General features: G+C 39.4%; 12 protein-coding genes and 1 long non-coding RNA gene across 48 annotated transcripts; 6 read left to right on the forward strand and 7 right to left on the reverse strand.

The window, feature by feature from the left end:
• Positions 1-7223: 7223 nt before the first annotated feature.
• Positions 7224-13607, reverse strand: LOC122878157 (BTB/POZ domain-containing protein 1-like). 2 transcript variants are annotated; one of them, XM_044200579.1, is made up of 8 exons: positions 13010-13607; positions 11058-11214; positions 10281-10386; positions 9987-10184; positions 9619-9748; positions 9433-9520; positions 8111-8257; positions 7224-8009 (listed from the first exon to the last, which is right to left on the reverse strand). In XM_044200579.1, the coding sequence occupies exons 1-8, from the start codon at positions 13417-13419 to the stop codon at positions 7851-7853; spliced, it is 1395 nt and encodes a 464-aa protein (XP_044056514.1). In that variant the 5' UTR covers positions 13420-13607; the 3' UTR covers positions 7224-7850. The 2 variants fall into 2 exon arrangements, with proteins under 2 accessions (XP_044056514.1, XP_044056504.1); XM_044200569.1 differs by having other exon boundaries at positions 9619-9811.
• Positions 13608-17239: 3632 nt separating this feature from the next.
• LOC122874313 (transmembrane 6 superfamily member 1-like) lies at positions 17240-23477 on the forward strand. Of its 3 annotated transcripts, none has more exons than XM_044191999.1 (10): positions 17240-17594; positions 17715-17818; positions 18154-18251; positions 18338-18441; positions 18783-18865; positions 19260-19372; positions 19854-19958; positions 20046-20138; positions 20226-20345; positions 22665-22778. In XM_044191999.1, exons 1-10 carry the CDS (start codon positions 17503-17505, stop codon positions 22725-22727), a joined length of 975 nt encoding a protein of 324 aa, XP_044047934.1. In that variant the 5' UTR covers positions 17240-17502; the 3' UTR covers positions 22728-22778. The 3 variants fall into 3 exon arrangements, with proteins under 3 accessions (XP_044047934.1, XP_044047925.1, XP_044047941.1); XM_044191990.1 differs by lacking the exon at positions 22665-22778 and adding an exon at positions 22837-23477 and having other exon boundaries at positions 17246-17594; XM_044192006.1 differs by lacking the exons at positions 17240-17594; positions 22665-22778 and adding an exon at positions 22837-23477 and having other exon boundaries at positions 17798-17818; positions 18342-18441.
• Positions 23478-24370: 893 nt separating this feature from the next.
• Positions 24371-31976, forward strand: zrsr2 (zinc finger (CCCH type), RNA-binding motif and serine/arginine rich 2). The gene is made up of 11 exons (XM_044191977.1): positions 24371-24668; positions 25490-25569; positions 25677-25758; positions 25885-25993; positions 27250-27336; positions 27781-27819; positions 28782-28912; positions 29063-29276; positions 30320-30375; positions 30478-30587; positions 30699-31976. The coding sequence occupies exons 1-11, from the start codon at positions 24628-24630 to the stop codon at positions 31637-31639; spliced, it is 1890 nt and encodes a 629-aa protein (XP_044047912.1). The 5' UTR covers positions 24371-24627; the 3' UTR covers positions 31640-31976.
• Positions 31911-37618, reverse strand: ap1s2 (adaptor related protein complex 1 subunit sigma 2). The gene is made up of 5 exons (XM_044192019.1): positions 37426-37618; positions 36789-36967; positions 35014-35122; positions 34753-34890; positions 31911-33860 (listed from the first exon to the last, which is right to left on the reverse strand). Exons 2-5 carry the CDS (start codon positions 36965-36967, stop codon positions 33813-33815), a joined length of 474 nt encoding a protein of 157 aa, XP_044047954.1. The 5' UTR covers positions 37426-37618; the 3' UTR covers positions 31911-33812.
• A 2026-nt stretch (positions 37619-39644) lies between these two features.
• Positions 39645-61114, forward strand: phka2 (phosphorylase kinase, alpha 2 (liver)). 5 transcript variants are annotated; one of them, XM_044195111.1, is made up of 33 exons: positions 39646-39923; positions 40041-40130; positions 41304-41462; positions 42302-42349; positions 43410-43578; positions 43903-43985; positions 44533-44613; positions 44748-44846; positions 44929-45075; positions 45220-45273; positions 45525-45647; positions 45770-45865; positions 46538-46645; positions 46878-46956; positions 47311-47445; positions 47530-47639; positions 47771-47915; positions 48907-48985; positions 49120-49262; positions 49359-49529; positions 50305-50414; positions 50519-50655; positions 50750-50912; positions 55202-55281; positions 55399-55477; positions 55563-55692; positions 55784-55885; positions 56722-56840; positions 56993-57016; positions 57603-57656; positions 58844-59077; positions 59187-59387; positions 59487-61114. In XM_044195111.1, the coding sequence occupies exons 2-33, from the start codon at positions 40053-40055 to the stop codon at positions 59658-59660; spliced, it is 3714 nt and encodes a 1237-aa protein (XP_044051046.1). In that variant the 5' UTR covers positions 39646-39923; positions 40041-40052; the 3' UTR covers positions 59661-61114. The 5 variants fall into 5 exon arrangements, 4 of the variants coding, with proteins under 4 accessions (XP_044051046.1, XP_044051064.1, XP_044051055.1 ...); XM_044195129.1 differs by lacking the exon at positions 57603-57656; XM_044195120.1 differs by lacking the exon at positions 56993-57016.
• LOC122875739 lies at positions 49822-53547 on the reverse strand. The gene is made up of 2 exons (XM_044195202.1): positions 53001-53547; positions 49822-52605 (listed from the first exon to the last, which is right to left on the reverse strand). The coding sequence occupies exons 1-2, from the start codon at positions 53400-53402 to the stop codon at positions 52000-52002; spliced, it is 1008 nt and encodes a 335-aa protein (XP_044051137.1). The 5' UTR covers positions 53403-53547; the 3' UTR covers positions 49822-51999.
• si:dkey-163f14.6 (mucin-3A) lies at positions 61043-70021 on the reverse strand. Of its 5 annotated transcripts, XM_044195164.1 has the most exons (11): positions 69871-70021; positions 69604-69777; positions 69179-69343; positions 67573-68311; positions 67034-67473; positions 66476-66628; positions 65346-65468; positions 65119-65247; positions 63786-63998; positions 63597-63713; positions 61043-62529 (listed from the first exon to the last, which is right to left on the reverse strand). In XM_044195164.1, exons 1-11 carry the CDS (start codon positions 69929-69931, stop codon positions 62375-62377), a joined length of 2469 nt encoding a protein of 822 aa, XP_044051099.1. In that variant the 5' UTR covers positions 69932-70021; the 3' UTR covers positions 61043-62374. The 5 variants fall into 5 exon arrangements, with proteins under 5 accessions (XP_044051099.1, XP_044051095.1, XP_044051118.1 ...); XM_044195160.1 differs by having other exon boundaries at positions 67034-68311; XM_044195183.1 differs by lacking the exon at positions 69871-70021 and having other exon boundaries at positions 67034-68311; positions 69580-69746.
• A 2201-nt stretch (positions 70022-72222) lies between these two features.
• On the reverse strand, positions 72223-84900 carry ppef1 (protein phosphatase, EF-hand calcium binding domain 1). Of its 4 annotated transcripts, none has more exons than XM_044198437.1 (20): positions 83965-84900; positions 82258-83758; positions 81599-81754; positions 80875-80970; positions 80493-80620; positions 80344-80404; positions 78085-78248; positions 77870-77984; positions 77284-77330; positions 76887-77053; positions 76762-76798; positions 76427-76576; positions 75623-75774; positions 75287-75527; positions 74996-75181; positions 74761-74903; positions 74322-74428; positions 74061-74224; positions 73267-73351; positions 72223-73164 (listed from the first exon to the last, which is right to left on the reverse strand). In XM_044198437.1, exons 3-20 carry the CDS (start codon positions 81651-81653, stop codon positions 72938-72940), a joined length of 2325 nt encoding a protein of 774 aa, XP_044054372.1. In that variant the 5' UTR covers positions 81654-81754; positions 82258-83758; positions 83965-84900; the 3' UTR covers positions 72223-72937. The 4 variants fall into 4 exon arrangements, with proteins under 4 accessions (XP_044054372.1, XP_044054383.1, XP_044054393.1 ...); XM_044198448.1 differs by having other exon boundaries at positions 80938-80970; positions 83965-84899; XM_044198458.1 differs by lacking the exon at positions 80875-80970 and having other exon boundaries at positions 83965-84898.
• A 637-nt stretch (positions 84901-85537) lies between these two features.
• Positions 85538-92209, forward strand: rs1a (retinoschisin 1a). Its single transcript, XM_044198485.1, has 6 exons — positions 85538-85696; positions 86088-86113; positions 86508-86634; positions 88993-89134; positions 90693-90888; positions 91547-92209. The coding sequence occupies exons 1-6, from the start codon at positions 85642-85644 to the stop codon at positions 91697-91699; spliced, it is 699 nt and encodes a 232-aa protein (XP_044054420.1). The 5' UTR covers positions 85538-85641; the 3' UTR covers positions 91700-92209.
• A 972-nt stretch (positions 92210-93181) lies between these two features.
• cdkl5 (cyclin-dependent kinase-like 5) lies at positions 93182-134727 on the reverse strand. Of its 8 annotated transcripts, none has more exons than XM_044198371.1 (21): positions 134276-134727; positions 131847-132221; positions 126586-126620; positions 115974-116019; positions 115757-115893; positions 115146-115266; positions 114223-114282; positions 113164-113254; positions 111559-111661; positions 109858-109944; positions 109301-109381; positions 108922-109097; positions 107457-108310; positions 105875-106215; positions 104220-104357; positions 103761-103866; positions 102294-102429; positions 101270-101375; positions 99592-99714; positions 97624-97884; positions 93182-97039 (listed from the first exon to the last, which is right to left on the reverse strand). In XM_044198371.1, the coding sequence occupies exons 2-21, from the start codon at positions 131881-131883 to the stop codon at positions 96635-96637; spliced, it is 3444 nt and encodes a 1147-aa protein (XP_044054306.1). In that variant the 5' UTR covers positions 131884-132221; positions 134276-134727; the 3' UTR covers positions 93182-96634. The 8 variants fall into 8 exon arrangements, with proteins under 8 accessions (XP_044054306.1, XP_044054317.1, XP_044054288.1 ...); XM_044198382.1 differs by having other exon boundaries at positions 104220-104321; positions 134276-134726; XM_044198353.1 differs by having other exon boundaries at positions 99553-99714; positions 134276-134726.
• Positions 134728-136970: 2243 nt separating this feature from the next.
• Positions 136971-166137, forward strand: scml2 (Scm polycomb group protein like 2). Of its 10 annotated transcripts, none has more exons than XM_044192347.1 (15): positions 136971-137057; positions 141673-141757; positions 141871-141983; positions 142270-142335; positions 143379-143449; positions 143931-144165; positions 145381-145469; positions 146261-146504; positions 159487-159806; positions 160124-160253; positions 160383-160589; positions 161442-161615; positions 162369-162584; positions 163430-163584; positions 163851-166137. In XM_044192347.1, exons 3-15 carry the CDS (start codon positions 141962-141964, stop codon positions 163974-163976), a joined length of 2055 nt encoding a protein of 684 aa, XP_044048282.1. In that variant the 5' UTR covers positions 136971-137057; positions 141673-141757; positions 141871-141961; the 3' UTR covers positions 163977-166137. The 10 variants fall into 10 exon arrangements, with proteins under 10 accessions (XP_044048282.1, XP_044048250.1, XP_044048291.1 ...); XM_044192315.1 differs by having other exon boundaries at positions 141895-141983; XM_044192330.1 differs by lacking the exon at positions 136971-137057 and adding an exon at positions 137891-137907 and having other exon boundaries at positions 141895-141983.
• Positions 166138-167676: 1539 nt separating this feature from the next.
• LOC122874494 lies at positions 167677-212353 on the forward strand. Of its 3 annotated transcripts, XR_006377622.1 has the most exons (6): positions 167677-167988; positions 179081-179283; positions 184663-184754; positions 192537-192763; positions 210913-210993; positions 211435-212353. It is a non-coding gene; the product is annotated as an uncharacterized LOC122874494 (long non-coding RNA). The 3 variants fall into 3 exon arrangements; XR_006377621.1 differs by lacking the exon at positions 192537-192763 and having other exon boundaries at positions 167689-167988; positions 211435-212352; XR_006377620.1 differs by lacking the exons at positions 192537-192763; positions 211435-212353 and having other exon boundaries at positions 167697-167988; positions 210913-211428.
• Positions 169115-224079, reverse strand: nhsb (Nance-Horan syndrome b (congenital cataracts and dental anomalies)). 4 transcript variants are annotated; one of them, XM_044192377.1, is made up of 13 exons: positions 223465-224079; positions 181110-181262; positions 180885-181018; positions 180448-180495; positions 180112-180156; positions 179922-179966; positions 179548-179610; positions 179055-179247; positions 178535-178666; positions 177683-177835; positions 174090-177254; positions 173749-173872; positions 169115-173530 (listed from the first exon to the last, which is right to left on the reverse strand). In XM_044192377.1, the coding sequence occupies exons 1-13, from the start codon at positions 223742-223744 to the stop codon at positions 172903-172905; spliced, it is 5163 nt and encodes a 1720-aa protein (XP_044048312.1). In that variant the 5' UTR covers positions 223745-224079; the 3' UTR covers positions 169115-172902. The 4 variants fall into 4 exon arrangements, with proteins under 4 accessions (XP_044048312.1, XP_044048340.1, XP_044048322.1 ...); XM_044192405.1 differs by lacking the exon at positions 223465-224079 and adding an exon at positions 187217-187456 and having other exon boundaries at positions 173749-173890; XM_044192387.1 differs by lacking the exon at positions 179548-179610 and having other exon boundaries at positions 173749-173890.
• Positions 224080-225127: the final 1048 nt, after the last annotated feature.

Below are 225127 nucleotides of genomic sequence, written 5' to 3' on the forward strand. Positions count from 1 at the left end.
AGGGTTTCCGATGAAAACAACTGTCCTTTAAAGTAAAATACATTGACATCCTCCGGAAATCCACAGGAGCTCGACCCTGTGTGAAGTTCACACAGCTACCAGCACCAATCCAACATGTTAATCAGGTCCTTTGGGTGCCACAGAGCATTAAGTTTGTCTTACTCATTCATTGCACTCATCTTGTTAATGGAGCATAAAGGATTTGGATTTCAGGGTGGGTAAATTTTTTATTATTGCTACATTAAGAAATAAATCTGCACTACAACATTGTTTCAGTTAAGGATTCATTCAACTACTTGCTGGAGAGGAGCTCATGAGACTATCAGTGCCCCCAATAACCAAATCCATTGCATATTACATTTTAATTAACTAATAAGCTGTTAATGCATAGTGAGGCTTGGAGAATGTAAGAGAAGGAACGCAATAGAGAGAGAGCCACAGTAAAGGACCAGTGAGAGTCCCCTCAGTCTGGTCTACCGGGCTGTCAGGCTTCATGTGGCCTGTTTGTGACAATGCAATGTGACAGCAATGGAGACAGTGTGCTGGCGGCCATATCCTTGATGATGAACTCATCCACTATAATCATTACTCTCTCTCCCCCCTCCCTTCTTAGTGCATACACACATGCATGTGTGCGCACAAAACACCACAACCTCCCCACCAACACACACATACACACACACACACACCACATCCCCCGGCCCCTGCAGCACTTGGTGACCTACATCTGGTGTTGGAGAGTGCAAGGGCTAAGGTTGGCCCAGGCCAGGCAGCCCCCAGCAGACAGTGGGGAGTGTTCATGTAGTGTGTGACGTGTGTGAATGGCGGAGTACTCTTGCTCTGCTCTTTCGGTTGAAATAAACACCCCCAGCTTTGTAAGTTACATGCAAGTCTGTACACAATCGCATCCTGTCACATGAACACACACGTGCAGATAGTAAGTAAGCATACATGCACTTAGACTTAAGAATAGACCCTAATAATTGCTGCTGCTGCATGATGACATCTTGTCCCCTGCTCATCCAACTGCACTCTGTAAGTTAATCATGCAGTCGCTCAGTTCATCCATGTAAGGACAGTGGACTCTGCTGCCAAGGGCAGCTAGTCCGTCTGATTATATCTGGTGGTACCTCCACAGGAGGATGCAGGCAGGCTTTAGGAATACTCAGTCGTGGAAGAAGTACTCAGTTCCTTTATTTAAGTAAAAGTACTAAAACAACAATGTAAAAAATACCCCATTGTACTAAAAGTATCAAATGTAAGAGTACTAGCTCTGTAGAAAATTGTCCCCTGTGATTCATACATTATTATAAGTGACATTATTATATTGTTAATACTGATGTATTCATGTGTAAGTAGCATTTTACTGTTGAAGCTGGTCGAGGTTTAACTTCTTTACACACACTTAGGTAGTTTAGTCCAGTATTTCCTGACCTGGGGGTCGGGCCCCCTTCAAAAGGTCATAAGATAAATCCGAGGGGTTGTTAGATGATTAATGGGAGAGGAAAGAAGAAAAAACAAGTTCTGCTACACAAATTTGTCTACATGTTTTTTTTTTATATTCTCTAATCTTTGCTTTTTGTGAAATATTGGAGAGTTCTACTGTACCTCATTTGGCCCTGAACAGTTTTTAAATGAAACCATCTGAGTAGTTTAGAGGGGAAATCTCTCTTTGGTGGAACTGCTAACAACTCATAGACATCTGAAACATAACAAGGGGCCCTAAGAAGACACTGCTTTTTGTAAGGGGTCACAAGTCAAAAAGTTTAGGAACCACTTTAAAACAAGCAGAAATGAACGACGAACTTTAGCTGTTAAATAAATGTAGTGGAGTAAAAATGACAATAATTCCCTTAGAACTGTCAGAGATTACAAGTATAAATGAGCAGAAAATGGAAATACTCAAGTAAAGTGAAAGGACCTCAAAATTGTACATTTACTTGAGTAAATGTACTTTACTTATACTTTCCACCACTGGTGAGTACCAAGCTCCTGAGCCAAGATGTTACATCCACTGTTTAGAGTGCCCAGGGACAGGCTGACATGTCACCTGAATTACACATAATACACACTACACTGAGAATCCTTTCAGTGCTGAAATGACGCTGGTGTGTGAGTGATGCAAAGTCTCAGCTGTTTGAAGGGAGGGACATTCTTAAATACAGCAGTGTATTACATGGAGATTGTGTTTCCATTCTTCAGCCTCCAGTCTGTGCTTGTACTGCCGACAAGTCTACAATTAGACTTAAGGATGATGAGCATCCATCAACACCCTGCAGAGCGCCTCATCGATCCACCGCTGAAAATGTACATTGTTGAATATTAATGAAAGTCACACTCAAAGGGCACAGGCATATATTTCATTTGAATAGAACAACTTTTTTTTTTTTTTAAACAGTTGCCCAAAATAGATAAACTCAAGGAATTTGGTCTGTTTTACTTGCCATGGTGACTCCAGGCTTGGTAACTAAACCACCTGATCATACCTTCGGTTGTAAGTCTGAATTCTGGCACACTGTCACATGAAAATGCAATTCTTCAGTAACAGATCTTTGTCAGGCATCAAACTCACAATATGAAACAACAAAAACTTACTGGTGCCACAGGCTGCAACAACCAATGAAAGGAGTCAAATTACAAACACCTGAGACAATTAAACCATCAGTAATAGGCCTTTTTCACAGAGGACATTTTGACATGTCAGTATGAAAAGCACACATGGAAATGATAAAAATGAATGATGGCTGAATTCCATTTAGCTTCACTTTTAGGCTCCTGGTATTGTGCATGCTGGCTCACTGTCACACTGTCAAGGCTTAATGGGACACTTGAATAGAGTGGAGCTATCATTAATGTAATTAGTAACACCTGTGATTTTCCTATTGTGAGAAGTCAAAATGTCTGCTGTGAAAAAGGCCCGTTGGTAAAAAAAAAAAAAAAAAATCCCTAAAATGAATGAATCTTCTATTCCTGGCTGAAATGGGCTTCCACAGTAACAATAGAAAAAGTAAAATAGAAAAAACTGAATGGACAATGCAAAATAAAGAAAGTTCAAACTAAAGAAGTTCAAATTGAGGAGGAGGACAAAGATCTGACAGCAATCAGTCTGAGAGTCTCATATGCAAACTGGAAATAATCTCTTATACTCTTTTATCAGTTATCAAGCTCCTCTCCTGTGGAATCACATCCCAATTTTGGTTCGGGAGGCAGACACCATCTCCACATTTAAGAGTCGGCTTAAGACTTTCATCTTTGATAAAGCTTATAGTTAGGGCTGGCTCGGGTGAGTCCTGAACCATCCCTTAGTTATGCTGCTATAGGCCTAGACTGCTGCAAGACTTCCCATGATGCACCTCTTTCCTCTCTCCTTCTCTCCCTCTCCATCTGTATGCATTTTTATCCCATTACCGCATATTACTAACTCGACATCTTCTCTCTCCCGTAGTTCTGTGCTTTCTCGTCTCTCTCCTCTCTCCTTCTGTAGCTTTCAGCAGGTATTTCTGTGTCCGGAGCTGCAGAGTCTGGATCTGTGGTTGTGGGCCACCTGCTGCCCGTGTTCCTGCTCGACAACTGCTACTACAGTTGTTATTGGCTCTGTTACTAATTCTGTAATTCTTATTTTTATAGCTGTCATTCCTGTTATTATTCATTTATTAATATTAACACTACAATTACATTTCTACTATTTAAAAAATTCTAGGTGGTATTTGCATTCTCTCTCAAAACCTAACACAACAGCGGCGGATGTCCGCCCGCCGTTGAGTCTGGTTCTGTCCAAGGTTTCTGCCTCTTGCCTTTTGTCTTATATTCTGTATAAATGTGTTTAAATGGATTACAGCCACTGAAGATGTTTCATGCTAACTGGGTATACCGAATATTTTAATTGACAAAACAGATTAATAAAGATTAATCACGCTGGCAAATTGCAAGATAGGCTGCACAATGAAGTCAAATTTCAGGATGACTGACTAAGCGCAGAAAGGAATATTGGAGATAGAATGGGACAGAATGAAGGCTTGAAATAACTTAAATTTAATGTCAGGAACTCCTCTGATTGTACACATCAAAGTCTGTTTACAGGTCTTGGGGAGTACTGCTGCATATGTAGAAAAAGTTGTATAAAACCTTTTATTTACAAAGTTTATAAAACCTTGCATTGTGGGTAATGTAAGCAACATGTTTTGACAACGAAGAAGAAGTCATGGAATAAAAATGCAATATCTCTGGTTCTGCTGCATCAATTTTGATTTTCAGTTTTTTTAAAACTGTCCATCATGAGTCCGACAATGTTATTTCGAGAGCAATGCTAAATCGGTGGAGTGCTCATTTAAGTCATTGAAAGTGTAGTAGACAGGCTGACTGTCATATGCAGCTCCAAAGAACAGATTTCAGTTGATTTATTTTAAATGATAATTGTATGTGTGATTCTTCACATCTGAATGAATCTTATGCTTTTGAGAAGTTGATATTGTCATGAGGACATCCCCCTGTATTTCTAAGGAACTTTCCAGACCTGCGATTCACCACCTGTCAACCAGATGTCCTCAAACATTCCCACCTTTCCCACATCACCTGACCCTCATTTACACCATTTCCCTCATCAGTCTTCTGCCTAACTATTCCTGGTTCCCTGGTCTGGCCTGGCTTGATCCTTTTCTAGTCATGCTCAAGATTTTAATTATTTGGTCTTATCTTAATTATATAACATCACGTTTGATTGATTTAAGTGATTTGGTGATTAAGATTGCACAATAAATCTGGACAGCAGTAGTTACAATCATTGGATTAAATCACAATATATTTAAAAAATTGAGGTAAAGGACAAATAAAAAAAATAATTGAGGGATGAATCTATTGAAAAATCTTGAGGATGATCTAAAAATGTTAAGTGCAATTCAGAAATTCAAAAGATTGTTTAAGAATAATGTAATGAAAAAATATAAGACAACTGTTTGATATCTCATCACACTGTGTACATTCATAGTTGTTTATTCTGTTTATGATGTGTAGGTACCACAAACAAATATCCATATGTGTAGTAAATAATGTGTGTATAGTATACAGTATGTCTATGTATTCATGTGTGTGTGCGTATTATGCACATTATTTTAGTTCTCGTTTGCTTATGGCAATATAAATCACTTCAGTCCTGTACAGTCATATGTCATAGGTTGTCAAAAACAGCATAAATCCTCTCCCTGGCTCACAGTGTTCAAGTAGTAGGCTCAAAATGAGAAAGACAGGCCATTCTGCTGCTATCTACCCACACACACACACACACACACACAGACAGGAACACAACCACACACATCAGAAAATCACAAATCACTGTCATGGATTTGTAATCTAACAGCTTTAAGAAACCGTCCACACGCTTGAGTTATTCCCCATAAGCTTCATATTTGCCACTTAAATGCCTCAGTATCGGTGGAAACTTCCCTCCATCATCCTCTGAATACATTACAAGGAGCTTTCATGAAACTTGTTTTTTTATAGTCCCTTAAGACCTTGAAACATTGTTTTACACAACACAGGTGAGAGCAGAGGACTGTTAGTGCTGTAGTCTATTTGTCCTCCTGGTTTTTGAGCGTTTTGTGTCTGGTGGGTGGTGAAAACCTGTCTCAAACTGATTTTCTTGGTTCTTTCTCTTTTAAAGGCTGTCTAAGTGGGCAGTCAGCGTGAGAAGCTCTCAGGTCCTGGTGACTCACCTGACAGCCTCCATGGATCACTCTCCTCGTCAAAGCCCACTCACAGCCGTCTAAAACGGCATTGTTTCCACTGCCTTTCTCATATGAATGTGCAGGTTATGCAATTTAAGAGCACTTCATCTCTGTGCTGTAGATGCAGCTTTCAGCAGACAGCACAGATTTATTTTATTTTCACGGGCAGAATAAGAACAGACCACATCCAACAAGAAATAATCTGGCATTATTGACATTTGAAACAGGATTAAGGAGGACACCGCTGAGGCTAAACTGACTATGATCATTATTTAGTTTTTTTATTGTAGTTACAGTCTGATTTGAGGGACAAGAGACTTTTTACTCCACTACATATTTTTGAAAACTATAGTTACTAGTTACATTACAGATGTACATTTTCATCCAAAACATCAGTTTATACATCATTTATACATTAAACTACCCAACAGGACAAAGTAGTTAGAAATAGCTTCACCTGCACTAGCTGCAACATTAAAATGCTGCTTATGTGATAGCGTAAGTGATATTAATCTGATAATATATATAATAATATACACTAACATATTGAAAGGGGCCATTGTGCATCATTTTATTGGTTGTCTTTACTGTTTTTATTGCTTTACTTAATAATACCTACTTTATAATAAATAATGGATTTGTGTACTCTTTGCAGCTCTGACCATATTCTCAGATAATAAAGTTAAATTTGATTCCTTTGAGTACTTTTACTTTTGATACGTCAAGTACATTTAGGTGCTAATGTACTTTTACTCAAGGAACACTTTTAAAGTCGGGAGTATTTTTATACTGTGGTATTGCGACTTATAATTAGGTCAAATACCCAAATACTCATTTCACTACTGGCTATTTCTACCTACAACCACTCCTCACCTTTTGCAGTGGTGGAAAGTCACTAAATAAATTTACTCAAGTGCTGTACTTAAATGCAATTTTGAAGTACTACTTTTGACTCCACTACATTTATTTTACAGCTATAGTTACTTTTCAAAATAATATTTTAGATAAAACACTTACGATAAGCTTATAAAATAGATTGTTAAATATTAAACCAGTGAGGGCCTCCACCACTGTATATTTTTCTATGACTCCAGCAGTTAAACCTAAGTTACTTTCTTCCTCAGATTAATTTTAATAATTAAAGGCCAGAAGAAGCAAATTAAATGTTTGTGTAGCAGAAATTGTTTTTTCTTTTCCCATCCCCTTGATCATCTCACAACCCCTCAGATTTAACGCCCAATTTGGGAACCATTGATCTATCCTTCCTACTCCCCAGTTTATCCATAAAGTGGCTTGATAGCTGGCTGTATGGAGTATCTGGCATCACCTAGTGACAGAAAGAGGAATGATATAAGTTAGACATAAATTATTTACCCAACACCAACTTCTTGTGAAGTTTATCAAAGGAAACAATCTTACTTTGGTCTAACCACATTTTATTGCCAAAAAGCTAAAAATAGACTTTTTTTTCATTTATTTCACCATAAAAGTCCTGAAGCGTTCTTTTTTGTTGTTGTTTTACATTTTAATGATGTGCTAAGCAAACATGAAGTCATAAATTACAACATGTACCACTGGCAAAGTTACATAACACACATGGATCCTTAATACAATGCAAAAAAGTACTTGAAGACACCTGCTGAATAAATGATAACAGTGCACAATAAAAAATATGCAAATATTATACTTTCGGTAAATGCAAAAATTGACAAAATGACTAAATGAAATAGTGTCATCCAACAAATGGTAGCTATCTCTGTAGTTTCATTCGTGCAGGATAAACTCCTGCACTGGCAGCTTACTGATAATACACAGACAGGACATCAGTATTTAGATCATTTACAACTGATGATTATGCCCAAAAAGTTTCTTCTTTTTTTCACACCAGAGCAGTGATTTTCCCACAACTCCAAGTGTTTCCACATTCCTGATCATGTCTGTATACCACTAATGTATAGACAGATACGCACATACAGCATACACACACACACACACACACACACATACACACACACACATTCTTTATTCCAAGGGATCATGAGGCACTATGTATATATCTCCAGCAGTCCAGTCTTCCCAGCAGTCTGAGGTCTCCCTGGTTCAGTGTACCTGCATGACACCGTGTTAAGTCTAGGTGTGGTAGATGATCTCTGGTATCTGCCCGTCCTCCACTGATGTACCATTGTTATTTCCAGGTGAGCTAAAAAAGAAAAATGTCGTCTTGGTCCCTGTTGCTGATTCCTTGGTCACTTTCTTCAACCCTTTCGTGCCATAATGGGAGTCTGGGCCCTGATGTGTAAAATTAAAAAGCAAGATTAGGTTAATCCTAATCTGGGTAAATACAGATCATGTTCATTTACGCAATTTAAATACCGCAAGTTCAGACTGACCTTTAAGGTGGCACATGCAGTGTAGCTGACGTTGGGTAGGATTTCCACAGGCTCTTTGAACATCACTCTGAATGTGTTTGCTGTGCCGTCACAGCTGAAACCTGTGTCGTTCTGCCCCAGTGTAATGCGTTTGTCGCTCTCTAAGATCTACAGAACAGGATAATGTCTTTAGTGAATGAATAACAAGGTGAAAAGGAAAAATCTACTTTATAACAACTTTAAACTGTTAAAAACACAGCTGACATGGTACTTTGCGTTTCTGAGTTAATCTGTTTGGTGGTGTATTTTTCTTGTTGGCAACTGGAAGTATTGGCTGTGCCTGAAATCATTTATTATCCACTATTTATTCCACTGTGTCCATTTTTTGTGTTAACATGAGATGTGCTGTGCCCAAAATCATTCCCTCGTTCACTCATTCAAGTATTTTCTTGGACATTTTTATCTGTATTTTATAGTGAACAGTAAAGCAGCGACAGGAAATGAAGGGAGAGACAGGAGGGATGACATGCAACAAAGGTCCCTGGCCATACTTGAACCATGGGGATGTTGTGATTACATGGTCAGTGTTTTAGACCCCTAGATCACCAGGATGCCCCATAAAATCATCAAACCTTAATTTTCACATTTATCAAGTACTGTGACATTTTAGGCTTTTAATTTTTGGTCTCTACAGATCATAATGCAATGCTGATACAAGACAATGGTGTGCTTTTTCTCAGTCTTTGCTTTTTTTGCTCTGTCTGAAGTCACTCTTCATCATCACTCATGAGCCACAACTAAATGCATGAAGTTCACACTCTCTGAGGTAGTACAAATTAGTTGTGGGAAATGCAGGAAACATTTAACTGAAGAGGAATTACACAACATACAGAATGAGGGAAAGTGGATTCACCAGAAAGTAGGGCTGGGTATCAAACCTCAATACTTTTTGGGTATCTGAATGAAATGTATCAAAAACTGTCAATTATCAGCACTGGCATCAATTGCTTGCTTTGTATTTTTGTTTGATTTGTACTTTATTTTATTTTCTGGTATTTTATGATCAGACAGTTTCTGATTTAAAACATAAATTAGCTTTTAAAAAAGGTTCTTGCATTTCTGCTTGTGTAAAGAAAACATTATACTTACAAGGTTGGCTTTTTTTGTGATTTTGTGATGGTATTGGTAACAAAACTGGTGAACTGTATTGGTACTAATATAAACATTTTTTAATGATACCCAGCTCTACCAAAAAGTGTAAACTACAACTCTCTAACACAAACACACTGATGGTATTAGCAGTTTTTCCTTCAACATCATTATGCCTTAATGCCAGATGTTACCTGTATGTTGACCTGATAGTCAGTGGGTCCATGTATTGAACCATACAAGCCAAAACCCACTATGGATATTCTTCTGTTAACATTGAATCTATAGAGGGAGAAAGACAGACAGAGAGAAAATGAGAAAAGAAACTTAAATTCAGTTTGCTGAGTTTAACAACCGGCCGCTCATGTTCGTCATCTCACCTGATTCTGTCGCTGGTACCACTGTACCCCCATCGACTCTCAACCTGCTGGAATCTATTAATGCTGCACTCCTCCCCCCTGAGGCAGCAGCGGGGCCTGTCAATGTAGTCGACCCGTGGTTTGGGGTTTACTGTAAAGTGTAAAAACAGATTTACCACCTCCCGATCGAACAATATTCCAGACTGGGCAGGCCCTGTTGCACAAGAAAAAATATCAAGCTGGTTTCTGTGGTTTGAGTTGTATGGACACATCAGGAACATGACGAATATGTTCAGTAAAGGCTGAATTGGTCAGTATAGTGTTGAAAGAAAAAAAACAACGTACCATTGCAGCATGAAAAACTAGTTATATTTTTGTGATAGGATTACCTGCAGCAAACTCCTCAACAGTCATGAGCGGGAAGCGGATGAGTGGGAGGGCTTTCCCCAGAACCTTCTGTTTGTTCTCCGAGGTTGGGGGAAGCTGTTGTCTGTAACACTCGGCCTCTGCCCAGCGTACCACCGCCCCAAACAAACGGTTCTCCCTGATACTGAGTGTGTCTCTTTGTAGCACTGCACATAAAGTGTCTACACATACAATTACACAAAAACACAGAATATTCATCATTTCACATCCAAAGAGGCTGTAGAAAAGGAAATATTTGGTCAAGAAGACTCACATACCAAGGTCAATATCTGTAAAGCCCTCTGCGTTTATTGCGTCCGCAGTGCTTTTGTCTATGGTGTCTAAGCAGAGACTGGCAAGTTGAGGCTCATCAAATAATCTTGCCTGTAATGAAAGCACAAAAGAAGCCACATAAGTACCTATTAGTCGATACTGGTCATTTACTTTAGATGCACCAAAGGAGAATTGCTGCATTTTTAAAAAGTTGTGAAAAAAGTAAAGGCTTTCTTTATTTACTAAATATATTGTGTAAGATTAACCATAAAGAAAATGTGAAATAAAATGTTAATTTTAATGAAAAGCTGTTATGCTATCTTGAATTCTAACATCACCTGATTTGGGAAATCCAATAATTCAAGTCTGACAAATTAGGCTTTTCGGCAAATATATCCTTCAAACTGCATAAATTGTTAATGAAATTAAAATCAGTAGGCATGCAATAACACTGACAATTAAGATTAGAAAGCTGGGAATGTGTCTTTTATTTTCTTTGGGTTACTTTGGGAGGTTTATACATGACTACTTTCTGTTGCTGTAGTAGACTAGAAAAAAGGAGTGGTTTTTGATCAGGAAGCGGCTGCACATGCAGCCTGAAGGCGTAGCAGCAGAGAAAAATGCTGAACCCAAACAAACAGCAGTATAAACCAAAAATAGAACAGCTAATGTGGATAAAGTGACATTTAAGGTGACAAACCAAACGTGCACTTAAAGTTGTTTAATGCCAGACAGCTTAAGTGTCAAATATGTACTATACAGTAGATGTGACTGACACTTACCTGAGTGAGCAGCATGAATGCGTTGTCGGCTCTGAGGTGCTTGGTGAGGAACTCCACACAGTGACCCTCCAGAGCAGGGACCGCATACTTCTTAGCTGTATACAGAGTTGTCATCACAGTCTCTGGACCAATGTGGACCTCGTCAGAATACAGAAACCTGTACAGAGGAAACAGAACAATGAGTACGGTCAGGTATTCAGTATGTTATCGGCAGTATAATTCGGAAAAACAGTTTAGCCATCACATTTTAGGCTGACAAATCTTAAAACAGAAATTAATTTGCAGTATGTAGGTGGCGTCAAAATACACAGTGTTCCTTAAAAAGCACTAGGGCTGGGTATCAAACCTCAGTACTTCTTTGGTACCGACTGAAATCTGTCCGTCACACTGAGTCACAAACTGTCCGAAAACTGGTATCAGGTAGTACCTGATTTACATAATCATTTTGCCAATTTTAAACTGTATGTCTTTGGGCAATACTCATGTACAGCTGCTCGTCTTCGGAAAATTTAACATTTGAGATGTTTTACCTCTTTTGTTAAATGGAAAAAAGTGGTTTGAAGAAAAACGTGTTTTAATATCTTAAAGTAAGGTATCTTAAAAAGTATCATTTTGGTGTCAGACATAAAACCAAGCATTATATCTACAACTATCAAACATTTCAAAGGCTACCCAGCTCTAAAAAGCATGTGAGAATACTATTTAGAAAATACAGTGTACTGGGGCTGCAAATTAGTTATTGTGTCATGCTCATGCACGTACAAGTGCCTAAACAAACATTGCAGTAGTGATACATTTGTCAGACATGAACATAACTTTTTATATTGCATTGCAAACAAAGAACTTGGTCTCCTGTCCCTGCTTTACAAACAAAATCTGCCACACAAAAGGTTCCCATTCAGAAGAACTCATTACATATTAAGGACATTTTACTAAATAGTGTAGCCCTTAAATCATCATATAATGAGCAATAAAATATGAAATAGACTTCATCTTCAGTCTCACCTAAATCACCTAGCAAACAAAGTCTTTTTTGTCTTCTGGGAGACCAGTAAACCTGTTGTTTCTACAGCTAATGCTAATGTACCTGAACGTAACCGTGCACACAGAGATATTTGACTTTTGTCCAAATTCTGCTTCACATAAAGCTCTACACTGTTTGTACCAAACATCAACAGACCATCTTTCTTTGTACATCAGGAACAATTTGTGCAGAGTATCATAAATATTACACTGTCTGTTTTGAAAAATAAAAAAGGAATCAATCATACAAAATAAAGATTTCTCCTCACTAATCCTGGGATGTCCATGCAAAATTCCCCAATTAAAGATCTTTCTAGTGAGCCTTTGTTCAGGTATATTTATTATTGATTTATCTGCCGAATCTTTCTTCATTAAACTATTATTTGTTTGGTCTACGACTTACAAAAATAGTGAAAAATGCCCGTCTTAACGTCCAAGGGCCCAAGGTGAAGTCTTCAAATTGCTTGTTTTGTCCAACCAACAGTCCAAAACCTAAAGATATTCAGTTTACTATCACATTAGAGACAATCACTATCACAAGAAAAGTAGCAGCTGGAATCTGAGAATATTTATCATTTTAGCTTGAAAAAAATGACTAACAATTAATTATCAAAATATTTGCATATTATTTTTTGTTTATGAACTACTAATCCATTAATCAACTGACTGCTTCAGCTCTGCAGTATACTATACTTAGATAAAGCTTCTAATGCTAATCTGCAAGTATTTAAAGATCTGAGGGTTATACTATTACATTTACCCACTGTTACTGTCATGATGTTCCCATTTAATTATTCCCAGTGTGCAGTGCAATAACTAAACTATATCCTGCTCCTTCAAATCTAACTGAAGCTGAACGTTGGAGGACATTCAGATTAACTACTAAGTGGGCTTTAATTTGGCCAGTGCATGGTGATCACCTGTCCTACCTGAGCAGGGCGAGGAAGGCTGCCGGTTCCACATCAGGCAGATCTATTTCAGTCGAGGTTGTGGCCATCCCTCCGTTGAACATGGCATCAAAAACGGCACTGCCAGCGGCCAGCACGAATTTATGGGCCGGTATCCTCTGGGCCTGTCTGCCCTTCCCCACTATGAACCTTACGTCGCTGAGCAGCTCGTTGTTGAAGAGGAAGGCGAAGCGCTCCTTCAGGGAGCTCTTGGTAGCCTGCCAGTTGTACATGGGCTCCCGGTGAAGGCCGAGGACAGGCGGGGAGGCGGACCGGGCAGGACCGGAGGCTGGCATGTTGGAGAGCACTGCTGCGGCTCCAGACTGAGCCGAGTTGGATGCTGCCTCCTGACCGTCATGGTTTGACGGTAAGCCGCTGCTCCCGGTCGCCATAACGACACACTTTTATCTCTTATTCAACCTCTACAAAAAACCGTTAATGACACACGAACATACACCGACCGTACCGTATTTGTTGTTATTTACGTGGTATCCATCGCAGCAGACGCCATCGCTCTTAGATGTTTAGCTAGTTACCTGCTAGCTTGCGTCTCTCCAGAAATGACGCAGGCGCACACTTCCGTCAAAATACTTTTTTTCATTAAACTTTATTGGTGAATTCAAGCGCAACAAACAAACAAGGAGACCAGTGCCACAAAGTGACAAGAAAAAGAGCGATATGCGGAACAAAGGACGAATAAATAAAAAAAGAACAAATAAAAGAGAAATATGAGGAAAAGATGTAATATATACTACAAATATATTGACTTAGGAGGACGAGATAGTGGCAATATAATGTTCCATTTCATTCTAATGTACAGCAAAGCCAAGTTTGTTTTTATTTGTAAATTAACATTTGTGAATGTACAATTTTGCCGCAATGAGAATTAAATTATAAAGAAAGACAGTATTACTCTCTTTATGATTACACAGATAGAAACCAAATATAATAGTGTTTGAAAGAAAGGAAGTGTTTTACATAATTATTATATTGTTTTTATTTCAAGTTTAGACTATGTGTATATCTGTATGTTCAAAATAAATGAGAACCAGTTTCAGGTTGCAGTTCATAGTAAGAATACATCAATATCGTTTTTTGAACTTCTGAAGGACAACATTTAGGAATCAGCTTTTTTAAGTTAAGAAATTCCTTTCACCTCCTTAAATATGAAAAACCGTTGTTGCTGACTGTTTTCTGTGCAAGGAAAAAGCTTGGTTGATACCCGACAAATAGGCCATCCATCCATCCATCCATCTTCTTCCGCTTATCCGGGGCCGGGTCGCGGGGGCAGCAGTCTAAGCAGGGACTCCCAGACTTCCTTCGCCCCAGACACTTCCTCCAGCTCCTCCGGGGGGATCCCGAGGCGTTCCCAGGCCAGCCGAGAGACATAGTCCCTCCAGCGTGTCCTGGGTCTTCCCCGGGCCGCCTCGGGTGGGACATGCCCAGAACACCTCCCGAGGGAGGCGTCCAGGAGGCATCCGGATCAGATGCCCTAGCCACCTCAGCTGGCTCCTCTCGACGTGGAGGAGCAGCGGCTCTACTCGAGCTCCCCGTGTGACTGAGCTCCTCACCCTATCTCTAAGGGAGCGCCCAGCCGCTCGGCGGAGCCCATTTCGGCGCTTGTATCCGCGATCTTGTCCTTTCGGTCACTACCCAAAGCTCATGACCATAGGTGAGGGCAGGAGCGTAGATTGACCGGTAAATCGAGAGCTTTGTCTTTCGACTCAGCTCCTTCTTTACCACAACGGTCCGATACAGCGCCCACATCACTGCAGGCGCTGCACCGATCCGCCTGTCAATCTCACGCTCCATCCGTCCCTCACTCGTGAACAAGACCCCGAGATACTTAAACTCCTCCACTTGGGGCAAGGACTCCCCACCCACGCCGAAGAGAGCAAACCACCTTTTTCCGGTCAAGAACCATGGCCTCAGATTTGGAAGAGCTGATTCTCATCCCAGCTGCTTCACACTCGGCTGCAAACCGTCCCAGTGCATGCTGCAGGTCCTGGTTTGAAGAAGCCATCAGAACGACATCATCTGCAAACAGCAGAGATGAGATCCTGTGGTTCCCAAACCGGACACCCTCCGACCCCTGACTGCGCCTAGAAATTCTGTCCATATAAATTATGAACAGAACCGGTGACAAAGGGCAGCCCTGGCGGAGTCCAACATGCACCGGGAACAGGTCTGACTTACTGCCGGCAATGCGAACACAGCTCCTGCTCCGGTTATACAGGGACCGGACAGCCCTTAGCAAAGGGCCCCGGACCCCATACTCCCAGAGCACTCCCCACAAAAGCGCCCGGGGCACACGGTCGAATGCCTTCTCCAGATCCACAAAGCACATGTGGACTGGTTGGGCAAACTCCCATGAACCCTCGAGCACCCGATGGAGAGTATAGAGCTGGTCCAGTGTTCCACGACCGGGACGAAAACCACTCTGCTCCTCCTGAATCCGAGGTTCGACTATCGGACGAATTCTCCTCTCCAGTACCCTGGAATAGACCTTACCGGGAGGCTGAGAAGTGTGATCCTCTGTGATTGGAACACACCCTCCGGTCCCCCTTCTTATACAGAGGACCACCACCTCGGTCTGCCAGTCCAGAGGCACTGTCCCAGACCGCCACGCGATGTTGCAGAGACGTGTCAGCCAAGACAGTCCCACAACATCCAGAGACTTAAGATACTCAGGACGGATCTCATCCACCCCCGAAGCCTTGCCACCAAGGAGCTTGCCAACAACCTCAGTGACTTCGGCCAGGGTGATGGATGAGTCCGCCTCCGGTCCCCAGCCTCCGCTTCCTCTTCGGAAGACGTGACAGCGGGATTGAGGAGATCCTCAAAGTATTCCTTCCACCGTCCGACAACATCCCCAGTCGAGGTCAACAGCTCTCCACCCGCACCGTACAAGGTGTTGGTGAAGCACTGCTTCCCCCTCCTGAGCCGTCGGACGGTTTGCCAGAATTTCTTTGAGGCCGACCGATAGTCCTCCTCCATGGCCTCTCCGAACCTCTCCCAGTCCTGAGTTTTTGCCTCTGTGACCGCACGGGCTGCAGCACGCTTAGCCTGCCGGTACCTGTCAGCTGCCTCGGGAGTCCCACGAGCCAACAAGGCCCGATAGGACTCCTTCTTCAGCCTGACGGCATCCCTTACTTCCGGCGTCCACCACCGTGTTCGGGGATTGCCGCCGCGACAGGCACCAGAAACCTTGCGACCCGACAAATAGGCTATATATTTTAACCATCCAACAAACACAATAACATACAGACATTGTATCTACATAAACCACATTGGAAATAATCTGAGCAGTAACTAAAATGATATCAAACAAACATAATCTATAAAACAGATTAAATTAAAATAACAAAATATAAAATATAAATAATATTTATATAGATATATATGAAAAGGGTAAAACGTGTGTGTTTGTGTGTTGGGGGGGTATTACACATTGTCATAATACCATCATAATGTCATCATAAGGTATTTTTACATTTTAGGTTTCTCAAAGAAAAAGTTTTAACTGAAATCTTGGTGTCCCTTACTTACATGTATATAAAATGTATCTGTTATCACTATGTTGTTATGTAAGTAATTAAATCCTTTGTTCTGCATTAAAAACATATTTAAATCAGTAATTACTTTTTGGTGACCAGCATATAAATCCTGTTTTTTATTCACTGATTTATTTATAAATCAGAGAATACAAAATAAGCATATTAACATAAATATAAATTATATTTACAAATGTACATATATAAATGTATAAACATAAACATATTTTTGTGTAAATAATTTATTTTGTGTTTCATATTGCATTGCCTTATAATGCACAATATTTGTTATTAAATTAAAAAAAATGTCCTGCTGCTTGCTACAAGTTCTCCAATTAAATAAATCAGCGATATAAGATCATCCTCCTTCACAGTGAGTCTGAACAGCTGTGTGTGTGTGTGTGTGTGTGTATACTTTTACTTGCTACATAGTGAGGACTGACACACGTTTTTTACCTACAGAGTGAGGACATTTTTGGAAAGTGAGGACATTTTGGCCGATTCTCACAACTTCAGAGGGCTGTTTGAAGGTTAAGACTTGGTTTTAAGGGTTAGGTTAGAATTAGGTTATGGTTAGGCATTTAATTGTGATGGTTAAGGTTAGGGTAAGGGGCAGCATTAGGAAGGAATGCATTATGTCAATGACGGTCCAAGGATCTGTGTGTGTGTGTGTGTGTGTGTGACAGGAGGTAGGAGGCAGAAAGAGAGAGGGGAAGAGGAAGCGAGATAGACCAGAATAAAAAGAGCATGCATGGCGGAGCTGAACTGCAAGTGTGTGCCGTTTACATTGTTAGACACAGCGTGACTTTTCCCTCTTTCCTTGAAATATGACTTGCAGACTAAACGTGAGAGTTTTTTGCGGCTGAATTATTTTAAAATCTCGATTCTCGCACAAGATAAATCGCTCAAACTCGGACCGCAATGAGCGCGTCTGCAGGGACTGGGGTGTTTGTGCTCTCTTTGATGTCCATCCCGTTCTGCTATTTATTTAATTCCCTCATTTACAGCAACAGGTGAGTGAGAAGAGGCCTACATCTTTTAATTTTGTTACCACCAGTGGAGCAGTGACTAGCATAATTTGAAAACTATTTGTCAGATTTTTAAAAATAAACTTTTTTTTACACTGCATGTAGTGCTGAAGCGTTCTTCTTCGCTGGGTGTACAGCAGTCCTCATCCTGGCCATTTCAGCCCGTTTTATGCTCAAGAAGAAGGCTCCAGTAGATCCTTGTTTCTATGGTATGAATTCACAAATGTATGTTTCTTGTTGTGACCAACCCATTTTTAATCTTTGCAGTCTTTGGAGAGTAATATTGTTTTAACACCAAGTCATGAGCTTCATAAGGTTCTGTCTGACTTTTAAATCAAAATAGAGACATACATTATTCTATGTGTGTGTGGCGTTTTATTAATAAAATCGTGTGGCGTTAAATATTAAAAAGTGATGCACAGCACATTATGTTTGAGATAGAAATGTGTAATTCCAGGCTTAGGAGCCAGTAAACCTAAAGTGTTTGCTGTGGTTTTGTCACCCAATTGAAATAAATTGAATGTATATGCATATATCCGTCCAGTGTATGCAGTGTATGCATTCCTCAGTGTGGTGAATCTGATCATCGGGCTGGAGCAGGACAACATCATTGATGGATTTGTGACATTTTACCTCAAAGAGGCAAGTGTTATGTTGTGAGTCCTGTTTGGGAGTTGTTCATATGTGACTGCACACATTTTTACTGATAAATGAACCCTGTGTTTCAGGCAGATCCTCACATTAACACAGCATATGGGCACATGATCTCCTATTGGGATGGCTATGTGCACTATCTCATGTATCTGCTCATGATTGCTGCGATTACTTGGGGGTAAGAGCTGCATTGTCCACAAGGCTATTTTATCACAGCTGCATCACTAAATGAAGGAGAATGTGTCTTACTTTTTTCTTTATACTGTGCTGAAGTCTGGTAATATTATTGGATGAGTTAAATTTCCTTGTATCCTCGTGTTTTCTATTTATTAGTATCTATCTATCTATCTATCTATCTATCTATCTATCTATCTATCTATCTATCTATCTATCTATCTATCTCTACCTATCTATCTACCTACCTATCTATCTATCTATCTATCTATCTATCTATCTGAGTGTTTGGAAGTATAATGTGTTCATGGGTTTGACAATGGCAGTGTTACGTGGTTTGCACAGGGACAGTTACCGAGCCATTGGACTCTACTGGGTGGGATCTTTTCTCATGCATGCCATAGTCTACATTCTTGGGAATGCTGTGGGTAAGTACACTAAAAATAATGGGATGTTTTTAGATGGCTAGTGTAGGTTAGCCCCTGCAACCCATCGCACATACTTCCCCTGAGAATACTACAATGGTCCAAATGTTTTTTGTAGGCTAGAATTTAAAACAATGCACACTTTACTGTTGAAAAGAAAAACTATGCGCAGCTCTCTGACTGACTCTACTGTGCATGATGTCACTCACTATACTAAAGGGAGCATCAATATCAACATTCAATACACATGACTATGAATTATGCATATACATTTGCATCAAATTTAAATGAACTAATATTCACACATCGTGGCTCTTACATCTGTAAATGCTGCTACTTTTAGTGTTTTGGTCCATGTCTTTCCCACAGTGAGATATATTGTCCTGTCATTTCCCAGGAAAATATGGGACCCACTTTGGTCCTCTCTTCCTCCTCCACATGCTATATATCGCAGTGTCTGTCTGGGCCAGCTTCCACATCTTCAGCCAACCCTCCGCACGGGAGTTGACAGTAAGTCAGGATCAAAACTGGCAGTTAAAGAATATTATTGAAGATTCCCATACATAGCTTTTAACGGACTGTCAAAACAGGGTTACTGCTAAGGAAATATACACTGAAAGTGCTACACAGTATGTTTAAAGAAGCCCAATTCAATCCTTGGAGTTGTTTAGTAAGCAAGGAATGTGTGCCAAGTACTTGACAATTTTTTCAGGCAATTGGTTCTCATAAATTTGAGTTATTCTGTCTTTATGATCGAGAAAACATGGGTGTGATTTCCAGTCCACTACAGTACGATTTGTCTCTTCGCTGTGATCAATCCAAGCTTCATAGATGTTGTATGGCTGTAGGTGGATGCAATGTAGATTCTGAACAGCCAAAAATTGCAAGTTCAACTCAGGCTTAATGTTTTTGTTGAACGTCTTAGAGTATCAGCCAGAAATGTATGTGATAGAGAGCACATTTTGACCATCATTTTGTTGTTTTCTCTCAGAGCATCCAGGAGGCTGAAGGAAAAAGTTTACTTCACAGACCTCTGGACCTACTGTTCATTATCTACCTCATCCCTGCTTTTGCTTTCTGTGTCTTCAGAGGCCTGGTAAGAAACCCTAAGATGATCAACTGCCCAATGCACACACAGTGGTAGAATAATTTCTTTATGTAGAGTAATTTGTTTGTGTTTTAGATTGTTCTGGACTGTTCCAGCAAATGGTGTCAAGACTACACCCAACAGTATGAGCCTTACCTGAAAGACCCTTCAGCCTATCCTAAAGTACAGGTAACTCAGTTATGAACAGCAAACTTTCATCTTAACACATTCATTACACAAATCTCTGAAGCAGTAAATTGTATCCATGTTTGTCAGATGCTGGTGAGCATGCTGTACTCCGGACCATACTACATCATTACTCTCTATGGGCTGATGGTCCCAGGATGTGAGTGGATGCCAGACCTGACTCTTGTACACTCAGGAGCATTGGCACAGGTACGTCCTGCTGGTTATTCCTTGCTCTTGGATAACTCTCTTAGGATAACTAAGCCTTTGCAGTTAAAGATCCTGCAATACCACACAAGTGTTTTCACTTAATCTGGCTGATAAGACCTCTGTTGAGGTTAAGGGTGAATCCAGTCTGATTGCACCTTAACAAGTGCAGCAAAACTAATCGGATGGTCAAAGAGATGTTTCCAACTTCAATGTTCATATCAACATCTGAGTCGTAATTATGACTGGGAAAGTCTGACTTTTCTGAAAGCTCCGATATATCTGACTTATCCGAAAATCAAGCAAACGTGGCCACCTCTCGTCAGCCAAAGTCCGTTGTTCAGTGTAATCAAACCCAAAGTTAATGGAGATTCTGCTATAATTTAAAGAGTTTCCCCTCAGGCATCAATAAAGTATTTCTGATTCTGATTCTGGTTCTGATAATGTCAATGCTCACTATTTTTAACCCTCACCCGCACAACCATCTTGAGTTCTCCGATGACATGAACACAAGTCGTTAACATGGGAATCGTTCTCATCTCTACCATCCATCCCATGTGACGTGAACGCAGCATAATCAGGCATGATAAGTGAAAACACCTGTGAGGGTGGACCATAGGTGTGTAGGGTCCCCAGACCCTAGACACACAACACCTTTAACTTGATTTACATCTCCTCTTACAACATTGTTTTCTAAGAAAGCTTAGGTGAATATTTCATTTGTCCTCTGATTTTACCATTCCACTCTTGCCATCTCATGTCTTTATCTACTTTTTTCTATTATTTTGTGTGCTCCTAGTATTTTATGACATCATTTTTTTGTTTTGTTTTTGTTTGCATTTAATGTCTGTTTTGTGTGTTATTTTATCTGTAACATTATGTAACTTTGTTAAAAAGTTATATTATTATTATTATTAGCCTATACATTTCTGTAGTAAAACAAGGAATCATAAAACATATTTGGAAGACAAAAATAATTCAAGTATCTATTTTTCATGTATATCGGTTTCTCAAAAGGCGCCTCTGTGTCCAATTTAGTAGAATTTTTTCACATTTAAACTAGGAAATCAAACCTATAGATATTACCATGATACAGAGAAGATTACCAAACCTTTAACTTAATCCTTTATATAGATGAAATAATTGCCAGGGTAAATTATCCAGACCTTGTAGTGGCTTTCATGATTTCCAGTCACACAAAGGTCTTTCATATGGAAGAGTTCTGTGCAAAATCTTTCTTTTCCCACATGACATCATCATTCCAGGTAGATTAGGCAATGCTAGACCACGAGTGGGCATCTGGCCAAGTGTAGGCTGTTCCCTAACTCACTCCTTTATATGGTGGTTGCAGATTGATCTCTGTTGAAGTTATTCTTCAGTGCAGTCAAACACCACTGGCTCTGCATTAACAGACATGGTCTGAATCAGTGCCAAATACACTATCTGTTTACATCTAAAGATGGAAACTGTGAAGAGTGGCGGGAGCAGCTAGCGCGGCAATCACAGCGCAACTATACAAAGCAGCTATTGTTTTTGAGCTGCAGGCTGGAGCGTCACTCATCGGCAGGATAAGGGCAGAAGCTGACTTCAGACCAAGAGGAATGGTGGTATTAGTGGTATTCACTTAAATGTCAGCTGTTCTACCAGACTATAAATAGGAAAGCTGATGCTCCAACAGCCGTGGTTGCTATGAAACATGTCATGTGTCTTTTTTCAGTGGATTTTTATGAAAAGGTAACTGGCAGGAGTCTGTCAGATTGAAAAATGTTTGAGGATGAGCGGCATCAGTCCATTAAAGGAATAATCCACCCTAAAACAATTGTTCCCTGAGCTTATTTTTTTGTTTGACTTGTGTTTTCTTTTAATAATTCCTCTGTATGAACTGTAAAATGTAGACAATGTGATGTCTTGTCAAGATATTTCAAACATTGTTAGAGAGGAATGTGATAGCGTACTTTTTTCAGCAAGCGCTGAATCTGATTTGGTATCAGAGGATTTCCTTCTAGATTCACAATTTTGTACTGATGTTTAACACAATAATGCAGAGAGAAGTCTGTCTGTAGAAGAGACAAAGATAGCAAACTCTACAAAAGATCTCATTAGACAAGAATACAATGCGGCTACATGACAAGATACATTTTAAATAAGGGAATTATAATTCTGGGAAACAAGTAAATCTTTCATTGAAGTGGACTCAAACAGAAAAATACAGCACTTCAAAACAAAAAACTTTTGCCCTAAAAAGAAAATCTAGTAAGACTTTATTTAAAAATGGATCAATAATGATAGTACTTAGGAAACTAAAAAATGTCTTTTTTTCAGATATCAGTATCTTCATGCAGTTGTTACATCAGGCGCAGAAGATATTATGTGAAATCTTTATGAGCAAGTGATGTAAGAAAACAATATTCCTGTTACTGTGAATACGCTAACTGTGAAGCTTTGAGCCAGCTCTGTCATTTTCCCATTTTTCTATCTCTGCTTCACTTCACAGGCCCAGTTCTCTCATATCGGTGCGTCTCTTCACACACGGACGCCGTTCTCCTACAGAGTGCCTGCTGACAGCCAGCCTGTCTTCTTGCTGTTCAATGTCCTGTACGCTGTGGTGCCTCAGGCTCTCTGCTACCGCTGCTGCACCAGGCCTGGCTTCTTCCTCAGGCCAATGCCAGATAAGAAGACTGAATGACACAGAGTGTCAGGGAGAGAGAGAGCGTGCCAGGGATGTCCAGGATGTCTAAATAAAAGTACTTACAAAGTACTGCTCTGTGTTTGCAATAATAAGCAGTTGCTATTTTTGGAAAGGGAGCTGCCACCCGTAAACTTAATGAGGACTGAGTGGAGGTATTGGAAACATGACAAAATACTCCAGTGTCTGCTGCTTTATTTATTAACGTAAATAAAGTGTGTTTGTGTGTAAAGCAACAGCAAGCCCAGGAAGGCACACACAGAGTCACAGTACAGATGCTTTAGTGCTTTAAGACTTGTATGTGGGATTCAAACTACTTGACAATACTTATTGTTCTTATTTTTTTGGTAAGTTTTTTTGGTTACAAAAACTGCTTTCTTGTTGCCATTGAGGTTTCTGTGCCGTGCCTTTTTGCCAATCGGTTGGCAAATAAAGAAGAGTAATGTGTCTATGTGTTTCATAATACACAGTATTATTTATACAATAGATACGTAAATAGATATTCAACCATTTAAGGGCGTTTAGTAAACAAAAATTGTCGGTTATTGTCATACTCAGAATTACTTTAAATTTAAAGGTACTACTCACACTGAAAGAATATGCTATTAGTTTTGATGCAGTTCCCTGAGATTTTTTTCCCTTTCAAAGGAATTTTAATTTAATTGAGACTAATATTGTTAGCGCTACAGGAAAATGTATTGGAGATGTTTATATTAGGAATAAACAATGCAATAACATTCAGAAATGCTTTAAATTTACATTTCCTATGGAAACACAGGGCTTAACAACAAAATTAAAGTTGTAGGCCCCTTCACGCTACACACACAGAACATATACAAATATTTAAAATTAGAAGACAATAAAAATAAAAACAATATATAGACTTCAGTTACTTATATACATATATTATACAAGGCAGTGGTATGGTAATGTGTTTCATCCTATAATACAAGGATTGGAAAGATTTAGGAAATATATAACTATTCTTGTACTTTTAGTAATTTAGAAGAGAAAACACTTTTTAATTTATTTTTTTACTGTACACTGTATTTTATCAGTAGAAATTATGAGTAGGAGTCACTCAGTAAAGTGCAAATTAATCTATTTGATGTAAAGTTGTTCGTCAAAAACAAAAAGCAAACTTTAAAAAATGTAGATAAATTTGGTTTAATTTGAATGGACAATGTACTTTAGAAGGAGCTTTTATCCCCTGGCTTGTACAAAGTTATCTGAATGTTTATTCTGTATTAAATTTTTTTGAGCACACAAAAAACTATATATGTTCAATCTCTGAGTTTCTCAAATAGGAAAAACAATATTTGAAAAGTTTTTAAACCGGAAGTATTTTGTGTTCACTCCACCTCTTCCACTGCAAAACAATTCCGCATGCAGCAAACTAACGTTTACAACAAATAGAAATTATTCAGTTATATCAGTACTCTGACAAATCAAACATCTCGTCCAGTCAAAGAACATTTGGCCTAATGTTTTTTAACTAAATGCGGATGAGAAGAAATAACGAGGGCTAAGATTCGTTGGCGTGCTAACGACAGCTGAACAAGCCAACTAGCTAGCTGCTGTTAGCTATCGTTAGCTGTGATGGCAGCATCCACTCCACTGATTTTTGCTCCTGTGTTAAGGTCTGTGTCTCTTTTTAAGTCATGTTGAGATAACTTGATAATCTACAAATGGCTAGATGATGGACCGCAATAACACAAGAAACAGTATAAACGCCATTACAGTGTTGCACAGTCAATGTAAAAATGTTAGTCCTGTCGTAGCTACTAAGCTAACTGCTAACATACGTTTTTACAACTTCGGTTACTGTTAATGCTTAAGTGTTTTTTAGACTATAGAAAGATGTTTTAACAATCTGGTAATTTTGAGACCATATCACAGTTTGCATATATACCTTGTATTATTCCCGGTGTAACACTAAGTTACCGAGTTACACTTTTAAAGCACTTGAAACGCAAAGCTAATAACACTATAATGTCCAGTATACGGCGAGATTGTATTAAAGAGGTGTTGATACATCTCTATAACGTTATCACAGTAACTTAAGACCTTAGTTTGTCTTAATGGTACACTGCACCTACTGCAGGACTGTTGATTACATTAGACCAGTGGTTCCCACACCTTGGGAATATTTTAGCTTTTTTACAGCAGATATTGTGACTTATCATAGCAGGAAAAGCACAGAGCTAATAACATTGATGATGGCTCCATGGCAGCAATGATTGCAATGCAGCAATTGATAACTATATTAGTTACACCTGTGTTTGACAGGTTAAAATGTCTGCTGTGAAAAAAATTATTCAAAATCATTCAACTTTAGTTTCACTACACAGTTTTCACCATGGTCATGTCTGCCACCCCTGTAATGGCTGTGCACCCCCCAGCACGTCTTTCTACTCCCCTGATCTGATTATTGTTTGAAATGTTATCTTTTCCACTTTAGTCAAAAGCAACGCAGGGCTGCTCTGAGGAAAGAGAGAAGAAAACGGAAACGGCAAGCTCTCGCCCAAGCCAGAGAATGTGGTACGAAGATAGCTGTCATGTTGGTGGTGTTGTCAAATGTGATGTCATTTCTACAGTTGTAGCCTCACTGTTAGCCAGACTTACCACAACATATACTTTTGTTTTAGGTTTAAAAAATGGAGCACCTGAAGAAGAAGAAGAAATAAATGATGAAGATGATGAGGATAATGATATTGCTGAGGAGGAAAGGTAGGTCAATACCAACATCACTCTGTTGTCCTGCAGCTGCTCATTCAGTGATAGCACAGAAAACTTGATTGGACAGCTTTTATTAATCTTCATTGTGTTTGAGCTGTGTCTGACTTGTTTTCTCAGACTGCGTCTACATGAAGAGTGGTTGGAAAAAGAGAGGCTTGCCCAGGAGGAATTCAGGCTGAGGTCTGAGAGGGAGGAAGCTGTAAGGAAAAGGAAAGAGGAGGAGGAGGTAATCTACTGTTTGTATTCATCATATGGAGTGTGTACAATTTAAGAAGCTTGACTATTTTTGAAAACACATTTACACTTTGTAAAAATAGCAAGTTAACAGATGTTTATGTGTTCACACTGATGACTGTAGGGGTTAGCTGATTTAGGAGTTTATTACCAGTGTGGCATGTCTGGTTAGGACAAAGACTCGACTTGGTTTTGTAATGCTTTACTGAAGACTTAAATGATCATTCTGGAGATATTCTATATTATGTTTTCTTATTGTCAACAAATCCTATGAAAAGACAAAACCCAACAATGAATTGATCCTACTAAGGCATATTTTCTGTGTAGCGAAAACTGATACCGCATATTCCTCTGTGCCATAGAGCGCCACTGTTTTCCAAAAACTATAAAAACCCGGGACACGGGCAGTGTAGTTCATATTTAGTCAATCCCACATACGCTGTCCTGCTGCTGTAAATACTCACTAGAGCACCAAATGTGTGTTATTCCATGGCTGAAAATCACACGGTTCCCAACAAATACACAATTTTCTTCTGTTTGCGTAAGGTTTGCTAAAAACGGAAATGGCCGAGTCTTTTAAAGAATGAAATTACATATCTGTGACTAATTTTTAAAGATTTACATCTTCAGTCGGGACAAATGGGCTTTAGGGTTGAGTGCTACAGACAGGGTAGGAAGCTACCAAAATTGCAGTTTTGTTGTGGAATGTTTTGACAATATGAATGTTGAATAACTTATCCGTTAAAGCATCAGGCACAAGGGCACAGATTTATTACAATCATTCAATCATATCCATTGGTCTATCACAAGGCGTCCGTCCTTCCGTCAGTCTGTCCGTGTGTGCGTGTATGTGTGTGGTCCAAAGATAGGAAAGTAATCCCAATCACTAATGCAATAAACAAAGAGAGTTCAAGCTCCAACAACAATAACTCAATTAGCTTGAACTAAAAGATATGTGATGAAATTTTCACACATTCTGATGGAAAATTTTATTTCTATGTCAACATTTAACAAGGCTTAACATAAATAAAAAAGTATAATTGACCACCATGTCACTGATGACCGTGGCAATTTACTCCCAGACTATATGAATAATTGGAGCCTGACACAGGGGATTACTGCCATCAATTGGATCTGGTTGGTGTGTTGATTAATTAGCTAATTGACGAGCGTACCTGAGCCTGTTTGTCCGATTATTCTAAATAAAATGTTAATATTCACTGGCTTTATGTCTTTTTGTGTTCACAGAGGATGATAAAGGAGGAATGGGAGGCCCAGCAGAGGAGAGAACAAGAAGAAAAAGAGCAGAAGCAGCAGGAGAAGCGAGGCAGAGAGGTGAAACGGGCCCCAGGAGGATAGAAACAAAAAGAAATATATCCTCTTCTACTTAATCATGACTATTTATATTATCCATCCAAAACAGAAGATTCAGATAATCATATAGTGGAACATAGTAGAACATATCTCACCAGCGGAGTGTTTCTTTCGTAAAATGTGTTTTTGCTTTGTACATGGCTATTTTTTTCCTTGACTGAGTGGCACAAGCAACCTTTCAACTCCTTAACTAAGATACACACAAAGAGAAAAACCCTTCAGCTCTCACTACAAGGATGTATCTTTTACTTTGCGTGAAAACAGTCTGTGAAATTACCTTTCAAAAGTCCAGTAATTTAGAAAATCCAGTCCTTGTGAATGTGGTCTTAACACACAGTAACAGATATGCTGCAGTATGTTGACCTCTACACATTTTCACCAGCCGTGTCTTTACACCATTTGTAGGAGGCTGTTCAGAAAATGTTGGATGAAGCTGAAAACCAGGTATAAACACACATGAATACCATGTTCCACAGATAACTCTGTATTGATCATTTTGACTTCTTCACAATCAATTTAATACATGGGGAAAAAAACTGTCATTAGCATTATTTGTATTACTAAAATATATATTTAGTTAAAAGTAAGTATATCCCTTTTATTTAAAAAAAAACACTGCAAACTACCCTTAGTTTAAGTAGTTTATCCTACTCCTAATGGCATGTAACTCAGTTTAATGTATATATTTTTTCAAGTACAGTTAAACCTCACACAAGGCATTATGGCTATATAAATAACCTTCAGAGCCTGACCGATAAATCAGCCAGGCTGATATATTGGACGATATTAGCTCATTGTGGATATATTGTATCGCCGTATATGTCTGCTGATAAGCAACAAGAAATTACTTATTTCTTGTTACTCATCAGAAATGCCAAAGACACGTTTGCACAAATTTTGAAATAGTGTGTCCATTACATAGTTTTTCCACCAGAGAGCACTGACAATTATGTTTTTTAAACTGTAAAATGTCCTGCTTAATACGTGTTTTAGTCTCAATTCTTTAATAACCAAATTAAAGAGATTTTCATCAAAAATGTTTAGTTATGTGTTTAAAGCCAATATATTGTTTATCATGGTTTTTTTAAACTATCATGTATCAATATTGGTATTGGCCGTATGTTTCCCTGCCTGTGCATTGATCATATTTAACCTGTGAATTTGACCAATTCTGTTCACTCTTACTAACCTTGACCGCAGCGCTAGAAAATTGCCAAACCTCGGTATTACCAAAAGTACAGAAAAAAGAGTCTAAGAGTTTAGGACTGTAAGTCTATGACAAGTCTCTGACCATGTAAAAGACTAAAAGCTAAGAGGTACATGAAATAATTTGCACAACATTTCATTCTCATTGAAAGTCAAAGTATACAGTATATATACGTTTTTGTTCATGTTCTCACTTCCAGCTAGATAATGGAGGACCGTGGATGAATCCCGAGGCTCCTGTGACGGAGAACTCTGAGAACTTTGGGACAGAGCGTGACGTAGCCAACTGTCCGTTCTTCCTTAAGACCGGAGCATGTCGATTTGGAGACAGGTACTATTTGTTACTCCTTTGCTGTGACTTGCTACATTAAATTCATAAACTTATTACTTGAGTGGTGATTGAATGGATATACAGACGCATTAAAGAAGTCTTTCCCCATATCTTTTTATATTCTCCTCTCTCCTGTCTTTGTGAGTCCAGATGTTCTCGGAAGCACGTTTATCCCACAGCCAGCCCGACTCTGATGATCCGTGGTATGTTTATAACGTTTGGCATGGAGGAGTCACGTCGCGATGATTACGACATTGATGCTTGGTTGGAACACAGCGAGGAGGAGCTGCAGGAGTCTTTCCTTGAGTTCTACCATGATGTCCTGCCAGAGTTAAAGAGTGTCGGCAAGGTGGTGCAATTCAAGGTAAGATGAGATCAGGACAGTCAGTGTGTTTACATACACTAAAATACCCGAATCACAGTTAGCTTTCTGAAGTTCCGTAATACGATTTTTTATGTCATCTTGTCTTCATGTTTACGAGAAACCTGGTTTCCATAATCATAATAGGAGATTTGAAAACCTGATTTCCCCAACCAGATTTCTCAGCCATGTATACATGTAACCGGGTTTCTAACCGGCATTACACATGAACATGTGCGTGACAAAGACTTCACAAAGGAGATGTATTTCTATTATTTTAGTCCTGACTAAAACTGAAGCTGACACAAAACAGAATGAATAAGCTGAATAAGTTGGTTTCCCCAGCTGACCATTTGGCTATTTGTCATTGTGACTCATTTGCTCTGCAACAGAAAACAGTGCTCTCATTAGAGAGCATCTTGTCACATCTTGAGTCACTTATATACTTTAAAATAAGTAAGACATGATTTCAGAATAAGATCAGGGTAGGTGAGAAATCTGATTGCTGACCCCTTGCATGTTTGCACAGTAACAGTAGTCTACAGTAACCAATTTATTACAGTTCATGTAAAAGCTTTGTCTGATTTCTTGTGGAATCTGATTTCTCCAAATAACCCAATGTGTGTAAATGTACTCAATGTTAAATATGTTTTAAAGTACCAAGTCTAAGGCGACTGGACTCACTGTGTATGTTTTGTTTCACCACTCATTTAAGATGCTTTATCAATTCAGTGAAATCAATATAAAGTAAGATTTTTGTTCTTTTACCTGGGAAGTGAAATAAAAGAATTGTGAAAAATCAGCAAGGTGTGCTGCAAAATCCAATATGAATAAGTATGAAGTAGTCTGCATAATGTGTCACTGGATCTCTTACTGAGGATGTCAGGAAGAATTAAAGATGTAATTGCTCTGAATTTTTCAGAACAATTGCCATTTAAAAACCAGCCTCAAACTTCACTGTTCAGAATAACATTCACTGGATGGATGATCAAATTACTACCACTAAAAATACATATTTGGTTTCATTGACATCTTTCCTTTTTTAGGTCAGCTGCAATTACGAACCACACCTGAGAGGAAATGTTTACATTCAGTTTGACACGTAAGCCATCACACGGACCGCTCCACGACTTTTTCCAAATAAATAAACTGTACAGTGTTTGAATTCATTATTTGTCCTCTTGTCTCTCTGTTGTCTGTCCAGAGAGGAGCAGTGTAAAGAAGCATTAATCAAGTTCAATGGGAGGTGGTACGCAGGCCGGCAGCTTCACTGCGAGATATGTCCTGTAACCCGGTGGAAGAATGCTATATGTGGTGAGTTACTTATTCATACTGATATGAGACACATTTTTTCCAATTGTGTCTCGGAGATACAAGATTCACTTCAGTGTATTTACTATCTTGCTTGTGTTTTTCCTCTCTCAGGATTGTTTGACAGACAGAAGTGCCCCAAAGGGAAGCACTGTAACTTCCTGCATGTATTTCGAAACCCTGGCAATGAATTCTGGGAGGCCGACAGAGACCTGCACATGTCACCAGACCGCAGTGTCAGGGGGAGTCGCAGAGACGGGTGGCATTCAGAGCGATACGGAGAGCGATCGTGGAGGCAACGTCACTGCAGCAGAAGTCCGCCGAGATCTGAGAGATCGCACAGCAGACGAGAGGGCGACAGGCGGAGGAGCAGGAGCAGAGAGAGGAGTCGAGAGAGGAGGGCCTCCCACCAGCATAGAGAGGACAAATGGTCATCCAGATCCAGACTCAGTGAAAGAAGGAACGATTGGTATCTGAGCAGAAGTAGAGACAGGTCAAGGAGTAGAAGTAGAGACCGAGAGCAAGACAGGCTGAGAAACAGGAGTAGAGATAAAGACAGGGAGCACAAGTATAGGAATAGAAGTGAAGAGAGAGAGAGTAGAGACAAAGATACAGAGACTCACGGAAAAGCGAGAGAACGGTCAAGAAGCACAAGCAGAGAGGGGGAAAGAAACAAGCAAAGTAGAGAAAGGAGCCCAAAGAAACCAGACAGAAATGAGAAAACCTCTAATGATGATACCAACACACGCCGCCGCCACAAACAGTCCAAAAAGAGCAAGAAAAAGAGCAAGAAGAAGCATAAGAAGAAAAGCCATTTGCCTGAAGGGACGGCCTCATCTGGTGAGTCCGAAAAGGAGAAAGAGTCAAAGGAAGAAACAGTGGAGAGACTCACTGCAACGAGTCCCAGTCAGGAGATCAATGAAACAGTGCTAATTCAGAAAAACAATGACTTGGATGAGAGACCCCGTGTTGATAGTGAGAAGAAGTTTAGTCCTGAATTGAGAAGTGAACATTCACAGAAATACCAAGTGAGCCTGCTGGAAAAAGTGACATGAGTACCTCTTAGTGGCTCCTACATTTGAAAATCGGTACATTTGGTTTTATAACTATGAATGTATAGGGAGGAATAAATTATTGAGGAATACATTTTTGAGCAGTGATACAGTAAGTTAGCATCCATCACCACTATGTACATATGTGAATATTTTGCTCTTGTAAAATGTTTAATGTTGCTTTAATTATTGAACAGTCGATCACTGGAGATGTGGCACTACATGGTTATTGTTGCTAAGGAAAACAAACTGAAACAAAAGATCAACAAATGGGTTTTCTTTTTGAGTACATTTATTTTTAATAGCTTTCAAATATAAGAAAACAATTTTGGCAAATGTGTTGGCAGTGTTTAATACAAAAAGTGATTTATTTTGCACAAATCAAAGATGAACTCGTTTAATAATTACTTGTGAATGTTCAACAAAAACACTTTGTGGTTTTAAGAATGCAGATAAAAAAATTTGACTGCCATACGGTTTGGGATGAGTATTCATTACTTGTTGGCTTGTTTTCCTGTATCCAACTGACAAGTGAACAAGCTGACAGTGATGAATATTAATGATGTACCCTGATATGTGCACCTCATCATCTTAATTCCTACTCCATAAAGAAACTCAGGATAGACCGGTCTTTAAATGCATTGGAATAATTACATAATACTGGTATATTGTGGCCAAATAACCCCCACATACATTTTTTTTGTCAAACATCCTGCAGTTCTAAATCCCACTATTGCCATGTTAGCCTTCCATAGACACCATTGAGAAGGTAAACACAGTGTTCTTTGGTCATATGTTAGTGTTTAAGAGTAAACCAAAGTATATTAATACAGAAAATAGTTTCTTTTATTTGGGTCACTATCCTATCCTAAGACTAAGGGAGAGACTGACCTAAGATTTATCTCCACAAGCCATTACAAACTTCAATGTTAAAACATGTTTTCATCAGGGAAGTGAGTCAATTGAAAAATAAAGAACAGAACGACAATTTTAACAAACATAACTCAATAACTAATTACACAAAAACAGCTCATGTTTACCAAAGGTAAACAATTAGTCTTGAAAAGGAAATATGAAATGGTAAATTTCTGGAGGGGAATCACCAAACACAAACTTGTACAAACCTATTTAACATGTACAGTGATATTGATTGAGTAATTATTCAATTTCACTTAATTGGTGGGTTGAATTTACCCGTGTGTAAGTGATTGTGACAGTGTCAGTGATTCCCATAACAGCACTAGTCCCAGTTGGTGCCTCTCATGAATTACCATTACATTTGAGTCACAGAACTGAGCATCAGATCTTCTGAAAAATAAATACCTGATGATCTTTAAAAAAAAACCCAGTTAGCAAAACTAAAAAAAAAGATTTTTAAACAGTTTCCCAAGTTGTGCCTCTTTCCTAATCCAAACAGCCCAAAATGACCTCTCTCTTTGCTCAATTTGTATGTGAACCAAACTCAAAACATTTGTTATACTGTTATATATTGATGGTTCTTTCCAGTATTTTATATTTACAAACAAATAATGCGCTAATATTTAGCTGTTTTTCAAGAAGGGCAAAAACATATCATTCCGCCTACCTGGATTAGGAAAAAGTTAACTTTAGAAACCGTTTTTATTGTGCAGCGGACAGAATATTTTGAACGTAGAAGAGTCTTTGAAGATACTGGAAAGACCTGTAAGACCTGTTTTGTTAAACAACCTTCTGGGTTTTTCAAAGATCTCTGTGTATTCATCTTTTATGTAATTGGATGCTTAGCTCTGTGACTTGAATGTAATGGTAACACATGAGAAGCACCAAGTGCGGCTACAACAGCACCTTAAAAAGTCCTTTAAGCCAAGCAGCACATACAACTCTGCAATCGGTGATGATGGATGATCTTAATACGATGCTGGAGTTTTGATGTCGTCGCTACATTGTACTCTGTGGGGTGAAGTATGCTAATAGTACTGCAAAATAGAGTGAGGGAGCTTGTACATAGGTGACACATTAAAACCACAGTTGGCACCACATTAAAAGGACATCACAGGATAGTACAGTACAGAATAATACAGTACATAGATGGTGATTATACACGTACAACACAGACAATGAACAGGAGAAGGCGGGATAGAGACATGGAGGTTGCCAGATCTGCATCTGGGAGAAAGAACAGCAGCAGCATGAGGATTTATGTCAGCCCAATTTCTTCTAAAACGCTCCGTGGTGCCTCGGCCTCCTGCAGATGAAGAAAAGATAGATAAATGTTCCTTGCTGTCGTACTTGTCAGTTTGTTCATCTGCCACACGTTTTTTAGCGCAAAGTACCCCTCCAAATTATAATTACTAGTACATGAGTCATAATTGCAAGTTATTAAATGTGTGACAGGAACAGGAGGCCATTCCAGTGAGTTAAACCTTCTACAGGCCTGCACAGTCAGCCATTATAATAATAGTGCTGCATGCTTTGCTATGAATAAATCAATGAGCACTGACTCCGTTGACTGCAAATGACTACAGCTAGACAACGATGCAAACATGCAGGACAGCACTTGCTGTCAAGGGAGAGGGCGGTATTAATCAAGCGCCGCAGGCTTAAAATAAACAGATGACGACAGGTGTAGAGGGCCACAGGGTGAAAAAAGCAATACATCAACATCTTGCATCTACCATTCTGTCTGGTTTTAGCATTCCTGAGTGAAATTAATTTACACAAGTAAACATTAGTTTACACAAAGTTAGAGCTGCAACGATTACCCCATCAACAGAAAATTAATAGGCAACAATTCTGATAATCAATGAGTCATTTAAATAATTTTCGAGCAAATATAACGCCATGCATTTGCAAGTTCCAGCTTCTCAAATGTCAAGAGTTGCTGCTTTTCTGTCTTCAATGACAGTAAAGTGAATATCTTTGGGGTTATTGGTCAAGCAAAACAAGTGGAAACTTGCGATGGGCATTTTACCCAATTGTCATTTTACAGACCAAACACTTCGATCGATTAATTGAGAAAATCATCAGAAGGTGAAAATAATCATTAGTTGCCGCCCTACTCCAAGTTCTGTTCACCTGACATTATAGTTTGCCCGTCAAATGACTTTAGCTATCTGTTGTTAAAGAACTGTGCGTACCTCCTGCAGCAGGTCAGCCTGCTCGATGGCCTTCAGCACATTCTTCTTGGACGTCTCCTGGGCCTCTCCGCCCAGCAGGAACTCATCCAGGATAAAGTAGGCCTTCTCAAAGTTGAAGATAATGTCCAACTCGCACACCTGTGAAGCCACAACACCACAAACAGCAGCAAATCAGAGGAGATCCAGTCCTGACTGAAAATGTTTTTTCTTGCAGTACATTTTCTATTGTCACACACACATTATCAATTTTACAAGACTCACACTGCCAAAATATTTGTCCAGCAGCTCCACATATCTATGGATGATCTCCAGGGTGATCAGCTCATTATCCTGATCCTCTACTGCACAGCAGAAATACAGGCTTGCATATCTAAGAAAGTAAGGAAATAAAAGGCGGCACATAGATTAACAAGGCGGTGATGTTTACAAATAGTAGTGCCTTTGCTCTCTCAGAAGAAATGTAACATATCAGTGTTAGTAACATGGGTGGTAATTAACACACTCAGGTCTGCAGATCTGTATATTGAAAGAAAGCACAGGGACTCAACTAGAGTCACACAACAGCTGGTCTTTAAAGGAAAAATGTTACTTTTGCAAGTATATTTGGTGCTCTTCTGTATCACTGAAAGTCACATTAAAACAAAAAAAATACTCCACATTGTTAATTTTCCATGTAAGACGCCTGTAAATGCAAAAAATATATAATAAATCAAAAATCTTTAAAATCAAAATCCCATTATATTTACTTTCTGAATAACAAGTGTATCTTTAAGGTTTTATGGTTCTGCTTTTATAGCAACATCATTGTGTACCTTGGCATTAACAACCCACTGAAACCATCAGTTTTTAAACAATCCTACCTCTTAAACCCTTCCATCAAATAGAATGAAAACAAATGAAATTGAATAAATCTGAATCAACATCTCTGAACAAAAAAGGTTACATCGTAACCTTTACACAGATAGGATTTATTATAGGGATATTAAATTGGCCACCTCTTCCAGTACTGCATCACTGTGTCACTGTCTCCCAGCTGTTTTGTTGTTTGTCTTTGAATTAGTTTTTTATTATATTGAACACACGACAACGTGTCTTTTGTATTTTTATGGCTCAGCAGTCATATGTCCAGGACAAATCAGGCACTCATATATTTGTATCATTGTACTCCATTGTTTGGCAGTTGCTATTAGAGAGGAGGTGTTTCTGGCTTTCATAACACACCAGAAGGTGAGATCTAAATGCCAGAAATCTCAGTGCTTGACAAAATAATCACTGAATCATTGGTTTCATAAACATGCCCAAAACGCTACCACAGATACACAAGTGATTGTTACAAGTGATATAACAAACACCAACACATCCTATTACTAAGATCATCCTCTGAAATGCCAAAAATCAGAGTGTGGCCTATTTAGACCATTGTGAAATGTTTAAAAGGTTTAACAAAATAATCTTAAAGTCCACTCAAGGACCTCAAGGTCCACTTGCCATTTTTAATCAGGGATTTCAACCACATCTCAGTCTTCATCAACAGAGTAAGTCCATCTGTGCAATCTCTCCCCCATGTACAACCGTGTGTTATCATGTCTCCATAACAACTCAGCAAACTGTCTGCTGATGAAGACCGTGGAGTTAAGATTATTATGTCAAACTATTTCCATAATCAGGAATGAACTTTAACGCTCAATGTGCTAAAAGGTAGCTACAATATCTCATGATAAGCAGCTGGTCAGCAGCTTTTGCAGGACTGATTTGGTTCGAATAGACTGATTTAAATAATCTAAAACAAGCCTGCTGCTGTTAAGAAGTTTCATAACAAGTCACAGATGAGTGGAGTAACAACAATGAAAACAACCAGAGATTCAACCTTGTGTTGAAATCCTCGTTCAGGTGACAAGAAAAAGGTATGAAAAGGCAAAATGCATCTCTGCTGCATGTTTGTCCATGAGTGTAAAGCATGCTGTAGATGCCACCTGCGAAAGACAGTGACTGTAAGGACATCACAGCCAGTATTTAAACTTCTCTTATTCACTCACCTCTTGTACACAATCTTGAGGTCCCTCCACTCCAAGAAGCTGCACATCTTGGGCTTCCTGGCCAGTATGGTCTGGACCAGGTCTCTGGAGATCTTCTTCCTCTCCTTATCAGACAGAGGCACATACCATTTCTGTAACCGCAGCTTTCCCTGCCGGCTGAACAACAGCATGAACTGCATCTGAAAGAGGAAGTTCAGCTAAAAGTTATCTACGGTTGAGATGAGATAAACATTGTTTTGAGAGAAAGACAAATCAAAAGAAGGTGAAGAAAAAATGATAGAATTAGTAAGTGATCTGTAATCATGTGACATTTATGATGAATATTATTTTTCCATGAAGAAAGGTAATTCACTAACGTTAGATCTAATGCTGATAAGTAAGAAACGCCCGAACAGGGAAATAACGTTACATGCATTATTTTCGACGGTAACACGACCTAGCCATTTGATCAAATGTATTTTAGATTTGGTAAATGTGACGTCCAGGAGGTTTTTGCACAAAGTTTCATTAGCTTACTTAGCTAACCTTGCTAAATGGCCACATATTAACATCAACAACACGCTATGTGTCATTTGCGCCCCCTCCTGCGACGCTTAGCTAGCTACAGTAGACACGAGAAGTAAACACGACTCTTTACCTTCGACCGGGCCTTCGATTTAGTCACTTAGACGACTGGTAACTTAAGTAAATTCAAGCGAAAAACATAACCAAAGAGAGTAAACAGATATGACTGTGTTTCTGTGGGTTAGCTTCTTAGCCAGCTTGATGCTAAACTACCTAGCAGCCGGTGGTTGCTGGTGAGACAACGATTAACACAACTGCGCTGTAATTGGCTGAAAAAGCCACAGCTATGGAATTTGATTGGCTGAAAGATTCCGTTATTCGTTACGTCAGTCCTAGCACGCAGCTATGGTTTCCTGTGGCTGAAAGTTTACCACAGTTGTTTTCACTTCTCTTTGTTTGGTAAAAATCTAAGAAATCACAGTGTATCCTATCACATGACACTTTTATGCACATTAATAAAAACTACAACAAACATAGACATGTAGCTTTTATTTACAGGCAAGTGGGTGAAAAAAATGCATAAATACAAATGCAAACAGCATATAGTGTCAATAAGTCAAACTGTCACTGTAAACTGCATATAAGGGGTTGTATAGTGCAAGGGTGCTGGAATAAATATTGTCTGGTAATGTATGTAATACCTTACATACATACAGTAGGTGGTTTATATACAGTATGTGTATGTCTACAGTGTGTACAGTATACAGACTTACATTTGACAATAAGTTACAAATATGATCAGTGTGTAAAATATGATGCATTGTTATAGATGAACTATACCAAAAGGTATATAAAGTAGTTTGCGCTGCTTTGACCAATTACAGTAGCTGCTACACATTAATGCATCAGTATTAACAATCCAATAGATAATCTATAAGAACATGCATAAATATAACACTCACAAGGGGGGTATAGCAAGCACTTTTACTTTTGATACTTTAAGTACATTTTGCTGTTAATACCTCTGTACTTTTACTGAAGTACGATTTTGAATGCAGGTCTTTTACTTGTACTGCTGTATTTTTACATTGTGATATTGCTACTTTTTCTGAAGTAATTGATTAGAATATGTCTTTTACCCCTAGTGATTGTGTTTTCTTTGCTTGTTGTCTCAGACCCACTGTAACCTACAAGCCCAAGAATACAAAATATATAAAACACTATACTGTGCAATAAAATGACTTTATGACTTTTGAGCATTTGTGTTATTTACTCATTGTGTCACTCTCTTTATTTCAGTTTTATGCTACTTTATACTTATACACCACTACATTTCAGAGGGAAATATGGTAGTTTTTACTCAACTTCATTTATTTGACAGCTAGATACTTTGCATACAAAATAAAATAAAACACAAGATAAGCATCTACAATATGATACATTGCTATACAGTAAATAAACCACCCAACAGTATATAAAATAGGTAGAATTAGCTCCGACACAACCAGCTACTGCATTCAAATGCTGCTTACATATTAATGCATCAGTAATGATAATCCAATAGTACAATATATACAGTGGTGGAAGAAGTATTCAGATCTTTTACTTAAGTAAATGTAGCAATACCACAGTGTAGAAATACTCTGTTGCAAGTAAAAGCCCTGCATTCAAATTCTTAAGAAAAAATACAAAAGTATTAGCATCAAAATATATATAAGTATATATATACATATATAAAAGTACTCATTTCAGAATCATGTATATCAATATTACTGGATTGTAATTAGTGATGCATTAATGTGTGCATCACTGTAATGTTGCAGATGGTAAAGGTGGGGATAATCGTAATTACTTTATATACTACTGGTTAACCTATAATAATATATCATAATTCATTTGTTGACTTTTTTATTTTGTATTAATAATATAAATCTGCAAAGTAACTAGTAACTACAGCTATCAAATAACTGTAGTGGAGTAAAAAGTACAATATTTGCCTCCAAAATGTAGTGGAGTAGAAGTATAAAAGTAGCATGAAATGGAAATACTCAAGTAAGGTACAAGTACCTGAAAATTGTGCTTAAGTATAGTGCTTGAGTAAATGTACTTGTACTAAATGTACCACTGAATATATAATAATACAACACTGTATCTGCTCTTCTCATTATTATTCTCTCCTCTTCTGTTGATATTTGTTTTGCTTTTTAATTCTCCCCTATAGGACTTCTTTGTATGAAAAGGTGCTTCACAAATAAGCTTTTTGGGAAAGTAGCTGCCTGTTTACGTTTGGATTGTGCCTTGAAACCGCAGAAAGGGAAGAACTAGAGGTGCTTTTGCGCCCCCTGTCGTCAAATAATCAAACAACAAGGACATAATGTTCAGAATGGATACACAGTTGCTACATACGTACTCTACTGTGAAACCTGACGCGTTGTCATCTGAAGGGCCCGACTCTACATATCAAGCAGTTTGAGCCGGTGAGAGTGTGTGTGTGTGAGTACAGACTGTGAGTTTAACATTAAATGCTTTTGTCGTCACAAACAGCTGGATACTACTCGGCTAGCAAGCTCTAGCAGAGCAGCAGCGTCCGTAGAAAGTGTCGGATCAAATCCACGGATGTGTCACTGCATGGTAAGTTACCACAGTGATTAAGCTAAATTTAGTCGTTGTATTTATCATATACAAAGTCATATACAAACAGGCAAACAACCGAGCTTGAAGCGCTGTATATTTGTTCTATGTGTGCAGTGATCAGTGAGGATGAGGAGCCGCAGTAACTCAGGAGTGAGGCTGGATGGCTACGCCAGGCTGGTCCAGGAGACCATCCTGTGCCACCAGGTGAGTCTAAGCATATGTACCAGGATACAGGAGGGAAGTCAGTGCTGTGAAACTGTCTGAAGTGGCGCATTTGCGTAGTGTTGGAAGAAGTTCTCCGATCTTTTACTTCCGTAAAAGTAGCAATGTCAGTGTCGAAATATTCTATTATTCTATTACACGTAAAAGTCCTCCATTCAAATTCTTACTTACATTTGCATCAAAATATACGTACTTATTATGCTGCATGTCCCATTTAAGGATCATATATATTATATAATTGGATTATAATTATTGATACATTACAATGTAAGCATCGTTTTAATGTTGCAGCTGGTAAGATGTTTTGTAGCCTGTACAGGTTCAGGGTCAACCAGATTGAGCTGCATGGAAATAAACAAGGCGTAAGCAAAGTTCAGTCCCTGGAATGGAATAGGCCGAGGACACTGTGAGGAAACTATGCACCTTTATCTATCAGCACTTGAGCTCACATTGAGGCGCAGTCAACAGCTGTCTAAGTTTAAAAACAGCTGATAGAGAAGCGCCAACTTTCCTTATAAAGCATGTATATGCAAGGGTTTGGTTTCAGAGGAGGGGGATGCACAATGAAGTCTCAGGTTTCCCAAAAGTGAAACTGAAACTATGTAAATTGCTGTATTATTAAGGCGCTAGCCCAACTTAAAATTCACTTTCATTGATAGAGACTTGATACTCTGAGAATGTTTTATTTGCTTAACTAAAAAGCCATATCTTTCATTAATGTTCATATAATATACAATGAAGAATATAGAATTATATGACAATAACACACTGTCAACAGTAAATCATAATACAGATTAAATTATTTAGAATTTAAAGTACTAGTGGAGTAATTGTTAGGCAAATCTGATGTGTTTCTAGACAAAATCATTAATTAATTAATCAAAAAAATAACTGTCAGATAAATCGATAATGAAAATTGTGTGCTGTTCTTGTGAAATGGTTAGGATAGCCTTCCTGAGCGGCAAAACCCAGGGCACCCTACAGCGTACTGTAACAACTGAAGGCAACCTAGATACATTATGAACATGTTTATTTAGTCTCAGACCTTCTCTTATCTGAATTATGGCAGCTGGTCAGTAAAAAGATCAAACAGAAAATGTAAAAGTGTTACAGTCCTTACTATAAATTAAGCCCTTGTGTGTGTGTTTGTTTCAGAACCCAGTGACAGGACTTTTGCCCGCCAGTGCCCAGAAGAAGGATGCCTGGGTGAGGGATAATGTGTACAGTGTCCTGGCTGTGTGGGGGCTGGGCATGGCCTACCGCAAGAACGCAGACCGCGATGAAGACAAGGCCAAGGCCTATGAACTGGAGCAGGTGTGTTTGTGACAGAGAGCGAGAGAGAGGGTTAATGTGTACACCAGTGCCTGTTTGTTCTACCTGTTGGGTTGGGTTGAGTAGCTTTTGGTCTCATTTGATTAGTTTATACAAATGTATTCTACAGTTAAACTAAAATACAACATTAATCCATAACAAAATATCTCACTCTAAAATGTATATTTAAAACACTGAACTGCAGGGTAATATGAAGTATGATAAAACCAAACTGTTATAGATCTAACTTGGTAAAGTGATGAAGTTAGTCCTAAAACAAGGCCGTTAATCAGCTGGTTGAAAAAATTCAATAGATAACTAATCTGTCGTGTAAGAAATTAAAACAATTGAGTCATTTGCACATTGAAACATTTGCTGGTTCAAACTTCCACACAAAGTTGGAAATTTGCATTTTATTATTCATATGTATCATATTATTACAAATTACATATTTTGGATTTTTGGCTGTTAGAGTAAGTAAGCAACTGAAAAACATCACTTTTAGCTCTCATAACTTTGAGTCATTTTATAGATTTAGTGATTAACAGTAAATCAATAGGTTTAATACAATGTTTGATTGCTCAGTAACAAAAATGGTTAATTACAGTTTTTAATTTAATCATTTAATCATCACTTACTGTTGTATGTACTAAGGTGCATTTGAACGGTGATGCGTTCACTGTCTGAACAAACTACTTAGTCAGTGACTACGAGTCTTTGAACAGAACTGAACAAAGTGATTTGTGTCTTCCACCTCTAAAAATAGAAAATAATTTGGATTATAGTAACATTTTGTTTGATTTTCGTAGTTTACCGATAAAGCCGTTGTTGTTTGTTGGCAGAGTGTGGTGAAGCTGATGCAGGGACTTCTGCAGTGCATGATGAGACAGGTAAGACACACCTGCTCACATTAAATGTTCACATGTTCACTTGTGTTTAAACATCGTGTCCTGGTGGTAGAAAATCCGATAAGCCTGTGTTCTGGTTCTGAGAAACCACAATGTGTTATCTAGGGTTCTGTGGTATTTAAACAGACTGTTTAATGTAAACAGCGTCCTCAGGTTTCTGACCACAGTCTGCTTCTGTCTGCACAGGCATGTTAAACTTGGGCAACATAGGTAGTCAGAAAAACAAACTTTCTAATGATTAACAATATGTTGGTGATCTACATGTTGAAGTGAAAGTGAAAGCCTGGCTGCAGTAACATTGTGTATTGTTTGTTGCTTTCGCCTTCCATTACTGGAAATAAGATGAAGATGCCAAATCCACAGCGGAGTGTTAAAATGCTGCAGTGCTCATGGAGCGATTAAGCAAAGAGGCTTCATCCTCTGCTGCTGAGATATCATCATCATCAGTAGACCTAAAGTAATTACTCTTGAGACTCACTGGGATGTTGAGGAGTCAAAAGCAGCAGGCAGTGATCTGAAACCTTTATAATGTCCTAATCATATAAATAACCAGATTACTCTTTTCCATGTCAACATTATGCATATAATCAAAAACAGGATATGGAGCATACCTGGGCATGTACACACACTCCTTGAGATTTATCTAATTGTGAATTAATGTTCATTTTTGAAATAATGTTTTTGCAGGAAACTATATATTGCAGGCTTAGGTAAAATAAGATATCTACTTATTTCACGTGAAACTGAAATTGGGCAAGGAAATAGGCAGGACCCGTAGGCCCCCAGGAGGCATCCTGGACGCTGTCCGTGTAACTGCAACATCCCCACTTCCCGTCTGTCTGGTTACCTTTCTGTTGCATGTCATCCCCCATCTCTCTCTTCTAATTTCCTTTCTGCTCTCTACTCTCTAATGTAATAATGGCTAAAACGCCCCCAAAAAATACTTAACAAAAAAGAAAAACTTCTGAGTTTTCATGCAATGCATTGATATGCGTGTGTTTTTTTTTTGTGTACGCATATTTGCATGTTCATGTGTCTTCAGGTGGCCAAGGTGGAGAAGTTCAAACACACCCAGAGTACTAAGGATTGCTTGCATGCCAAATACGATACCCCCACCTGTGCCATGGTGGTCGGGGACGACCAGTGGGGGCATCTCCAGGTGGACGCCACCTCGATTTACCTGCTGATGCTGGCACAGATGACAGCCTCAGGTACAGTAGTGATGCAGAGTGGTGTTTACAGTTTTTTGCCTTTCTGTGTGTCTGTGTTCTCTGATTAAATTAAAGATGACTTTTGGTTTAAAGACACCACACATAGGTATGGATTTGAAAATGTCTTAGTATCAAAAAAGACACTGTAGCAAACAGCAATGCACGCTGCTTGGTCAGCTTCCCTTCTGGCCAGCACTGCAGGTCCTCGAGAAGTACAATTAAAGTACCTACCTAACCATTGTTCTCTTGAACAAAACACAAGCTCATTATGCAACAAACAACACTGAACAAGTTGGTCGCTGAGTGTGTCACGTTATCACGCAGGTCTTCGTATCATCTCTAACCTGGATGAGGTAGCCTTTATCCAAAACTTGGTCTTCTACATAGAGGCTGCCTACAAAGTGGCGGTGAGTAACATTTTCAGAGGTTTGGGAGGGTGGCAGAGGGGAGTGAACTGAAAAGAAACAAACTCCATCAATTTTACACATCAAAGTCTGGTGTTGTGGAGTGCTACTGCATATATGAAAAAAGGCCTTTTGTGGATGATAAAATTGCCTCAAGTGATGTGAGTTTACCAGACCTCTGTAGCCCGCTCCTCATCTCTACTTGAGGCTAGTGTCTCGAGGCTACATTAGCCGCTACCAGCATAACACAACTGAATCTCCAACTGAATTGTCGGTGGTCGAGTTGAATTGTGGGTAATGTAGGTGCCAGGCTTTGGAAGGAAGGAAGAAGAATGCGTGGAATAAAAAGAGTTGATATCTCTTGTTCTGCTGCATCGATTTAGATACTTTTTTTAAAACTCTCCTTCGTGAATCTGACAATGCAATGCTAAATTGGTGGAGAACTCTTTTAAATATCATGCCCAGAGCCATAGTGTAGAGAAATAAGGAGAGTTTAGAGATTGGAGAATTTGGTAAGAAATGATGTCATGGCCTTTTTTTCTCCCTGTAGGATTATGGGATGTGGGAGCGAGGTGACAAGACCAACCAGGGAATCCCCGAGCTCAATGGCAGCTCTGTAGGAATTGCTAAGGTACCCGTTTTATTTATTGTCAGCATTTATGATACACTATACATGAAAGACCAAAAGAAGAAAGTGTTGTATAAAACGTGTATTGGTGCATGGATGTGTGTGTTGATTTGTGTGTGTGGGGGGGGGGGTTGCAGGCAGCTCTAGAGGCCATAGATGAGCTGGATCTTTTTGGGGCCCATGGAGGGCCGAAGTCAGTCATCCATGTTTTGCCTGATGAAGTGGAACATTGTCAGGTACCGCTGGCTTTGCCTCCGTCCATCTCTGCATCGTCTCTGCTCATCTTCTTCTGCTCAGCATGTTTGTGTTTTCCCTTAGTCCATCCTGTGCTCCATGCTACCAAGAGCCTCAACTTCAAAGGAGATAGACGCCGGCCTTCTGTCTGTCATTTCCTTCCCTGCTTTTGCTGTTGAGGATGCTGACCTGGTCGCCATCACTAAGTCAGAAATCATAAGCAAACTGCAGGTACAGTCTAAGCATAATAAACCCAAATAATTTGTTTTGGACAACAAAACATTATACAATTCAGAATTTTACCCTAGAACTTTTCCTTGTACATACATGTAAGTCAGTCAGCATAGTAAAATTTCCACTCTGGTATAATTTCAGGGTCGCTATGGCTGCTGCCGCTTCATCAGGGATGGATATCGTTGTCCTAAAGAGGTAAGATATTCTACATATTGAAAATCGAAATGCTGGGATTTATGATGTGTTTAACTGCTGTAGAAAACATGCATCAGGGATGGGGACTGCTGAGTGAGAATAACCTAAAGTATGAAATAAGAGAAGAAGTGTACTTTTTGAGTGGATAGGTGGTTTAGTATGACTCCCCCCCCCCCATTTTTAAGAAAATTATGTATTGTATAATTTAAGATGCAAGGTTCTACTGTAGTTCCTGGCTGTTTTGTCACTAGGACCCATCTCGGCTGCACTACGATCCTGCAGAGCTCAAGCTGTTTGAGAATATCGAATGTGAGTGGCCTGTCTTCTGGACTTACCTCATCCTGGACGGTATCTTTGCTGAAGATCAAGTGCAGGTAATAAAACCAACACACTGCTCCAAATGCAGTTTCCACTGTATTCACACAGTCATGGAGTCACGTTGAATGACTTGTGCTGCAGATGTAATATTAAACAAATTACTGTGTGCTGTGCACAGGTGCAGGAGTACCGTGAGGCACTGGAGGGCATTTTGATCAGAGGGAAGAATGGCATCAAACTGTTGCCTGAACTTTATGCTGTACCACATGACAAGGTATAAATATAGCAGATGTTTATTGTATGCTCATATAAATTACATGCAGCAGTGACATCTGCTGTGAATTTATTTTATTCTTGTTTGACAAAATAGTTTTTACATATTCTTGTATTTCTGTTTTAGTCACACTAAAACACTAACACTAAAACGCTAATTAGCACTATGTTTAGTGCTAATTAGCAAGAGTTGCATTTTTTTTGCAAGTGTTAGAATGCTCACATTCTAAACTCAGATGAACATGGTAGCATACTAGCATTGTCATTGGGAGCATGTTAGCATGCTGATGTTAGCATTGAGCTCAAAGCGACGCTGTGCCAAAGTACAGCCTCACAGAGCCGCTAGCATGGCTGTAGACCCGTAGTCTTGTTTTTCAATATCTACTCTCATATATCTGTTCCTTTTATCATAATCCTTAGTCTGTTTTATCTATTTGTTTTAGGTCTGTCCAAGGATTATTTTGTACATATTACCAGTATAAATATTATGGTAATGGTGGGGTAATCTGCAAGCCTGTCAGCAGTCATCACTACAGCTATGCTTGGAATGTTATTATGCTTTACAAATGGCGATAACATTTGGGAACATCAGACTAAAAATGTTTGTTCTTTCTGGACCGCTGTACCTGTATATCAGGCAACCAAGAATCAGAACATATTTTGCCTCTTACAGGTGGAGGAGGAGTACAGCAATCCTCACTCAGTGGACAGAGTGGCCATGGGGCAGCTGCCGCATATGTGGGGACAATCACTCTACATCTTGGGCTGTCTTTTGGCCGAGGTAGTCACAGGACCCTTGTACACCACCTCTAATGTTAGCTTGCAACACTTGGTTGCTATCTGTTATTACCGTGACTGTCACAAATCAGGAATAATGCAGATTTTATATCGTAAATTAGGGAAAAAAGCACTGCTACAAGATGTCCTCAATAGACAATGGAGCCATACAGCCAACTTCCACCGTTTTCCTTTGTAATAATTCGTCCTCTGTCTCTTTTTCCTTCTGTTATAAGGGTTTTTTAGCACCAGGAGAGATAGATCCGCTCAACAGGAGGTTCTCTACAAACTTCAAGCCAGATGTTGTGGTACAAGGTTGGTGATCGATCATTAGTTTGAAGGAAATGTCAGTTGGATTAAAAAATGTGTTGAATCCCAGGAAAACTGTGAAAATCTGGTACAGAAAGTAAGGAAGAAGAAGAAATCAACAGTTCTTTATCCTTAACAAACGTTGTCTGGAACCCTGTGATTGTGTCACTCACCTCAGCTGTGCATTTTTTCATTTAGTTTTGTTTATTGACATTATGAGAGGGAGGACATAAATCACACACAACTTCAAAAATATCCAGACTTATTCCTAATGTTGTTCTGATGTTAGCATTGGTTTATATACAGATTTCCTTATGGAAAGCAGGATATAATGTGTTTCTTTTTATATGTGTGTGTCAGTTTGTGTTGTAGCAGAGTCGGTGGAGATCCAGAAGTTGTTAAGTGATCATGGGATCATGGTCCAGACGATGTCAGAAGTTCTGCCTATCAGGGTCATGCCTGCTCGCATCCTGAGCCATGTCTATGTCAAACTGGGTAAACAAGCACCAATCACTATTTTCCTTAGTTGTACAGGTGTATGTGTGTGCTTGTGTATTAATAAGAGTGTCATTGCCACAGGGAGTTGCAAGAAACTGAATTTGAGCGGGAGGCCCTACAGACACATTGGAGTTCTGGGAACATCCAAATTCTATGAAATCAGAAATCGCTCTTATGTATTCACCCCACAGGTAAAACTAGCTTGAGATGTTGTGATGTTCATAATGACAACAACAAGGCTCAGTAGAAGGTGGTTGTAATGAATACTACTGATTAATACTTTGGTTTCTCTCTTTTCTTCTTTTCTGTGCTCACTGTTCAGTTTCTGGATCATCACCACTTCTACCTGGCACTGGACAACCAGATGATTGTGGAGATGTTACGAACAGAGCTGGCCTATCTCTCCTCCTGCTGGAGGATGACAGGACGGCCCACACTCACTTTCCCCATCACCCGCAGCATGCTGAGTAATAAGGCTCTTAACCCAAAGAAAAGCAGTCTGTAACTGTGTCTCACGTAGTGTACCATATAGTATACTCTACAGTATACTGTTTTGCAGTTAGCATACAAAAATGAGCATAGGAAATTACACAAAACTTGTGCTGTTGAACGTAAATCAAACTGCAACTTTAGAATTTATACGAACTGGATACCAGGCTCAAAGATGGCGCCCAGTCACTTGAATGAAAATTGCTCGTCCATTGCTTAAGCCAAAAAAGTTTTCTAGCTTCTGGGTTTGCTTCCTCATTGTGCGGCCCACTGCACATGCACAGTGTTTTTCCCGCTGACCTGCTTCCTGTCCCGCCCATAGACTTTACATTGGGATGATACACACAAATGAAAATAGCTTTTCGTTCTACAGACTCTTTTATAATGGTGGTCTATGGGGAAAATGCTTTTGGGTTGTAGGGGATTTTTCCGTTGCAATACCGCAAATGACCACTGTGACAAATTGGCAGCAAGTGGCTGCGCTGTATCCAGCTCTCCATATACAGTACATTCATGGCCACAATTAGTCCTACTGTGAGCGGCTCCTCCATTTCCTTTGTGAATTACATTGTGGGACAATAGTGACCATCAACAGCACATTCAAAAATCGACAGGTTTTTTAGCCTATACTATATATATATACCATATTATAATTTACTTTGTCACTTTTTCAGTGCACACTAGAACTATTGTGTAGTATGGATTTGGAACACAAATTTTGTTTTCAGTGTTAATGTTAATGTCAAAGTTTTTATGTGTGAAACCTTCTGGCATTTAACTTTAACTAGCATTTTTCATTCTAGCAGCTTGCAGAAATCTCAAGTTACATCACTGCATGCTCTGTAATAGTCTCGGTTTCTATGTAGCTGTGATCTAGAATGTACATACTGTATATTTCCATATTGCTATTTTGTCAAATTATTTCACTATGCTTCACAGCATTTTGTTTTATTTGCTTTTTATGTCCAGTTGAAGATGGAGATACGATTGATCCGTGTATCCTATCAACCCTCAGGAAACTTCAGGATGGCTATTTTGCTGGAGCAAGGTCTGTTTCTGTCTATAACATAGGACATCGTGAATAGAATGGGTTTTTTTACGCTAGTGTTGAAATGTCTGTAACATAACAGTATATGTTACTTCTCTTGCATGTGTGGGTGTTTTGTGTGAATGTTACTACAGGGTGCAGATGTCAGACCTCTCCAGTTTCCAGACCACTTCATTCCACACTCACCTCAGCTTCTTGGATGAAGAGAACGATGACAGCTTACTCAAGGATGAGGATGAGGAATATGGAGAGGAATATAACAACTGTGGGCCCGCAGGTAGTTAGTGATGAACAAAGTGTGTATGTTCCTTTCAGTCATATTTGATTAATGAAGTGGAACTGTAAGTAATGGAGTGTATGCATTTAACTCCAGAGGGCTCAAAAGACATGTTTGACCAGTACCTCACACAGCTCCTCCACAGCACCACCACCATGTGCCATCTACCTCCCATCCAGACGGGGCAGCACCATGTCTTCAGTGCTGAACACACCACCAGAGACATCCTGTCTTTTATGGCCAAGGTCCAGGGCCTGAACATGCCCAGTGAGTTATTAGAAATCTTATGAGTCAGTCAGAGTCTGTTTGCCCTTTGAATAGTGTTTCCCATAATGCCGCTGTGCATGGCTGGAGCTCAATTTAGGTTAGACGCTGCAGAAATGACTGGTTGAGGATAGGGGTATGACTGAGTTTGGGTTATGGTAAGGGGAAACACAAATCGATGAGGAAACAGATTTCTATGTAGGTATGTGGTCATTGTTAGTAAGTTTTGTTCTTTTCAAATCATTTTTTTTCTCCCCCAAAAAACAAAGATACATTTCAACAGAAAAAAACCCTATATGTTATGCAACTTTTATTTTCTGGCCACCTGTAGATGGCAGCAACAAAGACACACTACGCTAAATATACGACCATTATCTAAACCCGATAACATAGCTCTCCATGTTGTTCAAAAAATAATAGAATACTGATTGACAATAGCCTTAAGAGCCCATAATGCAATGCATTAAAACAAGACATCCTGTTTTAGAGGCACAATAAGATTTTTCCCCAAATGTGAAACCTCTTACTCAACTTGTTCTTTCACTCCTTCCAACTCCAAATCTTATCTGACGCTGAAAACAACAAAGTACAAGCCCATTGTGTTGGGGTTGTCACAAGCTTAACTGGGAAATGTAGGAAATTTGTTAGTGGGGTAAAAAAAATGACAATACAAATCACATTAAACTAAGTACACCAAAAATGAAAATTAATTGGCAGCATCTCAAAAATACTCTGGTTTCACTTTGTAATATGTTGTTTTAATTTGTGCGTGTTTCAGAGTCTTCCATGTATCTACCTGTGACTCCTATTAAGAGCAAACACCGCAGATCTCTCAACCTACTTGAAGTTCCTCATCCTCAGCATGGCCCACATGTAAAGCAGCACAAGGTAGGCACAGCAGATCTTTCCACAAGCCTCCGCCAACCTCGTTTCTCTTGTGACTTCAGTATTGTTCTGAATTGTGTTTGTCTTACACTGACGTCCCTCACAAGTCCCACAGTGCTGCTGATCTGCACCTGCCTCGAGACTCTCAGGGCAACACAGACTTTTCAATGTTGGTGAGGCAGCTGAAAGAGTGTCCAACTCTGCAGGACCAGGCTGACATACTCTACATCCTTTACGTAATGAAGTACGGACTTAGAGACAACTATGCACACACAGCTTATTGTCTGCATTGGCACACTAATAAGTAAATAATGTAATTTTTTTCTTCTGATGACCAGAGGAGCTGATTGGCCAGTGGAGTTGTCAGGTCCTGGGCAGAGCGGGGTCAGTGTGCGTTCCCTGCTGGAGGAGCTGTATGTACAAGCTGGAGCCTGCAAAGAGTGGGGTCTCATCAGATACATCTCTGGAATACTACGCAAGAGAGTGGAGGTCCTCGCTGAGGTCAGTCAGAAGTCACAGTCATTCTTTATCACAGCTTAGCAGCTAGTTAGAGACTGTTTTTAACCAGAAAAGTTCCTTGTCAGCAACATACAGTCAGCTCTAGATAACCCTTGAGACTAGACATCTTAAAAAGTTTTAGACCTGATACAAAACTGACCTGTGGAAAAGCTGTCCGAGCTGGATGTGCATAAACAGATTTTCAAAAGAACTAATCGGACATGGATCCAAGAACAACTAGACCCCATCCAGATTGCGGTTGACCTGAACACACCTAAACAGAGAGAGAACACTGGCAGCAGCATGATGCTCCACCAATTAATGTGTAGCTGCAATTGAAAAGTTTAGCAACACGTCATTTTTGTCTGCGCTTCACAGTTCATGCTCCCTGTCCCACCTCAAAATACTACTTTTTGTCGTGTGATGACTGTGAAGTACCATGTAAGAGTTGATAGCGAGTCCCCTCGGATCCACTTGGGTATTAGACATATTGACTCTCAGACCCGAGGCCCACGGCAGTACAACAGGACCCTAACTGACACGACACAGATTAAATGTAATGCCTGTGATGTCGCCCATAAGGGTTTGAAAGGATGTTTTAAAGCCTGGAGTTTGTTTAATGTTTACCAAAATTTTGTCTGTTGTTTGGAGTCAGAAAATCCAAATTTGGGCAAGGACCCTACAACCTTTATAGCTCAGTGTTGACGCATGAGTACGACCCATTAAGGCAAATATGCCATCCAACATACTTCTCTTTAGGCTTTAATATGATCCTATTGAACAATATTTTAAAATTCTTTTCTTAGCGATACCATCTGTAGCAGCCAATTCCACATTGTTTAATTTATAGACGCTAAGCACATTAGGTTTGGTGAGTTATTCACTGTTGTATGGTTCTTTACAGCTGCCAATCGTGATGATGGTGATTCAGTACATTTAAAAGTTACACAAAGTTCAATATAAAATACAAGGCCTCCAACTATTTGCTTCTGTATTTACCACTACACCCCTGCCTATAATATCAATAACAATAATAAATATATTTATATAATAATACATTTATAACACAATAATAGGATGAGACTACATGCTAACTTAACGTAACTTCTATAGTATAACAAGTTGGGTTATTTTGCCACGTTTCCTCTGTCGTATTGCTACGAGATGCTGGGTTGAGCTTCAGTTTTGCCATTCTATGTTTGACAGCATTGGCATGTGTGGTGGTGATCCCCATCCTGCTTAGACGTTTGAAGACTGCCTTCCTGGCACCACCGCGCTGCAGTACACTGTTGACATAGTATGCAAAGGCTGAAAGATGGTTTTCCCTCCCTCGAAGGGCAATTGCAGCGGCGGCACAGGCATGGTTGGGTTGCATTCCAGATATTATGCAAATCAAAGAGAACATAAACGGCGCCATCCGCGCCAAATCCTTCCCAAGGTTGTGCAAGGAGAAACTCTTCAGTTCTTCTGGGGAACTCTTCCACAGCATAAAACCCTCCCTTCGTTGGCAAAGACGCTGGCACTCCTTGTCAATAACCGCTCCCATTACAGGTTTGAGTGCCTCCATAAGATCCTCATGCTGCACCATCAGCCTGGCTGCAGTTGTGAAATTGCCCTTTGCCAAATGGTTTATCACTCCACTGATGTCTGAGTCACATCTATGCCTCTCTGTCTTACTGGGGTACGTTATTGACACCTAAAAGGATGAAATAAAATAAAGAGAGTTATTTTACAATGACAGTAACATAATAGCCTATAACCAGGGGCGTAGTGGGGGTTAAACCCAAGTAAACTCAGTTTACCCACCTCTTTAATACAGTTGATCTGAAAATAGATTAGTAAACTCTCAGCCTCATTTCAGTCAATGAGGGGAAATAAGGGTAAACTACCCACTAGACCCCTGCCTATAATATGAATAACAATAAAATATATATTTATAATAAATTAATAACAAAATAGTAATGACGTTACTAATTGACACCATCCAGCCTCTAATCAAGGACGAGAGGATGGGGACTACATGCTAACTCAACAACAACAAGTTGGGTTAGTTTGCCACGATTCAGTGTGCCAGTGTGTTAATTTACTTACCTCTGTCGTACTGCTACGAGATGCCGGTGTCGACTCCGGGCTGAGACTCTGGCAAAGCTTCTTTTTATGTGGCGTCTTTGTTGGCGTATCACGGTCCCTCTTCTCTCCTCTTCTTGAGCCTTCCTCGTTTGTGTCGGTAACGTTAAGCTCCGCTTGCCATTTCTTTAGAGTAATTTGCGACTCTTCAACCCTGACAAGTAGTCGAAAACATTTGACACAAATCCTCCCAGAATAGACACCGGGTCTATATGGGAGAATTACCCCGACATCTCGGAAACGTTCACTTAATGGCCTCTCTTTCGCGTTTGGGCTGCTGAATAATATTCTTGTATTTGATATAACCCCCTTGATTACTAAATTTGTTTTACACAGACGGCATGTCTTCTCAATATCGCCCGACATCGTAGTTTTGTTTTCTTCGCTCCACTCTAAAAACCCCGGCAAAACGATGGCTACGCATCAGTGTCGACTTAAAATGACGTTAGAGGCGGATACGTGACGTCGGTCTCTACTGATTGGTTAGGGGAAATCGAATCCCCCTCCCCCACGGAAATCAGTCAGAGTGGAGCATGGTTCTAATAATACATCCACGGGGTGGAGGCAAAAACAAGTCAACTACACATCATATTTATGTTTGAATCATGTCTTTTTTAGAGAGTTTAATACAATTTCACAAAGGGGGGTCCTTCCCCAGAAAAAAATAAAACATATTTTAAAAACTTCACATAGTTTTTGTAGCTCAGTAATCTCCCACTTTATATTAGGGTAAATACTGTATACGTATTTACAGATCATGTCAATTATTTGTGCTGTTATGGTTATTGAAAATGACACTCACTTATTCACTCACTTCTACACTGGCTTCTGACACTTTTCCTCGAAAAAGAGCTAAATCTTGTCTGCTTCTCCCAAAAACTTTAAGGGGCATAAATTCATAAAAAGACTATATCCACAATGCAAATTAATTTAGAGAACATAGACAATAAAGCCACAGTTGAAAGAAACCTGCCAACATGGTAATAGCTCTATTTTCAAACACAATGCATAGGAAGCAGCATGAGTACTGATAAGTGCTGGCATCATCGCAGTGTCTGCTCAATTGCCAATATAAGCTCAAACTGCAGTAGTAACCTATTTTCCAAAACTGCTCAGTCTCCTTAACAGATCCATCATCATCACTAGCCTAAGTACATATAACCTGTAACCACACCTAAAGTTACACACACTGATATAAAGTAGAGAGAGAGAGAGAGAGAGAGAGAGAGGCGAAGCAATAATAATAGGATTTTCATGCCTATTAACGACTGTCTGCAAGACTCCAAAAGGACTCCCTAACTGTCTCCAAGTTCACTTTCTAATTGCATTTCGTTTTCACATGTATGAAAAAGGGACTGATGCCATAAAAACCACTTCAGCAACACACCGTTAAGCTGTAGCCTACATCACTTCCAGCACTGATGCGCAACAGAGTGCTGTGAGAGCACGTACCTGCTGTTGCGAACCGATTTCTTCCTGCAACTTTTGGAAGAAACCAGTCTATGGTACTGGGTGGGTGTGACTTTTTCAGGTATGATCTATGATATAAGAAGAAGAAGAATACGTTTGACTCAAATATAAAATGATCATAACTACATATTATAAAAAATAATAGTAATAAAATAAAATCTAATAAAAATACACAAAATCCAGATGTCAAAAATCTGGTGGGGCACGTGTCCCCCCGCCACTGCCCTTCTCTCTCTTATGTTTCTCTCGCTAAAGTAATTTCCTTCCCACCTAAAACAGTTTGAGAGAAAACATTAAACTGACTACAGTAAACCACCCTTATAGAATCCACTCTGATCTAAACATCAGTGTCCCAAATATGAATTAACAAACATACGCAATTTGTGGGAAAAACTCAAAATCATTATCAAACAATGTTCAAATGTTCTCGGAGTCTCCCATCTGGATCAATCACTGGAAAAACTCTTGTTCATGTATCAAAATAAAGAAAAGGCTCTAACACCATCTACTGACCATTAGAAAAACTGCATCATAACACACTGACGTCAATACTCAGCCATGATGAAGAGTCTCTGAGCTGAACACCTGCAGAATAACTTGTGTAGTCGACCCTGGGGGAAGGATCCTCTACAGAATCAATAAATTATGAGATAATTTTAATAATTTCATTCCATCTGTATTTGTCTTTTCCTCAGGCTTGCACAGATCTGATTTCCCATCACAAGCAGCTGACTGTAGGTCTACCTCCTGAACCCAGGGAAAGAGTCATCACAGTGTAAGTCATAGTTATTGTGACAAAAACTGGTGAAGAGATTTTGTGCTCACATTAAGGCTTTGTTGAATTAATTATCATTTAATAAACCAACTCTTCCTCCTCACTGTTTCTTTTCAGCCCACTTCCTCCCGAGGAGTTGAACAATCTCATCTATGAAGCCAGTGGTCAGGACATCAGTATAGCTGTACTCACTCAGGTAAATCTTTAACCTTTTGGACTGCCACAGGACTCTTTTCAGACACTGAACTGACGGCTGTGAACTGTGTGTGTTCGTCATTTAGGAAATCATGGTCTATCTAGCCATGTATGTGCGCTCCCAGCCTGCTCTGTTTGGGGACATGCTCCGGCTCAGGATAGGCCTCATCATGCAAGTGATGGCCACTGAGCTGGCTCGCAGCCTGCACTGCTCTGGTAGGAAAACCAAGCACACTTACACACAACTGTGAACATGCACAAACTACCCTGCACAGTAAAAATGAAAAAGCGTGTGGCATCTTTGTAGGGGAGGAGGCGTCTGAGAGTTTGATGAGCCTGAGTCCTTTTGGCATGAAAAACCTGCTGCATCACATCCTCAGTGGCAAAGAGTTTGGGGTGGAGAGGAGCAGTGAGTTTTTTTTACATTTTTTCTCTGTCTCTCATTGTCTTTACAGTATATGTGTGAGTGTTCATTCATGAGAGTAAGTTGCGCCCTTAAAGAAGAAATTCAGCAATGAAACAAGCAGCTGCAGTTGCTGTTGCTAGGACCAGTTAACTAAATGTTTTTAGCCATGCTAGCAGTATCTCAACAGATATTTGTACAGATATTCATGTTTTCCAGACGTATTCTAATGACTCTGGTGGTAACCTGACTTTTCCTCTAGTGCTGCCAGCAGGTCAAAATTTCACTTTGTCCAATACTGGTTTATGACCAAATACCTGCAAAACTAATTCCGATCAACCTCAGCTGTATTTTGTGTTTAGTGCAAATCAGCAAATGCTAGCATGCTAACACACTAAACTAAGATGGTGAACATGGTAAACATTATACCTGAAAAACATCAAAAAGCAAGCATTGTCATTGTGAGCACGTTAGCATGTTGATATGAGCATTTAGCTCCTCACAGAGCTGCTGGCATGGCTGTTGACTAGCCGATTTAAGAGTTGTTATTTCTGTACTGTAAGTCGACTTACAACAACCTGTACAGCTGTGTTGATCTCATCCACGCTCATGGTGATTTTTCTGTCACTTTTTTTATGGCTCTGGCTCAGAAAGATAACGTCACCATTTAAAAGGTCTGCTTGGCCCATTTGTTTTTCCAACCAGGGGAAAGAGCTGTCAATGAGCACAAAACCAGATTAAAAAAATCTGAGCTGTTGGCAGCAATTCAGAGGGCTGATACCAGTTTATGGAATAAGTGTTCTATTGCTATTTTTTTGTTTGGTTTTGTCTCTGTTTATCAGTGCGACCAATCCAGTCAACAGCCACTAGTCCTGCCATCTCCATCCATGAACTAGGCCACACTGGAGCCACCAAGACTGAACGCACAGGAATACACAAGCTAAAGAGTGAGATAAAACAGGTGCGAAACACATGTTTAAAAAACTGGATAATCTATCTATCTATCTATCTATCTATCTATCTATCTATCTATCTATCTATCTATCTATCTATCTATCTATCTATCTATGAATGACTAAAGTTAAATAACAGTGTTCTTGCTTTTGGTTGCAGCTGGATGACTCTCGGCCTCTCAGTGTGGGTTGGGTTTGATAATATCTAGCATGTGACTGTTTCTAACGTCGGTCTAAACAACCAAACCGCCGGCTAAGTCCTGCTCATAAACCACTCGCTGGCACTTAACATTCTGTGAGCCACAGCGCCCTCCATAGCTGGAACGACTCTCACTTCATCACATATCAGTAGGAGAACATGCTTTGCTACTCTTCCAAGTATCACACAGTAATTGGCTCTGTCAAGAAGGTGGTTTTTGTAGAAGAGTATTACATTCCAACCAATCCAGACCTTGATTAAGCTGCTTTTAAGTAGCCCACCCTCATAACTCATTTGATAGCATTTCAGCATGGAGTGGCATCATTTGTTTGTCGAATGGTCTTTTTTGTGTTCAGTCATGTAGAACCGTTATTTTTTTTCCAAGAGTCTTTTCTCACTAGTTGATTTTTATAGAGTTGAATTAGACTTTTCACTTTACAGATCAAACATCTCCAGTAACATGCTCTGTGTGGCTGCAGCAGTATCATCATGACTGTAGTATGAAGAACCATGTGAACCATCTGAAACTGTTCTCTGTCATCTGTCATCTGTCATCCATATCCATGTGTAGATCTTCAGCGGCAGTCTTTCGTTGAGTAGCAATGTCACGTCTCCTCGCTCCACGGTAAACCATTTCACCTCATCTGCTTCAAATTAACTTGGTTTGTCCAGAATTTTTGTATGTATACACTGAGCAAACTCCTAAAAGCATTTTTCTTTCAGATTTCATATTTTCTGTAGACACTAAAATATTGCAAGTGTCTTGCTGCATTTAAGGCTGCAATTATTTTATCTTTTTATTATTGTCAACAAATGTCCAACAAAGAGACCAAAACAATACATTTATCCTACTAACAAGTATTATCTGTGTAGTCAAGGTCTGATTTTCAAGTCCATCCTGGAAGAGAGATCCCTCTTTTGACAAGCTGAGAGGAATAAACCACACAGGGTGTGTTTATCATAATAAATCGATTTGTCAGTCATTGCAGTGGTATAGCTCTTTTATGTTTTGGACAATAATTCATGGAGGTATAAACTATATCAGGCTGTGGCTACACAGACAAGACTTGTTAGTAAGCTAAATTAATTGTTATTTTTTTGTCTATTTAGAGTAATTTCTAATAACAATAAAAAATACAATAACACCAGCCTTGTCCTTCAATATGTCTGGTCTTGTATTGCCAAGTGTGAAAGAGCATGATATCACTATGCATGAATGATTGCATGAACTGTGTAACTACAGAGTGTTTAAGTGTCATTGTGTGTGTGTTTCATGTTTTTATATGAAACATGTGGGGACACAAATTGAGGCCCCCACGGGTAGAGACTGCTTTTTGAGGGTAAAGACTTGGTTTTAGAGTACAGGTTACAATTAGGTTATGGTTAGGGTTAGGGTAAGGGTTAAGGTTAGGCATTTAGTTGTGATGGTTAAGGTTAGGGTAAGGGGCTAAGGAAGCCATTCATGTCAATGACTGTCCCCCACAGGGATAGTGAAACAAACGAGAGAGAAAGACAACTAGCCTACTACGCTAAATATTTCAACCTTATGTATTTGTTATGGTATGACAAACATGTATATGCTATTACTCTTGTAGTGAATGGAGAAGTGAAGTGGTGTGGGAAAAACTGCACTTGTTATTGATCCTGGTCATCCTGTGGTGAAAAGAGTCTACCTCTGTGGTACAGACACTACAGACAAGTGTGATGGTGTATATAAGGAATACATTTAAAGTACATGGAGATAAAGTTGAAAATCAGTAAAGGGGTCCATTAAATATGTTCTAACAGTATTTTCCTGTTCTCTCACCACAGCGTTGCAGCAGCCCCTCCACCCCCAGTGGGATCCTGTCCCCAGTGGGCCCTGGTCCAGGAGATGGACAGTTGCACTGGGAGGAGAGGCAAGGCCAGTGGCTGAGGAGACGCAGGCTGGATGGAGCTATCAACAGAGCACCAGTGGGTTTCTACCAGAAGGTCTGGAAGATCCTGCAGAAGTGCCATGGCCTGTCCATCGATGGATATGTGTTGCCCTCTTCTACCACAAGAGAGGTAACATCTCGCAGACTTGCAGCTAAAACTAGATTTAGGACTTCCTGTGTGTGTGTGTGTGCGCGTGAATGGATGTGGATGTGTGTTTAATTCAGTGTTTTCTGTGTAGATGACCACGGGAGAGATCAAATTTGCGGTGCAGGTGGAGTCTGTCCTGAACCATGTCCCTCAACCAGAGTATCGCCAGCTGCTAGTGGAGACTGTGATGGTTCTAGGCCTGGTAGCTGACGTGGATGTGGACAGCATCGGTGGCATTATCCACGTGGACCGCATCCTGCATTTGGCCAATGACCTCTTCCTCAGTGACCAGGTACTGCTACTGGCAAGAGATACATTTTTGTTTGAAAGGATGTTCATGTATTTGTGTATGTTCACCGGGGTTCACTCTGTTCTACATCTGCATCCCCAGAAATCACACAGTGCCAGTGATTATTTCCTCGAGAAGGACCCAGCGACTGGAATCTGCAACCTTTTCTACGATAGTGCCCCCAGTGGCAGCTATGGCACCATGACCTATCTGTCCAAGGCGGTGATCACTTATGTCCAGGACTTCCTGCCACGTTCCAACTGCCTGATGCAGTGAAAAAGCAGGCTAGTGTGTCTTGCTGCTCCTGTCAAACACCTGGAAGAGACATGTTTTATAACTAAAGGATCAACTGTCCAAAGGCAGCAAAGCTTCTCATTATCAGCTCATACAATTCATGTGGTGCTTGTAACTATTTACTCTTCAATAAACGCTGTAGCTTTCATTCACTGATGTAACACCATAGCCTTGACAGCTGATTGCAAACCACTATATAAGAATTTATTTTTTCTTTGTGAATCTGTACCGTGAACTTATTTATTACTTAAACATGCTGCTCAAATGTATGTTTACAGGATTTACTTACATGCATTTTGTGTAAATTGAAATTTGCATCTCTGTGCTCTTGGTGTTGTGTGTGAGAATATTATATCAACAGTTATCTGTCTTGTAATTGAATATGTCTTATGTTTCAATTCTACTGAGCCCAGCAGTTATCAGAGTAAACATTCTGATCATTTCTGTGCACAAATTATTAATTATTTCCCTCAAATCAATAATTTGTAGTTCTACTGTTAAACTGTACTGTTTTCTACCTCTGTTACTTTTTTGTTTTTATCTGTATTTATTGATATGATAATTTATTGTTTTACAGTAATTGCTGACCTAAATATGTGGGGAAAATAATAAAATATCAATCATAAAACAATTTGGCCCTCAAATTACTTGATCCCCCCCACAAATGACTAATTTGTGCATATGAATTAGCAAAAATTTGACCTCTGATAGTTTCCAGGCTATTTAAACAGTAGTTCAGTGTTGATGATACTGAAACTTGTTGTAGTCTTGTATTAACATTAACCTGTATGGGAACAAGAATCCTAGTTTTCCTTGAGTGCTAAGATGTTTTTGTCTTTGTATATGTGTTGTGTGTTTTGTACAATGAATGAAAATTAATCCATCTGTCTGCATATGAATGTCAAGGTTTTGCTACAGATATGGCGGTTCATTTATGTACTGTGAATTTAAGTTTATTTCTGGTATATTGGGGTAGAATTCTGCTTTAATAAGTGATACGTTTAATAAGTTTAGAAGTGTATTATATGTATACAGTGTGTGTATATATACAGTATATGCACAATGTATACGTAAAGAATGAAATGGCAGTACAGCCAGATATTGGTAAAGTACCAGAGAGGTCTGGAGTATGTTGAATAGGGTCTTAGAGCGTTTCCCATACTTGAGGAAAAAAGTTTTAAACTTTCATTCCAGTGCTTTGATTTTGAAAGCAAAACAGCAAGAAACATGTTAAAATGTTGATATATGGCAGTACTAACCCTAACCCTGAATATACTACTATTACTGTTATAATACATTATGCAGGTTACCTATTTAACATTTAAAGACCTGTTCAATTATTTTAACAATGCAGTTACTCGTCATTTCCATCAGAAAAGTATGTTTATTATGACATTTCAAGTGTGTTCATACAACAATAAAATCATTTGACCAATGATGGTAACTTATCATTTATCTATTTACTGTTTGCCACATATGCTCTTATTTTTTTGGCGCTTTGAGCACCACAAGTCAAGTGCCATATAGTCCCATTATATAAAAAAAATGCAGACATCTCTACGGCTGATATCTCCAAAACCCGGCAACTCACACCAAAACAATATAGGTGGATAAATAGCACTGTAGGTAAGGGATAAAATATGTATTTTGATTTTGGGGTGAACTTTCCCTTTAAAAAGTTGATGATGTGTCAATGTTGTGTTCACAACTTGTTTCTGCTGCCACCAAGTGGCCAAATAAAATGTTATTATAGGTTTAAACTTATGAGAGCTATCTTTAAAAAGATCACAAGCTGGAAACTGTGAATGTTAAACATTAATAAATGGGCCACAGTATGCCCATGCTAACAGTGGGCTCACAGTATACCTACTGTTAGCGTGGGTATACACTGTGTGCATGTTAACAGTGGGTACACTACAGTCCCACAGTGGGCAAATTGTGGGCATGCTCTGGACCACAATTAGACATTGAGGCCCCCAGTGGGCCACGCACTAGATCCAATGCGGGCACAGAGTGGACCCACTGTGCTCCACAGTGTCCCAGTGGGCAAGTAATGTTGTGGGCCCAGTGTCTGTCCATAATAACATTTATTTGGTCCTACTTTGTACCTGCAGTACAGACTTGCCAAACCTGAACTCACTACTCACTATCATTACTAATATTACATATGCAGTATAATTGCACTTGAGATAAGTAGCAGTAATAAACTAAGAAGAGTCATATGTTTCAATACTCACATTTACTGATTGATATGAATACTTGAATGAGGATAATGTACTGAGAATATTAAATTACATATGGAAAAAAATATAAATATATGGTACACTTTAGTCCATAGGAATTTAAGCAAGAGCCCAACCGCATTAGAAGTAAAGTTGTGTAGCAGTGTATTTTTAACTTTAAGATTAAAATTTTCAAAACATAGTTTTAAAGGAGAAATGGCTGAATACTCAAATCTATTTAACAAGTTGGACAGACAGTTCATATATTTATTATGTAACCATTCACTGGGAGTCCTTATTACCAGTCGTGAAGACCACAGTCAGAGGAAGATGCACACTGTTGGTGAAGTGATACTTGCTTATGTGTTTTTTCTTGTCTCTTCAAACAAGAAGACATGACGAGGCACAGACTGTTAGAAACAGTATGGACTCCACCAGGATGTCTGTCTTGGCCTGACTGAGGTGCTTTCCATCTCAACCAGCAGTGTTCGCTGTTGTCCTTGGTAGACATTTTTTCCAGCTGTAGGGGGAGAGGCGATGGGAGGCTGGGCAGGCACATTTATACCCACCTTTGTGGTTCACACACAGGTGGGAACACCCTCCATTCTTCCGATTGCACTCATTAATGTCTGGAGGAGAGGGAGGGAAATGAAGAGGAGTTTTCCAAAACTCACTCAGTATACATAATTACAGTGAATATTTACACATAAACTCTCAGATTTATATGAATTTCACTCATTTCAACTTCCCCGTTGGCAACTGTTGCTACTGTTACAGATAGTAGCAAAAATGAAAAGACTGAAATGTAAAGACTGTAGCCTACACTGGATACATGCATCCAGCCCCAGCATCACAGGGGTAAAAAAACAAATTTTATACATTTGAGTTGTTTTTTATGCATTAATTTAATGTGTCTGATTAAGGGAGAGCTGCACTTGCATTATGAGGATGAGGCAGCCCATGATAAAGTCCTGCCACTTTCAGAGTGCTTGGACTGTAAACATCTGACTGAAGATACAAAATATAAGTTTTAACTGAATTCAAAATATGCATACACTTCACCTAAGAGTGGAACTTTGGTTATTGGGGCACAATAGTCCTATACTGGCTCACTACACTGGTACCTGCACACAAAGGTGGCAACTTTTTATATCTCATTTGTTTAATCCCTACGAAAACCAAAGTGTAAAAACTTGTAGCAATTTGTAGCTTTACGGGGAGTTATGTGCTGCACTATTTCTTGGCTGGGCGCAGTAACTTTCTGGAGTATTCAATAGATGCCTGGCAACTCACGGTGATGACAAGACTCCCAGCTAGATGTTTCCCACTGTTTCCAGTCTTTATGCTATGCTAAGCTAAGCTAACCAGCTGCTGGCTCCATATTGGACAGACAGATATGGGAGTGGTCTCATCTAATTCCTGGCAAGAAAGCGATTAAGCGTATTTCCCAAAATGTTGAACTACTCCTTTACATGAACCTGATTAAGTAGGCCATGAATAATAAAAATAAATGTTTTCCTCCATTAATATTAATTTTGTGCAGCAAGGCCCTCCAAATACAATTTTAGAAAAAAAAACTGTGTTTCAAGTATTAAGTTTTTGCCATAATATGTCTTCACACAGATGCACTAATGTGAAAATGTCCCACATACCATACACCATCCTGATACAGATGAGTGTGCATGACCCCACTGACCTTTGCAGCGTCGCCCATCTCTTTGGAGTGTGTATCCTCTGGGGCAGATGCAGCGGTGAGAGCCTGGCAGGTTGACACACTGCCACTCGCACCTTTCCTCCTGGCACTCATTTATATCTGTGTGTGGACACAACCAGGAAGCTCAGACTTTTGACACATGTTGGATAAATCTATTGATTTTTTTCCTACCTACACACTCCTCCCTGAGAGCTTGTGCAGTTGAATTCTCAGGTGTTGTTGTCGGTTGCTTCCTGTACCCAGGTGGACACTCTGCGATGCAGCTGTGTCCATTTCCAGCTAAAATGTGTCCGTACGTGCAGGAGCATCGGTAGGATCCTGGTGAGTTGTGGCACTGCTCCATACATGGCCCAAGCCCCTGATTAACAGCACACTCATCTATATCTGGATAAGAAAAGGACGTTTAGGAGAAGATGACAACTAAGCACCTTTTCTATTTTATTTAAATATTCTATTTTATTGTCATATTATCAAAAATGCAAAGGTACTGGGACAAAGTTGCACTGATAGAAAAATATATTTTTTAGTGCTGACAATGCTTGGTGCTGCTTTTTCAGTAACATCTAATTGACGAAGATATAATTAGATTTTGTGCTGTATAAGGGCTGATCACTTTTGTAAAAGATAAGTAAAATGTAATGATACATCTAATGGTGTCATGTAGGACTACACTACCGGTTTTGCTGTATGTTTAAATAATTTGGTTTTGGGATTTTGAATCATTCATATTCTGATGCACATAAAAAATTTGGGCTACAACCTACTTGGAATACACGCCTTCACATATTTTAAGTAACTGGAGTTTAAAATTTGAGTTGTGTGTCATGGAGACTATAAAACAAGGCTCTGTGAGGCTGTAGAGCAGTGCATCAGTGCTTTGAGCTAAATGCTAATGTCAGCATTGCTAACACGCTCACAATGACAATACTAACGATTAAACAGGTAATGTTTATCAGGTTACCATGTTATATGCCAGTTAGCATAATCTTAGTTTAGATTAATATTTTACACTAAGATGGTGCTAACATTTGTAGCATATAACACCAAGTACAGCTAAGAGTAATGGGAATATGGTTAGTTGTGCAGGTATTTGGTCATAAACCAAAGTATTGGACACAATGAAATTTTGACCTGATGAAGGCACAAGATGAAAAGTCAGGGGATCAACAAAATGATTGAAAACAATTTATCGTGAAATGGGCATGGAAGTGTGTATCAAATTTCATGACAATCCATCAAACAGTTGTAGAGACATTTCACTCAAAACCTCATGCCAACCTCATGGTGCCACTAAATTAAAAGTCAGGGGATCACCAACGTCATTAGGATTCATCATCCGGGAACCATGAATGTGTGTGCCAAATTTCATTTCAATCCATCTAGCAGATGTTGAGATATTTCAGTGTGGATCAAAGTGGTGGACCGACATTACCATCCGTGCTGCTAGCATGGCTAAAAAGAGCAAGGCATGGTTCACAGTAATGTTTAGCAAGTGTTCCCTCACCTTGGCAGTAGCTGTCTGCAGACTGAAGGCTGTAGCCAGCAGGACACTGACAGTGGAAGCTCCCGGGAGTGTTAACACAGCCGAACACACAGCCTGTTACAGCTGCAGGCAGCAGGCACTCATCCACATCTGGAAAGATGGAGAGCGATTTAGAAAAACACTATTCATAGACGTAAATGACATAAACAGACACAAATGTAAAAATACACACAGCCACACACACACACCTGTGCAGGAGGTTTGGTCATGAGCTGGTTGATAGCCGTCATCACAGCTGCACTTAAAGGAACCAAATGTGTTGATGCATCTCTGCTGACACTGGTGCTGCCCCTCCACACACTCATCTAAATCTACACACATACATAAATAACATGAACACATATCACTGGTTTGAATGGCAGGATGGACACAGATTTAATAAAACACACTCTTGTGCACAGTCAAAAACACACACAGTCCAGGTGCCACTGAGATGAAAGAAAAGAGCAGCAGATGAAAGGTGCTCATTTCCCCTGCCGCCCTGAATCAAGCTGGAATCTGAAACCTCATTGATGTGTCTCCATGTTTTGCTTGCTGTTTTGGCCTGTAATAAGCAAACCAAAATGCAGATGTTTTCTGACTTCCTGTTCTCCAGAGACAGGAAACAAGGATGTGCAGAAAGGACTCAACAAGCTTGTATATCAGCTCTGCCCTTGTTTTTCTAGGAAAGCACCATTTCCCCAACCTGATGTTTCTTGATATAACTGCCTTTTCTGCGTTAATGGTTCAACATCTTTCCATTTTCTGACACAACTTTATATATAGAAGACCATGAGGACAAAGTCTGGTCCAGAAAGAATGACATCTTTTGAAATGAGGACCAAAATAAATGCTCATTTTTCTTTACTTTACTTGGTCAGACAAGAATGTTTACAAGCCTTATTTCACTGCAGTGGAATTTTCAGGCTTAAACTAAACTATAATTAGTCAAACCATGATTGTCTGGACAGGACTATGTCAAAGTGCACACTGATAATAACACTGTTAAAAAAATAATCAACACCATCCACTGATGGCTCTCACAAATGATAGGTTGTCTGTGAGCAGGTATGTGTAATTAGACAATATATAAATTAAATGTCAGCCTCGTAAGTGCTACAAGGTGATCGTGCTGCCATAAATTTCACAGCTCACGTATGCTCGTCTGTGAGCCATGAAACATCAAACACATAAAACATGTGAAGGAGATTCCCTGTTGTGCTGTAACATGCCTCAGTGCACACTGTGTTGTTATTAGAAAGAGCCCGAGGGGTCCACAGAGCATTCAGGAAGAATGTTACAGTCACAGTGGAAAAAAAACAAACATGAATATGCTCACCTCGACACGTTCGCACGTCATCCAGCAGAGTGAATCCAGGTCTGCAGTGGCACTTAGTTCTGGTCTGGGTCTGGTTGGAGCTCTGGTTGTAGTGCTGGGAGTGAGAGCACAGCTGAGAACAGCCTCCGTTGTTAACGGAACATGGTGTCAACTCTGGAGACAAACAGTAAGGATGAAGGATGGCTCATTTCTGGGGTAATTACAAGTTCAAGGGTCATTACAAATGGGGCAACAAGAGAAATTAATTTGAGCATTTATATGAGCTATCGTTTCAGAATAAGATGATCTGTATAGCAGAAGATGTAATTATCATTTAAACAGATAACCGTCACAAAGGTTATCTGTTTTAAAGATAATTACATCAGTGCTTTTTTTTCTTTGCTAGGACCTTCCAGGAATGTTAAGTTTTCCTACTTTTATTGGCAAATAAATATCTTGCACTTTCCCTTTTCTTTACCCATCAGCAGCTCTTTCCTTTCCCTTTTCAGTGAGCTCGACTGCAGCATTTTCAAATGAATCTAGGAATCTACTGAGTTATGAAGCAACAACATCACCTACCCAAACAAACAGGTGTGATTCCGCTCCAGGTGCCCCCCTGCTGGCAGTAGCTGTGTATGTCTCCATGAGCCAGCGTATAACCAGGGTAGCAGGCATACTGTATGTAATGTCTGTACTCTCCGGGACGTGGATTCTCTACATTACGAAAGTAGAAGGTCCCATGAGTGGGCACACGTGGGTACGGGCACACAGGTCGTCTGCTGAGGCTCAGAGACAGCAGAGGCGGTTTGGTGGTGGCGTTCGTCGTGAGGTTGTGGTATTCAGTCCAGTGCGATCTCGGCTCAGTGGTGGTAGTGGTGTTTGAAGGAAGGGTGACATTAGGCAGCTGTGTTTTCATATTGGGCTGGGTGGAGCTGAGACTTAAAGAAGTTGAAGTAGAAAAGGATGGAAAGGGGGGTGATAAGGAGTGTGAGGAAGCAGGTGATGAAGTGGATGAAGAACTGGTAGAAATTAAAGAAACAGAAGGAGATATAATGTGTGTTGAGGTCTCTGCGAGCTCCTCTTTATCTAAAGAACCAGGCTGAGACAAAGAAGGATACTGGAAGCCAGTTTCAACCTGTTGGTCTTCATCTGCAGTTTGTGCAGAGCCTGTTTCTACTTCGGAGGGAGTCACATCATCCTGTGATGTGACAGATTCTCCAGACTTGAGCTCTTTTTCACTACAGAGCACAGGCAGAGCAGATTTCTTGTGGTGGAGTGGTGAAGTTGGTACAAACATCACAGTTGGGGGAGTGACAGCAGTATTTGTGACAGCAGTGATAGCTGGTGTATGGGCTGTTGAAAATGATGGCAGTGAAGATGTTCGCTCTGTTCCTGCCACTAATGATAAGGTAGATGAGACAGTAGTAGATAAATATGATTTAGAGGCAAACATTTGTGTAACTTTGTCCACCTTTTCTGCTCCCTCACGTGAAACTTTTACCTCTGAGCCATGCCTCCCAGTTCCTGTTCCTGCTTCTTGAGATTTGCTTGCCTCCTGAAGTTGAGCCTCAAGACGAGTTGTTTGGACCCCATCTCTGACTTTAAAACTGGGGAACTGAATATGCTGCGGCAGGTGGAGTTTTGGGTTAGACACTTTAATCCTCTCACTGTTGGACATTTGGGATGGTGTATGAGACAACAAGCCAAATTTGAGGTTTGCTTCTTTGGAGGCTGTATTAGCGAGGGTGTCGTAGTGGGATTGTTGCTGGGTCTTCAGCACTACGGCAGCCTGGAGGTTCAGGTGTACGTTTGGCTTTTGCATATTGACACCTGACACCGAGCTCATCATGTCGGACTCTAACAAGGAAAAGAGGTAAAAAGATCAAATGGCAAAGAGTTGAGGGCAAGGCAAGTCTATTTGTAAAGCAACTTTCAAACATGACTGAAAAGTAGTCATGAACATAGTTTCAGTTTAGTTAGTTACAGCTAGTTACAGTTGCAGTGCAGTAATAAACTGTCTTCTATCTACTGCTGTTTGGAATCAATGAATACGGGAGAATTAATGCAATGTCATACAAAGACAGCTGCTTTTATAAGATCAAATTTAAAGGAATAGTTTGACATTTTGGGAAATACACTAATTCACTTTCTTGCTGAGAGAAATTTGATGATAAGATTGATACCACTCTTATTTATGGTAAATGAAACCAGCAGCCCGCTAACTTAGCTTAGCACAAAGACCGAAAACAAGAAACAGCTAGCCTTGCTCCATCCAAAGGTAACAAAATCTGCCTACCAGCACCTCTTAAGCTAACTAAATGAATTAAATCTTGTTTTTTTAAACCACACAAGACCAAAGTGTAAAAATGACAATATGCCATATTATGGGGGTTATGTTGCCAGGCAACCAGCAGAGACTCCAGGATGTCACTGCTATCGGCCAAGAAATAGTCCTGCACATTATCCGCCATAAAAAAAATCTCTTTAGGTTGTACTTCGGTTTTGTAGGCAGATTTTATTACCTTTGGACAGAGCCAAGCTAGCTGTTTACCCGTTTCCAAGCCTTTACGCTAAGCTAATAGCTGCTAGCTCCAACTACAAATTTACGTAACAATTACTTAAATGGTATCAATCTTCTCATCTACTCTCAGCAAGAAAGCAAATAAGCTTATTTTCTAAAATGTCGAACTATTGCTTTAATAGCTGAGAGTTTATCATGCTCACCTTTGCATACAGGCTTTGTGCTATTCCAGGTGTGGCCCTTACAGTATAACATTGAGGGCCCATGTAGCCGAAAGCCAGTATTACAGCTGAACACTGCCAAGGAGCCATCCTCATTCATGCTGCTCGTCCCGTGGGTGAGCGGCCCCGGGTTGGAGCAGCCAGAGCCTGAAGGGTGGGGGAGGGGGTTATCAAGGAAAGTGATTCAAAGTTTAAGTCTGACCAGGGAACTTTGTTGCATTTGTTGTTGTCTCCCCTCAACTTCCTATCAACTCTCTACTGTGCGCTGTAATAGAAGCAAAGTCAAAAAAATACTTGAACAAAAGTTGAGACAAATGAGTTAACGTTGTGCTCTAAATGCGTCTACTGACAAAAACAACATAAAATAAAAAGGTTTCCAGTACATGCTCATGAATGAAGCTCCTCACCAACACAGACTGGGGTGTCCCGGGACCAGTGTCCAGACACACAGCTGTTGGTTTTGTATCCATGGAGCTTGTAGCCAGGACGACAGCGGAAGATCACCAGCAGTCCTCCGTAACGGAAAAACGTCTGCCCGTTCTCCAGGTGTCTAAAACCACTGCATCCCTCAGCTCCACACACTGTAGACGGTTTCACAATGAATGCCTGCGGTTGTCTGAAAACACTGCTTCTCTTTACAACACATAAGTATGAAAATTTACTTGAAGAAGTACCTGGTGCGTAGATGCAGAGCAGAGCGACCAGTGCTGCCAGGAGCCTCATCTGAGCTCCCATCTGAATGTGTGTTCAGGATGACACTACGATCTGCTGATCTGAGATACCTCTCATAAGACTTGGTAGGGATGGGATGGGAGGGGAGGGCTAAAGTACTTGGAGAGTGAAAGTGGGAAGTATAAGAGAGGTTGAAGATTGAAGGGAGGGGAGATGTGGTCTGGGGTTACTACAGGATGGGCAGATGGGAGGAAGGAAGGAGGGGTAAGATGGTGCAAAGGCAAACAACTCTGACAGATGGATAGAGAGGTATTAGGGGAGATGCTCTTTTTACCTGCTTTATAGTAAGAAGCAGCCATTTTAATATATAAAGTGATATACACTCAGATGTAAGCAGTTGTTGACAAAAAAAGAGGGCAAATAAAACCATTTATGTAAAAATTAAGTCTCCACATTTATCTCTGGCCTTTCACTTCTGTAGCCTCTTGCAACTAGAGTGTGTGTACACGTGTTTAAAGTGTGTGTGTGTGTGTGTGTAGTAAAGATCCATATCTTCTTTTATTTTGGTCTTCACCTACCTCACTTCATTTACCTCACTTCCTTTCCTCATCACTAATTGGGTCTTGTTTTCACCGCTCATTTACCTGATTGAGTTCACCTGATCACTCCCTATTTAAAGACTGCACTCCCTTTTGCTCATTTTTTTTTTCACTTTTGCATGGGCTGACAGTGTTTGTCCTCCCTCTATGTACCTAAATGCAATTTTGTGGAGTTTATGGAGAAAATAAACCATTGTTCAGAAGTTTCCTGGCTGTATTCTATGTATTCTCATTGGATGCCCATGATGATAGTCTACATCTCTTTCTGAACCTCCTACATAACAGTGTGTGTGTGCTGCTCAAGTTGACACCTTCAATAAAATCTGAACCCATCATTTACTCAGGCTGACAGGATTCCTGGGCTTGTTTAACTGCTCTCACCATTTGGTAATTATAGTGGGCAGGATGCCAGAGTTAAGTAGCATACGAACACACACTGAAACACACAGTCTAAAAGTATACACAAAATACAACTAATGGTTTCAAAAAAGCCATTTTATTCATTTTTGGTAAGCAGTTGAACACACACCAGCTGAAACCCTAACAATTACGTCAGTGTGTTCCTATTTCTTCTAATACAGAAGCCTTCAGTAATCAATAAATGTAATACTACAGTACTGACATGTAGCTAACAGTGCTGCGTAACACTGGTACTCATGTTGTATACTATGTTTCTCACAACTGCTGTCAGATGTGACATCTGTACTATATCAAACTCTACCTAAAGTCTTGGTGACTTTCCTGTGCACCTTTATTAATTATTAAAACTTTATTTATAGAGCATTTATCAAAACAAAGTACAAAGTGCTTCACAGAGAGAGAAATAAATGATAAAATACATTAAATTAAAAAATAAAATAAACAGACAGCTCAGGTAAAATCAGGATATGCTTTCCGATAAAAACGCATTTTGAGAAGAGACTTAAAAGAAGACACTGACTCAGACAACCTAATTTCTTCGGGCAAGTTGTTCCAGAGCCTCGGAGCCCTGATGGCAAAAGCTCTGTCCCCCTTAGTTTTCATCCTGGACTCAGGAACAGATAGAACACCCCTGCCCGAAGATCTCAAAGTATGTGAAGGTTCATAAGGGATTATAAGGTCTAAAATATAATCTGGAGGCCGTGAAGAGCCTTAACAGTAATCAATAAGATCTTAAAATCAATCCTAAAACCAACAAGGAGCCAATGTAAAGAGGCTAAAACAGGTGTTATGTGGTCGTACTTCTTGGTCCTGGTTAAAAGCAGAGCAGCTGAGTTCTGTACAGTCTGCAGTCGTGTCAAAGTTTTTTGATTAAAACAAGTGAACAGACTGTTAAAATAATCAAGGCGTGAGGAGATAAAAGCGTGAACAACAGTTTCTGCATCACTAAAATTTAAAATAGATTGGATTTTTGCAATATTTCTGAGGTGATAAAAACATGATTGGACAAGCTTTGTGATATGTTGCTCAAAACAAATTGCTATCAAACAGGACACTGAGATTTCTTACAACAGGCTTGATATGTTTTGACAAGTAACCAGTAAATGGCAGTATTTGTTTAGCAATGTGTTGGGGCCCAATAACAAAGATTTCTTTTTTATTTGCGTTGAGCTGAAGAAAATGTATCGACATCCAGTTTTTTATGTCAGACAGGCAGTCCTGCAGAGAACTCAGTACTAAGGTCAGTGGGCTTGACAGAGAGGTACAACTGTGTGTCATCCGCATAACAATGAAAAGAAATCCCATGTCTGTGGATGACATCACCCTAGGGGAGCATATATAAGGAGAACAGTATTGGTCCAAGAATTGAACCTTGAGGCACACCATAGTTGATATGGGAAAAGGATGACATGAAGTTTTTAATGGTGACACAGAATTTCCTATTGGACAGATAAGATGAGAGGCTGTGGCTCTGGAAGCAAAGTGGGTCGTCCACTAATCACAGTGCTGGGCAGTTCAATCCCCAGCTCCTCCTGTCCACATATCCAAGTGTCCTTGGGCAGTGAACCCCAAATTACCCCAATGGGATTCATCGTCTGGGAACCATGAATGTCTGTACCAAAATGTATGTCAATCCATTTAGTTGATGTGGAGATATTTCACTGTACTGAAAACTTTGGCCTGCTGGTGGTGCTAGAGGAAAGGTCAGAGGATCACCAAAGTCTTAAGGATTCATCCTCTGGGGAACATGAATGTCTGCACAAAGTGTCCATACAATCCATTCAATAGTTGTTGAGATATTTCACTTCGAAACCAAAGTAGTGGATGGAAGCAACCTACAGAGTGACATTGCCATCCCTACAGCCCATAACTGTAAGGTACATCACCAAAACACTGCTATTTTTTTAGTGTTTAAAGGTGGCTTTCTGTTAACAACTTAAGAAATACTACATTATATCATCTTAACCCTGCTTTCTTACTTTCCTTTCACCATTAGTTACCTCTGCTGATCATGCAGGACTTCCACAATTTAGCATTCAGATTCTTCCCTTCACGAATACTGGTCTGCATCCATCTTTCCGTTGAGTTGCTGATCCTTGTTGTCCAGTTTGTGTACCACTCTGAAGGCCTCTAGGAACTCAGTGAAGTCTATACTGCCGTCCTTGTTGAAGTCGATACTTCGGGCCAGGTCATCGATAGCTCTATCATTGATGTCAACCCCCAGGTGGGCACTGAAGAGACGCCAGGTGTGACGAAACTCCTCAATGGAGATCAGACCTGAACATTACGACATACATACACCCACATTACTGAACTTTAAGTAATTCATTTAGAATAATTGACACTTCGGCTTCAAATAGATTCAGTACTTTTTTTTACCTGAATGGTCTTTGTCTATGATGTTGAATATTATCTCAATGTCTGTCCTGTATCTGAACAGAGTTTCAGCCAAGTTTGGAGTGACCTAAAGGAGAAAAGACAAAAAGAAAGTGCAAAAACTGTAGACTACTAAACAACTGTTTAATAGCAGCAGTGGTAGAATAAGTACTATAATCATAAAAATACCAGTGCCACTAAGAAAAAAATCTCCTTTACAAGTAAAGGTACTAGTATGAGCAGTAAAGTGCACTCAATTCAAAAGTACATATTATAAAGAATTGTGTTTAAGATGTAAGTAGTATCTCAATGCTGTAAACAGTCTTGATGTAACTGAGTAAATTAAGAGCCTTTAAGTTTAGGAAGCCATTTTCCACTGTTTTTTTGTGTGGATACCTGGATATAACAGAGTTTAAACTACAGAAATGCATCATATTGTTGCTGTCAGGTGAAAAAACTCAAGTTTTCCCCTCTTGAAGATATTAATTTTGCATGCATGATTACATGCTTAAGAAAAATTCTTTCCCTTTCTAAGACTTAAACCTAGATAAAAACTAACAAACGCACTGTCATCCAGACAGTTTTTAAACGTTCCTGAAAAACTACCATCTACAAGCATCAAATAAATGTAGTGGAGTAAAAAGTACAGCGTTTCCCTTTGAAATGTAAAAAAAGTATAAAGTTACAAGGAAATAAAAAAAAAACACTAAAAGTAAAATATGAGGATCTCAAAATAGCCATTAAAGGACAGTACTTGAGTAAATGTACTTGGTTGCATTCCCTTTTGCTTCTCTGACCTGAGGTAGAGAAATCCCCGTTCCCACATCCTGGAAGCAGGACTGATACTCCACACTGCCATCTGGTGCCAGACGGGCTAAGTGTGGCCGAAGTGTCCTCCAGGGTAGGTCTAGTCTCAGTACAGACTCCAACACCTGAGCCCATTCACTGACTGACACACTACCTGCAAAAAAAGATATGCTTACATATAACAACTACACATGCCAACCTGGGTAAAAACACATTATAAAGTAAGACAAACAAGAGTGAGAAGAGTGCACCGTTGTTTTTGTAGTCGTACTGCTGGAAGCCCGACATCAGCTCAGAGCGATGGGTGAACAGCTTCTCCTTCAGGGCCCTGAGAGCAGAGCCTTCAGCTGCTCGTACGCTGCAGAAACACATACAAACACATGTCATTAACTAAGATTGAGCTTTCTTACATCATTTACAGATATGTATTTTCATTATTGATATATCTGTCAATTAATTCATCACAATTATACAGAGCCAATGGGTGTATCTTCAAATTGCTTGTTTTGACCACTCAGCAGTCCAAAACCCAAAATTATTCAATTTATATTATATATTTAAAACATTGGCCTTAATTTTTCTCTGAATGAACTAATCCATTAATCGACTAATTATTTCAGTATACTATGCCCAGATGTGGTTAATCTGCCGCATTTTACACAAACATATGCACACCAGACACCTTTGTACCTTTGTGTCAGGGTGAGTCTGCGTGTTGTGCGGCTGACTTGGTACTGGTAAAACCGTGGAACCAGTTCTCTGCCCACTTTGATGTACGCACCACGGTTGCTTCCCTCCTCATAATAGTTTGACGCTGAGAAAATGGTGATCACCTATAGAATAAAACATGCACATATTTATTTCTCCAAATTCAAACATTTTAGACGTTTGGACAATTTGAATACATTTATTGCATCCCGTCTACCTGTCCACCATGACAGAGCTCATATCCCTCCTGTTTGCACTCATGGGATCTGATGAGCAGCTGGAGTCCGTGTTGGAGCAGAAGTCTCTGGGTGACGTCAGGGCCGAAGTAGCAGCCTCCTCCTCTGAATGTGTTGGGACTGCAGCCTACTTGGGTTTTAGGATCACTCCACAGTATATCCACTATCTGCAGGAGAGAGGAAAGGAGATAAACGGGCTGAATAAGACACAGAACACAACACAATAGGGCAGAGTTGAACAATATTATTTTCCACTGAATCCACTCTCTGACCTGTTTCCATTCCCGTTCATGTTGTGGAGGTGAAGGAGGGGGAACAGAGGACAGAGAGTCCAGGAAAGGCACTTGGAGGACATTGATTGTGTAAGGCATGCTGGGAGAAGACAGGCACGGACGAGGCGTGAGGCAGGACGGAGTTTGAGGAGAGCAGAGCGAAGAGGAGGACGATGAGGAGGAGGAGGAAGAAGTGGAGGTGGCGCTGTCTTGTCGGCTGAGCCTGCATCGCCTCTTTCTACTGAAAAAAAGAGGTAGAAGAGAGGGTCTGTCTTATTGTACACTGACCTTGAAAACCTTGCAACATCTGTAGGCATCTGTGGGCTGCTGTCAGACCTCTGGTTGGGGGTTCTTTGGTTCTTTCTATGGCTGCGACTGCTGCTGGGATGAGAGCCGTCTGTCGATCTCATTCTTTTCATCTGTCTGCAGGACTGACCAATGTCCAGCTGCTCCAAACTGCGTCTGGGAAACCTCAGGGCAGATTTCACCTAGAAGAGCAGAGAAGAAAAGACAAAAACAAAGTGAGAACCAATGTATTGGTTTTCCAAACTTAAGTTCAAACTGACGTATGTTGAGTTTTTAATAAAGTAATGTAATGTACAGTATGTTGTACAGATTGTAAAGCCCTTTGAGGCAAAGTGGTGAATGGTGAGATTTTGGGCTATATAAATAAAACTGACAAGACTTAACAAATGAGTAAAAACACATCCTTAGTACAGTACTAATTCTTAGTAAGTACTAATTCTTATCAGTAAGGCTTGTGCAACTGCTGCCTACTTCGTCTCATTGTCTGCTGCAAGGCTGGGTTACCAAACTTATTAACAGACTGTTGAAGAAAGTCTAACATGTGCATGTAGGAAGCTCATGGCCCAGATACTTTGCTCAGGAGTTTGTGAAGACCACAACTTAACAGAGAGAAACATGTCTCCAAACGCTGTTGTTGCTCCATGTCTGCTGGATATAAATGTAGCCAACTGTTTGCAACATGTTAGCCATAAAAACTACATTGATGTGTGGTGGCTGTGAAATTATCAGCATTTTTCAAAAGAATTTCTGACCCCTAGTGGCCCAAATGGATTACTGCAGTTAAAAGAGTTTGGATGGAGGACAGGCTTTGGTTGGCTGCTTGTTTCCACTGACCTTGTGTCTCTCTATGGAGCTGAGGAAGTCCAGGTCAGTCTGGTCTGATATCCCTCCGTGAACGATCAGGATCTTTCCGTCAATGACTGTCGCGACGGGCAGAAGGCTGAAAACGTCCTGAAACAGCTGGAGGATCTCACGGCCATGAATCTGCACACAGTAAAAAAATAATAATAATAATAATTTCACAACTGTGGGTAACTCAGCCAGATTAATCCACCCAGCTCCACCAGCTGTGACAGTCAGCAATTATATGGTCCAACCTGCAGAACGTGCAGCTGAGATATGTACATAATAAAAGCAGAATAATGACATGTATCTAGACTTTACTGTACCTTATACTTTTGCATGACTTCTTTTGTGAACCCATATCTGAAACAATGTAAAAACATAAATTTTTTTATGATTTTACTACCCTCACATGGATAAATGTTTTCTTTCCACTCTTCTTGCTACCCACCTGAGGTTCATTATGTGGTCTTCATGGTTTCCTCGGTTCAGGTGCATGTAGTCGGGGTAAAGCAGAAGGTAGGCGAACAGGAGCATGACCACTTCGATGGACTTTTTCCCACGGTCCACAAAGTCCCCATTAAACACATATGGCGTCTCCGCAGAGGGAAGGCCATTCTGAACAACAGCAACATGCCGTAAAAGCAACACATTTTCACAAACCTCAAATCAGATCTTAGAGAAGTCTTGAGTGCATGCTGCAGCTATGTTTGATGTGGCTCTGACTGTCAAACATTTGCTTGTTTAAATGTTCTAAAACTTCTTTTATTTATATAAAATCAGATGTATCTGCATAAGTGAAAGTATCTGCAAAGAAAAGTGTTGTATCGAAAAAAATATAGCTTTACCTTATAAAATATGAGAAGTAAGTCATCAAGCCGCCCATGCAGATCACCTGTACCAAAAGGAAAATCACAACAATGGAGAAATTGGAATCCTATTTCTGACTTAATTGATCTGTGATTTATAGTGGATGTCTAAAATTCCTTAATGGTCTGAAAACAGGACGGTGAATTGCTCCACCTCAACCATCAAACAGTGTGTGTGTTTTTTTTTTTGTCACAAGTATGCTTGAGTTTAATGAGATGCAAATCTGGAGGAGGAGGAAGCCGTGGAAGACGAGTCAAGTGCCCGATCAGTGTGCAAACAAACAAGACCTCCTTTCGTGGAACGTTGCCATTAAGATACAGTCAACTGTATTTAAAACACATTTACAGACATCAGTGATCATTTAACAAGTGAGCAGGTCATTCATTCATTCAGTGACCCACTGTAATGTGCAATGTAGCAGGTGCACAAGCATCATCATCACAGCAGCACATTGTTACGATAAGACTGAAACATTTTCACTTATTTGTACTCGTTTGCACATGTGTACTGTAAAATGACAATTTTGAATCTTGAGTTAACAAGTGAAACTGAGGTCATACCCACCACATATAGTGATCTCTTTGGTGTAGGATGTTGACAAGTGGATGATGTTGGGCATCTGTTTGAGGAGCTTTTTGGTCTCGTACAGCAGCTGCAGAACATATCTGGGATGTAGTGTCTGTGTGGAGGAAAAGTAATGAGTCCCTAAAAGCACCCAAAAATCTAAACCAGACAATCAAAAGTAAGAGTGAGAGAGACCAAAGAGCCATATTCTGTACCTGCTGCTCCTTAAATGCACTGAGGAGAGCATTCGTATCAGAGACGGAGAGAGGAAATGATAGTCGGGGCCCGGTGTATGACTCTGGAACAGCGATCAAGTTGTAGCAGGTCTCTCTGTCTAACCAGGGGTCGACCACCGGGTCCAGCAGCTGGGAGATCAAGTCTGGAGGACACAGTGTGAGGAGCTGTGAACTTAATGACTCATTCTCATAACTGTAAGGCTAAAAGTAGGCAATATCAATAAAATCTTCTACCACAGTATATGTAATCTTATTTCACTCTTTATTCAATATATATTGTGATATACTACTGATATTGATAGACAGAAATGTCTGTTTTTGTAAATTCAGCAAACTGAATCCCTGACAAATCAAGGTATTCAGATAATTCAATACTGCCATAAAGCAGTCCTGCTCATCAATCTGCAACACTGCCCACAATGGCCTAAAACTAGAGATACTGGAGGGGTAGCTACCATGGAATAAACAGTAAAGCTAAAGTATACAGTCATCACCTGATATTTCAGGTATAACCAGAACTGAAAGCAAAAAGTAGAATCCCCACACTGTTTCACGCTGTCATAATTACTTAAATGAATGCAACGTTTTGATCCATCATGAATCTTTGTCAGACCTATGATGGATTAAAACAATAAAGAGGAAATCCATCTATTTTATTCATCAAAGTCTGTTTACAGGGCTTGTTGTATAAAGCCTTTTGTGGCTCCAGCTGCGCAAAATCTGATAAATTACCTCAAATGATGTCACTTGAGTCAGTGTCGGTTGGGTCTGAAGACTACAAGTTTGAAAATGAAAAATATCTGGAGGTGTGGAGTTTGAAAGAAGTGAGCTCACCAGACCCCTGTAGCCCGCCCCTCATCTCTGCTTGAGGCTAGCAGCTCGAGGCTACATTAGCTGATACTAGCATAACATACCCGAATCTACGACCACTGACATTTTGGTCAGAGTTGCATTGTGAGTAATGTAGGGGCCAGGTTTTGACAAGGAAGAAGAATGTGTGGAATAAAAAATGATGATATTTGTGGTTCCTCTTCCATTGTAAAAAGGCATTGAACAGCAATCAGTTTTTTTAATTAACATGGATGGCGTCAAATCTTTCGGGGTGGGGGTGGGTGAAGATTTACCTACTGAACTAAAACATGTCCCATATACAGGTTTTAATTTGTACTACTTTGTAATAAACAGCTTGACAGAACACCACATCCAGCTCTGTGTGATCACTACAATATGCTAATGAAAACTGATGGCCTCTAATTTATGCAAACAAACAACGCATGAGCAGACATCTACCTACGGGCCTATTTCTCTTTTGTAAGGCTTTTGTCTATTTCTCCCTTAGTGTCTATTAAATGTCCTCCATTCTGTCACACACACACAAACACAGAGGCTGTATATAATAAATTCAGACAACAGAGTCTGGCCTCTTTGTATCACTTATGTTGACTCAATGTAAAACCCATGAAGAGGATGTGCTGTAGATGTTCAGCAGTAAGGGCTGGCCTAAGGATTAGCTTGTCAATGGAGCATTATGCTTTTTAGCTGGATGAGTGGGTCAGTACATACTTAAGCCACAGCAGTGTCAGTGCAAACCACCAACACACTGGTCTCCACATGCACAGTAGTTGCTAAGCAACAGGGTATACACAATGGGTTTTCTAATCTAGACCAAAATACAGTGGCATGACTAACAAAACTGGTGTTAATTTGACGGAAGTGAAAAATCTATATATAATCTTCCTGTATTAGAACACGTTCAAAACAACAACCATTAAACACCAACTGATAACTAATAAACTGGTTGCCATTACTGTATTATTAAAAATTCATCTCTCACTATTTGTCTTTACCTAAAGATTAGTTGAAAACATGCTTTTTTTTTAAATCATTCAGTTTCACATAATAGCACAACAGCTAAAAAATTATGTTTAAAGCTATAAAAATACATGAATAAAAGACAAGATGGCTCAGAATAACCTCACAGATTTAAGTTTCAGTATGTCTGAGACACATGCAGCCCTAAAGGTGCTATTACGAGTGAAGGCTTTACACGCACAGCGCAAAATAATAAAGTAGAATAAATTTGTAAGTACCCGCATTCACTGATAATGTGCTACATCACATCCACATGACAGCACCTTTACATTACCTCCAACATTTCCAAATAAGAAGGATGAAATTTGAGTTTTAAATACGCGTAATACCATCTATCGTAATATTCTGTAGATTTTGGTTCCTAACCTGGCCCATTTCCATTAATCTGAGTGAAGTTGTCAAGCATGAAACTGAAGAAACTGGAGAGCTGGAGAAAGAAAAAAACACAAAAACGTGTTTAAGTTTTACGATGCTTCTGAAAATTATCATACAGAAATGCCTGTGCTGAGAGTCACCTGTAGCTGGTCCTGTTCCCCGGCGTATTCAATGGACTGAAAGATGTTCCAGGTGTACCTGCGCCTCATCTCCAGACGGGCCATGTAGCGCCGGTACCATCGCTGGATCAAAACAGCTGCCTTCATAGCTACGACAAAATATTTAGATGGGAGACATGTTTAAATATCTGGAGTCACATACATACAGTACATGAATATGACATGTGAGACTCTTCAGCTCTTATTTAGTATTCTAGCACAGCAAAGTGCTACAATACTTCGTCTCTCATTCAAGAGCGGTTTCTGATCCAAACGCTAAAGCTAATTTTACTGCATTTTTTGTAAGCTGGCACTCTGGAAAACATCATCACGTAAATATGTAAAAATGAACAAAGATACACACACACACACACACAGGTGCATGCACACGTCACAGACTGATCTTTGGAGGTGATCAGCGTCTTACTCAGAGCCGGGCTGGGAGTCTTAACTGTGTCATCTGTGAGAAGAAAAACTACAGTTCAGCACAAGATCCTGGTAATTAAATAAACTCATGTGCAAGGCAACACACACACACACACACACACACACACACACAGTGAGAGAGATAACAAGACACAGGGGAGGTAATGAGCAGTGGGACTGGAAAAACTAAGCAAATTAAAAGAGCTTTCAGGAGAAACAGCACTCATTAAAGAGAGGAGAGAAGACTGTGGAGACAGAAAAGCACCATCTGTCAAACATCTGGGTGTGTGTGTGTGTGTGTGTGCGCAACAAGTCTGAGGAAAATTTACTACTGCAAAATTAATTACAATCAGGTTCATACTACACAGTGTGACATTGAGAGTTATTTCTGAGCTTGCACTCCAATTACTATCCAACACATTTATGGCCTATTTATGCTCAGCTTGTCTACCCACACATCAGGCATACAAACATGTCAGCTCTAATTTGATGCTTATGTGTTTCTTCATGCCTTTCCTCTGAGGCAACAGGTCCAAATGTCAAAACTTTCCTGGGACAAACAAAACAAACCCAAACAAGTCCTGGATGGATTAAAGGGACCATAATAACAGCTACCTGCCTTTTGAATCAGTAAAATCTGTTAACCAGCCACACATCTTTACCTGTCTCCACTCTTTTCCCTTGTGTCTCCGTAGCAACGGAGGTGCCACATCCCATGATGACCAACAAGGAGTTTCCAGGGTCACATCAGTCAGTTTTTCCCAATCTGGTAGCAGTAGGTCACATCTGACTGGTGGCATTGACATCTGCCATTAGACCTGAAACGTAAAAACACCACTGTTACCATGCTGCATCAGCCAGTGGTTGATACATAGACACCTAGAAACACCTGTAGGGGTTAGAAGTGATTCTTATATTAACAAGCATGTAGTCATGTGTGATACCGCTGTAAAGTCAAAATTGATCGAATTAGTGGAAAAATTAGGGGTTAAGGCTCAAAGCAGTTTTCTTTCCACCTCATTTGAAACCTTTAAGGATGGTCAAAAAATGTGCATGAAAATTCGGCTTCAATTTACAATCTTCACAACACATGCCAGAATAACGAAGCAAAAAGTTAAGCTTGTAAATGGCTGCTATTCACGCTTCTCAAAACAGACCGTGCTTTTAACAAATCAGAGAAATATATGTAACAAATCAAAGGACAATGTTGCTTAATGCGCATCACTTTCCAACATTTTCACACAGCATCATATTCCAAAGACGTATTTTAGGCATATTTAGCGCAAGTAAATCATCAGTGTATGTTTTTGATGGTTCCTACCTGCAGCTTGTATCCGCGCGATCCGGAAATCATGAATGGGACACACAAGCCATGTGATGCCCCCCCCCACATACACACACACACATAAAAAGACATTTGCATCGAAACTGCAGACAAAAAGCTTGCGATAAATTTAAACGACTGTTAAAGGTAATAACAGCGGTGAAATGTTTCCAGAGAAGCTGTGGGCGCTGCAGGAGGAGACCAGGGCGCACAGAAAGGAGGCAGAGGCATCGCCAGGTGGATTGAAACCACATCACAGAGAGGAGGGATCGCTGTTCCTCCTTGAAATCGAAATATTGTCGAAACTGCCGGGACTCAGTTCGTTTGTCGCTTAAACCTCAGTGTCCCGCGTATATTTTGCGAAATTCTGACTTTTTAGCCTCACAAGGAGGACGCCAGTTCACACTTCTTCACAAGATGTCATGACTGGAACTAGCCATGAAAGCTGCTGTGGATTATCGTGATCCTCAAAAGATGAATTCAATAACCTTGCGCCACCCTCAGGTCTATTAACAGGTTGATAATTTTCAATCCAAAATTTGTTTTCTGTTGTGTCAACAGTCCTTTAACAACTTTTTAAGAGGGTTATTTAGACCTTTAGCCTTGTTTAAAACAGAAAACCAGATCCAAAGTCAACAACCACATGTGTGGGCAAAGTAATTAAGTAGCCTAATTATAATATGAATTTAATTTACAACTAATTGAGAACCAGACATATCAAACTAGAGGTCGATTTCAGGGGGACAAATTGGTTAATATACCAATTTGACAGCAAGCGAGGATAGATGTGAGCCTTTTATGCTTTTAGTTTACATTTAAAAAGGTAAGCAGTAGGGTTCATATAAAAACCTGCTCACTCCCATTTTTTGCAGTTGTATGTTTTGAATGCAGAGCAGACCTTACTGGATTTGACCTCACCTTCTACCAACTTTTGTTTTTAAAAGGCTGAAATAATATCCAGACTAACCTGCTAATGGAGCCACCATGTCAAGTGCACCAAATCTGAGAAATGCAACCAGATAAAACAAGTTTATTCCAGCATGTGCCAGATCAGGAATTTGCATTCAAAACTTCTAACCTGTCCCTACACCCACTTAAAATTTGTTTAACAGTTTGTCATTAATCTTTCACAAATAATCAACTATAACTTACTGCTATGGGGTGAGTACTTAAAGCTGTTTTACTTAATGACTTGGAATCACCATGTAGAACTTGCATAAAAAGGCAACACATTAAAATTTAAAATGAAGTCTTTAATGATAGTTAATAAAAATAAAATTTTCAGTTCATGTCCAACTCTTCATGCAGCTGCTCTCGTACGAATCCTCCGTCGTACAAGGACGACAGCAGCATTGATCTCCTGCAGAGTGATGACTTTTAGTCTGTTGGTTCTCGACAGCCGGAAAGCCTCAGAGCTCACCAGTCTGAGCACGACTGGTTTGGAAAAACTGAGCCGACTGGCCAGGAAATCTACACTCCTCATCCCAGCCGGACGGACCTGCAGGAGAGACAAAAAGTCAAAGGAGGTTTTGAGCAGCATTTTTGGACTCTTTTCATGGTCTCAATCCAAAGCACTGTAACCTGCACAGTACACTAGGAAAGACCTGCTGTAGTAATATTTAAATCATCCTAAGAAAAAACAAGAATCTCCACTTTTAAACACCACATGTCCACTCAAGTTACTGCTTTTGCTGTTGTTCTAACCTCTTTATGAGCTCTGTAGATGAGAATGGAGTGAACTCGAAGCCTCCTCTTTGTTTGTGAAGGAAACCTGCGTATTGCTTGGACAGGAGCCTTCATTTCGCTGTTTTGTTTAGTCAAAAACAAACAGAAAGAAACCAACTGACGAAATTAACAGCAACTTTTTCAGAAGGCCACCAGGAATGAGAGCAGTATAGAAAAGACTGTGTGAGGAGTGAAAATGATGTTTTAATGAACACAAACTGCAAACAGCTTTGCTTAATTAGGCTTAATTACTTTCACCCACTAGGCTTTGAAAACCTCAGTGTGAGTTCAGACATCTTAGCCTGAGTATCTACAGTAGAGGGAGAGAGAGAAAAGTCAAATACCCTTTTAAATCCCACTTTAATCATAGTTTTCTGTTAAATAGAAATGTATTTTGTTATTCTGGAGTGAAAAACTTCCCACATTTTAGGCTTTTCCTTCATCACTTACCACAATTCTTATCACTAGAGAAACAAACTCATAGAGAAGCAAAATTGTGGATTTATGTTTGAAGAGTTTTGGATCCCTTTTCTCTCATTTTACAGTATAAATAGAACATTTCAGCTGTGAGGATTTGTAGATTCACTCGTGTGTAGAGGGGATGTTGAAATGCAAGCAGATTTTATTCTAGGATACACTTTTGTCTTTGTATTAAATTGTGTCTAATCTTCATGTGACAATCCAATAATTCATTTCTTTGGCATATAAACACTACTGGATTACTGAGCCTGATACTGATATTGATATTTAAGAAGTTCTGATAACAATATGTCAGCTGATATTCTTCTTCCTTCTTTTTTTTACATAAACATTTCTGATGAGAATCCTTTCATATGGCTATGAAAGATTTGTGCTGAGTGTGACATTTACGGTTGTAAAATAAACTTGTCAGTGTTTCTAAATGACCTCAAACATGCTGTACCTTTGGCAGAATTTTTTTATTACGACATATAACATTATATTTGTGAAAATCCAATATCAGCTGATTTACCAGATGGGCTCTACTTAATTTTTTTTTCGTTCTTCATTTTATCATTATTGTTACTGCTTGTGGGGTTTTTCTTCTTGTTATTACATCATGACAAATGTCTGAGTGTTGATTGAGGAACCTTGTGGAAATGAAATGTTGGCTACATATAAATATATTTAATTTTCTTTCTTTCTTTTATTATATATTAAAATTAACATGATATGGCAATATCATAATGGAAAATGCAGCATACATACAAGGAGAGCCAAAAAGTAGACCTTCTGGTCAATTATATGGATCACAAGGCCCAGCATAAGCCATCACCACCCTCAAGCCCCTTCTTTCTCACTCTCTTGCACACACACACACACACACACACACACACACAAACACACACACACGGGTGCTCATGCACACAACCCAAATCTGTCACATGACCGATTGACCACTCTGGCTGTTGTTTTTTGTGCAGGATTTTAGACTTGACCTCTGTGACTGTGCAGTGATTTCCAGAATGTATGGTGGTGCCGGTGGCGGTTGATGGTGGTGCGTGAACAGCTGTAGGAGGGGCTTTGTCAGATAAGGACGGCATTAGGTAAGGCCATTAGCGTCCTGTGGATTATTGTAATCCAGCCTCTCTATCACTGCTGGCTTGGTTGCTCAGACTACACTCGGTCGGTTGGAAGATGGCTCTCAACGTGCAGTGTTTCCTGCTGGCCCTGCTTCTTCTGGGAGCTAACGGTACGATTTCAGTCTTTATAATCTGGTGTGATTTTGAACTGTAAGGTCAGAAATCATTGAGGAGTAAAGTCACCTCAAACTGGACAACATGTTGAAGAAAATCTCTGAAACTCTGATCTCAAACAGATTCCTAACAGAGGATTTAACAAATATAACGTATTTCCTCGGTAATCCTTTAGATTATCGTCCAGGTTTTTCTTTGGTGACATCTCTATGTTTGTGTTGTGTTTATTTACCTATTCTTAATGTGGTTAAATTGACAGATTGATGCACAGATTTTGTTTGGTACAATGGGTGACTACTTTGTCCTAACAGTCTTTTTTTTCCTTCCTCTGTGCTTCGTTGGCTGGCTGGCATTTGTTTTTGTCTTTCTCTCCATCTGCCTGAACAGTGTTCATCAGCATTCACGCTCAAGAGGTATAAGGAAACCTCAGCAAAATGTCAGAGATGATTTTACTCTTTAAAGTGTTAAAACTAGCAGTATTACAGAGGGTTTGTAAAAAAACACTTTTAGATCAGCCACACCACAAACATCTCATCATGGAGTTTATCTATCTCTCTCCAACTGACTTTGGTCAGTGTCAATTGATTTCCATTGAAAAAACACTGGAAATCTGCTGTGATGAGAAATAAGAAGGTTCAGTCTCTTTGCTTCATCATTGTCTTTTCAGTCATCCATATAAATATTCTGTTTAAATAATTTATTTGGAAGCCAGCAGTATTTTAAAATAACGGTATTTAAATTTTTGGTATTTCTTATGATACTATTTTGGATTGCATCTATTAAATGTTGTTTGTGTGCTTATATGAGGTGGGAGTGTCTGAGGCGTGGACCAGCAGGTCTTGCAAATGTGATTGTGAAGGAGGAGAATCGCCGACTGAGTTTTCCTCCATTGGGACTGGCTCTTCCATGGTGCGAGGGGTGGACTGCATGCCAGGTAAGGACTATTAAATACAGTCCTCTCTCTGAACCCCCACCCACAAAAACGGTTTGTTTGTTTTTTTTCAATAACCTGTGACTTTCTTAAAATACACCTATTCATTGGTGCAAAATAAATATTTTAGTGCGCTTAAATGTCAAACTGATGTTTTGTCAAAGTAAGAAATTTAATTTCATCTCACATGTGCACTTTACCACACATTTAGTGTGGATTTTCTAATCTCTAATGAGGCCACTCTTTGACCTACTGATTAAGTGACCTTTGTTAATTAGATGATCAAATTGAATCATTGAAATAATAACAGTACTTGTAAGGAGGAGTGAATTGTGATGGCAGAGTTAGATTCAGATAATGAACATGCAAAGTTGTGAGCTGACTGTGAGCGTGGACGAGGACAAGAATTATATGCTGGATGTCCAACTGCTTAACCTGCTGGAAATGTAGTATACAACGCAGTAGAACTGCAACTATTGATTATTTTTAATTATCAATTAATGGATTCATCGTTTTGTTTATGAAATCCAAAGAAAGTCAGTTTACTATAATATAAGTAAAACTGCAAATCTTCACATTGAAGAGGCTGAAACCACCAATTTTTGGGCATTTTGCTTGAAAAATGATTTCAACGAATCATCAACCATCAAAATAGTTGCCTGTTACATTCCCGTCGATTGATTAATCGGCAAATAATTTAAGCTCTACAATGCAGATGGATGGAGCGTTTTAATGTGTGTGTGTGTGAGAGAGACAGAGAGAAGGAGGATCTCTATATGTACATGTACATGCATGAGTGCATACATGAGTGACTCCAGATTTGACGCCACAGGGTGTACATGCTCCACTGGACATCCTCAGAGAAGGTGATGCAGATGGAGCCATGAAAAGAAACAGAAATACCTTTGCCAAGGGTGCACAATCCTCTACATTTACTATTTCGAAAATGAAAGTTCATTCTTGACCTTGGAAACAGCAGCTGACAAAATAATCTCACCACAACGTCCAATCATATTCATCAGCAGATGGAAATCTCCATTTTTCTGGTCACTTTAAGGACTTGGACTGGGGTTTAACTTTAGTTTCCACCAAATCTCTGTGACATCTGCAAACCTGTTTTTGAGATCTCCTGCAAAGACACAAACAAACAAAAAGGACTGATGGCAGCCTCACCGGGCCTGAGATATAAAGATCAGACTTGAATCATGTCAGTGAGAGGGTTTTCCTCAGTGAATCAATGTGTGTCGACTGAGCCACAAATCACATGGCAACCGGTGACGGAGCGGAGAAAGGAGTTCAGCAGATAATCATTATCTCAGAACATGATGCTCAGATTACGGGGCTCTTAATAGACTATGCCAATCGCACAATCACAGAAACCAGTAATTACCACAACATGGACCTGGTGATGAGAAATGATGAGAGAGGCAGACTTTCCTGCTCAGCCTCAGACTTAATTCTACCTCAATTCCTTGTATCTCACCTCTTGGTTTTTCCATTAATTCAGCCATCTGAATATGTTTCACTTATCTCCTGACTCACACAGGCGCTGCTGCTGCTGTATGCGTTGTAATACTGGGATTAGGCAGGCTGTGACCCTGTACCAGATAGGCTTAAGCCAGTAGTAAACAAAAGCGCAGCAGGTTTCTGCTCCACGCATCCACAGCTGTGGTTTTTTCTGAAACTTTAGGGGAAAAAAACTCACTCATGTGCAGATCTCTCATCTCTCCCATTCATATATTTATAATCTGACGTGATAGTGAGCTGCTGTAGCAAAACAGTTTCCCCGTGGGGATCAATAAAGTATTTCTGATTCTGATATTTACTAAGTCAACAAAGGACTTCTCTCATGTGTTTTTAGTGGAAGTGAGAGGGCAGATTGACAGATCAAAACATGGGAGCAACACGGAGCTAACGCTGTGGAGAGTACATCATGACCATCTGTCCGCCTGCTGCCCTAATGGACATCGCTGATCTCTCACTGTGGAGAATTAAACTGCAGGCTTTTAGGATGGGATATGGGTCACACTGGGGCTGCTAACGGTGGGGGCTTTGGGAGCGGGAGGGTTTAAGGATTGGAGTCGGCAGGGGTGAGGATGGAGAGAGAGGAAAGGATAGAGAGATGGAGAATTAAGCACCTACTATAGAAAGGCTTAGTGATGATCATTTGCTGGTCACATTTCAGTGTTTTAATGCTTAGCTTGCTGGCAGACGTGTTTGTGTTCTCTTCTATCGGGGTGGTGAGCTTGAGATCCATGTATCCAGGAGGTCTTTAAGTGAAAAACAATGATATTAACTGAAACAACAAAAGAGATTTATATAAAGACCTCTGTTATAACTTTGCCTCTGATCCTCCTGTAGAGTGTCCGTACCACAAGCCTCTGGGCTTCGAGGCCGGATCAGTGAATCCAGACCAGATCACCTGCTCCAACCAGGACCAGTACACCGGCTGGTTCTCCTCATGGCTCCCAAGCAGGGCACGGCTCAACAGTCAGGGCTTCGGGTAGGTACAGGCCAACATGTAGACTTACTATTTCCAGATAGTAAACAAAACATAAGCAGAGTTATAGTGCATGTATTTTTAATCTCTGGCAGTGGTAGCTGAGATTTGTTTTAATTTTAACTTGCAAAACGTCGCTTTTGCCAGAGACGGTTGACTGTTCTGTCTCAGGGAAAAGACCCTAATAAACAAATATCTAGGCACTTGCCATCTGTGAGGAACAGTATTAGAAAAAATTTACTCAAAGAAGATGTAACCCATCTCTCATTATGTAAGGGGCATTTGGTAAGGTTGACATGCCAATATGCTCTTGCTTAAAAACATTCAACAGGCAATGCAAGAATATGCTAAATGAAACTGCTGACTGTGAGGAGCTGTTATGTTCACTATCGAAGGCTACATGTTTTAACAGTTTCTTTCTTCAATATTATGAAACCACAGTCACACAATGAACTTGTGTTATGCAACAGACTGGGAACTGAACCTCAATCATAGATATTTTATTCTATAAACATTAAAGTGTAACTTAACGCCCCCTGAAGATCATGTGTTTGCTGATCTCCAGTGATTTAACTTCTCGCCTGCCTGCAGCGATGTACAGGTGTAATTCAAGACCCCATGACATCACTATTGGGTGTGGTCAGAGGTGAAACGGGTTTGAAACTTTCAACCAGAAAGGGCAGCAAAACACTGCTTTTTAGCCTGGTGTTAAGTTACTCTTTAAGGGAAAAACACAGAACATAAATGAAAAGAGTAATTACAAGAAATTAATAAATAAACACTATAATTTGTAAGTCCAATTTATTTTAATTTCTTTCTTTAAGAAAATACTTAAATCTTCCAATATCAAGCAAAAGCAACTTAACTTAACCCCAACTTAAACCATACAGTATGTATTTCAAAATGGTCAATATGCACTAAAAAGTGTAACCTTTAGTATCAAAAACTGTCAAATACCCAAAACTTTTGGGTATATTTTGCCTTTATTTGAAGGCCAGAATGGGCAACAAAGGTCCCCTTGCTGAACCGTGGACGTTGCAGTTATGTGGTATGCACCTTAAACATTAGGCTACCAGGGCGCCTCCAGATTCTTAATCTTAGTTAGTTCATTAGTTATTCTTTGATCAGATATTTCCTGAAAAGTACCGTTTTGGTATCGTTACCAAAACAACAGAAGAGGTTTTGACATGTCACAGTAGTAAATAATAAAACTAGGATGGCTGAATTCCATTTAGTTGCTTAGTTTATGGTGTTCAATATTCTGGCTCACTGTCTCTACTACTGTCACAAGTTACTAGTGTCATGACTTGACACTTGAATATAACAGTGCCATCGTTAATGTCATTAGTAACAACTGTGCTTTTGACAAACTATGACAAATGTCTGCTATGAAAAAGGCCTATAACCTCTTCTAGTTATGCATCTTTTCTCTTTTAATTGACTCTAATTCATACATCTCTGTTATCTGCTCTAAGAAAACATCAGCAAATCAAACTGAACGATTGTCCATGTGTTGTAAACCACTGCTGCATTATATCCAATGCTTGTGCTTCTCCTCCAGGTGTGCCTGGCTGTCTAAGTTCCAGGACAACAGTCAATGGCTGCAGATTGACCTGAGGGAGGTGATGGTGGTGTCAGGGATCCTCACTCAGGGTCGCTGTGACGCTGACGAGTGGATCACCAAGTACAGCGTTCAGTATCGCACAGACGAAAAACTCAACTGGATCTATTACAAAGACCAGACTGGAAACAACAGGGTCAGTTAATCCCAGTCAAAACTATAAAAACACTATAGAGTATATGTGACACAAACAAAACATGAAGCTTGAGGTAACATCTTAGACACCACTGGTCTTATTTTGACAGAACTTGAAAGGACGATACGTCTTGACAAACGGTTCTGCCATTTAACAACACAGCACTGATTGTCCTGATGGTGATGTCATAATTTATTAAAAAAGTTCACATTTTGAACTTTTACAGGCTGTTGCTTTTATTTTTGTGACAAAAATGTGACTAAATCTGATGAAGATCTTGTTATGTTATGACTTGAACAGGGAAGACATCCAAACATGTCTACATTTTGTAGATAGAAATATTTGCATACATTTATTTCAAGTCATTTATCAAGCAAAAATGCTAAACATTTGCTGATTCCAGCTTCAAAAAAGTGAGAATAAACTGCTTTTCTTTATTTCATATCATTGTAAATCAAATCTATTTTTGGTTTTTGCCTGTTGTTCTTACAAAACAATTTGAAGCTGTCCCCTGGACCTTGAAATTGTGATAGGCATTTTTCACAATTTTCTGATGTGTTATAGATTTAACAACTAATTGATTATTCGAAAAAATGATCACAGTATAATTGCAAAAGCAGTACAAATCCGTCCTGACCTTTCACTCCTTTCTCCTCAGGTGTTTTATGGAAACTCTGACCGCTCCTCGTCTGTGCAGAACCTCCTGCGGCCGCCCATCGTGGCGCGCTACATCCGCATCCTCCCCCTCGGATGGCACACACGCATTGCTCTGCGCCTGGAGCTGCTGCTCTGCATGAACAAATGCATCTGAACCTTTCCTCCCGCCGTCCCTGAGGCCTTGTCCCAAAACTTCATCCATACCTAAAGCCCCATCGTCCGAGTGTGTGGTTCGTTATTATATTCACAGAATTGGCCCCCTTCAGCTACATGTATAAAACCACAAGTTGAGACAAAAATATTCTGTTTAAACCTTTTTAAAATCCACACAGCAGTTTGACTTATGTGATTTAATTAAAACATTTGTTTGATATGCTCAATGAGCTTTCATTCACTCCACTCTCCATTGTCTGTGTTAAACCAGTCTCACACGGGGGGCTTTAATTTGCTGAGTTCTCAATAGATTGTTCTATTTGCAATGAAATGGCATAAATTCAAAGCAATAATTAGTCATCGAGAGGGAGAGGCAGCGTTGCTATGGAGGTTGTATCCACCGGTCTGAGACAAGCTCTTCCAAAACATTTGTGTCCTTCTGTGAAATCCTGTCTGTTTCTCCTGATATTTAATGGTAAACAGGGAATTAAATACAGTTCTGCACCTCTCAGTCAGTCTCTCTTCCTTATTTTCCTTAAAGGATAGAGCTGGTGATATTCTACATTTTTCTTACTGTCAAAAAAACCCCCATGAAAAGACCAAAACCAACAGTGAATTGATACTCCCAACAAGTGTTGTTTGTGTGGCCAAAGCCTGATATATCTTATTCCTTTATTTTAAATATATTTATTTTTATTATTCCCAAAAACTATTAGAAATACATCAATGAGCCACACTGTTGCACTGGATGACATGTTCCCTTCATTGCAAAGAACATGGGCACTGTAGTTTATCTCAAGTCAACAACATAGAGTACATACACTGCCCTGCTTCTCTAAATACTCAGTGGTTCAATGTGTACCAAATGTGTATTAATCCGCAGCTGAAAACAGTCCCCAACAAATGCGCTATTTATTCCTGTTTGAGTAATGTTTGCTAAAAACTACAGTGCCCAGATGTTTTAGAAAATTACTAAGCCTTTTTTAAAATATAAAAGTATATAATTGTGACAAATGGTCTGGGCTTACAGACAGGATAGAGAAGCTAGACAGTATTGAGAAAAAGACTAACACGTTGTTGATTTTGGGCTTTTCATGGAATTTGTTGATAAAGAGGAATAAAAATTAGGCTTTTTCTTTAAATATGCCTGTGATTTCACTTCCTGTTTTCTCTTTTTTTTCATCATTTTTATTTTAGGCACTTTTAAAAAAAATAGCACTCTTTAGTGCTATATAAAGTTCGAGGGATGGAAACTCATAATCAGATATGGTTTTGTATTGTGGTTAACTCCTAATTTTTTTCCATATCATTTCAATTCAGTTTCCCTTGGTGCTTTGGGGATACATTGCAGAGTTTTATTTACTCTGAACGTGTGTTCTTTCTTGTATCTTTAAACTATTTCCTTGATTAAATTAATGATTGAATCATGTCTGTTCTCATGTTGTGTCTGTCTGTGCTACATAACAAACAAATGAGCCATTCAAAAATGTACAGTTGGTTTTATTATGAGATCCTATCATTTTTAAAGTAGAATGGTCAGTATAGATACACTCTATTATTTCTATTTACACCCTGTAAGAAATGGGAAACAGCTTAATGAAAAAAAAAGAACTGATGTTTTAGGAAACACATTCATATTTGTGAACAAAAATTCTTCTCATCTCAGTTCTCAGTGTATGTGACTTACTGGTGGTTGAAGCCTCCATTTCCATCTGAAGTGGTGAGTCAGTAAGCTAATATAAGGCTTCGGGTCACTGGCAAGGCAAGCTTTGTCATCACTCTGTCCCATTAATTACATAGACAAACCCACGTCAGCAGTCATTTACAATCATTAACGATAAGGATTTTACACAATACAACACATGGGGCAGTTTTACCTGTCCTGGGTCATGTTCAAGGACAAATTGAAAATAAAAAAATGTATTGCAGAGCGATGTCTTGATATTATATGTGGACACTTGCTTTAATCACAGTCTCCTACTCGAAATCATTCTCTGTGCTATATTTGGCTCCAATTTAACTAACCACTGATTTGGCTAGTACAATCTGCATCAGTCTGAGTCTCTTTCTAAATGTTATTGCTATCAATCAGCCATAGAGTCAATTGGTTCATTCGTTTTTTTTTCTCTTTTTTTGCTAGTGTATTTTCATCCTTTGGAACGGATGAGAAACAAAACATGAAATTCTCCGAAACTAAACTTTCACTTTAGTCCACAGCTGTCTTTAATTTTGCACAAATGCATCCATCCTTCTTTCCTTCATTCCCTCTTTCTGTGATATAAAAGCTTTTCTTCTTGATGCTTTAAAACAACAGAGGAAGAGGAAGGAACGAAGAATAAAGCTAAGACTGGAAGGAAAGCTATGCTGTATATTTTGCCTAGGCCACAAATAGTTTTTTGTTCTATACAACTCAGCTTTTTTTCATCATCCACAGGTCAGTAGACAACAAGTAGCCTAAATGCTTTTAAGAATAACCTAGTTAGGTAAAATCATCCCTGATCATGACTATTAATATTAAAAATAAAAGTTGTAATGTGAATACAGTATGAAAACCAAATTCAGATTTACAAAAGGCATTTACAAAAACTTTGATAACACAAGCTTTTAAAATGCACACAGAAAAATGTAAACACACACATTAACGGATAAGTCTGGTGTTCCATATCTTTCTCATTGTCAACAAATACCCATGAAAAAACCAAAACCATCAATGTGTTAGCCCCAAAACAGCCTGTGTAAAAACAATGCAAGGGGCTGTGTTGGTGGGGTTGTTGGAGTAAGAGATTAATGTGTTTAAAGGCTTATTAGATGCCAATACACTATAATTTGTAATACTCTGAATCAGGATTTTACAACCCTGGAAAGTTATCACGGCGGCAGTTAATTTATCTATTGTTACAACAATTGTGAAATAAAAAGAAGAAATACACCGTTCATGTTACAAGCAACTAGTAATCTATCAGCAATGTGCGCAAGTATGTATTTGAGTGACGTCGCGGCATGCATTGTTTTGCCTGCGCCCCCTGCGTTGGCACCCCGGCTATGAGGGCTGCGTTTTTCTTGCAGGGTTACTGTCAGTCTGAACGTGGTCTTAGTCTGTCTTTCAATACTTTCTGAATTCCCCAGCCTGTCCCTAAAGACTGTTGGTTCCTACTGAAAATGTAAAGCTTTAAAAACGATTCACAAATGTATAGTTTTATTTTTTTAAATTTCTAAATCATGCTGAAGACGAAAATCTTTTTTTTTAAAAGGGGTCACAATTATATACTTTTAGATTTAAAAAAGGTTAAGTAATTTCCTAAAAAAGCTGTGCACTGTAGTTACTCAAACATGAGTAAATAGCGCATTTGTAAGGGACTATTTTCAGCTGTGGATTAATACACATTTGGTTTTCTAGTGAGCATTTACAGCACCAAGATGGTGTATAGTATGTGCAATTGATCCAAAATAAACTACAGTGCCCTGGTTCATGGTAATGAAGGAAAATGTCACCCAGCGCAAAAGTGTGGCTCACTAATGTGTTTTTAATAAGTTGGATAACAACTATGGCACAGAGCAATAAGCTATATCAGGTTTTAGATACACAGGCACACCTGTTAGTAGGTTGTTGGTCTTTTCATTGGATTTGTTGACATTGGGAAATTGTTTAAGTTTAAGATCTTAAAGGTTGTAGGTGAGGTATGCTTATTTGCAATGTGCTCTCCTACTATCTTAGATGTTGTATTTGAGTTAGTCAAAGCTCATTTCAAGAGGCTAACATTTCACCACCAATGGGCCACAAAGTCTTGATGCCCGTTACTTGCTGTTAAGGCTGTAGACAAAACCAACATGGCAGCACAGAGCTGGAAAGCTGTTGTTGCTGATAAACAAACTGAGAGACTGAAAACGGGGCTTATTTTAAAATGGTGACACCAGGAGTGGGACATAAAGTGAACTGACAATTACTGTATGTAAAGCACAGAGCCTAACAGTCTCACTCTGGCTGTTCTGCTGCTACCAAACCCTGTTGACAAATAGCCCGACTTTTCATAAAACTTCAAAACTGATGTCATGAGGGTGATGGGCAGATTTGTACCAGATGTAATGTTCAAGATTTTTTTCCCCACTTTGGGCAACAAGTATTTATCAATATTTCTTTACATTTTGATGAATCAAACAGAAAAAAAGGGTAAAAATAACACAATATAATGTGAAAATCTGTTAATAACATATCCATTTGAACAAAAAAAGGACATTCACCATTATTAAATATTCCTTGTGACATATTGTATTATCAACACATAAATATCTATGCATTTCTTTGTGTCGAAACTAAAGCTCTTGCAATTACACATTTAATTCTATATTACCTTATAATATTCCCATATAGCCTACATACTGTGTCATTTATAGCTTATCTCCTTGATTTTAAAACAAATAAATATTTAATAAATAATGTTGATATAAATCTTTTTTTTTGTTCTTATCAAATATCAGAGCTTGAAAAACATTAGAGTTTATTTGGCCACCAGTGTGACAACGCCTGTCTGATGTGTTGCTGTAGTGTCCTGTGAGCAGAAGATGGCAGCAAAGAGGCCACATGGGCAGTGTCTCCTTGACAGGAAAGATCAGCTAATTCTGATGTTCTAACCTTGTCAATTAGAGAGAGAATAACGTACAACTGATACAGTACTGACATCCCGAGAGGGAGTGGGCCCTTTCCTGTCTTGGATTCCCTAAACAACACTCTTACTGGTGTTTGTGTTTGGCATGTCAACGTCTAGTCTTTGTAGATTTCAGAGACATGAGCATCAACAAATAACTACGTTTCTGAATGAGGACTTGATCCAGTGAAATAGGCTTTCATGTAAACTTTTACTACAGTACCATGATGTCTGCGTCTGGCAGATGCTTCCAGGATGGAGACACATTGGAGGTGGTGTGGTTGGGGGGGGGTTTACAGCGCAGTCTCCTTCAGGTCATTGAGGTTTGGCATCCTGGTGCGGGAGGCTCGGGTAAAAGTGGGTCCGTTCTGCCCTGGTTTGATGCCCAGCTGTTCCGGGGTGAACTGAGCGCCCTCCGCCCGCTGTAAAGCAGATACGTGCCAGCTGGACTCGATCTGTCCAGGGAGGGGGTAGCTGGCCTTGCGGCTCTTAGCCTGGGCGGAGCTGCCCACCCCGGGGTGCCCCCTGCTGTCGACGTGCCCTCGACCCTCGGAGTAGCCCACTTTGGAGGAGGGCTGAGGGGGGTTGGGGAGGGGGGCTTGGAAGCGCAGGTCTGGAGGAGGAGGAAGAGGCTGTCCTTGATTTGAGGAAGAAGGGGAGAGGTGAAGGAGCCTGCGGAGTGACTTGAGTGGTTGACTCTGTTGGGAGAGAAAGAGATACAGTTTATAAATGTTCTTAAAGTATGAGGCTTCTATATTTTTCTTATTTTCTACAAATTCCACGAAAGGACCAAACCGAACAGTGTGTTAGTCTGTCTCTTAGTACTGCCTTTCCTACCCCAAGTTACCTGAAAAGTGGATGACATTCCCCGAGGCTGGCATGGGAACTTTTATACCATATCGATATTTGCATTAAAATAACTAAATGAGATCAGGCTCAACACCTTTGCCACACTTCCTGGTGACAACCCCTGCATTTCTGAATACAAAACCTCTTCATGTAAAGTCTTTCACATTTCATAGAATATCATATGCACAGAATTTGGGTTTTTAAGTTTTTGTTGCAGATGCAGAACCACTTTGTATGGCCTCACCTACAAATAGCAATTATGTGACTTAAATAACACGATTTACATATAATTGACCTATTCATGACTGATACTAAGGGGCTGTTTTAGTTAGAAAACAACATGGCATTGTGATAAGGTAAATTTGATGATAGTCTGTGCTCTGGGCCATGATCTTCAAACAAGTACAAACTACAGTCTCCTGTATGTACAAACCTGAGAGTGTGAGTCTACTGGTTTGTCTGGTGGCCAGTCATTGACTCTCTCTCTCTCCCTCCCTCTTTCCCTCTCTCTCTCCCTTTCTCTCTCTCTTTCTCTCTCCCGTTCTCTCTCTCTCTCTCTGTCCCGGTCCCGGCTCTGTTCTCGCTCCCGGTCTCTGTCTCGGGATCGTTCGCGGTTTTTCCGTCGGCTGCTGTGGTGAGAGGACGACTTGGAGCTCCTCTGCAGGGACAGGTGTTCTTGTCCGTTACCAGCAACCTAACATTTCAGAAACAAAATATGGGGACATTATTATTAGTTATCCAAATTATGTACTTACTCTACGGCGAGATTACCATACTCATTTTGATCACACGACACATCTCACTGAAATCACATCTCAAATCCTGGTGAGGTTCTTCATGCACCCCTCTGGCAGCACCAGACAAAACACAAGGAGGTGGTGATGGTGATGACTTCATACAGAAAAAAAATGCATGAGTTCTCCACAAGTTTTGTGTCTGAGTGGGTTTTTACAAACTATAATATACAGTAGGGCTTTTTTTAAAATTAAAGGTGGGGTATGCGATTCTAATCCAATACACGTCTTTTTTTTCTAAAATTTTCGCAAATATCTCCTCACGGTCCGCTAGCTGTCTGTTCAGTGTGTGCGCTGAAAAAAAACCTCCACACAACACTATTCTAGCCATGATTTGTGTGTCAGGTAACGTTAAATGACTTGCCCACAGACATTCAGCTTACTTTCTAGTTTGCCAAGATATACTGTTGTTGTGATGTTAGCTTTAGTAGCAGGAGAGTTGTGAGTATCGATGTCTGGAGCTGGTTTGCTGGCTCTGGGAAACCGTCTCGTCGTCTCTGGCTGTTAATTTCGCAGCAGCAACTGTAGCACAGTTTGCTAACCCACAACCTAGCTAATGTTAGTTACATTACTTGCTGTGTTGTTGTTCGCTCTATATCATGGTATTTGTCATTGTATTGGATTTCTCCAGAATCACATACCCCACCTTTAATAGATTAATTGTTAAATCTATAATACTTCAAAAAATAGTGAAATACGCAAAAGTCAAGTTGACGTCTTCAAATTGCTTGTCTTGTCTGATCAACAGTCCCAAAACAAAAAGAGTTTAAATTGATATAAAACAGCAAATTCTCACTTTTGAGAAGCTGAAACCAGCAAATATTTGGCATTTTTGCTTGATAAGTGACTTAAACAATTATTCAATTATCAATTTGTTAGATAAGAAAAAGTGCTTTAGAGGTGCTGGTATGATGATTCTGTTACGTTTTGACAGGGCCAGGCTAGCTATTTCCCCCCTTTTCCAGCCTTTGTGCTAAGCTGAGCTAAACGGCTGCTGTCTATAGCCTCATATTTAACGGACAGATATATGGGTGGTATCGACTTTCTCATCTAATTCTCGGCAAGAAAACAAATAATCAGATTTCCCAAAATGTTGAACTCTTCCTTTAATCAACTATATTTTCAGAACTATTATCCAGCACAGTCCAGAGTCCATAAATGTCTACAGTATGAGTTTGGTTGAGAGTGGGTTCATGTGCTTATAAATGTGTTATATATGTATGACTATGTTCATGATCCTCATATGATAACATGATGTTTCATTTGAAAAGGATGAGTCTCGACGTGCAGAAGTGTCGGCCTCACAAACAGCACACACTGCGGCATGAAATCAATATCTTACAATGCAATGTGAATGCAAGGTGACTGCATTTGACATACACTATAGCGAGACAAAATGGATGCACAAACACCGTGCTGTATTAGAATCAAAACATACTTGAAATCCTTTCAATTTGTAATATTTCTCAGTCAATCAATCATCAAACCCTTGAGAGGATTTCAAACCAGGTCATTCTGGTGAGTGCAGTGTGAGTTAACATGCAGCGGAAGTGTTGAAGTTAGATTACTGGTGAGGCAGGGTAGGGCGCGGTAGGCTGGTGTTGTACCATGGGCGAGGCGACTACAGGTAGGACTTTGACAGCTGAGTTGTGCTTTAAGCTATTCTTAGAGCTAAAGAGGGGGAAAAGGCTTTTCTTGATGCTGGGGTTCCTCCCGTCCTCCATGTCCGTCTGTGGAGCAGAAGACGCACAGCCACAACTCTCAACACAAATCTCTGACAGCAAACAGAAAAACTACTGCACCTGATCCTCAACCATCTTAGCAATAGATACAGAGAAAATATGAATTATATTTGACTGTAAAGATAAACAAGGAAGAAAGCAGAGAGGGTGGAAATTCAGACCAGCATTAAAGGATAATTCTGTTTTATTACAACTTGTACCTTTTGGCCATCATTTCTATCAGTCGTAACAACATTGTAGTATCCACAGTAATTGACGTGGCAACATGACTACAATGTCCGTACAACATCCGACGGGGCAAGAAATTAGTGGTAAGATGATAAGACAGGTTGTAAACAAGCCAATATTTTAGTCAGGTTAAACCACTTTTTTTGGAGGTAAAAACAAAATTGCTTCCAAAATGTTGTTAATAATCCCTAATTGCACAAAAAAACTGTATGTGTGTTTCCATCCATCTTTCTTTCAAACTGGGGGAAATGCTGAAAATTTAAAAAAAAAGGTGAAATATCGCAAAAAAGTATTTACACTTGGCTGAGGTAGAAAAGTTGGTGGATTGAAAATTAACCGAGTGCAATGGAAACAGACTTAATGAATTCATCATAAGCATGTGACGTCATGTCACACAAGCTTCCGCTCCACTGCAGAGACGAAAAATGGCGACAGGCAAAAACATCAGATATGTGTAGACAAATGAGGAGACTGTAACCTTCCTCGAATGACTAGATGAAATGAACATAAATGCCATATTTCCATCACATTTTACATTGTTTGATGTTTCAGTGGCATATCTATTTTAATTACATCAACTCGTTTGCGCCTTCTTCTGCAGCGGTTTCATGGCATGGAACATTAACACCACAATAGTTTATCTCAAACTCTTAATAACTGTAGTGGCTGAAAATGCGCATTAATTCACATTTTCTTTTTGTCTTTTCTGAAAATTTGGTTAAAATTTGCGCTACATTTGGATGAAAACTTGACTTGTGTAGGTGCACAACTTCGTTGAGTACAGCAGGTCAATGTTGAGCTAGAAGCTGGTCTGTAAACTGTGATAAATGTTTAAAACAGACAGTTTGGGTAATAATTTTACCGGTCACCTTTGTTGTCTCCTACAGATAAATTATACTAACCTGGGGCTTTTTTAAAAATCTGTCTGATTGTCTGACTGCTAGTGCTTCTTGGCCCATCGCTCTTCATTGTAGCGATGACGCTGTGTTCCCAGATTTTAGCAATTAGCTTGGTGAGTCCAGTGTTATTATTACGAATAGGAATGATGGCAGAAACTATGAAAATAAGACTCACGTTGTAATAAACCAGAATTACCCTTTAACGCTCTTGGTTTTAAATATCAGTGTTCATTCACACAGTTCACAGAGTTAGTTTTCACAGTGTTAAGCACATGTAAAACTGATGCCAGGAAATACTGATCAGCATTGACTACACACTAAAATAAACTTGATAGATAAGTTAAACAACACACTGAACCAAAGGAAATATTTTTTATGTGTTCTGGATGAAATGACGTGCACTTCAATGGTCTTACTATTTGTGTCTTCTTCTTTTTCTTTTTAATGGCTCTGAAGAAGCCTTGCTTTTCCTTCTCTTTGGTGGGCTCTGGAGGATTCATGACCATTGCCTCTGCGGTTGTCCTACGTGGCAAATGTGGAAAATTGTTCATATGACTCATGTTTGTAACTACAAGCTCAGGATTAAATCGTGACTTCTTCTCAGGTGTGTCTCATATGCTAGGGGACAAACTAAATAGATAATGTAATGAATAGAACACATTTACCGTACGAAAAGACACTGGTCCTAAAATAACACCAGTAGCACAATGGAGGACTGAGTAATTCTCAATTCAACTTTATACTAAATATATACGTTAGCTAATAACTATTCAGATTGTTTACTCTTCAAAACAGAACATAAAACCACCCAGCACAATGAGGGTTTTTTAAAAAGAAAATTGTAAGTAATTGTTTCTTGTTCACTTAATATTAGATGTGCACTCTTATGGTTTATCATGACAATAAATACAGTAAATACAGACAATAAATATTGCTTCTTTTTCAACTGCCAACATAGTCAACACAAGGAAGAAAGTATTTGTTTCAATCAAATGCCAATGCCACATACTTGATAATGTGTCATTAAGAGACTGTGGTACTTCATATCTTTACAGCAGCACCACAAAGTAATCTTGTAAATTCTAATGGATCTTAATTTGTGTTGTGACTGACTTCATGTGAGATTTAGAAACACTAGAGTTTGATCTGGTGGCTGAATTCCATATTTAGCAAATAAAATATGACGAAAAAGCAGACATTTAAATTTTTCTTCATCATTCAATGTCTACTCCTGAACTTATTGTAGAAGCTCAGTTGCTAACAGTATAGAAATGCATCTGTGATGGGAAGACCTGTAAAGTTTTACAACTACAAATGTGGACACTTCAGTTTAAGTCAAGCAAGTTTCCTTGACACAACGTTGAATGTACGTCTACTGTAGCACTGCCTGAAGTTACAGTCAAGATAAATGCCATGCCTGTTCAAAACATAAATTCTCACCAGTCAAAAGCCGTTTGGCGTTTGGAGTGGTTGGCCATGGCAACAGGGTCTCCGGGTACAACAGGTACGACTGGCCCTCGACCCTGCCCGACACCGTCATGGAAAGAGGAGGAGTTGTCTGGTCTGGGGGACGGGACTAAAAAGAAACAATGAGGTGAGAAAATTACTAAAAGTGTATATCTTTGCAGATTCTACTAAGGAGTGTTTGTTGCTATATTTTAAAAGAACAATCTGCATTCGATATTATTAATCTGTGATGTTTAATGTATTCTGACGTGTATTCTGTGCTCAATGTTTTTTCCCAAAATCCACCATGTCTACCTTGTCTATTTAAGCCCAAGTTGATATCGCTGCCTCTTTTATTATTGATTTCTCCCAGTATAATTGTTAAACACAATTCAAAATGGCAAGGGTAGAAGGAAACCCTTGTTCCTTGAGTCTAAAACCTGACATTTACTATTGACCTGTCAGAAACCCCAAAATGTTTCCAGAGCAGCTCTCTGGTAATATCTCAATGTTTAAACTTTTCTGTTTGCCACTCCTTTTTAATAAATTAAATTTAGCATAACAACATAACAGATTAATTGGCCATGAAAATGTAGGTCTATTTATTCATATCTTGCACTTTAACAGCACTACCTGCATTTTTTAAAGTCTTCTGTTTATTTGTTTTTATTCTATTATAGCTTATTTTGTTGTCACGCTAGTCATGTGGGTTTAGAGATGTGTTGGGCCGTCGGTCGGTCCACCACTTTGGTCCAGACTGAAATATCTTGACTAACTATTAGACCGACATCCATGAAATGATGTGCAGGCATTCATGGTTCCCAGAGGATGAATCCTACTGACTTTTCTGTTTTTCTCTGTTCATCCCCTGACTTTTACTCTGGTGCTACCAGCAGCAGTTGGATGGATTGTCACTAAATTAGGTACAGACCTTCATATTACCCTGAGAAGGAATTGTAATAATTTGATGATCCTGACTTTTCTTCTAGCGCCATCATGAGGTCAAAATTAAATTTGTCCAATACTTTGGTTTATGACCATAATTTAGATGGTGAAAATGGTAAACATTATACCTGCTAAACATCAACATATTAGCATTATTATTGCGAGCATGTTAGCATTCTAACGTTAGCATTTAGTTTAAAGCACCTCACAGAGCTGCTAGCATGGTTGTAGACTCTCAATCTTGTTTATTCTATTTATTCTGCATTATTCCGTTTGTGCTTTTTAATCTTTTTCTTTTAAAATGCTATTTATATATGTCTTTTTATGTTGCCTTGTATTTATTTTATATATTGTCTAATTGCCTCATTCTGTGTTATGTAAAGCATTTTGAATTTCCATTTTTGTTGAAAGGTGCTACACGAATAAACTTGCCTTGCCTAAATAATTCACTTTTCTTACACTGTATGTGGTGCCACAAAACACACACTTTGTCGTTTGGTGATTCCTGTTCCTTACCTCGGTAGAAGCTGCCTACTCTCCGAGGCATGGACTCAGTGAAGATCATCCGGTTCTCCTTGGAGGAACCTCCATCCTCACCATGAGGGTCGTGATACATACCGACCTATGAAACACACACATCATGTAGACACACAAACGCACAAACCCACAAATACACACATGGACACAGGACCATAGAAAGTTTCTCAGTATCTTCAGCTTTGTGATTGATAATCTCCATTTAATCTCACTTCATTTCTTATCATTAGCTATCACATTCTTTGCTGCCTCGCATCACAAGCCATTCGGGACAATCTTAGAGCTTTTCAGTGAGGTTACATTTATACCAGCGATAACGTGCAGTGAAGCTGTTGACCTGAGTAGAAACAGAAAAAGCTATGGAAACCAGCGGTCAGAAGAGCTACTGTCTGTGTTTGATGAACTGGTTGGAGGTAGGGAGGAGTCAGGGGGTCGGACCTCGTTTTTAGAGCGCTGTGTATGAAAAGCAGCAGTGTTGTCCCTCGTAGAGTCTTTGATGGGGGCACAAGGGTGGCTCATGTCTTTAGGGGACTGCTCACTCTGTTGAGAAGACGGACAGGCGCAGGTCAAAGCAGACTGGAGAAGCAGCATGAAGCAGAGGCAATGATAATGTGAGACAGTGACAGTCCCGGCACACACATCAACATCAGCTCGTGAAATACGTATACTTGCACACACACGCACACATTTTCAATACACGTATTAAAGAAAAGATTTACCCTGAGACACTCTTACATTGTTTAATATCTTGAATGTGTGGGCTTGAATGCATGTCAGGAAATGGGGTATTTCTTTCTGTGTGTGTACCCATTTTTCATTAACCTGCCTCATCGTCTCCTGCTTCAGTAATTTCCAGCATTTCCCAGATTAACTAGTAAATGGCATTAATTTGTGGAATTTAGATGTGGGTTTTAATTGCAGGTGGAGAGCTTATACTTCCAAAAAACTCAACATCTTGTGGCTGCATTGCATTAGGGTCTCTTGAGGTGGAGAAATTCAGTTAAAATGTCAAGTTCTAGTAAAAGTAAGTAATAAGTGGCGCCACCCTCCTGCTGGCCACACTGTCATCTGTATATTTATTGCCTCTTGCAAATGTCTTGTTCTTAGGTCCATTGCTTATGATTGGCCTTTGATTAACAGATCAGTTGTATTAATATAGTTTTACTTTTTTATCTTTGTGGCTATGCTGACTCCCTTAATATGTGTTAGTTTATGTGTTAGTGTTGATATTGTAGTGGCAGTTTGTCTTTCAATGTGTCTAAACCAGTTTCCCCTGTTGGGATTAATAGAGTTATCTATTTTAAGAAAAGTAGTAATTACTCTTAAGAAATTTGAAAATAAGAAAGCTAATAATTACTTATAACCTATTACTTGTACAAGGTAAACTTAACATTCGCTACAAGATTGTAAACCAGCTGCAAGTGCTTTTAAGAAATTGTCTTTTATTACTGAATTCTTGGTGAAACTACGAACAATCATACTGAAAGTTCAACCAACCACAGATGTTGCTGTTACCATGGAGACGGTAACAACTCCTAAGGTGTCAGCTGCCTGTAAAGAAAGAACCATACCCTCTCTTCCAACTGAGCTATTACCCTGTTTTCTTTATTTAAAGAATCACAAAACCTTGTATTTTATTTATTCATTTAACTGTTCATTCACAGTTTCTGTAAATTTGATCTCTTATACCTTTAGGTCTAAATGCTAAAAATGCCTGATGTCATTAAATTACATTTATTTTTTAATTTTCAGTGTCAGACATTATGTACTGTTTTAAGGGTGAGCTGCTTTACATTTTAGTCGATCATTTATTACTCAAAAAACAAAAGGCAAAAAGGATCTATGTGATCTATGTGTATATATATCCTGACCAGCTGCTTAAATTGAGCTGGTGATTCTTTAAGAACAACACTATTCTGGCCCAATATTGTAGCTGTGGTAGTATTGTCTATATTTAGCCTTTCACCACTGGGAATAAATAAAATACATCACCATATGATATAGAGAACCTTTTATATAGTGTTAGTGTCAGTCATTTAAGGTGAATGTTTCCTTTAACTACCATCACACTCACAGGACTGTCTGCCACTAACCCTCGTCATGTCATCAGTGCAGTCCTCTCTTGAAGAGCTCACTGAGTGTCCAGCGAGGGTGGTCCGGTGCTGCAGTTGAGGGGAGAGGAGCTGCAGGCTACTGGCACGTGTCGGTATCGCCTGCCCCGGTGCAGGCAAGCCCACCATCCCGCCCTCGACCCCATGTGGTCGGTGGCGCTCCCTCCTCACGTACATGGAGTGGCGTTGAGGCCGTTGCTGAGAGGAGAAGGGGGAGGTATAGCCCAGGCCGTAATGATAAGACTCATGCGGGGAAGGCAGAGTGTGCGTGGAGGGCATCCCCGCTCCTCCTGGGTCTAAGAGCTCCGGAGCACCGGCCTCCTCTGGAGAAGAGGACAGGAGAAGAGCAAAAAGATCAAAGTCAATGTTTGCAAATTTTTGACATTTTATTTGATAAATTACTTAAATGACTCATCATTTAACCAACTAATAATTTCAGCACTACATGTCCAAGTTGTCATTTGTTCCATGTCAACCACTATATTTACTGTACCAATTACACAAACAGATAATATATTGGGAACCGGTTATAATGCTGTGTTAACGTCAGGTCGAAGTTACTGTATTACCATTTTCCGACTTGTAAATACTGTTAGTCAACATCCAAGTTGCAATTACAAGCAGGAAAATCTGATTTTTATGACAACTCAGATATATCCAAGTTAATCCTAAATGAAGTGCATGAAAAAGCAAACACACAAGAATGCCTCATGTCAGCTGAAGTCTGTGTTTAAGCTAATTTAATGCAAATTCAATGGATACACAGTAGTGCTATATTGACCATGTACAGTAGTTTTTAATTTTCTAACACCAACTCTGCAATCAATGTTTTGAGTCTATGCTCAGAACCTTTAAACATGGGAGTCTTTCCCATCGCTAAATACTACTTGACATGGACACAGCATCAGTACCTGCATGTTGTCTTACTGTGTCTGTACGTCTGTAATGCTTCATTATGATATTTACATATTTATTCATGTCATGGCTTTAAAGCTATTTGAGGCCGCATATCTCAAAGTGTATGGGAGGAAAGTTTGAAAAGGATAAAGTTATGTTCAGTAAATGCCAAAGCTCAGTTTAGCCACTGGGAGGACATTTTTCACTGTTATTTTTTATATTTATGGCAGAAATGTATAGGTAGATTATGAACTAATTGTATCCTGAAGATGTTTTGTTGATACTGGGATGGTCCTAGCCAATAAGACTTATCTTGAAAGAATGGAGATGCGTTTGTCCGTCTGCTTTAAAACTACTTGCTATAATAGAACTGTCTCTGATGAAAAGTTCAACAAGATTTGGTGAGCATTTTAAGAGGTCTGGATAAAGACCTGAAACCCAATAATCAATGTGACAGAACACTGACTTACTGCATCTTACTTTTTTCTGTAGGGACAGTGATTATCAACGGCGATATGTCAGTAATTTGTGGGCTGTCTGGCTTTTTGTTTGTTTTTGTTGGGCGAAGGTAGATGCACTTTGAAGCCTGAAGCCAAAGGCAATTTTCCATTCTCAATTGTGGACAATGAAGTTGACTCTTAAATACAAATATGACTCTTAAACCTACCTGGTGCTAAAGATTTATGTCTGGATTTGTGTCTGGATGAGGAGTCCAGTGTACTGCTCTCCATGCGGACGTTGCCGCTGCTACGAGAGGCGGGGCTGTGCCCGGATCGATCACTGTGACGAGCAGAGGGGCTGCCAGGTGGCCCCGGAGGACCTGAGGGGGCGTTGAGGTCTAAACAGCTGGCAGGGAAGAAACGGGCACCGGGTCCCACCCCTGCTGTTGCATTAGAATTTGGGTCATCTGGGTGGAGTCGACCATCGCTGAGGTTCCCTACAGATTTGGCATCACTCAGTGCGCTGTGGCTCTTGGACAGGCTGAGATAAGAGGCTGAACTCTTAGAAGAGGAGGACATGGAGCCGTGGGCAGAGTCAGCCATGTTGTGGGCATGTCGGCCATGTTGTTTCTCTGCTCCAGACTGCAGTGTGTTGGTCTTGCCTTCCAGAAAGGTATGGCGGCTGGCCTGCTGCTGCTGCTGCTGCTGCTGCTGCTGCTGCTGCTGCTGCTGCTGAGAGCGAGAGGAGCTGGGTTTGCTGTGGCCGTACTTGGCCCCGTGGTCCGGCAGCTTTGGGGAGGGTCCCAAGCTGAAATCAAACTCTGTCTTGCCTTTGGCTTCTTTGGGACTGAGGAGGTGTGGCAGGTTGTTGTTCGCCAGGTCTTTGTTGGATGAGGCAGAACGATTGAGGGTCTGGGACATGTACTGGCCCTTTGGGTGGAGTGTAGGACTTAAACTGGACGGGGGCGGTTTGTTACCATTAAGGAAACTCTTGTTGCTGAGGTGATGGAGGTCGCCATGGCGAGGGAGGCTGGAACATTCTTTGCTGTTGGAGCGACGGCTCGTGCTCTTAGTGTGACTCCTGGTGGGGCAGATAAGGGAGTGTTTGTCAATACACTCGCACCATATTAAGCTTCATGTTAAAGTCCTAATCTTTTTGGATGGAAACTCTCTCTACTCTCTCTATTCCACTCTCTTGGTTAGAAGTTAGAATTCATCTATCCTTGGATGGGAAATCTTCTCTCAGGAAACAATGCTTGTGTCAAGAAGCAATGACTGCAGCCATTTTAGCAAATTGCTTAGTTTTTTTAATCAAGTGCCAACTAAAAGTCTGTTCTGTACAAATAAATCTATAAAAAAAATGACTATATCGAGATATAATCAATAGTACTGTAATAATAACAATACACTTTATTTATATTGCACTTTTCAAAACAAAGTTACAAAGTAGTTGTACCAGAATTAAAACATTTCAGGACTGCAATGAGGCAAATACAATCTGACAATTAAAATATTACAAAAATTGAATAAAATACCCAACAATAATATAAGATAATATGAAGATAAGTGATAGAGGATTCTATCAATATCATCCAGCCCTGGTCCCAGCGTCTAATGTGTGGGATTCAAAATGGTTAATGTAAGCAGGTAGAAGCTGTGACAGAAAGTAAAAATAAAGGAATGTAGTCTAACCTTGTAGGAACTGTGTTCTCTCCATGATGGTGTGTTTTCCTCTTGGAGGAGCGTGGTGGGTTGGGAGACGCAGGAGGAGGTCTCTCTCGCTCTGCCTGCCTCAGAGGCTGGAAGGCCGGATGGTTCAAACTCTGCTCTGTCAGATAACGCTCAGTAGGGTTTAGCAGCAACAGGTTCTGATGGGAAAAGACATGCAGGTGGAGAGAACGTATTATAGTTGCTTGTCTCTCAAATTTTCTTGATAAAAATATTTATTATTGACAAAGACTAACAGGAATATAAGTGGTTAGATTAAGCATGGATAACACATCATGTCCATGTAAATTCCATAATATAGATTTAGAGTTTGAGTACTTAAGAGTATTTCTTGGTATTTTACCTTCATCAGATCCAACATCAAACCACTCAAGATGCCTTGGTACCTTCTCTCCAAAGTCTGAGGATGACTAACTGAGGGAAACTAGTACACACACACACACACACACACACACACACACACACACACACACACTGGATCAAATTCATATCCATAATGAACTTTTTTGTGGATTGGAAATTACTATCACGATTTCCAACATGTACAGTAGATGCCACATGCCAGTAAAAAGTAGCAAACACACAAACTACCAAACACACACAGACACACACACACACAAAGTCTTGTTTGGCCTTCTGGGACATTTTCTCTTGCTGCTAAACTGAACACCAACCACCTATCTCATGAGTCATCCAATCCACTCAGTCATGGTGCTGGGAACACTGCCACGAAAGAGAGAGAGAGAGAGAGAGAGAGAGAGAGAGAGAGAGAGAGAGAGAGAGAGAGAGAGCGAGGGAAAGGAGGTAAAAACAGAGACGAGAAAGACAAGAGGAGAAAGAAGAAGCAAAGAAGAAGAACACAAGAGACTATAGAAAGGATGGAAGAGAAAAGTTTCCTACTCTGATTCCATGAAAGCGAGGATTATTGTAGAAGAGTTTCATCTGTTCTGCAGGAAGTGGCCCCAAAACCTTCTGAATGGTGAAGAGCTAGAGATAAAATGAAGCAGCATCATAGACTCCTGCGGTATGAACACCATGTGTATAAACTCTTGAACATTCTTTTTAACATTTATGAACATTTTAAAAAGGCTATAAAAATGACATAAATAGCATCAAAATTCATACTTGACCTTGGAAACAGCAGTTGACAAAACAATCTCACCTCAAGGTCTATTTAGTGCACACATTTAGAAGTGAGATTGTTTTTGTTTCAAAACAAGTTTGTCAAGAACAAACTTTCAATCCCAACTTTTAAGCCAATGTGGACAAGACGTCCTAAAATTGCTCAAAAAAGGAAATGTGAACATATGTAGTATGCATTTCCATGACAACTGGGCAAACTCTATCTGCTGTGATCATGTGACATGATCAAACAGCTATGGAATAACTATATGGATATTGCTGCTGTCACTGTTAAAAATGTCTGATTAACTGTAATTTCTGTTGATTTTTTTAATGCTTTAATTGCATTTAAGAGATTACATTCTTCTCTATGAGTTGCATGTGAACATATCTACCTTTTTCTTTGTTTAAACCTGCATTGATTTATTTTTTTTGTCCTGTTGGGGGCAGCAGAAACAAGCTGTAAACAAAACCTTGACATATTATCACCTTAAAATTTTTTATGGCAAATATGTTAGCAAACAGCGGCTTATTTACACATCTAGCAGTTATGGAGCAACATCAGCATTCATTTGTGTGTTGAGTGTTTGTGTCCACCCGATGAACACCAAAGTCTAATATTCACTCTCCTTTTAGCTCTGTTTTCCTCTCCACCAACTTCTACAGGACATATAACTGTCCCTTTAGCTGCTAAATGCTCCACTATGTTTACCAGCTAGTTGCTAACTTTGGCTGTCTGTTGTTTGGTAGGGTTCAGTCACTTTTAAGAGTTTGTTGCTTAAAACAGCTGCAGGTGAGAGTGAACCAAAACAGTAAAATTGCGGGCTGTTTATTTCCATCATTGTGGAGATACAGTGCACTGTTCTAGCAGGGGAAGTGGTGATAATGATGGAAACCTTTTCCATATTGTTTCCATAAATTTCACATTTCACAGTTGTTGGGATAAAAGATGGGATACATAAATCCATAAAGTCTCATGGTGGCTTGGGCTGAAACTGATGATTATTTATATTTATTGATTCACCCATTTGCAAATTTTTCAATTAGTGGGTTAGTTGTTTGAGGGACTACAGACAGAGAGTCTTCTATGTCGTATGGATTGTAAAGCCCTCTGGGACAAACTTGAGATTTTGGGCTGTATATAAATACATCTGACTGGACTTAGTCTATAAAATGTCAGAAAATAAGGACAAATGCTGATAGCCAGCCACTGATTTTCGTCTCACAAAGATTCACTGTTAAATGCTCCCTTTAAAATGTCTATTTTATTACATTAAAAAAAAAAAAATCAAGCCCAAACTGGCTCTTTGTCAGGTACAGAGGAACCATTTATTTTGTCTTAGCTGTTAATCCTCACAATGGAGGAGCTGGAATCTACAAATACTTGCCATTTTTATTTGACAAATTACTTAAAACGATAAATCGTTACTGATTACATTTCTGTTGAACTTGTTTCATCACTACTTGGGGCTCACCAACCTGATCTATCTCACTTTCCCCTGGAAACAAAGGCTGTCCGTCACTCAGCTCCCCGAGGATACACCCCACCGACCACATGTCCACTGCCTTTCCATAGGGAGCCCTGAGATGGATAGAGAAAGAGACAAAATGTTATTTATGTGAAGAATGTCAACAATAGCTTGTGACAACCTTGTCAGTTAGATGGCAGGGGTGGTGATGGTGCAAACGAGAATGTGGATGATAGAGGTGAAAATGAAGTCCCCAAATGAAGAGGAGATGCTTATGAGAATGATGGTGATGACATTATTAGTGGTGGTGGAGCAGTTTAATAAAATGATGGATACTGTGTTTCTGATGGAGATGCTCACAAAGAAGATGGTCATTTCTGAGGGAACGGAGCTGAGGAGTCTGGTGAGAAATGGTGAGCGATCTGGCAGCAGAGAAGCAGAGGAGCGGTGGTGTTGGAGGGAGAGAGTATTTGAGTGGGCGGCATTCAAACGCTGTCTCAATAAATGTTCCAGGGCATTTACTAAATCAGGCTACAGCAGTGAGGCTAGATGATGTTCAGCTGTCTCTGAGCTAGAATGGACATTCAATGCAGCAAAAGCATCAAAAAGAACATAAGCAAAAAAACAACAACTGCCAAACAGAGATTTGATCTCAGGATACGGTGTGTACACGATGGTTCATGTCACAATGTTGTAGCAGGTGAATCATCGCCTCTTTTTGGGGTAAAGAGTAACACCTGTTTCCCAGTGATCTGAGTTAAAACAATGAACATGAAAAAGGAGAACACGGAAATTACACAAAATGGTTTATGGGGACTCAACCTTGTGCACAAAGACACACATAGAAATAAAAAAAGGACAATACTTCATTTAACCCTTGTTTTGTTAGCATTGACTTAACTTCCCCATTGTTTGGGGTACTACAGACCCCACTGCTGTATGTGTAAAAATAATAATAGTAATTGTAAAATCAATTCAAATCAATCAAAACAATTTTTTTCTTCTCTTCTGAGCTTATTAAAACCCAATATGTAGAAAAGTCTTGACATGGTAACCCTTTCCTTTGCCATAAACTTGGCTTGCACATTTGATGAGGGTGACCAATTTTAGACCAAAAAAAAAAATTTTTTTTTGTCCAGTGTAATTCTATTAGAGGTTAAACTCTCAGTTGATTAATCGATTAGTCAATCGACAGAAAATATATTGGCAGTGTGTTTGAGATTTTGAAATTGGGATAATGAGAGCCTTGGTATTGGATCGGTACCGTGTATCGACTGATATCCTGAATTCAGGTATTGGAAATGCTTTCAGCAGAGAAAATGATGGCTCCGTGTGTCTGTATCTGATACAATCTTACACAAAAACTCAGAATAGATAAAAAGATAAATGCTGAGAATGATTTGCAACAGCCAACAGAATGAGGTCCATTTCTCTCTCTCCTTGTTTCTCACTTAGTCTCCTAGACACACACATGCACACACACACACACACAGACTCACACACTGACACACACACACACACACACACACACACAGACACAGACTCACACACTGACACACACACACACACACACACACACACACACACACACACACACACACAGACACAGACTCACCCCAGCAGCAGCTCAGGCGAGCGGTACCACCTTGTAGCCACATACTCAGTGTAGTTGGCATCTGTTCCTTCTGACAGGTTACGAGCAAAACCTGAGCCAGAGTAACATGGAAATTAATAAATCATATCACATAGACCAGATACTGTATTTTAAAAATCCAGTACTCTGGGATAACATGCAGACAAAAGTCCTTCAAATAATGGTATAAATAGCTAATTAGTAAGAATAAAGTACAATCAGCAGTCAAATTGTTTGGACAGCTACAGTAACAACATGGTCATCATCTCGTGTGACCAGACTCTAATTAGTTATGTCACTGCAGGTGGGCTCAGACCATGCTTTAGATAACTGGTGTACAGGGAGTTAATTTTAAGCATGAAAAATCACAATAAACAGAATGCCAGATCCAACAGTGAATAACAAACAAATCTCACCCCAGCTGACTCAGTAGGGCTGCATTAGCCAATTATGCAAAGCTGATTGACCATGTGATTTTGCAAAGACTCATCCAAATGTAGAATACATACCTGGGAAACTGTAAAATGACAAAACTATGCTGTATCGATACAATGTATTAGTATTTTACAGGGGAAACCGATGCCTACCATTAACCTGACTTTCTTGAAATATACCATTGGCAGATTCATTGTGATAACAATCACAGGAGTACATTTTATAGTGCTGGTTGGCTGCTTCCCAGTGGCAGAATTGATCCTTCTGATACACAACTTACAAGGTGACAAATTAATAGTGGGATTTTTCACAGTGAACTGAGCCAAAGAAACCAAACTGGCCAAAATGAAATCACAGGTATAACTGCAAAAATCACAGATAATTTGTAAGCATTACAATTAATCTGCACATACAAAAGAATGTCTAATAAATCACCAGTAAAAGTTTATTCAGTCTGTTAAACAAATACCTTGATTTTACAAGCAGCTACTTTTATTTGATGATGCAAATGTGCACAGACTGTATGGTTTTACTGCAGAGCACATGTAAATCTCTCGTGACAATATGGCTGTTGTAAAGAACACAAGGAGAAGACCATATACTCACCAAAGTCACAGAGTTTGAGAACATCCTCAGAGCTGATGAGGAGGTTCTCCGGCTTGATATCTGGTAGAGAGACGCAAACAAAAGGCTGTTAACAACATGTTCCAATCGCATCATTATCCTACCATATTCCAATACACTGTTATGAGACATAACCTAAAAACATGACTTCCATCTGCATCTTTGACAAACTAAGTGTGGCTCAGTCTGAGCCCAGCGGGTGCATGGCTGTCGCCAGGATTTTAGAAATTACTATATTAACTGAAAAAACATAACAAAACAATAGTCTTTAAAATGTTTTCATTATTTTGATTTTACACATATTATTTATTCACTCTACTGTCTTCTGTAAATATTATTTCCCTATTTATGTGAATATTTAAAGGCTGTTTCAAAGCCTTCTCCACACTGTCAAGAAAAAAATGATGTTAGGGAAATAATTTTGTCATATTTATTGGCCTACAGGTAGTGAAATCTATTTAAAAATAAAAACATTGTATTCAACCTCTAAATTAGCCTGATAATCAGAATGACCGTCGTGACCGATCGCTATCTTTCAAAAGTAGCTAGCTAGCTTTATAGGAGGATGATGCCCCTATTGTTAATCCTGCCTACTAAGATATGATTGGTCAATTGTTTCTCTAAGTGGGTGTCAATGGGCACAACAATTGACTTATTTGAGGGCGGTGATACAGAGATCTGGAACTGGGCTAACACCTAAATATTCAAAATGTTTTAAATTGTAGTAACTCCCCACAGGTCACTAAAACCCTAATAGTCCCAGAAAAAAATACTGAGGACATGACACCAGTGTCCTGAATGGCCCCTGTTTTATGAAAAATGTGATTTGAAGACTCAACCCCACAAAGTGACATTGATATTTTGCATTAGAGACATAAATACGGAAACAAAGATAAACTCCTCACCTCTGTGTACAATCTCATTCTTGTGACACCAGTTGATGGCTTTGATGAGCTGGTAGATGTAGCTGCGGACTTTATCAGGCGGTGCACCGTTGGGCAGTTCCTCTAAGAGCTCCAGCATGTTCTGCAAACCACAAAAAAAGGTACCTGTAGAAAGCTAGGATGTGTAGCAGGTTTAACTGTTTGGTTTGATGAAAGTGTGCTTTAAAATATGAATGTTGATCTCTTTTTTCAAGTACTTCCTAGATAATTCTTACAGTGGGGACTTCTCTCCCTCTTGTTTTTTTTTAAACCCTGAATGAGGAGGCAAGAGGGGACACCGTGCTAAAATGACTAGAGTACAGTATGAAAATAAAACCTGTCATGAAATAAACACTTGGCTGGATACCCTGGCAACACAGTGGGGAATACCATTATTCACCAGCAGCATAGTTCATATGTTGCCATGGTGACGCTTTTTTATGCTTAACTGAGCAGTCTTAACATCCTGAAACTTAAGAGTTCAGATAGAGCAGAATACAGATATGTAATGTAAGAATGAAAGAATGTAAGAATTAATATGTGCTCAGTGAGCGCACACAGTGAAATAATAATGATAGTGTCATTAAGCTAACCCTCTCAACATATTCAAAAACAAGGTAGAGTTTCCCCCTCCTGCGAAAAGCCTCCTTCAGCTCGACGATGTTGTCCTGCTTCAGCGTCCGAAGCATCTTCAGCTCTCGAAGGGTCGTCTCCTTGACCTCCTCATTTTCTGTGCAGAAATTAAAGAGACAGAAATGATACAGATGCTCTTCCTCTGTCTCTCCCTCTTTTCCTCCGTCCGCCACTCACCTTCGCTGTCTTTGAACTTCTTAATGGCCACCAGCTCATTGGTGTCCTGTGAAGAAAGGAGGACGTGAGTTGTGTTAAGACTAAAGAAAACAACTTATTGAGTTAAACAAAGGCCTCAGCGACTTTCTAAGATAGGAAGATAGATACTGACACAAAAATGCATAAGACATTAAGATCAAGAACATGAAGAGTAGAAGTAAGAAATAGAAAGTATTTGTAGAAGGAAAGTTGAAAAGGATTTATAAGAGAAATAGCTATTTAAATTCTTTCCTGCCATCAAAAAAAAAATTGTGCCTAAGTTGCCGGCAGTGCCAACACAAGAGCTCATGCTGGTGCTCTCATTTCAATTATTTCACCACAGGGCACTCGCACACGAAAAACAGCATGTCCTTGGCAGAATTAATATGCATCTTCAGCTTCTTGCAGGTTGCTTGATTGACCTTGCTGACTTTCTCAAGCTGGTGTGGTTGCAGATTCAGAGATTTACCGTAGCTTTGTTTCAAAGGCTGTGCTGCAGCTGAAATGCTACTTGTGATTTTGCTGCAGCTTTTCATAGGGCTCATCATCATCCGATCATCTTGACCTCACAAGTCAAGATAATCTTTATTTTTGGTCTTCAAAAAACATCAGAAACAGGACACTCACACGATAATCACACATATTTTCATATATCTACTGGCTACATCCATGCTGGAGTCAGGAAGTTGGGTAAAACACAGTGAATACAACCAGACTGAAATCATGCTTTCACCACCCCCTTTTCAGTGGAATATATAAAGAAATATCAGGCTATAAAATTTGATTTATAATGGGTTTTGAATGCTTAAATGGTTACCCCACTGGTCTGTGTTTAAGCCCAGTGAGAAGCTACAGCAAAAAAGGGAAATATTCTCAAAACTAAAGCAACTAAAGGGATTGAGCTACACAATCTGGACTTTGATGTAGCAGATGTTTTTTTACCAATAAACTGGTGAAGAAGAAATATCTGATTTAAGGTAAGATTACACCGTGTGTATGACCTTTTTAGTGAACAGTACAAAACTTTGGGAGGCTATACTGTATATAGACTCTGACAACTGAGGATGGAGACTCAAGGTTTTGGAGGGAAAATGCATCATGTTGTTATGATTTTTCAGAGAAAAATAAAAATCACATACAGACGCAAGTTAGGCAGTGATTCACAGGTGTGTACACAGTCTCTATTGCCTACATACACTGCAGGCATGTCACATACTTCTAATATTGGAGTGGATCCTCTGTGTTTCTAATCTGTGCTGCTCTTTTCTTATGCCACCTACAGTAATTACTTTACTGCTTTAGTCTGAGTTTAAGTTACCGCTACTAGCTACCATTTCTTACTGGAATTCCATGTGTCAAGTTTTAACTAAAGCTGTCATATGTCTCTAAATGTGTGGTGTGTCATAAAAAAATGTGATGAGTGTCATGTACAAACATACTTCTAAAAGACTCATTTTATTGTTTTTCAGCAATTTGTGTTCTTTTCTAAATTCTGAAACTGTGAATATATTTGCTGTCATGACAGTTTTGTGCCCACATCCTTGATTAAATGGGAAACACATCCATTCAATTAATTAATGTTGGACCCTGAGGCTAGTGTGGGTTAAGACAGTGAGGGAATAACAACATACAGGCCAGTCTCCCTATGTCCTCTGCTACTCTCATGTTCCTCTATTGTCCCTTTGTTTACGGAGGGTCAGCTAACAGAGTCGGCCTCAGTGTGGAGAAGAGGCCATGCGGTGAGGAGCTGCACGCTCTCGCTCACACAAGCCAATTGTTTGACTGAACACGCTTTTTAAATACAAAGCTGTCTGTTTAGAGATTTTCACTGGAGAGACAAATGAATTCAAACAACGTGGATGTACAAATCTAACAACACTTAAGTTTCCAGTGAAGGAAAGTACAGAAATTATAGCAGTATAATATATCAAACTGGGAGATTTACTGTGTTTACCAGGCAAAATAAAAAACACTCATACAGCACGTGTGACATTTCAAGCTCTGTGGCAGCACCTTGCAATGTGCTGATGATGCTTGTGCTCATGTGTGGTGTTCTGACCTCCACTGATTTACCTTTTGAGCCACTGTTAAGTCAGCACACCTAAAAATAGCTTCAGGCTTGCTAATTTTGCTGATGACATGAGCAGGTCCTGATTGTCACATTACACGAAAGAGTAAAGCATGAACATTTCACTTTTTTTCCACATGAACATCAGCCATGAATGCCATATTTTTTTTTATGTCACCGCATATAGTTTTTGCCCTTTCTTTTACTCATGGTCCTGTATTTCACTCATGCTCAGTCTCCCCCTGAAAACCCCTTCTTTTGAGTATATGTATATGTATATCTTCTTATATGTGTATATGGGTATATGCGTATGTATATGTATGTATGTTTGTGTATGCACATGTATAAACACATACGTATATATGAACTTACTGTATTGATGAAATGCTGGACATATATTTGGGGGGAAAGTATTGAAAATTATAGATCACAAAAAATTCAACTTACAGTACAACCAGTTCATGAAAGCTTTTGCATTTTCTGTTGCAAACATGTGTACACAGTGAGGTTTCACTTGAATAACCTGTTAAAGACCTTGGCAGCTACCAATAAAGAGCCCCACCTACATACTTTTGTTAACAGAAAAATCAAGAACACACAAGGAAATCATCATATTGGCATCACTAACTCATTTGGAAGTGATATCTTGCAAGTGAAGTGAGAACTTCACAGGGGTGGATGATATAACAATAAATACAGCAAGATGATATTTATCTGGCAATATTAGATTTAAGTATGACATAAACCATGACAGATGACTTTATCCATATTGCCTGCTCCTGACCACACTGCTGCCATTTTGCTTTTCAGAGATGTAGTCGAGATACAACAGTCAAAAGTTTGCATCTGAAACTGTGACAAAACCTAATTTAAAACAGAAGAAACTAACAATTATTATAATTACTGATTAATATCAGTTATGTTTTGATAATCATCAAATCAAAAGTAACTAGAGCCCAAGGTGATGTCTTCAAATAGCTTACAATGTTTTACTAACAGTCAAAAACTACCAAAGTATTCAGCTTACAAAGATTTAAAACTAAGAAAATCAAGCAAAACCCCATGTAAGAATCTGTAACCAGCAAATGTTTAGTGTTTTTACTTGACAAACTGCTTACACAATTAACCAGTTGTCAAAGAGTCACTGATTAATTTTCTGTTGATAAGCTACCGCTAATTAATTAACATGTCACTTCAGCACTACAATAGAGCATAGAGATACTGTATAGGCACAGGAAGCACTGGCTAGCGTGTAGGTTGTGCTATTGTCGCTCCCAAAACACAAATTCAAGATAACACATAAGCCTCCATACACACACCCACATACGCTAATACAACACTTCCATAAAGTGGCAGAACATTGCACAAACTAGCACACATTCGCTCGGCTAATTAAATGTTCCATCAAAGACACACCACACTGTAAAGTATACATCATTTACACAGGAACACACATTTAAAATGCATTGCATTTCTTGGTAGTACAGTTGGAGTCACCTGGCTGGGTTTAAGCCTGGTGCTCAGAGTCTCTATGATTCCCTCAACCATATACAGGTCTGTACACTCTTAACAGGGTGACCCATTTACCATCAGCATAGTCTCCATATTCAATACCTCCCTCTTCCTCTCCATCACACACACACTCACACGTTGCTTCTCTCTCACTCCCTCTGCCACCCTTTTCTCTTTTGCCCTGCTTCCAGCCGAGAAAAGTAAAAATAACTGCTCTCTTGCAGCAAAGCTAAAAAGCTTTTATTGCCATGGTCTGAGTCTCTGGCTCTAAATGTGAGAATGAATCCTCTACACTGTTATATACTGTAAGTGGAACACATGTCACATGTCACTTCTTACTAATTTAATACAACAGAAAGGACACTCGGTTTAACATAATCACACTTTGATAGCTGGTATTTAAATTTGTATAAAATGGAGATTGAGACAAAATTATGAATTAAAAAAAATTAAATTACCTAAAATGTTATTGTCTTAGATTTATTTGTGCTATGCAAGCATGAACACATATTGTGTGTCAGCCACAGTATATTTTGTGTGGTACACAACAAAGACAGTTTGCCATTTTTTTAATGATTGAGTAGTCCTACTTAAATTTTTCACGCAGTAGCTGAACAATATGACACATACACTGGCGCTTTCATGACACAGAATAGAAATCATAATCAATAACTAGAGGCTTCTGTCTCTCCTGCTCGATCTCTCAGCTGTCGCTCTCTCTCTGACCAAAATCACCAAAATTAGCTATTGCATACAAATAACAATCAGCAAGCCAAGTACTTTATATATATATGTATTTGTTCCTTTGTGAACTAGTGTTGATAGAGAAACATTTGTCTCACAAATGCAGCATTTAACTTTAGCTGACAAAGACCTTAATCAGAGCACAAACACTTAAGCGTTCCCCACATAACAGACAGACATCTTTGGAAGACAAGACGAGGGAAAAATGTGACAACAAATTTCCACATTCACAGTTGCATTCTGCATTTTAACACATCAGATAATGCAGGTTGTCCTTTAGTTTAGCTTTTATCTGCCTCCGTTGGGTTGCAACTTCTCTAAACATCATGTTCTGCTTACCATGTCATTTTGTTCATGGCTCAAGAATGCAACCGTTTGCATATTTATAATTTCACTCGATGTATATAATTTATGGCTCATTTAAATTTTTCATGAAGCATAGCGCTGAGAGAACTTCTTGGTCAAGGGACAAATGTAGGCCATAAAATGAAATAAACATGCACAAATGGCATGTACAGGAGAAGGGACCACAGGACAAACAGCAAGCACTCACAGTACTCCATAATGAATCAACCCGTTTTATATTCAGAAATACAAACTCATACTGGTTTCACCCCAGTTTAGTTTAAATTCCCCTTAATCTGTCATACAACATAGGCAGTAATAACCCAGATCTGTTTGCTATCAAGCACAGGATCTTTGAAATTACTGCACATACTTCATTTTCACTTCATTGAATGCAGCAATGAATAATGATGACCAAAAAAAGATTTACTCTTTCTGAATGTAAATCCACTCCGAGAAACACATTAGGACAGAAGCAACATTAAACATTTAAAAAGTCTCCATCTCTTATGCTCTCCTCTCTTGTTGACAACTGCGGCGACTGTCACTCCTCCCACAGTCGTCCTCTTTCGGTCTACGTGTGGAGTTAGGTGTTTTTCACAAATATATTATGTTCATAAATGTGCTGACAGAAGGAACGATATAAAATTAGACTAAGAATATGTAATTCTATGCAGTCAAACATGTTGCTTCGTCCACACAGATGAATCTTTACTACAGAAACATTTTGATTAATGCAGCTCACTGTGGATAATGTGGCTCAGTTTGATTCAGTTTGCTAAAGTCAAAGTATTCCCACAAGTGAGAATTGTATTTTAAGTATATAGGTAAAATATATAAATAAGGGAAGAGATACAGAGTGGGTCTATCTGTAAGACTCAATGATGTGCAATACGTAATTGTATGTTGAATACAGAGAGAGAAATCATTGTTAATGATATAAATTACTGGCTGATGAATAAATCGGGACTACAGTGCATGCCCCCCCTCACTTTTATAGTTCCAGGTTGATTTTCTTACTGAAGTCTCTCTGAACATTGTTCTCTTAGTGTTCAGCCACCATAATCCACATGAGTGAAGATCTGAGTTGATTAAAAATATTGATACAAAATCTTAGTTGCCTTCAATTATTAGTGTGAGGTAAAAGCAATAAGCTTAAGGAGCAGCAGAAAGTGGTGTGGTGAGTGTTTTTTTCTGCCCTGACTTTCGTCTGTCAGGCTACATACAGGCTGCCCAACCTCATTGCTGGAGGTTGGTGGGGCTGTATGCAGCCTGAAAGAGGCTGTTAAGCCCCCTACCCAATGGCAACTACCGCTGTGGTAGCTGTGCACAGTGCAACAACCAGTAGGCCAACAACCAGTATTTGTGTGTGTGTGTGGGGGGGGAGGGTAATTTAGTGTAATTTGTGCCAAAATGTCACAAATTACACTAATTTGTTTTACCAGTTGTTGCCTTAATTATGTTACCTGGCATCATTTTTTCTAGTTTAGGAAGTGCTACATACAAAGTGCAGCACTTCGACGGCAGAGCCCTGGGTTCATATCCTGAGTCTCACATGTGGTTAGGTTTAGGCAACAAAAGCACATTGGTTAAGGTTTGGAAAAGGTTGTGATTTCAGTAAAATTGACCATGATCTCTCATTTAATCTAAGCTTAACCAGGTGCTGTGAGTGCCTAAACATAACCATGACCATAACCATTGGCTGGAAAACAAATGAAAAAGTTGAGAGAGAACGTTTTGTTAAATGCGTTCAGTATCAACATTTTGCGACTCACGGATATGTGGATACATTAATTAACAACATTTTCTCATTGTATTGACGGAAAAGGTAATCCAAGCGACATTACATTACATTACTGCCATTGGGCCATCCCCCTGGTAAAAAATGAACAAATCACCTACTGGCAACAACTAAAAATTTTTGTCATTCTCACACAAACACAGTTTTCTCCATAAAGAGTGTTATTACTTGTGCCTCCACACATGTTGTGTACATGCTACTTTGTTATGTAGGTAAAACTATGAACATAAAGCTAGACATGAAGCTTTCTAGAACTCAGCTTTACAGACCTTGTCTCCCAAGGGTTTGAATGATGAGCTTCTTCTTAATGTGATGTTATGAGATGTGCTCTGTAATTTTTCGGACATATTATCTATTTTGGACCCACCTTAAAGTGATTATTTTGTGATATGGTCTTTTTATGCTGTATTTCGTCTTCATTAGCTTTTTCATAGCCTATAAATATACCATAATTTCTCTAGTCCCATCTCCTCTCTTCTCTTGTCTAGGGACAGGCTCTAAAATACATTTTTGTTAAGCTCCAACCAGATTTGAATCACATATTTTAAAAATGTATCTTGGTATTACAGCTTTTCTTTATTATGACTATGTGCATTTTGAGCTACACATAACATATTTTTTCTGTATATGAGGTTATATATTGTTTCATGCTCATATTGTAGGCCTATGGTGCCATGATGTGATTTTATATGATACTTGATTGATTCAGTGAGTGATGTCAGTGTGTAGTGTGACCTGATTGGTCCATGTGGGTCATGTGTGTACCGAAACGTTGTTATTAAATATCTCTGACTGCAAGTGAAGAGGACAATGTGTGGGAGTCTTTTGTTCTGCATTGTCGACCCATGGTCTTCTACGCACCTGACGATTTACAGGTGTGCAAAAGTTCTGCTCTTTTGATGTTTAGGCAATTCAAAGCACTTGGTTAAGTTTAAGGAAAGACTGTGTTTTTGGCTATATATGGAAAAAGTCAAACTTAAAAAATGAAACTGGACTTTATTACAATTTAACCAAAACCACAATGTTTCCTGAACCTTTGATATTGCAGGACTTTGACTCTGGAGACCCTAAAGTCCTGCACGATGCATGTCCACCATATACCAGACCTCCCTATAAGTTACATGTGGTGCACTAGGAAAATGCTGCCAGGAAACATAATGCAGGCAGCAATTACATTTCCCCTCAAAATAATAATTGGTGAAATAAATTAGTATATAAGCATCATGTTTATGAGACGGGGTTTAACACCTTAAAAATGGCATTTAGCACACCAATTCCTGCATAAACAAATACTTTCTAATTTTAGACCTAAATAAACTTTTGTCACAATTCTGAATGTCACATTATTAACATAGCATCACATTTGATTATACAACATTTTTAAAGATGATGTCTGGTATAATAAAATTGTGCCACAGGCTTGATAGAATGAGACTAATAGCTGTTATGTTGATATAAGATAATTGATTCACTTACATTTTTGTTTCAGTAGTAGCAGGCTAAATGTGGAAATGGCTATTTTTGTAGCTGCTGTGACTCCTCATGGTTTCCTTCCAGGAAAGGGCACCTAAAATTATCTTTAATTACAATTTCCAACTTTGCTTTTTTACATTATTGTTGAATAAAGAAAACTGACAAGTCTCTGCTCTGTCTCATAAGAATATACAAGTCTTCTCTGTCTGTCTTCCATTCAGACAGAGCTACAAAGTGTCTTAAAATGGCAAATGTCTGGCATGATTCTTGAATATCTAATTATCTACAATACATTACAGTGTGATTATCTAAAATTTGTATATCTAGGATTACTTTCACCACTGGACAACTGAGTTATTTAGGAGTGTGATGCAAAAGGCCCCTGATTTCTTACCCTTTTTGATTTATCACTATCACTAATATTTATGTGCTGCGATTATTATATTCAATATGGCATAATGTTCACCATCATTGGTGGTACTGGATAAACCAGGGATAAACATGGGTTTCATTAAAAATCAAAATACAAAAAAGTACAGACAGTCCTAAACTATTTTTTCCACCTCTGTCTGTTCTAAATTATTAATTGTATTTTATTAAGCACAATGTGGATCAATAAATTTCCCATTGAAATGTGTCATACACAATCCTACGATAAATTACAAAAAAGATTGTTGTGTTATTGTTGATGGGTCAAGTAACTGCTTCTTTCGTTCAGATTAAACTCTTCAGTAACATCACTTTATTAATGTGGCCTTGTTTGCAGGTTCTAATAATAGCTGCAGTAATCTGCCATTAACCCCATTCCTCTCTGATCAGTTTGGTGTTTCATTGATAACAATGTTCATAGATTTAAAGATGGTTTCACTCATGTACTTTCTCAACATATTGTTCCTGCTCTCTAAAACAACACCACTCCACACAAGATGGACAACATGCCAAAGACTATGTCAAAAGCCAGGCTGGAAAATTCCTCCATGAATCAATTTCATTATATGCAAAAATCTAAATGAAACAAGGAATGGAAAACACTAACAAATCAAACTGTTGTGTCTATTCATTCTACTAGCTCCAGGTCTCCTCAGAGGGTGTACTCTACTTTAAGAGGTGGTCTGGTTTGAATTTGGATTGTATTAGTGAAACTTGGGGCCAGATTAATAAAAGGTCTAGATAAGATAAATATTTTTCCCCCCTAATAATGAAGCTACTGGGACAATCCTATGACAATCTATTTGTTTCTTTTATACTTACATACAGTAATGGAAACAAGTATCAAGCATAAGTAAATGGTAAATGGTAAATGGACTGTACTTATATAGCGCCTTTCTAGTCTTTCTGACTACTCAAAGCGCTAAGGGATGCTGTATTTTTGAATGAATTGAGTAGGTATATGTAGGTAGTACTGAAGTAAGTAATTAGTAAGTAGATTACTTTTTCACTGCATAATTATAGCTCCGCAGGCAAAATTATAATTACAATTATAATTTTATTGTATTCCGACAAGTTGAAAGATATTTAAAGTGAGACTTTTTAAAGACGAAATAACACATTCCTTAATTTACTTGGACCTGTTGACCTATCAGTAAACTATAGGCTACTGTTGTTCTCTTTGCGGAAAAGAGAGAACGGAAAACTGAGAAAACTAGCGTGCTGTGTATTAACAAATACTCTTGACACCAAACCAGAAATGTGTGGAAGGCACACCACAGGTTGAAAACATTGCCTTTGCTTGATAAAAAAACACTGCAGAAAAACACCAAGTAGAGGAAGATACAGCCGCAATACATGAGCTGAGAACTGTGAAGTCACGTATGGTAGGCACTGCTGGGTGAGTCACACCAGCAGGCCTTGCTTTCATGCATACAGAGCTCATTAATGGCATAAATTTAAATACTTCTTTGAAGAGCTACAGCTGGAACTCACATTATACACCAGTGTTGCTTAGAAACATTCATACAGTGTGACATAAATAAACCACGTGAGAGAGTAGGTCAGTACCACGTCACTGAAGTTTGTGGGTTTACACACCACAAGCTACTGGTGACATTAGGGTAGAAATGTAGACAGTATTTCCAATCTGGTGTGTAGAAATGACCATTGTTGATGACATTTACAATCAATTTAAATCTACTGGTGACAGTAAGAAAGGATAGAGGTTATTATATGATTATTCTGAAATTTCTGAGATATTTAGTATTTACTCGTACTTACTTTTTGCTTTAACTAGAAGCCCAATGAAACAGTTTATGTAACGTAAAGTAGTGGAAAACGCCCATGACAACTTCCCAAAGCACAAAGAAATGCCCTTAAATTCCTTGTTTTATCTGACCAACAGTCCAAAACCAAAAACAAGCAGCAAATCCTCACATATTAGAAGCTGGTACTGGCACTTATTTGGCATTTTTGCTTGAAAAAATGACCCAAACGATTCGTCAATTATCATAATAGTTGCCAATCAGTTTTCTTTCAATCAACTACTGAATTAATCAACTAGTTTCATTGTCTAAATATTTACATTTGATTCTTCATCGCTGTCTGATTTTACCATCTCAAAATACACTGCAACACAAAGACTTCATATCACAACAGTGCAAACCATAAACATTTTTATACAAATGACAGACCTACAGAAATGAGAAATTCTGTCTTACCTTATGCCTGCACTTAAGCACCACTCCATATGCTCCTGCATAGAGAAATAGAGAGAAAGACACAAAAGATCAATAACAAATGTGAGACTGAGACGTGCGCTTAAGTTTCAACATCTTAATTATGCTTTGGCCTCCTAAACCTCGAACAAACATGTTCTTAGAAAACAAGTGCAGTAGGTGAGAATCACCAGAGAAACAACTGTTAATAGGTGAGGCGGAGGCATACCTACTCACCCACACACTCAACACACATGTATGCATATACCTTTGACAACTAACACCACACACACACACACACACACACACACACACACACACACACACACACACACACACACTGTGTTAAACCCTGTAGCTTTCTGTCTTTGCTAAGCAGACCATGTTCTCGGTTGATCATCCATATTTCAGATGTCAGGCAGGTCGGCCAGACTTGCATTAGTTGAAGTTAATTATTTTCCATATCTTTCCACTTTCAACTGCTTTTGTTGCCATTCAAATCACACATGCAACATAATAAAGTTAGGTAAATGCTGCTAATCTCAGACACTATGAGTCCACTCCCAGTTGTGTCTGTTCCAGTTTAAATTTTTAATTAAACTAGGGATCGAGGAAAGAACAAACAATGCATGCAATGCATGATGGACCAATGAATAAACAGATAAAATTGAGTTGTAGCTCCTTTACAAATGGAAATCATCTTACACAAAAAACTCAATCACATATTACTTCTAGTCTTTCTTATGTCCCAGTTGGCTCGGGGGTATTTCAGCCATCAGCACTACCTGGTCTGATGTTTGTGCTGGGATTTAAAGGTTTTTACAACTTGGGTTTGATGGAGAGCTGAAGTCACACCCTTTTTCCTAGCTAGCCTCTGTCGTACTAGCATCTGTAACAAAATTGGAACCCTATTCCTTTAGAAGTAACTTTCATTGTTCTTTGTAAAAAGCTTACACGCAGATCACAAATTGTTGCAGCATCACTTTTCACAGATACATTTGTGAGTCTTACTGTACAGAGCTCTTACATGCTCTTGCACAAGTCTCAAGTACATTTGTTTTGATTATTAAAATGTAAGAGAAATCAACAGTGACTCCCAAGCAGTATTTCTGTAAGAAACACCCAATCACAGAGCTTAAAATTCTCTTGTGTACAGCTAAGCGTGAGCTGAAGCTAAAGGTTACGCTTTGTGGAAACCTGAAAATGCAGTCAGTGGTTTAAATCAGATCACTTTTTGGATTTCTGGGTCAATTTTGAAACAATTCAGAAACTATGATACCGTGTTTTGTTCCTACTTGCAACAACAAAGTGCTACAGCTCTGATTCATGACTCTGACGGGTCTCTTCATAGTCTTGGGGCGGCCGAGGCTCACAGGCACTGAGGAATTTACAGTCATTTGTAATTCTCAACAGACAGAAAAAACACGATTTCTTAGGAAAACAATTTGAAATAATTAATACTAATAGAAATAACATAAATTTAAAGTACAGTTAAATTATGCAGAAGACAGCATTGTTTCTATGTTGAGGGACATTGACAATATCATCAAAGAAACTCTCAAATGTGACTTTACAATGGTATAAATGATTGCCTTTGCCTTAAGCCATCAAAATGACTTGAGTGATGCTATGAGCACAAACAAATTTTACACATAGTGACCTTAAGACAAGTAAAAACAAAGAGAAATGTTGTTGCTTTGGCTGTAAATCTTCCATCATTTAGTTGCAGTTGTTTGTGTATCTAACTTTTTGATTAATGTATGCTGACAAGCACTGAGGTAGATCACAGTTAGCGAGAATTATCAACAATACAAAAAACACTCGGTTACTCTGTCTTCTGACATTAGAGTGAAGCCAGGGATGTATGTCAGTCCAACTCAGTGAAATGAGCTACAAATGACGCTGCTGACTGAAAGAAATAATTGCTGCATGGTTTGATGTGTGAAGGACCTGTGTGTGGAATACTTGAGAGTCATTTGCAGCTAGGCTAAAAAATGTATTCTCATTTATTTCATTTTGTGGCCAGCCATCAATGTTGTCATTGGAGCAAGAGTTGACCTTTTTATTCTTCAGCAAAACACACACAGAGGCACACATGCACACAAACATAGGCTACTGATGCACACAATCTAGGCTTATGCTCATGACTTCAGTATTTTAGATATTTTCTGCATGGGTATAGGTTTCACTGTGAGAGGAATACAGTTCTGGTCAGGAAATATTGAATCCCTTTGTGTTTTAAACTTTTCCTTGGCTTAAAAGTAGTTTAAAGATACGTATACAGTCTAAAAGAATTTTGGTATAAGCCTAATGCATGTTTTTATCGCTATCCAGTGAAACATGTATCTCCAAATGTGGTTATTTTCATATTTTCAGAACCAAGGGCATAGGTTTGCATATGGACGCTAGGGACATGTCCCTACCAATATTTTGGGAGGACAGAATTGTTCCTACCAATATTTGAGCGAACTCGTTTGCATTATCTTTAGAGTGAAGTCAGATTAAACCATTCAGATGTGCACTCCCAGAAGCTACGTCAAATTATTGGCTGAGATACATGTGACTATTGCTTAGCTGTTGTTTCAGAACAATGGACAGCATTGAAAGAGAGAGAGAGAGAGAGAGAGAGAGAGAGAGAGAGTACGTACAACATAAATGAGACAACACGAGAAGGAGGCAGGCCATATCTTGCTGCCCAATATGTACCAACAAGCCACAACCTGAGGGACAATGACACACACATTCATAAAAAAAAAGTTGCAGTGTTTATGTAGTTTTTACTTATTTGTATTTGTATTTTTAACTGCAAGTCTACAATTTATAATTATTATTATTATTGTCTTATCTTACTAAACACCTTTCTTCTGTTTATGTATATGTTTTTATTTCACACATGCTTTAGCAATGGTAACGTCAGTTTCCCAAGCCCAATTGAATTGAGAGAGATAGAGAGAGAGAGACGCAAACAGCTGTTTCTGTGTGCCTCCCCCTGCTGATTTTGAGAATTGTTCATAAATTCCAAAAATATTTAGCGAACATTAATACATTAATAAATGTATTCTTTGATTTTGAAACAGTAGCCTTATGGCTTGTATCCATATAGCGTTTTTCTCTCTCATCGCACAAGCGCTTCATCCCAGCGCCCTGCCAACGCTTTTCTGCCAGAGAAAAACGCTATATGGACACACTTCCTTACGTCTTACTTTGCCTTTCTGAGGCTATTGCATGGTTAAATCAATTAATTTTATTTTTTATTAAAAAAAATGCCCCCTCGCAATATTTAACAGCCCCCTCAGTCACTTCGGGTGGGCAGGCAGGGGGGTTGTTGTGTCTCTACCAATGTTGAGACCAAACCTACGCCCTTGTTCAGAAATGTTGAAAGATCCAGTCCTTCAAACTAAACAATTAATTATGTTGTTTGTTATCACCTACCAAAACAACCTGTATGACTGCTTTTCTGATCTGATGCCCCCATCAGCAGGATGACATCGTTTACCTTTCAAAACCATTACATCAGACTGCTAATTCATATGTTTTCTAAACTGCCACTACTATGGGTAATTGTTAGGTTAGGTTTAGGCAGAAATATTTGATTATGGTTATGGCTAGGGATCGTGGTCAGGATAAAAACAAACAGTGTTGGCTGTTTACCTGAAATGTGAAATAATTTAGAATAATAAAGTCACATGCTTTTCAACCCAACCATCCACCTTGACCTCCTCCCTATGAGGTTTTGCAGTGTTATACCCACGGCAAGCTACGTCCGTCTTTGTTCCTGACAGACAAGAGTCAAAATTCCCACAGCCACTAGAGGTCTTTGTCAGGCATACATAAACATAGCTTGTTTTTGTCATTTATCGTGAATTCTCAAACAAAAGCTGATATTCAAATAATGTCAACCCTCAAATAATAGCTAGGGGTGCCAAATAAAAGATGGTTTAAAAATAATTTAGGGGAGGGTGGATTTACCTGTACTCAGTGGTGGAATGTACTAGTACTATTTACTCAATTACTGTACTTAAGTACAATTTTGAGGTATTTGTACTTTACTTGAGTATTTCCATTTTATGCTACTTTATACTTCTACTCCACTACATCTTGGAGGCAAATATTGTACTTTTTACTCCACTCCTTTTATTTCATAACTTTAGTTACTAGTTACTTTGCAGATTATTAATACAAAATATAAATCAACTGATAAATTATGATTTATTATTATAGGTTAAGCTGTCCAGCAGTATATAAAGTAGTTGAAATTATCCCTACATATACGAACAGCAACATTAATGTATCAATAATTATAATCCAGTAATATAATATATATATGATTCTGAAATGGGCCATACTGCATAATGAGCACTTTTGCTTTTGGTACTTTAAGTAAAATTTGATGCTAATACTTTTGTACTTTTAGTATATAAGTAGATATTTTAAATGAAGGACTTTTACTTGTAACAGAGTATTTTTACACTGTAGTATTGCTACTTTTAATTAAGTTAAAGATCTGAATACTTCTTCCACCACTGCCTGTACTCTGATAGCTCACATGGTAAATTTACTATATTGTACACTTCCACAGCACTCATTCCATCAGTACTACATGTCAGATTTGCCACTCTGGTTTCTCTTTTTGACACAAATACTGTTAAAATTTGCTAATTAATTCCAGTTGCTTCTACTCTGCTGTTTTTTCCAAGTGTGGTTTGGTTACAGTCTGTGAAACTCAACACTGAAAATAGTGCTGTGGAAATCTACACAGTCAAGACAACAGGTAAACATGGAGCATGTTTTGAGTTTGCATCAACAGCAAATTGAAATAGGAGCAGGTCAGTAAACAGGGAGGCTTCTTACTAAAAATCTGATAAGATATACTTATAAAACAGGGAAATATAGGAATAAGTTTCAGATTAAGGTCTGGTTCTCTCTGTAGATGTAAAAAAAAGGCCCTGGAAACTGCTTGAGAATACATGGTAAACAAATGACTAATGCTGTTGTTTTCCTTGTGAAGACAGTCTCAAAGGATTACATACTACTCTATGAGAAACTTCTCCAACCTCTCAGGCTCACAAACCCCTTTAAAATCCCTCTGCACATTGGAAACTGCCCCTTAGGCTGATGAAACACCCAAATTCCCATGAAATTATACAAAGGATCTGACCTCAGTGGCCCTGATCACCAGGATCAGAGTTATAGGTTAACAACAGTATGTACAGGCCTCACATTCTACAAACATGCAGTAAAATCTGCTGTGTAAAACCACCCACCTTCTCCCACAATGCCAAGGACTTCAAACTTATTCATCACATCACCGAGGGTGGGGGCTCCTCCAGCAGGTGAAATGAGCTGCTCGGGTTTTAGCGAGGTGACTCCTGCTTTGTCTCGTGGCTGACGGAGTGAACTGTAGAGTCCAGGAGAAATGTGGCAAGCGTCTGACCACACCCCATCTTCACTCGTCTTCTGCTTCGGCTTCTCTCTTCCTCACTCCACAGCTCTCTGCTAGCCTTATGTTTTTTTAAATGTCAGTTTCTTTTATTTATGGATCTGACTCACAGTGTTTCAGTTGTCTCTCGAACTCCCTTTATTCCATGTCTTGAGGTTCTCCGTCTTGTACTTCTATCCAAACCTCCACACAGTCGTACCTGGAAGACCAGAGACAAAATAGAGAAGGTGTTAAAATATGCTTTTGAAGGGGGTCACTCCAAGGTGCAACCTCCCATCATTCCTTGCACAGGCAGCAGCATGCTGGTGGTATTCCTGGCACAGATGGTGGCTAACTAGGACATGTAGATGTACAGAAAGGCATTTCCTTGAGGACACATTTAAATCATGGATGACTTAAGGATGACTTTCACACACTCCAGCCCCATCTATTCCCCTCAGCTACAAATTCAATCTGAAGGATGCTGCAAGGGTGACAGAGTGACTGTATAATGGCTGGCAGCACTGTTAAACCATGCCTGCTTTGCACAGGTCTAACTTTGTAGTTCACTGAAATATCTCAACAACAATTGGATGTATTGTCATGAAATTTTGTACAGACATTGATGGTCTCCTGACCTTTCCTTTAGCTGCACCATGAGATTGACATTTTTGTGTTTTAGTGAAATGTGTCAACAACTATTGCATGGATTACCATGACATTTGGTACAGACATTCCTGTTTCCCTTATAATGAGTTTCAATAACTTACGTTATCCAATACTTTAGCTTCTGACCAACTATCTGCAAAACTACTGACATTCCCATCAGCCTCAGCTGTACTTTGTGTTTTTGTCATTATGAGCATGTTAGCATGCTGTTGTTAGCATTTATCAAAGCACAGCTGTGCCTAAGTACAGCCACACAGAGCCGCTAGTGTGGCAATAACTATTGGATGTATTGTCATGAAATTTGGTAGGCTACACAAATTCATGTCCACCTCAGTATGAGGTGATCCTGAGGTGATCCCCTGACTTTAAATCTAGCGCCTCAACTGCACTTTGTGTTGTACCCACCTCCAGCTCTCTGTTGCTGCCAAATTCAAAATGTTGAACTTAATGTGTTAAAATGTGTGATAATTTAACATTCTCACAACTCAAATTCTTCCTGTGTGCTAATATTTAGCCCTTACTTTGTTGTCCCCTCAATTTCGAAGAGCATATCTACAGGTATACCCACTAACAAAGTATTTTGTTTTAGGAAGAAAAAAACGCTCAGAACAATTATATCGAAAGCTAAGATCTCCTCCTGTCACACATCCAAAAACTGACCACGATTATTAAATGCCTCTTTTGTGCGAATGCTGTTGGACTGGAACCACCAAAGCTTCTCACAGTATCAGTCCAACTTCATTTTTATAACACTTGATTTATTCAGCAGTGCAAAACCACTTTAATGTTGATTTGGCTCATGTGCCTGTGTGGGCGTTTTCCTATGCAGTGTACACTCCAAACAGCAAAGTCTTTCCAGGGTGATTAGGTTGATGTTAAGGCCATCCATGGATAGTCAATTAAGGATATGGTGCTGCCAATGAGGAGTGATTAGATCCATACTGTACCTTGTCTCAATAGACAAATATACTCTAAAAGCCTGCAACTGGAGCAACCTAGGATGCATTCTTTCCTGTAGAAAATATGGGTACAGCACAGGGTCGGTTTATTGACAAGCTGCTGCTTCTCCTTGCAGCCATCAGGCAGACAGCTAAATGGAAATAAGGTGGAAACCTAACCGAGATAGTCCTGAAAATATTGACAGAACACACTGAAACATTAATCCTGCAACAAACGCCTGTTGGTTTCTGCACGCAAAGAAAACCACGGGAATGAGTGAGTTTGGGAGTGTGAATTTAATGGGCAGGTGCGTGCGTCCGCGTGCACGAGTGCGTGTGTGTGTGTGTGTACGAGGTGAGACGGAGAGGATAGTAATGCTGCTCTCTCTGCATCGAAACTGCGTCTCTCTCTCGTCGCTGCGTTGCGGAGCGCACCACCATTCCATCGCCGTCCACGCGTTTCTCAGCCTACACAGCAATCAGTGCATACATTATAACGTAGTTCACGGACCGATGTTCACGACAGTGTTGCACAACAAGATCCACAAATAGCCGTTAACCCATAACCCCATAATTAGACATCATTTTACGCACGCAAAAAAACATTAAAGATAAGAAAATAATCAATCGCAGCCCGTCCATCATCAAACCAATGAAGCCCTTTTACCTGCAGATGTGATGTGTCGCCTGTGTGAGGTGAGAAAGCTCAATCTGTCATCATGTGGAGCGACAGGAGGGGGGGGGGAAGCCCGGGCCTGGGCGTCGTGAAACGATCAAATATCCTACTCATTCAATCTCTGGGTGGAGATGAGACCGAATCCGCAGGCATAACGCCGATGACGGGGTATCCATGTACCGTCAACAGTTCTTCAGAGGCTCCGTGTTCATAGCCTGAGCATCAGCTGGTTATAGCAGCAAAATCGTCATTCCTCTGAGCGACGCTGCGGACAGCCAATAGAAACACGGACGTCTGCGCGTTCCAGCAGTGGTTTTAACATCCAATATGAGCTGTGATAAAATAAAACTTTGGGATGGAAATAGAATCCAGCTCATTCTTTGTTAAATCTTAAATATGCCTGATATTAATCACCCTCCAATAATACACAGATTGCACACTGTCAGGTCCTGATAGTGCTGTTGCTTCCCCCCTTTTGGTCAATTCATGTTGTGTCACTGATTAAAAATCTTCCTGCAGCTTGTCTTCACTCTCTCCCACCTACACCTCCCCTTCATGACTGCACTAATTGGCGAAATCAGTGTGAATTCACTGAATTCACAGACACTGGGTCTGTTTCATAATGAGCAGGTGTTAAAATATAATACAAAATGTTTTGTACATTAAATGCTGCAGCCACTGTTGCAAGAAGCACCTTCTTCCAAAGGCCATGTGTTCTGTGTTTGTTCTCACTGCAACAACTTTATTGTACAGTTGTAAACACTCTCATTATAATGATTGAGATGATATGGTTTAGAGCAGCTTCATTATCTGACCAGAACGTCTTTTTTGTTTCCCCTGTCCAACAGCCAGTGGTGGAGAACCATTTCTAATATCACAATGTAAAGAAATACCCCATTACATGTTGGCTTAAGGTCTATATATGAACTATTACAGTACATAATTATCAGCACTATCATAATTTTCTAAATGAAAATAGCCTTCTCATTGTGTAGAATGACCCTTTTTAACAATAATAAAAAAGAATGCATCGCGAATTAGTGATGCATTAACATATAAGCAGCTGTTTAATGCTGTAGTTGGTTGAGATGGAGCAAATACAACCACTTTATATACTGTTGGATATATGGGCTCTAACAATGCATCATCATTTATAAGATTATCATTCACTGTGTTTTAAAATTTAAAAAAAGGCTAGTAAAAAGTTAGTAGCTGTCAGATAAATGTTGAGGTCATTTTGTCTGGAATGCAGTAGAGAAAAAGTATAAAGTAGCATAAAATGTTAATAAAAAAGTTAAGGTACAAGTACACACATTTGTAATTAAGTAGCCTACAGTACCTAAGTAAGTGCCACTAACCGAGGGTTTCAAAAGTGGCCTATATGATGGGACAGTGTATCCTGGCTCATCATCACTGTGGGGTATTATTGTCAGATATGGAGTGACATTTTATATTTAACAGTCGTAGTGCAGAGCTGTACTCATAAAATGTGGAACATTTGGTCAGAGTCGTCGCCAAAGAAAAACTTTCTCACCTACATTTGATGCCACATTTTGTTATTTGAGAGAAAAGTACTTGAGTATTTAGAGATCGAGATGTGAAAGAAATTATTTCACATTTTGTCAGTGACAGTTTCACTAATGGAAAACACTAAGGTTCTTAATTTGAAGCCATATATATGGAGTTTTTGAACATGGATAGACTTTCCAGTTGGTTATACTTGAGGTAATAATCAGCAGTTGTGTCAAGTAACTAAGTATATGTCAAGTACTGTACTTAAGACAAATTTGAGGTACTTTACTTGAGTATTTCTATAATGCTCCACTACATTTCAGAGGGAAATACTGCATTCTTTACTCCTATTACATTACTGGTTACTTTACAGATTAAGATGTTACACACAAAACATAAGATCAGTTTAACATAAAATAAGATCACTTTTACTGATACCAGGGAAATGAGCTTTATTTTATTTATTAGTTTATTTGATAGGTACAGTGCTTATCGATCAACTGAGAAACAAACTGCAAATGAGCCAGTTAGTTTAAAAGGCAACTTTTTTGTCTGATGTTGAAACATGTTAAAAAACACCCTAAAAATAAAATGACAAAATTAATATAAGATTATAAATATGCACAAAATTGTGCACATCCACCAATGAATAATGCCCCAGTATGACACATGGTAGTAAGTTAGCTACAATCCATACTAAACACATTTTATGAAATATGACACATTGTTACAGATCAAACTATGCAACAGAAGTAACTCAAATTAACTCCAGCTCCACCAGCTGCTAAAGCTACATGTAAATGTATCAATATTAATAATCTAAAGTAATATATGTTGGTTGGTTCATTGTATTATTACAACGATTTAATCCACTAATGGCTTTTGGAGATGGTGTATTGTTTTTAATTTTTTTCACTTACATGAATCTGACCTTGCACTACCTGCAGTTATATCTCATCTCTGTCATTCTCATCACCTTCTGCATGGAGAAGAGGAACCTATAACACTTTCAATTTCCATGTTTTCGTTTCCACACGACATGCAGTTTATTATGAAATCCCAACCTGAAACAATATCCGTCTTAATAAAACGACTAATTAATAATTCCTCTCCACTGTTTTTTGTGTGGTTTTTTTTACCTCCAGTGGAAAAATATGAATTACAGCACTGCGCGGTGGACATGCGCGGAGCTGCAGCGAATATGGCGGCTTGCATCTGATAGAAAGTGAGGAATCTCCCATCAAAATACCCTGTTCAAACGGTTGGTACGGCTCATGTCTCATTATTACTCTCATGTGCTGCCGATGACGGGTTTCTCTCGCGTTTGTTTGTCCGGGCTGCGATCAAAAGCGGTCGGCTTTCCTGATGTTCGTTCCTGCAGCGACAGATAGATAGCAGAGCGTGTTTACTGTATCCTGTGCAGACGGACAGCTTGGTGCGTACAGTAGCGACATTGAACTCTGCAGATTTCCCTTTGCTTTCTGTTCACTGGCTTCCTGCAGAGGATTACACTGCAACTAAGAAAACGCTTGGCGCGATCCTGCAGCCTTGTAGCATCACGCCCGTTGCTACAATGTAACGTTAGCTGTGTTTAGCCTGTATAATGACGACTGTCCCGCCCACGAAATGTGACCATAATTCAAATGAAAATGCGTCACACACTTTTCTACAGATTAAATTGTATCTTCTGCTGATTCAGTCTTTCCCCTCCGAGCCTAAATCCTGCAAATGACAGAAATAAATGAGAAATTGTGGTATTTATCAACCCCACATGCTACCTAATGCAACAGAGGTATGATGCAACTTAACCTACATGTTGGTATGAAAAAACAGTTTGCATGAAAAATGTTCTGTAATGAAAGTTTTTTGATATGAAACCATATCACCATCGTGGAGGTGACGCCCTACAGCGGCTCACGCCCCTCAGCCTCTCTGTAGTAATGTGATCTTTTAACTCTCCTGACTCCAAACTGTCCTGCCTGACAGAGAAAACACCAGGAGAGGCTGCGAGGATCGTTTTTCAGTCTGGATTTGTAGATTAATCTCACTATTGTCAAATTATAAAAAAAAGGGGTTTCCCCCTCTAGTCCCACAGAAGGATGTGCTGCAAGGTAAATTCACATAAACTCACTTTGTCTGCCTTTTAAAAGTCTCTATGATTTAAATTAATAGCAAATGTAAAAGAGTTGAAACGATTAGTTGATTAATCAGTCAGCAAGTATTTTGAAAATCGATTATCATTGAAGTTATTCACCAAGCAAAATGCCAAACATTTGCTGGTTCCAGCTTCTCAAATGTGAGAATTTTGCTGCTTCCTCTGTTTTATATCTTTGTAAATCTGATGATCGATGAATCTTTGGTCATTTTTTGAGCAGGAATGTCAAATATTATCTAGTTCCAGGCTCACAGTTATGTGGATATGCTTAGGGCTGCAACTAACAAGTATTTTCATTATTTTGATTAATCTGCCAATTTTTTTATATTGTTTTATTACTAGATTCATATTTTTGTCTAAAATGTCTTTACAATTTCTCAGATCCATAAGTGACATATTCAGAACCCAAAGATATTCAGTTTACAGTCACATTAAATCAAAGAAAAGCAGCAAAAACTCACACTGGAGAGGCTAGAACCAGCAAATATGTGGCATTTTGGTGATTAATGATTAAGCGATCAAAATAGATGTCATTTAATTTTTTATCAGTTAATTTTCTGTTTATCGACTAATCAGTTAATCAACTGATTGTTTCAGCCCTAGATTTGCGGCTTTTCTTTGTGTTGTCTAATGTGATATTAAACTGAATATCTTTTTGTTTTAAACTTGATGGTCATACAAAATAAGCAATCTGGAGACAACTAGACAAAGTCAACTTTGTATTTTTACTCCTTATCATAACTGTAGGTCAAAATAATCTTGTGACCTCTGAGAGATTGAGGCCCCTTTCTACTTAAAAAAACAAACAAATTTCTTAGCTGTACAAAAATATCCTCTAAAATTGTGTAAGCACGTGTCCTGTGGGTGTTAATTCTGCATAATGAAAACGAACAACATCTTCATTTCATTACAAATGAGGATGTTTGTCTTACTTAAAGGAACCTATGCAAATGTTATCAGTGCTGAAACAATTAGTCCCTTTATCAGTAAAGTTATTTATCAAGCAAAAATGCCAAACTTGCTGGTTCCAGCTTCTCAAATGTCGGGTTTTTGCAGCTTTTCTCTGTTTTATTTAAGTGTAAATTGAATATTTTTGGATGTTTGGACCGTTGGTCACAAGACAAGTAATTTGAAACTCGCCTTTGGCTCTGGGAACTTGTGATGAGCATTTTTTCACAGACTTCTGACATTTTAACTCATTTAATTAATTAACTGTGAAAGTAATGCACTGATTATTGATTTGGTAATTAAATGAATCATGGGTTACAGCCCTAGTATTATTTGGAAATACTGAAATGACCTACTGTGACATTACATCTTTCATGTAACTTCAGGTGAAATTTATAATTATACTTTGTGAAGTATTTGTGTCAGCATCAAATATCAAAAACGTAAAATGCCTCACAATGAGGTCTAAATAAATGCATTGCATTATTGTTTTCAAATGTTATAAAATATAAAGTTTTATCCAATTTTGTTTTCACATGAGAAAAAATACCATCACTAAAACAACAGCGCCTCCCGTCAAGGAAAAGTTACAACCTCTCCTGAAACCAGGTCTCGGGTCATTTTTCAGATCTTCTCCCTATTCAGGTTCGTTAACATTACACTAATCCCAGATAAGTGGCTGCCTTAGTGGAAATGGAGGCTGTAAAAATTAAGTGCTTCCTGGTCTGACGGACGGTTTTTGTCTGACCCTCTTAAGCGAGGCAGACAGACCAGTGCAAACACTGAACCAGTCTGGAGCTGAGCGAGGAGCAGAGCTGGAATCCTTTTCATGTCAGCCAGCAGACGTCCCACATCCACACGTCTTAATGGCTTTTTATGGCAGCTTGGAATCTTTATGGCTCCTTCTGACTCAATGGGATTCGCTGCAGAGACAGAGGAGAGGGGTCTTCAGAGGGAGGGACAGCCACAATACATTGCAGATGCTCAGATATTTTAAACACAAGGAAAGGAGACATTGTCTGGCTTCTGGAGAGATTTCAACCTTTGAATTTCTGGATTTAATTTGGAATGTATCACTTTTTTGATTCTCTGGTACCTTGGATTATTTTTCTGCTTCCTTTTGAACTATCACTATGTACGGACTTTGCAGGGAGTGGGAGTTTTTGTAAACCTGGATGTTTAGGCCAGATTTTCAGCATAAACAGTGTGGTAACGATTTTATTTTATTAATAATCCTTACAGTGCCTCAGGAATAAATGTTATTAGTGTATCAAAGCTGCTAACTTAAACTTCATGGCCAGATGAGTTCATATGGATTTGTGAAATAACAACACATACCATTTGTTGGACAGTTTTTATTTTAAATCCCCTTACGTCAGTATGAGTGCACATGTTGATCGTGTTTATGCTGTATGATAATTATTTTTCCTGCACAATTAATAGGATTAGATGTTTTTATTGGGATCTAATGCATCCTTTATGCCTGGTGTATTTTTTTATGTGCAATGTTTCAGTAAATTATAGAATATTGTCTGTTTATATCCACGTTGTGAGTAACAGATTAGATATCACAGAATTATGGTAGTTAACAGAAAAATATTAATAACTATTACCTGTGACAATTATAGAATGAAACCTGAAGCAAACAAACTGCAGCAAAACAGAGGATTTAGATGGAAGATTGGCTTTGATTGTGAGATTATCTTGTTTTTCTTACCGTCAACAAATCCCATGAAAAAAACAAAACCACAATACGTTAGTTACACTGTCTGCAGCACTGTGTCCGAAGCCCATTCGTTCCTACTGCCGGCAAAAATCTTTAAAAATGTGTTACAAATATATAGTTTCATTTTTAAAAAAGGCCTAGTGATTTTCTAAAACAGCTGGGTACTGTAGGTTTTCGCAAATGTTACTTAAACAGGAGTAAATAGTTCATTTGTTGGGGACTATTTTCAGCCGTGGATTATTACACATTTGGTGCTCTAGTGAATATTTATAGCATTTATAGACTGACTCAAAATAAACTACAGTGTGTGTTCATGGTAATGAAGGAACGTGTCACCCAGTGCAACGATGTGGCTCACTGATGTGTTTTTAATAGTTTTTGTACAACAACTATGTCTTTGGCCACAAACATGATACTTTTTACAACAGTTCATTGTTGCTTTTGGTTTTTTCACTGGATTTCTTGACAGTAAGAAAAATATCACCAGACTTAACCTTTAAAACTAAAAATATATTACCACTGTTCAACATTACAAAAAAGGCATGGCAAGTTTATTTGTGTAGCACCTTTCAACAACCAGGCAATTCAAAGTGCTTTACGTGAGACATAAAGAAAACATATAAAAGAAACACAAGGCAGTATAAACAGACACAGTTAAATAGCAGTTAATAGGGTAGAAGAAATAGAAGAAAGAAATAAGACAGACTAAACAGTAGAATAAATATTACAGTGCAGCTACATTTCAGATATGAATAAATGGTCTCAAATTTAATTTGATAAAAGACAGCGGCAAACAGAAAAATCTTCAACCCTGATTTAAAAGAACTGAGAGCTGGAGACAAAGTTTTCTGGGAGTTTGTTCCAGAAATGTGGTGCATAAAAACTGAACGCTGCTTCTTCGTGCTTATTTTTGACCCTGGGAACAGAAAGCAGACCAGACGATCTGAGAGGACTGGACGGTTCATAGCGGAGCAGCAGATCCGAAATGTATTTTGGCCCTAAACCATTTGGACAGCGATATTTTAACATCAATTCTTTGACACACAGGAAGCCAGTGCAAAGATCTGAGAACTGGAGTGATGTGATCTACTTTCTTGGTCTTAGTGGGAAAAAAGTGGAATGAATTTTGCATGTAAGTTTATATTCTCTTAATTTTGACGGGGATGTGTATCAAAGAGTCAAAATAACCCCAAGATGTAGTTTTACAGTAGGTCTGTGCATTCTGGTATTTTTTGAATATTATAGGTAAAAGGTTTTTGGACTCTCCAGTGTCTGTGTAGGTAAAAGCCTGTCTGACTCCACCTCCTCTGCAGCAGCGCGTTTAACTTTGGTCATCATGGGCCGAACACCACACAGAGGTAGGCCTTCATAATGCAGTTTTTTTCTGGTTTTCCTGTCTGTGTTATACTTAGACCGATTCTCAAATGTCTCAATTTGATCACAAAACAAAGATCAAAATGCTCTCTGATGTTTTCTACCGCACAGTTTGAATTTTTGGTGTTTTTTATGTTTGAAATTTTTTTTATTTTTTCCTCAGAACTATTACAATCGCAGATTTTATGCCTTCATTCTCACAGTAATTACAGTCTGTATATCAGTAGCTCCCAAATCCTTATGAGCAGTTCAATCATCTTTTGATTTCAGATCAAAAAGAGGAGAAGGAGAGACGAAGCAGCATCACAGCAGGCTCTGCCCTCGACAAATCCAATGGTTAGCAACTCTGATCCCTGGCTTGTTCCTCTTCATTGTTGATCCTTTCATTAACGGTCTAATCTAAAACTTTTTCGGTTAATAGCTTTTTTTTTTTGATTCAGCCACTTCTGTGTCAATTCTTGCATTAACAGTAACCTATTTTGTCTTTTTGAAGGTACTTTTTTGGTGGGTTAACAAAAGCACTCATAAGTTACTTATATGTTAGCTGTGTCTTCAGAAGGTTTTTAGCAAGTTCCTGATGAGCACTTCATCCAAATTCACCCAAGATTACTCTCATCTCTTATAAACATATATTGGCGTATTTCTTCTAAACTTCCTAAACTATGCAGATTTAGCAACTGAGGTATAAACAAGCATACAATGGGCACTTTTCTCTCTAGCTGCAATCCAATGTACATCCAAACTATTTATTTAGGTCTGCTATATTTATGATTTACTTAAATACAACCAGTATTTTGCTTCAAGTGATGAAACTACAGCGAATTATCAATTGAATCTGCTGCTCCCCTTGGCTTTATGGAGCTTTATAGTCAGCTCATTGTTTAGCTGTCTGGTCCGTAATTTTACTGTTTTGGTTCACTCTCACTGCTTTCATAGTGTCGTTTCAACAGGCAGCTGTTTTCAGCAAAAAAGCTCTAAAAGCCCACTGTACACTACCTGCTCAGCACCAAACGACAGGCAGACACAGTTGGGGAGGAGATGGTGAACATAGTGGAGCATTTAGCTGCTAAAGAGCCAGATACTTTCCTCAGGAGTTGGTAGACCAAAAACAGGGCTAAAAGACAGTGAATATTGGACTTACGCTTGCCAGGTGGCCATAACAAATTAAATGAATGATAATGTTACTCCGTAACTACTGGATTTATAAATACACATCTGTTTGCTAACAAGTTCGCCATATCACCTTAAAAACTTAATCTTGATGCTGTAGAAAGCCCCCACTGTAGTTCATGGTTGTCACTTTACTGTGTTTTCGCTCACACTTTCCTATAACAATCTTTCAGTAATCAGTAGTTTGTTTCTGTTGTTTTTGTTTCTAGAACCGTTCAGCTGGGAAGACTATCTGAGAGAAACGTCCTCCACTGCAGCGTCACCTACTTGCTTCAAACAGGTAGCTGATCATTAAGATGCATCCCATATCATTAATTTCCCTTATATTGTTCGTTGTATCGATCGTTAAATGTTTCCTAGTATTTTTAACATTGTTAAATACAGTCTGTCATGGCTCAGGACAAGCATGTTCTTTCTGATGTTTTGTTGCTTAGTTAAAGGTGTTGTTTAAAGAAGAAGTCGTCTGGTGATAGTATATATTTTTCTTATTGTCGACAAAGACCAAAACCAGCAATAAATGGATCCAACAAGTGTTGTCTGTGGAGCTGAAGCCTGATATATCTTATTCCTCTGTGCCACAGAGGTCCATTGTTGTCTAAAACTATTAAAAACACATCAACGAGTGACATGTTTCTTCATTACAATGAACATGAGCATGGATGTTTTTATTTAAATGAAGTAAAATAAACTGGTGCTGTAAATCCATGGCTGTCCTCTCAATACATGACAGTGACTGAAGGTCCCTGTGTGTCCCTCTGCAGTCCAGAATCCCCCCCTCCAATGACTTTAAAGCAGGCATGAAACTTGAGGCACGGGACCCTCGCAACTCTAACTCTGTGTGCATTGCAACGGTGATGGGCATGATGGGCACTCGTCTACGCCTGCGTCTGGATGGTAGTGACAACACCAACGACTTCTGGAGGCTGGTCGACTCGTTAGACATCCAACCAATAGGAACCTGTGAGAGGAACGGAGACATGCTGCAGCCACCGCTGGGTGAGTGTCTTTAAACTGGTAAGATGTTTGTCTATTTTTACATGACTTGAGTTTGTTTGTGAGGTGACACATTTAAATACTTGTAGAAAAGTGCACAAATTCTACATAAAAACATATTTACTCTCATAAAAATATACAAACACTTAAGGAAACCATGAAAATTAGGAAATATAAAAGTGGTAATGTGTACCTTTTTTAAAATAAAAGACTCCCTGCTAAATCCACATAGGATTCTATAGGAATTAATTACAATATACACACTACTGCAGATGCATACACACTTAATTAAAAATATAACATTATGATAACATTATTTGAACCTTAAAGCCCCTACACCCTCACACACACACAGACACACACACACACACACACACAGGTTTTTTCACTTATTTGACTGATTCTTTTCAGTCTTTTCAGGACTGTGTGGGTGTGTACAGACTGTGCTTGATTGGCAAAGGGCTTTTTGACATGTCACAGTAGAAAACGCCCAGCTGTAAATAATAAAATTGATGATGTCTGAATTTCATTTAGCTGCCTCAGTTTCAGAGTCCTGGTATTGTGCATGCTAGTTCACTGTCACGGTTTACTGGGACACTTGAATAGAACAAAGCCATGATGTAATTAGTAACACCTGTGATTTTCAAAATGTTGAAGTCAAAATGTCTTCTGTGAAAAAGGCCTATCTCCCCCAGTCTCCCATTTGGTTTGTTGCACTGTTGGGGTGGGACAACCTACACCTTTAACATTTTAATTAGTACATAGACATCATGCCATTACCAGCATGGTGAGGCCCAATTTCAGCCTGAGCAGAGCTTGTCTGGTTCCAGACCTTTGAATCACCGCTTGCATCTCTGATTTGGTCAGCTATCCAAATAAGTCTGGTGTTGTGCTCATTGATGGCTGTTTTCCCAGTTTTGGAGAAAGAGATTTAGCTTTGTAAGAAGAATACTCAACAAATACCAAATAAATCAAAGTACTTTATCACACTGATGCAAAAATCATATATAAATCCAGTATTGTACGTAAGGAGGTCCTGCTCATTGATTTGCAGCATTGCCCACAATGGCCTACTATACCTAGAAATATGAAAGGGACAGGTACCTCAGTATAAACAATCTCTGACAGTAGACAAATTTATGTCGTCTCACACTATATATCATCATATTGCCCACCCCTGTCTCCATTTTGATAAATCTGACCATGTGTTGTGTTCAGGTTTCAGGATGAATGCCTCCTCGTGGCCCATGTTCCTCCTGCGGACGCTGAGTGGAGCAGAGATGGCCCCTGCCTCTGCTTTTAAAAAGGTAATAACAACTGGAAGAAGCTACTGAAGGCCAATACTGATATTACTTTCTTTTATACTGAAGCTCATGAAACTTTGAAGTTGTCAAAATTGAATTGACTGATGTGACTGATGTCACAAAAATTAAAGTAATCAGTTTTCTCCTAGTTTTATGAAAAAGAGTGAAACAGCATTAAATGTTGACCTTAAATGGGGACTAACTTTCCAGTTAAAGCATTGAAAACAAAGTGTCCTAATCCCTTTACAGTCAGTGTTAAGGAAACTTTGAGTAAAACACAATCAAAAAAAAATTAAATCAACTAATAAAAGCTGATTATTGGCTCTATGGCTGGAATCATAATTAATACAACTATAAATCTTGATTTAAAAATATGAAATGTTGTAGTGTCCTTTTAACAGTCATTATTGCAGACACAAGGGGGAGCCACTCATATGTCATATACTCAATGGATCTGGCACAGCAGCGTGCCAGTAAATACATACAGTATTTATCACAGCAAAAAGTGGAGAAAGCTTGTTTAAATAAAAATGTAATTAAAATTATGTTTAGTCATTAGAAAGCGTGTTCAAATACTTGCAAGATCCATAATTACTGAGTTAATATTGATAAAGAGAACATTTTGGTCAAGATAATCATACTATGGAATGTGTATTTTGGCACATAATTGACCTGATATACTTACCTTTTCACTTTTGCATAGTGTGTTGTTTGACTTTAAAACAGAGATGCTGTGAATGTACAGTTTTAATTTGCTTGTTTATATGTACGTATGTGTGTGTGCGTATGTTTAGGAACCAGCCAGCCCTGCTAAAAACTACTTCCAGCCTGGTATGAAGCTGGAGGCGGTGGACAGGAAGAACCCCTACCTGATTTGTCCCGCCACAGTGGGAGAGGTCAGAGGTCAGGAGATTTTCGTCATGTTTGACGGCTGGCGAGGCGCCTTTGACTACTGGTGCCCCTTCGACTCCAGAGACATCTTCCCTGTCGGCTGGTGTAGCCTGACAAAACACAGCTTACAGCCACCTGGAAACTTCTGTAAGTGCTGCTTTGATTATTTTTTTCTTGTCTTGCATAGTGTGGAATGTGCAATCTGGAAACTGTGAATTCCAGATGTTGTGAGCAGTTTTGTGTCTCAAGAACAGTAGATGATAGAACTTGCATTGATACCACAGGTTTATATGAAATAGATCATATGATTATATTTTGGATCATCCTGATGCATAAATGTGCATCCAAATAAAGACAAAAAAATATTTTCTTCAAGCTATAATGCCGTAAAGCTTCAAGATTAAATTTTTATACTCAATATTAATAGCACCTGTGTGTCTAATTAATGGTCCTATTACCTAAAATAATTACGTTTAAGATACTATAATGATTAGAAAAAGACATTACTTCTCAAGTGCCTATGGACTGAGACTGAGGTTCCTATAAATTATATTATTCAGAATATGGTTGTTTAATCCCACACATAGCTTTAAGGTTATCATTCCTAACAGTCAGACGATGCTCATGTATGACATTCAGACTAAAAATAAACTAGTTTATCGCACTGATTGAATTGGTTGTTCTTGTTTTGATGGTGGACAGGTGTTGTAGCTCAGCTCTTTAAATAACATTATCCAATTTTCACCACTAGAGAGCAGCAGAGCACAAATTCTGATGTATTTTCTTCATCATTACAGGCTGTGAACTAAGTTGTGGCAACTCTGTAATGGACATCTCAGCATAGTTGTAGAGTTGACTTTAGAGTGAAACAATGTGTAAGAAGCAAATGATCATCTTGATTGTTCTGTGCTCTCACCTCTCCTTAATCATCCTTGATACTGGTTGTCATATTTGTGTCGGCCGCAGATTCGAGCCATTATCAAGACAGAGGGATTTGAATTTGTCCAGATCCCGCTGACATGGGTTGCAGTTTATACTTTACATCACAATGTGTCTCAAACACAGTGGTGGAAGATGTACTCAGATCTTTTACTAAAGTAGCAATAACACTGTGTAAAAATACTCAACAACAAGTAAAACTTAACGTAAAAGTCCTGCATTCAAAATGTCAAAAGTATTAGCATCCAAATATATTTAAAGTACCAAAAGTAAAAGCACTCATTATGCAGAATTATATATATTATATTGTTGGAATATAATTATTGATGCATTAATGTATGCATTGTTTATCGTTTATTTCTTTATCTATAGACAGTGCACATGAATCAACATTGACATTTAACAACATCAATGTAATTGTGCCTGGGTTAAGTCATCAGCTAATGTGCACCCATACTCTCGACACTTTAATGTTGCAAATAATTTGAACTACTTTATATACTGTTGGGTAGATTAATCTATAACAATGCATAATTTTTTTTTGTTGATTATATTTTGTATTAATAAATCATTACTATATTAATTAATAGTTTGTAGGAATAAAAATGTGTAACTATAGCTGTAAAATAAATGTAGTGGAGTAAAAAGTACTTTTAAATGTCCAAAGTCTAAAAAATGTTTAAAGTCTTTAAAAAAAAAATGCAAGCGGGCATCTTCATATTGCTTGTTTTGTCTGACCAACAGTCCAAAACCCAAAAGATATTCGATTCACAATGATCGGAAACAGAGCAGCAATGCAGATAATCCTCACATTTTAGTACCTGAAACCTGAAAAGCACCTTTGACATTTTTGCTTCATAAATGGCTTAAAAGTCATATATATGAATAATCAATTGTTTCCTACATTCTCTGATCAATTAATCGCTGAAGTTACTCACCCAAGACACATCTTATTAAATGTGTACATGAGTACGGCGGCTGTGCTCTTTCTCTTTGCTCCTGCAGTTCACCAATCCACCAGGGTGTGTTTGTATCTGCTACACAATGGACGCAACATTGGTCACCACTCACTGTTTGAAAGCACCTTTACTGATACATTTGAATGAAATTCCTTCTCCAGAATCATAAAATTCCTCTTTCAAAATTAGGGACCAAATAGGTAAATGATAAATCATGTTTTTCTAGTGCCATATATCTATTAAACTTTTAAAAACAAAATTGTGGGAATATCGAGCTGCCTAAAAATGAGTGACTGTGCAGTTGATATGTCTGCAAAATACAGACGTTACCCTTACTTAGGCAGACAACAGCAGTATGACGAACAGAATAGTTATAATTAATTGCTGAGTAGTTATGAGGTTATTATCAAAAGTGATTACGTAGTATAATGGAATAATCTCGTAATGGGTGGTGTGAATGGCTAGTAAAGTGTTTGTTCCTTTATTCTTATCATAGGATAAATACTTGAACATTGTACCATGGTGTGACATCATGTAGGTAATTATGCAGTAATTATTTCAGTGAGTACCAAGCAGTAACAGTAGAAGATACAGAATTTAGTGAAGTATTTATTAAGTCTGCACGCAGCAACATACAGTAAGCTTTTTAGACATTTGAATGTGTTTGTTCTATTGTCGAGGAAGGCGCTGGTTTCCACTGAAACAAGTTTGTTAAAAATGTAGAAGAAAATTTGGAATAACCAAGTTTGTGAATGTTGAAGTCAGAATTTAATTTGTGCGTCCTCTGTGTGTTTTTCCCTTCTGCTCTGTGCTGAGGTCTGTCTTTGTTGGTGGGGTTGTGACCCGCAGCTCTGACCTCCACATTGAGTCTGCAGAGTTCCCTGAAGATTCAGCGAGCCTGCTTAAATAGATTCCAGTTTCTGAACTTCTTCTCATATTAATCCACTGCTTTACATAACCATGAGTTGTTTTTTTAATGTGTGATTGTTTGGGCTGCTTTTGGCTCAGTTTTGCCCTTTTGAAAGATGTGACAAAGCAGCTTGGCAGTTGGAGCAAAACAACAATCACTGATTTTTCCACAGAGATACAGATTTAGTCATGTATGCCCAGAAACAACAAATTTCAGGTTATAGTCCTCTGAATAGTAATGTGTTTGCACACGTCATCAGATTTAACTGGGAACTGCCTCGGCCTTCTTTAGTACATCTTATTTGTCCTGTTTTGCATCCAAAAGGCGTTTCAAGAAATCAAGTATGTACGATGATCTACTGTAGTAAAACGTGGTTTTAATAGTTTAGAATATTTGGAGTAAAATAAATGATTTAAAAAATATATTAAAATATTAATTGAAAAATATATTTTATATCTCTTGAGTGTAGCTTAATGTAGACAGGAAAGCGGTCTGTTTAGATAAGGACCGGCACAGGGGAAAGTGTAAAAATTAATCTAATGATAGATTTGAATTTTCAAGGTAACCCTCTACTGCACACATTATGGTTGTCATAAAAATAAAAAAAATCATCCTAGGTTGCCTCAAGGCAATGCTGTGCTATAAGGGTAGTAAAACACCAAGGAAAATCTGATAGTTTCAAAACATTGAATGAAGTGAAATACATTAGAAATAAGCACTCGTTTCATCTGTTTTTATACAGTATTTGTTCAGAACATTTGTATTGTGCGGCAAGCACAGTTTTAGTAATTATATTGTGACAGATTGTGCAGAAAGTAAAATTTTAGTCCATAGACTGTCCCTGTGTTCATTGCCTGTTCATAAAAAACACACAAAGACCTTCATTTTACGTCACATTACATGTCCATCATTGAGCACATTACTACTCTGAAAAGTAGCCTAATGGCTACTCAAATCAAATATGCTTCTTTAGAAGTTCATACACATGTGCATATTGTTTATTGTCAAGTTATCTCTATTTAAACATGCAAAAGAGTGAAATTTAGCTTCCCTTCCCTCACTCTGACCATGCGGTCACTTCACCCGTCTTCCTGAAATCAAAGAAAGAATAAAACTTTTTTAAAATTTTTATTTACTGGTTTTGTAGAAACATGTATATTATTTTTAATTTCATTCATCCTTATTTAATCAGATAAACCCCGTTGAGGTTGGAAACCTCTTTTCTCAAGGGAGACCTGGCCAGGATGGTAGCATACAAAACAATAGAAAAACAGGCAATGGAAAAAACTATATATAATACTAAAAACATAGATAACAATACTGAAGATACTTAAGATAAATAGGAAAATGCAAAGTTTAAGAGTAAAATTACAACAGAGGTGGTAAAAACACTGTAAAACACTGCACTACACTGGCACAGACAAATTACATGCTGTGCTGCCATCATCCTAAATGACATGGTGAAGCAGTTACTTTTCAGTTTACCTATTTCGATGTAGCATTCCCATTAATATTTGTTTATGTTAACTGTATTTGTTTGGTCTGTGACACAAACGCTTTTTCATTTATAAATATTATAACTAATTTGCAGTTTCTTCTGCTTTTGCCATTTCACAGTTCACGGTGACATTTGGCAAGAAATGCAGGTACCAGCTGTTTAAATGCTTGTAAAAAAAAACTGGTTTGAAAATATTTAAAAATGCTTCTGTAACCTTTTTAAGATTCATCCAATGTGCAAAGTTGTCTGAGGCCCCTTCAGATAACAAAAACATTTCCTTCTGTGTGTTTTTATATACCCCTAATTTTTTCCATGGACCCCATGCAGGACCCCTGAACCTCGCTTAGACAAAATATTCCCTGTATGTGTCTGCGCAAATTAGAGCTTTGGTTGACATTATTAAAGTGTGAAGGCAGTACTGAACTATTAATTATCAATCAGGATGTAATTATATGGTAATTACGCTCAGCGGTTACAGGAGTATGTTACCATGTGATTTGCACTAATACTGAAGCTTGGCAGGCATTTGTCCATCAAATTCACTTTGACAAATGGCTCTAGAGTGAGTCTGTTGATTCTGAAATTGGGGTTTTAGCAGGTGTAATAAATATCAATCATCATGTTTGCTGTTACGTTACATTAGCTCCCATCCAACAATTTCCTCCCCTTTAGCCTGTTGTTGGTGCCCACTGGTCAGGAAACATGTGGCTTTGAATAACCCAGACCAACAACCTTCGTGATTAATGGGAAGTGTGTGTGTGTGTGTGTGTGTGTGTGTGTTTGGGTTTCCTCCACATTGTTGATGGATGACAGCAGTTACATGTCTGTCAGAGCATGTTCTTAGTCCTCGGGCAGTGAGGCACTCCAAGTTTGCAGCCTCCATCCAGTGTTTATGTATTGATACACCAGAAAGATGTTAATGTCTGCTTCAAATGTAGTTCCATACAAGACTGCCTGGAACAAAGACTAATCCTTGTGGGTGATGGGAGATATTTTTGACTGCTCTGTAGCGTTAGGCCAGTCTTAATTTTGCTCTTAGATTAGTCTAATGACAGTTTCACAAAAATAAAGAGTTATTTTGAGCCTACCCTAGCCACCCTACCCCCAGTCAGACCCATGTTTCCATGGTAACGATCAATGACACCTGCTGACCAGTGGCACTAAATGACAATAAAGAGGAAAACACGGCTCATAATTTGTGGTTGTCTAACAAAGTTGTGCCGGAGCAATAAGGAAGGACCAAGTTTTTAGAGAGCTGTTTTTGGAAACTAAGCCTGACTGATGAGTTAACAGAAGTACTGCGTCCTGCCACATTAAGAAGCTCAGCTCTGCTACAGATCTGCACTGCACTGAGATTTTATACTACTGGAAGGTTTTTGTAGTGTTCATTTTCCCAGTAAAATGTCATTGTAACTGATGAATTCTTCCAGAACAGAACATCACTCTCCTGGAGTGAACAGAGTTGAGCGGTTTGACGTTGCCACTCGCTCAGCCATGTTTTTTTGTTGTTTGAAAAAAGTTTCGATTTACCCAGAATTCATGGCAAATTAGTTCTACTTAAGGTAGTCCAGAACTAGACAGCTTTGTGCAACAGATGACTTTAGGCGTCTATGTGAAGCCTGACCATTAGTTAGATCTAAGCCACAGTCAAAGTCTATCTTTGTGAAACCAGCACGGTCTGTGCTTGCAGAGAGACTTAGCACAGATATACCCTTTGTGTGTGAGTGCAATGTGGAGGGAAAAAAACAGCAAGAAAGGATCATGTAAATCACCAGACAGCTATGTCTGTATGTGAGTAAGTGAATAAGTAGGGCTTGGTTGAGGTGCTAATGAGCTGATAATTAGCCGTACACGCAAGAGAAGGAGTGAGAGACTCTGTAATTACTACTACATTTAAAATTTCTAATAAGCTTTCATCGAAATTGTCCTGTTGTGATCCTGCTACACATTTTTGTAAGAAGCTACAAGATTGGCTGTATAATTATTTTCCTTTTTGTACAGTAAGCGTTCGTCATGCAATTTTTTTTTTTTTTTTTTTACATTTTGTTTGATACGTCTTTGTCTTTGCTTGTTGGTATTAAAGTGGGTCAGAATACAGAATAGTGCTTTCTGAATAATGCATGAAGAATACAGCATGTCCATATTTTAGCAGATACAGACACATGGCAGTTGTTTTTGTCTAGTTAAGGTAAAATAATATTTCTTTTTGTATGTCTTATATTCTATATTTGAGCGATGATGATATCAGTTCATTCTTTTCCAAAAAAAAAAATCAAGTGTATAAATGTATTGCTTCCTTTTGGTGTAACTTTCTAGCTCTTTTCTAGCTCTCTCTATTTTTAAATCATCAACCATTTGCCCTCACAAGAATACACTTGATGATACATTATGAATATGAATGCCAGAATAGTGTCAAATAATTATATATCAATAAGCCATATTTCATAAAGAAATGCAGTGCTGCACACATTCATACACTCAAATAGTTATTTCTTTCTTGAGTCTGCAACATTAGCGCTCCTGTTTGTCCGTTTAGAAGCAGATTAAGATGTCTCTGACTGAAGGGACTTTTCCCATTCAAGGCTTCCTCGGACTGCTCTGCTCCACATTGTTCTTGAGCCGGGGTGATATCCGACTGTGCGACTGTTTCCTGACGCTGGACCTGGCCATCTTTCATCAGGGAATGTCTGAATAGGCTAGGGTTACACTGACGGGGCACCTCCTTCTGGGCCGTGAGAGCATGTGTGTGTATTTTGAGGGAAAGCTTGCTTATGTGTGCAAAACTCCAGGAGTTTGCCCCTTTTCACCCATTTCAATCAGGACTCTTCTGATCCAGTTTAACCTTTACCCCCACCCCTCTCCCCATCCCCCATCCGTTCTTGGAACCTCACCGTTACCCCCTCTCCCCCGTCATCTCCCCCTCCCCCAAAGGCTCGCTGAGAAGCAGGTGACTGATGTAGACTGTCGATATGGCCTACAGATAACATGAATAAAGGGCTCAACTTACCCCCTCCCTCACCACTACCCACCACACCCACCCACCCACTTTTCCTTCCTCACTCTACCCCTCCCCAGCCCCTATGCAAATCTAAAACCGCACGACCCCCTCCCGCTCATTCATTGGGAGGGAAGCTTTGCAGCAGCTTGAACCAGAAGCAGCAGCAGCAGCGTGGGCTTTGTTGTGGACTACTGCCGGGAGAAAAGAGAGGGGAGAGGCACACAGAGACAACTGAGAAAGCAGCTGATAGAGAGACTAGAAAACAGAAAATGAAGTGCAGATAAGGAGAGAAAGTTAGAAAGAGGGGAAAAAAAGACAGAGAGGGAAACAATTCAACACCAGCTAAAAGAGAAAGTTGTTTCAAAGAGAGAACCAGGAAGCAACTGTACTGAGTGACTAGTATTGTTACGGACATTACTACTATCACTATCACTACCTCCACTATTTCTGCTACTGCTGCTACTACGAAAGCCACAACTGTAGCAGTGAAGTTCTGCTTCTTCAGTGGGGATTTCCTGGTGAGTTTGATATGTTTACCAAGTTGTTTCTTTTTGTTCTTTTTTCATAAATGAAAGAAAAAAACGTCTTGTAAGGCTCACAGTTTATATTACTAGTGCCTTTGTATTTGTTAGTATTGTGTTTTAAAGGATGTTTTATGATTAGGTCTACCAGATGCAGTATATTGAAGTGAAGTGCAGGCACATTTATGTAGCAATAACATGTTTCTGAACATGAGACTATATTATCTCTGGAAGTATCTATGTTCCTTTTTTTGTAATATGAAACTTGTAATGTAAATGTAATGAATCAATGAATGTAACGTGTCAATGAATACTGCACACATCCAAATTAATAGTCATTGATCGGCTCAATTCAGGAAGTAGCAATGGTGTCTTGGAATTTTTTTAGATTTGCTAATTCTGTTCCTGGATAGCTAAGACTATTTACTAAAAAACTCATATTGCCTTCATGTTATTGTCTTATTAAAACATGAAAAAGGGAAGGGAAAGCTAAATCAGCTGTTCAGATGAAAGTTGTGTGTCGTCTCACAAGTGTAGCAGCCTCCTACTCTGGTGTAAATTATTAAAGCCGCTGTTTCACACTGTTTTCTTTGTTTAGCATAAAGACTTTTGGAATTACTTGCAATCATTCAAATTCATTGACAGAGACTAGTGACCGTCAGACAGACTCAGAGTCTGCAGATTTAACTGTATTGTTGGCTGTAATTAAGTTTGGAGCTCCATGTGTTTTTGATCATGTGTTTTTTTTTTTTTTGTGTGTGTGAAGCATCAGGAATTAGTTTTCAGAAGGCTCAGGCAAGGATTAGTGGATATCAAATATTTGTAGTACACGCACCCGTCTTTTTTATAATGTGAAGTTATCAGTTCAAAGGTCCACACAAGTCACAGTAAAACAATAGTGATTTTCTTTTGCTTTTTTAAAAGCTGGTGTTCCATGCTGAAGACTTTGTGCAGGAAAACATAGTTGTGTTTATACTTTGTACCCAGAAGCCATTTAAGTTACTTCCCCTCTCTGCTATCACAGTCACACAACCTGCAGTTCATGAGTTTCACACTGCTTCAGATTCACACCAAATAACTGTGTGTGTGTGTGTGTGTGTGTGTGTGTGTGTGTGGCTGAATGGACTTTGCTGGGTGGGAGGGTGTTCGGCATGTGAGGGTGGGGTGGGGGTGGAGGGTTGTAATTAGATGAGAGGCAACTCTGTGGAGCCCTCCCCCCACCCCCAGACACACTTCTCAGCGACCCATTCTCATGCGTGCACGAACACTCACATACACTTGCACGTGCACATTTCCTCGGGCTGTGGCTTACACAGGTCAACGGGTCGAGTTGGAATTATATAGTCATGATCAGTACCATATGTCTCTGTTGTTGCACCGCGTGCATGCTAGGGATGCCTTGCTCATTTTTATTTTTTGTGAGGGCTAATAATTAATTTTTTGTTTGTAGTTCATCTGAATGATGCAGATTATGTTTTGTACAGTACTTCTTTGCCCTAACAGTTTTGCATATTTACAAATCACATTTTACATCACATCTAGCCATTGTGCAAACCTTGCTGCTGTGTTTTCTATTCCAGGCAGCCACTGGTTACTAATAATTTTCATACAGAACAGAAATGAATGGAAACCAATGGCTGCCAGGAACAGAAAGAAAAATATATACAACAATCTAAAACTGTATAGCATATAGAGCTGGCACTATTGATTGCTTAATTGATTTGCCAGGCATTTGCTGGTTCCAGCTTCTTAAATGTAAAGATTTGCTGCTTTTCCCTGGTATATAATTTTTAATATTATATAATTTATATATATATATATATATATATATATATATATATATATATATATATATATATAAAATATATATATATATATATATATATATATATATATATATATATATATATATATATATATATATATATAAAAAAAAAAAAATATATATATATATATATATATATATATATATATATATATATATATATATATATATATATTATATATAAATAAAATATATAATTTTTTTTGACTGTTGGTTGGGGAAAAAAGCAAGCTGAAAGCTGAAAACATAACTTTGGGCTCTAGGAAATTGTGCTGTGCATTTTTCTAACATTCAACATTAATCGATAATGACTATGTTAGTTGCAGCACTAATATCATGCATTCGGAAACGGTCAGCAAAAATGTAAAATATACATGACTTGTAGTTAAGGAGCTAAAATTGCAGAAAAACACCTGGTTTACAAGCAGCCTTCCAACTGTGGCTCATTCATTAAGTCTGTGCAGCCAAACATTGTTCAAACCGACAGGTTTTTATTAGTAGTAGAGTAGAGAAAGTTTCCATACCAAATATGTCTGTACATGGCTGTATTTTGCAGAAATAATGTATAAAATGATACACAAGACATTTTGAATGCATCCATTTGATGAAATGGTGCAGCCATTAAAAGCACCAGAGTCTTGGGTTTGAATAATTAACTCAGTGTAAACATCATATTGCTTCAATGAAGAGCTTGAACAAGCTGCTACAGAATATATATGATACCGTCAGACAGTGTGGAATGAAATTTATAAGCAGATTTTCTTTGAAAGTTGTAGTTAAATATGCAGAGGTGATTAGTCTGTTTTAAATAAATGTGGTGATAAACTAAAATACGGTAGAATATGACATTAATCACCAGTGTGGGAATGGTACATGTTGCTTTGGTGGCTGTCACATAATGTGAATGGATTAGATTTTCTTTTTTTTACGACAGGAAAAGATCAGAGAAGGCCCCCAACTCAGATTTCCTACGGTGAATTAAAACCCGCTGATACTGACTGGTACCCTGCAAACAAATTTTGATCTGCCTTTGTAGGGCTTATGGCTTCTAGCTCAGTGTGAATAAGCGTGCCACTGTGCGTGCAGGTTGGTATAGCCGTGCCTCTGTGAGCACGCTTTGTGTGACCGCTCCTGGTGAGCGAGTGAGCCTTCGCCCTCTGAAACAAAACACTGCTCCATTCTACGCCCACTTTCACTCATTTTCCAATTAAGCAGCTTTCAGGGTGCCCCGGCTGGCCCCTCAGAGAATACTGTAAACCTTCCATAGTCTCTCCATATCGCCTCAGTCAAGGAGGCTCTAATGAAAGCCATGGCCCCTTGAGAGCTTCCACATACACTCTCAAGCCCCTGCTCTCACCAAGTAATGCGTTCATATTGAAACAGGAGATGGCTATCTTTCTCTTTTCCTCCCTTTCTTTCTTTCACTCTCATTTTTGCTCTTTTTCTTTCACACATCCACTATGATGATTATGAGAGCATATCAGAGAGTCATGCTCAGTCACGCTCACGGCTAATGAAGACAGAAGGTGTGGTGGTGCCACTGTTTTGTGTTTTTTTCCCTAACAATAACAAAATGCCTTTTTTCACATTTTATTGTCACTTTCTTTCTATCTTAACCTCTAAGCTGATTGGTATTTTGGAATATTTCTTTTCTGAGCAAAGACTTTAAGTTGGAGGGTGTCTGTGATCCATATAGTGCCTTCAAGCAGGTTACTAGTATTTTCTGGGGACTTTTTTCGTTTATTTGGATAGTAAACAGTAGTAGGAAATAAGGAAAGCATGAGGAGGGATGACATGCAGCAAAAGTCTCCAGCTAGACTTGAACCTGGGTTATTATGATTACAAGTTCAGCGTCCCAAATCCCCTAGGACACCAGGATGTCCCAGGATGCTGGATTTCAACTCCAGTGTACTGTATAGAGCCTGACCTGATTGTTTGTTATCACAAATACAGTGCCTATAAAAAGTATTCATCCACCCTGGGAAGTTTTCAAATTTGACAATTTTCATGCAAAAAATATGTTGCCTTGACAATCAGCATAAAGACCTCCATGGGACTCTAAAACTTACACATCTAAACCCAAGCTAATAAAATGCCTTTAAATGACCGTAACACTCAGAGGTGTTTACATTGGGTGTTTAAATACATGAAATATACATGAATCCAGTATAGTGGTATCTGTGTGTAAGTCAACTGGTACATAACAAGAAATGGCAGTACAATGCCAAAGTCATGTTTTGAAAGGGCGTTTTTGAATAATTCCAATCTGTTGACATATAAATAGTGGTTGGAAAAAGCTTTCCTGTAGCTTTCATCACTTAGACAAAAACAAAAGTGTTCTAGTAACTAAGGGATAAATTCATTCATAAAGATGATTTGGCAACAGGCTATTTTAGCCATTAAAAAATAATTCATAATACAGGCTTGCTCACACCACACACTACTTCATTTAATGTTTATTATACCTCAGTATAGTTTATCATAGTTTTTATTTTTTTTAAAGTTTTATAGGCTGCATCTTTATATGTTTGAGACTTATGTTTTATCTTAACTGAAATATATTTTATTGTATTCTTACTTATTAATTAATACTAATTTTCCAGTAGTAGTTTACTGATTGAAATGTACAGTTATACTTGCTATTATTGTTTTTTCTCCCAGTCAGTACACATCTTGGTCGCAACTCAATAACCAAATTCAAAGCATCACTTATAAAAATATTACGATATGGTATGTGTTTATGTTAAAAAAGGGATATTAGCTGATATATTGTTATCAGATTTTTTAATCTTCCAATTAACATCAGCCTCAAGAATCCAATATCTAGTGCTGTATATGGAAGAGTTTAAATCCTATCACCATAATCACTTTTTTTGTTGTGTTGCTGGAAGCAGAAGGTTTGAGGAATTGTCTAGCAGGCAGGTCTCTGGGGACTTGTGACTTTTGACTCTGATTTCAGCGGGAGGGGCTAAATACAAAGGACCTGCCAATCTCAGAGGACTCTGAGAAATCAAAACAAATCTCCCCTGCATGACCACTCGGTTATTAATTTTCCCCTCTGTCTTTTGTCTTGAAAAACTGGGCAAACACTATGAATCCTGTCTTTAGGGCACGTTGAAATGTGACATTTCTAATAATGTAAACCATGCCTCGTCTCAAGAACCTACAGCAAAGTTGATTCTCTGCACACTGTGTCTTTATTTGAAACCTCTGTGTGTGGACACAGGGCAAATCTAATTAAGATGTTTTGTGTGCTTACAAGATGACATTTTGTGCTGCAGATTTAGAATTGATTTACTTTAAAATATGTATCACACTTTTAATGTCCAAATTAATGTCATATAATCATCCTCTCTGATGATCTTTAGTGCAATGCAATCTAATATGTGGATTACAAGAAGAATAACAGTATATTTTTTCATCTCTTCTCTTTTCATCTTTTTCGTCTCTTTCTCCCTCCCGTATCCCATTTTTTCCAGTTACCCTCCCTGGTGCACTCCTAGCTCCTGTTTCTTCCTCCTCAGCCTCTCTCACTACGCGTCGCTCCTCTTCCAACTCCTCCTCCTCCATGCAGACCTCATACCGACTGCCCAACCCCTTGCCACCCCTCCCTGTGCGCAAGGGTGTCCGAGGTCGTCGTCCCAAATCCCAGACTATTGCTTTGTTGAAGGCAGCGGCTGAGGCTGCGGCGGCAGCAGCAGCAGTAAATGGAGCATCACAGAGCCCTGCTAGAACTAGCTCTGAGGCCCAACTGGCCCCCAGACCACACAAGAAGAGAGGGCCCAAGCCTAGGAGCAAGGTGAGATGTCACAAGAGTTCTGTTATGCTGCGGTCCAGTGACTCTGCTATTTTATGGTTTATGTATTATGGCGGAAATGATTTTGATAAAGAGGAGACAAGGTCAGAGGTGGACCGTTTAAGGGAGGGAGCAGTTTTTGTGGATGTTTATTCACGATAAATGAGGAGAACAGCTTTGCTTTTAGAAGTTGCTTCATGTGCTGCAGTGCAGTACATGTGCAGCAGTGTAATAGCTAAAACACACCTTTAATAAATCATTAACTAACAGCCTTTTTACAAAAAGTTAATGAAAGAGGGTTTGTTTGTTTTTTGCTCCAGAGGAAGCCTCGGGTGGTGCAATCCCTTGGGGCACCAGCAGTTACAGCTCCGCCTCCAGAGACCAGACTGAACTCCAGCCACGTCTCAGCAGACAACAACCATAGCAACGGCTCAAATGTAGTTTGCACAGGTAAATTGGAAAACAGATACAACTGAGTCTGATGCCTGAATGTGTACTCATGTATATGTGGTCGGTTTCAGCGACTCTGTGGTGGTGAATTCTAGCTTGATTCAACAGTCTCTCTTTGTGTCATTCCAGTGTGTGTCTATGTGAACAAGCATGGTGACTATGGCCCACATCTTGACCGAAAACTAGTACAGCAGCTCCCGGACCACTTTGGTCCAGCTCCAGTCAACGCTGTTCTTCAGCAGGCTGTTCAGGCCTGTGTGGACTGTACGTACCAGCCCTCTGTGCTGCTGTCGTTCCTACAGAGCCAGTCCCACACAGGAGGAGAGGTCATCAGAGGTAAATGCAGTGAACACCACAGGATATTCCCTCTGAAAGAAACTGTTAGCAAACAAGGTGACGTCTTCAAATTGCTTGTTTAGTCTAACAGTGCAAAACCCAAATGTAGTCAATATGAAATGATATAAAAGTAGCAAATCCTCACATTTGAGAAACTTTAGAGGTGCTGGTAGGCAGATTTTGTTACCATTGGACAGAGCCAGTCTTGCTGTTTCCTCCTGTTTCCAGTCTTTATGCTAAGCTAAGCTAACCAACTGCTGGCGAATAAGTGTATTCCCCAAAATGTTGAACTATTCCTTTAAGTCACTTCTTGAAAAGTAGTGCTAGATAAAGAAAAACACCATTAAAGCCGGGATAGGCAATTAGCCAGGTGAAATTGGTTTAAGCACACACTCATGGGTCATGAATGTTGTGTGTGTGTGTGTGTGTGTGTGTGTGTGTGTGTCTGAGGAGGAAGAGAGGTGGAATAAAAGACAATGCCCGTGGCAGCAGCTGATGTGAGCACTGTGTCTGTAATCAGAAATGACATGTGTGTCTAACCTGGTTTGGGATGCTGGGATTGGGTCTCCCTTGGGGGACCGGATTGGGGAGGTTATGGGTGAGGCTGGGGGAGGAGGGGGGTTTTAATTTGTGGTTTTGTGCAGGCTTGGCTTGCGTGGGAGGGTGTAGTGCAGTGTGGGATGGGGTTAAAAATGTGGGTTTGTGCTTATAAAGGGAGGGTGCTAACCCTAAGCCATCTGCTGCTTTTCTTTAGCTGTGAATGTATATAGTGTGTGTGCGTGTGTGTGTCTGTGTGTGTGTGTGTGTACATACAGCACACAGACTAATAGCTGTTTGTGTTGTACCCCCCAGTGCGGTCAGAGCATGGTATCCGCTACGTGAAGCTGCCCTCCGCCTCCAGTACGTCTTCTGTGCTGCGGTTCCTGGAGAACATGTGCCAACATCTGGAGAGTGACAGTCTGTTCAGCTCACAGCCGTTCAGCTCCTACAGCAACAACACACGCTTCTATAACAGGACCAAGTCAGGTGGGCAAATGTGTGGATGGAGTAACTGTAACGGGAGGAAGTGAGAAGCAAAAATATTAAAAAGGGAGTAAAAATTAAACTATACTCCATTGTAAATCATTTCTATAGCAACAACAAAATTATATTTCAGCAGTTATGTCTATAGATCTTAAATCTGAAGTGATAATTTGCAAGATTTTGTTTTTAGTTTTATGTTAACAGCATCTTTGTTTCTAAACAATCAGTCATAACTGTGGTTATGTGTGCTGTGCACTTCTCCTGTAAGCCAAATAGAATTTGGTAGAAAGTTAGATCGTGTTCTTGGGACGAGGTGGTTCGTTTTTTGTGCGGATCTAGATTCATTTGTGGAATCAGGAATTTTTTTAAATTATTTTTTTAACATTACTAGTTTGCTAGTTTGTGAGGATTTTCCCCTTCTTTCTTATGAACTGGTACCTTTACTTTTGTATGTATTTTTATGCAGATTTAGAGCTAAATGCAGATAAAAAAGTACACATTTTCTGTTAATAAGATAACTAGTTAAGAGAATTGTGCAACCTTAAAGAGGTATGTGCTCTAAGTGCTTTTTACTTGAAACCTTTTAGCATACATCATTCATGAACTCACACATTTCCTCCTGAGTAAATCTCCTCCTGACTCTTCCTACATAAGTCAGTCACTGTGTGCATAGTCCAGTACAGTGCAGCATCTCTCTGTTTTCTGTATGTGATCACGCTGTCCTAACAGTATCTCTTTCACACTTTCTTGATACAGAACCACTGTCCCACACTGAGAACGGCCTGTCCAATGACGATTCCACAAAGGATCCTGCTACCAACACCCGCTCCCTTCACAACATATCAGACTACAGAGCAACAAAGAAGGAGCGGCAATATTACCCTGGACAGACAAGCACACCGCCACCCCTACGACGCGTCAGCTCCAACCCGACCGAACTTGGCCCAATGTGTGCACACAGACGAGTGGAGGGTAGGGTTAAATACACACACACAGTCACCAGGGCAAAATTATCTAATTGTTGGGAAAGTTTATTAAACTGTGAAATAAAACATTTAACATTGGCAAATATCCTTACATTTGTATCTTAAGATTGTATTATTTTAAATTACGCCCCAACCTTTTCCCTCTGCTCAAAACTCTGGATGTGAACAAGAGGAGGATGGTGGTCTTTTCCCCAAAAGTCCATCATCCTTCAATTGACCGTTCACTAAGCCATGCCCCCCAAGTTACTGCTACGCCTGTTAAGCAAACGTTGATCTTGCCGGCTGAAATGACGACTGTCTCTGGCAGATTTTATCAGCTGTAGCTTTCTTGCTAATTAAGCTAACGTTAGCTCCATGAGTTGGTTGAAAACAATATCTCCGGCTGACTTTTTTATGTTTCCAGCTGACTTTTAAAACAATTTTGTAAAAGGGCATGTATAAGGCAATGCAATTGCTACACACAGAATAATGTGCTAAAAGACTGAAGCAAAAAGGCAGCATCCTCTCCAGTTGGTAACCCATGAAGACATGGAAATAAAGAAACAGCATTGGTCTTGTATTGGAGTCTGAAGCTAGTTAGTCTTAGTAATATGCATAAGTATGATTCGCTGTTTGGGGGAGGCGTTTAGCTTTTCCTAATTACCATGGGGTTTTTTCTTCTATTGATTTTAATTTGGCCTAAATTTGACAAATTTCAAAGACATTTTTGACCCAAGGCCTTGTTAGCATCTGACTGTAACACATTAAATCATGAGCAGATGGTAAAATATTTGATAATTATTGGTATTAGTTTGATTTGTTTTTCCTTTCTCTCTTCCCCGCACTCTACAGCAGCTAGCTCAACAACAGGCCCAGACCATGTGAAACAGGACAAGGAGGGTTCAGGAAACGACGCTTCATCCTGGTCAGTTGATGATGTCATACGGTTTGTCCAAGAGGCTGATCCCCAAACTCTCGGCCCGCACGTCGAGCTGTTCAGGAAACATGTGAGTATTGAACTTTCTTCTTTGTTCCATTTAAAGGTCAACAGACTACAAGACTACAGTGGTTTTCACTCACTGTGTTGTATCGTGCAGTCACCTGGTTAAATAAAGTCTCTCTGAGCTTTTAGTCTCTATGCTCAAAGAAAAATCAGGCTGGAATTTCTACCGTTCAATGTCTTAATCAAGTCATTGTCATTTTGATCGAATTGTTCTGAGAGGAAATGTTTGTAATGTGCCCTCCTGCTGACAGCTCGCTCCTCTCTCTACAGGAGATTGATGGCAAAGCTCTGATGCTGCTGCGCAGTGATGTCATTATGAAGTACATGGGACTGAAGCTGGGCCCGGCCCTCAAACTTTGTCATCACATCGAGAAGCTGAAACAGACCAAACAATAGAGGATGAAGGCACTCTCTTTTCTCACTGGCAACCAAACTTACACACAAACACGTATTATTCTACAGGGATGTAGTGCAGTGTAAATCCACCTGAACCAGGGTCGTGGCTACCATTGAGGACACTGAGGTCAAGTCCTCTGTATGTTTTTTTTTGGTGTGTGAATTTGGGGGTTTTAGCAACCTGCAGGGAGTTTACAAATAAAAACATACACATGATGGTTATTTTATGAACTGATTCCATTATTTTTGGAATCAAGCTGTTTAAATTTCACTACTTTTTGGCCAAGAAATAAATAAATCAATAGAAATTTATTCTGGGAAGGTTTTGAAACAGCGCTTAGGCCGTAATGCTAGGAAATAAAAGTAACAGAAATTATAATTGAACAGTTAACCGAATAAATAAAATGTAAAAAAGAAATCCATGTAGTTAAAAACATTTGAGATATTTTTTGTTTCTGGTCAAATTTTTTGAGGATAGTTGAGTGTGCATCAAGGGACTTACGACTAAAATCATGGCTATGGCCCTGATCTGAACAAATTGATTTTTTTTTTTAATTTACAGACCAGTTTACTTTCACATTAAAACAGATATGCAGTACATTAATTCAGCATTTGCATAAGTGTAATTAGTATCAGATATCTGAGCGTAGGCATGATTTGTGTTCATGTTAGTGTCTTTTTGCCTTATTGTGAACAACTGGAGGCCATAACTTATAAAATCCCACACACACACACACACACATACACATATACATACATACATACATACATACATACATACATACACTGTAGGTTTTCCAGCTCTTTATCTCTTCAGATATCCAGCTGTTAAAATATTTTTTCCCTGGTCAGAATTTCAGGATGGATGCTCTGCACTCAAGATTGGGAAAGTTAGTTCAGGTACTGGCAGTGAACGTCTCGCTGCATCATTTCTAACAATGCAATAAAGTTTCTGAATGACTGCATCTGTTACACACTGTCAAATTTAGTTTATGCAAACCAGTGAATGTATGAAGTCAAGAGCATTATTACTAACAGATACTAAACAACAGGAGTGCCCCAGTTACGTGATTGCGAGGTGCTGAAGGGTTTCACTCCAAAGTGTTGGAGAAGTCGTCTTTGTTCCCTGAAGTCGGTCAATACATAAATGATTCCTGTCCTCAAACACTTGAGTATTTTTTGACAAAGATCTTAAAATAAGTTTGGCAGACTTTTATTTAAATAATGGGTATTTTGGAAGAAAACCTTTCATCACTTTCTGCAGTGCAGGCTGTAGATTTAGAAAATCAGTTACTGAAGAGTTATTTCTCTTTTATTTGTGTCTGTTTCATGTGCTGGAAGACATTCAAACTGAACGGTTTCAGCTTGAGCACTGACATGGCTACAAGATTGTACTATGCTTTGACAGTCACACTATCAAACACACACACACACACACACACACACGAGAGATATACACAAACAATGACTGGAATACTGTAAGTGTTGACATTAAAATAAAGACAAGGCCATTAACTGTCTAGTTTGAGTGCTGTTCAGAACGTTAAAGTACTCCTGAGGGAGAACATGATGGAGAAACTGTTTTGTATAAAGTCAAGCCAAAAGGTTGTTTTTTGATATAAATTTGTACTGTAACAAAGTGTATCAACCTGTATCAAGCGTAAGTGTAATCAAATTTCTTTCTGCCTGAAATAGTTTTAGTGTGCACCATCAAATAACTACCTACAGGACGATGTTGTGTCTGAGTAATTATTCACATGTCTCAAAGTATTTATCTGTTTTTGGTGGCAGAAATACTAATTTTCTGAACATTTCAGAACCATTTTCAAACCAAATCATGTGTGTTGTAGCTGCATTTCACACTGTTGCTCTCCTGTAGTGGTAACAAGTTGACACTTGAAACCGTCTTGCTTTAATGTGAAACTCAGGTTTTAGTATGGGTTGTTTCTTAGAAGATGTTTTACATCATTAGCATTTTGTGTTCATTACTACAACATAGAGGAAGTGCACAATAACCAACTATGTATATTTTTTATGCCTTGTCATCTATCGCTCCGCAGCATTTCATGTGTATATATGACTTTTTACTGTAAGTTCAACAAAAGATGTTTGTTAAATATGTTTGATATGCATTCACACAATTAAACATTTGTTTACATCATCTTAGTGTTTGAGACCCCAGCCCAAGGCCACCATGGTAGCTACTACACATTTTTTTAATAGCCTAGTCCAGTGGTTCCCAGCCTTTTTGACTTGTGATCCCTTAAAAGGAAGCAATGCGTGCTTTTAACTATCATCATTAGTTGCATATGTTTATGAGTTATGACCAAAATGACCAAAGAGGTTTTTATTTCTGGGTTTGTTTTTAGAGGCCTGAATAGAATAAATGATCCAGTAATTCATAATGAAAAAAAGTTTAGAAGAAATTTAATTTTGTGTTGCATAGAAGCATTTTTCTGCTCCCCTGTCTTGTTAATCATCTCGTGACCCCTCGGGGTTCCAGCCCCCAGGTTGTGAACCACTGGCCCATCAAATTGATTCCTACATAACTGGGGGACAAGGAGAGAGAAAATAAAGATAAGAAAGGTATAAGGGGTAAAAGAAAATTAATACATAAATGCAACACCCAAAAAGATTCAAGAGCTCTGGCTGAGGTTAACATCATTTTAGGTTTGGTGGGTTGTGTGTGTGTTGGAGGGAATGGGGGTTGGGGGTCAAAGTACCATGGATGTCTTACTTAAGGAAAATGACAGTCCAATAGGAATCATTGTTCAAAAGATCAGCCAGTTCAAATAGCTCGCCAGCAGCTCTCAGGATAAACAGGCTAATTATGACTCCTCTTGCAGATTCTTTAGGAATGGAATATGCTGTTTCCTGGATGTGAAGCAAGCTACAATCACAGCATAGTGCTCCCTGCTGAAACCTCTATTACCCCACCACATGCTTACAATCATGTATGTGATAAACAATGTTAAATAAATAGTATGTGTAGCTTTAGAAACCAGTGCCACCTCTGTGCCATGAGGGTCTGGGCCAGCTTGGATAGCTAGTTAATTTAATATGAACTGGTAATAGTTCAAAAGTAGGCAATCTACTTAAAATGAAATGCCTTTGAATGAGTATCTGTAGGTGAGATATTAGTCTTACCTTTTTGCTTTAAAATGGGATTGCTCCAGTCTGGATTAAATTAAGTGTGACGTTAGAAAAACAGACAAGTACCCTTGGATAAAATAGCATTCACTAGCCACAGTGTAAAAATACTCGGTTACATCTAAAAGTCATGCATTCAAAATTAAAAAGTACAAAAGATTAAACATCAAAATATACCTAAAGTACCAAAACTAAAAGCACTCATCATGCAGAACTTTGATTCCATTTTAGAATAATGTATATTATATTATTGGATTATAAATGTTGATACATTAATGTGCACATCATTTTAATGTTGAGCTGGTAAAGGTGCTGCTAATTTTAGTTACTTTATATAATGCTGGGTAGCTTAATAATTTCCCTTATGTTAGTCTTATGTTAACCTATAATAATACATCATAATTGATTTATTGATTATATTAATCTGAATCTGCAAAGTAACTAGTAATTTAAGTTATCAAATAAAGGTAGTGGAGTAAAAAGTACAAGATTTGCCTCTGAACTGTAGTGGAGTAGAAGTATAAAGTAGCAGAAAATGGAAATACTCAAATTGCCTATAGTTAAAAGCACCCCAAAAAGTTTACTTTCTACCACTGCTGGTATCGTTTAATTTTGATGACATTATCTCATAAATTCGACATCTTTATGCTGTAATGTTAATTATGACAATCTACTGACTATTGTAGCAATAGGAACTTCAGTCATTAGTTTATGTAAAAGTCGAGTTCGTTAAGAAAGGGCACCTGGAGTTTTAGCTAACTAGAGAGGCTAACGGTTAGCGTTATGTTTCGCTGTGTTATAAACGGAGAGCAGTGAGCAGTTTCAAAGACATCTCATCCCCAAGTTTTAGGCTCCCACCACAGTAAGTCTACCGTACACACAACAAACCCTTAAACACGGACACTAGTTAGTTACATCAACGTTAAGTCAGTCTGCTGGTTACTGTTGCTAGGAGACAGCTTACAGTCTATGGTCTGTTGCCAAGGGTTATGGCTGATTGTCCTGGAGAGCACACTGGGTTTTTATGAGATTTAGAAGCAAGCAGAGCTGCTTTTAAGTTCATTACAGACCTTGGAAACAGTAATAATAATCTTCATTCAAGGTCCACTTGCTCGCTTTATCTGGAGCTTTCAACTGCATTTCCCAGTCTTCCTTGGTGAGTGGTTTTTGCTGAATTGTCAACAAGACAGCTCAGTTGTCATCACATAATCAAAGTATTAAACTAAACAGAAGGAAGACCGGCAGATGCAGTTGAAAGCCCTGGGAAAAGCTAGTAGGCTTACATGGACCTTGAGTTAAGGTACTGGTTTTTGTTTTGAAGTTTGTTGATGCAGTCCAAGTCAAGTCTCAAGCCTTGTCAAAGAAAGTCTGAAGTCAAGTCACAAGTCTTTGCAAAATGCAAGTCAGTTGCAAGACGTGTAGGCCTTTGGTCTCTGATTACAATTGAGAGTTAGCCAAGACACTATTTTTCATCTGTAGTCCCTCGACTGATGTCACAAAGTCGGTCTATGTTACAAAGTCACTCTAGTAATTAAATATTCAAGATGCTGTTAGGCCCTTTTATTTTAAGATTTTACCAGCTCAGAACTTGAGATCTGAATGTTTTTGCTCTCCAGTCACTTTAAGTTTTAGTGAGTCAAGTCGCAAGGAAGTTAAGTCCCAGAGCAGTTAAGTCTGAAGTCCAGTCTCAGCTCCTCATTTAGTCTCACTTGACCCAAGCCTACTGCCTTGTTTAGAAGTCATAATTATGAGAATGCAGTGTTTTTCTGTTGACTGTATTTATCAGTTCAACCAGAATGAATCTGAGATGAATTTTGTTAAATACAGGATCCTTTGGAGACAGGATCAGACCAGTAGCTTCAGTTCAAGGAGAAATACTGTAGTTGAGACTGAAACTTGACAACATTAAAACACTGCCATCTAGTGGAGAGATCACTTCAGTGCATTTGGTTCTGATGGGGAGGAAATGAAGTGTCACACAAAAGGCCTTCCGTTTCAACGCAATCACATTTATTGTCTTTTTTTCTATGCACAGTTACTAAGCAGCCTGATGAGCTGTTAAAATGAATTAGATATAGAATAATGGAATTTTCACAATGTTATAACCCCCCAAAAAATAAATACAAGACTGAAGGTGTTGCACAGCTCCAAAATATACAAAGGCTTGGAAATAATCATGTAAACTTTGAAAAAAAAACTTTTTTGTTTTTATTATTTTATTGATTTATTTTACAAAAGAAAGAATTTGAAACATTTTTTTCTTTAAAAACTTATTTACAGGTTTATACAAAAATACAAAAGTGATTCAAATCTGTTAAGTCCTAGCTAGTTTTAAACATGGAGCCTCTTTTAAATAGATGTGTGTGACACACTGTGTCTGTATTAATGTCTGTATTTTTTTCTGTTCTCTGTCACATATTTTAAAGTCTGTTTAGTGTTATTCCATACTGTACACATTTGAGAAAAATATCCAGTGGGTGTTGTCACACTTCCCTTTTGGGCATAATTGCGTGCAGACATTTAAAAACAGGTTGGGACAAAGAATCTATAAAGGTTATAGATTCTTGTTTTGTTGTATTCCGAAGTTGTTGAGGACTGAGGTTTGAGAGGGCTAAATAAGTGCTAAACTAGAGTCTGCATGGCAACCTCACAGTTTGTCTTCTAATCAAATTGTGTCAGTCAATCATTTATCCACTGCTTTTAAAAATAAAGGAAACAGTCTTAAAATACCTCTATAGCATCAATGCCTGGTACAGTACGGAAAAATCACACAAAAAATACTCTGAGTATTTTTTCTTTTACACTTTTGAATGGTATTTCACAGAGTCACATTGCATTTTTCATGTAATACTGCATCAACCCTACAGATTTGATTATTTTCCAGTAATAATGTTTTGTGGGAATCAAAAAATTCTGCAATGAGTCAAAAGTAAAGACACTGACTTTCTGATCAAATCAAACTAGTTTTTGGGTCTATGAATGGATATTTTTTTCCATTTCTATGTTTTTTTTTTATTAGTACATTTTATCCAAAGCGGCTTATCCAGATATGCACTTTAAACTAAATCAGCGTTTTCTCCTGGAAAATATTTCTCTCATTCCTAACTTCCACAGCTCCAGCAAGAATAGGACCCAGCACCAAGAGTGTTCAGATTCTCCATCCCAACAGATTCTATATCATTTTCTTTACAGTCTCTTATATGTATGATTGTCCAGTGAGTAGATATACAGTACAAGATAAACCCCTGTTTGTGATCACGACTATACAGAACAGAATTAGCCAGACAGTTTGTACATCTATAGAACACACTATTGAACTTGACATTTGAACAGAAAATACAAAATCTTTTTTCGTGATATGGAGACATCCCTCCGATAAAAATAATGATATGGTGGTGTCCTTTTCTCTTCTTCTTTTTTTCTTTACTTATTGCATGCGATAGAAAACACAACAAACAAAACAATGAATAGGAACAAGTGCGCTTCAGCAATATGGGTATGATGAATGTAAAATTCTAATAATCATTTCACAGCTTTTTACTCTCTCCATCTTACACAGTGTCAGTTCTGCAATTCAAATTCGCTGAGTATCAAAGAGTTGTGGTTTTGTTATCTATCTATCTATCTATCTATCTATCTATCTATCTATCTATCTATCTATCTATCTATCTATCTATCTATCTATCTATCTATCTATCTATCTATCTATCTATCTATCTATCTATCTATCTATCTATCTATCTATAGCATTTACAATAAAACAGTAATATGCTTGCTGAGGTATTCACAGAATACAGTGAATGGTTTCTACTGAAGTGCGGTCTCTGAATGTAAGAAGTATATGTGTTGTATTTGCTGTGGTAGGCAGGTGAGAGTTCAAAGTTTCCATTGATGATAGTTTGCTTATGTAAGACACTGGATACTCTACATGTGTAACATTTATTGGAAGGATGAGAAAGATTTTACGGCATACTCTACCCCGGTGTTGGATAGAAAAGGCTGCAGCAATGCAAGGGATGCATTGCTGACTTTTAAGTATTGGTGGTATGTAGTGCTTTCCTCATCTTGTCTCCTCTCTTTAAGATTTTGTGATATGATGTTTGGAGGGTAAGACAAAATGGTGTACACCAGCCACTGGGTTGAGCTTTCACCTGTCTAATGCTACTGGGTCAGTGCAAATGAAGGAGAGGCAACAAGGAGAGCAGAACAGTGTACATTGTTAAGATTCATGTGTAATGTTGTCAGTGAGACCTGTTCTTCTTTGCTACACTCAGGTTGATTCCCTATAAAATTTCTGCTTGTTGTTTTATATAGATATGCCTTTTTATATTCAGTACAAATATACATATGCAATTTCATTATAAGATATATTTTCTTTTCAAGGAATATTCTTGAAGAATCATGAAGTGCAAAAGCGAGGTTGGTTCTTGGAAACATTTCCAAATTAACCTCTAGTCAAACCAATTGAGGACCCTCTAAAGCATTTTCACCGTCTGCACTCAATGGTATCTATCTAACCGCTTTCAAATGCACCTTTTCCACTTCAAGTCAGCACAGCAAGACTGGCCAGCCGCTGGAAAAGCTTTTATCAGTCTAAACATACTAGATTTTTAAGGTTGGATTTAAATAAGTATGTGACTGAATTCTGGAGGAACATGGCGCAGGTCCATGTGTATGTGCAAGGACTTATAAATGCCCTGCTTACAACCACCTCTAGTAGAGAAAGGCCACTGTGCGATTGTCCAAAATTAGCCTGTATCTTTGACAAATGGGCCCCATCTTGGTGCAAGCCCTTGCTTCTTCTTGTTTGACACTCAAGTCCAAGACAAATCAATTTAGATCACTGGCAATGTGGTACAAATGTCACTAAAACCTTTCACAGTGAAAGATTAACTATTCTTATAATACAAAGGAACCACAAAAATGTCAACAGAAACCAGGATCTGGGGGATGTTTCCATATAGGGTCATGCAACATGGTGAAACTTTATCATCATGTTCTGAGGTGCAGTTTTACAAAAATACATGCATTATGTTATCTTTTTGGATATAATTAATGTGAAGAAATATATGATTGGCTCTGTGTGATATACTTTCTATGCCAGGTCTGCAGATGGAAATATAATAGATAAGTTGGTGCTGTGTTGTTAGTAACTTCCACAATGAAACAACCCTTGCTTGTTGGCAGGAATATTGAGTATGGACTCTGGAAAGTCTGGTCAATGCTTTGGGCACCAGAAGTTGAAAGAATATTAAATTTCATAAGAATTTTTAATTTTAATATGAAAGCAGTTCCTCAGCGACACACACGCACTCACACCATTCAAAACACAAGAAGTAGAAATATCAGTGGATGTTTCATGTGCTTGTTCATGCACACGCACGTTGTCTGTACTCCACAAAATTTATTTTCTCATCATAATCAACCAAACATTTGGGACTGTTTTTTTAGTTAAAAAAAAGACAGTTCAATCAAAATAGGTCTTAAGTGTTGCTCCTTTAACTATGAGGGAGCTATTCTTTTGATAATACAGTATTTAGGTATTCAGTCTTCATAATCATCCCTTTATGATTCAGCATCTCACAACACTCTGATACCCTTAAATATATTATTAGATCCAAAACTGGGTGCTGTTTAGCAACAGTCAGATTTTGTGTATCTGAAGAATTACACTATTGGCCTTGATGACACACTTATCCAAGATTAGAAAAGTAGAAGGGGCCATTTCAAATGTAGGACACAGCTAAGAACAGAGGACATCTCTCATCAGGTGTTTTTAGGATGATCTGTCATCATGGGGGCTCCCATCTGAGTTCTCTGTCTCCCCTTCGGAAATGGCTTGCATGGGGGCTGTGTAGAGGCGGCTACGTGTACTGTAGCGACTGCTGTTGGCTACAGGGGGGATCCGAGAACGTCCCTGTCGAGATGCAGCTGACATAGGCAGGATTTTGGGGGTGAAACTCTCAGAGTTGGCCCTGGGAAAAAGGCCTGGTATCTGGATTGGATCCAGGCCAGAAATGGGGGGCTCTTGGAGTGTAGAGAATGGCTCCTCAGCCTGTCTAATAGGCCCTTCCTGAAGGGACTCCCCTGGGGTTTTAGGGGTGATAGGGCTCTTCAGAATCTCTGTAGCTGACATGCGGTAGCTGGAATCAGACCTGCTACCTTTCTTTAGCAACAGGAGTTTAAACTCCTCATTGGACGTGCTGGATTTCTTGGCGCTGCGGTAGATTGGCACAGGGGCTCGTTGTGACCCAGCAGCAGTGGCTAAGGGAGCTGGGATGTTGATAGGAGGGGCTGGTGGGATAATGACGGCGGAGACAAGGGTCACTGGTGCTGTAGGGCAGAGACGAGACTTCACGTTTAAGTCTCCTGAATCTTTACGGCCCAGGACCTTTCTCTTGGATCTAAATGAAGAAATCACAGTATAGTCCCAATTAAGATTTAGGCAGTGGATGAATAGATACAGGGATAGACAAAATGACATAAACACAAATAAAAAAAATACTTTGAAGTGGCTGGATCATCTCTCACATTTGATAAATTGATATACAGTACATGCTGTACATAGACACTGTAGATAGAGAATCAAACAGATTGACCACAAATGCAAAAATTACAGCACCTGTGTATCATGGCAAACAGGTCCTCAGTTGTACGGGTCTTGTTGGGTGATGTGAGAATAATGTCATCATCCACTTTGGTGTCATCCATCAGAGGGGAGAGCGAATTATCACTCGGTGTGGAATCTGCATCACACAACATCCCTATCACATGTCATCTGGTTGTCTGATCATTTAGTATACAATCTGTGAAATAACCGTCCTTTGAACCTTGCCCTCTGTTTACGATTAAAGGTTACTATGTGATTAACCAGTTATTGCTGTTGCATGTTGCTGTGTTGTTTCCTGTAATCTTTACAAAAGAGTACTACTTCTGCCAATTGAATTTAGTTTAAAAGCTTACCTTTACTGAAGTAATCCTCAGTGTCAGGAGTGGTGGAGTCATCTTTGCCCTCCTGTAGCTGCTGCTGATGGGCACTTCTGGTAGCACCTGATGTCACTTCCTCCTCTTCTTCCTGCTCTTCTTGTCCTCCTTTCCTTGCATCGCTGATTAGGTAAGGATGCGATGTCTCCATTGTGGTACCAGGCACTTTGACTGGACTAGCCCAGGGCCCTGAGTCTGAGTGGGATCCCCCAGCAAACTCATATGCTGGGGGTGGAGGGTGATCCAATCGCATGCCTCCTCTGGAACATGCAGCCCTCGGCGGCTCTTTCACCTGCTCTTCTTCTTCCTCCTCCTCCTCGTCATCATCATCATCGTCCTGTGAGAACGAGCGCTCTCCCAAAACCCTAAACTCAGGGTGTGCATGGGCTGAGTGTGTGAGCCCTCTGAACTCTGTGTGTGAGTGGATATGTGTGTGTAGATCCACAGGCGAAGGGTGGGGAGCACGTGGCACGGGCCGATGCAAGGGTGAGCTGTCGTCAGAGAGTTCTGATGACGGGTCCATCCGGGTTCTGAAGGCCGTCATAGCCCAGAAGGTTCCAGGTCCATAGCGGTCCTGTCTGAGTAACAGGCTTTCATAGGATGGAGGCCCATCAGGGTGGCGGCCAGGGGGAGGTGGTTGCAAATGTTCAGGAGAGGAGGTGTGGTCATGCGCTGGGGGTCTTGGAGGTGGTCTGCGAGGAGGGAGAGGCCTAATGTTTATAGGTGGTGGAGCCAGAGTAGAACCACTAGGAGGACATTTGGGTCTTGTAGCGGTCTCTGCTCCACTTGCTGTTTCCTGGTCTATAGTGGTAGCACTTTCTGTAGATTGGCTAACAGAATGGAGCTGCACTGAACGAAGAGCAGATGGAGTTATCGGCAACAGATTGGCGCTGGGAATCGTTGGAGCAGAGTTTAAACCTGGTGGTGGGTTGGTATTTGATGCCTCAGGGACCAACAACTTTGTTCCAGTGGCTAAAACATTTGCAACTCTGTGTTTGCTGTGGTGGAGCGTGTGCATGTGGTGCGTCCGGTGGGATAGCGTGTGTCTGACATAACCACCATGAAGAACATTGAGATCAAGTTGAGAAGGTGGGGGTGGGAAGTCTGGATCTCTCTTATAGACAGAGGAAATGGAAGCTCCATCTCTGGGGAAGTGCTGCAGGGAAGAGAGAGAAGACTTCCTTTCGGGCACTTTGGGCTTTCTCTTGCCAGTTGAGGGCGACAGAGGTCCTGGGAAGAACGCTGCCGAAGATGAGGGCAAGGTTGACGTTGGAGTCTCTGATTGGCTGGAATAGCCACTTGATGGTGAGGCCAGGCCAGCCAGCTTCTCAGGTGACCCAAGTTTGAAGTCTCCAGGTGGGAGAGGTGGACTTGATGCCCTGGTCTCTGGAGCCTGGGCATGGGCCTGGGTTTGGGTTTCTGTGGAGGAGGAAGAGCTGTCTGGTGACTTGATACACTCCATGACAGTAGTGCCTGTGGCTGTGCTTGAGTTGGACATGGATGTGTACTCACCATTGTTGGACTTCAGCTCAGTGTTGTGAAGCCACAGGTCTGCATAGTCAGATTGCACAGCACCTTCATCCTTAAACGAGTGTGTATCTGCAGAGCTGAAGGACATGGGCTCTACTATGTCCACGGTTTCACCTAGTCCCATTCCCCAAGTTCCCAAAGGCTCTGCCACTAGACAAGATGTCTGTAATGGTTCTGGAGCACCTCCAAGCTCTAGCTCCAGTTCCAGCTTCATATCTGTGGAAGACAAGGTAAGCTCTTGTTCACTGACCGTCTTTGGTTGATCCTGATCTGCCTGTGTGTCCGTTCCAACATCAACACTACTACTGTTTTCCTTCAGCGAGGAGGTCCGTTTGGGTGGTGGAGGTTTGACTTTTGGTTTCCTCAGCGGACGAAATGTCCTCCCAAGGGTCATAGTGCCTGCTCTGAAGCCAGCTGAGGGCTGGGGGTAAACTCCATGGGATAGTGGTGCTGCCACAGTGTTGGATTGGCCACAGTCAGGCCCTGGGTCTGCATAGTTATACATGTATCCTCTGTAACTCTGATTACACTCCCCAAAATGCACAGAAGAGGAGTAAAAACCCTCTGTATCAGATGGGTAATGAGAGCCAGGCTCTTTTTCAGTGTTGCTGGTCTTGTTGTCACTGAAACAGGTTTGGTCTTCTAGACCTTGTTTGGAGCTGTACTCCTGGGCTAACCCATGGCTCTGGCTCAGGTTTTGGGTCTGGTCAGGGTCTTGATCTGGAGGGTATGTCCACTCCCCGTCACTGGCCGTACTGACCCCTGCATCGTCTAACTGGTCTGTGGCTGAGGATGTGAACGAGCTTGACCTGTGACCCTGGCCCTGGGGTCTGAGGTCAGAGTGGTATGATGGATCCAGGGAGAATCCCTCATCAATGGCATTGGGCACAGTGTTGAGTGACAGCTCTGAGTCGCAGTGAGATGAGCCTGTCAGTGGTGGAGAAGAGGGCGGGGGGATGGTTTCAGATGTCTGAGAGGGGCAGGTGGAGCTGGAACCACTCCAGTTCCCGCTCGATGACTGGTGGTCCTCCTTGTGGTCCACATGGCTGCCTAGAACTCCTGTTGTAGACACAGAGTGAATAGGGCTGCTGAAAGTATCTGAACTCGATGAGATCTCACAGCTGCCCATGTCAGCCTTGCGGGGCAAGCGAGAACGGCCCCTCTCCATCCAGCTATGCTCTGGGCTCCCTCCTCCTCCAACCCCTCTGTCTCTTTCCCCAGATCGCTGCAACCTTTTTAGGCTTCCAAGTTGCAGTGGCTCAGGGGCTGCCTGGTCATCTGTGCTCTCTTCTTCCTCCTTCATCATCATCATCTTCATTCTTGGACTAGGGCCAGGTGGAATAAAGTCCTCTGCTTCATATGGTGACAACTCCTCGTCTTCGTCATCATCATCATAATTGTCATCGTCATCCTCGTCACTGTCCATCAGACGTCCACCCTCTCGCGGTAGGCTACGAGATCGCAAGCGGCCACCGTGGGCTGCAGCACTGGTGTATGTGGAGTCTGACTGGTCACCCAGGGAAGAAATGTTGCCTGTTGAATGGGACAGAGAGGCAGGGATTCCCTGATGGCCACGTTGAGCTCTGATGCGCCTTCTGGAGGGAGCAGCTGTACCTGAAGAGGGGAAGAGAGAAAGTGGAACGGAGGGAGACATTTCTTAATTCACATGGATGTCAACCATATGGACTACACCAAGTTACCATAAATAAATAATTTGAATTCCATCCAGTTTGATGGATCTGGTTTGAAAATGAAAGTATATTGGTTTGATATTATTGGCAGCCTTCAGATGGTTGTTCCGTTCAAACTTAGCAATGGGAGCTATCTGAGAAGGTGTAGATCCAAACATCATCCTACAAATCATCACAGCAATAACTACAAAGTCAAACAATTTGTAATTTAATTTATAGCAGGAATGACTTAAGCAAACTCCATGTCCTAGTCTGTAGCACAGATACAGTATGGGAGCCTGAGAGACTAAAAGGAACTGCAATAGAGAACCAAATATACTTCCATTCTGCCGTCCATTCTCAGAAACTTACATGCTATAAGGAAATCATCTGTCTGGCAGCCAGAGTCACGAGTGTGATGGAGGCGACCACTGATTGAGAGGTCTTCCTGACAGAGAGATAGTTGGTGCGGGTTGGCATGGATGATCACTGTGCGCTCTCTTGCTACGGGTGATTCATCTGAGTCTGAATGCAAGGAGACAAAGCATGTTGAGAGTCCAAAATATCATGTACAAACCTTTTCTTCAGAGGATATAAAAAAAAAGATAGCCAAACATGGTCTCCATATTGGATGGGGAATCACAAAACAACATGGCTTAAAGGAACATTCTGTGTTGTTTTTTTTTTTTTTTTTTTTACGACATAATCTTATTTTTGTAGTTTTGGTCTTTAGTCCTACAGAGAAGGGTAACATTTTACACAATAGCTTTATTGCTGAGAATTTGATTCATGATCAAATTGTAAACAAATCCACAGCTAAGCCATTTTACTAAAACCATATTACTTATATGCAAAAACAAAGGTGAAAGCGTCTGAAATGTACATGACAATTGTCCATTGCATTATAGACCTGCATGCATGCGTAACTACAGGTAAATAGGTCAAAGTTGAACCAGGAGGTAGCTCACAAGTAGCTAATACAGTTTGGGTAACAGTTTTAGTGGACTGTATTTTTGTCTGCATATGATTGTTGCTGCTCATTTAGCTTGCCCTCATGGACCCATGGCTCTATTAGCAAGGTAACCTCATCCCCGGTTCTTAGCAATTAAATTGGTGAAATATTAATAAAACCAATAGCAACTTTCCAACCCTACAAAATGAAGTCCCATACAGTATAATAACCCTAAATTTTCCACCAATGAGCAGGTGTGCTCTATAACATACCCATGTCGTGTTGTACTCTTTTGGGTATTCCTGTGATAGTCTTCCTCCTCCTCAGCTTCCTTCTCCTCTGAAGAACTGACTGGGAATGGACTAGAGAGCAACGAGCACTTGCTTCCCTGTCAAACCCAACTCCTGCAATAACAACACAGAAGCCATAAGCCATATAAAAAGCTAAAGTGTAATATATATACTATATATATATATATATATATATATATATATATATATATATATATATATATATACACACACAATATATAGACTATTTAATACAGTAGAGGTTAACAATGCTTGCTATGTTGTTTATTTCGAATAATCTTATCTTGCTGCTCATTCTCATATATGGTTAGGATTCCTGGTTTTCATGCAGGCAGTCTGGGTTTGATTCCTGATTTGGGAACAGTTGCTGTTTCATCGTTTGTTAGCACTGTTGCCTCACAATAAGAAGGTTCCTGGTTTGATCCTCACTAGGGCCAACCTTGCTCTTTCTTAATTTTCCTATTTTTCTTCTTTGTCTCACCTGTGACATTGATGGGGATGATACAGGAGGAGATGGCGTGAGAATCAGCAGTCGTCTTCTGATCTGATGGTGGGAGGTTTTCCTTGGACCAGTTCGTCTGTTTATCCTGGGTCGAGGGGGCATTGGGGGCTGAGGCCTTGGCTCTGTGGCCCCCCAGGACCTCACCACCTTCACCTTCCCCTGTCGAGGTAGCCTGGAATAAACAGGCAGCAGCAACGTTATATACATGGTAGGTGCTGATACAGTCCTACAGATTTAATACATAAATTACTTAGTTGGACAGACTAAAATAAATTATTTACAGTGGCGATGTGTAGCATGAAGCAGCCACTATTTTACTATTTCTCTGACATCGGTAGATTTTTAATGGCAAAAACAATACCAAAGGTAGTGTAAAGTGAGGCTATCAGGAAGTAAATACAAAATGAACTACTGAACAACTAATGTAATTAGAGGATAAACAGAAAGTTAATACAACACAAATGCTTGATACCTTTCTACTCCATGGAATGAAGATGCAACCTTCAATAGGGTGAAGTGAGTAAAAGCACTCAAACTATGAACACAAAATACAACAAAAGAAAAACAAAAGAACAGATGACATGACATGAGTAATCCAAAAGATTAAATAATTTTAAATAAAGAGATTAAAGGAAAGGTCAAAAGGTGAAGGATGAATGAGACAAAATCACACAGTCCTATTTGTCACCTCATATCTTAAAACTTTTTTTTGTTGATGTTTTTGTAAAAATCTTGCCCTCATTTAGCCTGTCTTTCATTCACTACATTAAGGAAAACCTGAGTTAAACTTTATGGCAGTAGAAGTCTGGTATAGTTGATAGTTCGTCACTTAAACATCTTTCTTACCTTTCTTTGGATCGTTTGAATATCTGCTTCTCTCCCTGGCCTCTCCTGTGGTAGCAGGAAAACACACACACACATACAAACAATTACTGTTGAGTGTGCAAACACAGGTACAATTGGGGAAGTCTTTTAACTATGAAATTAGAGACGATTTTTTTTAATTTTCTGACCACGTGTCAGTGAATTTTCTTACTTTTCTCTGTATGGTCTGGATCTCTGTTTCTCTCACGGTCCTCTCCTTCAAGAGATTCAAAAAGAAAGAAATGAAGGTAAAGTTAGTATAGTAAAGTACTAAACAGAAGATACCTATAATGTATACCAATATATGGTAAACAGGTGCCAATACAACCACATTATAAAAGAGAAAAAACTTTTTTTTTTTCTGGAATCTAATGTAGTACTGTAGTGCGATGTTACAGGAGTCCCTAGACACACAGCAGTATCTGTACACACAGGTTGATATAACACAAATCTTACAGCAGGTGTCTACATTAACGGGCATGAACACACAGACAAATTTCTGTTTTACCTTCCTGGGTTGATAGTCTAACTCTCGCTCCCTCTCTGCTCTCTCTTGCTGCATGGCAACATCAGAATGAGACATTGTGTCAGTTTATTGTAATACATATTTAATAAGAATCAAAGGTGTCAATAAGCATACGAAAAATGGAAAATGTGTTTCTTTGATGTTCTACTGAATGTGTCTTTAATGTCTTCCTCACTATCCCATATCTCACTCAACATGTACAAGGCAAACTGACAGTTCAGCCAGTTGTTCAGTGGTGACTGTGTTTAAAGTTAACTTAAGTCACGTAAACCCAGAATTTATTGTCCTACAAGTGTGAACTGCTTGATAAGAAATACAATCACATTATATAGTCTTAGCTCTTTAAAGTAAACCATTTCTGGATTGCTTGATTGTGAGATATATCATATTTTCACTTGTGCACTGTGCATCATCCTTACCGCTCGTGCCAGGCGACTCCTTTGTTGCCTGCGGATGGAGTGTGGTGAGGGGAAGGTGGGCATAGGGGGAGCCACTGAGATAGAGATGGTCACCCTGTTTCTCTCCCGACTTGTGGAGCGGTGGCGCTGTTCGTCTGTGAAACCCAAACACACACGAGAACTCACAATCCATGTAATTTGTACACAACATAATGCAAGTGTGCAGACTGGATCAGCCTCTCTCACCTCGGTGCAGGGCTCTGAGACTGAGCTGAGCATTTCTGTGCAGCTCCTCCAGACATGGTGGTCGGGTGCAAGGATGAAACACGTTGTGTTGCTGGTGCCATGGAGCCTGATAGTGAAGTGACAGCTTGCTCTCTATATCCAGGTTTGACACCGCTAAAATGAGAGAGGAGAGAGACAGAACATGTTAATTCTCTATGATGACTCTGGGATTAAAATTCCCAACTGGTCTGCACAGTGTTATTTTATACATTTTATTTAATTCAGTGTTTTGACCAGAACATGTGCATATGTGTGATTCTGTGTATATAGTAGTTGTTAACTTTGGCTTACGGGTGATTTTTGTTTGTTATCATCCAATTAAAGGTAAAGTGTTTTCTTCTGTGTATAAACCGTATAGTGCGCATATTTAAAATCTTGTATCAATAAATGCCTTAGAGCTTGTAAAACTCAGTGTGTGGACTTCTTGTCAATGTATAAAGCAGATTTTTCCCTACCCCTGTTCCAAACTTATAAACCTATGTGTGATTTTATCCAATCAAAGGAACATAAGAACATATCTTTTAACCTTATAGACCCATGGCCATATGACCAACTAGCAAGCCTGGGGGCAAAAAATTTGCATTCTTTCTGCGTTTTCTCTCTTTGCGTCGAGGTATTTTGTTTAAACTAATTTATTTAGCAATGTGCAGAAAATTATATTAAAATTACAATCAAAATCAAATATCGAATACTAAAGATCTTAAAACATTTTGATATAGGACCCCTCTACAAGACAGGGCCTCACGTTTAGGCAAAGATGCGGGATCCACCTTGAGGCCCTTTTTAATTTAATATTAATTATACAAAAGTATTGTCAGTATACTTCAGTATTATAGTAGTTCTAGAAAGAAAATCCCAGAGATGTTATTGTTGCTTTAAGACATCGTTCTTGAAATAGGACATTTGTGTGCCAACATCAGCGTCTTAGTTCTCAGTGCCTGTTCCACTAGCATCAGAGAGAAAAAAGCAATAAGAGAAACTGCAATAAACTGAGATCCAGGCCAGGCTTTACAATTTACCACCAACAGGCAGACGCCTCACACTAGAGACAGTCAACACGTGAAAATACACAAAACAAAGGAAAATAAGGAAAATAACATCATAAGTTGATACACAAAAAAACAATTCAGGAAGTTTGATGTAAGGCATATCACAAACCCCTTTCTATATTAAACATTACATTTAAACACAAGACAAGGCCGTGACACACCAGCAGGTGGCAGCTAAACACACCTCACCAGTGCAACTCTGCATACACCAACAGACCACTGTACATTTCTCACAGTCCTCCATGTTTATTGCCATCACAATTCATTTCCAAAGATTAAAACAGTTGATTTACAGACAAGAAGAGAGAGAGAAAAGGTAATTAGCCATCTCACTTATCTGCTCTTAGAGCCCCTTTAGCTTTTATTATGAATCCTATTTCCCCTCTTTTAACTCATAATTCAAAATGCAAATGCAACGCCACACTGTACATCAGTAGCCAGGCAACCTTTCATTGCTCATCAAGGCTCGTATTTGCCTGCAATTAAATCAGTGAGCTCACATCAGCAGCATTCAGCCACTTTTAAAGGTTAAGGTTAAAGCACAGCAGGCCAGCTTATTCACACTAAAACAATTACACAGTTTTCTGCCCTTAAGACTGCCACAGACAGATAAAGTTATTTTCTTGTTTTGCATATCACACCTTGTGATAGAACATAGCGATTATCCCTTCATTCTCTTCCACTTTGATACTCTTTTTTTCTTGCTCTCTTGCTTCTTCAAATTGTAGTGCTAAGGCTGCATTACTCAGCTAAATGTTCCCTTAAACTCAGATTTAAGGTGAGCACAGAGAAACCTTCCCCCTTCAGCAGATGAATGTGAAAAAAAGGCTTCTAGTGTCAAACTCCACACGTTCATCATTCTGCACAGTGAAGCTCAAACATCAGTGAAGCAGCAATAAGAAAAGCAAAATTTTGGGATTTTAACATGACAGAGGAGTTCAAGGTGGAGGTGGGTCTGCATCAAGGATTGGCTCTGAGCCCCTTCTTGTTTGCTCTGGTGATGGACAGACTGACAGATGAGGTTAGACAGGAATCTCCATGGACTATGATGTTTGCGGTGATGTTTGCATGATTTGTAATGAGAGCAGGGAGGAAAATCTAGAGAGATGGAGGTCTGCTCTGGAAAACAGAGGAATGAAGCTTAGCCGCAGTAAGACAGAATACATGTGTGTCAATGAGAGGGACCCAGGTGGAACGGCGAGGTTACAGGGAGCAGAGGTGAAGAAGGTGCAGGACTTTAAGTACTTAGGGTCAACGGTTCAGAGCAATGGAGACTGTGGAAAAGAGGTGAAGAGGCGAGTGCAAGCAGGTTGGAACGGGTGGAGAAAAGTGTCGGGTGTGTTGTGTGATAAAAGAGTATCAGCAAAAATGAAAGGAAAGGTGTTCAAGACGGTGGTGAGACCAGCGGTGTTGTACAGCTTAGAGACAGTGGCACTGAAGAAAAGACAAGAAGCAGAGCTGGAGGTAGCAGAGCTTAAGATGTTGAGGTTCTCTTTGGGAGTGACGAGGATGGACAGGATCAGGAAAGAGTACATCAGAGGGACAGCTCATGTTAGATGTTTCGGAGATAAAGTCAGAGAGGCCAGATTGAGGTGGTTTGGACATGTTCAGAGGAGAGACTGTGAATATATTGGTAGAAGGATGCTGAGGTTGGAGCTGCCAGGCAGGAGGTCTAGAGGAAGACCAAAGAGGAGAGTTATGGATGTAGTGAGAGAGGACATGAAGTTAATTGGCGTGAGTGAAGAGGATGCAGAGGACAGGGTTAGATGGAGGCACATGATTCGCTGTGGCGACCCCTGAAAGGGAACAGCCGAAAGGAAAAGAAGAAGAACATATACCTATAAAGTCTAGAACTATTGTAGAATACCTGCATAGCTAACAAAACATCAGCAAAGTTCCATTAGATGTAGCTTTAGTGTCCATTGCCAGGCTGCAGCAACAATTTCACCAAACAAACATGTAAAAAATTTGTATTTATCAGACTGGTCCACACAGGGTGTATCTGTGTTTTTCTCTTGATCACTCAGTCCACTATCTCGCCAACTTCCCTCTGGCAGCAACTCACATAGCCCTAAAAAGACTCAGAACAATGCAGTGCTGGATTCAAAGTTAATTATTATATCTCAGAGAATCAACCAGGAATACAAATAATTTCCCCAAATAAATGATCAGTAGCAAAATCAAAATGTTTGTATTCAGCATCTTTTAGAGTTTCACCTCTCTTCCCTAACTGCATTGTCCCGCTCCTGCCTTGCTCTTGCTGTCCTGCACCTCTTCTTCCTCATCTGCATCCAATTGTAATTAAGCTTATGTTGGGAGTTACCCATCGCTAACATCCAGGACCAGTCAAGACATGGCTGAGCACACATACACACTCATCTAATGCACACTCTGTCTCTCCCATCATCCCTCTCCTTCTTACTGTATTCCTCCATCTCTGTTTCCCCTCATCCTGAAATCTGCAGGTGCAGTGTCAGCAACTTGCAGTGTCATCATCAGGACTTGCATGCCAACAGCACCAAGAGAGGAGAGGAGAGGGAGTAGAGTAAAAAAGAAGGTAGAAAACACTATGTAACAAAGAAATGCAGCAATTCACAGGGTCCAAACATTCTAAAAACACATTAAACAGAAGTAATGCAAATGTTTATGGTTAAGTTGTGTATGAACTTTGATGCAATTTGGATTTTGTGCTTAAAAATGTTTGATTAAGGGCTGGATCTAATAAGAGAGAAGCACTAATCAACAGGACTTTTTAGATTCACATTAACAATAGATAAGAATGCACTAGGAATGATAAACATCTGTCTCTATCTTTAGAAAAAAAAGATATTTAAGAGGATGAAACAAAATCTTGTTATAAATACTTGTAGATTGAAAAGAGGAAGAAAAGAGAGACATCAACAGAATTACTGAACAGTTTAAATAAGAGATGGTGAGAAACAGGATGGATTAATGGGTAGAGAAAATGGAAGAAATGTATTATACAGTATATCAACTAAGCTAGAATTTACAATATGTTGTGTGCCCCCTTTGAATCATCATCGAAGTTCAACCTGACCCTAGATACACAAGCATAGAAAATTCACTGGTAACATAGCATAGGAAAACATATAGCCAAATCTTATTTCCAACAAAGGGGCTTCATATGAATTTTGAGACAGAACATATCAAATCAGTCACCGGGAGTTATAAGTATTTGAAATTTGAAGTTTTATGTAGTGTCAGGAGAGCCATCTCAGCTAACAACTGTCAATGCCAATGCAACGGTTTTAAATGTGTGATGTACAGTAGGTGAGTTATTGGCTAAAATGTAAAAGGTTTTTTTATGGCGCCACTTCAGCCTCATCTGGCTAATGGGTCTATTTTTCATTACCTTAGAAGTAGATGAGTTTTTTTAAACATATCTGGAAGGCTTGACTGATGTGGGCTTTATGGCTTGTGTGATCCACAAAGTTTTAGGGAAGTAGAGAAAGAAGAAAGACATTAAGAACAATAATAAATAGAAAAAAATCATAACAATAACTAGAAGATTCCATCATGTTGTGCTTACACCATGAACATGGTAAATAAAATTATGTTATGAGGGTCAGTAACAGACCAGAGCAAACCAGTGAACAGCTCCGGCTCTTGTTATGCACAGAGGACTTGCGTTAGTGTGAGAAAGAGAACCGTGCCAACAAACTATAAAAAACATCATAACTAGGCACAATCATCCATGACATTTGCAATGACAGCACTAACTCTCCACATGCCACAGCTTTAATGTTGCACATGCTCTCTTTCTGGTACAGCTATATGATTTTGTATCCTTCTCTGTCTCTTGCTCTCTGGCCAAGATGTGTGTGAATGTAAGTCATTAGTAGAGAATGTATTAGGGTGTATCTGGGTCAGGCAGCACACTCCCTATGGCAGTAGCTGCAGAATCTTGTCATAGTAGACAGCTGTTATATAAGAAACACTAGCTAGCCAGTTCTGCAGAGGAAAAACTGTGCACTGTTAGCAAGTTAACATCCACTTGCACATTAACTGTTTAACGTACAGTTTCCCCCCTTAACTAGCTTTAAGGTTGTCAAAATGATCTTATTCCACACTGTCTGACAGTGTTATGTATTCTGTATCATCTTGTTAACTCTTCATTGAAGCTATATGATGGTTAAAGATCTGCAACTAACAATTGTTTTCATGATCGATTAATCTACCAATTATTTTCCTGATTAAGCGATCAATAGTTGGTCAATACAATGGCACAAAATAGGGATAAAAGCCCATCACAAGTTCTCACAACACAAGGCGACGTCTTAAAATGTCTTTTTTTGGCCGACCAGCTGTCCAAAACCAAAATAGATTCAGTTTACTATTAGAAGACTAAGAAACCAGAAAATATTCTCATGAGAGGGTGTAGCCAGTAAATTCTTGCCATTTTTGCTTAAGAAACGCTAAATAAATAATGAAACAATTCAAAAATTACAAACTGATTAATCGGTTATCAAAATGTTTGCCGATTCATTTTATGTCCATTAAATGAATAATAATTTCAGCTCTAGATGTTTACATTGTGAAATGAAATATTCAAACTATGAGTGAAACATTAAATCTCAAGACTTTATTTTACGGATGCACCGTTTCATCAAATGAAAATATACTAGATGAATGTGCATCATTTTAGACATTTTTTTTAATTCAACCTGACATATTTGATATCTTTGGAAACTTTGGGATTGTGTTGGACACTTTTCATGACACATAATTGAAGTCATTATAAAACAACCTCATGCCCACAACACTGTAGTGTGCACAATATTGAAACGACATTGACTGTTGTGATTAAATCTAGCACAATGTAATACAGACAGAATGATAACTGTTTTTCCTGGTAGATGACAGTGAGCTGATATAACATCGCCACAGTGTAACATCATCACAGTGACACTATAGTCACATTTCTGTCTTAATTACAGTGTAAATAATGATAACAGGAACTAAACGAGTAACAGGTTTTAAGGGACACACGGACAGTACCTTTGGATCGCACAGGAACGCAGCCTAGACCGAGACAAGCCAAAGCCATGGTCAGCAGCTGTCTACTCTCTCTTCTTCTTTTCCTCTATTTTGTCTTCCTCTGTTGCTCCTCCCTCTCTCCTGCAGACTCTTTTTCATCTGTCTCTCAATAACGCCACCTTATTTACTCCTGCAGACCTTTCAAAAACATTCCTGTGCAAGTCCAGCATCCAGACTAGTAACATCTGCAGACACAGACCCTCCCCCTCCACCTCCTCACCCACCCACCTGCTGTCCCTGCTCTCTCCTCCCTTCAGCTGACCCAACACGTCACTGAAAAGAAATAGTTCTTCTTTGTCCTCATGATATGTGGACGTTTCACTTTGGCCTTGTCGAGAACTACATTGCACTCACGAGGAATGATGCACCTACGCTTCATCAAAAAGTCAAACACTTCTCTGTCCCATCTCTGTCGTCTCTATGAGTCACCCCCGTCTGCTTGTGTCAGATGGTAGGATCCTGCCTGCGCATGGCCTGTCCCTGACCATAATCTCTTTATGATGCAGTAATATGTGTGTGTGTGTGTTTGGGGGGGGGTTCAACCACAAAGTATGAATGTATTAATTCACCACATGCTGGGAATATGTATCACGTGTTCAATCCTTCTTTTGCTCCCACCAAAGAGTAATGATCTAAGGGTGTGTGTGTCAGAACACCTGACTTTGTGTTGGCTTAATTTTTATAGTCAAATAATCGATGAACGTTAAAACAATGAGGCAGAAATTGGACATTTCAGGCCATAATTTGAAAAGATGAAAGAAAATTATTCTCAGTATCATTCATTGTCCTTATCAAGGAAACTTTGTCTTTGTCTACACTGATTGTGAAGAGTCAACATACCCATGTGGTTGCGAAATAAACAGTATGACACACACACACACACACACACACAAACAGAGACAGAGAGAGTGTACGAGCACCCTGCCCGGTAATCTGCTGTAATCTGGAGCTCTGGCAGTTCACTGACTTTGGAGTAGAGCTGGCGGAGCTGGCAGTCTGCTCGAAGAGCTTTCAGCCTCCCGCCGGGACTGACAGAGACACACCGAAAATATCTGCACACATGTGAACCCACCACGTGTCTGCACACACTTCACTGCAGTGGTCAACATCATCACAAACATAGTAGAACAAGGTCGTGAATATTAAATGTATGACTGTTTATTGTGGCTTGCCTCAGTTATTTACAGCAGTTTCTCTAAACAGGACTGCTGGGAGGCCTTTAATCGCTCATCATCCCTGGGGTTGTTTGTCAGTTGTGGTGTTGAGTGATCTCTGAAACATCAGGGCCGGATCACAGACCTTTCAACCGCATATGAGCTGCATTGTAACCTGAGCTTTTTGGATAGGGCCCTAATGGCTTGTCCTGCATGAGGAACTTAGGCTAAATCACTTTGTGTCATCTTTTAAGTAACACACTTTTACAGACCTGTCTTTATGTAGGGATCATGCCCAATTATTTTGTAGATTTCAGTTTGATCTCTCTTGGTTTGGTGCTTATGAACCATTCCTCTATTTATCTCCTCTTCTATTTATCTCTATATTTGTCTCTCTCCTCCTTCCCCACAAAATGAATAAATCATACTGCCCCCATTCCCTTTTCCCATCCCTTTTTCCCCAGCTGCACACCTGCACTATTGTTCCCTCTCCCGCCTCAATCCCTCTGTTCTGCCCCTCTGACCTGCACAAAATTCATGTTATAACAAGTGTGTGTGACTGTGTGCACATTTCTATAAGAGGCCTATCTGTAATGGCTAGCAGAGGTGAGTCACATTGTCTGACAATAAAACCAAAAGTCTTATTTATAGCAACCACCACGTCACAGTGAGCCCGATGAGCCAGAGAAAATATCAACAACATAACAGCAGGTTAAATGTTCATGGGATTATTTCCTGGCTCTGCACACACTGTTTACCCAATATTAACAGACTCCACTGAAAGTGCTCCTGTACTGCCCCTTAGTGGCACAGCATGAACACTACACAGAGTCAGAGACAACGTATGTGTGGGCTGAAAGGTACCTCACTGAAGTGCTCGGTGGATTTGTGAGTGCTGCCATATGTTTATCATATAGTTTCTATATGTAGAACTCAAAGAAGGCAACTGAAAAATCAACCAAAGTGTGCATACTGTAGTAAACATCTTGATAGAGAAAATAAGGTCACTATTCTATGGAACAAAACAACATTTTCATAATTAATGGCTGGAAATGCTGCACTGCCATTCTAGTAGACCACTCATCCATTCTCCCTTTTCCGTTAAAGGAATAGTTTGACATTTTGGGTTAGATGAGACAATCGATATCACTCTCATGTCATGCACCTACACATTTTTAAATCTCACTATAGCAGTACGTTGTATCTCATTTGTTTAACTTTGGAGTGAGGCAGGCTAGCTTTCTCCCCTGCCTCCAGTCTTTATGTTAAGCTAAGCTAATTGCCTACTGGCTGCAGCTCCATACCCTAAGAAATAATTCAACATTTTGGAAAAAAGGCTTAGAGTTAAATGAAAAGATTGATACCATGCTCATATCTGTACAGTAATTATGCTGCCAGCAGCTGGTTAGCTTAGCTTAGCACAAAGACTGGAAACAGGGGCAAACAGCTAGCCTGGCTCTATCCACAGACTGGCCAAGAAATGTCTGTCACATATTCCTCTGTAACACCACAACGTGTTGTTTTTACACTTCAGTTTTTCTACTGAAGTGTTATCACGATACAACATGTATAACAATATTGTGTGGTGTAAACAAGATATAACATGTTAATTAGTGAGCTTTAGAGGTCTTGGTAGGTGGATTTGGAACTTTGGACAGTGCCACACTAGCTCCCTCTGTTCCCCCTGTTTCCAGTCTTTAGGCTAAGCTAAGTAACCGGCTGTTGGCTGTAGCTTCATATTTACCGTACAGACATGAGAGTGGTTTCAATTGTCTCGTATAATTCTCTGCAAGATGGCGAATAAACGCATTTCCCAAAATGTCAAACTATTCCTTTAACACACAGACGTGCGAGTGGTTTCGACTTTCTCATTTCAATCACGGAAAGAAAGAGAATATGTGTATTTACCAAGATGTGGACGTATTTGTTAAGTCAAGTCAATTTTACTTTTATAGCCCAGATTCACAGATTTGTCTCAGAGGACTTTACAATAGGAACAACACACAAAACCCTCTATCCTTAGATCCTCATTTCAGATAAAGAAAAACAAAAGAAAAATATTTCGCAGCTGTTGGAGTTTAAAGCCTATATATTTTACACATCAATTTGAGACACAAAAACAGAACAAGTCAAAATCCCAAAACACGTTTCTGTCAGTGGACACATAGTTGCTGAGAAAAGCAGCAGCAGGAGATCAATTATTTATCATCTCATGTTGTTGTATAGGGCCTCCGCTCCTTGCATAAACTTTGTGAGGCTTCTGTATTTCCCCAATCCTTATCAATATTGCAGTATTGTACCTAAAGAGGCAGTAATCAGGGAAGGAAATATGGAGAGAATATAATGTAGTCTAAACTACAGGGGAAATGTTTGTATTCTATTCTCTTTGGTCCATAGTAATCCCTGTGTCTTTTATGTATTAGTTTGGAAATATTAGCATGAATTTATGCACACACCAGCGCGCACATTAGCATGAATTTACGCACACACCAGCGCGTGCGTGCACACACACACACACACACACACACACACACACACACACACACACACACACACAAACACACACAATGTCAGTCACATACAGTGTCTGATGTACCAGAGGGGTCACCTGTGGTCTTTGGGTTTGGATTAAATGTTATCCCTGGTAAGTGACACCCTGTACATTCGTCTGCTTGCATAAGTTACTTAGCATGGATTTTAGTGAGTAACCCTGATGGCTAGAATAGAACAAACAAATCCTTTGGTTCTTTCTGTTTTTAGCTTCCCTAACTGCTTGATCACAAATCAGATAAAGAAGAAGCAGAAAACTATTGAATAATTCTTAGGAAAGAAAAAGAAATCTGACAAATGAGATATAGTGATACGTTTGTTTGGTAGAAATATGTTTTGTTTTCCTGTCCCACACATTATCTCCTGACCAGTATAATTATCTTGATTACAGATACAGAACATTGACCAGCAGAGCTTCATTTAAAGGATAAATCTGGTGATATTCTATATTTTTCCTATTTTGTCAATGAATACCATGACAAAATGATTGATCCTACTCACAAGTATTGTCTCTGTAGCCAAAGCCTGATAGCTTATTCCTCTGTGACATTGAGCTCCATTGTTGCCCAATTTAATACTATTAAAAACACATCAATGAGCCAACATGTTCCTTCATTATGATGAACACAGGCACTGTTTATTTTGAGTCAATCCCACATACACCATCCTACTGACATAAATACTCACTAGCATATATTAATATATAGCTGAAAATAGTCCCCAACAAATGCACTATTTACTCTTTTACAAAAAACCACAGTGCCCAGCTGTTTTAGGAAATTACTGAACCTTTTTAAAAAATAGAATTATATATTTGTGAGCCATTTTTAAAGATTCACGTCTTCAGTAGGAATGAATGGGCTTGGGGCTGAGAGCCACACACAGAGTAGGGACATAACTAAGTATTGACAAACAGACTAACACACTTTTCATGGGATTTGTTGCCAATAACAAAAATACAGAATAATGCCTGTGTTATAAAACAACATACTTCTCACCTAACTATAACACAACTCCACATAAAGTAGTCTAAAGCAGTTTAGTTTACTGCACTATAGTAGGCGTCTTGTTGTCATCTCCCTCTATATAACTTCTGATATCATCTCTGTATAGACGAGCGGCAGGAGGGTGGGAATAAACGCCGCTATCATGCCAACTATGATGGTGGCAGTGTGTGTGTGTGTGTGTTTTCATATTGTTCTCTGTGTGTGCTTGTCAAACAGACTTTAGCCAGCATTATTCTGTGCCACTGTGTGTGTGTGTGTGTGTGTTTGCGAATGCTTCAGCCATGTTGGTGGAATGGCACGAGACAAGCCATCGCCCATGTTATTTTTAACTGCGTGTCTCCATGGAAACCAGCACATATGCAGGGAGGGGGTGATCTCCTGCTGTGCATGTGTTGAGGAAGACTCCTCCCGCTGGTCATAGTGTGAATGGATGTGTGTGTGTGTATACAGGTACATGCATGTCTGTGTTTGTTGTTTCTAATTTGTTAATCCAGCGTTTCAAATTAAAAGCATATAGTTTTACATTATTATGGTACAGTTTCTGACCTTTGTGTCTGTGTGTGTGTGCAGACATGTCACATCTGAGAGCCCAAGAGAGCGACAGACAGTGATATATAGAGAGGGAGACAGGGGGAGAAGGGAAGGGAGGGGAAAGGGCTTCTGAGGCAACTGAGGAAACACCAATGTGCTGTACCTGAGAACAGGAGGGGTCTGCTGTTGCTACCTCAACCTGAAATAACCCAAGTGAGGCTGTGAGTTCACTACCAAATGTCACCTGTCTTGTCTCCTACATGCAGGTGAGTTGTGACTTAGCTATCGTTTTATAAACTGTGAATTACTGATCTGCTTTTATCTACTTTCCTTAAAATATAACAGCACCGAAACCACCTTTTAAGAACTTATAGCTGTAGTGACACGGTAATGTAATTTGTAGTGAACAGTAGATAATTCTCACTCCAGGAAAAAAAAAAAATCAACTGGATGCAGTTATTTTGGTCCTGTGTGCCTGGCATCATCAATACTGACTCTTCATTATTTATAATTAATGGATCAATGAGCCTACAGTGACTAAGATGTTCTTCTGTTGTTGGGTTGTGGGGGAGGCTTATGTTGGGTGAGGACATTTTTCTATAGCTTTAGAAGCCATCCAACAGTTATCAACTGAGTGAACGCAGTCGTTTCTATGGAAACAACTTAAAGATTAAAGCTGTGAAGAGCGTGAGCCAAAGAGAGAGAGAGAGAAAACAGAGAGACAGAGTGGGACAAAGAGGCAGAACAGGGAGAAAGAGTGTGTGTGTGTGTGTGTGTGTGTGTGTGTGTTTGTCAGCTCTAGAGGCGCCATGCTACAAATCCCCACTCTATTGTGACACATGACCAAAGACACCAAAGTCAGCATCTATGCACGACATTGTATTGACTTACATTCATTCCCTGGAAACTTAAACCTTAACCATAAACACTACATGCCTACCCCCTACCCTTAGTCTAACATGAACCAAAACTAAACCCTTACCTTAACCAAACAAGACTAAATGTCTATAGCCATGGCAGCGGTTCTGTGAGGCTGCACTTGCATACAGGCACAGCGGTTACCATGTTCACCATCTTAGTTTAGCATGTTAGCTTGCTAAGATTTGCTAATTAGCTCTAAACACAAAGTACAGCTGAGGCTAATGGGAATGTCATTTTTGCTTTGCAGGTATCTAGTCATAAACCAAAGTATTGGACAAATTAAAAATTTGATCTGATGATGGCACGAGGTGAAAAGTGAAGGGTCCACCAAAGTTATTACAGTTCATCCTGAGATGGACATGCATGTGTGTACCAAATTTCATGGCAACCAATACAACAGTTGTTGAGACATTTCACTGGCTAAAACCAAGTCTTAACTCTACAATGTAATCTTTTATCTTGTGGGACCAGCTTTTTGTCCCCAAAACATATTTTAGTCCCCAGAATGTGAGTAGTACAGGTGCACACAGACACACACACACACACACACACACACACACACACACACACACACACACACACACACCTTCATAAGCATCACTGTCTCTTATTGGAGCCTTTACCTCACTCTCACACTCTCCATCTCTTTTCTCTTTGCATCTTTTCTTCTTTTGGATTTAATGTATGTGCCTCCTCCCCATGCTGCCCCCCCCGGGTGATGCCAGTGCTGTTGTCAGGCTGGAGCTGAAAGCAGCCAATCGGGTGGCTCTGTGCTGAGGAGCTCTGGGGTGATGTTAGGCAGTTTCATGCTCATACGATGAGCTTTGCCAAATGTAGGTCATGCTTCTCCTCTCTCTCTCACTTTTACAGACACACACACACACACACACACACACACACTACACACACATACACACACATAAACCTCTTCACCCCTTCACATACACATACACAGAAAACAGATTGGCAGTGTGTATTTTCACCGCAAAGGTACACACACATAGCTACAGACACACAAAGGTGTACTCTTACAAACACACATGCAAACACAGAATTCATCCCTCCACACACACTCACACAGGGTGGGGTGGCACAGTTTGCTCAGTGGTAACACTCTCAGCTGTTTGGTAACAACTGGTGGATCTGTTCCCCACAGGACAGACGGCTCATAAGATGTTGGGATTCTATCTCTGTAGCCAATATTTCCACCAATGATAAAAAACTGATTACAGAGTAAAATCACACTATGACACAAAAAAAACAAAAAAACTCCTGCCTTCCCCTGAACTCTTGTTGAACTGCTTGTCTGTGCAGCAGTATAGCATATGCATTTTGATGTGAACAGCAGTCATAGCCAGCAGATTATATATAGATGGTAAATCAGAGACCTGAACTAAGCAGTCTTACTGGATTTAGAAAATAATGCAATGAATGTATGTTATATTAGAGAAATGTATACTGGCAGGATTTTTTTGAATACTGAGGTCATGAGTCCATATTTCCCCAGGGCAACCCCACTCACCTAAGAAATTCTTGATTCAATATCAACCAAACTGTAAAATTTTCTGAATATAAACAATTGCACAATTGCACAATTTCACATTTTATCTTTTCATGTAACTGTTCAGTTATACTTACAATACACAAGTAGATTTTGTCTCACTCTTCTTCACTCTATTGGTTTCCCTTATTAAACCATAAGAGGGATAACAATAAGAAGAGCAGGCAAATTAGAGAAGGATTTGAGACAGTTGAGATATAACTCGCATGAGAGGGACTGGTCCAAAACTGGCCCACCCAATCAAAACTTGGCTTAAATGCCTGCCTGAATACTCAGATACTAATTCTAAATTGTTAAAGAATCAGAAGATCTGGACATCAGAAAACATCTGGTTCAAGGTCAACTTTACCGCTTCAGCTGTCTCTGATTAAAATGCTGAATTGTTAGCTCCTCACTGAATTGAGGGGTGAATTAGAGTTTTGTGAAGAACAGCTGACCATCGGAGCAACTCTTGACCATTTGCCAAGTAAAAAAGAGAAGCTATTCTCAATGGACAATGCACCAAAAATAATTAAGTTTGAATTTAGGTTTAAAGCATATTCATAGTTTCTGCTGCAACAGTAAATGAATTCATGTAAACAAAATAGCAAAACTTTTCTACATAAGTACTATCAGCCAGTTAAATGAATGACCGTACAAATCCTTTAAAACCTGCTGCATTTTGTGAAGGAATCAGTTGATTCCAAAATAATATTTACTCCACATTTACTGATCCCAATGTCTGTAAAAACCTAAACCTAAACTCTGCTGCCTTCTCCCATACCATGTAACACAGATAAAATATAATAAATGAAAAAGTAACAAGAGATAGTAAAGGACAAACTAGACTTTCAGACCCACAGTCCAATCATTTAGCAGCAAAAAAGGAGCTTTCTGGAGAAATCTGACAAATACTTGATGCTTTTTTAAGAGCTAAAATACGCCCCTGTTACTCTGTGTACTTTAGGAGAGCTGATGGGAGGCTAAATCACTCTTTACAGGTCTCTCAGTTTTCCCTTTTTGGTCATTTGGACCCAATTAAAGTCAACTTCTGTGTTTTTAATTGACAGTATAAACCTTCACATACACATTTCTCCTTTGTCAAGAGCAAGTCCTGTATTTTCTGTATACAGTATACTTGTAGGGTTGGCAGTGGTGTAAAAAGTACTCAGATCTTTTACTTAAGTAAAAGTACCAGTACAACAATCTAAAAATACTCCATTACAAGTAAAAGTCCTTCATATCCTGTTTATCAGTTATACTTAAAGTATCAAAAGTTAAGGGGCTTGCTCCACGGAAAAAGGGCCCCTGTGATTATTACACAATTGATAACACTGATGCATCACTGTGTAAGTAGCAATTTCCTGTTGTAGCTAGGGGTTGGGCCCCTTCTAAGATCTGACGGGTTGTGAGATGATGTGACAAAAAGGTTGGGAAAACTGGTTTAGTCTTTAACAATGTGTTTTATTTTATAGTTCATAATATGTTTTTTTAATGTAAAATCCTGATCTGAAAAGTAACTAGTAACTATAGCTGTATGGTATGTATGTAATGTAGTAGAATATTTCCTGATGAAATATAGGGGAGTAAAAGTATAAAGTAGTATAAAATGGAAATACTCAAGTACCTCCACTTCTGTATTGACATTTAGCTCTCTTTCATAGCTTACAGGAGGAACCTTTCCTCTTAAATTGCTTTGTTGTAGGATATGAATTAGCATTACACTATGAGCTGCTGACAAATACGCATTCTCCCCTGACAGACACACACACACACACACACACAAAGCTCCTCAGAGAGAGAATCATTTCTACTTCCCTGGGTTGCCACTGCTAGGTTGACCTATTTTTGTCCAGACCCCCCCCCCCTCTCTCACTCACTCACGCCAGCCCCATAATTCACCCTGCTTAATAATTCACTACAGCTTTATAAGCCTCTACTCTACTAAATGACATGCTCAGGAAAACAACAACAGTTTTTACAGATGCATTTTACAAAGCTAGAATAAGAAAAATAGAATAATGTCCACACAATATAGGATGTACTGCATGTAGGGTAGGATATATATAGTATACAAAAGGAAGGGTACAAGGATACAAGTTACTTGTAGCTGTAAGAAGGTAATGGCAGGTAATTTACATTCACCACATCACTTTTTGGAAGGTAACAGAATGAGAACGTAGAAAGAAACAGGGATAATGGTGGTGGTTGTGGGGTGTTATTGTAAAACCGCAGATTATTTGCAAGTCTATGCACAGACTCGCTCTGCCTGATGTGATTGGATGGCCAGATTGGGCAGGAACCAATAAGGGCACCAGGAGGAAGAGAGCAGGCACAGAGAGTACTCTTGCTGATGCTGGGCACACCCTGTAACCCTGTGTGTGTGTGTGTGTGTGTGTGTGTGTGTGTGTGTGTGTGTGTGTGTGTGTGTGTGTGTGTGTGTGTGTGTGTGTGTGGAAGTGCCTCCAAAATTAATGTGTATGCTAAGTTTGTGATTATTTATATATTTTGTGCACATTTGAAAGACAAGCTATTTCCTTTCAACTAAAAATTCCAGCCTCCTTTATTTTACATCTACCCTGCCCCCTTTTTATATCTCCTCCCAGGAGCTGATGCAGAACAAAGACAACAACCATAATATATTCTGTGCCCATATTGTCATTGCATTATAAATAACACTTGCACCTCTGCAGTTTTTGCATACGCCTGTGTACCTCTGTGGATCTTTAAATTTGATGGTGTTATTTCTGAATTTCCTTACTTGGTCTATTTTTAAGAGTTGTGAGGTGCAGCAGACGATTCAGACTTTAAGGACTTTAGTGAGAAGAGGAACAAGGTTGGCCAAATGATCTTGTCTTAAAGGAGTAGTTGGAAATTTTAGGAAATATGCTTATTTGCTCTGCTTCTGAGAGTTAGATCAGAATGTTGATACCACTCTCATGTCTGTCCATTCAATATAAGGCTACAGCCACCAGTCATTTAGCTTAGCTTACCATAAAGATTGGAAACAGAGGGAAACAGCTATCCTGGCTTCACCCAAAGGTACCAAAATCCACCTACCAGCACTTCGATAGCTCACTAATTAACACTTTATATCTTGCTTGTTTAATACATATATTATGAATCGATTTGCTGATTTGAATTTGAATCGTTGAACATTTCAGTCAAAAGATTCTAAGCTAAGCGAGGTCATCACCGTTCAAATTAACTTCAGTATGTGGAACAGTAAATTAACACATCACAATTACTGTCTCCAGTTCAGTAGTACGTTCAGTATGTTGCTGGTTCAAGCTGTCACGTTCAGTTCAGTACAAAACTAGGCCTATGAAATTGATAAGGTTAATGACTCAGCAACAAACTATTTGTGAGAGAGTTATCAGCTCCACTGCTAAAAGCTACTGATTTGGTCAGAGACGATGGTGATTCAGTATAGTAAGTTAAGTTTGAAGATTCTGTGTTAAAGGTTTGTTTGTACATGTACTGGACACCTCTAGTTTTGTACGGATTAAACAAACAAGATATAACGTGTTAATAAATGAGCTTTAGACGTCTTGGATAGAACTAGCTATTTCCCCCTGTTTCTAGTCTTGCTAAGTTAAGCTAACCAGCTGCTGGTTATAGCTTCATATTTATTGTACAGACACAAGGGTGGTATCGATCAGGGCTAAAACAATCTATTAATTGATATTAATTAATTAATCTATTATTATATGTAAAAACAGCCTCATTGCTTCACTTCCATGCTATATTTTCCACAATGGCTCTAATGAGAGCACAGAAATAGCAGGGGTGTTGGGTGCGTGAGTGTGTGTGATGCTGTAGTCTGATCGATGAACCCCAGCCTTATTGCTCTTCTCATACACACTGCCCTCTCACACACATAACATACTCTGTCTCTCACTGTCACACACCGACACCCACACACACACACTGTACAATGGTTACAGTTTCCTTCCCTTCTATCTCCTTCTGTCATCTTCCCCCGTTGTCCTTTTATCTCTTGCTCCCTTCACCACTCCTTCTTTATTCCTTCGCCCCTTCTTCTTCTTTCTGCACTTCAACCGTGGCTGCATCCTGAAGGGCCAACAAACTGTAATGATCGCATTGTCTGTCTCCGCTCCACCTCCTCAGCTGACCAAATACCGATGGCTTTTAACCAATCAGCATCTAAACCATCACAAACTTTACTGAAAGAATTCAAAAAGGAGGGGAACTCAAATCACACAAACGCAGAAGATATTTATAATAACCAAAATTTTTGTGTGATACTGTAAAATATTCTAAAGTCGAGGCTCACTTAGTCGCTTTTTCTGGAGCTTTCAACTGTCAGCAAATGGCACAAGCTTATTGCCTGGGTCCAGACCTTTGAATCCGCCCACTCCACCAAGTTGAGTGATTCTGGTCTGGCATCATGACATGAAATAGCGGTTTCTCAGTTGAAAAAGCAATTATCCAATCCTGGGGGGGACTAACGATTAGCTAACTAGCGCCACGGGTGGGACTAATGTTGTCAAGCTGTTGTCAAGCTGTGTGGCGGAACCAAGGAGGAGTAATAACAACAATGGCGACCGCTATAGACAAGATAGACGCTCCTATTGAGATGGCATGTCTTCTCAATATTGCCCGACATCATAGTTAGTTTTTACTTTGCTCTACTCCACTCTTAAAACCCTGGCAAGACCAGTATGTTGGCATGGCTACACATCATTGTCAACTTAAAATTACATTAGATTCAGGCGGATACGTTGGTCTCTAGTGATTGGTTAGGGAAAATCGAATCCCCCTTCCCTCACAGAAATCAGTTAGAGTGGAGGCAATGTCAGCCTGAAGATGGAAATGGTGTGTAACGATATCAGGCAAACTAGCTCAGGTTTCATCAAATGAAGTTCTTTGGTCATGTGATAACAGATGGTTGTGTATCGGTGGGGAGATTGTTACTTCTGTCTCTGTTCTTAGCTCACATGATGTGATGAAATATGACACCTGAGCAAGCGAATAAAACTTGCTCAGGTGTCATATTTCGCAAGAAATATTAATCGATATAGAAAATAATTGTTGGTTTGCAGCTCTAGTCCAAGAAACTCCAGAAAAGCTAGTAAGTGAACCTTGAGTTTAGAGTATTTTATCACAGATATGTATTACCAAGGTCAAGAGTGAATCTCCACGCACAAACCATAATGCTGTTCTCCATTTGTACTTATGTAGGCTCTCAGCAATTCCAATAATTGTATTAATTTGGAATCGTGTTTTTAAGTCTAATACTAACTCTCTTTTAGCTCTGTTTTTGGTCTCTACCAACTCCTGAGGAAAATATGTGGCTCTTTAGCTGCTAAATGCTCCACTATGTTCACCAGCTTGTCGCTGTGTCTGTCTGTTGTTTGGTGCTAAGCAAGTAGTGTACAATGGGTTTTTAGAGCTTTCTTGCTATAAACAGCTGCCTGCTGTGGCCAAAAACAGCGAGAGGTGAGAGTGAACCAAAACAGTAAAGTTGCTGGACAACTAAACAACGAGCTGAAGCTCGCTATAAAGCTCCTAGCCGAGGGGAGCTGCAGATTTGGGGGATAATTCTCTGTAGGTTCATCACTACTCTGGTGTGAGCAAACCAAGAAATGCCAATAGTTTTCTTTCTGCCTTTTCTTCTTATTTGACTTTAGTGATATCGAGCTACACAGATAGTTTTAACTTGATTTGTTGTGATATATCTGTCTCTGAGATGTCTGTTTCCACCCCAAAACAATGAAGATTAATGGAATTTCATTTGTGGTGCTCACAGGAGCTGCTGCAGCCCTTGTGTGGTTACATTTTTGAGGAGGTGCGTATTAGCCATGGTGTAGCCTACAGCGGCATAATGCACTTTGGTGCATTGAACAAAAAGCACATAATGTCTGAAAAGCATACCAATCTAACACCTTTTGAATGTGTCATAAATGTTCCATCAATGTCGCATCCATGTCAATTGTTACTGAATAAAGTTTTGAAAGGTTTGTTGTTTCATAAAAATGACAACATAACCCCTCCGAGTTCAGATGAAAACAAAGTGAGCAGTTTGATTCTGGGAAGAGGTGGCAGGGGATGGCCGCATGGATAATCACCTACCGAATCTACTGAACGATTCTGACAGCTTCGAAGGAACAAACACAGATTTTAAACCCCACCAGGGGATTTCACTTGCATTTAATCCCCTCAGAGTTCAAGTAGATTTCAGTAGCATAAAATGTGTTTGTGTGTATGTGAAAGTATCCATAATGTTGAGCAATGAATCAGGCTGCTGTGAGGGGTAATAACACAGCTTTGAAAGTCTTGTGACAAGTGACAAAACAAACTCACTACAAGGTCCATTTAGTAGCTGTTCTAAAGCTTTTGATTATATCACAGAATCTTCCTCAGCAGAAGAAGTTGCCCAGTTGTCATTGAATTGTAGATTCAAATTTTTCAGATGATTTCTTGTCCATGATGGCTTTAAAGGGGAACTCCAAAAGTTCCAAAAGGGAGCTGTGCAAAATCTGCTAAATTGCCTCAGGTGAGTCAGCATCCGTTGGGGCAGAAGACTACAAATTTGAATAATCTGTGGATGTGAAGTTAGAAAGAAGTGAGTTTAGCATCCCCTGTAGTCCGTTCCTCATCTCTGCTTGAGGCTAGCGACTCGAGGCAACATTAGCCTCTCCTAGCATAACACACCTGAATCTGCAACTAAATTGTCAGCAATTAAATTGCATTATGGGTAATGTAGGCACCAGGTTTTGACATGGCAGAAGAATTCATGGAATAAAACAGAAGATATCTCTGGTTCTGCAGCATTGATTTTGATCCTTTTTTTTAAACTGTCCATCGCGAATCCGACAGTGTTATAGGAGTGCAATGCTAAATCGACGGAGTAGGGTACTCTTTTTAAATTGAGAAGTTCTTTACTGACCTTGAAAACAGTAGTTCACACAACAATCTTACTACAAGGTCCATTTAGTAGCTTCCAAGGTCAAGAATACATTTTCAATCTTAAAATATTAAAGTCATTTCTTACTTGAAAGTATAGTTATGTGAAAACAGTAAAAAAAATCCACCTCCCATGTTGCATGTCATCTGTAATGTTAAAGACTATGGTTTGATTAAGGTAAGAGTCTAAAAAGCATCAAAAAGCATCAGGTACAAGGGCAGCTGAGGTCAGCATGGCTTTTAGGAGCTTTTATTCATTCCTTTATTGGTTCATCCTGTGTATTCACTGTGAAACACACTACCACTGAATGTCTAACCCTCTTCGTCTGCTTGGAGACAATTTCAGTGTAATTGTAGTGAAACTTTAGCTGCCAACAGAGGAGACAGACCATGGATGTATTAAGAAAATCAGACAGTGAGTGGCTTTTTCCATAGACTGCTTACTGACATAGTTACGCTGTGAGAGGAGTAAAGATTACATGTGCGTCTTGGAGAGATACATGCAATTACACCTTTTTAACATCTTGCTAGAATGGCATCGGATTGCAATCTGTCTTGAATGCTTCTTGGATGCATTTACATTTATCTTTTTTGAGATCAGATAGCTCCGATCTGCCCAAGATGCATGAAGTGACTAGCCTAAGTGTAAATGATGTCAGAATTGTGATGTTACAGGTTATGAATTCATTACCATCTGCACAATGCTGTGCTTACTTTGCTAACAGGCATAAACTGGAATTTAACTTCATTTATTGAAAGAACTCAAAAAGAAACAATCTGAAACATAGCTGTGTCTTATTGATTGTTTGTACAGCACTGCCAGATTTCATATAATTCTCACAAATACAATACAAAGGGTGTATTGACTAAACTGTCCTTGTGCTCAAGAATGACATTTGAATTCATTACCTTAAAAAAAAGAAAATAAGGAAGATGAAAGGTTATTTGCATTACATTGAAATCACCATTCACTCACAGACTCACAGGTAGAGGTGTCAGACTGTAACTACTGATAGCAAATAGTCATTTCACAGAAATTTTGCAGTGCCCTTCATTGAATAGGCCTCAACAGCTGGTAACATGCAAATAATACCATACACCTCTGCACCTTCTAAGACCTGAGTCTCAACACACATTAATTTTATCAAAAGGAAATGACCACTAGTTTCAATTAAAACATCAAAGTATAAAATGTTGAATGCTGTGACTCTAAAGTAAAGAAAAAGGAAAAATGTACGACCTCCCACAGTAAGCTTTCATGCAGCTATATTAACAAGCTCTAAACGCAATCCTGCTCTCAATCCTGCTTCTCCTACAAAAGGACGCAACATAATGAGATCAGTGTCAGTCCTATCCAATCTATCTGTTTACTGTGGAGTTAAGCAAGGTTTTTACTGTCTAAATCTGTTCAAAAGCTTTGAAACCACCGCCCTGGTTACATATGGCTTTAAGAATATATAGTCAGTATACTGCAACCATATGGATAGCCATAAAAATGTAAGGAGACAAAAACTTTATTGATCTCAGCGTTCACATTATTTGTTTGCATTTCTTAAACCACTTCCTATTATAACTTTGAAATGTGCATACAAACAGCTGTATAATGCAGTGGACTATTATAATAGGCATACAGTACATCAGTCTACAACTTCCAAGAATAAGTTCTTCTAACAGTCTGCAAGTAGCAAAAGTTGATTTCAGACAGTTTCATAACTTTTCAAAACCATCATTCTGACATTCACACCCAGAAATGAAATCAGGACCAAGTTCTGAACAACAGCTGGAACAGACACGCTCCAAGTTTCAATGTGCTGATAGTCGGACTCTCTCTGCACCTTGTTAACAGCCATGACATGAGTAAGCTTCCCCTTCACCACATTCACAAGACTTCATCAACGTCTTGAAGGGACAAGATGATTAAGTACAATGAAAATCCAAACTGTCCTCACCCGAAAAACGTCTATACAGGTCATTTGTGCAAGCAGCTTACTGCGACCCATGTTTACATTTATTGTAGGATGCGACCTCTAGTGGTAATTATGATGGGAGGAAACCAGGAAGTCAGGTGACATAGTATAAAGAGCTAGAAAGTCCGCTTATGGAGGTGGTGGGGTGGATGGATGATGGATGGCACAAACATACACAGGACTTTCACCCAGGAGACCAGGGTTTGTGTCCTGTGTGAAACCAAAAGTCATTGACTTTATTCTTAAGTTAGTTGCGTAACTTAACGTAACGTACTTATTTTAACCCAAACCATGATCTTTCAGCCCTTCCTCACCTTACAGCCTGTCCTCAACTTCCACCGGTAGGGGCACTCATTTAGGAAACGCTCCTGTGTGTCGTATTAGAGGGTAAGAACAACCGACCTATGGGGTAGTATTGGGTGGATGACTTACTGTGAAAATCACATGTAGCCTATAACTGAGGGGCTATGAATCAAGATGTCTGCCAATAATTCCCTGTTACAAGATGGTGTAGTCCCTCATTCGTCCAGGAGTGTTCCATCGTAGAAAAGGTTTCAGTCGTGGTCATCTGGACCAAGCCATTTTTGTGAAAAAAAAAGAAAAAAAAAGAAAACCACTCTTTAAACAGAAATGGTGGTCTGAGATTCAACTTGCCAACCGTTTACCACAGTGTATTAACACCATGGTCAAGCCAATCATATGCTAATCAGGGACTTAACTGTGATGAGGGAGGTGCAGCCAGAGAACAATAGGCCTGATTACTGGGCCATCATGGAAACAAAAGAAGGTCAGTTTCAGGTGAAACTAGGCAAGGCAAACGGCAGACACTCAGGAAGACTCCTCCCTGAGGGCAGGGCCTAAGCAACACAGAGTAGCTTAAATTTCTGAGTTCTCTGACCATTTTCACAATTGAGAATGATAGGAGCCGAAATGTCTTGATTCTGAAAACAGTGTCCAGATGACTACGACTGAAACCTTTTCTACAATTCCCTGTTACAGTGAATCATGCTGAGAACGTTTTGTATGGACATCCTCCATGATGACAAGGAAATACAATGAGGGGGATTCTCTGCACACTTCTCTGCACACTTGATCTGAGGTTGAAGCCATCGTGTCTGATGGTCATCCGCACTGCAATTACAAACATTGCCCTTGTTTTATGTGCTGCAGGTCCACACAGGTTTGATAGTGGTGCACACTGAATGCTCCTTTAATTGCATCCCTGATACTGATGCAGCATTCCTTTTGCATAATGTTAATTTTAATAATCCTAAAGTTAAAAAAAATATCTCTAATTCATCAACTTCTCTTTATCTGTGTCTGTGATGTCTTATTGCAATAAATCAGTGAGGATTAATGGCTTTTACCTGGATTCACCTCATCAGTGCATTTCATGGAATGAGAAAGAGATCCTGACAGCCTATAGACTCAACTTTAATGGTATAAATAATGAGCACACTGTTCCCTGCAGTCATAAATATTAATCTGAAATTACATTACAAAAAAAAATGCAGTCAAACAACTGCAATAAACCATTTGGTCATTGTGACATCAGTGGCTTCTGTACGGTTTGGGACAAGCAGGCAACAACACACCCAGAAAATCATTTCAGAGTTACACTTGAATGAAAACGATGGGGTTATGTAGCAAACTTGGTCTCATTAGAAACAACCTGTTTTTAGGCAGAGACTCTGACTGTACTATAATGAGCAGTTGAAGAGTGGAGAAAATGTATAATGCATTATCTCCCCTTTTATCCTGAGGATGAGAGGAGGGCCAGTTTCACTGGGACATCCAAGTGTTGGTCATGGATTTGTGCATCTGTGTGTTTGTCTGAGTGTGTCGTACAAGCGTTTGTGTGTACGTACATGCGTGTAGATTTTTTGTATGAAATCTTTTATACATCTTTGTACAGAGAAGAAAGCATCTGGCCTCCTCTTGTAAGAGATCTCACCTTTTGAAACAAAAGACATCAGAAAGAAAAAGTGACTAACTGGTAAATAAATAAGCAGAACATCACCCATCTAGACAGAATTTTAGTTTTCGCGATATTGAAATGTTCTTAAATTTCTCTTAGAGCCTCAGCAGTGTGCATGGTACAGGCACTAAAATGCCAACGCTATATTAACATGCATAAGCCGTTTACCATATGTGATAATGAGCGATGTGATTGTGTGAGATCAGTGCTATCAGGGCTGTGACCACGCTACAACGATAAACATCAGATGGCGTAAATGCGCTGCACAAAGGTTCAGCTGGGGCTGTATCATTCTCAGGATCACTGCTTCTGATCCACTGCAAACCATATGGCTCCACTTCACTTTAACACGCATGGATTAAAGGTCTGGTTTGCCCAGCCACGGACACTTGATTTGAATCTGTCAGTATCACTGTATGTGCAGCTCTGTTTATTTTATTCTGGAATATGGCAAGCTTTTAATTAAAATTTGGAAATTTCTAGTCAGTGTTGCCACATTTGACTGACACCAAATAACCCAATCAGAGCCTCAAGACCGCCCCGTCATAAAAATAGCTAAATTTTTTGCTTTGTTATCTGAGAGGGGTTTTTGTCTGTCTAACATATGTATTTATGAAAAAATAAATTCAAGGGTGGTATGATAAGGGAGATAAGGAATTTGGCCCCTCAGAGCCTCGCTGATATGTTCAGTGGCTGAATTCAAGTGCAAGAAGAAAAATAAAGTGTTCAAGTCTTCTGTTTTATTAGTAGGCTATTTTGTATATTATTGTTATTAGTATAGATGCACCCAAAGTCATGATTACTATTGAAAACCTCCACCAATGTTTCATTAAACAATAAAAGTCTCCTTTTATCACAATTATGACTTTTAAACTGAACACAATTTAAAGAATAAACTTTCACCCTATTTGTAATCAACTGAAATGATATTTGTTTTTGTGTGTCATCAGTCCTCTGTTATCGTGTGTTGATCGGTTGAGCTCAGTGCCCTGTCAGTCTCTATACTATTTGGAGAGAGGAGGTGTCGGTTCTTTGGAATATAGCATATGACTTTTAATTGGAGGAAACCGCCCAAATGGTACAAAACGTAGCTCAAATGATCACGTTCCGCTCAATCAAATAAAAAGTAGCCCAATTTAAGGAAAACTGGCCAATCTGGCAACAATGTTTGTACAACGATATATAAGCCTCCACAACGATATATAAGCATTTTCGGATCTGATGCCCCCTATTGGCAAACAACACCATTTGACAGTACCTTCCAAAATTGTTTTCTGATATGACACTGCTATGGTTAATGTTTGATTAGGTCGTTTTAGGCACAAAAACTAGTTAAGGTTACTTGGTTGAGGTTATCTTGGTTAAAAGAAATGTTAACTGTCGGTAGGAAATGGGTCTATATGGCTCTAAAACAATATCACCCTATTTCCTACTTTGGCCCCAACAAACAAGAGTCATAATAAAATTGCTTTTTGATAACTTTATCACACTTTATGCAATTATATTTGTATTTATCCTTGTATTATTGTTTTATTGTAAATGGCATGATTCTTTGCTTTTAATGTAAATCACTTTGCGTTACATTTTAGGCACGAATTGTACTGTAGAAATAAAGTCTATTATAATTATTATTCTTATGGCCACTACAGGTCTTTGTTGCCTGAATGTAAACATATATTGTTACATGCTGTCTTTTTCTTGGGAGGACAGTCTCCTCCAAACGTCACTTAAAGGTCCAGTGTGTAACACTTAGGAGGAGCTATTGGCAGAAATGGAAGTATGTTTTCATTAGTGTATAATCACCTGAAAATAAGAATTGTTGTGTCATTACCTTAGAATAAGCCATTTATATCTATAGGTCCCCTTCCACGGAGGTCGCCATGTTGCACTGCCATGTTTCTACAGTAGCCCAGAACAGACAAACCAAATACTGGCACCAGTATAGGGCCGTTCGTGTTTTTTTGCAAGTTTCGCCACCACCATAGTTTCTCCTACATGCTTGGAAGGGGAGGGTGAGGCGAGCGGTATTCAAATCATTGCAAACTGCAATTTCACCTCTAGATGCCACTATATCCTACACACTGCACCTTTAAATTTGGTCTAGATTAACGTTTTCCCTGATTTGAGCAAATACAAAATAAAAACTCAACTAAAATAAAATACATTTATTGACATATGGTTAGTGTGTCTTGGATATTTGGCAAGTGCAATTAACATCCTTCGATTTTTTTCTTTCCTAATGTTGATCAGTTGCCTTTACACATTTTTACTGTAGATGCATCAATTGACAATTATTTTGAATGCATTATGCAAGGCACTTTGAATTGCCTTTGTGTATGAAATGTGCTATACTGTACAAATAAATATGCCCTAGTAATAAGCATATTTAGCAGCACATTTAGTTGCGTAATGTCCATATCTGGAAAACAACTGTACAGAAAAATTGAACCATATGCCAATTTACTGTGATTAATTTTAGATTATGCTGAAGGTGACACAGAGGAGCTCCGAGTGGTGAAGAAGTCCTCAGATGTTAGATATTAACTGATTAAGCACTGATACAAGGGGAAATAATAGGGATTGTGACTTTAATATGTTAGGCTATTAATCTGCTATCACATGTCATCTGTAGGGACTTGGCCTCAGTGGAGTAATCTGCTGGGTAAAGCACACACACACAATAGTGCTGGGAAGTCCCCAGTAAGTCACATAATCGGTTAATTGTAATTTCTTGCTACTGTAATTATTCGACTGTGTGGTGATAATTACAAGATCATAGAATGGGAGCAGAATCTGTCAGGATACTGTAATTATTTTACACATGTTGTATCTGAAGTATTAGTACTGTATAATATTGGATAAACAACTTTTTTCCCCTTCTCTCCTCTCCTCGGATATAATTCCCCCAATTTTTTTGTTGTGGCAGCAGTCGGTCTGATGGTTGGTCCACCACTTTGGTCCAGACATAAATATCTTAACAAATGTTGGATGGATTGTCATGAAATTTGGTACAGATATTCACAGTGCCCAGAGGATGAATCCTAATGACTTTGGTGATCTCCTGACTTTTCCTCTAGTGCCACCAACAGGTCAAAGCTTTCACTTATCTACAGAAATATCTCAGTTTTCACTGAATGGATTGGCATCAAATTTTGAACACACTCATGGTTCCCAGACGATGAATCCTAATGACTTTGGTGATCCCTCAACTTTTCCTCTAGTGCCACCACCAGTTTAACATTGGGGTTTTGAGTGAAATTTCTTGACAACTATTAGATGAATTGCCATGAAATGTGGTTCAAACTTTCATGTTCCGCTCATGATGAATTGTAATAACTTTGGTGATTCTTTAACTTTTCATCTAACGCTTTCAGATACCTGCAAATTGAGATTTCCTCAGCTGTACTTTGTGTTTAGTGCTAACTAGCTAAAGTTAGCATGCTACACACTAGCATGCTACACACTACACTAAGATGGTGAACATGGTAAACATTCCATCTGCTAAACATCAATATCATGTTAACATTGTCAATGTAAGCAAGTTAGCATTTAGCTCAAAGCACCCTTGTGCCTAAGTACAACCTCACAGAGCTGGTAGCATGGCTAGACTCTTTGTCTTTTTACTGTACAGCTCAAGATTTTCATCCAGTTAATAATTTCCCCCCCTTATATCCTCTCCTGAGCCCTTTCCCTCCTCTCCCCTGTAACAGCTGTGGTTGCCTGCAGCGTTAGCTAACGCATCTCTGGCCTGTCATCCAGAAGTACATTAGCGCGCTCATCAAGCAGGACACAGTACATACAACACGCATGCATAGACTACACACAGTACATACTCACACTCTTATATCTTATACTGTCACTTCTCACTGCATCCTTTGTGTGGCTCAGGTATGGACATCCTAGTAGGAGAGGTTCCTAAAAAGGGAGTACCTGTTTGTGAAGGAAAATAGGTTGTAGTTGTGAGGAGTGTGTGTGTGTGTGTGTGTGTGTGTGTGTACATATATATATATGCTTGTGTTTGTGTGTGATGTAGAAGAAAGTGGTTGGCTTTTGTAGACTCACTGATACAATTGATAGTGACAGATATATGGCTAATTAGTGCAGCCTTGGCTCGGCTGTCCTCACCTCTCACCAGCCCGCTGTGAAATTGGATTAATTTACCTCGCCTTAATACACTGTATCAGCCACGGAATTCAACCAATAGCAAGTTTCTTTAATGAGCACAGATTTGTTTCTAATTTGGAAAGAAGCATGTTAAAATTTTGTTTAATATACAATGTGTGTTCACATACTTTAATGTTGTTGAAAACTGTACCGCTTTATGCACTGGCTCTCTCTCACACACAAATGCCTGCACAATATGGTGAGCATGTTGACTTTTCAAGGCAGGGGTTGCTAGTAGTCCAATTAGGTTGGCTCTTCTTTACCCCGTGCTAAGGTTCTTACAAAGACAATCTGTTCTAAGGAACTCCTTAAGAGCAGCTCAGTCCTTAAAACAAGCAGCAGACAACCTCTCCTAAGCTTTTTCTGACTCCATCTGTTTCCATCTTATGCTGAGAGTTTACTAAGTCCATCCAGAAGCTCTTCCGTTGAAAAGCATTTCAACCGTCCATGCATTGCCCCTAAATCCCCAGTTGATACTCATAATCTCTGCTGTCCATATTCTGAACCCTGCTCAAGCACATGGTCACAACATTATTGATATAATTGGCTTCCCATTCTATTTTTGTCATCTGCTGATACCAGACTACAACAACTGACAGCTCGGGTCATTCCAGCTATACGGTAGTATTAACAGCCCTGCTGAGCCAATGGAGAAATAACCACATCTCCAAAAACTTCCATTATACCTGCATTTAACAAATCTGGCATAAAGAAACAGAGATAATAAGGTTTAAGTTCAAGGAGGGGTTAAAAAGGACTTTGTTTAAAAATTAGTGTGTCTTATGTTTAGATGAGCACTTTTGTGCTCCCTCATCATTAACTCCATTTTCCACATATTCTTATTTTCTTCAGTCTCTTCTCCATTTCGTTTTTTTAATCTCTGTATGTTTTTACATGACTTCTCTTTGCCAACAGCACCCCTGCGGAGTACAAAAACGACCATCTGTGAGAGCCTCTGTGTGGAACTTTCTTGTGATGCTGAGAGGAAATCACTAAGTGAGTCAGGGAATGAGGGGTAGAGAGAAAGAGAATAAAAGAGAAAGTGTCTTTGTCTGTCTGTCTGTCTATCATCCATCCATCCATCCATCCATCCATCCATCTGTTAACTGTTATAAATCTCAATTCATACATGACCTACTTTTTATACAGAAAAAGATAACTGAAAGAAATATGTAGAATGCTATGTGATTTTTCAGTTGAAGTTAATTATGCACAGTATCATCTTTTTGCTGTATGGAGTTTGGTTTAAAGTTAAGTGTGTACAGACAGTCACATTAAAAGTGATTAGCCATCAATGACTTTAATTTAAATTTTAAAGCCCCTAATAATGTATAAATCACAAGTTATTTAATGTCCATGACTAAATAGGTTTGTAAAAAAAACATCCTTAGGAGCTATTTATTAAGAGTTAAAGTTCTACTTAACCCCCCGTTTTAGGTTGAACATGGATGGAACATGCATTCTCTTCATCCTGGAACAACTCCCCCACTTTATTGTAGCCAATAAAGGACCTATTTACATTGTTACACTAGATACTGTATGTTTCCTTTCCACTGTCTCTTGTTGCTAAGGAGTAGTGACTCTGTTAATGTACCATTTCCTAAAGAACCGACAACATCTGTATCCTTCTGACAGCCTCTATTTTTCTGAGAGCAGTGACTTTACAGTCTATTGAAGTCTAGTGTTACGTAATACTACACAAGGTAAAAAGTTACTCATTGGTACTTGTGGAATTACAGCACTGAACTTTATGCTAAATGCTGGAGTCACTATATTACAGAGATGTCCACTCAGTGTGCAGACACTGACGGACACACACATACACACACACTGACCCAGAGAGATTGCTGAGTATGTGCATTTTTTTGGTCCCCAGTCATCTGTCAAAGGTTTTTGGGGGAATGGTGTTGATGATGGGGTCTCCAGACAGAGATGACAGCAGTTCAGGACAGTTCAGTTTAGCATGTCACAGGAGGCTGACACACAAATGTGCACACACACACACATCAGAGAGGCATTTATGCATGGACAGACATATTGGATACACACACAGAAACAAACAAAAAGGAACAACACACTGAGCTGCAGTGTCAAGTTTTACCAGGAAACAGAACTGTAATGCAACAAGGTTGTCACTGTCTATTTTTTGTATATCTGTTACAGTATACACAGGTTGTTTGTAACCAGCACCTGATTCTGTCATGTTAAAGTAGCCTACATTTATCACCATCTCAAGATTATGAGCACAATTTAGGTTATTACTTATAATAATCATGTAATGAAGTGTTACGTTTTCAGATCCCCTGAAAGTCAGGTGCTCCATTACACATAACCAATCATAATGTTTTAATTTGCAACATGCATCTATATCACCAAAGCAAAGGTTAAAGGAACAATTCGACATTTTGGGTAATACACTTATTCGCTTTCTTGCAGAGAATTAGATGAGAAGATTGGTACCACTCTGATGCTACATCCAGGAGACAATTATCTTAGCTTAGCATAAACACTGGAAAGAGGGAATAAAAGAGAAAGTGTGTTTGTCTCGCCTGGCTCTGTCCATTAAGCACGGCGAAAGAAAAAAGTCAGCTCCATTGTGTTGGGGAAATGGCGAAAGTCTCAGTGGCAGAATTCTTGATGAATAAAACCAAAACTATCCACTGCATTCTGCTAACAGTGAATGTAAATGTTATTTGGATGAACCCTTTAACCTTTTCTAAAAAAAAGAACATAATCCTGTTAGTGTTGTAGTTATAATTTGTTAAAGCAAATTCATGTGCAGAAATCACAAAAGTTGTAGTTAATCAAGGTTAAATATGGTTGTTGCGTTTTGCCTTTTTATATTAGCAGTCTAATCTCTCTCTAGGATCCAAAACTTAGTAGAAAGTGTAAACCTTAAGTTGACTTGTGTTTCTTATTCTACAGTATGTACACACAACTCCTCGTGTACATGAAAGCATGTAGATGTCACTCATACAAAATAAACTCGCTTAAAATAATATTTAAACTAAAAAAAATACTCCAATGCCGCCCTTTGTCTGTATATTCTGAAAGTAGACAACAGTCGAAAAACTGTGTGGCTTCACTCTGTGCGAGCAACTAACTACCTTAAAGTGCTCCTTAAATGACTTAAAATGGACAGTCTGTCTTAAAGAGACATGGATGTATTTAAATAAAATATAACTGTTATTACTCAATAGTTGACCTGCATTAAACATTATTCATATATTAAGAATAGAAGTAATTATGATGAAATATCAACATAATAATAAATGAATATGCAAAATATGAATACATAGACTTTTTTTGTTACTACCTATGTATACATGTCAGTGTATTTTACCACACATTTTACAGCTGTTAGCAACTATTTGCTTTAGTCTGTGCTTTATACAGCCAATATTTTCTCCTTGAAGATATGAGCCAAAGTTTGGGGTAGTTTTCTTTATTTTTGGCATTGCTACTCAGCTATAGCAGAACTACAACAACATGAAAAAGCCAGAGGCCAGCTTGCACAGACGAGGAATGATCTCCAGAAAGCGAGCATGCCAGCCATCCAGCCGGCCGAGTGCTGTGATGTACAGACCAAGAAGTTCTGCATGCATGTTTTATTACAGGCTGCAACAGCAACAGAGACAGGGGCACTTAAAGCAGAATTTCAAATGATAACATGAGACACAGAAAGAAGAGTTCAGCGGGTTGTGTGTGTGTGTGTGTGTGTGTAAGTGTAAGTGTTATGTTAAGTTTGTGTGAGGTGGTATGTGAGTGTTTACCTGCTGGTATGGGAAGGCTGATCTGAAAGCATGTCAACTTTCTATGCGTGTGTGTGTGTTACTGTATATGAGGCAGTGGAATCACTTTAGAGAAAATTAACATAGAGGTAATTGGGCCATGAGAACAGAAAACGTGCAATGATGATTTTTACTCTCCATGACTTAAGAGACTCTGAGGAGCTGAATGAAATAAACTGTGTGTTTGTGTAAGTCAAGCAGAGCTGCAGCTGGGTGCTCTGTTGTCTTGTGCTCATAATAATAACAAAGTGTGTACGACAGTGTAAGTTTACATCCCTGCGCACGCAATGTCACCACAACCCTCTCTCGTGACCCCCCCACATGTCATGCCCACATGTTTCTGTGGTAACATAAGTGGACATATGCTGGCCATATGCTTTGATTTAGCTGTGGTAGTTGTCGTGTTTATCTCTTATTTTCTTTCACACAAACATAAACACAACAAAAAGAGACACCAGTGAAAGACAGACAGAGATAGAAGGGGAGATTGCCTGAGCTCTATTCTTCTTGATCAAAATGTAATAAAAATAATAATTTAAAAAATGATAATGATGATAATGATTTAAGTCCTCCCTTCCCTGAGCCTTTCCACTACTACCTTCATCCTCTTTATTTGAACTACTATCTTCACTGATGATGGAAATGTTAGTCTGGGATTTTTGTCTCAACATTTACTCTTGTATACAAAAATTATCAGATCGATTGAGCTGTGTTAGTGCAATCATTTAATCACATTAAATGAGGACATTCATTCTCACCAGAGGATGAACCATGTTCACTTGGATACTCCCATGCATGTATTAAACGTTACGTTACGTAACGAGGTAGCTCACCTGTTAGAGCGAGTGCCCCATGTAGGAGGCCCTCTGCTGCATATCACCCCCCACTCTCTCTCTCTCCTACATTTCCTGTCTCTCTTCAGCTGTTCCTATCAGATAAAGGCAAGAAGCCCAAAAAAAAACAATCTTTGAAAAAAAATTGTTTTTCTTTAGCCTCACTTTCAGGCCAAAATGCACAAATAATATCTCAAAATCTAATGATGATTATTGTCATTAAAGTTGCACAGAATAGTCATGCTTTCAAGGGGATAAACTTTTTTGAGCATTATGTTTTAGGCCCACTATTGGTAAGAATCAAAGGTACCTGTAGCGACTGTCAGTCGCTGTTGGGCCATGGCTGAGAGTCTGTGGCATAGCATGAGAGCTACTCAGCCTTGCAGCCAATTTGTCACTCTCGGTATAATGCAACGAAAAAAATTCCCTGTTGCCCAAAAAGCATTTTGGGCATGACGTTTTTATGGGCATGACGTCATCCCATTGTGAAGTCTATGGGCCGAGTGGTACTGAGCGGGCGGGGCCAGGGAGAGAAACACTAATGCACACATGCAGTGGGCTGCACAACATTGGAAACAAACCTGGAAACACGAAAACATTTTTAGCTCATGTGCTGGGTGAGCACTTTTCAAGTGAGTGGGCACCATTTTGAAGTCCGGTATCCACTTGTTATTATACGTCCATGGTCTGTGGCCGTCCATCACCTGTAGTTTATAGTTTGTAACTTGTAGTTTCTCTAGCGACACCATCAGGTCAAACTTTCAATTTCTGTCCAAATACCTGTAAAACTAGTGACATTTCTATCAACCTCAGCTGTACTTTGTGTTTAGCACTAATTAGCAAATGTTGTGAATATGGTAAACATTACCTGTTAAACAGCAGCATGTTAGCATGCTGACATTAGCATTTAGGTAAAGGCACTGCAACCTCACAGAGCTGCTAACATGTCTGTAGACTCTGTGTTGTTTGAATATATGAGGTGGACATGTTCAAACTAAAAGCGGGTGTAGCTCTTTAATGTTCTTGTCAGCATTTTCTATTGCCATCTTGATATTTTTTTTACCCTTTTCAGAATTTTATTTTTTCCTCTCCTTTCAAATCAGAAGCCCTATACTACCATAGCCCTCCCTTATCTTTCTCTGTCTCTCTCCCTTTCACTCTGTAATCAAACTTTCTTCCTCCTTTCCTCTCAGGCTTGTAAGTGTCTGGGTGGAAATCAAAGTGCATTAAACATTAAATATGCTGTCAAGAGGCAGAAGTCTCTCCATGCTGATGATGATGGGGAAAGTAGGGCAGTGAGGGAAGAGGTATGGATGGAGAGGAGGAGGAGGAGGAGGAGAATGGACACAGATATGCAAAGATAGAGGGAAAGACAGATGGGGGCAGAGACAGAGACATTGAAGAAGCCGTAAGAGAGACACAAGAGCCTGTAAATCATCACACATATTGGATTCTGAAAACATCTTAATTGATGCGCTTGGTGTGAGGTGTGTGTCTGTGGTTAGGTGTGAGACAGACAAGATGTGCCTGGACAGAGTGTATCCTAACCTGCCTCGTGTGGTTGAAATCAGATCCCTGAACCACACAGAGAAACACACACTGAACAGATTAAGCCTGTTCGCCAGTTGCACAGTATAAAGTTGGTAAATATGTCTCTAGTTCTCTTTTTACTGTAGGAGTTTTTGTGTGTTTGCGAGTGAAAAAGAAACCCACATATACTTCCAGACCACTGAGGCTCACACACTGTACTGTTAGCTCTCAGTCTCTCTCTATCCTTCTCTCTTCTCATTTTGTCCATAACAAACTGTTTCAAAAATATGTGTACTACAGAATTGATGCTCGTTGTACTACAAAAAATAGCGAGTAAAACATATGATGAGAGAGAGAGAGAGAGAGAGTTTGACTCAGCTGAAAGGTTAAAGCAGGCCTCCCTCACTCTCCTGTTACTATGCAGACTAGTGAGATAGAGCAGTCCCCCGCTGCCACAGGCCATACTCTCTCAAATTCAAATTCAAAGTTAAATTTGCTTTAATGGCATGCCAGGAAGAAACCAGTGTTGCCAGAGCAGTACAATATATTTGCTACAGACCAATATTTTCACATTAAAATCCCTTCCACCTTGTGTGTGAGTGTGTGTTCACTGCCAGGAAAGTTGGTGTATGCTGTGTGTTTCTACTGATTCTGCTCCTGAACCCAAACCTGTCACCCTACACTGAGTGTTAGCAGAGTTTCATACGGTATAATATAGAGTTATTTTTGTGTCTTTATTTTACAATCAAAAAATAGGTTTGAGAGCGAAACTATCCACACTCACAAATTTGTGATTAAAAGTGCCATCCAAAAGTTTTGTTTGCAAATCCAAAAGTTTTGTTTGCGAATCCAAACATTTTTGACTAAAATTCACAAATATCCGAATCCAGAGTTATTTTCCTAGGCATAATGAACACGCATTAGAGCCACGGGACTGCGCCGCCCTGTTGAGAGGCAGCATTAAAGGAAACACTAGTGCACTTGCTCTGCAGAGAGACAGAAGCTATGCGGAAGATCTGGGTAATTTTATACCCAGAAGTCAAATGTTTTTGGCTTCATGCGCCACTGAGAAACCAACGCTGGAGCAAGTTCTCTTTATACATCAATGGTAGGGACGAGGTCGGGGTGGATGAATGGGTCAAACAAACACAGGACTTTCACCCAGGAGACCGCTGTTCGTGTCCTGTGTGAAACCAAAAGTCAGCATTGACTTATTTTAACTTACGTAACATATTTAACTTACATCATACACATAACGTAACTTAACTTACATACTTACATACGTAACTTAACTGACATAACTAGCGTATTTACCTACCGGCCGGTTAAGAGGTGTGCGGAGTCAGCAGTCAATGGCGGTATAAAACAGAACAGTCAATAAAGTTTTTCAAAAATTGTGAATCACCGCAACCACGAAAGGTCCTTGAGCATACAGTCATACTGTAAATGTGCACAAAAAATACTAGGCTGATGGGTCCAGTATTATGCGAGATTAGCTGCGGACAGATACACACACGGCCAAATGCATGATCCCCTCCAGGCTTACGCCTGATGGAGATAATTATCAACAAGCTCTAAGCAGCTTTTTAGCCTCTTTTAGCTGACTGTTTTGATTCTACTGTCCAAAAAATGTCTTATTTCCAGCAGCAGCAAAAAGCTCTGATAAACCCTCTCTGTACACAAGTTGTTAGTCAAGAAGTAGGCGTGTAACTGCTCCTAAAAGTGCCAATAAAACCAAATTTGTTTTGTGTGTGCCCTGCAGACAGTGGTCCCATCTTTCAATCTTACTCCTGGTCTTGGGATCATGCAAGCAGCATGCTTTTTTTTTTTCAGACTGAACATGAAACACATTTGACCAGTGGTGGTTTTACAGTCCATATTCATTTGTTTCAAACAGCCAATACACAGATTGTACGGATGTTAGCCAGCAACTTTATATGGACAATACTTCTGAGATGCTGCAGTCTCTGGACCCAGCTGCTGTTGGTCAGGTACAAAAAAGTAGCTGCTTATTAAACCACAGGGACTTACTGTAAGTACACAGTGGTGATCCCCTGACTTTTCCTCTAGCGCCACCATGAGGTGGATATTTTGTTTTTTATTTAACTATCTCGACAGCTATTGGATGGATTGCCTTGAAATTTTGTCCAGACATTTATGTCCCCAAGAGGATGAATTGTACGAACTTTGATCCGCTGACCTTTCATATACTGCCATCATTAGATCAAAATTTGTCCAATATTGGTTTATGAGCAAAACTACCTTCCCATCAGCCTCAGCAGTGTTTAATGTTAATTAGCAAATGTTTAACATCAGCATGTTAGCATTTTCATTGTGAGCATGTTAGCATGCTGATGTTTGGATTTAGCTCAAGGCACCACTGTGCCAAAGTACAGGCTCACAGAGCTGCTAGCATGGGTGTAGACGCTTAGTCTTGTTTTTCCCTGCCGCCATTGTTTTAACTAAGCTGAGCTAATGCCGCGTTCATGTCATATTGTACAGACTGTAATTACTGCTGCTGCGGTAAGGACTCAGCCATGGTGCATAGGGTGCGCGCTCTATCAGGTGAGCCCCTGGACTTCATTGGTGAGTCTGATGAAGAGCAGTTGTGCTCGAAACATCACTGTGGTGCAATAAATAAGCTGACATCGGAGCCCTGCAGTGTGCGAGCTGTTTATTTGTCTATTCACCGACTTCTTTGGAGACGTCACATATTCAACAAGACTTATTTTATAATATGATGTGTAATATAATGTCGTTTTTATTTGGTATATCAAATTTGAGAAATAATTGGTGAACTATACAAGTCTTTCTTCGTCTTTTTTGGCCGCTCCAAGCACCAGTACCCTAACTGCATGAATAGACGCGCGTGAAAATCCAAACGCTGGCTGGCTTGACCGGGTTTCCACAAGCGGCGGCTCACTTGACCGGAGTCAAAAAGCAATCTACATGCACCTGTTCAAACACTGCTATTACTATGACGGCATTGATTTTCTGTTTTGTCGTAGGTTAGTATACAGCTGGAAAGGAGGGCTCATTTCAGGGCACACTTTTTGAAGAGTGCCCTTTAAAATCAGCAGATAGACTAATGCTTTAACTTTACAAAATTCATACAACTGCTTATATACAAGGTGAAAAATTCCTAAGGCTACTAATTCAACGATAGGTTTTTAGATGTTTGTTGTATTATAGCTGTCTATTTACAGTCTTATTATGGTGTGGCTCATTAGAAGAAATATCCATTATTGTACCACAATAACATAATCCAGATAATAATTTTTAACATCCTTACGAGACTGCACTATTTATTTCACTCATGCATCTTGTCCATCATTACTGCATGTCTTCCTGTACAGTATTTTTGTACTGTGCATTTGGCTGCTTTCTACTCAGCCATTATATTGTATTTATTCACATGATACACGTTCCCCCTTTTATATATATATATATACTAGACATATTCTCTGTTTGTATGTAAAGGGTTGTCTAGTTTGTTTTTGTTAATATCTCTGCGATATATATTTGAAATACACCAGCATATGTTTATGCCAGTAGTCAGATGGCTTTCTGCTGTTGTCTTTTCAGTGTCGTAAAGTGCAACTTTTAACAATAGGTGATGGTCACTTTTTTAATGCTGCTATTTCTTTGAATCCTCATGGTGTGTCAGATACCTCAGTCTCTAGTATCTTAGTATCTCAAACTAACTCGAATTTTACCCATGTCTCAGTTGGACAAGTGGTGTGAGTGCCTTGGTGGTGACTGGGGAGAATCATAACATATAAGCATTGCACTGAACTCCTTTTGCCTTTGCTTTCTGAAACATTACATAGTTAGACATTGGCTTCAGTCAGTGGCTGGTATGCCAAGACCTCTACATCAAAGATGGCACCCTGAGCTCTGGGAAACTACAACTCAGATTCCTTTCTACCCTCTGACATCCTACAAACTAAACAATTAATGAGAATCAATCAACAATGAAAACAATCATCAGCTCCAGCCCTGAAGAAAGTTATACAGTCAAAATCCAGATATCATATCAATATGTGATATGGGATCCCACTGCATGTTTGGTTAAGTGTTAGGTTAAAAAAATGACTGGTTGCCAGGTATCATAAAATAAATGATAATTTCCCTTTAAAGTAGCAGTAAACCTTTGAATTGGAAGAATCACATATATTTCTCTGCACCACTGCAGTATAGTTTGGGACAGCATTTGTTTAATTCAAGACAGACATAGTGGAATGACAGGGCAGAGTACATGAAATGAAACAAGCTTAAAGTTGTACTATAGTTGACTTTTTGACAGTTAAGGCCATGTGTCAATGGATAGCTACTACTGTATTGCTACCACTGCTAGAGCTAACAGATGACTACTAGAACAGACTATTTGAACAAGTTTTGATAAATGTCCAACACAACACATTGTTTTCCATGAATGTGACAGACACAAAGTGTCTCAACACCATCTGAACACTGCCTACTGCCATGTTCAGGATCAATCCAAGTTTTCTCCATATTGACTGCCTTGAATCTTGATACACTCTACAAGTGAAGAGAGGAAACTCTGTTGTCACTGACATTCAATCTCAGTCTGTGTGTAGAGAGATTCTGAGACACAGAGATATTCTGCTCATCAGAGTTATTGCTGCCATTTGAGAGCAAAAGAGAAGATAAAGCTGAATAAAAATAGCAAAACTTTGGTGGGCATCCAAGTATGAGCATTGGTCCACAGAGAACTCAAGCTCTCCCTGCAACCAAGCTGAAGTCCAATGCAGACAGTATTTTCTCAATTTTCCCAGTCATTTTGCATGAATTAAATATCTAATGACCAAAAATAGAGATGAAGAATGAATAACGATCCCAGATGTTGACTTGACAAATGATTTTACTGGAAACTTGACAGACAAGAATAAATGTGAAGTGCCAAGATTCACTGTAAAAAAGCAAACAATACACAACACATCCAAACAATGGTAGCATGTCTGTAAAGGCACATATAGACTGTGTTTGTATATCACACTGTGCGAGCTAGGTCTTATAAAGTCTTGGTGACAATCTGTGTCAGACTGTATGATCAATTTTGAGAAATGTCAGATTGTGTGATGGATATTTGGTGAATCATACTGTTACAATCTAAATAGAACAAAAAACGGATGCAAGCAGACATGTCATTGCATCATCCATTTGCTAAGCTTTTGCCATATAGCACTGGCACTTCTATGCATCAAAAAACTCAAAAGAGGAAGAGGAGAAGATTGTGAAGCCAGTTGCAGCATGCGAGAAGAGGGTAACATAAAATTTCTATTTTAGATATGGGGGTTTGTGGTAAATTTTTAGCAGTAGCATTAAGCTAGCTTGCCCATGTATTCTGGATAATTTTAAACTGTATTGTGGTTGGTGTGTCTGTGGACATGGGTCGTAGCAGCAGTCACATTGTGAGAATTTGGTTCTAAATTTCTGACACTGCCCGAGTTTTGATGCAGGTCAACAATGCTTTAAATTGGCCAATGGTGGACGTGTCTAATGGCATGATCTAAGACCACCTAATGATTGAAAACCAAAGATTTCACCATGTTTCTTTCAGGAGTGTCAACTTTTGTCTGGGACAGCCCACAGTCACGCAGTGGAAAGGTTGTTTGACTGGAATCATATTTAGATGCCTGGAAGGGTAAAACTACAGCATTTCACAAGAAAGAAGCAAAGATTAGAGACAATTTTATAAAACAAACGTGTATGTATTAGAATTTTTTTTTTTTCTAATTTAAAAAAGAAGATTTATCTCACGGTCTAGAGTAAAACACTCACTCACTGGGTCTTTATTGACTGCATGAGCTCACTATGGCATTCTTGGATTTGAGATTCACAAAACTCTTGGAAAAGCAAAGAGCACAATCCACTCAACAAATCAATATTTCAGGGTTTTCTGGGCACAACAGGTGTAATAGACTGGTAGGATTCTGGGTTTAGCGTTGCTGTCAAGGAGTTTAGAATAGTGAGACGTGAGTGTGCTGTGGTGAGTTTGTGTGGAGAGACTTTTGGAGTGTTGTAGCCTCCTGTACAAGGACTTCAACACAGAAATATAAATGTCTGTCCCTTTCTGCTGGACAAAATGAAAACAATCTTTCTCACACACTTTAATTCCAAGAGAGTGCATAGTCCTCGACATCAGAGCCACATTCATCCAGATCCACAGCAAAGAGCAAACAGAGCAATACAGTAAGACTGATTTGTGTAATAAAGACATCCTCATTGACACATATGCTCCGATGTGTGTGTGGATGTATGTGTGTGTAGATGTGGGGTAAATCTAAAGAGGGAGTTCATGAGCCTACAGTAGCTTTAGGCCCTAAAATGCTATTTATTGTCCCAGATTATGATAACCTACAGCAGTGAAGACTCCCACTGCACAGAATTGGACTAAAATCACTGAACGGATCGTCTAAAATAAAAAGTCTTATACTGAAGTGACTGGAGAAGACATAAATATGTAGCTGTACAGAACGCGCTGTTACATTGAATCGCAGTCTCTCATTGATGCCAATCAGGCTTATTTTTATGTGATCCGTCCACAGCAACTATAGCGACAGCTGAATTCTAGTCATGATCAGTTCATATTTACCCTGCAACATGGACATCTGGATTCATTATTGATGCTGTGTTGGTGCCGCTGCATGGGGAAAGGGTGGGTTTGGCGCACGGGGAGTCGCCTGTGAAAACCCCAACACACACACACACACACACACACACCTCAAAACCCGTTTTAACAGAAACTCGACCCTGAACTTCATATATTCACATCCTGAATGAACGAGGCGGCCCTTTTTGTGGCCCCGAAAACCCCGCCTGAACATGCTTCAGGTGTGCGTGCGCTACCCGCAGTAACGAGACTGCGATGCTGAGCCAATGCAGCGGCAACACACGCCCCTCCGCTCCGCTCCGCGCTGCCTGCCTGTAAGCACACACACACACACACACACAGAGACAGCCCCCTCGTCGACGGACACACATCCGAGTCTGGACCGCCAAATGAATGAGCAGTCAACACATCCTGCGCTGCGAAAATGCATCTCGATGTTACTGGATGGTGATTGTGCAAATGCAGCCGTGTGACACATTTCAATGGGGGGATGAGAGCGCGGCCGCGGGCGTGCGTGCAAGTGGGTAAAAATAATTTAGAGGTGGGCGCCCTTCGAAGCATGAAGGCACACATGTAGGATATGAATGAATAAAATCACACATTGCTCAGGTGTAAATCATAAGGTGATTTCTTTTTCGAGAGGGGGGTAGGCTACATACACTTGTGGTCTACTTACGCACTGCCTCCTTTTTAGGGTCTAGGGCACTGGCAGTCTGCTGTATCTGGCCTATTTTGTTCTGGAGGACCCAGACCCGCTGGTTGGTGGTAATGATGTTGTTTTCCAGCTCCTGAAATAAGGAGCAGGCGTGCCGGGCCAGGTCGGACAGCTGTCGCAAGGTCCGGGACAGAACCACGTTACTGATGGCACACAGGTCCTCGAAAAGCAGACCTTCATCGTTGGGGATCTGGTGCCTGCAAAGAAGCTGCGGCTCCACAATCCTTTTGGCGAATGGCATTTTGCACGCCAGAAATAATAGGAGTTGTAAGCCAAATGTAAATTCCCACTGCCTAGGAGAAAAGGGGAAAAGGGGGAAACAGACAACATCCAAATATATAAATCCACGAGAAACCCGATGAGGTTCAGGCCGACCGCGCGCTATCCCCGGGCGTCAATCCAAAGTTCCCAGATTCTCCTTGAGATCCTCCATCCTGCTGCTGGTTTCTGGGGATCACTCACACTCCCGCTCACACACGCACACACATGCACACACATGCAGGACACAGCTAAGCTCAGGTCAGTGGTGTGAGGATGCGTGTTGAGTCTGCGATCATGGGTTTCCTCCGTGCAGCGTCAAGCTAGCCAGAACAAAAAGGAAACACCGCTCAAACATTTCAAAATAAGAACCCTAGGTCAAGTACAATTCTAAATAATGATGCAGGAGAGGTCTACAAAATTGATAGAAAATACACAAGGCATAGGCGTTGACAAAACATAAAACAACAACATAGAGCACATCTTGAAATTGCCCTTTTTTAAATACACAAATATTATTTCATATGCAGTCTGCACACCTTAAGCTTTTATTTTTTAGGTCTGTCCTTTCTTTTCCGGTCATATTGTGGTTATTTTTTGGGTGATTTATGCAGCCTGGCTCTGTGGCCTGAACAGTGTGCAGGCTGAGAGGATGAGACTGAGGTAAAACCCGGAGATGTGGACGTGTGTGGACAGGGAACACTCATGAAAATCAACCTACAGCTACAAGTCTCTCATCATGTCAGGACATCCTGACAGAGGAGCATTTTATAACAAGATAAGAATTTGTTCAGACTTTGCTATTTGACCCTGATGATGTTCATTCTAATTCATTTTTAATATCAAACTTTTGTACATGATACACCAACCCCTGGACCAATGGAGGTTCAGTACTGCACTCAATAGCTGATCTATGGATATAATTTCAAAGGAGCAGACAGCCAAGCTCAACTTCAACTTAAGAATTTCAGGTAGTTAATAATGAAATCTCCACTGTATCACAAAAAATCTATAGGATTTAACTAGCCAGTGTGATCTGGATGCTGTAATGTTTCTGAAGGCTTTCACTAATGAACTTGTTATCAGCATGTAACCCAAATGTTCTGTCATGTTCAGATCTTCTTTACCAGCACAAAAAAAACCCACATTGTTTTATCACCTTAATACCTCATGAATTTTACTAATCTTATTAGAATTGCTTTTAAACATCATTTTGAACTAATATCATGTTTAAAAAGTCTGCTATGAAAAATTATGTTTGACCCCAGCTGTAAAACACTGTTAAATACAATGGATTATTATATGCTATATGTCTGTGATTGGTGCTGACAGTACTTTCTACACAGTACTACTCCCAACTCCCAAA

This window comes from Siniperca chuatsi, linkage group LG1 (genome assembly GCF_020085105.1).
Source record: "Siniperca chuatsi isolate FFG_IHB_CAS linkage group LG1, ASM2008510v1, whole genome shotgun sequence".
Taxonomy (NCBI): domain Eukaryota; kingdom Metazoa; phylum Chordata; class Actinopteri; order Centrarchiformes; family Sinipercidae; genus Siniperca; species Siniperca chuatsi.

Bases quoted from the DNA above. Each gene is read 5' to 3' on its own strand.
- LOC122878157 (XM_044200569.1), bottom strand. From the start codon at position 13,419: ATGGCGACCGGGAGCAGCGGCTTACCGTCAAACCATGACGGTCAGGAG. The intron at 10,185-10,280 runs GTATGTGAGTCT...TTGTATGTGTAG, and splicing joins CTTTACAGATATTGACCTTG to ACACTTTATGTGCAGTGCTA. The intron at 8,258-9,432 runs GTAACATCTGGC...CCTGTTCTGTAG, and splicing joins ACTATCAGGTCAACATACAG to ATCTTAGAGAGCGACAAACG.
- LOC122874313 (XM_044191990.1), top strand. From the start codon at position 17,503: ATGAGCGCGTCTGCAGGGACTGGGGTGTTTGTGCTCTCTTTGATGTCC. The intron at 19,373-19,853 runs GTAAGTCAGGAT...GTTTTCTCTCAG, and splicing joins CCTCCGCACGGGAGTTGACA to AGCATCCAGGAGGCTGAAGG. The intron at 20,139-20,225 runs GTAACTCAGTTA...CATGTTTGTCAG, and splicing joins CAGCCTATCCTAAAGTACAG to ATGCTGGTGAGCATGCTGTA.
- zrsr2 (XM_044191977.1), top strand. From the start codon at position 24,628: ATGGCAGCATCCACTCCACTGATTTTTGCTCCTGTGTTAAG. The intron at 24,669-25,489 runs GTCTGTGTCTCT...TTTCCACTTTAG, and splicing joins ATTTTTGCTCCTGTGTTAAG to TCAAAAGCAACGCAGGGCTG. The intron at 30,588-30,698 runs GTGAGTTACTTA...TTCCTCTCTCAG, and splicing joins GTGGAAGAATGCTATATGTG to GATTGTTTGACAGACAGAAG.
- ap1s2 (XM_044192019.1), bottom strand. From the start codon at position 36,967: ATGCAGTTCATGCTGTTGTTCAGCCGGCAGGGAAAGCTGCGGTTACAG. The intron at 35,123-36,788 runs GTGAGTGAATAA...TTACTTTCTTAG, and splicing joins CTCAAGATTGTGTACAAGAG to ATATGCAAGCCTGTATTTCT. The intron at 33,861-34,752 runs GTACGCACAGTT...CTTCATCTGCAG, and splicing joins AGGCTGACCTGCTGCAGGAG to GAGGCCGAGGCACCACGGAG.
- phka2 (XM_044195111.1), top strand. From the start codon at position 40,053: ATGAGGAGCCGCAGTAACTCAGGAGTGAGGCTGGATGGCTACGCCAGG. The intron at 42,350-43,409 runs GTAAGACACACC...ATGTGTCTTCAG, and splicing joins TGCAGTGCATGATGAGACAG to GTGGCCAAGGTGGAGAAGTT. The intron at 45,076-45,219 runs GTACAGTCTAAG...GTATAATTTCAG, and splicing joins AAATCATAAGCAAACTGCAG to GGTCGCTATGGCTGCTGCCG.
- LOC122875739 (XM_044195202.1), bottom strand. From the start codon at position 53,402: ATGTCGGGCGATATTGAGAAGACATGCCGTCTGTGTAAAACAAATTTA. The intron at 52,606-53,000 runs GTAAGTAAATTA...TCATCCTTTTAG, and splicing joins CTCGTAGCAGTACGACAGAG to GTGTCAATAACGTACCCCAG.
- si:dkey-163f14.6 (XM_044195160.1), bottom strand. From the start codon at position 69,931: ATGGGAGCTCAGATGAGGCTCCTGGCAGCACTGGTCGCTCTGCTCTGC. The intron at 68,312-69,178 runs GTGAGCATGATA...TTTCCTTGTTAG, and splicing joins CACAAAGCCTGTATGCAAAG to AGTCCGACATGATGAGCTCG. The intron at 62,530-63,596 runs GTCAGTGGGGTC...CCTCTCCTCCAG, and splicing joins AGATGGGCGACGCTGCAAAG to ACATTAATGAGTGCAATCGG.
- ppef1 (XM_044198437.1), bottom strand. From the start codon at position 81,653: ATGGGATGTGGCACCTCCGTTGCTACGGAGACACAAGGGAAAAGAGTG. The intron at 74,225-74,321 runs GTGCACTCTTCT...CTTTTTTTGCAG, and splicing joins GTACGACTACAAAAACAACG to GTAGTGTGTCAGTCAGTGAA. The intron at 73,165-73,266 runs GTAAAAAAAAGT...CGTAATGTTCAG, and splicing joins CATAGACAAAGACCATTCAG to GTCTGATCTCCATTGAGGAG.
- rs1a (XM_044198485.1), top strand. From the start codon at position 85,642: ATGGCTCTCAACGTGCAGTGTTTCCTGCTGGCCCTGCTTCTTCTGGGA. The intron at 85,697-86,087 runs GTACGATTTCAG...CTGCCTGAACAG, and splicing joins GCTTCTTCTGGGAGCTAACG to TGTTCATCAGCATTCACGCT. The intron at 89,135-90,692 runs GTAGGTACAGGC...CTTCTCCTCCAG, and splicing joins CTCAACAGTCAGGGCTTCGG to GTGTGCCTGGCTGTCTAAGT.
- cdkl5 (XM_044198353.1), bottom strand. From the start codon at position 131,883: ATGAATAAGTTTGAAGTCCTTGGCATTGTGGGAGAAG. The intron at 113,255-114,222 runs GTGAGTATATGG...ACTCTGGCTCAG, and splicing joins TCTCAAACTCTGTGACTTTG to GTTTTGCTCGTAACCTGTCA. The intron at 101,376-102,293 runs GTGAGAATTTAT...TTTGCCACGTAG, and splicing joins CGCCAAACGGCTTTTGACTG to GACAACCGCAGAGGCAATGG.
- scml2 (XM_044192347.1), top strand. From the start codon at position 141,962: ATGGGCCGAACACCACACAGAG. The intron at 142,336-143,378 runs GTTAGCAACTCT...TTTTGTTTCTAG, and splicing joins TGCCCTCGACAAATCCAATG to AACCGTTCAGCTGGGAAGAC. The intron at 160,254-160,382 runs GTAAATTGGAAA...GTGTCATTCCAG, and splicing joins CTCAAATGTAGTTTGCACAG to TGTGTGTCTATGTGAACAAG.
- nhsb (XM_044192377.1), bottom strand. From the start codon at position 223,744: ATGCCATTCGCCAAAAGGATTGTGGAGCCGCAGCTTCTTTGCAGGCAC. The intron at 181,019-181,109 runs GTGAGAGAGGCT...TGGGTTTCACAG, and splicing joins TCTCAGAGCCCTGCACCGAG to ACGAACAGCGCCACCGCTCC. The intron at 179,611-179,921 runs GTAAGAAAGATG...TTGTGTTCATAG, and splicing joins TTCAAACGATCCAAAGAAAG to TTTGAGTGCTTTTACTCACT.